Raw genomic sequence first — 238,639 nt, 5'->3', positions numbered from 1 at the left:
ACTAAACTATTGTTGTATGTAAAGTAAACAAGGTTTTAAAAATGTTTAAGAAGCTTCATTTAAAATTAAATTAAAATACAGAGCCCCCCAGACCAGTAGCCAGGACCCGGGCAGCGTGACTGCCACTGAAAATCAGCTCACATGCCGCCTTTGGCACACGTGCTATAGGTTGCCTACACCTGTCCTAATAGCTAGCTAGCTTTTGATGTAAAAGAATGGTGGAAATATTACAACCCCAAATCCGTCCTCTGAAAGTTATGTCTGTCTTCCTTCAAGTCTTTGGTCTTAATTGTTCCTCTCTCCGGAAAGCGTTCTCCTAGCACAAGAGGACTGGGAACCGAGCTGCTCTTTTCAGAGGACAAGGTAACTGCATCCCTCTTCCTTTTCCTAGGATGATCCTGTGATTCATTCCTTCCATTTTACCTTCCAGTTTTTGCCCTTGTTTTTCCTCTGCTGGGTGAGGCTATGATATACATTAGATTGTCAAATTCTATATGAACAAGATAGAGGACGAAGGTGGTTAGGGTGCTAGTTTGAGGCACTAGAGACCTGGGAAACCATGGTGCATCATGGGAGATGTAGTCTAGCCACAGAGCCCACTCCATTGAGGACAATGGGGGCATGAGGCACCTGAACTACAAGTCCCATGAGACACTGTGTTATCATTGCCAGATCAAAACATCAGTTTTCAGATGATTTATTTTTTTGGGGGGGAGGGTTGATTTTTTGCCAAAAAGTAAACATTATCTGTGAAAACTTAAGAAAAAAAATTCTTTTCATTTTCAGTAATGTGTTCTCTGGAAAAACAACCAACCCATTGTATGACCAGCACTAGTATCTAATCACATAAGAAAAAGCCTCTTGTGCAAGGTTTCCTCTCTCTCTCCCTTAAAGATGCTTCAGCAGAAAATCTGCTATGGCCAATTGAGACACCTACCCACTGCTTCTCTATCTATTAGATAATGGGCATCCTGGGAGGCACACAAGGGCTAGATACAGTTACTCTAAAGCAGGGATGGGCAAAATTTTTTGGCCCGAGGGCCACGTTGAGGTTGCAAAACTGAGTGGAGGGGCGGGTAGGGAAGGTTGTGCCTCCCCAAACAGCCTGGACCCTGACTCCATCCAACCCCTCCCACTTTCTGCCCCCTGACTGTCCCCTTCAGAACCCCTGACCCATCCAACCCCCCCTGCTCCTTGTCCCCTAACCACCCCCCCAGGAGCCCTGCCCCAACCACCCCCAGGACCTCACTCCCCATCCAACACCCCTGCTCGCAGTCCCCTGATTGCTCTGACCTCTGTCCACGCCCCTCCCCCTAACAGGTCCCCCAGGACTCCCACACTTATCCAAACCCCTGTCCCCTGACCACCCTGAGAACCTCTGCCCCATCCAACTGCCCCCTGGTCTCTGTCCCCTGACTTTTCCCCAGGACCCCCCGCCCCTTATCCACCCCCCCAGCCCCATTACCATGCTGCTCAGAGCAGCATGTCTGGCAGCCATACCACCTGGCCGGAGCCAGACATACTGCCACGCTGCTTGGCAGAAGCTTGCAAGCCCGCTTCCCAGAGCGCTACCCCTGCGGTGGAATGGCTGCAGGGGAGGGGCCAAGGGCTAACCTCCCCAGCCAAGAGCTCAAGAGCCAGGCAGGACGGCCCGCGGGCCATAGTTTGCCCACCTCTGCTCTGAAGTTTTCTGTTTCTTTCACTTTCAGTTCCTACTGAATGTATGGTCCCTATGGACAGAAAATGAAACTCTCACCTGTAAATTGTGTTTATATGAATCAGACCCACAAATCTTCCCAGGAATCGGACTGACAAATCTCCATATTTATTTATTTTGTTTGCTTATTTATTTTGCCTTTGGTTTTGCAACAAATGCAAAAGAGTGGATCTGTTTTATGTTGTTTATTCCAAGGATGCCAATCTGGGCATTCTAGTAACAGGAGCCTATGACTGTCATGATGATTTTCTCATCTCAGATTGTCCTATCTTTATGTCAGGCAGGAAAGATATCAAGTTTGATTCTTAAATCTGCTTTGCAAAAACCCAATTTACAGTCAGAATAAATTCCTTTTTTCTTGATTCGGGAATTTCATTTTGCCTATATTGAGTAGGATTATGCATTTATTGTGCGCCCAAAACTCCCATTGACTTCAAAGAATTTTGAGCACACAAAGAGTGCAAGATCAAGGTCAACGTAATTCTATCACTTGATAATGCAGTATAGTACCTGTATGGCAATGTGAAATTACTTTCTTCCATTTAAATGCTAAGTGCTCTAAACACTAAAACATTGCACATATCTCTCTATTGAGGAGTTGTTAAGGACTGGAATAGCATGGGCGTTGCAACTTAGAACTGAAATGCATTAGCAGAGCACTGGGAAAGAAGCACCCCTTTCACCTTATGCTTAGCTTAATATGCTATCCATCCCTTCCTTTTATGAACACTACATTTACTCACAAATTTTTAAAAAAAGTTTGCCATGTCTGCACCATACATGAAACAGCAGAGTCACACGTGATAGACAGAGCTAGCCACCACAGTCATAGTACCATTCCCTGTAAAACATCTTTGCAAAACTATAGAAGGTATGTTACCCAAGTTATAAATAGTTACTGTCAGTGCTGATAGGCCAATAGGCTTTACAGCTGCACACAAAAACATGGCTACACCCCTTCACTCTGCCTGCTTTTTTTTTTTTAAGTTAGTTGTTACTGATTTTCAAGAGTAAGTGCATCCAATAAAACGATCCATTTCAACACAAGAACAGAACACAGACTAATAAAAACTGGTGGAAATAACACTAACAGCAGATTATATACCAAAGCACAAATCAAGGACCAAATTTTAGTCCATTTTTACACAGGAGGAAGGACATATGACTTTATTAGCATATAGCTAGTGATTAAGGTAGATTAGAATCATAGAGGGAGCTCACCAGTTCTGATGACCATCATTACAGGTGACATGTCCTGCTTTGGCATTATCTTGTGGTGACAGATTGCAGTGAGAGCAGAAATGTATCCAAAAAGATTTCATGTCCCCAAATAGGCCCATAGATAGTCAAGCACAACTATGGGGAGAGTGGGGGGGTGGGGTGAGCTGGGCAGAGGCACATCCCTGAGTCTCTCAACAACTATATTTATATATACCCTTGTTTAGACTTACCTTGGGTGGAGAAACTGTCCTGATGTAATGACAAATAAAAAGGAAGGACCCAGGAGTTCTTTTCTGGAAAAACTGGAGTGCCTGGTGCAGTGTCCCGAATTTTAAATGTTTTTAAGACATTTCAGGAGACAGATTTTGTGAATTAAAAACAAAAGGGAAAAGGAAAGGAAAGGAGCTTGATCTTTGCCTGTGATTTGTATGTGGTAAATTAGGTTTGGTTAAAAAACAAAAAAAACCCAGCAAACATTGGCCAAAGCCACCAGCTCTCAAACTTGCAAATTTTCCCGTCCAACACACATATTTAAATATGTCAAGCCATTGCCAAATGCCAGCATTGTTGATGTACAACGACATATCCCACCAAAACTTCTCTCTAAAAATTCAAGGTTCCTGTATTCATCTCCTACCCACAGCCAAATCTCTACATCCCCCTCCTACTGGAGCCTGTGCCCTGACAACTACTTTGTGTACATCATTGTAATATTGGTATATCAAACTTTCTATATGACAATATACTATTTTTTTTACTTACTGTGTCCCCTAAGTCTTCTACCTTCCCTTTTCTTTTCATTAATTCATTCCATTTTTTCTCCTTTCCTATGCCTACCTGCCTCTTGCCAGGTCCAACTTTTCTCTACTTCTCTCCCCTACTCCTTTTAGGATACATCAACACAGCAAAAAAAGACCTGTGCAGTGAGTCTCCAAGCCTGGGTCAATTGATTTGGGCTAATGGGGATCATGTTATGGGGCTAAAAATAGATGAGGAGCTGTTTGGGCTCTGGAGCCCAGCCTCCATCCCAAGCCCAAATATCTACACTGCTATTTTTCAGTCTGCAGCACAAGCGAGTCAGTTGACACAGACTCGGAGACTTGCTGCCTAGGTTTTTTTTGCTGTGTAGACATGGGCATAACAACTATGGGTATGATCCCTGTCCCCATAATATCCAGTCTCTCACTGTTTTCATGTATTTAGCCTTACAACACTAGAGTATGATTCTCCCCATTTTGCAGATAAAAGACTGCGGCCCTGTCTACACTGGAAAGTTTCTGCACAGTAAAGCAGCTTTCTGCGCTGTAACTCCCGACGTATGCACACTGCCAAGCCACTTAATGTAGAGAAATTGTGCAGTTGTAGAGCTTTAACAAAAAAAAAAAAAAAACCAAAAAAACAATGAGAGGTATAGAGCTTTCTGCGCTGGGGCTACAGTGCCGCGGTACCAATGTAGACATCATGGCAATTACAGCGCTGTGACTGGCCTCTGGGAGGTGTCCCACAATGCTTGTTCTCACCTCTCTGGTCATCAGTTTGAACTCTACTGCCCTGCCTTCAGGTGACCAACCATTATCCCCACCCTGTACATTTCTTCCTTCCTGTTTGTTCGGTGATATGTGCAGTGGTCTCAGCGCATCTTTCCAGGTGGCCATGCCTGCTCCATGCACCAGGTGATCCCCTGCTTGGAGCAATGCCGAGCTGCTGGACCTCATCAGCATTTTGGGAGCGAAGGTTGTGCAGTCCCAGCTATGCTTCAGCCATAAGAATTATGATACCTATGGACAGATTTCACTATGCATGACAGAAAGAGGCCATGGCCGGGACACATCGCAGTACTGTGTCAAAGTGAAGGAGCTGCGGAATGGCTACCACAAGGTGTAGGAGGCAAACCACTGCTCCGGTGCTGTGTCCACGAGCTGCCAGTTCTACAAAGAGCTGGTCGTGAAACTCAGCAGCGACCTCACCTCCACTGTGAAGACCACTGTGGATACTTCGGTGGCTCGTATGCCAGTTGAGAGCGGACCGAGCCAGGAGGAGGAAATCTTGCATGAGGATGTGGAAGTGGAGGGGAACCCAGAGGCAGAGGATGACTCGGAGGTCAGAGATGCATGCAGCCAGGAGCTCTTTTCTACCCCAGAGGAGCCTAGCCAGTCACAGCTGTTGGATGTTGGTGAAGCGAGGAGGCCTCTGGTAAGTGGATCTGATTTGGGGAATTGTTGAAGCGACTTGTTGGGGGCAGGAGGGTTGCAGAAAGCAGGCTTGTCTCCCACCGCATGCCTAGTCTGAGTGGCGGAACAGACTGTTGATTGATTCCCTCACATCATGGAAATCTGCCTCAGAGTTGCTTTGTTTCTTGCTCCATTAATGGTAATTTTCCTGCACTACTGTGCCATCATGGGGGCGGAGGGACCATTGCTGCACACAGGCGAGCTGCATAGGGGCCGGAGTGGAACCTGCAGTCTTGGAGTAAACCCGTCCCTGATTCCCTGCTCACCCTCAGCTGCAAGAGATATTCCTAAATGATAATATCCTGTGGAAAGTGTGGGGACAGGAATGATTATCAGGCCTGCCCTACAGTGTTGGCTTCCCCAAGAGCCACATGCCCAGTGTACAGCAGGATCCGGGAACAGTGATTTTCCCTGCCCCTGTATCATAAGCATTCCCAAATCTGGACCTTAGCGTCCAGCAATCGGGGTGCCTAGCATGAACCCCTCGAAGCAAATACAAGCTAGTCTTGATCACTGAGCCACCATACAAAATTCCAGGGTTTGGCTCCCTGCCCCAAATGCACTGAGGGACCTCCAAGACCTCAAGACCGAGCCTAACAACACCAACTAGGATAAATAACTCCACTGTCCTCCCCTCTCCCCACCCAGTATGCCCGACAGGGCAACCATGAAGATAGGAACTGATGCAATCGCTTACATCAATACCGAAGAAGCATGTTCTCTCTCCACCACAAGAGACAAACACCCAAATCAACAAGGAGATAGAACAAAGATAATGACTCTCACCTACACCCTCACAAATTCCTCTAGTGCAGAAGAGGCTACCCCTCCGTAAGATCTCACCATATCATCATAGAGATCCTCCCTTCGCACCGTAGCCTACCCAGAGAGAAAAACTCAAACAAGTCTCAAAAAAAAAACTATATAAAAAGAAAGAAACAAAAACAGAACATAACCGTATACGTGACAATACAGGCTTGCGATAAAAAAAATATGAACAAACAGGTCTTGATTTTAAAAGATATCCATTTGAAACATTCCTATCAAAACTACACCACAGATTACAAAGAAAAACACAAAAAGACCAAATGTTGTTTTTCTACCCATGACTTAGCCAATTGGAAAACAGAAGATTAGAAGATAGAAAGAACCTCTCCAAGCGACAGACAGAACAAAAGACTCAGACACCACAAATTCCTCCTCTGACTTGGAAAAATCCGGTTTCCTGATTGGTCCTCTGGTCAGGTGTTTGGTTCCCTTTGTTAACCCTTTACAGGTAAAAGAAACATTAACCCTTAGCTATCTATTTATGACACCCTGCGGCTACTCACCATTTTGGTGGTCTTTTGACTCATGTGTGCTTGCCTGGGGTCAGCCAGTGAATGACAGGTGTGTGAGTATTGGCTGTGTTTTAAAGCATCGAATCAGTGTTCTGTTTGGTGCAAACAATCCTGCTTCTGTAAACTGTTGCATTTAAACTTCACAGAGATGACCTTGGGAGCCCAGCCTCCCTCTTTGTTATCAGCAGCAGAAAGGCTGCGCAGAATTAGAAAGCAGCCACGAAGAACTAAGGAGGAATTTCTGTGTGAGATTATGATGCACTCCATGGCCAAGAAACAGGAATGGAAGGAGTGGTGGGACAGCGTGAATAGGGACTGAAAGGAGAACGCGGCATGCCAGAATGAAGCCATGGAGAGGCTCTTAAACGTTATGGAGCACGAAGCAGACACCTCCAGGTGATACTAGCTCTGCAAACCAAGCAGCTCTGAGCCAACCCTCCCATGCAGCCCACATCTCAATGCTTGTTTCCTGAGCCCAAAAGCAGCATTCCACTGTGGTCAGCAACTCCCTGAATGCCACAAGCAATCTTGTGTTGTAGCTGCTACACGTGGCAAGATCAAAGTCACATTCCTCTTGCCTTTGTAGTTTAATTCCACTGCCTTTGTGATGTGTTGGTCAGAACAAGCAGCATACTGGTTAACAGTTCGGGATCCATTCCTGCAGCCCAAAGAGGCAGGGCATTGCAGTACACAAATCATTGAAAGATGGCACCAAATGGGGACATAAGCACAGAATATCAGCGTTGGAAGGGACCTCAGGAGGTCATCTAGTCCAACCCCCTGATCAAAGCATGACCAATCCCTAGGCAGATTTTTGCCCCAAATTGCCCCCTCAAGGATTGAACTCCTGACCCTGGGTTTAATCAAGCCAATGCTCAAACCACTGAGCTATCCCTGGGATGTGAAGCAATGCATCAAGAGGCATTGGGACAGGATCCAGGATGCCCCTCGACCCCTCCATCTTCCCACAACTCTTAGTGGCAGAAGAGGAAGAAATGCTCTGTGGGATAGCTCCCCAGAGTGAACCCTCCAAATACCGCTGCAGGTGTGAATATGCTATTGCACAGGCAGCTGACAGTGTGACCACACAACAGCGGTTTCCCTTCAGCGCTCTCTGAGCGGCACTGTAACTCCCAGTGCTGTAACTCTGCCAGTGTAGACATGCCCTAAGTTACTCAGGAAGGCTGTGGCTGAGTAGGGAACTAAACCTGGATCTCCCAAGTAGCAGGCTAGCACCCCAACTACTGCACCATCTTACCTCTTCTCAGGTCCCTCTATCCTCCCCCCTCAATTGCCCTCTATATTCTTTTTTAAAAAGAAAAGAAAAAACATTTCCAGCTGTGACGAACTGGGAATGTTCTTAATGTTTTCTCTGAATACTGTGTTGGTGCCTCAGTGTCCCCTATGCAGTTCTTAAGTATCTAGCAGAGCAAAGGGCCAGTGCACCTAAATGCCTGACGTTCTATCTCCTAGCAACTGATGGCCTGGGCCCCTCCCCTGCAAGGTGCCAACTAAAGGTGTTGGAGACAAAGAGGTCAGGTGGCCTCTTGGCCTGGGAAATAAACTGAGCAGAGGAGTCTGGGGTGGCTGGGGACGAGGAGTGAAGTGCAGACGTGGGGGTCTGGCTCGCTGCTCCCCAGAATGGACCCGGCCGAGGTCCAGTTCGCTGTACCTATGAGCTCTGTTTTAGACCGTATTCCCGTCATCTAATAAACTTCTGTTTTACTGGCTGGCTGAAAATCACATCTGACTTCAAAGTGGGAGTGCAGGACCCTATGGCTTCCCCAGGACGCCACTGGGGCGGGCTCGCTGTGGGAAGCGCACGGAGGGGCAGAGGATGCTGAATGTTCCAAGGAGAGACCCAGGAGCTTCTTGACAGGTGAGCTTCTTGCCCTGAAGATAGTCTGCTCCAAGGGAGAGGAGGATCCCCAAAATCCTGCCTGGCTTTGTGGGGAGCAGTTCCAGAGCATCGCCTGGGGACTCCATGACACCAGCCTCTATTAGTCATCATAAAGAAGCGAAACAGGCTATAACTTTGATTTCTCCTTTTTTCAAGTCTCCTTTAATTTACTTGCAATAAGAAGGGAGATAAGTTTGAAAAGATAACAGTTAAGTCTGTGCTAGAATTATGTTTGAGAAAGGCCTGATTTTTCAAAAGGAACCTATCCTCAGGGCTGGTCTACACTATGGGGGTGATGGAGGGGGGATATTGATCTAAGTTACACAACTTCAGCTATATGAATAACGTAGCTGAAGTCGACATACTTAGATCTACTTACCACTGTGTCTTCACTGTGGTGTGTTGACAGGAGATGCTCTCCCACCAATTTCCCTTGTGCTTCTTGTTGAGGCAGGGTCTATACCAGACATGATAAATCAACCCCCGCTGGATCGATAGCTGCCTGTCGATCTGGCCGGTAGTGTAGACAAGCCTTTAGTGTGAAACACATTCTAATGTTCTCCAAACAAAACCTTCCAAAACAGGACACTACACAGCGCTCACTGGGGAGATGGTTACAAAAGAAAAACCTACCATGACAAATGCTTGCTATGTTGCTGAATGCAGAACTAGAAGACACTATGGTGAGGAGGCTGGTATAAGAACCTATAAAGAATTGAACTGAATGGAAAAAAAATTCTAAAGCATGACTTTTCTTTTTAGTGACTTTGGTTCCTTTTTGCTTGCAAAGTCCTTTGGGATACAACAGGAGATATAACCATTTGTGAGGAGATAGACCAACATCAGAACACATCAAATCTATGCTTTCTTGTATATGTGGTGAATGGAGCCTTTGATAGGATGCTTATGATTTCCATTTGTTCTTTCCAAATCTATAAATAGGATAAAGAAAAACATATTCACAAAGGAGATTATATGATATAGAAATATGTCAGATACATAACTAAAAGAAAAAACAGCAATGACGTGATCCTAAATACCAGAGACTCCCTAGATAATTTAACTCCTGCTCATTTTATGTACCAAAATCTCAAACTAAATGTTTGGGTACACAAAGAAAGCAGGATCAGACTCCAAATGGCATGTACAGTATTTTTCTATTTGGTCTGAATTGCTGTCCTTAAACTGACTACGCAAGACTCAACAAAATTCTTTTTTAAAAGTGTTTAAAGGTGTTTTTAATCCAACATAATGCCACCACGTAATATGTCATAACAAAATGTGCCATTTAAGTTACCTAACCATTTTATAGCAGCAGTTGGATGTACTATGGCCTAAATAGAGGCAGTCATTTGGATACAGCTCTACAGCCTGCTTTTCTGCAATGGCGCTGCAGAGACAGTGCTGTTGGCATGTATGGTGGTGACGAAATTACATTTTCAGAAGTAATTCCACTTCTTTAGTTTCCTTTTTTTAAAAAGGAGGTCCCACCAGTAACACAATGATTTGCAGGAGATCTTTCTACCAGATAATCACATGGTAATTAAGATTACATTTAGATAGTGTCATGGTAGAATTACTTGTCTCTAATAGGCAATTCAGATAAAAAAGATGAGGGAAAGTGTGACTCTTATCACAAGAGTGGCCGGTTCATTTTGAATAGCCATATTTGTATTTTTCTTGAAACTTTATTGATATTTTCATAGGAGATCAAGATCATCTAATTCACCAAGGGTGACACTCACTGGTGATGCAGGGGGCCTGTGCTGCATAACTATAGCCCTTCCCCTCCACTGGGATGGCACAGGCAGAACGATTGTGCAGGTATTCTCTACAACCACTCACATCAAGGAGGAGGTCTTCACACCAGCCCTGAATAGACTTGTTTATAAGGAGGCTTGAGGTGGGCCAGAGGCAAAGGTAATGTGTTCATGATTACACACATCCGGTTACCCAAAAACTCAGTGCCTGGGGTGTGGAGTACTAGTGGCCAATCTTCCCACTCATGGGCTGGAAAAGCAACCTTTTGTGCAGGGTGACATGAGCTGGGAGCCTATATAGTACATATAATTACTATACCTAGGTATGCAACAGAAGGGAGGAAGGATAGTTCAATGAGGAGGGCACTAACCTTGGATTCAAGAGGCCATGGTTCAATTTACTGGTCTGTCCCAGACTTTCTGTGAGACCTTTAGGCAAGCCATTGAGGGCTAGATCCACAAAGGGATTTAGGTATCATTATGCTACTTTAGGCAGCCCAAGTCCAAAAATTCAGATCCTCAGTATCCCTGCTCAGCAACAGCCTAATCCTGTAGGCATCTAAGTTTCCACTTTTAAAGTCACCTAGGCCTATATTTCTGACACTGGGTGTGCAGGCTGCTGCCTACGTCCTAATGCCACCAAGCTGCTTGTGCTCAATCTCTGCTGCTGAAGCTGTTCCACTTAGTATAAAATACTTGAATATTCATTGGGCCAAAGAAAGCATGAAAATGGTTCTAGAGCCCAGTGATTAGGACATTTCCCCTGGGGTGTGGGAGAGTCGGGTTCATAGTCACTCCTCCAATAAATATTTAAGTATGTTATACAAAGTGGAACAGCTTCAATAGGAAAGACTGGACGAAACCCGCTCCAGAATAGCCCAGTAGCTACAGGACTCACGTGGGAGACCTGGGCTCAAATCCCTGATCCACATTAGGGAGAATGAGAATTTGAAGTCTGATCTCCCACAGTCTGAGCAAGTACTTTAAACACTGGGCTACAGAACATAAGGTGCGGGGAAGCACCTCCTCAGTTCTTTGTGATAAATCACTGACCTAGTTTAGGCACCCAACTAGGGTGACCCTACATCCTGTTTTGGCCAGGACAGTCTCTTTTTTAACCCATGTCCCAGCTGTTCCGACTTATTTGGCAAAAGTGGGCGTTTGTCCTGTTTGCTCTTGCCAATATGGGACAAATACTCACTTTTGTCAAAAAACTGGGGTGCGGAGGATCAGAGGGAGGGGCAACCAGTGATGCCTGCCCCCCACGGTGTCCTGTTTTCCTCTGGAGAAAGATGGTCACCCTACACCCAACTCCAGTACAAGGCTCATGGCTGAGAATCCTGAGTGGTGGGAGGCAACTCCCTCTGGCCCAGAGTTAGGTACCTACTTCCCTTTGAGGGGTGGGGCTTAGGCAGTGGTGTAGTCGTAAACTGTAAACTAGCCTACATTAAATTGCCCATCACCCAAATGAGAGGTGGGTAAATTCCATTTACCCATTTTGATCTTCTACATTACTCAAGCTTAGGCCACATCCCTCCCCTTGACATTTCTTATTGGCTAGCTGAGGTGGCACCCTGCCCAGTGTGCTGGCTTCTGTGCATTCTCTTCTTAGGTGCCTAACTCTCCCCATGCATTGTATAGGGAATCTGGGCACCTAACTCAAGGCTGAGGATTCCACTAGGTGACAAGATGCCTAAAGTTAGGCATTGTAACACTGAAGCTAAGTCCCCTTTGCAGATCTAGCTCTTAGTATCTGATCCCCCATATGGAAAATAGCACTTCCCTACCACTCAGGAGTATTGAGGGTAAACACAGATATTATGGCAATGGGGTCCATATAAGGTCCATAGATATGTAACTGCATGCACTGATAGCCAAGTCTGGTAGCTTGTCAAATAGCTGATAACACAATTTGTGTGCTCAGTCATGATATCATGGATTGAAAATCTGACCCCTAGGGTCCCTATGTATACTCCAATATCTGTCTGCTAGTACCACATTATTAGCTATATTAAGGGTATAGTGTAAGACACGTCTTTGGTGACTTTTTATTGTTGTTTTGAAGAGAGGGAACAAAATCCTTTGCCTAATATTCTAAATTGTCCCTTTGATTTATTTCCCATTTAAAATCAGGCTTATTTTCTCTCTTCATAAAATACATTTGCACTCCCTCTAGTGTCAGAAATTGTATATGAGCTTAATCCAAGTTTTGATCAAGTATTGTTATAAGTGCTAGACTAAGGTTCAGTTTCATTATTCCACATTTCCAGGTTAATAAGTTACAGTAACATATAAAATTAATATTAGTCCTACATGGCACTGCCTTGCATCCACAGTACTGAAGCAGTAGAAAAAAAATCTAATGTTGACCTGTAAAATTAAACGAGTACTTCTCTTATTTATAAAGCCAATGTCTTGATTAGCATAAAAAAATTTATTCCCCATTATTTGTCATTCCTATTCTAAGTTACTGATCTAGAAGAAAATAACTACAGGGCCAAGTCCCACAATAAAACCTGTCAGAAAACCTCACGTGAAGGAAACTAATTTCTTCTAATTATACCCCAGAGAAGAAGCAGAGTCCCCGAGAACCTATGGATTCTTCCCTCCCCCAATCTTATGAATCTTAGTCCTGGATTTCCATTAGATCCCTATCTGTGCAGGGAAGATGTGCCTGTACACTAGCTCCAGGGCTCTTCAGTTGCAGTGCTAGGGCTTTTTCCACAAGGTCCCTTGTGAAGGGGCTTCCACTGTGTGGAATGAACCTGTATTATCTTTCAGGGGCAGGATACTGGGGGATGCTGAATATCCTCTCTGGTCTCTTATCCCCATTGCAGCCACAGTGCCTCAGATCTGTAAAAGGGGGAAACACCATCCAGGTTACTGCTGATGGTATGAGGGCCATTACAAGTTTCCAGCCAGCCAGCTGCCTGTAAATGAGCTAGCTCTTCTGCTAAGCAGCCAGTGTCACAAGGAGAGGTAGCATTCTTGTGTGAGAAGCAGTGGAAAGCAAAAGGACAAATTCCAGCTCTGACAGCAATTCTCTATGAGGCCTTGGTCAAGTTACACATGCCAAAATTTCCAAACTTGGGTACCTGAAGTTAGACCCCTGAATTCAGAGGTGCTGATCACCCCCAGCTTGAATTGGGTTCAGCCAGAGTTGTAATTACTCAGCATTTATGAAAAACCAGGCACCTATATAAAAGGGGTCTGTGGCAAAGTACCTGCTTCTCCTCAGCAGGCTCAGTCCTTTTTAGCCTTGGAGACACCAACTTGGGCAAAGCAAAATCCTTCCAGGTAGCACAGGGTCTGACTGATCTGTTACCCAGGGTTCTTTCAACCCAAAGCTCTTGGTAACTTTAGTCTGTGTGAGGTGGTGTCAGGAAATAAATCAGGGGAGACATGGCCATCTGACCAATCGATGGCTGGCACAAACAGGACAACACAAGAGTGCTTTCACTTAACGCTAAACTTCACTTAGTCTCAAGCACTTACACACGTTCGCAACAAGTTAGTAAAACACCCCCAACCCTTGATAATTACCAAAGCTGAGTGTGGCTTTTGAGTGATATAGCAAGCAGCAGCCCATCTGCCACTGGGGAACAGAAGATGCATCCAGAGGGAGAGGCCAGTCCTGAAATGAGTCCCTCCTGTCTCAAGCTTTTTGCCCTTATTTATACATTAGTAATTAAAGAAACCTTGTTAAGTAAGCAGTTTCAAACAAGAGATTCCTTCTGATTATTGATTAATCAGGTGTGGGTTTTTCCAGAACTTGCAGCTTTGAGACCTCAATAGACATTCCTGGGGCATATCCTACCCTTTGAAAACACCTGTATCAGCAATTTTAACTCAATTCTTATCAGGAAGGACGCAAGGTCAAGCTGCCCTTTCAGTGGCACCCTAAACACCCACCCCCCCTCCTGCCTTGGTCAAGCTGAGACTTACTTTTAACAGCTTGCTGACTAGGCTGTCTTTAACAATAAACCATAGTGGTTTCAGACGCTTTACTGGTTTGCCAAAGTCTCTCTGTACAGATCCTTCCCTCAGTCAGTCCCTTGTGCTGATTTTCTCCCCTTCTGGGGACAGAGTGCAGCCTTCATTGCTGAAAAGGTTCAGAGCCTTGCTGCCCCTCACTTGCTAGCAGCTTCTCTCACTCTTCCCCCTGCTTCCACGCCAGGGAGGGTTTAAAAAGGTCGCCAGCAGTTGGAGCCAGCTGAACCTAATTAGTTCCCTGGTAACTCCTTTTCCAGCTGACCCTTATTTCCCTATGGCTCTCTCTCCTCAGTGGATAGGGAGAGGCCTTTTAACTCTCTGGGACTAATTACTACCCCTCCCTTTGTAGCCATTTGTCCTGGGTTTGCCACAGGGTCTAACTATTGATTAAAGTTGCCTGACTTGAAAGATTTGGCATTAACCTCTCTATGCTCATTTTCCACATCTGTAATAGGGGACTACTATTCCCTTATATTACAGATTGGTTGTGACAATGAAATGGTTAATGTGTGCAAAATGCCATATAAAACTCCTAACCTTGACAACATTCATGCAAAAACCTCCAGTGGCTAAGGACATACCTGCACCAACAATCCCCAGGTTTTTGGAAAATTATCCTTTCCAAAACTCTTCCAAATGTCGGCAAGTACCCACAGACTCAGGCCAAGAAGAGCAACTCGACTCATCCTCTTGCTCAAGGCTGGGGGGTGAGTCAGACCTAAAGAAGCTTCCCCCCCACCCTCACATCAGTTTAGGTTATGTGTTAGACATCCGCCAAACAAACAAAGGCACAGTCCAGTCCCCACTATGAAGAGCTCAGAATCTAAGAAGCCAGGCAACAAACAAAGGCGGTGAGGGGAAGAGACCAAAAAACGTACAATCGACTTCTGATGATTTTTATAGGTAAAAGATACAAGTATCCCCCCCCTGGCTTTTGAGCCAGTCCTTGTGGTTGGACAGCTGCTGCTGGGCTCCATGGTAGAAGTGGGGAGGGAAGAGAGGGAATTAGCCTTATGAAGCCTCTCAGGGAGGGTGTTGTATACGTAAAGGAGAGTCTGGAAGACTGAAGGCCATTATAGGAGTAGACAAAGGGGTGGTGATCCAAGGCTAGCACCAGTTACACAGTAGGAGGAAGCAGGGCACAGTAAGAGACCAAAGAGGCTAGACAGGAAAGGAGAGTTGTGAAGGGCCAGTAAAATTAGAGTGTATTGCAAACTCTGGGCATATTGGCAGTCAGCCAGATCCAAAATGCAACCAGCCCTTGGGATATTGGCAGGATCCTGGTACACAGGAGTCTTTTGCAGTTCTGAAGTCTCAGTGCAACGACTGACTGAGAATCAAGCTCGAGGTGGAAGAACTGGCTTGAAGCAGTGCTCACCGAGAGGCTTCATGGGTGGCAGGGCAGCAACATTATTGCATGACCAATTACAGTAACTCCTCACTTAATGGTGTAGTTATATTTCTGAAAAATGTGACTTTAAGTGAAACAATGTTAAGCAAATCCAATTTCCCCATAAGAATTAATATAAATAGGGGAGGGTTAGGTTCCAGGGATTTTTTTTTTTTTGCCAGACAAAAGGCATTATATACATTTTAAACAAGCAATTTAATACTACACTGCGGGTGGGGGGGGCAGTAGTGTGCATGTGCTGTGTGTTTAGTACTGTACTGTATGTACAGTATGTTTGTATAGTTGGGAGGTGCCCCTGCCTTACCCCACAGAGGCACAGCCCACTGGCACTGGAGATGAGGCAGGCAAGGAGGCTGAAGGTGCTGTAGACTAGGAGAAGCACGTTGTGCAGTAGCAGCAGCTTCCCCTACTCTGCAAGCACCGGGGGGGGCGGGGCTCAACCGTCAGCCCGCTCACTCCCCCAAACCCCCATCCTTGACCTGCCTCTTCTCCCCACCTCCTCCCCCTTTACTTCCCACACTGCATCCTAACTCCTCCCCCCTCCCTCCCCTCCCTTCTAAATGCCACAAGCCAGCTGATTGCCGCTGGCAGGAGGGGGGCTCCGAGTCCTCGCTCCTCCCCCCTCTCTCAGGCAATCAGCTGGCTTGCAACATTTGGGAGGCAGGGGAGGGAGGGGGGAGCCTGCATGCCCAGTCCTCAGTCCTCCCCCCTCCATCCCTCCCCAAAAACGCCACAAGCCAGCTGATTGCTGCGGACAGGAGGCAGGGGGGACGAGGGGGAAGGCGCTGATACCTGAGGTCTTCTGGTGGGTGGGAGGCACTGTGTGGAGCGGGGGGCATAGGGAGGCTTCCACCTGTGGAGACAGCAGGCAGCCAAACAAACAATGTAAGAGTGGATCATTACACACTTTAAATGAGTATGTTCCCTTATTGATCAGCAACGTAACAAAGAAACGTTAACCAGGATGACTTAAAGTGAGGAGTTACTGTACTATCATTTATTCTTTGTATTTGTAAAGTCCCAGACCCCATTGTGTGAGGCACTGTACAAACATAACAAAAGAGAGTCCCTGCCCCAAAGAACCTGCAATGCACATACATATCGAGGTGATCCAGGAAGTGCATTTAGATTCCCCTTGCCTACATCCTATGTTACTAGGGTTGTCAGGGATCCTGTTTTCGAGCGGAAAGCCCAGTCAAAAAGAGACCCTGGCAGCTCCAGTTGGCAGCACAGCGGTGACCCGGGGCTAAGGCAGGTTCCCTGCCTGCCCTAGCTGCGTGTGGCTCCAGGAAGCGGGCACCAGGTCCCTGTGGCTGCTAGGAGCATGGGCGGCCAGGGAGGCTCCATGCACTGCCTCCGCCCCAGTGCCAGCTCCACAGCTCCCATTGGCTGGGAACTGCAACCAATGGGAGCTTCAGGGGCAGTGTCTGAGGGTGTGAGGGCAGTGCACATAGCCTCCCTGGCCACCCATGTGCTTAAGAGCCGCAGGGCCCTGGTGGCTGCTTCCTGAGAGCCTTGATAAGGGATGTACCTCAAACCCCCTCCTGTACCTCAACCTTCTGCCCCAGCCCACAGTCCCCTCCTGCACCCAAACTCCCTCCTGGAGCCTGCACCCCCAGCCCAGAGCCCATCTCCGCCCCCCCCCCCGCATCCCAACTCCCTTCCCCAGCCTGGAGCCCTCTCTTGCAGTCCAAACCCTTCATCCCTGGCCCCACTCCAGAGCCCACACCCCCCTCACACACACCAACCCCCTATCCCCAGCCCAGTGAAAGTGAGAGAGGCTGGGAGAGAGTGAACGACAGAGAGAGGAGGGGAAGATGGAGCAAGTGTAGCCAGGGCCTCAGAGAAGGGGCAGAGTAGGGGTGTTTGGTTTTGTGCCATTAGAAAGTTGGCAACCCTACATGTTACCAGCTCAGCAACTCCTTCTGGGCACCAGTCTCCTCAGAACAATACAGTGCTGTCTTTAAAATGGACAAAAACATGCCCTGAAAATAGGGACTCTCTTCTTTTCAGGGAGGCTTAGTCACTTTATTTTGTTAGAAATACCTAGCTGCGCTGTTCATTCACATTAATGAGAAGTGGTGTCTATTCAACTAGATTTTTTGGAGGTGGAAAGTAGAAGAGTCAGCCATTTTCATGGAGATAAGATTTGCAGATAGTTCTGACAAAAAACTGCTGAACTCAAGCCTGATGGAATATTTCTAGGGTGAGATTACTCTTTCCCCTCATTTTTCAAAATGCACTGCAATTAGCAGGGGTGGCTCCAGGCCCCAGCGTGCCAAGCGCGTGCTTGGGGCGGCATGCCGCGGGGGGCGCTCTGCCGGTCGCCGGGAGGGCAGGTAGGCAGCCTGCGGCAGCATGTCTGCAGAGCATCTGCTGGTCCCGCGGCTCCAGTGGACCTCCCATAGGCATGCCTGAGGAGGGTCTGCTGGTCCCATGGCTTTGGTGGAGCTGCAGGACCAGCGGACCCTCCGCAGGCATTCCTACAGGAGGTCCACTGGAGCCGCGGGACCGGCGACCGGCAGAGCGCCCCCCGCAGCATAGCACCGTGCTTCGGGCGGCGAAATGTCTAAAGTCGCCTCTGGCAATTAGATAACGTAAAACATGCAATCCACAGGAACAGAAACTTTCTGGAGGCTGTGAAAACTTGTTGGCCTACTTCTTGGTTTCACAAAGAAAGTTTGAACTTGTAACCTTTTTTGAAACCTGTACTTTTAACCTCTTCCCCACCAAAACCCATATATTTTAAAATACACTTTTCTCTTACTAAAAGGAAGCCTTTGCTACGTACTGGAAACAGAAGAACCCTCCCCTTCCCAAAGCTAGACTGGTTCAACTGGATGCCCACTATAAATATATATGAATGTTATTTTTAAAGTTAGAATTCTTTTCTCTCTCATCTGACACATGACAAGAGTTGGTACCCAATACCCTGTAAGAAAAAGTTTTTGTGATTACGATTATTAGGCCCAGCTCCTGCAAACATTTTGGCATGCTTAAAATATTTTATTTTATGTGCTTCACTTTACGACCAGGAGTAGTCCCACTGAGGTTAATATCGCGTTTGCAGTGTGAACTTCTTGCAAGGTTGGGGCCTTGGAATGGAGCCAGCAGGAAAGATACCTTATTGTGGCAGGCGTACTGTATCAAATGTCCTCATGCCTCATCTGCAGTGACATCAGTTCACTGAGAAGGACATTATGGACAGTTTCATTTTAGAAAGTGACTGATCATCTTTTCAGATTTTTCAAGCTCAGGACATATTTGTTGCTAAGGCACCTAAACAGCTATGTAAACGCAACACTGTGTTTACATGTTAGGAATATTGCAGGTGTTTTGAGGAATGTAGTTTCACTTGCTGGAAGATTACACAAACTGTTATAAAGCAGCAACTCATTTATTTATATTCACTGGTATCCATTTTCTTTACTCAGTTCTTTCATAATACATAGAATAGATATTACTAGTCTGTTAAAAAATGGTTCTTCTTTTATTGTCCCACTAGAGGGTGCTTTAGCAAAATATCTCTTAAATACTTGATTTAACACTCCATGATAGAATCATCAGGATATAGGGCAGGGGTAGGCAACCTATGGCATGCATGCCGAAGGCGACACACAAGCTGATTTTCAGTGGTACTCACACTGCCCGGGTCCTGGCCACCAGTCTGGGGGGCTCAGCATTTTAATTTAATTTTAAAATGAAGCTTCTTAAACATTTAAAAAACCTTATTTACTTTACATGCAACAATAGTTTAGTTATATATTATAGACTTAAAAAGAAACCTTCTAAAAATGTTAAAATGTATTACTGGCACCCGAAACCTTAAATTAGAGTGAATAAATGAAGACTCAGAACACCACTTCTTAAAGGTTGCTGACCCTTGCTATAGGGTAAATTAACATTGAAAAATGCCCAATTATTTTAAGTTGCTATGAAAAACATGACAAGAGTGGAGCTAAGATTCTGCAATGTGTCTGTGCGAGTGCAAGAGAGTGATCAGCATACAAATAAATTAAATAATGCAAATGACTATTGTGCACATTAGTGACAGCTTTATGAAAGAGAGACATTTCCTAATATAATGCTTTACACAAGCAATAACCCTGAAGATCCTGGCTGTCTTGCAAAAACATCCATCATATTTTATCTCAGTTTGCTAGTATCTTGGGTTAACTCGGTGGATAAACATCAGAGCTGGTCAATTCAAACTGTCTCAGTAACTGTTACGTTGATAGTTTTGCAGTGTTTCCAGATATCATTGTATTGTGAGTTTCAAGATATTGGGTGTTTTTCTTAAAGCCCCAGGTCCTGCAGTCCGGTGATTGCCTGAGAATCAAGGTGTTCATTGGGGGGAGGGGAAAAAAAAAAAGCTGTAAGACTTCATTGAAATCAGTGGCAAAACTCCTCTCCCCATCCAAGGGCTAGGATTTCCCCATGAGCCCTCATAGTTGCAGAGAAAAGTTTGAAAATATTACGCTGAAGGCTTAAAATTCAGGAGCCAAATAAAAACCCAAACTTTATTCCTTTAAAAAAAAAAGTCTCTTGATTTGCAGGCTTGGCTTATAGCAGGGGTGGGCAAACTATGGCCTGCGGGCCAGATCCAGCCCATCAGGGCTTTGGATCCAGTCCACGGGATTGCCATCCCTGTGACACCATGGGCCCCCATGCCACTCCCGGAAGTGGCTGGTACCACCACATCCCTGCAGCCCCTGGAGGAGGGGGCAGCAGAAGGCTCTGTGTGCTGCCCTTGCCTGCAGGTACCACCCCCCACAGCTCTCATTGACTGGGAATGGGGAACCACGGCCAGTTGGAGCTTTGGGGGAAGTACCCGCAGGGGAAGGCAGCGCATGGAGCCCTCTGCTCCCCTGCCCACAGGGGCTGCAGGAACATGGTGCTGGCTGCTTCTGGAAGTGGCGCAGGGCCAGGGCAGGTAGGGATCCTGCCTTAGCCTCACTGCATGCCGCTGCCACCCCGGAGCCACTCCAAGTAAGTGGCGCTGGGCTGGAGCCTGCACCCATCCTGCACCCCAACCCCCTGTCCTGAGCCCCCTGCTGCCCCCCACATTTCTTCTGCACCTCTGCCCTGACCCCACTCCTGTACCTCAATCTCCTGCTCTGAGCTCCCTCATACACCCTGCACCCCTCCTGCACCCCAACCCCTTGCCCTGAGCCCCTTCCTGCATACCACACCTCCTCCCAAACCCCAACCCCCTGCCCTACATTCATGGCCCTGCATGCAATTTCCCCACCCAGATGTGGCCCTCGGGCCAAAAAGTTTGCCCAACCCTGGCTTATAGTCTTGGGGTGGGTGATCCTGGATAAGCCAAAGTGTGGGGGGGAATTCCCCTGTAGCTGTAATCACAGCCCAGACAAAGTAGCAGATCTCCTCAGTGATATGTTTATATTGTGAAAGACTATACTGGGTCTGACTGAGCCAGGGTTTAGTCAAAGTGTCAAATAATGACAAGGAAAAGAGGCTCTATCTTCTTCATTGCTGTTACTCAATAGAGACCTGACATTTATCATCAGATAAATATGGCAAGTAGTGGCTGTTGAAGTTTACTATATTGTAGCTGCTAAAAGACATAGGCAGCAAAGCAGTAAAACTGGAGGCAGTTTCACTGTAAGCTACAGATCTGTCATTAGTGGCATAAGTAAAACGTCCATAACAGTCCAAAAGAGAGTTCTACCAGTGTTGTCACATGACAGTAAAAGGCACTGAAATCATAGAAATATAGGACTGGAAGGAACCTCGATAGATCATCTAATCCAGTCCCCAGCACTGAGGCAGGACTATTATCTAGACCAGTGGTCCCCAAACTTTTCATGGTTGCACCCCTCCCTGACCCTTGTCTGTGCATCTCCCCCTCACCCCATGAGCCAGGGCTGGGAGTGGGATCATGGCTCCTGGGGTGGGGGGAGGGGAGACTGGGGCTGCTGCTGGGGGAGGGTCTGGGGCCAGGAAGGGAGCCTTGGCCACGGGGCAAGGCTGGGGGTGTCACTGGGGATGGGGCCAAAGTCCTAGGCTGAGGTTGAGGCTGAGGCTGGGGCCAGGAGCAGAGCCATGGCCGCAATGGGGCTGGGTGGTGCTCCCACCCTGACCCCCGGAGGCTGACCCAGGCCCCACCATGCATCATGAACATTTCTGCACATAGCCCTGGGGGGGACGCACCCCACAGTTTGGGGACTTCTGATCTCAACCATCCCTGGCAGGTGTTTGTCCAACCTGTTCTTAAAAACCTCCAGTAACTGATTTCACAACCTCCTTAGACAATTTGTTCCAGTGCTTAACTACCTTTACAGTTAGGAAGTTTTTCTTAATGTCTAACCTAAAGTTTCCCTTGCTGCAATTTAGTCTAGAGTCCAGACAAAAGTACCTTTATCTACAAAATAGTTAAACAAATTAAGCTTCTCAAAACTAATCTCACCTTTTCTTTTTATTTTTCTGTAAGATCGAATGCATGACTTAAAGCTCTTCGGTTCATCTGCACTCTTCTGGATATTCCTGGGAGTGTGTCTACTCATCCAAACGCACAGTTAAATCTGGGAGAACACAGATGGGCTCTGAGCAGAATAAGATTTAAAACTAATTGGATTTTTATAAACCAATTTGGTTTGTTTGTAAACTGTGTAATACAAGTAATTGATTTATACGTTAACCATTCATATTATACATAATCTACTTTTTCAAATATAGTTACAGTTAGGTAGCAAATGGTTAACACATAATGAGAAGTTTATGTACTATGGGATGTTTATGATGTTTTATTTTGTGTGTGTGTGTGTATTAAACATTTAATAAAACTTTATATGAACAAATGGGCTCTGAATTCATTTTAAAAAGACATTCTCTCTCTCTCTCGCTCGCTGTGTCTAAATTGCCTTTTTTTCTTGAAAGATTTCCCATTTCTGCTAATATTGGTGCAACTCCGCTGAAGATATAGCAAGCACTTAGCGAAAACAGAGCTCTAGGCCGCTGCTGGCATTTTAACTACAGTGCCACCTGAGCCTCCTCAGAGCATTTTTTAAATGAAATGGTGGTAAAAATACTGGCAATAGACAGTGCAGGTAGTGGCACCTGTAGTTAAGGTAGCCAGACACTTCTCATTGTAAGGCCCAATTTTCAGTTGTTTACAACTTAGCCAAACTTTAAATTTCCCAGGCTGAGAGCATGCCATGCCGTCAGGCAGAATTTTGTTGGAAATTTGTAGCCAGAATGATTCATCTGTGTCTAAGAATAAGGCTAGGAGAAAATGCATTGTTTTGCCCATGTTCAGGAATTGGCTGAATTTGTCTTTTTTTTAAGAAGCTCTAGTGTAGAGCCCTGCACAGATACCCACTTTATATCCATGGATATCTGTGTCTGTGGATATAAATTTTGTATCAGTGGAGCTGCCAGGCCCACTAGGAACCGCAGCAGCAAAAGCATCACCCCCTCCTGAATCCAGCCAGAACATAAGGCAGCTGAGGTTCGACTACCTCATTAATTTGCATCAGGATTAGTTTCTCCATCATCTTGACAGTACAACACAGCAGAGAAGTTGGTCACTAGGTCTTGGGTCTGTCAATGGTTTCCGTGCTTGGGAACACTTACGACCTTTGCTCTGTGACAGACTTTTGGGATGCTGCAAACATGGGGATGACTCAGAAGTCAAAGCAGCCAACTTTTGGCTATTGGCTTAAAGTGAGGGGTGAACTCATGGATGTTATCTAGACCAGGAGCCTTGTGCGGCTGCAGTTGGTGTATAACCAGGCCACAGTTCTGATCAGTAAAATGAGGCATTGGGTTTGTGGCCACTCTCAGAGCCTGCATCTCTCAGCAACCATCATTTTAACTGCCCAACAGGAAACTTTACACTTATTAGGAGCTCTGCCATCTGCCGCCAGCTGAGATGCCATGGAATTTGCTGAGAGTGGTCATTCCCATTTGTTCTAATATTATAAACTAGGAGACAGAATTGAGCCAGGTCACTGAGAGAAGTAATTTTTTTAAACAGGATTCCTGAAGAAAGGTGTTGCAGCAAAAGGGGATTTCCCCTCTTTGGGCCTGACCTCAGGCTGACTGAAGCCAATGGAAAGAGAGTCTCATTGACTTCAATAGGCTTTGGTCAGGCCAATAGAGAGCTCTGGGCAAATGACTTTTCCAGTAAAAACGCAAGGTGACAGATTTTAACTCTAATTACACTGAGAAAACCTAGAGAACAGGGAAGTTACTTGCCTTTAGAGTCATTTGGGAAAGGAATGCAGCCCTGAATTACGACTGTGATAGGAAGGAAGGGAAAAGGTGGTTTTCTTAAGTGATTTGTGTTAAAGCCAGATCCAGTATTTTAACAAGGGTCTCCACATCCATTTTCCTCATTAGCATGTTATAAATCTTGAGTGTTTATGCCATAAAGAAGAAAGGTGAAGGCTGGAAGCTCTGTTCACTTTTCAGCCATATGGAGACTTATGTGCTTTAAAAGCAGCAAAGAATCCTGTGGCACCTTATAGACTAACAGACATTCTGGAGCATGAGCTTTCGTGGGTGAATACCCACTTCATCAGATGTTATGTGCTTTAGTCACTGCTGAAACCCAGCATTCAGCCTGCAAGGCACAGTAATGGTATTATCCTCATTTTTACAGATAGGGAAACTGAGGCAAAGGTTAAATGACTTTCCCAAGTTCAAACAATGATTCAGAGAAACCTCTACTCACCATAGGTGGTACTGCCTCCTGGCCACTCTGGGGATTAGCTCTTTCATTGCAATGCCCTCTTCTTGCAGTTCTTCAGCCTCTTGTCTCCCTCTCTTGGTTTGCAGCCACTCTCTTGCTCCTGGGGACCTGCCGCACCCATGTTTGTGACTTAGCCACTAGAGTCCTCCCTTTTTAGGACTATTACAGTCTTCCACACCATCCCAGGCAGGCCTTATCTCCATTGCCACATTTGGGCCACTCCTTCAGTGGCAAGAACAAATAGTCCTGGACAGCCTCCTATTTCACTACCCAGACTGTGTTTCTCACACTGTGACTGACTGGGGGACCCAGGTCCACTCCCTACACTGGGTTCCAGGCCAGGGACCCTGTCTGCAGCAGCAAAGAGCTGGGCAACTACAAACCTTCTTGTCACTCCCCTGGACTTCTTCCTATCTTGCCTACCCTAGGCTCACATTCTCTATCCTTCTAGCTGAACCTCTGTCTCCGGTAGACAAACCCTTCCTCTTGGGTCTAAATCTGTTTCTTGCCTTTGTCCTAGGAAGAATGGCTGCAGCCCCCTTTCTGCTACCAGCTCCCTGGTTTTATATCAGTCCCACTTGTTCCTGCACAGGTGAGCATCTCTTAATTAGGGCTCTCCTCTTGGCCTAAATGTTCCCCAATTTGCAGCCTAATCGGTTAATTGACCCCTCTGGCCAACGTTAACCTCTTCAGGCAAGTGTAGGGAGCACACACCATCACAGAGTGGCAGCGCTGGCAATAGAACCCAGTGGTCCTTCCCACTCGGTCTTCTGTGCTCCAATGATAAGACTGTACTCCTGTAAAAGATCACTTGTGAACTGAGTATGATGAAAGTGAGGAGAGGAGGAGGAGGAGCCAAACTATGAGATTATGCCCTCACCATAAAAGGTCCCTGCCATTCCCGCAGTGAAGATGGTGAGTTTGGTAGGAACGGAGTGAGAAATTTCCCCCCAGGATATGATAAAGGTAGCCAGGACCAGAAGGGAGCTCTTGGAGGACCCAGGTCCCCTTGATTCTGAGACTCTTGGGGAACAGGAGATGGAAGCAGGGATTTTACTGAACAGAGAGGCAATAAGACAGTGATTATTTGGGGATGTGGGTAAGTTCCCAGAGGGGATTTCACATTTTAACTACGCTGCATGTTAAAAGTTGGATTTTTAAAATCAAGTCCACTGCACACCACAGACAGGACAGAACTTGGCTCCTCTTACTTCAGACCTACAGGTCTCTGTCACTGGAGTTGAAGGAGAACTCTTTCAGCAGTGCAGGGCCTAGGACACAGAGCAGTTTTTGATCCCATCCAGTACAGCACAGTAGTACACTTATACCAGCCTGGATAGAAACGCTATCAGAGCAAATGGAGTCCATCAATGCTTGCAGACTATTGCTGGACAGTGACAAGAGATGCTCCATTTAATGAATACAAGAGACAAGCCAAATGCATATTTTTTGCTCTTCTATAGTACTTTTTAGACTCCCATCACCACTGGATCACACTCCCAAGGTATAATGACAGAGCTAAGGTGGTGGGAATAGACTCGGAATTTGGAGTAGCAGTGGATTTTGTGGGGGCAAGACTGGGGATGCCCAGGAAAACCTTTTGATTTGGGGGACTGGGTCACCCATAACCGGAACAAAAGGGGATGTTGCAGGTCTGGTTTGGGTTAAAATCACTAACACATCCTTGAAACAAACCTTCATCTCTGGGTGACTCTTTGATTCAGGTAACCCAGCAGGACTCGGGAGAGATTTCTCTGCCAAAAGTGGTGGTAGGTCATGCCAGGACCACTACAGCTAGTCCCCTGGAGTGGCTGCCCCATTGTTACCTTGCTGCCAAGGTATAGCTCAGCCCATTTTTTATTCCACAATTAAGCTGCTGGGAAGTTCTTCAGCTGAGACCCACTGAGCTTCATGGGGAAGGGGAGCAGAAGGTGCTGGGGCTGCCTGGGTGTTCCTGTGGTTTTTACAAGCATTAAATGGTAAACTTAAAAAAAGTTCTCTGTAGAACTGGACACTAAACCCTCATCCCTGTGATCTGATCAGAGGGGATTGAAAGATGAAGGACAGAGAATGAAGATGGGCTGACTCATGATAAGGGAGAGCTTTTACCCCTGTATCTGAGACAGGTTTATGCGGAACTGCATGGACATTACTGATCATCTATTAGGAACACTGGAACTCTGAAGGGAGTAGAACTAGGGTTTGTTACTAGAAGAAATTCAGACAAGTGCTGACATCTAGGGGAATGGGAAAAACAAAGAGAAGAGTTGTGGATAGAACAGGTTTTGTTCTCACACGCCTGGGAGAGGGGAAGAAATCTCCCCCTTCTCATTTATTTTAATTCTCTGTTTAAGTCTTTTTCTTGTTCTTCCTCTTATAATAAAACTCTAGGAGGTTACACCTTCCCCTGTGAGAATGGGTTTGAATCACCTTCCCTTTGCTTCTTTCCACCTTTATCTTTGTTGACAAGAAGAATAACCCGAAATCAAAACCCCATATCCAAACACCTTGGGCCAGACTCACAGCTGGCATAAAGGTGTAAATCAGCTGAACTTCACAGAGGTGAGTAGAGCTTTGCCGATTAACACAAGTTGAGAAGCTGTGCTCTTGAGAGCTTGAACCTGGATCAGAGCCACATCTCCATTTGATCGAAGAGCAGATTGGCAAAGGGATTTGCTTTCTCCGGACATTTCATTCTGCCTGTTAAATTCTGCTGCCTGTATTTTTAACAGACCGTGGTGTTCAGGGAGTGTAAAGTTAAAATCCCTGGGAGGTGATTACACTGCTCTACAGCCAAAATGCTTCTGAAATAAATGTAGTCAAACTTTACTAATTCTGGGTCACTGAGAACGAAAATGATGCTTAAAATTGTTGATTGGCTCTAGTCTAGCTGTTTGGGCTCCAGACTACAGCAGTGGAATCTCCTGGCAGGTGATGTTAGGGTTTCCATGTTCCATGACCGTCAAAGGATCTTGTCCCATTCTTCTTCATGGAAGGTGATCTTGTAGCCTGCAACAACATCACTGGTGTGATGGCAGCCTCAACATCGTTCAATCCAGATAGTGGAGACTGTTCATTGATTCATCGAAGACGAGTCTTAAAGCTGTTTTGCTGCATAATGGCAATGTTTTGCCATCAATTCCAGTTGGTCATGCAGTCCATATGAAGGAACCTATGACAACATGAAACAATTTTGAGGTGCAAACACTATGACCAACATCAGTGGCAGCTTTGTGGGATTTGAAGGTTGTTGCTCTCTGCTTGGTCTGCAGACTGGATACACAAAGTACTGCTGTTTTCTCTGCGAATGGGATAGTCGTGCAAGGGTTCCCACTATCTCAAGAAAGATTGGCCACTCTGACAGTCATGGGAGCCTGGGAGGAAAAGTGTTCAGCATCCACCACTTGTTGAATCAAGGAAGATCTTGTTACCACCTTACACATCAAGCTGGGTCTGATGAAGAACTTTGTCAAGGCCATTGACAAAACACAAGCAGCTTTCAAGTACCTCCGTGGAAAATTTCCAAGGTTAAGTGAAGCTAAGATAAAGGAAGGTGTCTTTGTTGGTCCTCAGATTCGTGAATTTCTTCGAGATGATGCATTTGACATGCACTGTGTGGCAAGGAAAAGACGGCATGGAAGCCTTCCAGTTAGTGGCAATAAATTTTCTCGGAAACAACAAGGCAGAAACTACAGGTTGTTGGTGGAAAACCTCCTCAAGGCATACAAAAGCCTTGGTTGCAACATGTCACTAAAGATACATTTTTGCACTCTTATCTAGATTTTTTCCACCGAACTGCAGAGCAGTGACGATGAGCACGGTGAGCGATTTCACCAGGACATTGCAACAATGGAGAAACGCTATCAGGAGCAAATGGAGCCATCAATGCTTGCAGACTATTGCTGGACAGTGACAAGAGATGCTCCATTTAATGAATACAAGAGACAAACCAAGAAGCGCCGAGTAGACCTGAATAGGACTAAACTTGTACATATAGTTTTTTGCCTTTTGTTTACAATAAATTTTATTTATGTAAGCAGAGTCAGGAGGAGCTGTACCTGACATCTGGTGGTGAAGTATGGGAAGTGTGGAAAGAATGTCTGGAATGCGAAATCTCAAATATTTGCATAGGCACGCCTGCCCATCCCAGACTGCCGAGCTGTGGGACTGCTTGTGCAGAAATGACTCAACCTCAGTTGGGTGGTATTTGCTAGACTAGGGACATGGATTCCAAAACCCTGTGAATAGAGAGAGGTTGGGGACAGGTATTTGTGTCTGGTGGTGCAGGCTCCTTGTGAGCTAGAAGCATCAGTTGCACCCCCTCTCTCTCCACTGTGAGATGTCAGAGTTGATTTTTTATTCCTTAAGACTCTAGATACAGGTTGCTGAGCTGAACTCACTTTGGGCTAATGGTGCACTACAGTGGGTTCCCCTACTATGTGCTGAGATCACTAAAGAGCTGAAATCACAAAGAGCTGAAATTACTGAGCTGGAGCACTGAGTACTGTGCAACTAGTGGGGGAGCCTGAAGCTATATGTGGAACAGAGCAGCTGGCGAGAGTGGAGCAGTTTATGGGATGGCTGGAGCGGACCACAGGACAGCTGGTGGAGTGGAAGCGGCTGGCAGAGCGGAGTAGCTGTGGGCGTGTGGAGCAGCCACAGAGCGAGCGAGCCGACAGTTTGCAGGGAAAAACTGGAGCAGCCTACGAGGCAGCTGGTGAAGCGGAGCAGTTTGTGAGGACGGCCGGAGGAGCCGAGTGGAGCTGCTGTAAGGCGGGAGCGTTCGTGGAGAAGGTGGAAGCAGAACCACGGAGAGCAGGCAGTTGCCTGGACACGTAAGGTGCCCCTTTCACACAGGCTGGGGGAGGACTCTACAAATAGACTCTTGAATTCTGGGGTGCATTGACCAGAACTTGTTGGTTTGGACTTTGGAGTGGTTGGACTTAAGACCTAAGGGGAAAAGGACACTGCCAAATGTACTTGGGGAGTGGTTATAGTTTGTGTTATAACTCTGTTTGTGGTGTTTCTCCAATGGGAGCAGATTGATTCCTTCCTTTATAAAAAGATTCGCTAACTCAGACTCCGTGCTTGCGAGAGGGGAGTATTGCCTCAGAGGCGCCCAGGAGGGTATGGTATGTAAGTGTCCCAGGTCACTGGTGGGGCTCGACCGGTTATGCCTTGTGTTATTGAGAAACGAACCCCTGGATATGAACCTGCCCTTGTTGCTGCCAATCAGAGGGGCAGAAGGTTACATTTATATACCTTTGCTTATTTTAAAGTGTTCCATAACAGGACAGGTGAAATATTATCATGTTAAGACAACCATAAACACATGAAAAACCTAGGTTTACAATTTAAGATAAAAACTCTAACATATACACAATAATAACATAAGACGTAAATATAAAAACTTAAATATCTTAGAAAAACAGTAGCCAATCAGTTGTTTTAATTGTCATATTTGAATTCAGCACATCAAAATACATAATAAATACTACATTTTATCTCTGAAGCAGACGACTTCTCAAAAATTGTAGACCAGTGTTACATTAGGTCACATCGTTCCCACGCCAATGTTGGGGCACGGAGTAGAAACTAACTTTCATTCCTCTCTGGCTTTTCTGTTCCTCTGTCATTTGCTGCTGCTTCCACCTGCTCTATGGGGTTGAGATCAACTGCTGGCTCCCTCCCAGTTCTTCTCAAGGTTTCTGTAGGGAACCTTGGTTTCCTCACACCAGTTGGTTCCCTGTGACAACTTCTCATGGCAGTCTGTGAGTTGGCATCAGAGAACATGTCCCAAATATGCCCCGTGCTTCCTTCTGATTTTAGTGGAGGTGAGCTGCGGGTTGATGATTTCTCAGATCTCTTCTTTGGTGACTTATGGTACGTCTATGCTGCAGTGTAAGCCCAGGATTCAAACTTAGGCACAAGCCTAACCTCTCCTTTCTTCTACACACTAACTCAGGGCTTGGGCCCAGGACCCCAGGACTCCACAGGGGTGGAGATTCTGAGCCTGAGTAAAGCTGGGACCCAGGGTTCAAGCCCTATTGCATTGAAGGCAGTGTAGATGCAGCCCCACTGGACTTATGCTTTGGCCATCCACAAAAAGTATACCACAGTTCCAGGGGCTGACTTTCTTTATCCTTTGGACAGTCAAGTTTTCCCACACTGCAAAATGAACAAAAAGCTAAATCAGCCACATTTTGGAAGGGTGCTAGGAAGTCTGGGATATGGGCAGTTAGAACCAGGCCCGCATAATGCAGTGTAGATGCTGGAACCACAGGCTGGACCAGGGTTCAACAATTCCTAACCTGAGATTATAAACGAGTGTAGACATTCAAGCCATAGCTTAACAAACCAGGGTCTGCCAACTTGCGTTCTACCCATCCTAGGCTTACACTGCACCGTGGACACCTTGTGTCTTTCCATCCAGTGCACAGAATCTTTTGTAGGCACTTACTTTCAAAAGCATCTAGTTTGCTGTCTAACATTTTGTTAGCTCTCCAGATCTTGCAGTCACATTAGCACTGAGATAACATTTGAGTGGAAAATTCTCAGTGTTCTGGTGTTATATATCTTTGATTTCCATATGTTGTTGAGTTTAGCAAATGCTGTGGATGCCTTTCCCTGTACTTGATGTCACTTTCTTCTCAAGGTCTTCATTGACTAGTTAGGTGCTGCCCAGATAGATGGACTGTTTCTTGGTGTTTTTGCCTTCTAATGCGATGTTGCAGCTTGATGTCTGGATTTCGAAGATATTTATTTTGGCATAACTGATTATGAGCCCTACTTGGCCTCCAGTTTTTGTATACCTTTGTAGCTTTTAGCAGGTGTCACTCAGGAGCAAAGATCATCTCACTATTATTTAGTTTATGTAATTTATCCTTGCTATCACACATCCTAGAGCAGCCTCCTGGGGCTCAGCTTTTATTTGTATTTCACCTAGATGTTAACCAAACTGCAAGGCCTATTTCAGGGTGTAAGATTTAAAAAGGAAGATACATAAAAACATCCACTATTACGTTTTTTCCTTAAATATTTCACCCTAAAAACATTTGAACAAGGGTCCCCAACCTCTCAGGGGCATGCCCTAACCACTGGGATATTCTGATGCAGGGGCCCCTTAATTACTTCTGTTGAAACTGTTCCACTTTGGATCAATAATTAGTCCCTGGAGCAGGGGGACTGGACCCTGCATTTCTCACATCCTAGGGGAATGGTCTAACCACTGAGCTAGAAGTTATCAGGGAGGAACTGCCACCTTCTTGTCTCCTAGGATTTTGTACGGGCACCAGTCTGGTAGGCCTGCTCTGAGCACACCGAATGGAGAGACCCACATGGAAGATAGGCAGAGGAACATCAGTCTTCATCTAGTCTGACAATCCTGCTGGGCCTTATGCCTAAGACAGGTTTAGGGGCACTGGGTGCCTAGATTGAGGTGTTCTGTTAATGCCCAGAAGTAGAAATATAGGGGACTTTTATGACAAAAATTTAGTAAACAAGGGATATTAGTCACCCACAGAGGTAGATAGCAGATGAGCAGGGGTCTTTAGGATTATAGTACTGCCTAAATTTTGGATTTAGGCACCTAACTACCCACTTTAAGGATCAATATCCCCTTGCGGATCCAGGCCTTAGCCTCTAATGTTAGGAGAGGGCTCTGAAGACAGCAATGTGTGAAAATAACCCTGTGAAGAGGGCCAGCCCCAAAGTTATGCACCAGGCAAGCTCCTGTTTGAAAGCTTTTTTTGTACTCCAGTGAAGCCTAGACCTTTTGCACAGAGGTGAACTGCACCCCCGGAGCTGATCTGTTGCATAGTAAAATCTCACACAGGCAAAGTGGAAGCATAGTCCATAAGGAAGAGATTGCCTTTAAAATATTTGTGTAACTTTATCCTCAAACTAATCAGGTAATTTGAGCAAATCGGGGTGGAGCAGCCAGATTCTATAGCCATGCAGCAAGAGGGAAGGAAAGGTTACCCGTGCTTATAATTATGTCATGAGGTCTTATTCCTAATTTACTGCTCAAACAATAAAATGGTGTACATCTGTTTTGTATCAGTTTGATCAGGTGATACCATCAGCACAGGAGAGGGATTAACTCTTTGCTGTGAGGACATTTTTAGAAGACACTTGTTATCAGCGGTTTGTTATAAGAGTAACTTTCTTTAAAACCTCTAATTTAGACATTTGTCATATCATCTGACAGATCTATTTCTCATTCCATAATAACACTACATTGATTTTAAAGCTAGAAGTCAAGCACTCAAAAATTAGGAAACGCCAGAATTAAAGCTGTCCACACAACCTTAGTTCAGTCCCTTAATTACATGATCACATACTATTTTCACCATGGGACCTCTGCCCCATTCAGTACACAGAATGGATGGTACTCAAAGAGCAGCTACTCAATATTTTGTTTTATCCTCATCATTCAACATGTGGTGCATGCTTTATTTGCCAATCACCATCTAAACCTTGCACCAAATACAGAACTATTCATTTTCTTAAGGGCTTTTCTATGGGATTCTCCTCCTAGTGTCTTTGGGCATGTCTACACTATGAAATTAGGTTGATTTTACAGAAGTTGATTTTTACAAATCCATTTTATACAGTCGATTGCATATGTCCACATTAAGTCGGCGGAGTGCGTCCCCACTACCGTGGCTAGCACTGACTTACGGTATGGTACACTGTGGGTAGCTATCCCACAGTTCCTGCAGTGTCCACTGCCCATTGGAATTCTGGGTTAAGCTCCTGATGCCTGATGGGGCAAAAACATTGTCACGGGTGATTTTGGGTATGTCATCAGTCGCCCCTCCCGCCGTGAAAGCAAAGGGAGACAATCGTTTCGTGCCAGACACCAGGGTGATTAGAAGAACACAGCAAGGTGCACTGTGCATGAAAGAGGCTTTGAAAACCAGTTTCATGACTGACCAGGCTTCAGTGTGAGAGCTGTGTGTGTGTTTCTCCTTGATGCAAACCCACCCCCTTTGTTGATTTTAATTCCCTGTAAGACAACCACCCTCCCTCCTTCGAAATAAAGTAACTATTGTTTTGAAACCATGCATTCTTTCTTTATTAATTAAAAAAATTGAGATAATGGACAAGGTAGCCCAGGTTGGGTGGGGGAGAAGGGAAGGACAAGGCCACATTGCTTATTGTAGCCACACAAAAAATCAAACTGTTTGAATGACAGCCTTCTGTTGCATGGGCTATCTTCTGCAGTGGAGTGGCTGGTGCCCAGAGCCTCCCCACCCCCATGTTCTTGGGCTTCTGGGTAAGGAGGCTATGGTACATGGGGAAGAGGGTAGGCAGTTATACAGTGGATGCAGCGGGGGGCTGTGCTCTTGTTGGCTTTCCTGCAGCTCCAACAGATGCTTCATCATGTCCATTTGCTCCTCCATTAGCCTCAGCATTGTGTCCTGCCTCCGCTCTTCATGCTCACTTAATTCTTTCCTGGCCTCTGCCACTGAATGCCTCCATGCATTAAGCTGTGCCGTATCATGTGGGAGAACTGCATGATTGGAAAACATGTCATCGCAAAGTACGTTTTTTCCCCTTCTAATCTGCGATAACTCTCAGGGACGGAGATGATAGCGGGAGCATAGAAACATTCTATGCTCTAGATTCTTGGGGACTGCATGGTTCCTGCGCTGCTGAGTTTGCCACACTGACCAACAGGAATGAAATTAAAAAGTTCCGGGGCTTTTCCTGTGTACTTGGCTACTGCATCAGAGTTCAAGTGCTGTCCAGCAGCGGTCACAATGGGGCACCTGGGGAAGGCCGCTCCAGGTTTCTGCGCCACTAACCTGGTGTCCCATTCAATCCCTCATACACTATAGGCAGTGATGAGCTGCCAAAATATTAACAACCGTCCCTTCTCCTCACCCCATGAGGGCGGTCCTCCCCCACCCCAGACTCTGCCCATCCACCTCCACGTTCCTTGACACCCCACCCCAGGACCCCTGCCCACAACCACCCCCTTCCTGTCCCCTGACTGCCCATGGACCCCTGCCACCCCATCAACCCCTCCTCTTATTCCTGATGGCCACCCAGGACCCCTTCCCCATCCAACCACCCCTTCTCTCTGTCCCGACTGGAACCCCTGCCCCTGACTGCCTCCCACCGCCCCATCCAACCCCTGCTCCTTCCTGATTGCTCCCCCTGGGACCCTTGCTCCCATTCAATTCCCCTGTTCCCTGCCCTCTGACCACCCTGAGTCCCGACCCTAATCCACACCCCCCATCCAACACCCTCTCCCTACTCCCCTTACCATGCTGCCTGGAGCCATGCCGCCCGGCCGGCCAGAGTCGGGGCCTGGGCCGGGGTCCAGCCCAGAGCTGCGCCACCTGGCCAGCCAGAGTTGGGGTTGGGGACTGGCACCGGAGATGCACGGCGCCTAGAGCCCTCCTCGTGCCCCCCGCCCCAGCTCACCTGCAGGAAGCTGCTGCTTCCTTCTCAGCCCTCCCAGGCTTCCCGCGCTAACAGCTGATTGGCGGGAAGCCCGGCGGGAGAGCCTTCAAAGGAGGAGGCAGAGGCAGAGCTGGAGCCAGGTGAGCTGGGGCTGGGGACAGGGCAGGGTAGTGCAGGGCAGTGCAGGGCAGGGAGCTGCTGGAGCTTTTATTAAATTTAAAAGCCCTTTACAACTGGTTCTAAAAGGGTTTCTAAATTTAACAATCGGTTCCCGAGAACCGGTGGGAACTGGCTCCAGCTCACCACTGCCTATAGGTCCAATACACCAAAAATTCAGGTTAAAGGGCATCACATGTTTTTGTAAGACTGACACAAAGGTGAACCCTAACCTAATTCGAATCTGGTTACAAACACCACTTTTATCAAGGTAATCAATTTGGAATACTAGGTGCTATATCCATTCCTAGCTATAACAAACATTTGATTCCATTCTTAAGTCCTGACCAAATGTGTTATTTTTAAATACAGTCACAATGGAATTCAGCAACTGTTTAAAAAACAAACAAACAAACAAACAAGCCAAACAAAACAATCAAAACACTGTGTATATTGGTCAGGGAAACCTAGTTAGAACAGTGGTAAAACCCACATTTGTTGTTTCTAAAATGGTTTTAAGCTGTAGACCCTGATTCTACAAAGAGAACCATGGAGGATCTGTGTGGACACAGGGGTCTGCCTATGCAGAAAAAGTTGTTGGGTGGGGACAGTAATGTGCACAATGTGTCAATTACATTGTTTGAGAGACATTGGATAAGGTGCCTGGGAACAATCCCAGTTAAGTAGATGCACCATATATCAAGTACTATATTCAACCCTAACATTTTGGGGGCAGGAATTAATGCAAAATATTCTTTGATAAATGCCACAATAACACTGCAAAATAACAATTTAACATTTAAGTGTATGCATAATTAGACTAGATAAGTTATATAAATAAAGTAAATGCTGTGATCATTACTATAGCATAAAAGTACAATATATGTGTTACTTTATTTTTTGCATGCAGAAAAAATTTATTTGGCACCAAGAAGCAATTGTTTAGCTTAATTGTCTTACTTGATTGTGATTCTACATCAGTCAGACAGCATTTAGTAGACGTATTAAAGTATATTAGCTCTCTGCTGGTGCTTAATGACAAACAGGCATAGTCCATATTCACCAAGCAATTATTTATATCATGACCTTTTACAGAGTTGTGAATTATCCCTTAGGATTTTCACAGTGACTGATATTTCTAATACACTCTTAATTTTGTTCCATAAATTGGTGGTATTTTTTGATGGGGAACTAAAAGCTGTAAAATTAAACTCCCTATGCAAGCTGTGCAAATCGGGTCTATGAGATTAAGAGGCAGTTGCAGGTCACTCTAACGTAACAATACTGCACCATTACAATACAAATTATGGGAAACATTACTATCTACGAATGGACTTTTGTGAGAATAGCTGTATCTAAATTGCTAAGGTAAAGAATTTATGTAAGTGCTGCCACTTCTGCTATTGAGACAGGCTTTAGATATTTTTTAGTACTCACCAGATATACCCTCATTTTTCTGTAATCAAATATTGTGGTTGTTGAGGATATGTTAGGCAGTTGTCACACACTACAGCTGTTGTTGTGGCCAGCACTTGGCCATCAGGACCCCACTGATATGGGTGCTGCAAAATTTTCATAGCAATTACAAATAACCATACATTGAAAAAATAAAATGCAGTTCCTGGGCCTGATCTTGCACTCTCTTACTCGGGCAAAATTCCCTTTGATGTCAACTAAAGATTTGGCTGAATAAGGAATGCAGGATCAGGTCCTCTGATTTTTGGCCCCAATTCAGCAAAGCACTTGGGCCCAGTTTTTGAAAGGTATTTAGGCATTGCTCCACTCGACATTGTAAGGCCCAAGTCACTTAAGTTATATCTTCATTATAAAGCCTTCAGTATAGACCCTCACGGTAGTGATGGGAGGGGTTCTCCTGTTGCCGTAGTTAATCCACCTCCCCAAGAGATGTGTTCCATTGAAAAGCACTGTAATAACATTAATTACATTGAGTTTTGGGGGAAGGGGTGTAGATGTGGCCAGTGGGTCTGCAACTATGAGCAATCATGAGCTGCAATGGTGAAAGCAGTTTCACTAGGGCTTCATGGCCCAGCAGAGGAGAATTCCATCTCCCCAAACCACATAGAGAGAGGTTTTGTGCAGGGAGGCAGGATTTGCCCGGATAATGGTGTTTCTTTGAATGTTCTGTTTGAAAAATCCAAATATTTCACAAACAAGTCTGTTTTCCACTTTCTGCTGATGTACTTCATCATTATACAACAAGAACATACTCCTGTAGGATCCTGTGACATTTTTTACAATGCTTACATCATAAAAAATGACATGTACCATAATAAAAATGCCAAAGACAGACTGTGATAGACTTTCTAACTGTCCACACACACAAATGGAAATTGTCTTTCTCCACAAAGGGCTTTACCCTCTCCTGCAATATCTCACAATCTAATTTTGTATGGAATCCTGTCTACCAAGAAAGCATCAATAAGAACTTACAATATTGTGTAAGCATATTTCTGTCAAAGAGAAAAACCCTGATGTGTTCCTAAGACTGTGATGATTCCAGTTTGGGAAAAGTAATCAATAGCTATAGTACATGATTTTGTGATGGTGGATAATTGGGAAAGATTAATGTCCTGGCCTCACAGTTCATGGAGAAGTATCTCCAGTTACCCAGAAATAAAGTAACACCACCAAAAGCAATTGGTTTTATATTGCTTCTTGAAATATAGGCTGGAATGACAACAGTGGGGAGTTTAAACAAGATTGCTTACTTTGAAATGTCTCAAGTGGCTGAGGAAATATCAGAATCATTGTAACTACAACTATTGGTGTTACTTTTAAATCACTTTAGTTCCTCCAAGTTCTTCCTAGTCATAGTATTCAAGATGTTAGACATGTATAGTTTAGTGTTAACAAAAGTTAACTGCTGTGTCTTGACAGGAGCTCTTCTTATTTATTAATACAAACATTGCTTTCCATTTTATCTACTAGCTAACCAGTAATTAGATCTGGACAACTGTAGACAGTAATTTCTTAGTCAGATTTAGTCCTTTTAGCTGTTTGGAAAGTGTCTTTGAACAGACAACAGTTTCTTCAGATTTGTTTCCTGGTTGAAATTGTTTAATATTTTATGCCAACACATTTTAGCCTGTGCGTTGCTTTCAAACTGTTAGTTGTTGGTATTACTTTAAGAAGTCAAAATTCATAATTGAACTGTTTTGCTTGGACACATAGATCACATGGTATGTTTCTGTTCTCTGATTGGATGAGAACTCAGAGTTCTTGTGTGAATATGAGTAAATACAAATTCAGATTTACTTTCCACAAATATTTTGCAGTATTTGTTTAGAACTGGATATTTGGCTGAACATTCTTGTCAGTGAAATTAACTAGAGCATTAACAGAAGACAAACTTAAGAGGACAAACGTTAAAAAAAAACATTTAAAAATTGGCACTCATGTTTGGAAATACATTTCTGAAACTCCACAAAGCTGACACAAACTTGCCTCTAAACAGAGCTGTCCTCCGGAGAACATGCTACTTGCAGCGTCAGACTGAAGTATTGCCAACCCCAAGCATTCAAAAAACACAAGGCAGGACTCAAAAAACCCCATGAAATGGTTAATAGAAAAAAAGAGAAATTCAGGCTTCTTTTTGGCTAGTGATTTCTCCAAAGCCTTTAAGTTTCACCCTTAGAACTTTTCTCTGCAAACCTGGAAGGATAGCAGGGTCTAAATTGATTTGTTTATGAAAGCTGAGATTTTCATTGATAACATGATTCCAGCAGCTGGAGCTTTAAGATAAACCCACACATTGCAAGACTTACAAAACTGTGAAAGTTGGCAATAATGAGACTGTGAAGCCAACATAGTGGTTTGCTTATCAAAGAGCATACACTTTTAGTCCCTGGATCAGGCTATGGTGGTGTTGGCTTGTTTGTTTTATGGGTTTTGGTTTGGTTTGATTTTGGTTTTGGCATAGCAGAGGCTGAAAGTGCTTCAAGGATACTCTGCTCAACTCCGTATAAGGAGGCATGAAGAGGGACCAATAAACCTTGCTCAGCTGTGCCCTTTTTGGCTGATTGAGGAGTGGTGTTATCAGGGCCTGAAGGAAGTCCTATCCATTTTTCCTTAGATGGAAACAGGGCCGGCTCCAGCTTTTTTGCCACCCCAAGTAGTGAAAAAAAAGAAAAACCCGATTGAGCTGCCACCAAAGTGCCGCCGAGGAGGAAGCCAGGGACAGAAGGACCCGCTGCCAAAGACTCAAGCGGGCCGATTGAGCTGCCATCGCAGTGCCGATGATAACAACCTGGATGTGCCGCCCCAGCAACAAACGAACTGCCACCCCTTTCTTTTGGCCACCCCATGCACCTGCTTCCTTCACTGGTGCCTTCAGCTAGCCCTGGATAGAAAGATGGTGGCCTTGACATGTGGTCTTTGAAAGAGGTTACAGCAAGGGAAATGAAGAACCTAGGCCCACCTTAACAACTTAAAAAAAGGCCATCCCTCATTTCCTGCAGTCATTCACATAATAAACAATCACTAGGCATTTTCTTGTCCTCGGTGAACCCTTGTTCTGCCTAGGCCGACAGATCCAGCCAGGGGAAAAGTAAGGAATTAATGGCTTTGTCTAGCTGTGAATTATAACCTCACAAGACTGTAGCTACAATGCCCTGCTTTGGGGATGCCATGGAGCCACACCACCCCAGCAGGGGCACCAGGAGGGGCTGTGGCAAAGAACATGCCTTAGGACTGTGAAGAATGTACTTCCTTCCAGGGCTGGCCAGATCTGCTAGCCAGTGCATAGGTATGCTGGGCTAAGGCTCTGCTTTCTTTTTGCCTCCTTTGGAGGGACTTGAATCCCAGAGGATGCTAGGAGGGAATGAGAAATTGGAGGGGAAAAGGGCAACTCTGTAAACCCCAACTCTGTACACAGTCACAATCTCACCCATCCTCTGATCTGAGTCTGCCCGTGTTAAGAGAGGAGTCTTTTAGACCAGGCACACTACTTTTTTTAATATGAAGCATACATTAGCAATAACACAGCTTGAGACATGACAGACGTTATTTAATATATTGGCTTTAAAGTGCTGTGTATAGTTTCAGCCTTGTTGAGGAAATTCAAGGCTCATGTTGTTTGGGCATAACTGACAGGGTGAACTGCTTTTGACAGACTACATTAAGCAATACCTTGCAGAAGGCAAATACTTGATATTCTCAAATCGTAAAGCTTTGTAGATTGCTGACAGCCTTCTTGGTCCTGCGCCTGTTAAGCCCTCCCCTTCCCCCCCCCGAGAAAGAAAGAAAGAAAGAAAGAAAGAAAGAAAGAAAGAAAGAAGAGAATTATTAAGGAATTTATAAACAATAATTTTCCATTACATTTGTACATTTCTAGAAACTTTTGTCTGACCTCTAAAAATATCCGAAATATCAACCCTGAGGAGACTTGAAAGAAAGGAAGCCAATACCATCTCTATAAATTCATTTGTAAATTTGTAAATGACATGTTTTAAGAGACTACACTTCTCTTGCTATACTGTCAAAAACACTTTACAAATATCAAGTCTCACAACAGCTCTGATGAGTAAAGACATCTCATTACCCCCATTTTATAGACAGGGAAAATGAAGTCCCACAAGGTTAAATGACTTTCTAAGGCTACATGGCTTCATTGCATTTATTAACAGAACCCAGGAGTCCAGAGCCCCAATTCCCTGTTCATTGTTATTTCTGCCAATTACAAAAAATAACCATTCCTATTCTTCCTCACTTTCTTTTATTATAATGTTTTCATATATATAAATATGACACCCACGGGGTTTAGTTCTGTATTATTAACACTGCACTGATCTTCTATTAATATAACTGGGAATTACTTGTGCAATTATAGAAAAATATCCTTGTAAGTAGAGCTGGGAGGAAATTTTCAGCCAAAAAAATTTTTCAACAAAAAAATGCAGATTTGGTGACACCACAATAATTTGTGAATTGTCTGTTTCTCCAAGTTGTTCATTTAGAAAACAAAACAAAATCTGAAAAAAATCAAAATGTTCCATTTTGACATTTTCAAAAAGAAACATTTAAAATGTTCAGTTTAAAATTAATTTTCATTTAAAATTTCCTTTATATTAATCAAAAACTATGTAAAAATGGTTGAAATCAAAACAAAATATTTTGTTAACCCAAAACATAATTTTTTTTACTTTTTATTTTTTGAAATTTTTGAAAATTTTAATTTAGGCCAGAACAACAATTTTCCCTCTGACCTTTTGAAATTTCCAACAAACCAAAAAAATCTGTTTCCGCTCAGCTCTACTCAAGTTGTCTCCTTTCTGTTATCTTCTGAGTACTTTCCTACAAATCATTGGTTGTGAAAGATCTGCTACGTATTTCTCAAAGAAAATACTCAAGTCACAAAATGTTATTTATTTTTAGTGCCATAACCTTAAAATAATGTTACAGTATTTATGAAATCAGATTAGGAAGATGGCACCTTAAATTTCCTGCTTCAGAGTGGACCCTTGAACACACTTCAGTGAACTGACAACGGGTGAGCTGCTATGCATATCTTCACCTCCACTTATTTCAGAACTTCAGCCCAAATAAAATAAATATGTTTCCTCATGATGGTCCCTCATGCGGAGACTAGGTGTGCCTATGTATTGAATGAATGAGAGTGGCTGCAAGCCACACTGTAGAACTCAATTGACCACTCTTTAGTTACCCCAAACCATGTACAAGCTGTCATCAGGATTTTAGGTGGGGTCAGTTTAATGGTGGTGGTCACAAGTATAAGCCATGTCTACATTACCATTTATGTCGGCAAAATTTTTGTTGCTCAGGGGTATGAAAAATCACACCCCAGAGCTACATAAGTTTCACCAGCATAAGTGGCAGTGTGCACAGTGCCGTGTCAGTGGGATAGCTTCTCCCGGTGACATAGCTACCATGCTCGTTGAGATGGTTTTATTATATCAATGGGAGAGCTCTCGCCCATCAGCACAGAGCAGCTATATGAGTGATCTTCCAGTGGCACAGCTGCATCGGTAGAGCTATACTGCTGTAAGCTCGCTAGTGTAGACGTGGCCTAATACACCTCTTAGGAGAAAGTGTTAGGGGATTTTTCCTCACAAAAATCTTCACACTAAAGAAAGCTTCAGTATTACAGCAGAGGGCCTACCTGCAAAGTGCCCCTATGGGAGGTGACAAGGCTGCTCTATGCCTTCCACTGGTACAGGTAGTTCTGTACCGAAGGGCCTCTAGAGGCTGTATCTTCACTACCAGCAGGGAGCAGCTGTAGCAAGACTAGCTCCTCTCCATCTCCCTCTAGGGTTGCCAACTTTTTAATCACACAAAACTGAAACCCTAGCCCTGCCCCTTCCCCAAAGCCCCACCCCACCCCTTCTCTGGGGCCCCACTCACTTCATTCCCTCTCCCTTGGTGGCTCGCTCTCCCCCACTCTCACTCACTTTCACTGGGCTGGGGCAGGAGGTTGGGGTGTGGGAGGGGGGTGAGGGCTCTAACTGGGGTTGCAGGCTCTGGCGTGGGGCCAGAAATGAGGGGTTCAGGGTGCAGGAGGGGTCTCCGCATGGGGGCAGAAAGTTGGGGTGTGGGAGGGTCCAGCCAGGGTGGTGGGCTCTGGGATGGGTCTGGGGATGAGGGGTTTGGGGTGCAGGAGGAGGCTACAGGCTGGGGGGTGGGGCCAAGGGATTCAGAATGTGGGAAGGGGCTTGCAGGTTGAATCAGGGGATTGGGGTGTGGGAGGGGGTATGGGCTCTGGGCTGGGGCCAGGGATGATGGGTTTGGGGTGCAGGAGGGGGCTTCAGGCTGGGGCCAAGGGATTCGGAGGCATGGGGTTGGTGTGTAGGTTCGGGTAGGAGTTCTGGGATGGGGGTGCAGGCTCTGGGGTGGGGCTGGGGATAAGGGGTTTGGGGTGCAGGAGGGGCTCCAAGTTTGTGGGGGGCTCAGGGCTGGGTCAGGGGGTCAGCACTTGGGCACGGTCTGACCTCAGGCCACTCCTGGTCAGCAGTGCAGAGGGCATAAGACAAGCTTTCTGCCTGTCCTGGGTCCGCAATGCACCCCAGAAGCAGCCAGCAGGTCTGGCTCCTAGGTCGGGGTGGCCAGGAGGCTGCATGTATTGCTCTCACCTACAGGCACTGCCCCTCCAGCTCCCACTGGCTGTAGTTCCCGGCCAATGGAAGCCAGTGCTTGGGGCAGGGGCAGCGTGTGGAGCCCCATGGTCTCCCCCACTTAGGAGATGGACCTGCTGGCCACCTCTAGGAAGCAGCACCGTGCCAGGACAGGTAGGGACTAGCCTGCCTTAAACCCTGCAGCACTGCTGACCAGACTTTTAATGGCCCAATGGGTGGTGCTGACCGGAGCTGCCAGGGTCCCTTTTTGACTGGGTGTTCTGATCAAAAACTGGACACCTGGCACCCCAAATCTATACCCTACCCTATTTCCCCTTCCCACCTCCACTGCAAGTAATTGCAGCATGACTTGAAGCCAAGGATTCCTCATAATCCTTCTGTGCCATGATAGTTTTAATCCCTAACAAAAACACTTGGTTAAAGGAGAATTAGGGATGCTTAACAGAGCCTCAGACCCTTCCAGAACATGCAGTTGGCAGCTAAAAACAAAAACCTCTCAGCCACACAAAACACAAATGTTAGAAGAAAGCCAGGAAACGAACAGCTGAGGTAAATGCAGTCTGAGACACACTATTCTTTCTAATGTCAAAGGGATTAATTTCAGTCAAGACTATTTCTAGTACTGGCCCACCCCATCCCTGGCCTACCCGGGATATGCTAGCGTAGTTTTGATATTGCTTTGGTTTTGTTTATTTTTATTCTGCTTTTTAAAGACTATTTTTTTAAATCAGAAAATGTGCCAGAGAGGCTGTGTCAGAAACTGAAGTCCTCTGTCTATCCACAAAAGTGGAGAAACATGGGCAGTGACAATGCAAGTTTCTGCACAAATCTACCTAAGCCCTTTTCAAGAGAAACCACTAAAAGTGTTGAATCACTTCTGCAATCTACAAGCATTTCTGATTTGTATAAGAAATACAAAAAAAAAATAGATAAAAATAAAAAAACCAACCAACCCCACTGCTTTCTAAAGATGTGGACCATTGAAATCATTGAAAGCCTTTCCACTGAAGCCACAGGGCTTTGATCATGCCTGAACACACTTGAAATTAAGACTGAATAACCATTTCTAGCATCTTTAATAATGGCCAAATATAACTAATTATATGGTTTATGTTTATACAGAGTTTTCATATCCATTCAGGCCTTGGCCAACAAGGTTCTCACTTAGTGCCAGTTGCGAGGGTGGGTTTTTATGACTCACCAAAACTCACTTCGTTTAGACAATTCAACAGCTACCAAAAGCAATAACATTTGCTTGAACCAATATGTGCTGCATTTCCAAAAACCCTATTTAGGATAGAAAAGTCTGAAATCTGGTTAACGTTATATCAATAAAATATCAGACTGCCTTTGTTAAAGCTGTCTTTTTCAGAAAAAAGTGGGAAAAGACATGGAGGTGATTTCAGTAAATGCAATTATCCAAATATATCTGTAAAAGCTAAAAAAAAATCTACCAGCCCACTGCCCATAATATAACGCATCTCAAGTGCTATTTGTCAGTATACATGAAGTCACTGATGACACTGCAGACTACGGTTATGGAGCTGAAAACTATTCTAAAGAGTTTGTTCTGCTTAAAATATAAAAATAGCTGGCTGTTGGGATTACTCACTATTAGCCATATAATGTACAATAGCAATGAACTGGAGACACTGCAGAATTAAATGATTTGCCACTCTATGAGGGTTTTGGAAGAAAATGTAGAAAATGACATGCTCAGACATTTAATAACAACAAATCATAAAATGAAATAAATAATACAGTTCTGTACTTATATAATGCTGTATATCGCCAAGTACAAATGTTAACTATTTAAATAAATCCACAACACTTTTGAATTACATAACTACTATTATCCTCGTTTTCACAAATGGAGAAACTGAGGCACAACATGACTTGCTCAAGGTGACATGGTAAATTAGTGGCAGTGACAAGGTTAGAACTGAGCAGTTCCTGGCTCCTAATCCTATGCCCCATCCACCAAATCACATTAAAAACATGCCTGTTTGAATTCCTTTTGTTATCTATATCAAAATCAGCACCTGGTTGAGAACCTGCTTACTTAATTAACATCTCTTTAGTGTCTTTCTTCCACTCTTATCTTTGCAGCTTCTTCTGGTCATTCCATATACTCAGATTATTTTCTCTAGTTTCTGTGCCAAATTCTGTGCCAAATCCTTCCTTAAAATACCCTGGCTCCAAGAAGCCAATCTGCAATAACTCAAAGTAAATGGTATATTTATTTGAAACATTATTTACAGTCACTTTGAAATTAAACTATCAAGCACCTGGTCATCTCATTCATTTCCATCTGTCCCTGTAGAGAGGCAGACTGGCCTCCCATGGACTTGGAGGGGGAGGAGCCCCTCACTGAGCCCTGGTAGGAGGAGCCAGGCTGCGCTCATCCCTCCCTCCAGGAGTCAGAGTGCAGGAGAAGAAGTGGAAAAGGCGGGTCTGGGAGCTCGGTTGGGCTGCAGCTGCTGGAGGAGCCAGACATCATCTGCTTGCTCCTGAGCTGGGAGACTGCTGCAGGCTCCTGGGGAGCTGAGGACTGGCCAGAGCCACCAGAGCCATATGCCGACCTGACCTTGGAGGAGTTGCCAGGGCTACCACAGGCCTTTTACCCTGGCCATCTGGACAACTCTACAGACCCAGGTACAACCCGAGGGGGAGTTAGGAAGTGGTCAGGGGCAGCTGAGCCTAGTCCGGCTGCGTTGTTGCCATTGACCCAGTCAGTGTGTTGCGGTCAGGATCCCTGCTGACCCAGTGGCAGGCCTCTCTGCCACTGCTAGGGCCCTGGGCTGGGACGCAGTGGAGTGGGTGGGCCTGCGTCCTCCCTGACATCCAGCCCTGGGATGGCAGCCTCGCTCTCTCTAGGCTGAGAAGCCAGTGCTTGTCAGCCATCTACCGGAGCTAGGATGCTGGAAACCCTTGCTGCTTGACCCTGACCACAGGCCTGAGCTATAGACTCAAGCTGCAGACTGCTGTTCCCCCACTAATTCCCCATGGTAGGTAATGAACAGAGACATAGTGAGGTGGAGTGGCCTCCCACGGACCCAGAGGGGGAGAAGCCTCACTGCTAAACCTCTACAGTCCCACTCAGAAGTAAGCTCTAGAGGGAAAGGAAAGTTTCTATAGGTCTATGCACATTGACAGCCCTCAGTAAACAATACCTACTTCGCTAACTGAGGGTAGTTATGGAAGGACTTAGGGTACGTCTACACTGCACGATTATTTCGAATTAGCTTAAACCGATATTACAAAACAGATCTAATAAAATCGGTTTAGCGCGTCCACAGTGGGATCCCGAAATCGATTGTTTGCGTCCATGGTCCAAGGCTACCATCGATTTCAGGAGCGGTGCACTGTGGGTAGCTGTTCCTCAGCTATCCCATAGTTCCCACTTCCGTGTTGAGAGCACAGTGCCTGATGGGGCAGAAAACATTTCCCCGGGGGGTGCTGGGTACAGCCTCACCCCTCCCTTTGTGAAGGCAGCAGACAACCCTTTGGCGCCTTTTTCGCGGAGTGCATTGAGCAAACGCCATAGCACAGCAATCTTTCCCTTTTTTTTTTCACGTGGTGGTGGGGGGAAATAAACTGAGGAGCTGTTCCCTGAACCACGCCAGACACTGTGTTTGAACCTACAGACATTGGGAGCTCAGCCAAGAATGCAAATAATTTTCAGAGACTGCTGTGGACTGTGGGATAGCTGGAGTCCTCAGTACCCCCTCCCTCCCTTCATGAGCGTCCATTTGAGTCTCTGGCTTCCCGTTACGCTTGTCACGCAGCGCTGTGTATCCTGGAGTTTTTTATTCAAACGCTTTGGCATTTCGTGTTCTGTAACGGAGCTGGATACAACAGATTTGTCTCCCCATACAGCGATCAGACCTAGTATCTCCCGTACGGTCTATGCTGGAGCTCTTTTTCGATTTCAGACTGCATCGCCAGCCGTGCTGATCAGAGCTCCACGCTGGGCAAGCAGGAAATGTAATTCAAAAGTTCGCGGGGCTTTTCCTGTTTACCTGCCCGCTGCATCCGAGTTCAGATTGCTGTCCAGAGCGGTCAGTGCTGCACTCTGGGATGCCGCCCGGAGGCCAATAACGTCGATTTCCGTCCACATGAACCCTAATCCGAGTTATCACTATCGAATTTAGCGCTACTCCTCTCGTTTGGGAGGAGTTCCGAAATCGATTTAAGGAGCCGTTTAACTCGATATTAATGACGACGTCGTGTGAACGGATACAGCGTTAAATCGGTATATCGGCCATTAAACCGATTTAAAGTCGCAGTGTAGACCTGGCCTTAGATAATAAATTGTTCCTGCTGGTTAAGCCAGCTCATTAATCAAATGTCATCTGCTGTCATATGTAGCCTTCTTAATATATTCACACAATATATGAAGCCTGTAATTTCAATAAAAACAAAATCTATATCTGATTATTGCTGATAAGGTTCCTTCTTGCTATTAATATTACTTATTGTAATCCCCTTTGCTTCCCACACACCTTTCTTCAAGCCCACATTGGACTGATTGCCCTTCTGGCTAAGGAAGGCCGGCCAGAGCTCCTGCCAGTGTCCATCAGTGCCAAACCTCAGCCCAGAGAAAGGGATGCTGCTAGAAACCATGGCAAGGCATGTCTTCCCCACAGGGCCGGCTCCAGGGTTTTTGCCGCTCCAAGCAGCAAAAAAACAAAAGAAGCCGCAATCATGATCTGCGGCAGCTCTACCGCTGCCGCTTCATTATTCGGCGGCTGGTCCTTCACTTGGAGAGGGAGTGAGGGACTTGCCGCTGAAGAGCTGGATGTCCCGCCCCTCTCCCTTGGCTGCCCCAAGCACCTGCTTGCTGAGCTGGTGCCTGGAGCCGGCCCTGCTTCCCCACAACCCCATGTGCTTGGGGCACTGTCTCTGCAATGCTCTCATTCCTTGCTGATCTGGGTGCAAGTGATCAATTATACCTCTATATGCATGCAGACTCTCTCTCATGCCACTTAGTGCAGAAGGGTGGTGGTTATGGCTCCCTAATTGCCCAGGTGCATCTGTGCCAGCCCCAATGGGCCATACACCAACTGAGAGGTGGCACAGCATAGTTATACTCCAACACTGCCCCTTCCTTCCTTTGCAGAGCTGTTGTAGCCGTGTTGGTCCCAGGATATCAGAGACAAGGTGGGCAAGGTAATATCTTTTATTGGACTACTTACTGTTGCTGAAAGAGACGAGCTTTGAGCTACACAGATCTGAAGAAGAGCTTATATGAGCTTGAAAGCGTGTCTCTTTCACCAACAGAAGTTGGTCCAATACAAGATGTTATCTCACCATCCTTCCTTTGACACTATGGTAGGTGGGGGCATAGTTAGAATAGCAGTTAGGTCTGCTGGCTTTACACCAGCTGGGATCTCTCCCATGCTGGAGGAATTCTCAGCTGGCCAGAACCAGTTACTTTCCAGCCACTTTGCACTACTCAGAAACTCAGAACTCGTGCATGTTTAGCAAAAAAGTGCTTCCCCAGACACCAAACATGTTTTTTACTGTCAATGTACATGTGTGTTATTAATAAATCTTAATAGTTCATTTATTTGAGGACAGAGATTTCCCACTACTCATTTGTAGCACAATTCCATGGCAATGGCTGAAGGCCACTTCTTTGCAAAATGTATATCCATTAAAAATGTAGAAGATGACAATGAAGTGACCGTATTATTCAATCTGGTTCTTAGCTGGCAAGTTAAAAGAACCAGTAATTATCTGTTTGTCATCTCTACCCACGACTGATGGTTGAAGAGCACAGTGGAAGGATGCATTAAAGGGTAAGGTGGGTGTTATAATTTGCATTCACTGCTTCAGTAGTTTTTTGTTTTTGTTCCAGAAAAGATCAAAAGATGCTCTTGTGCCATTCCAGACACTGGTCTTGTATTAATCTCAGTGGAATAAATGGACAAGGAGAGTCAAAGGTTTTAACAGGATGCTGTCACTGTATATCACCAATGTTCCTCAGAATCAACAAATTTGATATAGAAAAGTCCTATTAGGTCACCTAGTCTTTCTCCATCCAGTACAGTATTGTTCCCTACAGTGTATTTCCTAGTGATTTATACCATGAATCTATCAATCAGGGCCGGCTCCAGCTTTTTTGCCGCCCCAAGCTGCAAAGAGGGGGAAAAAAGGCGCGATCTGCGGCAGTTCAACGGCTGCTTTAATGCGCTGCTTCATTCTGTGGCAGCAATTTGGCAATCGATCCTTCCCTCTGAGAGGGACTGAGGGACCCGCCGCTGAAGACCCGGGCATGCCGCCCCTTTCCACGGGCCACCCCAAGCACCAGCTTGCTGTGCTGGTGCCTGGAGCCAGCCCTGCTATCAATGGCACAGTATGCTAGCACTTGATGTGTGCTGTTAATATCAGGCATATTAGAACTGGGTAAGTAAAATAGGCAGATTAGGGTTTGCAGAACTCAGAGCCAAACTATTTTAGATTCATATGTACAACTCCAGGGCTGGCTCCAGGCCACAGTGCGTCAAGCGCGTGCTTGGGGCGGCACGCCGCAGGGGGCACTCTGCCGGTTACTGGGAGGGCAGCAGGCGGCTCCGGTGGAGCTGCTGCAGGCGTGGCTGCAGACGGTCTGCTGGTCCAGCGGCTCCGGTGGACCCTCCACAGAAACGCCTGCAGCAGGTTCACCGGAGCCGTGGGACCAGCTGACCATCCGCAGAAATGCCTGCGGGAGGTCCACCAGAGCTGCAGGACCGGCGAGCGACAGAGTGCCCCCCGCGGTGTGCCGCCGTGCTTGGGGCGGTGAAATTGTTAGAGCCGGCCCTGTACAACTCCCTTTGACTTCAGTCTCTCTCTCTCATGCGCATATGGCGTCTGCAGAGCAACATTCTATAGACACAGCTGTAGGTCTATAAGCCATTTCAAGGCCCACTCTGTGATGTTTTAGATATCAACCATTTCATCTTTGAATCCATATTTGGGACACTGCGTTATGCTATATTCAGGGGTTTGGATGTTCTCACCGTAGTGCATGAAGGGGAATCTTTGATTTTCCACTTGTGCATCAAGTAGCCTCATCTTACATGGTTTGTTTGGATGCAATTCAGTGTGGTCCAAAGTCTGTGTGGCAGGTCATAACTATGAGGGCAGCTTGGTGGGTCAGTGATAATGTGCTTGTTTGTAATGAGGGATGGGGTCCAGACACTTTGCCAGTCACTGGCCTGATCCAGAGACATGAGGAGACATAGTGGTTTTTGCAGTTTCAGGCATTGTTGAGGTATGTTGTCCACAGTCTGCCAGATGGGAAGTTCTGGGTGGTCTTCGGTGTATTTAAGTTCTCATGCTGTAGCTATATCTTGACAGATAGCTGGAGGTTCAGTGTTTGCTAATACAGAAATCCACAGTAGAGGTGTTGATTTTTAAAGTTCCCATGATTCTCATGGTCTGAGTCAGTTGGTATGGCAGCTTGCCCACCCCAGTGCACAGAACTCTGCAATTGAGTACAAAGGGCCACAGCCAATGTTCGTAACTACAGGTTAGTTGATCTCTAGCTTGTTCTTGCTAACTTTTGAATGACGTTGATGTGAGTCTTCTCTTTGGAGGCTACTTACTTGAGGTAGTCATGAAAGATGAGGGTTTGTTCAAGATTGATCATGCAATATGTTAGCTTTGGGTCATAACACAGTTTCACCACAAAACTCAACAGTGAGAGTGTTTTGTGCAGTTCTGATGTCAAGGTGGAAAGCAGAGAACACTGATTTGCTTGCATTTGGTCTCAGCCACCACTTTTGGAACCATGCCTCCATGATCTGAAGGTCAGATGTATGGGTCACATCAAGTTCTTTAACTGAATACAGGCCTGAGTTGCGAGTGCCAAATCAGGAGCATAAGCAAACTTCTGTACTATCATTTCAGGTATATCACTCATGTAGACATTGAAGCATGTCAAAGTGAGTACAGAGCCTTGTAGTAGCCCATTACTTAAAGTGTGCACTTTCTGGTTTGACCTCCAAGGCATATGCACATATTTTGGCCACTTTGCATGTGTTCAGCAGCCAGAGACTTTGTGCGCAGGGGATTACTTTGGCCAGTTTTGGTAGCAGTCTGTCCTTCCAGATTGTGTCATATGCCTCTGATTGGTCCATGAAAGCAGTACCAGACTTGAGTTTTCATTGGAATCCAGCCTCAGTGTTTGTAGTGAGGGGCCAGGACCTTGTCACATGAAATTCTGTGTGGTTGGAAACCAGCTTGATCGTTGGGTGAGCTGGCATCCACAGAGGGCCCAATTCAGTTCAGCATCATATACTCCATCACCTTGTAGGTGGTGCTCAAGAGAGAGCTTGGCCTTTTACTAGAAGGGTCATCTGCAGATTTTCCAGGCTTTAGGAGTGCAATGACCCTGGCTTCTCTCCACAGATGGGGGATTTCACCAGTCTCCAGACATTGGTGAAAATCTGCATCATCCATTTCCGTGCCAGAAGCCCCAGGTTATATAGGAACTCTAGATACATGACTTCAATAGGAGTTGTACGCATGTATCAGCACTTAGACTCCAGCTCCTAGGGTTTCCATGCCTCCTCAGAGGTAGATCTCAAGATGTGTATCTAAAAACATAGATACTTAATTTACACTACTGAAATAGGCATGTCACAGGCTGCTTGGCTTAAACTGATTAGTAGAAACCAAGCATCTCACTGTAGATTGCACAACACGTAATAGTTCCTTTAGTGCCTTGTAATAGCACTTATGCGCTTGGAGTGTGATTATGCCTCTTACAGCAGCAGTCATTGAGCTGCTTTGGCTGAGTGCCCCAGAACTGTTTGTGCCATGATGAGCACAGTAGTGTAAAAGGCTCACCAAGAACAGCCCAAAAAGCAAACAGAATGCAAAAATAATCTTTGCCCATATTTAATTTACTATTTGTAGCTTTGCTCAGATAAAGAAAACAGCTGTAGCCACAAATCAGGTGACTTAATAAGTCAATACACTTTCAGCATATTTCCCTTTGAGCCTTTTACTGAATAGTAGACAAAAAATGTCTGATCAGATTATTTTCGTTTGCAGTGTTGTAGCTTTGTTGGTCCCAGGATATGAGAGAGACGTGGTAGATGTAGGCCAATAAAAGATATTACCTCACCTATCTTGTCTCAGATTATTTTTATAAGTGAATAAACAAACTGGAATTGACCATAATTCACTGATGACCTGAGGTACAAAATTTAAGTGTTTCTGACATTACATATAGTTACCACAGAAAAACTTCTGGTCCTGGTTCAAGTCTGTGTATCCTTACTGTTTTGTTCTCTTTTGAAGAGTCCTGTGGCACCTTTAAGACTAACAGATGTATTGGAGCATAGGCTTTCGTGGGTGAATACCCACTTCATCAGATGCATGTAATGGAAATTTCCAGAGGCAGGTATAAATATGCAGCCAAGAATCAGTCTGGAGATAACGAGGTTGTTCAATCAGGGAAGGTGAGGCCCTCTTCTAGCAGTTGAAGTGTGAACACCAAGGGAGGAGAAACTGCTTTTGTAGTTGGCTAGCCATTCACAGTCTTTGTTTAAACCTGATCTGATGGTGTCAAATTTGCAAATGAACTGAAGCTCAGCAGTTTCTCTTTGAAGTCTGGTCCTGAAGTTTTTTTACAGTAAGATGGCTACCTTTACATCTGCTATTGTGTGGCCAGGGAGGTAGAAGTGTTCTCCTACAGGTTTTTGTTATCATTGCATTCCGTTAATTATCTGACTTGTGCCCATTTCATCCCTTTACGTAGGGACTGTTCTAGTTTGGCGATTTGTACATAAGCGAGGGGCATTGCTGGCACACTGATGGTGAATATACCATTGGGTGATGTGCAGGTGAATGAACGGTAGGCTGTTTTTGTAGGCTGACTTGTTAGGTCCTGTGATGGTGTGTGATTTAGCTATGTGGGCAGAGTGGTGCATCGATGAGTTTTTGCATGGTATTGGTTCCTGAGCAAGAAGTTGTGATTATGCTTGCGTGTTTGGGCTGCTGTCGGGAATATGCTTAAGGTTGGCAGGTTGTCTGTGCCGCAAGGACTGGCCAGTCCGTCCCAAGGCCTGTGGAAAAGCGAAGGTATTGTTTTCCAGGCGGGTTGTAGATCCCTTGATGCGTGAGGCGGTTTTAGCTGTAGGGATGTATGTGATTGGCCAGTGGAGTCCTGTTTGGTTCTTCTTGGGTGTTGTCTTGCTCAGTAGGATGGCTTCTTGGGTACATGTCTGGCTCTTGGTTGATCTGTGTGTCCTTATTTTCCCTCTTTGCGAGGTATTGTAGTTTTAGAATGCTTAGTGGGGACTTTTTGATGCTTGGTCTCTGTCTGAGGGGTTTGGAGCAGATGCGGTTATACCTCAGTGCATGGCTGCTAGACAGGATAACTGTGTGGTGTGCCCGGGATGGAAAGCTGGAGGCATGAAGGCAGCATAGCATGTCAGTAGGTATTTCAGTCTTAGGGTGGTGTTAACATGACCGTCATTATTTTGTACTGTGTGGTGTCTAGGAAGTGGGACCATCCATGTAGATTTGGTCCAGGCTGAGTGTTGATGGTGGAGGTGGAAGCTGTTTTGAATCGTGGCGGGAATTTTCAGAGTCTCACTTCCCTATGGGTCCAGATGACAAAGATAGTTCGTCAATGTAGTGTATAGGAGAAAAAGGTGTGTGAGTGGGATGAGAAGGTGAGGAAGCATTGTTTCCAGGGGTCACCATAAAAATGTTTGGCTATTTGCTGAGGCCATGCAGGTGCCCATAGGCAGTGCCACTGGTCTGAGGTATGATATTGTTCACCAATTTGAAATAATTGTGGCGTGAGGATAAAGTCACAAGGCTCAGCAGCAAGTTGTTGCTGTGTCATCAATCAGGTACTGTTCTGCAGCTTGTATTCCATCTGCTAGTGTGAGATGTTTGTGTAGAGAGCCTTTCTTCATCCCATTGGCTGGCTTAGGATGGTGTTTTCTGGGAGATCACACATGCATTGTAGTTTTCTCAGGAAAATCAGTGTGTCACGGGAGATCAGCTTGGGGAATGTGGGGCATTTTAGGGTATGAATAGAGAGCTCTACATATCGGATAGACCTTCAGTGAGTGGATGAGTGCCAATTCCAGAGCATGATGGGACTTCCACGATCTCCAGGCTTGTGGATCTTGGGTTTAGTAGAGAGAATAACCCCGGTCAAGGCTCTAAGGTGGTGTTGATTTGTTCTTGTGTTAGTGGAGGGAGTGTCCTGAGTAGATGGTGCAGTTCTTATATATTCCTCAGTGGGATCTGACGAGTGGCCGCTAGAATTCTGTTGGAGGTTGTCTGGCAGCTCCTTCTTTTGGTAGTCAGACCTGTTCATGTGATGACAACAGTCCTCCTTTTATGCAGCCCTCTTTGATTATAATGTTCAGGTTTGTTCTGATGGCTGTAGGATGGCTTTGCGTTCTGCCATTGATTCTTCTCCAACAGGAGCAGTGGAAGCTCCTCAAAAATGGTATGTACTCAGGAGGCTAGCCCCTTCCACACTTGCACTGTTGTGGGCTATGTCATAGTATTCTTTAAAACTTAATTGAACTAGAGTCAAAAATGAGGTCTGCATGAATCTTCTTAGCTTAATTACTAGCTTATCTGATACGCTGCCACCAATCAGGACTCTGAGTGCTCGATAAACGCTGGTCTCCCCAAAACCTTCCTGGGGACTCCCAAGTATCCAGACCCCCTGATCTTAATACAAGGAAAAGTAAACTCTTTCCCTCACTAGTGCCTCTCCTAGCTTTCCCTCCCTGGGTTACCTAGAGATCATGGGATTCAACTCCTGAATTCTTAAAGAGGCTTTTCACCTCACACAGAGGCAATTACAGTTCACGCTCTGTGAATCTAAACAAAGGGATTCCCTTTCCCCCTCCCTTCTTTCTCCCCTGTTCTCCCACAACTCCCTGGTAAGTACAGATCAATTCCTTTGAGCCTTAACCCAGGAGAAAAAAATCAACAGGTCTTAAAAAGCCAAAACTTTTAATAAAAAGAAAGAAAAAAAAGGGTAAGAGTTAGCTCTGTAATCTAGATGGTAAATATTACAGGGTCTTTCAGCTTATAGGAATCTGGAGAAAAAGCCTTCTCCAACAGAAATACAATAAAAAATACCTCCAGCAAACTACACATGTGCAAATAAAGAAAAACAGTTAAAAAGACTATACCGCCTTTCTACCTTTGTACTTACAAAATTGAAATAGAAGATTAGAGAGCCTGTAGGTACGTGTGGTCACTCTCAGACACCAGAGAGAACAGCAGACAGAACAAAAGACACACACAAGCTTCCCTCCACCCGGATTTGAAAGTATCTTGTTTTCTGATTGGTCCTCTGGTCAGGTGTTGCAGATCACTGTTTGTTAACCCTTTACAGGTGAAAGAGACATTAACCCTTAGCTATCTGTTTATGACAGGCTAGTACTCTAAAAATAGAGCTAGCACAGGCATGTCTCCTTGGGCTTGGATTCACACACACACACACACACACACACACATTGCTTGAAGTGTAGATATATCCTAAGAGGCACAACTGAGAAGCTGCCCATTGTGTTACATGGGACAACTGGAAGAGAGATTCTCCCCTTAGAAAATAATTTATCTGAGAGTTATCAACTGTTTAGAAATATTGTATTTGTCTCTGTTTCGGTGATGTTGCTATTGTCTCTCTCAATAAAGCTTCCATTTTAATGCTGGTTCCCAGCAGCAGAACTAGTCTGATGATGCAGAGAAGGCCTTTGGCATTTGGAAGTATTGGAGTGTCAAATGTGTAAGGTAAGTTTTTAAAAGGGGCTTAGAGATGGCTTCTGATTGGTGTTGGCATAGTGTAAGGTGAAGAGCTGAATGCTGCAGGGATGGTATGAGGTGCAAAAAGCAGTAATGTGGTAAGGGAACAGAGCTGGGTACTGTGGTAAAGAGCCACTTTTAAAGCAAATACTTAGATAATTCTAGTTACTGGATTTAGCATAGGATACAGCCCTTTTTTTGGCAGACCTTCACAGCAGCATAAATCCACAGGGAGGTTTCCCTAGTATCTGCAAATTCAGCTCCATTAGGCTTAATCCCTTTCGTGAGAATTACAAACCTCCCACATTTGGAGTTCAAGAGTAAGTGAACAGGCCTGATAACTGGGAGCTGCAGGTAGCCAGCTCCACTACGGCTGAGCAAACACTGTAGAGAGAGGACTGGAAAACCACTCAGTGCTTTAACACAACACAATAGGCTATAGTTGCAGGCAACTATCCATCTTTAACTCCCACTCACCCACAAGAGGCAAGCTGTATACTAAGGTAGAGGTAAGGAAAAATGCACTTCGGAGGTAATAAAAAGTCAAAGAAAGCATCACAATGTGTGCTCGTAAAAGATTAACACAAGGAAACGTGACATGAGACATCCTCTTATCTCCTGGGAACTCATTTGCTCTAACTTGTGTAAATAAAGGAGGAAGAAATTCCACAGAAACAAACCTAGGTGCTGGAACTAGGGGTGCGAGGGGTGGGGGGCTGCACCCCCAGGCTTGAAGTGGTTTCCACCATATACAGGGTTCACAGTTTGGTTCAATGGCTCTCAGCAGCCCCACTATACAAATTGTTCCAGCGTCCGTGGAAACAAATGAGGTAAACACTGGAGGTGTGAGAAGAAATGTAAATCAAAGATTTATTGAGCATGCCAATGAATGGTCTTTAGTAGGAAAAGCTTGGAATAGAGCAATAACCCAGGACAGGGTGTGTATTACTCAGTGACAGGTGCGCACCGCACAGCCCTCGAAGAAGTGCACCAATAGCCTACCTATGTATGCCCTGCTGTGTCCTATTACAATCAGAATCTTTAATATTACATTTAATGTGAAAAAGCCTTTTGAAAGTCCAGTTGTGGAAGGTTTTACACAGCAGTAACTTTCCCTAGGCAGAACAGTCTCTAGCAGAGGGCTATGAGCAAGGGCTATTAACCGACCCTCTTTCTTGACTATTTAGACTGTATTCATCTGTTATCACTTTTAGCCACCTGGGCCATATGGAGTCTGGCTGCATGGCCAGCAGCAGTTTGTGGCCCAGAACCTATTTTCAACTCATTTGCCGAAAACAAAATCATGTGGCCACAAGACTGAAAACAGCTGCCTACAGAATATCTGGGATGATGGGAAAAGGGGGCAGATGAAAACTATAACTTTTACCCTTTCTCCTGTAACAGTTCTCCTTTCTCCACTTCCTCTTCCGATTGGGCTCCCTCCACCTTTCTCCTTCTTCTGACTTCCCCTCCTTCCACATACTGGCGCTTAACTAAAAAGCAGGCTGGCAGCTTCCTGATGCTGCTGAGGTGAGGGGGCGGAGGCCTTAGTTTGCCTTAAGTGCTGCAGCAGAAGGAGCACTGTCAGTGGAGCCTCAGAGGAAACCAATGCTTCCCCCTGCAGCTCAGCCACTGAGCTCATCATTGCCTGGACGCACCTACGCTAGGGAAAGTGAGGGAATGAAAAATGAAGGAGAGAAGAAGCCCATACAAAACCTGGAGACGGGGGGGCTGGAAGAGAGAGAGTCATTTTAAAAATGGGAGGGCAATGGGGGTGTGTGTGAATGGGGCAGAGAGGAGCAAGTGATGGCAGGGTACTGGGGGGAAGAGGCGTCACAGGGGCAGGGCCTTGGGGAAGGGGCGGTACAAGGGCAGGGGCTCGGGGAGAAGGGGCAGCATGAGGGTGGGGCTTCGGGGTAGAAGGTGGGGTCACTGTTCAAACACCCATACTCCCTCCCCAGCCTGTGCTAGCTCTATTTTTAGAGCACTAGCTGGATCAAAGTGTATCTACAACAGCGCAAGTGGTGGAAGGGGCTAGCCTCCCTGAGTACATACCATTTTTTGAGGAGCTTCCACTGCTCCTGTCTGTAGAGAGGGGCAGACGTGAGGAGAGAATACAGACTTCGGAGGCAGCAGTGTGGCCCCAAAGAGACATGGGACTTATTAAGATGCTGTCCAAGACACTACGCATGTGCCCTGGCAGTTAGCCCCTCCCGCTGTTCACCCCACCATGACTACACGCTATTTTCAGCATGCTAACTCGATCAGAGCTAGCGCTAGTACAGCTCCTTCAGCTGGGAATCACATACATAGCTCAAAGTCTAGGCATGGCACAGACCTTGCAGCCCTGAGCAATGGCGTAGCTGAGGTGACTTTTAAGATACCTTGGTGCTCCCCTGATTCTGGGCTGTTCCAGGGGCTGGAGAGGCCCCCAACATAATTCTGACAGCCCAGGCTACCTGCCTAAGTTATGGCAGTCTCCCTGAGCTGCCCTATGGGCCACAGCCCTGCCCAGAGTCTCTGTGGCTGTGTGTGCTGCAGCCCTGGTCCTGACACAATCCTCCTACCTCCAGCTCTGTAGTGCAGGCACCAGGGAATTCTTTCCCAGACAGATATGGGGCTTTTAGGGACCCTTTATGCCGCTCTGGCCCTTTTATGTGATGTAAAGGAGCCAGAGCAGATATTAGGATCACCCGAAGGGACAACCAGGAGCAAGATACTGTTACCCTGAGTAAGGGTGGCAGAACTGAGCTATAAATAAGCATGTATTCCAATATAGAAGACAGCTTTGTCTCTATTTCAGACTTCGGTTCTCAACTGTCCATGGAGTAATTGCTAGTGGTCTGTGGAGAGCTGGCTGGTCAATTTACATGAATTCTCTTTCTTATTTCCATCTGCTAAATTACATTATAAGAAGATAAAAATACATTAAAATCCTTCCTAATATTAATTTCCATGCAAGCAATTGCTTTAGTTGCCACGGGGATGTTATGTACATTAACAGGAATGGAGGTGGTCTATGCAACTGCAAATTGGAGGGAAAGTGTCCCCAAGAAAATCTCTGTTAGGATGTTACCCATAGTATGAAAAAATAAGAGAACCTCTGGTATAAGGTATCCTACCCAATTTTTAAATTTATTTTCAAACATACCTCCATGAGTCAGGGCTTTTATTTTTGCATAATAATGCTTGTAGTTGCTCAGATTCAGTGGTGTGGACATTTTTCCATGTGCGTTGATCCACGGACTCCCAGCTTATCTGTAAAAAGCTCTGACATTTGAAGCTGGGTACCAGATTAAATAATCTAAAACAGAATATAAATTTTAGGCTCTAAGGAAAAAGAGAGAATGCCTAGGGTTTTCTTCTAAAACCAAGAAGAAAATGTGGAATACCTGATCAAAAAGAAATGTTTTTAAGGAAATGTAAGTATAATAGCATATTGTACCAAATTATTTCCTCTACACAGAATAAGGCTGAAACTTTTTTATTGGGGGTGGTTAATTTGGGGGAATTAAAAAGAAGCTTCTTATAAATCAGAACTATTACATTAAATGAAAAACTATTCCTACTCATTTGAATGTAGTTCATTATGAATAATATTGATGGTCTCGTTGTACAGGAAATGCATTTCAGTCCATGGATGGCATTGTGACAATTACTATGAAAACTGAAGCATTCTGACATCAGCGTAGCTGTAGCAGAGAGAAGCACCTCCGTTTGTATGTGAAGGAATGTTAAGTGTACTTCTGGCTAAGACAGATAAGGCAGTCAATTTAAGATGGGTTTTTAAGCAGCTCTAAATACGATTCATCTTTTAAATGTAGATTTATATTAAGCTCAAGGTGCAGCAAACTCATAGCTTACACGTCAAAGTCATAGCAATTTTCTATAATTTCTCATTTTGCTTTGGAGGCAGCAAATGATGGTAAGTGAAAATCAAAATGCTTACATAGTTACCCATTAAAAGGAAGTTATCATTTCTGATCTAATAGGTTTGGCACAATTTGCTCTTTGCATGAAAGGGGCTCATCTTGTCAAGAGGGGTCTTAGCATCTAGTCTATTAACATTCAGTTGGTGATGTTTATTTTCTGTTTTAAATTGTGATTCAATCTTCACAACACAGTTGGGGGGGGAATGAGTAATTGTGGATACGCTTCTCTGAAAAATAATCTGTCACACTAACTATGAGGTAAGATAAATCAGAATCGCAAAAGGCGGTGGGGGAAAAAGGTGAAATCCCTGCTTGAGTCTACCATGGTGATGCTTAAAAGCAATCTTTTTTTTGTTAGGAATGTTTTTTTAGGAAAATTTCAACATCTGGTTGCAATCATAATGCAGAGATGATCATGGTAAAACATATACATGGATGATATCAAGCTACAATAACATTACATATTATAACTGCATAATCTCAAAGTTACATTCCCCTTTTTTCCACATAAGGCAATCGAAACGAAACACAGCAATTAACAAGATTTTTTTTAAAAAGGGAAAGACCCTCTTGTAAGGAGGAACACTTGCTATTGTTGAACGAAAAGACAACAACAAAATGTGTGTTGAGATCTCTTAAAGAGCCAGAAAGTCACGCTAGAAAACACACTCAACAAATGTCATTACATTCTCCTAATTAAACTAAGATATCCCTATGCCAAATAGGCTTTCAGCTCACATAAACTTCTAAGAGCGGCTGCCACAGTATATCCTACTTATGAGGTTTGAAGATCTGGTGAAAAATACTGATTACCTCAAGCAGATTGTTAGTCCAATGCATAAAATTTGGCACTGTAGGCTGTTTCCACAGTTAAAGTTTTCAGCAGCAATCACTGCTGTCACCAATGCCACTTTAGGGTATGTCTTTGTCTACACTGCAATTAAAAACCAACAGCTAGCCTGTGCCAGCTGACTCAAGCTTCCGGGGCTCAGGCTAAGAGGCTGTTTAACTGCAGTGTAGATGTTCAAGCTTGGGCTGAAGCCAAAGCTCTGGGACCCTGAGAGGTGGTAGGCCCAGATTTTCAAAAGTATGTAGTAGCCTAGAGAGGCAGACAAGTGCCTTGTGAGGTTTTCAAAAGTACCTGTGTAGAGATGGTTGAAAATTTTTTGTCTGAATGAGCTGTGGAGCCAGGCTGCATGCCACAGCTCTTCTTTGCTTCTCCAGCAGCTGGGCTGGAAGAATCTTTACCCATACTACTTCCTCTGATAGCTTGCTCTATAGTGAGCTCCAAACAGAGAAGCAAGGTGGTCTGTTATGAGTGAGCTTCGATTTCACCCAAAAAAAAAAATCCCAAAAACCATGCCTTCAAGAAGAAAAATTTAGGGTTGTACCGGCACCCAAAAGCCAGGAAATGCCAAAGGTAAGGCCAGTCTGCCTTCTGGCAAACATGCGTCACAGCAGCCTTCAATTATATGATCATATACAATTTTTCAAATAATGATACCATACACTATCATAACTTTTTTTTCTACAACCTCATGTGTAGCATTTGTAGTACGGGGCACTACGCTGTATAAGGAAGTTGCAGCATAACCATAGCCTGAGCCAACCCAGGGGTGCCAACACTAACCCTAGCTTGATCCCACAAACTGGCACTAATACCTAATCCTTGCCTGTGCCTATTAACTTAAACCATAGCCTGAGCTCAGCTGGTGTCACCTCTGAGCCAATCAGCCAGCTGCCTATCCCCAGGCCCATCAGGTAGCACCAAATTTAGCCCTATTAAGCCAGTCCAGATATTAACCCAAACCCATAGACCAGTGCAAACGATAATCCTAGTCCAGGGCCACAAATTTTCCCCATGCCAACCTTCACCTAGGCTCACAAGCCAGAACAATCCAGATTCTAGCCCAAACCTAGAATGGGACCCGACCCCACTGTGACACTACACCCCATATTCATCATAGTAATATTATTATGATATGACTATGACATAATTATGATGCATTTTGTGAAAGATGGGTCATGTAGGATGTTATTGGAAAAGTTATGATTTGCTGAATATGATTATCCTATTTGAATGCATGTATCATTTTTGTATCTGAAGTTATAAATATTGACTATGTATCTGTATTTCAAATGTGGTTAAACCTGGGTGACAGCCACTAAGCAAAATGCTTTCAGCCTAGACAGCTGGTTGTGAAGGGTCTATTCAGGGTAACAGGCCATTCAGAAAAACAATAGGCCTTAGGAGAAGCTTATCCCCCACCTGGTGAGTCTTCCTGAGAATGCTCCAGACTGCAAGTAATGGCTGCTATGATTCAGCAGGTCATGTAAGGACATGTGACCAGACCACATGACACTGATCTCTATTTTCGGTACCTGTATTTTTCCACAAATTGCCTGGGAATTGTTTTTGAAACAAAGGGTTCCCGCCATAAGGAAAACCTATGTAAGGCAGGGAGTGACATCATCTGTGGTTCTTCACTCCCCCACAACTCAACACCTTAGAAAAGCTCCGAAAGAAAAGGACTTGAAATGGGGGTAGGGAGCCCAAGCTGCAAAGCAAGTCCAGCTTGTGCCTTGAGAATCTGCAAGCCTGCTTGTATCATCAGTCAGGGTGAGAAATTGCTAATTCATATTCAATCTTTCTAGTATTTTAGGCTTAGTTTGTGACTTTGTTTATTTACTAAATAATCTGCTTTGATCTGTTTGCTATGACTTATAATTACTTAAAATCTCTCTTTTTGTAGTTAACAAACTTGGTTTTGCTTTATCTAAACCAGTATCCCTTGGAGTAAAGTGTCTGGGGAAAAATCTCAACTTGGTTAACACAAGTGTATTGTGCATATCCTTCCCACATTGAGGGGAGGGTGAATTTTATGAGCTTATGTTGTACAGATCCCTGTGCAGTGCAAAATGGTACAATTTTGGGTTTATACCCAGCAAGGATCCAGGGTGGAGGAGCTGGGAAATTTGGCTGTTGTCTCCTGCCTGACTTTGAGTAAGGCACTCAGGTAACTTAGTTTGGGTGTGTAGCACCACCTGGTGTCATGTTGAGTGACCACAGGACCTGAAGTGGCTGTGAGTCACCAACAGAGCAGTGTGGGAAAGGCCAGGCCAGCTGGGAGGTTAAAGGGGTGCAGCAGTTCCCATGGCTCCCAAACTGCACCCCAAGGGTGACAACCTGTCACACCCACCCTCACCTCTAACCCTCAAAATGGTCCATATCCTAACATGATTCAATGAACTGACACCAAAACTAACCCTCGTTTGATTTCACAACTCAGCCGCAACATTTACCTGAGTCCACCCCCACTAGCCAGTGCCAAACCTAATCCTAACCCCAGGCCACAAACTGGGACCAATACTATCTATAACCTGAACCTATGACTTAACATTAAACCTAACCCTTGGGCCTTGGCTTCGGTGAATACAGTGTTCAGTTTACGGGCTCAAGCTCAGGCTAGCATAGGGTAAATTCACAGTCTCATGCTCAGACTGAAGCTGGTGTCAGTTCATAGACACAGTTTAGGCTAAGGAATGGGCATGTGGTGGAACTGGATGTGGATCAGGTTAGGAAACGATACAGCTGCAAGTTTCGGCTAGGTATGGTATGGAGCAATTTCTTGGGCTGGTGTAGAAGTGATGGTGGTTTCACACTCCCAGACTGGGATTTGTTCTCAGAGTGGCTTGGGGGTTCTAGCTAAAAGCAGGCCTATATGAGAAGCAACAACATGGAACTGAAATAGTTTTAGCAACTGCATGTATGAGCAGGAAATACAAGATATATAATACTTGCCTCCATTTGGAACTTCATATTTTTAATTTCTTTAATCAAAAAATATATAAAGCTTATGCAGGGAGTGTGCTGTGACCACTGATCATAACCATTTTATTATTACCTTGTGCTTCCTCCACCACCATCTGGTTTCTTAGATTGCAGTGCTCTTTGGTGCAGGGACCATCTTTTTGTTCTGTATTTCTACAGCGCTGAGCACAATAGAGCCCTCTTTCATGACTAGGGGCTACCACTATATAAATAAATATTAGTCACGCAGCCCAGCAATAAAATACAGCTGACTAATATGTATTGCACTATTTTTTGCATAAGCAAGTTCCATTCTATAATATTTTCACACACATTGTGTTCTGAACCAGTAGAACAAAGTAAGGAATATTTGTAATTTACATTAGTAACTTGTATGAAGATATCTGTGGAGTATTTATTAATAGATCATTATTAAATATTAAAACTGAGCAACCAGACTTGACAGTTTGAATTATGGTGTAATAATTCAGAGTTTGTGAATTACCACACGTAATTCAGTCATTGGTTTCTGAACCCAAATGCCTCAAAGGAGTATCACAAATCCAGGTGACATCCCTACATGATAGATTTTGCAGTTAGATGTCTTATTTAGCTGAAAGCCATGTAAAAATTAATGTAGCAGACAGCTAGCTACCTGCTGGTATCCTAGCTAATCAGCTTTACACACAAAATATTCCAGCTACTGTAAAATTGGCATCATTTTGGTTTACAAAATGATCTTGAGATCAACATGTTTCAGATCATCGCATATGACGATTTTCAGCGTTTAGACCACTCAGTTTGTGCCAAACCATGTCTCCTTTCAGGGATTTGCCATCGAACACGTGGAAGACATATATCAGAGATCTGGACAGTGGCAGAATAATAGCCCCTATTACAGTGCTTAAGTTATTCCTATTTCTGGATATACATGGGTAGTTCTGAAGACAGATTTGTCAAAGAGAATGAAATTGTAGAGTATGCACTGGGTTTAATTTTTAGAAATCAGACAAATTTAAAAAGACTTGCAGCATATCTCTGGAATACTATCATCACATTCAAGGACCAGTAAAAACTGTAATAGTTTTGTAGAATAATTTGGTTTTTCACAGATGAGAATTAATATATTTGCATCTCCTTTCTATCAGTAATTCCCAGGTTAGAATTCATAGAGACGGATGCATTCAACAGTTCTCTGTTAAACATCCAAACTGATAGAAAGCCCACAGAAGATTGATAAAGAAACAAACCATTCCATTCTCTACAGAAGTATAATGGACAAATGTAATGTTCCTAACAGATAATAAAGAGGTATTCCTAAAATCATAAGGTTGCTGTATACCACTGAGATGATCACAGATGTAAATCATAGAATGTCAGGGTTTGAAGGGACCTCAGGAGGTCATCTAGTCTAACCTCCTGCTCAAAGCAGGACCAATCCCCAGAAAGATTTTTACCCCAGATCCCTAAATGGCCCCCTCAAGGATTGAACTCACAATTCTGGGTTTAGCAGGCCAATATTCAAACCACTGAGCTATCCCCTCCCCCCAGTATCAATTTTACTATATATTTAGACACTGAGGGGCTAATTACTGCCCTAACCCTTTTAATACTTCCACATCATATCATTGAAACAAAGGGCTTGATAAAATAAAATCAGCGCGTTCAACAATATGCCCCACATAGCAGCAGCCCATAATCCAACTCATTTAGAACATAACATTGTCTATGAAAATGGGTACATATAGGAACCCACCTTTCCTTTCGTTTGATGCTCCACATCACCTGTAGCTCTGTTTACCAAGTGGTAGCTACAGCCCTTGATAAAATGCTGAGCAAGTCAGAAAATTCAGAACTTATGGGACATAAAACCAGGGATTTTCGCAAGTGCTGTCACTTTAGTGGGTGTGGGGTTTTCTTCCTTCTCCCAGTTGTATCACTTCCTGGCAACCTAGAGGAATGAAGATGTATCCTGGCTGCTCTGGTTCATTTGTTTAGTGTTACCTGTGCTGTCTCACATGTATCAAGCATATGGGGAGAGCTCCTGTTACCAGTTCTCCACAGAGCAAGAAGATCTTCATTCAAATGGATAGGCTCCACCAGAACCTCATGTGATGCCTCATAGAGATGGATGAGACTAAAATTACAGGTTGAGCAACATAAATGTAATGGAGCCCCTCATGGCTATTTAGTGAGCCAGTATAAACCTACTAATGCCCCTTCCTAGTAAAAGAAAGAAGGAACTACTGAAGTTTTTACTATTAATCTAAAAAAGAGAGAGAACAAATTTGATTACAGATTTTGCAGGATGATACTAGTACATCAAATTCTAGACATTTGGTTAATTTAGTTCCAATATTGATCAACTGCCTTTTTTGGGGGAGAGGGAGTGTTACAGTTTTGTTTCATCGGTATCAAGTCAGTCTGGATATGGAACAGATTGCAAATTCTGCAGATGGTCTGTCATTAAGAGAGCAATTGCGTGCTACAGAAAAGCCAATTCCAATTGCAATATTTAGTAATAATTTTAATACTGTTTAAGATACCAAAACATTAGCAAAAAATGTGGGTGTTACAAATAAATTTCCATTTCCAAATAAAAATGATTTAAAAGCCATTTCTTTTTCTCCTACATACCAAGAATTTCCCTAAAGATTACATAATCTCCTCTGTAATCACTGATGGTATAGCAAACACCTAAAACAGTACATGCAGTACATTCCCTTCAGTGTTATCTTTACTTATGTGACAGATGGGGCCAAGGTCCAAGGCAACAGTAAATGAGGGGCAATGTGCAATGGTCAACAGAGACATATACTAAGGTTTTTTTCATTAAATCTTTCCATTTTCATTTCAATTTGGCTCAGATGTGTATTTCATACAGCTCCCTGGATGTTCTCTGATTAATGCAACACAGTATTCAATGCATTCTCTGTTGCTGATGTTTTGACCGTTAGCCAAATGTAGTGCCAGTACCACAGGCAGCCTTCAGTGGCTGTAGGCATGTTCTTTTTGGTTTTATTTTCTTCCCTTATAGGGATTGTGCCAAAAAAGTGATGGGTGAGTGTAACATCCTAGAACAAGGATTATAATTGACTACCTGTTTTTAAAAAATAGGAGTAGTAAATGTTCAAGTTATTAAAGCCAGAATTAAAATCTAACATCAGGGTACATAACCTTAATCAGGGATTGTACAACAGTGTTTAAGATCTCTTTGTACAGTCATTACAAGCAAGAAATGCAGCAATGTAAGCGAGATCAGTCACATCAACCCAGGGCTTTCTTATTTAATATCATTAATTTCCATTATGCGCATGCAAGACTTGTAACTGAAAAGGGAATAATTTAATTGTAACAAAATAACTGATCAAGCTGCCTATTACATAAACACTGCTGATAATGTAGATCAATGACATATTTCAAAATGAAAACAAATTTGAAAGATTGAGCCCATATCTACAGTAGTCAGTGAGACAGATTCTCCATGCTCATTTGTACTCGTGGGACGACCCAACATGCAATGCAGAAGAGAATCAGGCCCACTAAAGGATTTAGGAGGGTGACCTCATCCAGCCCTACCAGTGAACGAGGCTGCTATAGTGAGTGCATGTAACTGAGAAGAAAGCAGGTGTAAACTGTGGTCCCAGAATGAAACAATGGAGGAAAACCTAAGGATCTTACATAAATAAGTCCTTAGGAGAGACCAGGCATGATTGGTTCAGGAGCTGCCATTTCACTGTGGTGCAGGCACATTCTGTCCCCATCTGCCAGGAATGTCTATGGGATGAGCCCCCATTAACTCCATCACAACCAACACTGCTAACACACCAGCAGCAGGACTGGGTCTAGCAGCTGCTATTTCACTGCAGCTCTGGCCCACCCCAACTGTAACAAAGATGTGAGAGCCTGTTTTTTTCATTTCTTGTCCCTTGTCACATGACTGGGGTCAGTCCCCACTGATTCCAGCAGCTGCTGTTTCCTCCCACCCCTTTGTATTAAAACCAAATGTAAATAAAAGATATCAGCCAAAAATCACCCCACATTAATAAAACACACAAATAGAGATGTGTAAGAGGGAGGCCAAGGGAGATGACTTGACAGATGAGACAATTCTGCCACTTATTGGACAATAACTATTGTTTGATCGGTGCAGGCAGCACCTCCACCAATAGGTAGTATTGTAGTTTTATCTTAGTGGTAAATTGTTGTCTGTTTTGATAGAGTATGTTGTCTTGGTTCAGGGGGGGTTAGAGAAAAGACAGTTACCTTTTCCGTAACTGGTGTTCAAGATGAGTTGCTCATGTCTGTTCCACAATAATGTGTGTGCTCACCACGTGCACTGGTGCCAGAAGTGTTTTCCCTAGCAGTACCCGTAGGGGAGCGCCCTAGCAACTGCTGGAGTGGTGCCTTCATGGCATGGTACAAGGGGTGCTGTGTGCTCCCTCACTCTCATTTCCTGCTTGCTATACAACTCCGACAGAGTGGAAGGAGGGCAGGATGTGGAATGGACATGAGCAACACATCTTGAAGAACTTGTTACAGAAAAGGTACTTGTCTTTTCTTCTTCGAGTGATTGCTCATGTATAGTCCACAATAGGTGATTCCAAGCAGTATGTGTTGGCGATGGGTAGGAGTTCACAAGTTCTCAGGATGGAGAATGGCCCTGCTGAACCTGGCATCCTCCCTGGTCTGAGAGACAGTCACATAATGTGACGTGAACATGTGAACTGAAGACCATGTGGCAGCCCTACAAATGTCCTGAATGGGGATGTGGGCCAAAAAGGCAGCTGACAAGGCCAGCGCTCAAGTTGAGTGTGCCCTCACAATCAGTGGCGGAGGGATTCCCGCCAGGTCATAACAGGTACAGATGCATAAGGTGATCCAGTTGGAGAGCCACTGAGTGGAGATCAGACAACCTTTCATGCCCTCAGCCAAGGCAATGAACAGTTGCGGGGACTTTCTGAATGACTTAGTCCGCTCCAGATAAAAAGCCAGAGCCTGTTGCATATCCAGTGTGTGGAGGCAGTGCTCCTCACTGGACACATGGGGCTTGAGGCAGAGGACCAGCAGAAAAATGTCCTGACCCATGTGATAGGTGGAGACCACCTTCGGGAGGAACGAAGGGTGTGGGTGGAGCTGGACTTTATCTTTATGAAACACCATATACAGGGCTCGTAGGTCAGGGCCCTGAGTTCCAAGACCTACCTAGCCGATGTGATCGCAACCATGAAAGCCGCCTTCCACAAGAGGTGTGACCAGGAGCACGTGGCTAGCGGCTCAAATAGGGGCCCCATGAGATGGGCCAACACCAGGTTTAGGTCCCACTGTGGGACTGGAGGCCTAACATATGAGAAGAGACGATCTAGCCCCTTAAGGAATCAGCCAGTCATACTATGGGAAAATACTGTGTGGCCCTGCACACGGGCAGGTGGAAGGTCGATATGGCTGCCAAGTGCACCTTGACTGATGAGGGCGCCAGGCCCTGGGCTCTAAGGTGAAGGAGGTAGTCCAGAATCAGCTGGATCGGGGTGGCCACCGGGGAAAATCCCCACTCTGGAAAACCAAGACCACTTTACCAAGTACGCTCGGCGCGTGGAGGTCTGCTTGCTTTCTAGGATATGCTGAACCTCCTCCGAGTGCGTCCTTTCCTCCTTACCTAACCATTGAGCAGCCACACCTTGAGCCGGAGTTCTGCTAGGTTGGGGTGGAGGAGGCGGCCCTGATCCTGGAAGAGCAGGTCCAGGCTGGATGACAACATGGAAGGCCTGTAAGCAGATGTCATGGGCTATACAAAAGTTCCACAGCTTGAGGGTTTCACGGCAGAGGACAGAGGATTGGGCCCCGCCTTGCCTGTTGATGTAGAACATCAAGGCTGTGTTGTCCGTGAGGACCCTGACTACCTTGCCCTTCAGGTGCGAGCGGAAGGCCATGTATGCCAGCCATACCACCCAGAGCTCCTTGACGTTTATGTGGAGAGTCATATCCTGAGCCGACCATAGACCATGGGACCTTGGGTCTGAACATTCCCCAACATGGGCCCCCATTCCAGGTCTAACGCGTCGGACATCAGCTCCAGTGATGGGGCCCTGCCCCTGAACTGGACCCCTTGGAGCATGTTTCTTGGGGAGGGCCACCACTGTACAGAAGTGATCACTGGTTCAGGAACCGTGAGGACTTTGTCCATCCTGTCCCTGGCCTAGGAGAACTCTGAGGCCAACCAGAGCTGGAGGGGCCTTATCCTGATTCTGGCATGATGGACCACATAGGTGCACGCTGACATGTGACCTAACTACAGGTACCATACACTGAGTGAACAAGCAGTTTTGGGGACGAGCTACAGCAAAGCTGGAGCAGAGCAGTTCCAAAGCACCTTCACTAGCCGCAAGAAGGAACTGAGGGTGGGGGGAACACACAGTGCCCCTTATACCAGGCCAGGGAGGCACCACTCCAGGGGTTGCTGGGGTGCTCTCCTACAGGTACTGCTAGGGGAAAAACTTCTGGCACCGGTGCACACGGCGAGCACACACACCTATTGTGGAATATGCATGAGCAATCACTCAAAGAAGTAGTTATGTTTTGCCTGTGTGTGCTGGAGTTGGTACTTGCAGTGTTTCCATAAACCCTTACGATTCTATAAGTGAGTGTTGCAACTGCTGGCAGTGCCTTGTGCCGAAGAAGAAATGTACCAGTTATGCAGATGAGCCTGGAATCTGGGAGTAGCTGACTTTGGGGTATTACTTTCTGAGAACGATTGGACTGATGAGAAAACATCACTGTACCTAGCAGTGTTTTTGGACAGTATTGCCAAAGCTTTCTACCAGCAGCATCTCAGTGCACACTGTGGGCCTTACGACCTGTTCTGCAAACACTGAAATGACTGCTAAGCGGGGAGATTGGCTCTTTTGAAATACCAGAAGGAATGGCAAGCCAGGCGACAGCAGGAAGGCAAACCCCTGCATAGTTATTTGTGAGTTTGATAGGACTGTTCCTGCGCCTCCCTGGCCAGGAGATGACTTGAGTGAAGCAGAACTCACTATGCCAAAAGTAGGCCTGGCAATGCATAGAGGGGACAGTGTCTAGTGACAAACTATGAGAGAAGCTTGTGTGAAAAAATGAGTATAAATTGTTTAACGGCAAAACCTTATAATCTGTTAGTGAAGGAGAATTACATACTGGATAAACCTATGGACCAGATTATATGTGGAGTTCAATGCATGGAAACAGAAATTGGGGGTTCCTTAAAGGTATCAGCTCAATTCCCTCCTACAGTGTGACCCCTGTATACCAGATGCAGCACTTCAGAAATGATTGCTAATGAAGAGCTAAAAAATTGCAGGAGGCCCAGGTGCAAGCTATTCACAAACTTTCAGTGGGTCAGATGAGAGAGACTATTTCCCTTGTGAGTCCCAGGCCAGATGACATTTGCACACAATGTGGAAGCAAAGGACATTGGAAACCAAACTGCCCAAGCAGAGGGAAGTAACACCAGGGAAACTAAAAGTTGCTGACACAGTAAGGTCACCATCATCAACTATTGGAATGGCCCATGTGAAGAGTGGCCCAGATACCCATATCTATGTGGCTGGATACATGAACAGTAGGAAAACCACAATGCTGTTAAACTCAGGATCTGAAAAATGTCAGATCCATGGAGAACACTTCGTGCTGAAGGGGAAGAAAACTTGTGCTGCAGAGGTTAAATTGTTGACTATTAATCATTAGCCATTGCAGGTAGCAGGCAACTGTCTAGACAGAGGAACGTCAAAAAGCTTTTGAATCAATGATGGCAAAACTTCTAAACTATGCTGCGCTTAAATTCCCAGACCTTTCCTGTCCATTTATGATAACCTATGACTGTTGTTGGATTTGCACTTGAAAAAACTGATGAGCTCAGTATGTAGGCATATTAAAGAAGGTACTAACAGTGATTCCCCCAAATGACAGTAACCCCTCAGTTTCACCAAGCACAAAAATCTTGTAGTTCTTCTGTTAAAACTTGTAAGCTCCTGTCTGCAGAAAACATTGATTGTATCTGCCCTGTGAAAGATAGTCTATTACTATGTAAATCTTACAAATAAGTTAATTGACTGTATTCTTGAAGTAAACACAATGCTAGCCTTAAACTGTAATTGATACAATGTAAACAAACAGACCCCCCACCCTCTGTGATTACAGGGCCAGGAGTGTCATAGAAATTAACACACACCCCGAAAGTGGTGGAGACAGTAAATTAAAATATGGTTAAGATATGGAATGTATGTTGATGAATGCTTGATATACATGAATGGATAGGGAGGTGCTAGCCTAGAAAGGGAGTATCCATCGACCGAAGAATGTGTCAAGTGGATCACCAGACAACCCCAGGAGGGTAAACTGGGATCCCCCCCAACACCTGGAAGGATGAGAAACACAAACTTTGGACAGTGTGAAGCCACCAGGAATGTGCCACTTTAGACAATGTGGAGCCACCAGGAATGTGCCATCTGCTGACTGAGTCAGCAACAGCAGGATGAAACAGCTCCAATAGACTAACATAGGAATTAATTCCTATAAGAATGAACTCCAAAGATTGAGGACTTTGAGTCTCTGGTTCTGCTGCCAGCCTCCAGGAGCATCAGGTGCATCTGACACAGACTCGGCTCCATCCTCATGACAAAGATACCTGGTCAGTAACTTGGCATGAGCAACTTCTAAGCTGGTAACTATAACACCTATACAGAACCTGAATGAATGATTGTGTGAATGACTATATAAGGAATAAGTAGTGATAGGAATAAGTAGTTAAACAACGTTGTTTATTTTATCTTTTGCTTTATTATTATATTTACAATAAATGTGGCATCTTTGCCTAACCCCTATTAATAAGATCTTGCTGGTTTTTATTATATTGGTACACCAAGTAGGCACAGATGGGTGGCTTTTAGAGGTCACAAATTAAAAGAGAGAAAAATCAAGTATTCGGCTACAGAACTGGACTGTCTGGCTATAGTGGATGTCCACAATGCCTATTGTCCATATTTACTAGGTACGGAAATCATCATGTCCACAGACAACTGTGTCCTGCAGTGGCTTCTTAAGAATCACAACCCCAAAGATTGCCTGTGGAGGTGGATTCACAAACTGTCTGAACATACATTTGGACTATAAACCTGGTCCCATCTCTTCAAGGTCTCCAAGATGCTGGGAGAACATGGGGGTTGAGCATGGCAGAAAACCAGGATCCAGAACCTTGGAGTGGGTCACCAAAACTCTCAGTGCAGGTGGGGTCAAGTACTGTGGAAAGCATTGATGAGTTCATCCACCTATGCTGCAAGCAGAGTTCAAATGGTCTCAGCAGTCCGGATATACTTTAATGAGCAGATCTCACTGCCTCCTGCACGAAGACCATTTCTCTTACGGATACAAAAATGTTTTTGTGCTGAGACAAAATTCAGGATCTATCATACCTGTGTGATACCTGTATTGCTATATGGTCAGAAACCTGGACTCTCTTACAGGCTGACTTGGAGTGGCTAGATGCATCACCTTTGTGCTGTCAGTGCCAAATTTTGATCATAAAGTGGTTTGATTTTGTGCAAAATGTCACACTCTTTCAAGGATCTGGCCATCCTTCCAGTTACTCATTGTGTTCAACAGCAGTGTTGCATGCTCTTCAGTCACGTTGCTCAGATGGACAAAACCATATCTCTTGTCACTCTGGGTACATCCAGACTACTCGCCGTATCGGCGGGTAGCAATCGATTTTTCAGGGATCGATATATCGCGTCGCATCTAGACACGATATATCGATCCCCGAACGTGCTCCCATCTTCTCCAGAACTCCACTGAAGCAAGCAGTGGTAGCGGAGTCGACACGGGGAGCCGCAGACGTCAATCTCGTGCCTTGAGGACCTGAGGTAAAGCGATCTAAGATACTTCGACTTCAGCTACGCTATTCACGTAACGGAAGTTGCATATCTTAGATCGATACCCCCGCAAGTGTAGACCAGCCCTCTATTGTTCTCTCTGGGCTGAAGAGACAGGAAGCAGCTGGAATGTGGTGTAAAGTTTGAATCAGGTATGAAATTCATCATCCATACCTAGAAGAATTCACTGGGACAGGGAATGTTTAGATAGACGCAATTAGGATTACTTCTTTTATTTTTTGTAAGGCTTGTAAACTCCTCTGTGCTAACCACAGATGTTTTTGTTTGTTTGTAACTTTTAAGCTGAACCCCCGGGAAAGTTATTTTGAGTCCTTAATTTTGGGAATTGCTCTTTTAAAATCTAGCAAAAGCCTAAATTCCAGATGTATTTTCTTTTTGTTTTTAATAAAATTTACCTTTTTAAAGAACCTGATTGGTTTTGTGTCTTAAAAGGTCTGTGCATATGTTTTTCAATTAGCTAGTAGCAACAGCTGGGTTCCCTTTTGTTTTTTTCTCAGCTTCCCCAAGGGAGGGGTGGAAAAGCTGAGGGGCCTCAGGGAAAACTTCCCAACTGAGTTTTTCCAGGACTTGCAAGAGCAGGTTTTCACTTGAGTGGTGGCAGCATTTACCAAGACAAGGTCAGAGAAAAGCTGTAACCTTGGGAGTTTAATACAAGCCTGGAGTGGCCAGTATTAATTTTTAAAATCCTTGCAGGCCCCAACCTTCTCCACTCTAAGTGCCAGAGTGGGGAATCAGCCTTGACACCTCCCATCTAGGAAGAAGGTAAGAGAGCAGCACTGCCAACCCCAGAAGTTCAAAAGTCATGAGTCAGACCCGCTAAAACTCAAGATTGGACCCCAAACCATGAGGTTTTTTAAACACTGTTGTGCTTTTTTCGGTCTGTCTGTTGCTCCCCAGGCCCATCCCCAGTATGTCTCTGTGACAATTAGTATTGCCAGTTCTTCCAAATTTATAGACAAAGGTGATTTTGGTCCCTGCTTCAGGAGCTCTCACTGGCTGCCTGATGGTGCAGAGCTTCCAGCTTCTTCCCAGACACCAAATTCTAGTTCATTAATTCTGTCTCCTCCTCATCCCTGCATCAGTTTTGCCCCCAAATCAGTTCTGCCCTCTCAGCCCTTAACTATGCACCCCCACATCAGCTCAGCCTTTAACCCCCACATCAGTTATGCAATCCCCAGCCCCACATCTGCCTGTCCCCCAGCTCACCTCTGCTCTTCCTGCGCTCTATAAGTTCTTCATCCCTTTCCTCGGGTCAGGGGTGGGTGATCCTCCTCTGCCCTGGTATTGCAGGGATGGAGAAGGGAGAAGCAGAAAACTGAAGCCATTTGCAGACTGGCAATGGCAGTCTGAGCCATTTGCACAGGAGGGGAAGGGCAGAGCTGCTGTTGGACTTCTTCCCTCCTGGGAGAATGATGAATGCTACTCCCTCTCCCACCCCAAAACTCCTGCCTCCTGCAGGAGCTCTGATTGGCTGCTCTAACTCAAGGAAGGGTGCCAATCAAAGCGAGGGCGGGGCTGTGGCCTCAGGTATGACTGAGATTTGAGAGAGGGCTGGAGTCATCACCATTAGCAGACTACAGCCCCAGCCAAAATCATGTTGCAACACGGAGAGGGCCAGAATTAGGAAGAAGTGGAAGACTGCGATGGGTGGAGGAATTAATTCATTGTTGCGCAGGAGACTCACAAAGTCAGCAGAAAATGGGGTGGGGTGGAGTTTTTAGTAGAGTGTGTGTATATAATTTTCCTTTTACAAATAGGATCTACAGAATACATATGATCTGTCTTATTTTGGAAACCCTCTCTTTGGATAAATCAGAGTTGGGCGGACGTACATTTTGGAGAGTTTGTCTGTCGTAAAGGTAGACATCAAAATAATAACTGGCCTGTCACTTATATGGCTCATGCTGCAGGGGTAGGCGGAAGTTCACTGTGAAGGAGGAGACAGAGGTGGAGCAAGGGAAGTTATTGAGACTCAAGCGGGTAGGGAGCCAAGGAAGGCTAAGAAGGGGGTCTCAGCAGTTTCTGTTTGCTCTGTGGCCTGATCCTGGATGCTGCGTCAGCCCCTCAAACTGCCTCCACCCTCCAACCCCTGTGCGCATGCATGAGTTTCTGCATAAATCCTCCCTATTAGTGCTGCCCCGATTCACACTGTGTTTCTTATGAATCCAGAACTCCCAGTAGAACCAATACAGCGTTAACAATTCTCATGATTTTATTGCGAGTTTCTCATTTTCTTAAAGCCTCGAACTTCTGGAGTCATGAATCTCAGCTTTTTTTTTTTTTTTTAGAAAAAATTAGGATCTACCCCTCATGGCTGTGAAAAAGTTTGAAAATATAAATCCTAAAGACTCAAAAACCAGAAGGCAAATCAAAAGAACCTCAAATTTACTGTTTAACATCTCATTATTTTTAAGATAGTTTCATGATTTTGGGGGCCTGACTCATGATTTTGAATGTTTCAGTTTCCTTAGTATTTGGAAGATGAGGTACACAAAGACTCAGTTCCTCAGAAGGAAAGTTTCACTCAATACTATAAAGAGCTTCATTCACAACACAGGAAGATTTAGAAAGAAAATCCAAGAACCATATTAGTATATATAATATCATTCGGTACCATGTTGTTTGATTGCTTTGCCTCTGTCATCGATGCCTCGTTAAAACAATAAGGTAAATAAAACTTAACATTTTAGAGATCTCACTAGCTTTTGTACACAGGTGTATGCTCCATAAGATGAAGAAAATTCACAGAATTAGGTGAGACTGCATAGAGTGAGTAACTTGTGGATATCCTTGTCCTTTAACCGTTCCTTTCTCCGTTCGGGCATATATATTGAAGATAATGCTAGGCAACTCTAATTTAACAGTCATGGGATCTACTAACATCCTCAATACCATCAAATCATAGTCCCCCAAGATCACTAATGTATTTATTATACACAATGCCAGAAATCAGTGGTAAATACAATATATATCTCATTAAATTCAATTTTTGTAAAGACTGCACCAGAATAGACCAACTATATAGTCTAAATCAATAAAGTGACAATGTAGATGTTGAAACAGTTCGCCTATTAAAATACCATCTGCATGTTTTCTTTAAATGAATATGTTTTTAATGTTTCACTGAAGTAGGCGTGACATACGTTAACTGGCAAAAGTGGGGGAACTGCAAAATGTAACACATCCAGTGTGTATCTGTAATGAGCAGATTAAAAACCCACTTAAATTGTATAGATGTATTTGTGTTTTAGCAATATAACAATATTTGTAAAACAGATATGAAATGTTTATACATCAAACTTCCAAGCAGATTTTTCTCTGACTTACAATTTTGGCTGTGTTCTTTCACACGATCCCTATGCACTTATCTCTGATGTATAAATAAAGGGTAGCATGCTGAAATATCAGAGATCAAGGACCAGAATCTATGCCACTCTATATAAAAGGCCAAATATAATACAAACAGCTACTGACAATATTCCACACTGAATCTCTGACAGTGACAGAACCATATATAGAATGAGAGTAGAAAACGCTGTTATAACATTAAGTAGTTCTGAATGAAAACATTAAGGTAATTTTCAACTCAATAAGCATCAGTAGCTCTCCCACCAGGGTAATGGGAATTTTACACATGGAACATTTGGAGAATAAACACCAAAGAAAATACCATTGTACCTGATCTAGGTACTCTCTGCTCATGCAAAGGGTGACTAGGACAGAAATAAAGAAATATCACAAAGGAAATATCAAACATTCACTAGGCAGCTTTTCATGGAATCAACTATTAACTCTCAAATACTTCCAAATTCATATTGCAATATTACCTAGGAATTATATTGTTTCCTGTCACTTTGTATATTGCCACAACGAAGAGATTCCATTTTTTAAATTTGAACTCTCAATCAGTCTTGACAGTTCAGCAGAATTAAACCTCTTTGTATTTTGAAAATGCTACTAATTTTAATATATGGGTTAAGGTAAATAATAAACAATTGTTCTGTATAATGAGTATGAAAAAACACTTTCCAGATCATTTTATTTTCCTAAGTTATGTAAGATATATTGGATGTTATGAAACATAAATAAATTTGTATAAATCAAAACAGAAAAATTGAATTAAAGGCCCAGGTAAGTGTTGTAATTATTTCACCTTTCACAATTACTATTTTAATATTTGTGAAATGATCACTGTACATGCTACTTTAGACTGCAGGGAGGTTGTAATTCAGTTTTAATAGTTTAAAACAAATCTTTACTATGCCAATAATAGTGTTGTTGTCTTTCATTTAGTATGTTACATTGTGGAATGCACAAATAAATTATTTAAATAAATGTATATACAAGTATGATGAAGGAAAAATGCTACAGAATTCAGTACGATGGTTGCATGCACTGGGGAGTGATAAACTGTGATTGGTCTTATAGCAATAAGTATGGATTGAAAACTAGGAAAAGTTTGACGATGTGCTGAAATTTCCATCACCACATAGAAGGGTCTTCAAACCTGTAACACACATTAAACATGTTATGAAATTTTCTCTGAAAGATTCGTGACAGAACCAAATAGATTTTAAGATCATCAATGATCTTTTAACAGGAAAAAGTAATAAAAGTTCTCACTTTAATACCATTAGTAGAGTATGGGATACATTTCTAATGTGAGTATGAAGACTGAATTGCTCCACTTCCATGAAAATGAATGGGAGTCAGGTGGCTAAATACCCACACGTTGTTATGTAATGGGCCCCTAAATGTTGCTGCATCAGTGCTGTGTCTTTGCAGTACTAAGACCCATTGCAGAAAAAATGCATGCTAGTGGCTAACACTTGCTAAAAAATTATGGCATGTAGAGATATCAACATGCCTATTAGCACACTTGTATCTCTGACTAAGCAGTACAACAGATATTTTTCCAAGAGAGGACTTACTGAATTTAGCAAAATTCTATAATGCTGTTCTCCCAGAATTTAGCTTTTTCTAGAACTCAATCTGAAGGTAACAGCAGCAATTGTTAAAATCTTTCAGTGCATTATTGCTTAATATTTTAAATAAATGACGTTTAAAATATTTGCTAAAGCAAATGCCGCAGGCCCAAAGTATTTCTGTATCCTGGTATTGTACTACATGTGTACAGAAAGCGGGACTAAAAGAGGGAGAACATAACTGAGACAAAAGACAATACACATACAGTATAAGGATTTCCTAATGACTACACGGGATCCACAAGATCAAACCCATGCACTCTTGCCATAAGAGAGTCATTTGTATTAAACTCAATGCTTCCCTTAGTTTCCCTGGGCATTTATTTTTGATCTATTTTCTCTTAGAATCTAGTAAAGATGTTCCACTAGGGGAGAAACTTTCTTTAGATGTCCAAACGTACAGTGTTAATTCAAGACATTTATGGAGTTTCTCTTTATTAGCTGGTAAGAATGCACATCAGAGGAGACTCAGCCAAGCTGAAAACTATTCAGGTTTTAATTCATACTTCATTAATTTTGGGTACAATGTCTAAGTTCACAGAAGTGACACAGCCACGAGATGTGACCCTTCTGGTGATGATACAGCAATGGGAAGCTAGATCTATTCTCTAGCTACCCGTGCGTGCATCTATTTCTTAAATATATAAACATATACATAATTACTTTATTTTAAGTTTTGAACTAATTTTAAACTGCTTTTATTTTTTATTAATCTTGGACCTTGTTTTAATCTTACTGTTGATTACAATACCCTGTTGAGGGCATTAAACTAAAATCTTTTCCTTATAATTTCTTCCATTTCACATGCACACTTGTTTATTTACTTCGGTTCATAGGCTCTAAGTTATTAATGATTATCAGCTCCAGGTTTTTTGCTGCCCCAAGCCAAAGCAGCAACAACAACAAAAAAAAGCCGGAATGCCACCCCTTGAAAAGGGCCACCCCAAGCACATGCTTGGAACGCTGGTGCCTAGAGCTGGCCCTGATTATTATTATTATAAATAAAGCATTGTAGCATTTTTGGAGGAGGGGGAAGAATTATGTATAAAGAATTACATGGAGGAATTACATAAATTGTAACACTACATGTGTGCTGCCCCAAGCTGATGACACTGATAGCATTCCTTGAAGAATTACCGTTCTGCCTTGTCTTTATAAAGCACAGAGAACCTCCATAACATATTTCACTACAGTTTACATTAATGTTTACATCAAACCAGCGAGATAAATTTTATCACGGCAAGTGCACTTAAAGTTATAACCATAATGCTGTATTTTAACTTTGTAGTAGAATTTCCTATACTTGGGCCTAATCTTGAAAGTCCACTGCTCGGACAATTTCCATAGGTATCAATGAGAATTCTGGACACAAAGGGTTTGTGGGATTAGGCCCTTCAGTCCCAATGCTGCAATGATTTACATGTGTGCTTAGTTTTAGGCACGAGAGTACTCCCATTGGGCTCATGCATGTTGACTTATGAAGCACAACGACTGGCTTGGGCACTATGACATAGCTACTGTAAAAATAGTTTACTTCTACAGTAAACATATTATCACCAATCTTTTAAACATAACAGCCAAGGCTTAAACTCTGCTTACCCACTCTTAACTACAATTAAGATTAAAAATACTATTTTACATCTCCATTAAAAAAATAGACTCAATCCAGATGAGGCGGCAAGTAGAATTTTGCAAGACTGTGTTAATCTTAGTGATTATTATAGTATTTTAATCAGATATGCCATTACCTTAAATGGATGTATACTTACAGGCTGAAATTCACCCCGTGCAAAGGGCCAACACCAGACCTATGCATCTTTAAGGTTCTGCTTTTTCCACACAACATCAAGTTTAAGTGGAATTTCAGTGATGCATAGATCTTATACTGGCCTTCTGCATTGATAGTCATACCTTAGCAATTAACATTATACTGAGATAGTCAATAACACCTTTAATAAAATCAGCCACCCTGGACAATGTTGTTTTATATGATGTTGTAGTAAAATCATACATCCAGATCATGGGCTTTGAGATGTAGATATTCTTGTATGTGCCAACTTGTGACCTTTTCACTTTGTAAAATATTAGGCACAAAACTCATGCAAAACATAATATTTTAAAGACAGCATTGTACATAATCTGTGTTTAGATTAAGATAGTCACAGATTTTCCCACCTAAAGCTATTTTAAAAGAAGCCAGGATTTCAGAGAGAAAAATAAAACTAAGGAAATTAACAGTTAATGGGGAAACATGCCTCAGGTTTCAGTATGTAGGTGGATCACTGTGACGTTCTGTACCTCGTGGGAATACCCTACACCCCCATGTTCATCCTTATAATATGATTGTGTAGTATCTAATGCAAAGTTTGTCGGCTGTCTTTGGAAGGCTCATGATGTACTGAGCATTGTTGTTATGGTAATATTATAGTAATCACTGTTATAGTAATGTTATAGGTTGTAATTTCATGTATATAGTTCTGAGGCTGAAAATGTGTCCTCATGGCTTAAAGCAAGCTATGCAAAAACTCCTCAAGAGCAGAGGGGCAGTTCACACCTCATCAGGGCATGTATGGGACAAACCCAGCCCAGCCTCACAGGAACAAAGGACACTGGCCTAGGCAACAAGGAACGATCTGTTGGACTCTCAAGTGAGTCACTCCCTCTTCCTTTGGTCAGTTTGGGACTGCGATGAGGTAATGCTCACCTGAGTCTGATGGGGGGGGGCAAAGCCAAGAGGGAAGAAAGAACATGATAAAAGGGAGATACGTTTGCCATGCTCTTCCTCTCTCTTCCACCTCCATCTACAGACATCACCATCAAGTGGCTGAAGCGCTGATCAAAGGGGAAAGCCTGGCTGAAGGGCAACCAGCCAGCCTGTGGTGAGAAGCATCTAAGTTCGTAAGGGCATTGGAAGTGTTAAGATCAGCTTAGAATGCATTTTGCTTTTATTTTATTTGATCAAATCCTACTTGTTATGCTTTAACTTCTAATCACTGAAAATCTATCTTTCACAGTTAATAAATGTTTGTTTATTCTACCTGAAGCAGTGCATTTGGTTTGAAGTGTGTCAGAGACTCCTCTTGGGATGACAAGTCTGGTACATATCAATTTCTTTGTTAAATTGACGAACTCATATAAGCTTGCAGTATCCAGCGGGCATAACTGGACACTGCAAGATGGAGGTTCCTAGGGTGGTGTCTGGGACTGGAGATATTGGCTAGTGTATTTTGGTTGCAAGTAGCTGGGAGCAGTTTACATGCCACACGCTGTGATTGAACAGCACAGGAGTGGGTGTTCTCACAGCAGAACAGGGTAAGGCTGGCTCCCAGTCTCAGAGTCAAGGATTGGAGTGACCTAGCAGATCACTGGTCTGGATAACACTAGAGGGGAATGTCACAATCACCATCAGGAGTCAGGGTGGTATTCTGTGCAGCATTTCACAATAAGAGAGATGCATTATGGGGATTCTTCCCTTCCTTTAAACATCAGGCATCAGCTACGGACAAAAGTAAGATACAGTACTTGACTTGGGCCAATGGTGTGATCTGGTATCATAGCTCCTATGTTCCTAGGATATTTGTGTTGTTCTAATAATGGATAAATAATTGTATTTGTGTGTGTGTGTGTGTGTGTATATACACACACACACACACACACACACAATTATATTATATATATAAACTGGCATCCAAATACAGTGTTCTAATTTCTGATGCTTACTATTTTCTGCCTATGAAAATCATTTACTGAAATAGCTAAAATTTAAAATAGAAATAAAAGCTATGACAAAGCACTTTTGTACTTACCTAGATCTAGGAATATTCTCTGTGCTTTCTCTCAACAAAAGATCCGAGATCAGTGTCTCTGGGCTTGATCTCTTTCCATATCTATTAAGTGAAAAAAAAAAAAAAAGTATCTATTTTTTCATACCTCCAACTTTAAAATTGAGGCTAACTTTGGAATGTTCATACAAACCTTTATTGCAAAATTTTGTAGGGTAGAAGTAAAGACAACTCTCCAGCAGGTGTTTAGTTGAACCCAGTTTGTTTATATGAGAATGTGTCACTCTAGTGTCACATTGTTAAAACATTAACAAATATGTTAATAACTAGAACATATCAAGACCCCTCATATAGAAATATTTTCCATAATCAACTGTTATAATGTACATGATAGAAACCGAACATTTCTAACATTTCTTTGTTTGGCGGGTATTAGCAGATATCTGACATTCACACTTTTTGTGCGGGAGGATGTGCCAGTGAGGGAGGGAGGGAGAGAGTTGAAATATGACAGCAGATCTGAGGTTTATGATCCTTTTCTACAAATGCAGTTAAGGTTTTTTTGTTCAGTCCTAGCACCGTTTTGGATAGTGCTGCATCTTCCATCAGAAATTCACTGAGTGAGAAATCCACAAAAACCACCTGCATTAGATAGTGAATACAAAAAAAGACTCGTACTGCATCAATTTACTATACATATAGACCAAGATTTTCAAAATTAATTAGTAACATGAGATGAGATTCCTTAAAGGGGCCAGATTTTCAAAATGTGTTGAGTATAGACCTGTGGAAAATCAAACACCTTAAAGTTGTCTCAAGTGGGGGACCCAAAACTTGAGCTACCCAAACTCACTAGTCACTTTTAAAAATCTTGCCATTGTAGATATTGTATTGCAAATCAGAGCATTTTAGTAAGATGGTATGACAATTGTTGTCGGGTGTTATCTTTGTTCTTAGTAAACCTGACAACTGTGTTTCTATTCCTGCATTTAAAAAAAAAATCCTGAAAACAGTAGAATCCATTAGGGGCATTTACTTGAAAAAACAATCCCAATTCCCATTTCTTGTAAAGGAACGTGCCCTTTTTTTCCTTTCTGAAAACAGTATCAATAATGAGCAGTCAGCTTGACAGGTAATCCATTACTCCCTAGGATCACTAGGTTACAATAGTAATGGTAACCACAAGAGAACACTTCCTTCACTGTAAAGAAATAAAGATCATGGTTTATTACTTGTATGGATATATAGCAGAACATCAGAGTTCGGGAATGGAGGTTGTTCATAACTCTGAAATGTTCGTAACTCTGAACAAAAGATGGTTGTACTTTCAAAAGTTTACAACTGAACATTGACTTAATAGAGCTTTGCAGAAGAAAAATGCTGCTTTCCCTTTCATTTTTTGGAAGTTTATGTTTAACAGCACTGTAGTGTATTTGCTGCTTTTTGGGGGGAGGTGGTCTCTGCTGCTGCTTTATTGTGTATTTCCGGTTCCAAATGAGCTGTGTGATTGACTGGTCAGTTCGTAACTCTGGCGTTAGTAACACTGAGGTTCTATTGAATGCGTAAAATGACAGTAAAGTTACATTGGCAAAGAATTATTACAGGCATGGGATGAAATCCTGGCCCCACTGAAGTCAATGGTCCTCAAGATGTCCCTCCAGTGGGTTCAGCTAGATTGCAGAAGAGCAACCTTCCAACAAAAAACTCTCAGCTTTTCTTGATACAAGTTGTGTGGTGATTTTCATATGTTTACCATGATATTTGACTGTGGAAACAAAGCTGACTTGTTATCATTATATCTTAATGACTGGATTTTTTTCCATGGTCTTTGTCAATTTAGTATGTTCTCCATGCTTTAGAGAGATGCAGTATCAGTTTCAAGTTTTGGAAGCAAATTTCTGTTATATAAACTGATTGAAAATGAATATCTGAAAAGAACCAGCCGCACACAGTGAAATGCTATTATAGTAATTCAATCAAGCGTGAGGCTGAATCAAATGTCTTATGCTGCATCACCACAAAGGAACTTGTTTCTAATTACCTACTCCAATTAATATGGATGTTACTGGGGTGTCCCCTATGGAGGAATCTAATTTCCCTGATTAAAATATTTGGTTTTAAGACATTGATTAAACAAATTAAAAACTGGATCCAGTAGCCCATACCTTGGCAAAATTCCCACTGACTTCAATGAGAATTTTGTCTGAATAAGGACTGAGTCGGGTCCCTTGCAAGAGAGGAGACATGGCTCAGATACATGAAGAGGATTCTTATTTTAAGATACTTGATACACTCTGTCCCTGAAGCTCCCCGGCTCCCTGATTGAGGACAACACCTTGTGCTGCACTATGTTGTCATACAGGGTGTGTCTGTGTCTGTGTCCTGAATAGCGTTATGCCATCATGGAATGGAGTGCTGACTGAAGGATCAGCCCAGGTGGCAAAGGACTAAAAAGGAAAGCAAATTCTTCTAATGTTAAATGTTCGAGGCTTGGGTGAGCCCCTTAGTTTTGCAGTCTCTATCACCTAGGATAGCCCTTATGGTCACAGTAGAACAATGACAAGAGAACTGAACTGAAAGCCAGGGCTGAACACAAAAGAGAATTAGTTGCCATTGGAGGAAATCCTTCATAAAGTCTTTACACCAGAGTAAATAGTACTTTCTCCGTATCTATCTTACACAATTCAGAGACTTTCCAATGACAGTATCCCAACCTACTGTTTGCTGTGTGCAAGATGTTTGAACAACCACTTCCATCAAATAGTATTAACATTTTAAAGATCAAGGACCAACTTTGCAAAAGTGGCCAGTAGTGTTTGGTGCCCAATTTGAAGCCCGGTCTACTCCTAAAACTTAGGTCAACCTAGCTACCTAGCACAGAGCTATGAAAAAAATCATGTCCTGTGCAACACAGTTAGGTCAACCTAACCCCCACTGTAGATGCAGCTAGGTCAATGGAAACATTCTTCCATCAACCTAACTACTGCCTTTCGAGAGGGAGAATTCACTACAGCAACAGAAAAATCCCTTTCATCACTGTAGTGTCCACAGTAGTGTTACAGTAGTGTAGCCGCAGTGCTGCAGCTGTGCTGCTGCAGCACTTGTAGTGCAGACATATCTTTAGACATCAAGGCCTGTTTTCCAGAGGTCCAGATAATACACAACTCCAGTTGAAGTCAAGGGGATCTGTGAGCACTCAGCACTTGTGACAGTCAGGCCGTTGTTGTTTCACATTGCGCACCCAGAGCACCACTTTTGAAAATTTGGGCTTGGGAATTCAAATCTTATAAGGTGTTCAGCACCTCTAGAAGGGGTTGAGGGTGCTCAGCAACAAATTGTAGGAGGTGCTCAGAAACTTGCAAAGTCCTCAATATCAAAAGAATCTGCATGTAACAAAGGCTCTTTTTCACATTATAGATCTGATATAGATGTGAAATGCGAAAAATCTAGAGCCCTTGGATTAGAGCCTCTTCCTATAGGAATTCCACCTTCTTGTCGGCTTATAATTAAAACGATATGTTATATGTTTCTATATAACAAAGAATGGCAATGCATGCAAAGGACAAGCTGGGGGAGGCAAGTGGTGACAGTGAAAAGCCATGGGGGAAGTGAAGAAGAGAGGGAAGATTCAGGGGTCAGAAGCTGCAGGCAACTAAGCGGCAGGGCAGTGCCAGTTGCAGGAAAGAAGCCACTGTACAGGGGTAGCAGATGGTTCGAGGAGGATGGGGTTCTGACTCAAGCAGCAGGACAGGGATGAGGCCCAGAGGAAGTTCCCAAGGGCACCACTGGAGAGAGAGGGTACAGCTAAGAAGGGCCCTGTCTGGGAATGAGGAATAGCCTCATGGAAGGTGAGGCAGAGGAAGTACAGTACAACATGCCTTCGTGACCACCCCTGACAAGAGACCACCTGTCATGAGTGACTACTTGCAGAGGCCATGGGAATGTTTTCCCCCTATAATTTAACTGTGAAGAGTAGCCACCTGTCATCTGCGACCAATGACCACATTTTCTTACTACCATCCATAAAAACAAATTTGTAGGAGGAAACTGATCTTCCTTACTTCTACGCTGCTTCTGGGAGTGGCACTGCCTTCAGAGCCGGGTGCCTTTCCAACAGCCACCACTCTCCCATGTGCAAACCTTTGAAGAGAAGCCACTTATTACAAGCAATCACTCTTGCTAGCTCCCATGAATGGTCACTCTTGGCGGCAGGTTTTACTGTAGTTGTGGGTAATAGTAGCCCATGGGAAAGAGACAATAAGAGGTCTTGATTAAAATAGCAGCAATTGCCAGGAGGGATGGGGCAGAAAAATGCCATCAGTAGCTACAGAAGCATCAGATGACAAAGCAGGCGTGGAAACCTAAAAAGAAAGGGCACTTATCTCTGCCTCTTTCCTCTCAAACATACCCTTTCCCGTATGTTTCACCAATTGTGTGGTGAGCTGGAAGCTCATGGCTGGGCCTAGGGGACTCCAGGGTAAGGGAGAGGCTCAGGGCTGTAGCACTTTAGTGCAGACACTATCTACGCTGACAGGAGAGGTTCTCCCATTGGTGCAGGTAATCCACCTCCCTGCAAGGTGGTAGCTTGGTCGACAGAAGAATTTTTCCATCGACCTAGTTCTGTCTATACCAGGGGTTAGGTTGGCTTAACTGCCCAGCCCACAGGTGTGGACTGAGCGACGTAGCTGGGTTATCCTAACTTTTTAAGTACAGACCAGGCCTTGGGATCTTGCTCACCATCAGTGAGACATGATGAGCATGCCGAAATTCTCTCTTCCTCCCGTCTGGAGCCTCTCTGGCTATGTCTACACTTCAAACTAAGCCCAAGCTCTAACTTAGGTTTGAGCCCATTCCCTCTTCCATCCACACACAAATCAGTCTGATTCAAGAACCCGGGTCCTCCTAGAACTCTGCTAAGGCGGTGGGTCAAAGCCTGCGTCCTACTGTCACTTGAGTTCAAGCCCTGTCATTTGCAGTGTGGATACAAATACAAACACATTAGCATAGCTGAGAGAGCTGGGTCCAGAAACTGTAAACCCAGGTTTACAATGCAGAGTGGATGTTCAAGCATGAGCTTGAAAATGCTGAGTACACAAGCCCAGGTCCCACAGACAGAGGCTTAGTTTGCAGCTTAGCTATGCCCTCTCATCACAGGTGTCCCTGCAATCACAGGTTCCATCGAGAGTGCTGGAACAATTTGTATAGTGGGGGTGCTGAAAGCCATTGAACCGAACTATAAACCCTCTATATAATGGAACCCACTTCAAGCCAGGGGGTGTGGCAGCATGCCCAGCACCCCTAGTTCCAGCACCTAGCTCGTCAGACCCAGTCCTGAAAACCATCATCCAGTACTAAGTAACATGAAATAAAGTTCCCACTGGAGAACTTTGACTTTAGTTATGCTGTTCATCACGAGAAAGGGAAAACTGTAAAAGTATAAGAGATGGAGAGAAAGAAATGTATTGACACTTCTGCTAGAACATATTGAATATTACTCGATCCTAGATCAGAGCTGAAAGACGTTTATACCACACAAAATTTTCTATCATTGCTGAAATAGGAAATGTGCAAAAGTTAAATTAAAACCAATTGCAAGTGTTGCCGTGGGTTGTTTCAGTGCAGTTAATGCATTGAACAAGAGAAACGGTGCATCATGTTTTTTAATTAAGTCCTATTTGGGTCTCCATTCCTCTGATTACAGTGTGGTCCGCTCTGGAAAGTGACATTGTGAAACTGGCAATGTAGGGTTCTACATTTATTGTCTCTCAACTCTCTAACTGACTCTCCAACTCAAATTTACTCTATTTAAAAGTAAAATGATTGTTCCCCCTACTTGCCACCTGGAATATAAAAATCAAACTTGATTCTTTTTTGCTTCATGCCTAATCATCAATAAAGACTTTGGTTAATCATTCTATTTATAATGTGCACACTAGGATGGAATCCAGCTTATTCTTCCCCTGCTATACTGACTTTGCAGAACTAAGGGGGATAAGGGAGGAGTAAAATCTTATTTTTGTCACTAAAGGAAGCAGATATGAATATGATATAAACGCAAGCAGTGGATCTGTTAAGTAAGATGATGTCATTTTTACACTGTCACTTTTCAGACCAGAACCACACTTGAAATACTGTCTAATGCAGTGGTTCTCAACCAGGGGTGCCACGTGACTCTGGGTGTAAGCAGAGGTCTTCCAGGGGGTACATCAACTCATCTACATATTTGTCTAGTTTTACAACAGGCTACATAAAAAACACTAGCAAAGGCGATACAAACAAAAATTTCATTCAGACTATGGCTTGTTTATACTGCTCTATATACTATACACTGAAATGTAAGTACAATATTATATTCCAGTTGATCTATTTTATAATTATATGGTAAAATTGAGAAAGTCAGCAACTTCACTATTAGTGTGCTGTGATACTTTCATATTTTTATGTTTGATTTTGTAAGCAAGTAGTTTTTAAATGAGGTAAAACTTAGGGGTACGCAAGACAAATCAGACTCCTGAAAAGGGTACAGTAGTCTGGAAAGGTTGAGAGCCACCGGTCTAACGAATAAATCAGCCGATATAAGAAATTGTATTTGAGAATGGGATATGAGAGAAGAGGTGGGAAACCGATGTAGTGATTCAAGAGTGTGAAGAAAGGGGAAGACGATATGGGCAGAGCCTTGGGGAGAAGAAGAGAAAATCTTGGCATCTGCATTTTATATAAACTAGAGGGAGGAAAGCAAAAACATAGCAAAAAGGAGGTTCCAATAGCCTAGATGGGAAATTATCAGAGCATCAGCTTTTGTGGGTGACATGGTTCAAAGGAAGCTTTCTCTTCTATTAGCTAGCTGAACTAAATTGGACGATGCCCCCAAATAAAGGGATTTGACATTGAAATGAAAGGTAAAATTACAATCTGACGTTTCACCACACACATCTGCAGTAACATGAGCAAGTCAGGGCCATTTCTAGATAACCACTAAAGGCAGGCTTGCCTACCGACACAATGCACTCTTTAATTATTTGTTAAGGAACTGGTGTACTAAGCAGCTGTCAAAACAAAAGATTTCTGAATTACTACAATTCTTCAGCAACAATAAGAACTGTCACTGGCTCCAGATAAACACCAGATAAATATGAGACACAGCGGCATCAATGGAAGTGTGAAATTGTTCTGCTTTTTTCCTCTGGTTTGTCTCACACTCTCATGTTCGAAGTTTATGTTTTATGTCCCCCTTTGCTTCTGCCGGTACTCTCTCCATAAAATAAACTTCCTATTACTTTCATATTCCTAGCCCCGAAAGCTCTTCCTGTTAAAACTGACAAAACTGGATGAGCCCATATTGGTACCACTCCACCAGTCCTTTATTACATGTTATTCATGTTGGAGGTCACATTTACCTACACTTTACACAAAACCCATGTGCTGTATCCAGACAGGAACTGCTCCATCATGAAGCAGTGGCTGTGGTTGCCACAGAAATGGAATTCACCCTTATCACACTTTTTTCTCTATTACTGTTTTTCTTCGGGGCCTCATTTTGTGAATTCACAAGTGCTCAGAGCTCTGACTGGGGCATTTTAGCTTCCCCACAGTTGTGCCCCCCTCACCACTTCGCCTCTCAGATTGCTGTTTCCACACTGGACCATGCTCAGTCTCTGGTGCCTGATCTCAGCCTTGACCAGACTGTCCTTCACCTCTGCCCACCTGGCTGGTGTAGAAGGACCCATGAGCTAGAGATCCTAGTGGAGTTAGACCCCACTCCAAGCAGTGCTCACTAGTGGCTGCTGTACAGAGGGAAAGAGCCCCTCATACAGAGCAAAGCCTGGGCGAGATCAGAACTTATTTCCCCAGTTCTCTGAGAAACGGGGTGGGGATAAGCCTGCTGAATACACAGGCTCTCCCCCTACCCCCCCACACAGGCAGCCGGTCTGTGCGCGTCCTTCCTGCCCGCGCTGGGGTGCCCAGTACCTACCTCTGCCGCGTGATGAGGTTGATGTAGTGCCTCAGTGCCGAGTAGTATCTGGCCATGTCCTCCGCAGGCGCGTCCTCGCCGGGGTTGTCCGGTTTGGATGGATACGCCTCCGTCAGCGTCCCCAGGCAGATCAGCAAGGACAGGGCGAAAGTCACCACGGACAGCCACAACCGCATGGTCCCCTGCATCTGCACGACATGCGGGCGGTGGCGGCGGGAGAAAGGAGCGTGAAAGGGCGGGCGCCGGGCTGCAGCTGAGCCCAGAGAGCAGCAGCCCCTTCCCGGGACTGAGCGCTCGGCGGCGGGACTGTGTCAGTCCCACCCGGACACGACTTGCAAAGTCTGCGCCCCCCCCCCCCCTTTCTGGCGGGCATCGGCCACGCGGGAGCCGCTCGCGCTGGATAAAAGTCCCCGCGCCCCGAGCTTGTGCGAGGAAGTTGCACTTGTTGTCGCCTGAGGCGGGGGGGGCGGGGGTTGGTTATAGCAGCAGCCCCAGGGCAGAGCTGCAGGAGCCAGGACACGCTGCGGGGATTTTCTAGTAGGATGCTAGGAAGCGACCCGGAGCCTCCAATGCAATGTGAGTGGGGAGAGAGACCCACGCACCGGCCCACTTGGTTTCCCCTTAAAAAGCTTGTGGGGGCTGGTGGCTTATGACCGCCCGCTCCACTGGCTGCTGAGCTGGACCCAGCCCGGGCACGAGGCGGCACCCAAGCCGGGGCTCCCCCGCCCCAAACGGGCAGAGGCTTCGCACCTCCTCCGAAAAGCGGAAGAAACGAAAGTTTCTGCACCCGAGCCCGGGCGGGCGCGGCACCGCCGGAGACCCCCCCGCCGCGGGAAGCCGAGTTGCTAAACAGGGTGCTCGCGGAGCGCCCCGCGACCCGGCTGCCCGGCAGCGGCGAGCTGAGGCGGGCCCCTGCCGGCTTTGCGCGCGGCGGGCTGGCAGCGTCCCGCGACCGGCACCAGGGCGACCCGCGGGTACTCACGACAGGCTCTGTAGCTGGGGCTTTTCCCGCGCTCACGTCGGCGTCGCTCTCTTGCGGCGGCTCGACTCTCCGGTCTGTGGCTCGGCGCCTCGCCGAGGTTTTTTATGGCTTTCCCAGCAGGCAGGAGGGGCCTCGGGCGGTCACGCTTGACGCTTCGGCGACTCCAATCCCCTCGCCGCCTGCGCCCTGCCCCGGGATTGGCACCAGAGGCTGCTGCTGCCTCTTGACACTGACGCCCCCATCCCCGGCACGCGGGGAGGGGAGAGCAGGGTGGCTGCTGACGGGTCCCAAGCCAGCCCTCCCCCCTCCACACACCCACCTGCACTGTCGGGCACCTCCCCCGCCCAGAAGCAGGGTGAAACTGGGGCTACCTGGCTCCGATGGAGCCGCCCCGTTGTCCTCTCCAAACTCCCACACTGCGCTGTCAAAACTGTAGCTGCTCCTACTGCACCAGAACAAAAAGGCCCTGGCCCCCGGCGCAAACGTGTCCCAAAGAGTCCGGTGCAAACCCGCTGTTCCACTTTTGGCAGCCACCTCCCAGTTTCCACAGCCTGGATGAGGTACAGCTGCTCCTTCTGCACCCATAAAAACTGCTCATGCTGGAGCAATAGTAGTTCGGGTGCCCTGGATCTTACACCTGAATCCTGCCAGCTACAGCCCTTGTTTTGCACAAATCCTCTAATTATACAGCAAAACTAGAGAACAGGTGTAGATATGCCTCTTACACCCCCCCCCCCCGCCTCAAAATAATACAAAACGCTGATGCATCCTGGCACAACATCACCAAAGAAAACTTGCACTGCCGTCTATAGCCAATTTTTCACCCTAATCTCAAAATTTCACTGCTTAAATATAGAACAAGGTTAATTGTTCCTGTTACACCAAAAGGCTCCAGACCCTGATGTACAACTGCATCATAAAAATCCAGATTTTGCATCTGGATCCTGCCAAAATTGTAGTCACAGACCCAGAAATTGTACCCTCCCAATAGAGAGCCTTGGGGCTTATCTGTTCAGGGAAATTGATCAACTCTAGTTCTAACATAACTCCCCATATGCACCCTCTATTCTGGAGTAAAAGTGACTTTTTTCAGTATAGCTTATGTCACTTCCATAGCAGAGGATGTTCAGCACCCCACTAACCTATGATGCCAGCCACAGCAGGCCCCTCAAAGTTCCAGCAGACACCGATACTTTAACTTTCTTACACCATGATAGTGCTCACAGTCTGGAAAAGAGAAACTGCTTATGGTAGTGGATGTTGCCTAGGTCTCTAATAGCCTCTCAGACTTTGCTGGAAGGACTTTTGTGGAACCACGGAGACGTTCTATAAAGTAACATTCAGTAATCTAATAAAATATGGAAAATATATGTTACTAAATGAGGTGATGCCAGCCTTTAAAATCAAATCATTCTGACTGACATCTTGCCATCAGCCCCACTCTCACACTTCAGCGCTAATACAACTTTCTTTCAGTTATTTTTTTCATTAGATTTAAATAGTAGTAAAACATAAAATGCCTACAGAAGAGCTCTAGGGCCCCTGACAATTAATCTTTCAATAATATAATACACCAGGCAGCATTAAAAATCAAACATTCAAACAGGAACAAATTAACTCAGCCACTAGGCCATCTGAAAAGAAGCTTCTTTCTACCTCCATCATTTCCAGAACATAGTCAAAACCTTCTCTCAAAACCCGGTCAAACAAGTTCCTTGTACAGCATGCCTGGAAGGTCACCCAATTCTGGCTATTTCAGACCAAGGCTGGGGAGCAAGTTAGAGAGACCCAGAGCCCTCGCCAAGATAATAGCCAATAGTTTATGATTCAGTAAAGCATTGACCGTGACACAGAAAGAGAAACTGTGGGTTATATTTTACCCCATGTAGAAGACGACTTTCAATGAGTCTCCATGCCTGGAGTTCCCTGCTCTTTTTCCATGGAATAGCCAGGGTCTTTGGCTCCTAAAATCAGCAGCTCCAGAAAGGGATCCACAGAGCTCTGCACAGCAGCTCTGATAGCATTCATCCTCCAAGCAGTGCAATTCCTGCAGGACTAGTAAAGAGACATCATATGCATGTTATCTTGTAAAGAGTTACCCTATTAATTCTGCAGAACTTTACCAACACTGGCTGACCCCCCTCAAGGAGGCCCACTGGAAATTCATGGGTTCAGCTAAAGAGTATGTGATAGAAACCACCTCCATTTCCAACTTTGCCTCCAAAATTCTGCTGAATCCAAACCCTACAGTGCTTCAGTTAATTAGCTTTCATAGGGTTCTGGGAAGGACGGATGGTGGTGGCAATGGCATATTGGGAGAGCATGCTCCAAAACTGGCATTCACCATCTTTACCACTCTCTGGCCCGGCCCTGCTTGATTTGGGTCCCATCAGCTCACAGAAGTGGAGAAGAGTTTACCACATTAATACTTTTCATCTGCAGTGGTATTGTAACTGTGTTGATTCCAGGACATTTAGAGACAAAGGGGATGAGGTAATATTGGACCAACTTCTTTTATTTCTCAGATCAAAAATATTAATACTTCCATACAGTCTGAAAATTGAGACTCCTTGCACTCTAACATTGCTATTATTTCTAGTACTGGTGATTCTCAAGATAGCACCCATTAAAAATCAAGTTGAAATAGAAATAGGAGTAAATGAAGAAGATGGTAATCAGAATGAAATTAATGTAAAGTCCAGTATTTAAGACTTACCAGGGCTAGAACAAAAGCTGCATAGTGCTAAAAAATCTGTGAAAATACACCTTGTGTGCATGCCTGTATCATTCATATATACCAGGGACCATCTTTTGCTGTTGTTGCTACTGTTCTGTGTTTGTAGAGCACCTAGCACAAATGACGCCCTGGTCCATAATTGGGGTTCCAAGTTGCTGCAATAATAAATAAACAAACAATAGCATAGTGATTCATGAAATATCAAACCATTAATTTCTCACTGTTCTTTAGGATGCCACTGCTTTTTTTGTACCAAGATTTAATTTAGGAAGCCCAAGACCTTGGACCAGTATATGTTCAATCTCTGTATATGTGTGAACTTATAAATGGGCTGCAGTAATATAAATAATTCCAACAGGTTTTTGTTTGTTTGTTTGTTTTTAACATTTTAAATAGAGAGAACAGTGCTCTGGGCCATTATCTAGGCCAAGATTCAGGAAAGCACATATGGAGTGCTTAAATCCATCTTTTTTCAGGGAAGCACTTGAGCATGTGCTGATCTTGAGGCATGTGCTTAAGTCCCATAACATATATTTAAAATTAATTTCACACTTATGTACTTTCCTGAATAGGGATGTGTTCCTGATTCAGGGACCTATAGAATTGTAGTAATCCATATAATTCATGCAACTTTTTATTAACATTTTCTCAGGGTGGTTGGGTTTTTTAATTTTTTGGGTGTTTTTGGTCTTATTTCTCAAAACACTGAAAGCCTCTAGGGGCTAATCCTGTTCCTATTAGCGCTAATGGGAAAACTTCCACTAAATTTAATGGGAGCAGCTTTGGCCCCTTAACATGTTAACTAGGGCAATCTCCATCTACAAGGTATTGAAGCTATTAAAATAGTATGGTAAGGCCAACATTTGCAAACCTGGTACCTAAAGTTAGGAATCTAATTTAGGCATCTAAGTGGCCTGATTGGTGGAACTGAGCACCTCTCCATTCCCATTGATTTCAGCAGGAGTTTTGCAAGAGGTCTGCAGGTTTAGGGCTCACTATGCACTTAATCATGCATGCGACGAAGTGGGTATTCACCCATGAAATCTCATGCTCCAAAACGTCTGTTAGTCTATAAGGTGCCACAGGACTCTTTGCTGTTTATGCTCTTAATGACATCATCCATACATTATATTCCCACTTGGGTGCTTTAATTGCATTGTTGTTCTGCAGGACGTCCAGCATTTGTTGCTTCCCTTTGCCGTCAGAAACGAGAGCTACATATTCAGCAGGAGGAGGCTTTTGGTAGAGGAGTGAGATGGGAGGATAGTTGGAAGAGATGACTGTGATAACATAGCGCTGGAGAGGAAGGACAGAAAAAGATGAATGCAGTTTGGGAGTGTTAGATGGGTATGATCCAAGTGCAGTTTGGTAGGGAGATAAGAAAGAGACAGAGGCAGGAGTGTTAGCAAATTAGTTAGTTACATTTACTTTTTGCCAAACAATTAAATATCCCATCCATGTCCCCAGAAATGTAGCTGTCAGATGAGTGCATTCTCACTCTGTTCATCACACTCTCTCTTTAAATGAGGTCCACACACACTCACACAATATCTTGTTAAAAATCAATGCACTGAATGGTAGCATTACATACTCAGAGCAACTATTCACATCAAAGTATTACTACATAAAGTGCATAATCACATAAAATGTGTTAATACAACCAGTGTCAGTCCACCATGTCATGATACTGTTTATTCACATCAGCAAGCAACTGGATGGATATTGATGTCTACAGAAGAAAATGTCTGAGCTCACTGGTGCCAGCTAACTTCAGCGGCAGCATAAAAAGGCAGTTAAAGAGCCCGTATGTATGTAACACAATGTACAGAGTGAAACGCAGGATTGTTTCAAAGTTGCTAGCAAATATCAGATCAAAATACAGCATTCAGAAAAAAGCCAAAAGGAACATGAAACTTCATATTTACATATATTTTAATTTCAAGGTATTTAAAAGTTAAATAGAAGGCTGTTTAGCTACAATTTCAGACAAAGATGAGAACTTGAATTCTTCCAGTATGCCAATTTATTGAAGATGACATTGTTTTGCAAATACCATAAATGTGAATGAAAAATTAAGCCATTTATTAAAGGTGATATACATGATTGCACTAAATATGGGACATGACAGAGTGTGATTAAACTGAGATGTAGTGTGATTAAGTTATAGTGTGGCTAGACTATTACTCATAATATGTAGCCAATGAATTAAGGGGGGGATCTTATTATTTAAAGAAACAAAATGAGGTGTCATGCATCAATGATCCCATTAACAGCACTTGTTATAAATGCAAGAACAAGATTAACACTTCACTTAGCACACGGAAAGTATTTAAGAATACAAGCTCCAGCCTATGTCTTAGGAGATATGAAGCAACTGGCAAGGGCAGATATTATCCATCAACTGATGATGGCTGTGCTCCCTTGTAAGTCACAGTGGTAATTTGAAGTTAACATGTTAAAAATAATTAAAATGACTCCCTAAGGGTTTCCATAGTTGAACAAACCTTCCAGAAATTTTGAATCTTTAAGATTGGAATTTTGGAAGTTCACTCTTATCAGAGTAGTACAATTATTATTCAATAGTTGTGTGAACTTATCTGAACCTACAGGGTAAGAAGATTGGGCTGGTAATCTCACAAAATCAGGCTCTCACACAAAATTCCTAATATTGCTGGTTTCAATTGTTTAAAAATACTTCGAGACTAGTCTCTTTCATGGCACTTTAATACACCTAGCCAATGCCCACTTTTTCACTCTTTTAATCCAGGACTCTCCTAAGGCCAAAGGACTTGTCTTGGCTTTTTACACATACTCAGATCCCATTCTTGTTAATCATTTTACATATCAATAAGATTCAAACATAGGCACTTCAGTCTTAAAGCATAGCACTTCTCTGTCTGCTAATATTAAAGGAGCATCTTTACTAACTCAGCAAGGCCCATGATATCCAAGAAGGTTCATGATATTCCACTAAAAGGCAGAGATATGCCTGTACCCCAGCTAACTCACCAGGCACTTTCTTTTTTATTTATGCTCACTCAAACAAATGAGGAAAACTGGCAGAGCACAGCATAAGTCATTCAAAAAGCAACACAGTCAATTCATCCCTTATCAGGGACACTTAGAAGAGCATAAGAATGCAAGCCAAGTGCTGAGACACTTGGAGAGCTCCCTCTTATGTATTTAATGCCATGGCCCAGATCCTCAAAAGTATTGAGGTGGCTAGCTCCCATTGATTTCAAGGGGAGTTAGCTACCCAAATATCTTTGAGAATCTGGGTCTATATTCCTATATGGCTCCCATCAAAGTAACTGAATATTCCAACACTTTCACACTGAGAAGGCCAATTATTTTCAATGACCAAGTCAGGGAATTGGAATTTCAAGCACCACAGAATTTGAGTTCATTTTGAAAGCTAAGGTGTAGAACTACAATGATGAACTAAAGAAAAATTATACAGTTAGGTTCCCACAGACACTCAGGCCACCATGAATCTCCATCTACCCCCCTCTCTTTTAGGCAAAAGGAAAGGCAACATCCTTGAAAATAACAATTTTTGGTAATGACTGAGTGACTCTGTTTAAACTCCTTGGATTGGAGCTGGAGTTTCAAGATTTAGTATAGATAAATTCTACTTTATTTAAAGTAGTGCTGTTCACACCAGTGAAGACTCTGTAAGCCTTTGCCTTATAAACCACAGAAAGGTACAACTGGAAACATGAAACTTTGCTTCAGTGGAACCTTGCAATAAATATAATTGATTTTGCAAAAACACTGCAATAATCCAGAGTTCTGAGAATGTTGTTGAGAGGCCAGAGGGGATCAGTAACAATTCTCAGGACACGTACAGAAACTCACAGTTTTAACAGGAACACAACCATACTAGCCAAAGCAACAAAAACATTATTGACAAGAAGGAGTTTTCCCCAACACCTCAACCCCTCAAGACAGCATAGAAACACTGACACATTCAAGAGGATGTAGAGACTAGAACAAGATCTCTGGCAACACCTCAACTGCTATCACCAAAAACAGCGAGTAACAACATAAAATAAAACGTGGGCTTCACAGCAGAAATACAATCTCCCAGCTCTGGGGGGGAAGTGATTCTGCAAGAATACGAGACAAGAGAGACTGAGAAAACTGCAGTAGCTCAATGACAAATAGAATTACTAAAATGTACAATAATACAACTGTAATGTAAAAGAAGGAGAAGAGAGAGAGAGGTCCAGGTAGGCCCCACAGCAAGTCTGCTAAAATGAGGCATCTGAAAAAACTACAAAGGCTTGTCTGAAATGCAAAAGACTTCAAAGGCTAGTGGGAGTATGCTAAAGATTGAAGAAAACCAAACACATCCAGATAGAGGATTGTCAGACATCCTACTTGCAGGGAGTAAATTAAAGAAGGGGATACAAGAATACGTATGCTGAAGCTTTCAAAAGAAATCTGAGAATATTCATTAGTAAAATGTTACCACTGACTGATATGTGTCCAGAAATGAATTAATCTAGATCTAACGCACTAAAGCTGAAAAACAGCCTTGTGCTTAGAATGTGGTTATGGTTAGGAAATTAACTATATAAAATGCCACCTTCTTTCTCAACAGATCCACAATCCAGATGTAGTCATATTTGCTTATTTTACTGATAAAGATCAATTTTTACTTTTGATGAGGTTTTGTTTGTTTGTTTTTTTGTACTTACTCTTGTTAGCACTGCAAAGCCAATACAACTAAGAGAGAGTTCGTGGGAGTCAGCCTGGTCTAACAATTTTCTATGTATCAAATACATTGTTGCTGGTAATGTTGAGTTACCCACAAAAGCAAGATTGACTTTCAAATCCAAAGTTGAATTTGCAGCACTGGCAGACATTAAAAAAAGATTTTATGTTGGAGATAACTGGGACTAATCAATTATAAGCCTGGGCTAGCCTAGCATGGGTGAAGTGTGCCCACTGGAAAAGCACTGCCCATGCTAACACTGTGTAACTGTGTCTGCAATGGTACTGCACTAGCCAGTGTGCTGGAATGATTTCTAGTGGGATTTCCCATGGTTCTTAGTGGTGCATTAAACTGAGCAGCTTTATGTAACTCTTCGCAGCATATTGTGGGAGAACTTATTTGTAGTGCATTGGCTTACCATTTCAATAAAGCAAACAACCAGTGCAAGGCCTGGGTTCTATTCTGGAAGATGACCTGTTCCAGCTGCTATTAATGCAACCCACATTAATGAATGAATTCAACCAAAGGCAAAGGTGCAGAGCCTGAGAGCAAGGGACATAAGGAATGCCTTATGTACCCACACCCTTGCACTGCAGGAGGAATTACCGTAAGGATGTTAAAACGTTGGCAGCGGGAATTATGTGACCATAGGTTTGGAGAGCTGTAGCAATATACCTGTGTGAATCAGCATATGGTATAATATTTACCAATGTAGTAATCAACTAGATGTATGTTTAAACTGAGATTTTATTAAGAGCTTTTTCTTTAATTCACGTGTCCATTGACTGCAAAACAATAACAAAATGAGCTATTGATTGAGCAGCAAAAAATAATCAACAGTGTGTCAAGGTACAATATAAACAATCATCGCAACAAACTGACTCCAACATACAAAAGCCACCAGAGCAAGAAAGCAACAAAGGCCAAGACACACAACAACCTTCTCAGCAAACTGGTAGGTTCTTTATGGGGAGGAGATGCTCCAACCCTAAGAACCTCAGTTCGTGCCATCTCGTACTCAATAACAGAGTATTGTGCACCAGTATGGAGTCAATCAGCACACACCAAACCTGTTGATGTGTAACTCAACTCAACAATGATCATCATCACAGGAACTTTATGACTGACTCATCTTCCATGGCTTCCAGTTCTGAGCCACATTGCTCCCCTTTCCATCAGGAGGGAGATTGCAGCTGGCAAGCTGGTTGAGAAGGTACATGCCAACCCAAACTTACCCTTGTTCAATGACCTTTTTAGCCCACAATCTATGTCTTTAATCACTACACCCATTGTGGTCAAGGCTGCCATGTCAGGACATAACAGCAGAGTCCCCGTGGCGGGAAGACTGGTACTTAACACCAACCACCAATCAGTTCCTCGTCACAGACCCTACTGCTTGTCCACCCAGCTTTGACCTGCTATGTGATCAGTGGGCCCTTCTTAACTGATTCTGGACTGGGCAAGGCCTCTGCGCAGCCAAATAGCACCATTGGGGTCTTCGATACAATCCAAACTGCAGCTGCAGCACAGATCAAACAATGATACACATTATTGAGGAATGCTCACTAACCAAATTCAGCGGTGGGCTCTGAAAGCTCCACTTGGACACTAAGAATGCTATTGCTTGGCTCAGCGAATATGCAAGCACTAAATAAATTGCAATGAAAATAAATGACTTCTTCCTTCCCCTTCTGCCCCTCCCCCGCTAAAATCACTGACTATAAATGGTAATTGGTTTAATTAGCAGCAAGGGAGATTTAGATTAAAAATTAGGTAAATCTTTCTAACTGTAAAGGTAGTTAAGCTCTGGAATAGGCTTCGAAGGGAGGTTGCGGAATCGTCATCACTGGAGGTTTTTAAGGACAGGTTGGTCCTGGATGATCTAGGTTTACTTGGTCCTGCCTCAGCGCAAGGGGCTGGACTTGATGACTTCTAGAGGTCCCTTCCAGCCCTACATTTCTATGATTCTATGAAATGATGAGACTGGTCCTCAAGATCAGACTTGTTTTCCTTCCCCCTTTGCTATGCTTGACTAGAATGAAATAGGTACATTTGGCCATGTGCACTACGTACATTACGTGCACTTCTTCCATGTACTGTACCGAGTGGTTCATTCCCCACCTAAGCTTGTCTTCTGAATGCATGGCAGGAGCTATCATCGTGGCTGGCATTTTCTGCTGCCTACTGGACATTATGCTAAACAGTCAGTTCATATCTCCCTATGTTGATTTTACTGTCACCCACTGCAGCTCTTTGCCTATGACTGTGATGTGAGGAAGGAAGATAATGTAGTCCACTATCAGTTTCTTCTCCTTTTCCATCATCTGCCTGTTGTGTTCCAGGAGCCAGTCCACCTTACTGGAAAATTCCCTATGTATTTTTGCAGCAGTTAATCTCTGGCCTTTTTTCTTTTCACCCAATAGTTCTTGAACTCCTCTCTGACAGTCCGTAGCATCTCGGTGCTGTACCTATTCATCCTGGGGTCAGTATGTCTCTGAAAAGCAATGAAACAGCATTTTATTTTTATGCCCCCCAAAAAAGAAAAAATCAAAGAGTGGAGAAAAAAAATCAGCAAACATAAACAGGATGCTGAACGAGGATGCAGCTGCTTAGAAGAATTACAGATGTGTGGTTCCCACTCACCCCCCTTCCACCTGTATCAGCTATCCACCAAACTCGCAAACACTTTGCAGGTGCTCTGGCTGGGCTTCATACCAACGAAGGTGTCATAAATAGATAGCTAAGGGTTAATGTTTCTTTTACCTGTAAAGGGTTAACAAAGGGAACCAAACACCTGACCAGAGGACCAATCAGGAAACTGGATTTTTCAAATCAGGGAGGGAATTTTTGGACTCCTGGCTTTGTTGTGTCTCTCAGCTTATGATAAGTCTTTCTATCATGCTTATCTCTGAGTTCCAACTCTGTGAAAGTACAGGGTTTGAAAAAACAATTATAGGCTTTTATGTTGTTTGGTTTTTACTGATTGTGTAACTTGCTGGAATGTTTCAAATTGGATATCTTTTGAATCAGACTGATTTTTATATTTTCTTATAAGCAATAGCCCAATCTGTATTGTCATTCTTTGATACAGAGTTATATTCAGATGTGCTTTTCTTCTCTTTTTTTTATAAAGCTTTTTTTTTAAGACTTGTTGAGTTTTTCTCTCAGGATTAAGCTCTGTGCCAGCACCAGGAATTTGTGGGAGGGGAAAGAGAGATAAATCATCTCTGTTTCTTGTGTTGATGGTTTGTCTTCTTTGTTGGAAAACGACGAGGGGAACAGGCTTCTTGGTATTTGATGTAAAGAGCTTGCATCCAATCTCTCAAGTTAGCCAGACGAGAAAGTTGGGTTAGGAGAGGGAGGGGAAGGGAAGTGGAGTTTTCCCTGCGCGTAAGACTCAGAGCTTCTGGGTCTGGGTCTCTCCACGGGTAGGTTTGGGGAGACCAAAGGGGGCCAAAACCCTGGAAATTTTGGATGGTGGCAGCGAGATTAGATCCAAGCTGGTAATTAAGCTTGGAGGTTCATGCTAAGCACCCAGATTTTGGACGCTAAGGTCCAGATTTGGGACAGAGGCTTATTACAGAAGGTCATGCAGTGAACTTAATATGCAGACTGCCTCAAAATATGATACATGCATATATTTTTGTTCTGCCCCCATCCCTGTATTTGCAGGCAGTGCGTTGCTGTGCTTTTACTAAATCCGTGCTTTGCATACTTGCAGCACAATATATTGCTGTTTTCCTTTTTGCATTTTTCTCCTCACTAGGAATCCATCTTGAATCACCCATGACTGCAGAAGGCAGGAGGTGGTGGAAAGGGTACCAGGGAAAATAGAGTCTTTTCCACCATCAACTGAAGCTTTGCAGGCAAAGCCAGATCCCTTATGTTGTATTAGGTCCTATAACAATAACAAACCTGGCTACACGCTACTCACCCTGATACAGAGATGCTGTTTTCATTTCATCCTGGGATCAGTCCAAGAAGAATTCCAGGGTCAACGTTAATTTGAGGTTGTTGTCCAAAGCAGAGGCGGTGTATGGTATGGTGGGGATAGGGGTTGGGGTTGAGGATCTGCTCCATGTCTTCTGGCCCCATTTCCTGCTGCAGCTGCTCTACACCTTCTTCCTCCCATACCAAAAGATCATCAGAAATTAAAGGGGCCACTTCTGATGCCATGGTGCCCAGCACCTGGTCAAAGTCATTGTAGAATGGGCATGTTTCCAGAAATTTGCTAGACATGGTGGTGCGATCCATGGCTTTCTTGTACATGGTCTTAAGGGATTTAATTTTTTCCTTGTGCTGAAATCCTGTCAATTCAATCTCCTCCTTTGCCAGCACTGTTGTTTTGGGTTCATGTCCCCCAAAGTATGGGTCTTACTGATATCACACCATGGCTTTACCAGAAGGGTGGTTGTCACATTTTAGGGCAACTGCACCTGTATTTCCCCTCACTGATGCAAAAGGGCACCCACTTTCAGCTTCCCAGCCATTGCCTTTCTTGGGTGGAGACACACATCCCTCTCCCTAGACTGTTCTCAGTGGTAGCTGATGTCAGAACAAGGAGTAATGGTCTCAAGTTGCAGTGGGGGAAGTTTAGGTTGGATATTAGGAAAAACTTTTTCACTAGGAGTGTGGTGAAGCACTGGAATGGGTTACCTAGGGAGGTGGTGGAATCTCCTTCCTTAGAGGTTTTTAAGGTCAGGCTTGACAAAGCCCTGGCTGGGATGATTTAGTTGGGAATTGGTCCTGCTTTGAGCAGGGGGTTGGACTAGATGACCTCCTGAGGTCTCTTCCAACCCTGATATTCTATGATTCTCCCTTGTGACCAGAGTAGTTCCAGGCTGCACAGTTTCCTGCTTATATTGGGTTATTCCCAGCACAGGCAGATTGCCTTAGGACACATGATTGCTTTCTCTTCAGTGATGGTTAACAGATATAATTGCTACAGTTATAAGGTACTACGTAGCTCTTCTTATGCAAGCCTACTTTAGTCTTAGGGTAAAAACCATTACAGAGAAAATACATTCAAAACAATAAAAGAACCTTCATGAATGCTAATAAGCCTACCACAGCTCACTCAGCCCTAACATGGATTCTGGCAGGAACAGTCTCAAACCCCTCAACCAAGGGGGATTCCTTGTGGTTACCAGTTCATTACAGCTTCAGCTCAGAACAAGCACCCAGACCTTCTAACCATACCCTAGGGATTGGGGCCCTCTATGGATCAGGGGTCCTGACTGTTTGCTAGATCAGGAAGGCCCTGAGCAGTTTAAAACCAGGATATTTATCCAGAAACCCTCTCTTTGTGTTTTGGTCCCCAGAGACTCCAGTTTGAATAACTATATGCGAACCTTTCCGGGGAGTGGTTTCCAAAGGTTGATAATGGAGGACATATATTAGCATCCCCCTTCCCTACAAGAGAAGGTACATACAGTGCCACAACACCACATACACAATTGCATTTTAATACAATAGACCCCAAAGGCATTAACCCTAATTCAATAAGGTTTGTTCAGGATATTGTCAGTCTAATACAGTGGTGTCAGCTTCTGGCCAGCTGGTAGCCTGGGAAGATGATATCTTAGCTGGCACCTTTCTCAAGTGCCGTGTAAGTGCAGCAAAAATGCTGCAGGCAAATGAGTCAGTGTAAGTGTTAGTGACTTCCAATGCAGAAGGAGGGGGAAAGTAGACCAGAAAATATAGCCCAGGTGGAACTGTGGGATAGTAATGGGGGACTAACTGCACCCAGGTCCCTCACATGACTGTGGGGTCAGAGCATAAGTACAATGCTTGCTATGGAGGACCCCCAACATTTGACTCACTTAGTGATAATTCTTTACCTATCAATGAGTCTGTAAATGTGATTACACATTGGCCTGGGATTTAGAACACAATAACAAATTAATTACTTTTCCAAGGAGCCTGACTCTGATGATCTTTCTGAAGTGGGGGTCCCATGTGACTGATGCTTATTGATTTATTTTGACATAAACATAGAATGGCTAAAGCACAGCTAGGGCCATTCAACAGCCTGGGTAGGTTGGCTGTGGTCTGACTAGGACCGTTTTACTTTCATCTGCTTAGGCCAGTTGTTTTTAACCTCTTCTCAAGAGGATTGGTACAATAGGATGAGCTACAACTTTAGCCAGTAATCCAATAACTCTGACACCAAGGAGAGGAGACCTGCTTACCTGTTGTTCTGTTTCTTCCTCCAACTTATACTTTGGGGGCAGGTGGGGATGGGGAAGGAGAGCATGATAAATGTAATGATAAGAACTTGTCTGCTTAGTGCATGATGAACATAACTGTGCACGTAACAAAATTTACCTCTGAAATACTTTTCTTTAAAGTAGGCCTACACTATTAAACAGATTCCTGTAGAGTCTTGAATCTAGCTGACATTCCCGCTTTTATAGTTTCTCCTCCACATGCCCTTAAGACTTATTAGATAATGAATCCACAAAGTCAAATCTAAAGACACCTTCAATTGACACAACCAAAAATGTATTTAGCGCATTCTGATCCTCCTACCCTGCTTGATGTTGTTTATCATCATTATGATTACTACTAATAATGCAGGAATGTATATGGTGCCCATCAACTCATTGTTATGGTATCTGTTGCTTCACTTATTTACTCTTGCTTTTGTCCAGCCAGTTTATAGGTAAATATACCACTGGTCATTTGGTAGTCATGCTGATCAGTGGTATGTTAGATTTCTGTTGCTATAGAAGATATTTCAAAATCTCCTTCTCTTTTATGGTATATTATGAGAGAAGAAAAGATCTGAATTTCTATGGGTTCCTCCTGTGCATTACTTTAAATTCCACCCAAAAGGGGAAACAAATATAAGAATCTATTTTTGGTAGTGTATGAATGGAAGCCAAATCCTGGAATTGGCATGGTGGTTAGGTTGAAGGAATTAGCTGCAGGCTGGATGCCAAAGAAGGCACATCGCCAGAGTAGATTACTAACTGGAAGAATGGTCTATTGAGAAAACAGTAGCACAGAATAAGAACCCTGTTTTCAATAGTTGAAATCAGTGAAGTCACATTAATGTAGTTCAGGACAGAATTTGGCCTTTACTCTGCAAATTACACTTAGCAGAGCATTCGTGTGGTCCATTCTTTGAGTCTTGGAAGGATTTGACATAAGAAGGCCCCCTGCTAATTGAATTTGTTGTTATATATGCTCGATACTATAATACTTGTTTGTTATCCAGGTGTTTTTGAAGAAATGGATGGGATTTTGTCAGTGCTTTGCACAATGAACAATCACTCCTGTGCACTGGACACTAATGGAAGCTGTCACATCACTTCTGAACTGTCAATGTTCACTCTGAATGAACATTTTCTCTTTTTCTCTATTTCCTCACAAAAAGCAGAATTCCTGCACCAGTGATTAAAAACGTAGTCAAACAAATCCCAATAGAAGCTAACACAGAGCTTTGTACTTTGGAGATTCTCATTGAAACGTGCGGTTTTCCAGCATACCTATCCAGATGCAGAAGGGAGAAAGGAAGAGTCGCAGGATACCTGTTTTATGGTTTTGTCTAGTACCCATCACCACAGTGGGTTAGTGGTTGAGATTATATAATGTATACATGCTTGTGTAATCATATATACATATAGAGAGACATTCACATTAACTCAGACTGGATCCATTCATATAATATGCCTCTATAATATTCTAAAATAAAGGCAACATGACACATTGTTCTTGGAGAGCAAAACCTTGACTGCGCAGTATATTCTGCCTTTTAGTAGTCTTGATATCTTTTATAAAACCAGTCAATATTTTTCCACTTACAAGATTTGGTATGATTTCTAAATCAATATTAAAGACTTTTTGGCATTTGTCTTGATGACTGTTATGCCCTGAACTGCTTAGAGAACATCAGCATCGCAATATTTTCCAAAATTTCCCAAACTACTTGTCCTTACTACAGGATAGAACAAAACCACCTTAGAAAAATGGAATTTATTATTTAAAGCTATTGGGCCAAACTAATCCCTGCTGTGTCTCTATCAGCTTCAATGGTGTTACACTGAGGATGAATTAGGCCACTTATTTGTAGTTTAATTTGGTCAACATTGTACTGCAGGGTTGGTTTATGTTTTTGTATTCTCAAGCATGTTAATCTAACTGAGCTGTCAATGTTTAAACTAAACATTTTATTGAAAATTATAATACATAGACTATATAAAAACTTTCCAAAGACCAGGCAGACAGACCCAAAAAGGGGATCCCATAGTAAAAGCCCTCTATTAGATCAGAAACTCATTCACTGCACAATCCCTGCAGAATTTTATAGGTTCCTAAGGGCAGAGTCAGTCCATTGTACTGAAGATTTCTGCAGAATTTTTCCAAAGCCATAAATCCTCCCTGCAGGAAAAGACCATTTTAACATTCCCACCACAAAGGAAATTGAACTGTCAGTGGAACTCATTTTAAATATGGTTAAAGCATAGTACGTGATTTAATCACGACTTGTCTCATCTGCCTAGCCCAGGCATTACATTTCTAAGATATGTTTAAAAACCACTCTAGAATACATTTTTCAAATGCAAATTTAAAACCGGTTCTGCCTGCATATTTTTTTTTTGCCAGATCTTAATTTTCCCTCCCTTTAATAGAAGGATAATGAGACCGTTGTTGTAAGAAACAAACTAAATTGACACTCCCTAATGAAGGGCCCACTCATACAACCCTTACTCGGGCAAAACAACTCCCATTGACTGTCTAGTGCATATATTTTCTAAAATGGCACAATTAAGAAGTAGGTTCCTGGACTTCTGGTGGTTCTGCAGAAGGACAAAGTAGGGTGAGCAGTACCAAAATGCTGATGGGGAGCCTCAGAGGAGGAAGAAGGAAATGTACACAAGTAGAAGTGTGTAAGGCATGGCACTATGGTACCTCTACGGAGGATTGTTGTCCCATGCAACATTTAAGGCAAAATTACTACATTAATTGTAAATATATTTGACACTCCCTCATAAACTACATCCCTTGTATGCTGCCATGGTACAGAGATGGTTGGTCCACCCAGACTTTTACTGGCCAAATTTATTCTAGGGGCAACTCTACTAAGTCACATTTATTTAGCAGCTTTTCTGTGGCAATCTTTATTCTAGTGGTTATTCTATAATCCAGGTACCCCATAAACACGAATGAGTTCATCTTCACAATATGTCTGTTGGGTAGGGAAGTGTTAGCCTTGCATTTTACAGATGAGGAACTGAAGCAGAGAGAGAGAGAGAGAGACTGAGTGATTTTGCCATGGTTACAAAGAAAGTCTATGTCAAGCCTAGGAATAAACCCAAACCTCTTGAGTCCTAGTTCACATAAATGTGGCCTCCTTTCTTATATAAAAAATTCTATAATAATGTGCAGTGGTCTTGTAAAACATTTTCTGAGGCTTCTCTAAATACTTGATAAGAATCCCACGTCACATTGAAATATTCCATACAGTAGATGCTCATTATGTAGTTTCTTAGATCCCTCCACCAACAGCAAGCCTTCCCATAGACATCAGTACTACACATTACCCAGATATAAAGGACTATAACTACAGCTACATTACACTGGATGAAATCCTGGCCCCATTAAAGTCGATTGGAAAACTCCCACTGAACTTGAGGGGACAGGATTTTACCTGCACACTACAATGGAGTTTTACTCTGGTATAACAGAGAAAAAGTGGGTACAACGATTGCAAGATATTGGGGAAAAAATCAGGAAAAGTACAGTGTGTAAAATCTATGTGACTTAGTGGATTAAAATCAGAGTGGTGGGTTTTGAGCAGGGGGTTGGTGGTGGAGGAGTTAATACCATTAATACACACTAAATCAATTAAAATGAGGAAAAGATGTATCCTTATACCATGTGACAGATTCTCTGCAATTTCACTAATTTCAGTTTTGTAGGTGAGCAGGTTTACATTCTGGCAACAGGATTATACTAGTTGCGTCAATCAGTAATTTTAGAATTCCACACAGCAAACTTGAGCATCACTGATAAAATGGAAAAAAATATCAAAAATATGTTTCTACAAGGAAGAAATTGTGTCTATTAAATGAAAAAACATCATTACTGGAGAGCATACTAGGAACAAATCATCCCCATACAGAGGGCATGTAGATGTTAGAATCTTGCAGTATTTTATATGAAATACACATTTTGTGAGTGTTTTTAAAGCACAGTGTAGATCTGTAATGAGGTTTTTAAATGTTATGTATAGGACACAGTTTTATTAAAGCTCTATATGATAGAATGGGCCAAGATAATTTCCCTCTTATTGTACACAGGTTCTTTATTTATTGAGCTAAACCTGCAACATGATAGATAGCATCCCAGCTTGTCCGTTTTTAACCCCTGGACTTTGTCTAACCACCAGCACTCAGTGCTGCTTGCTTCATTGCTTTTGTTCAGTTTCTCTAGTCATTCTGGACACTTGTCTGAAATACTGAACTTTTCTCATCATTTTAACACAGTTCTTAAGGTGTTCATGTTTCATTTGTAAAACCAAAATTATTCATGATTACATAATTTATGTAATCATGTATTTCTAAAACCAATTGTCAGTACAAGGGCTAGATCCAAAGCCCATTGAAGTCAATGGGAGTCTTTTCATTAACTTTAGTAGGCTTTGGATCAGGTTCCCTTTTAGATTTTATAAGAAAAATTAAAACTTCCTAAAGGTCTCTCTTTGTGAGGCACTAATGACCATGGATGGTGAAAAGAGGAAGGGATATACAAAGGCAGCCTGGGCAAATAAACATTTCATGACATTATAAGAATGGATCCCTAAGAAGTCAAAAGCCCTATTACAAATATAACCTCAACTAACATGGAACTTGTTCACCCCTTTAGCCCCTCTCAATTTGCAAAGGTCAAGGTGGGTCACCTGGCAGACTTCAGAAATAGGGGATAAGTCCTGCCTCCCTTAGTGCCCCAGAAACAGCACAATTCTGCAGTATGTGTTAGTACCAAGATTTGGGGGATCTCCACTGATTGTCCATGCCACCTAAGTACCACTGAACTCAGCTTTGTGAGAGTGCTCTGCTCATTCCCGCACAACAGGTTGGATGGGCAGCAAGGGTAGGCCAGAAGAGAACCAATGGTAGGGCTGTATTCAGGGCTGAAATTATGGCATAGGGACTGTGAGCTTGGAGTCATATGATTACATCTGAATCACAGTTTTGTTTTGTTTTTAAAAAGCATGTTTCTAGCCCTTATAGGTACAAAGGAAAGCTTGAAAATGTGAAATGAGTGTAACACATGGAAGTCTGCCTGCATCTGCAGAGAGCCTGAAACAATAGCTCTGAGAGGTAAGAGCTATCCCAGGCCTCTGAATGCTGTAAACACCAAGTTTCACTGCTCTGGACTAGATCCCAGAAAAGGATTCTGTGCACAGCAGGAAGGAAGAGTGCATCAGGAGCACCCACCCCAGTAGCTGCACCCTGGCTACTGGGGTAAGTGGTGTGGGGAGGGGGCCCTGACACCACTATTCCAAATCAGGGGAGAGCCATAGTGGTGGAGCTCCAGGAGGTCTCTTGTCATGGTGTGCCTGGAGCCCTAGACTGCCTTTATCCAGCCTTGGCTTGGACTGCTGTTACACAAATACACTGGCTATTGACCCCAATGGTGAGGGATCACAGGAATGATGGGTTCTGGAAGACATTCCTTTCCTCATGTCCCTGCACAACAGCTCTGTTCAAGCAGCACAGCGACGAAGGGGGAGGAGAGCGATGCTAGTCCTATGGGGGAAAATGTGCAGCAGATAAGCAAAGAGGATGCAACTAAAGCATTTCTACAACCAAATAAAACATTTTTAAATCTATTATCAAAAAGCTATTAACAGTAAAGAACACAGGAGGGTATTTGTAGGATAGGTGCGAATATGGGATTCCTGGGAAGAGAAGGCCTAGAGATGGGATGAAATGAGTAACTGTCAATAGCATCAGGTTTGAAGGGGGAACGGATCGCTCAGTGGTTTGAGCATTGTTCTGCTAAACCCAGGGTTGTGAGTTCAGTCCTTGAGGGAGGCACTTAGGGATCTGGGGCAAAATCAGTACTTGGTCCTGCTAGTGAAGGCAGGGGGCTGGACTCAATGACCTTTCAGGATCCCTTCCAGCTCTATGAGATAGGTATATCTCCATATTTTATTATAATAAGGAAAAACACTAAACCTGCATCATTTACATAACTCAAAATACAGTTTAAGTAGATAAATCTCCATCTGCAAAACAACAGATGATGTTCTCAACTATCAAATTAAATGGAAGAAATAAATTATTTTCTACCCACTGTTCCCAGCCTTTCTATGGTTAAAACCTGTTTGTTTGAACACAGCTTTTAATCTTAGCCTCATGATTTCAATTTCTTTAAGATCAATCTCTTCATCTCCTAGAAATCTCCATAGGTCCATGGCTGGAGTGTGAATAACATAGCTAATGACTTGCTGTTAACAATGATAAGTGCAAAATAAGCATAAAAGAGAGACACTCCCTCCCAGACCTTGTAATTATTGACTTCGCTCAGTTCATAGAATCATAGAATTGGAAAGGACCTTGAGAGGTCATGTAATAAGCCTCTGTCCCAAATCTGGACCTTAGCGTCCAAAATCTGGGTGCTTAGCATGAAACTCCCCCAAGCTTATTACCAGCTTGGACCTGATCTCGCTGCCACCATCCAAAATTTCCAGGGTTTTGGCCCCCTTCTGGTCTCCCCAAACCTTCTCTGGAGAGACCCAAGATCAGGTCTCTGAGCCTTCCACCAAGGGAAAACAAACCTCCTCCCTGTCTCTTCTTTATCTCATCCCCAGCTGTCCCTCCCTCGGTTATCCTGGCGATACTGTTACTTAAACTCCTTGAATGCACAACAGAAGAGGCATTTACCTTCCCTGAGGCTATGCATTCAACCTAGTCAAGCTAACACAAAGAAGATTTTCCCCCTCTCTTCGTTTTGCTGCCGTTAACCAGAGAAACCTTCAAGCAGGTTTAAAAAAGCTTTATGTAAAAAAGAAGAAAAAGACATAACATATAACTCTGCATCAGATGACATAACAGGCTATGCTTATAAGAAAATATGAATAAACAGGCTGATTCAAAAAAGATAACCAATTGAAACATATCCGCAAGTACACACATGTAAATACAAAATTACAATATAAACCTATGCTTTTCTTCTTGTACTCACACCTTGGTAACAGAAGGGTAGAAAGAAGCTTGGAGATAGAAGAAACCCTCTTCTCTCATAGCCGAGAGAAAACAACAGGCAGACAAAGCAAAAACTACCAGAAGTTCCTCCTCCTTTGAAAAATCCGGTTTCTTGATTGGTCTCCTGGTCAGGTGTTGGTTCCCTTTGTTAACCCTTTACAGGTAAAGAACATTAACCTTGCTATCTCTTTATGACACGCCCCCAACATCACAGACAGTGTAAAATTTCACTGGCGGTGTTTCTTCCTAGAACTTTAAACTAACAGAGTAAACAACACATGCACCTTTACATATACTACTAAGCATGTAAACTACAAGAACTTTTACATTTTAGGAAAAAATTTTTAACCAGGTATTGTTCGGGAACTGTCACAGGAGAGTGCATCAGCTACCTTTTAGGAGCTCCTGAAATGTGTTGATTTAAAATCAAAATCTGGAGAGCTAACTCCAATGAAGAAGTTTCTTGTTGTTCCCTTGGCTGTATGAGCCCTTTAGCGCAGCATGGCCAGTTTGTAGCTGAACCGCCCGCCAAACATATGGGCATAGCTTTTCCAGGGCGTACACAATGGCGTAGCATCCCTTTCACTGACTGACCAGTGGCTTTCCTCTCAGATGTTTCTTGCTGAGAAACACGACAGGATGAAGTTGTGATCCGGTCCTTCCTGCATGAGAACTGCCTATACCACGCTCAGATGCATCGGTGTTACTAGGAATGGTTTGTCAAGTCTGGGCCCGAGCACAGGTCAGACGTGAGCATCGCCTTAAGTTGGGTAAGGCCTGCTGACACTCATCAGTCCATTTAACTGTTTTGGCTGGTCTTTCTGGTCAGGTCGGTCAGTGGGCAGCAATTTGGCAGTAGTGTGGTACAAATCGCCTGGTACCCGGCCAAGCCTAGAAGGATTGGACCTGTTTCTTTGACTTTGGGACGGCCACTTTTGGAGAGTATCCACCATGCCTGTAGTGGGTTATGGTTCTCGACCTACCTGGTGTTCCAGGTAAGTCACTCTGTTTTGGCCAGTTTGAACTTTTGCCTCACAGTTAAGTCCTGCCTGCCTGATCGCTCAAAGACCTTTTCAGGTGTACTGGTGTTCGGGCCAGGGAGTCTGAAAAAAACGGCCACATCATCGAGGTAGGCAACTGCATATTTCCAGTTACTGCTAGTAGACCATCTCCAGCCTCTGGAAGGTGGGGGTGCATTTCGCAGCCCGAAAGGAAGTACATTAAATTTATACACCCCCGCATGGTACGAATGCTGACCTTTCCTTGGCAGGTTCATCTAGCGGTATTGCCAGTACCCCTTGTTAGTCTATTGTAAGATGAACTGGGCACGTCCCAACTTTTCCAATAGCTCATCGGTGCATGGCATTGGATAGTTGTCTGGAGGGTTACGCATTTAGCTTACGGTAGTCACGACAAAAGCGTATTTCCCATCTTGTTTGGTACCAGAACCCTGGGATGCCCATGCACTGGTAGATGAGCGTATTATACCCATTGTAGATTGTTCCAGATCTCCGTTCTATAGCAGCTTGTGCGTGAGGGGACACCGTAGGGTTGTTTTACTGGGTGAGCAGTACCTGTGTTAATGGAGTGGTAAGCCTGTTCAGTCGTCCTGGAGTGGCTCAGAACAATGGGGCGAAGCTAGTGCACACTCCTTGATTTGTTGCCACTGCAGACGTTCCAGGGTGGTTGAGAGGTTCACCTCTTCACGCCACCGCTTTTTCCCGTCGTAGTAGACGCCATTAGGCCACTCGCGTTCATCTCCTCCCTGGACTGTAAACTGACAAACCTGTAAGTCTCTGGAATAAAAGGGCTTGAGAGAATTAACTAGTCCAATCCCCTGCACTCATGGCAGGACTAAGTATTATTCCACAACCTTCCTAGGCAAATTATTCCAGTGCTTAACCACTCTGACAGTTAATAAGTTTTTCCTAATGTCCAACCTAAATGGCCCTGGATGCAATTTAAGCCTATTGCTTCTTAGCCTATCCTCAGAGATTAAGAACAACAATTTTTCTCCTTCCTCCTTGTAACAACCTTTTATGTACTTGGAAACCTATGTCCCCTCTCTGTCTTCTCTTCTCCAGACTAAACAAACTCATTTTTTTCAATCTTCCCTCATAGGTCATGTTTTCTAGACCTTTAATCATTTTTGTTGTTGTTCTCTGGACTTTCTCCAATTTGTCCACATCTTCCCTGAAATGTGGCACCCAGAACTGAACACAATACTCCAGTTGAGGCCTAATCAGTGCAGAGCAGAAGAATTACTTCTCGTATTTTGCTTACAACACTCCTAACACATCCCAGAATGATGTTTGCTTTTTTTGTTTGTTTTTTGCATTAGTATTACGCTGTTGACTCATATTTAGCTTGTGCTCCACTATGACCCCCAGACCTCTTTCTGCAGTACTCCTTCCTAGGCAGACATTTCCAATTTTGTATGTGTGCAACAGATTGTTCCTGCCTAAGTGGAGTACTTTGCATTTGTCCTTATTGAATTTCATCCTATTTTCTTCAGATCTTTTCTCCAGTTTGTTCAAATCATTTTGAATTTTAATCCTTTCCTCCAAAGCACTTGCAACCCCTCCCATCTTGGTATCATCCTGCAAACTTTATAAGTGTACTTTCTGTGCCACTGTCTAAATCACTAATGAAGATATTGAACAGAATTGGACCCAGAACCGATCCCTGTGGGACCGCACTTGATATGCTCTTCCAGCATGTCAGGATATTCTAAAAATAAACACAGAGGGATCAAATCCAGTAGATATATTTCAGTGGAATTACAACAGAGTGAATCTGGCCCAGGCTGTTGATTGGATGTATAGTTTTCATTATGTGGGTGTCCACTTTTGGTATACTATGCAGAAGATGAATGCACAAATTAGAACCCATCAACAAATGATATGTTTAATGGAGAGTCTTTGAAAATGTAGCCCATTTTGGGGAGCATCACATGTGCAGAGCTATTATTCAGTCAATGTGTGAAGACACTTAGCTTTTCTGCAGTGATTCTAAAAACTTCAGTGCTTGAGTTGTCTCCAAGCATGATCAAGACAAGCTTTTAGTCTCAGTTTTGTTTTGGCTGAGGAATTCCTTTTGCAGCCCCAGCAGATAGAAAGTCAATTTCTTCACTGGAGCTATGCTCATTGGGATGGCTTATAAGCAGAGAATATGCATAACTGTTCAGACTGGGTGGGGAGAGGAGAGAGGCAATTTAAAGGTTCTGGTAGTATGCAGTGGAGTTCAGGGCAGTGCATATAAACCTTGGCAGAAACGGGGAGGAGACATGTGACCTCTTGCATGCATCGCCTCTGCTTACATGAGTATGTAAGTTCTTCGTGTTCTCTGGACTAATCTGGCCATTGCTCTATAAAATAGATGAGGGATCCGTGGAGACTGGGATGTCACTTCCAAGAGAACCATAGGCTCCTAAAAAAATATTGAAGAGGGGTCTGGCTTGTGGTCTTTCTCCAGTCTGGATACCTGTGCAGCAATAGCACATGGCTTCTTGTAAACTGAGATCTGTGCTGTGTTATGCTACAAATCCTTAACCACATGTGACAAAAACCAGTCAAAGTTCAAAGCAAATGAAATACAATGCAGAGTAAAAGATACCTTCTTATCTAACCACTGTGTAAAGGTAAGGTCACTTTTAGATACAGCAAAGCTGTCAAGATTACTTTTCGTTTTAACTGTTATGTGTGTGCTTTGAAACAAATAAAAACAATTTAAAAATTATATCTGTCTTATGTATTTGTGCCTCACGCAGGGTGGTTCCATGGTAATAGAACCTTTTGTGATACATTTACCCTTCTTTATCCTTGAGCAAGGAGAGAGCGAGCAATTTTTTAAAGGTTGTATTTATTTTTTAAATGGTAGAAAGAAAACCACACATTTTGTCAGCCCAGTCAGTACATAAATCACTCCCAGGCTTAAATGAAATACTGAGAAAATTTTACAAACTAAATGAATGAATGACTAATTACTTTTTGATTAATAGTGTTGTCTCTCAATTGCTCAAGGCAGGTTAAGGAGGGTGAGGCTTTCTAAAAAAATGATGAGTTTCCACAGTGTTAGCTGGTAATTCATAGATGTGTTTTAGTTTCCACATAATCTAGACAACTTTACTAATGTTCTGAGAGTCTGAGAATTAATTTTGTCATGCACAGTAGATGGGTTATTTAGAATATATGTGATCCTTCTGGCATGACAGATGGGTGGCCAGACCAAATTTGAGTGGCACTGCAACCCAGTCCATGTGCTCCTGCTCCCAGTCCTGGACTCCACCCCATCTGTTGGAGCATGTGTACATGGGGAACGGAGACTGGGAGCAGCAGAGAGAAAATATTCAAAAGGATGTTTTTATTATTTTCATTGATTAACCCCTCTGCTCCTCTGAACGTTGAAAAAAAAATGGTTAGTGAAAGATTGATGTGTAAACTGTGGCGTGGGAGTTCTTTTGTTCTGTTTTTAAAGGTTGTGCTAAAGGGGGCTTTTATATTTAAGAACAGTTCAGGTTTACACTGTTAATACATAGTTAATTGTATGTTAAGCATGCTGTACTGTAGCAAACGTTTCTGAGTTATGCAATAGGTAGCCTCTTTAAAAAATGTAAGGCCCACCAAAGGGTTTTACTGGGTTTTTTGGCCATCTACTACCTTAAAGTTGCCATCCCTATTCTAGACTTGGGTGAGTTGGAGTGAAAGGAAACAAACCATCCATCCTCTCTATACAGGCTAGATGAATCACTACTCCTATAGCTTTCTCTGCCTATCTTTTAGTTCCCTCTCTTGACTTTGGTCTGGGGCCCCACATATGATGTAAAGTGGTCCTAAAGCAAGGTAAATGTTGGGCCAAGGTCAACAAAATGGTTGAATATCAATAGGCTAATGAACATGTGTGCACCTCCACTGCCAATGTCATTATTATTAGGTACAGAACTGATCCTGGAGAAATTTGAAATTGCTTGATATCTTAAAATTGCTGCTAAATACACAGTCAAGAACTCAAGAGTACCATATATACTTGATCAGAAGCTGATTTTTTTTTTAGTAAAAAAGGGAAGCACCAGAGAAGGGGGTCCGCTTATGAACGGGTATAGAGAGAGAGGTGGTACACAGCCCCTCCCCGCAACAGAGGGAGCAAGGAGAGGCAGCACAGCCAGCAGAGCCAGAAGGGAAGAGGTGGGGCCAGAGTCTCTCTGCTTCTGGCCAAGCTGCTCCCCTCAGCCTCCGAAGCAGCTGCAACTCCAGGGCTGGCAGGCTGCAGCCTTGCCACTCGGCCCAATCCCCCAGAGCAGGCTGCAGCCATGCCACCCGGCCCGCTAGAGCACACTGTGGCTGTGCCGCCCGGCCCAGCCCACTGGAACATGCTGTGGCCATGCAGCCCGGTCTGGCCTCCCGGAGCAGGATGCGGCCACGCTGCCCAGCCTGCCAGAGCAGTTCCAGCCAGGCCAAAGACATCCTCCCCTGGCCCTCTCCAGATAAGCTGGGAAGGGATGGGATGGGAAGAGTGTGGGAGTCCCAGGCTAGGAATGGGGTCATGTGGGGGGTGGTCACAGGGATTACTTCCCTGACCCCCAACTTCTCCCCCTCTAAACATTTCCCCACCAGTTGCTGTCCCAGCCCATCAGGGTAAGCAGCTGGCATGCCAGGACACTTTGTTTACTTAGGTTTACCTAGGGTGACCAGATGTCCCAATTTTATAGGAACAGTCCTGATATTTGGGGCTTTTTCTTATAAGCTCCTATTACCCCCCACCCCCATCCTGATTTTTCACACTTGCTACCTGGTCAGCCTAGGTTTACCTCTGTGCCTGCAGACACTCGAAGTAAACAAACCATCTCAGCCCACCACAGCAGCTTATTCTGATGGCCTGGGAGCCAAAGTTTGCTGACCCCTGAATTATAGGGTCGGCTTATGAATGAGTCATAAAATTTTTCCATTTTTACTTATCCATCTGAGGGGGTGGGGTTGTCAGCTTATAAATTTTTCCCTAGAGTTCAGAACGGGTAAGAAATAGCTTGGACAAGAATATGGGAACTGGCATGCAAATGAGTCACCTGCTGTAAGATATTATGTATTTAAACCAGGCTAGTGTTTAATCAGAGAGAGTGTTCTAACTCTGCATTAATTAGCCAGGGGAGTGGAATCCAAGAGTATCTGCCCCAAAGCAGAGGCAATTGTAAAGTACTAGCCTTGGCCCCAGTCTTGCAGAGTCTTATATGCATTCTGAACTTAATACATTGAGTCACTCCCCTGAAATACGTTCAGTGTTTCATGCTGTACCTCAAACTATTTCTACACTGCCAAAAGAGTTCAGTAGGGACGGGGGCCATTCACTAACAATTTTCTGAGCTATAACTAAGCACATGTAAGTTATAACACCTGTAGCTCCGGGAGATGGGAAAGGGTGTTGGGCTTCCACAGTGACCACAAACTGAGTGCCCAAATTCTTAGCATGAGGAAAGGGAAAAATGACAGAGTTTATTCTCTAATCTAATCCCAATGGGCCATATTGTGCCCTTGTCTTACTTGTCCCCTACTTATTAGTCATTAACTTACTTACCTTGTCCATTGCTCAGCTGGAGAGCAAGACCCTTCTATCTCGTTCAGCTGAATAAGACCTATGTGAATCTTGGTCTAAGTCTGGCATGAAGCGCAGTTCCTGCTCGTTGGGTACTCCCTCCTGTCAGCAAGTGAATAGGATGGGGCTATGTGGAAAAAATTAGGTGATGTGTTCACTTACTCTTATGTTGTGTATGGGATTGTAGGGGAAGTAAAGGCGAGAGTTGGACATGAGTCAGTAACGCAACATCTGAGGACTCTGTAGAGGCCCACTTGGTTGCCAGGAGCCAACATGGAATGTTTGTTCACACTCCAGCAGCTGGCCAAGCACTGCTGGAAGGGAAAGCTGACCCTGGCTGGCTGGAGGTGACTTGATCCAGGACCTGGCTGAAGTGCAGAAAGGGACTCTAAATTAGTTCATTCATGGGTTTACTTGAAATTAATGAATTATTTATTAATCAAATCTAGAGTGTAGCTGTGGTGACCGAGTTTTTCCTGCAGTGGCCATTGAAGAGCACCAATGATATCAATCAGTGATCACACTGTTCCTTGGGAACAGCATCCTTGGAATGAGGGAGCAGAGCGAGGCACAACACACGGTAAAATTTCCAAGTGTAAAGCTAGGTGGTGGGAGAAGTTACCTGAGTCCAGGCTGTAGAAAACCTGGGGTTGTGACAAGCTGAAAATGGGCAAAGCCTTGGCCCCATCCCCCACCACTCACTGGCCAGAGTAGCTGGTCAGATGGAAGGGGGAAGTAAGCTTCACCCTTATGAGGTCTGCAGTAATTTACTCTTCCTGCTAGCACAAAGAGAAAGAGGGGAGGAACTGTATCTCAGGGTACGTCTACACTGCACGATTATTTCGAATTAGCTTAAACCGATATTACAAAACAGATCTAATAAAATCGGTTTAGCGCGTCCACAGTGGGATCCCGAAATCGATTGTTTGCGGATCCATGGTTCCAAAGCATACGATCGATTTTCAGGAGGGTGCACTGTGCTGGATAGCTGTTCCTCATGCGTATCCCATAGTTCCCACTTCCGGAGCTGTGTTGAACCTGCGTGTTTTGATAGCACAGTGCCTTTGATGGGGCAGAAAAATTTCCCCGGGGGTGCGTGGGTCAGCCTGCACCACTCCGTATTGTGGAATGGCAGCAGGACACCGCTTTTTGGCGCCTTTTTCGCGAGTGCATGAGCAAACACCATAGCACAGCAACTTCCCTTTTTTTCAGTGGATGGGGTGTTTGATAAATGAGGAGCTGTTCCTTGAACCACGCCAGACTGTGTTGAACCTACAGGGGCACTTGGGGAGCTCAGCCAAGAATGCAAATAATTTCAAAGAGATGCTTGTGGACTGGTGGGATAGCTGGAGTCCTCAGTACCCCCTCTCCTCCCTTTCATGAGCGGTCATTTGAGTTCTTCTGGTTCCCGTTTACGCTTAAAGAGAGCTGTGTATCCTGGAGAGAATATCAAACTAGCTTTAAGGAATTTCTGGTCTGTAACGGAGCGAATAAACAGATTGTCTCCCCATACAGCGATCAGACCTAGTACTCGGTACGGTCTATGCTCAAGAGCTCTTGTTCGATTCAAAATGCATCGCCAATGCCGTGCTGATACAGAGGCCCTAAACCGCTGGGCAAGCAGCACCGAATGTAATTCAAAAAGTTCACGGGGCTTTTCCCGTTTACACTGCCTGCTGATCCAGAATACAGCACGACAGAGGACTGTGCGCACCTCTGGGATGCCCGCCCGGAGGCCAAAAAGTCGTTCCAGTCCACACGACACCCTAATCCGAGTGACTTAAATCAAATTTAGCGCACTGACATAATTACCTCTCTTGGGAGGAGTTCCGAAATTGTATTTTAAGGGCCGAGATATAATAAGACTAACGTCGTGTGAACGGATACAGCGTTAAATCGGTATATCGGCCATTAAACCGATTTAAAGTCGCAGTGTAGACCTGGCCTCAGAGAGGACTCTCCGAGGCAAAATACCTCCATGGACTGCTCCAGGGGTGATTCAGCTTAAATATGTACCACTCTCTGCTGAGTGCTGTGCAAAAAGGCACAATCTGGGTGTGCTGTAACTGGATTCCTTCCACTGATGTGGGCATCTTGTAATTAAAGAGCTCTGCATTGGACAGGTCAGCAGCCAGGTAACACAAGTGGGGATACTTACAGTTCAATGATTTGGTGAAGCATCAGTCATTCATTTACGCTACAATCACCTGTGTGCAGTGTACGCTTCTTCTGCTACAAAATCTACTCCAAGAAGGCAGCTAAAAACATGCATGAAAAATCCATTACTAGAGTAACTTATTCCAATTGCTACAAAACCTCTCACAGTGGATATGGCTACACTGCAGAAAAGACACAAGGCAGGGAGTCTCAGAGTCCAAGTGAATTGACTTGAGTTCATGAGACTTGTGCTACAGAGAGAAAAATAGCAGTATAGATGTTCCTGCTCAGGCTGGAACCAAGGATCTGAAACCCAATGGAAAGGGAGGGACTCAGAGTCCGGGCTCCAGCCCAAGCAGTAATATCTACACTACTATCTCTAGCCGTGCGGGCCCAAGTCAATTGACCCAAGCTCTAAGACTTACTGCCGGGTGAGGGGTGGCGGAAAGAGTTTGCAGTGTAGACATACCCTTACTTGATTTCCTATTTTTAACTGAAAATCCATTTTCTCATGCACTTACAGCTATAAACATTAAAAAGCTTCCTATACCATTCAGCACAAATGTAGCATAGGAAACCCAAAGGAGGAACTGGATTCTTACAAGAATCAATTGGATAAAACTAGTATTCTAATGCCCAGTATAAAATAATGTAGAAATTATTAAATCAGTAATATTGCACCATACCAATATATTTTTGTTAATAACTTACAGGAAAAATGGTAAATTTCTCAAGAAAGAAGTTTCCTGTACATTACTAATAAAACTGTAATCAGCATAATGTAGTAATACTTAAATAATTTTCTTTAAGATTTGAACCAGAGTAAGTGAAATGTATTTGTTCCTGTAATCATATATACTCACATGCAGACATTTATATAAATTATAGCTATATCTGACATCATGTATTTGTAGATACAGATACACACGTATATTCTCTCAGAAGAATTAACTTATAGCTGGCTCCAAGTCCTCTGCTGGGACATCAACAACTAAATTATTTCACTCAGAACTATTAATGAACATATTCAAACAGGAGTTACTGAACTAAGGAATATGTATATTCTACAGGATTAATCAGAACATTTTATCTTCCAAAGCTAATATACTTCCTGGAATAGCTAATTGGTTTTTGAGTCTCAGTGCATGGTTGATCTTGGTTAGCTGTGCATTAACAAAGAGTAACATGTTGACCCCAGCACAGTGAGACATCATTACTTTCAATCAGACCAGGCCGTTTCAAGGGTAAATTACAAATCCATTGAATATTTCTGTTTGTTGTGCCTTTTGGGTAGTTCAAATATTTGACCCTAATGGAACCTCTCTCACTTTTTGTCATTAAGAGATAAAAACTAAATTGAATCTCTTGTTTGTTTGGCGTTTTCTGTTAGACAAACTACCAGCTGCCTCTTTGTTTTCAGAAAACCATTAATTTATTTTCTGGCTTACTCTAGAAAGAAAATAGATCTTTAAAAAAGGCTTTCAAATATCACTGTACAGCTCAAATACATTGCTGGAAAGGGCAAATAATATAGTGATTTTGACTGGATTATGCTTTCTTTTGAAGGTGTTGTTCTAATACCTCTTGGAGAATTAATCTCAACAGATATAGCTAAGGGCTAGATTTGGACTCGAACTACGAATTCATTCAGGACAAAGAGAGGGAGAAAGAAGCCCATTCCCCCTGAGTAGGGTACCAGGAACTTGGCCTACATATATAGGAGTAAGTGGGGTTACTCACCTGCTTACTCCCTTCTTCAGCACAAATAAGCAGGGGCATGAGCACAGCCTGGGTTCTTCTCCCTCTACTCTATGGTCAGAGTAGGTAATGCCAGGATCAAATTGTTACCTCACCCTACCCCTTACAGCAAGAAAGCAGCAGAGGAGGAATTGTGACTCAGAGGCTGTCTGTGAAACAGTGCAGTCAGTGCCTTAAATTAATAATACTGATATTTAAATAAAGACAAATATTTAATTCATTAATAATAAAATGCTCTGCAGTTAATTTTTGCCAGCTCTTTTTTCAAATGTTTGAACAGCATTTTCAGCTACAGGTTGAAAATATTGACATTTTTATTGAACATGTCTGTTACCCCTACAAAAAAAGCTGTGTTTAAAACATGTAAAGATTGCTCTGCTTGGCACTCCAAAGTCTGGAGATGGCTAAGATAAGGTTTCACATGCAGCCTTAAGTCTGCCCCTTTAGGTGTAGGCCTGATGATTACCTTACCATCTTCAATTTCACGATCACATTATTTCTCAAATAATCTATCTAATATAATGCAGTCATTTGTAACAGGGTAACTGACAGACTTAATTCATTTCCATATTGTTTGTACTCACTGATAGAATGCTATCATCTCTCCCTTTGGAACACAGGAGGCTGGTGCTTAACCAGCAGGGAAGAGGGAAGGGAAAGTGTTTCCAGTAAAGAGAGAGAGACATTCCTTGTCTTCCTCCCCTGAGTATTACTTCTCCCAGTTCCATATCACTAGTCCTCTATGAGCAGGACATATATTGCTTTCTGCACCAGCCCCTTATGCCACAGCAGCCTCTGTCAGCAGTGGAGAGGGCCAGGACTCTTTTAGAGCTGGTCTCCTTCTCTACTTGGGCCAAAAGGGGCAGCTTGTGTTAGTGCTGTGAAATACTGCCTGTAAGGCTATAATAAAGCCCAGCACATAGAGAGGTTCTCAGAGAGGAAGGATGTTCCAGCGGCTGGGACTTGGGAGATATGGATTCAATTCCTTGCTCTGCTGCAGACTTTGTATGTGCCCCTGGACAAGCCACTTAGCCTCTCTGTGCCTCAATTCCCCAGCAGTAAAATGAGGATAATAGCACCTCCATACTTCACAGCGGTGTTACAAGGAGAAATACATTAGAGATTATGAGGCACTCAGATGCAAAGGTGCCCAGGTCGAGATAAAAACTGCATTAAAGCTAATGTTAAAATTATCTAATACATGGGTTAAGGAAACAGTTTCTATAGTCTGGGTATAATTCTTAAATTATCCAAAAGTACAAAGTTTGGTTTAAAAGCCATAGAACACATATACTGTATATAATCTGCGGGATGTATCAAACTAAAGATAGATAGCATCCTACAGCATGTTCAACTCTCCCTGCACCCACGCCATCCTGCTTCAACGCCCCTGTTTGGGAATAGGGATCCCAACTAACATTGCCCTTAGCAAGGTGCTCAAAGCCATTACCCCCATACGCTGGACAACACCTACTATTATTAGAAACGTTCCTGTGCTCCATGTTTACCTGGGGAGGTGATTGGAACTCACACATTCATTCCTTCCAATATTTGCAGCTGAAATGATGCATTATTGCACTAGTGCAAGACAATCAGAAAGCAAATATCACTAGATACAAAGGTGAAACTACTCTGATGATGTTACCTGAGCAAAACTGACAAAGGGTGAAAAATAGATTTTTTGCTTATTCTTTTGGGACATTGTACTGACGTATAGGAAAAATACGTTTTTCACAGGTTTTGGAGCTTCAGGATACTTCTGTTCTTTGGCAGAACCATGTTTTCCAGCAATCCAATAGTATTGCTATACTTGCATTCAGTGAAATTAGGCTGATTTTTTAAAATCTAGTTTAAACCCATTTCAAGTTAGTTACTGTTGTGTTTGTGAAAATGTGACTACAAGGGCACATATCTTGAAAGAGGAAGAGGAAGGAAAAAACAGGACAAAATTATTCAGGACAAAATTATAGCATATTAACTTCTAGTCTGCTTTTCTATTTCATGGGACATGTAGGATGCACTTGAAAGCTCCATGATTAGGTTAGCTCTATATTGGTAAAGTAGATGAACATTTTCAATGAGAGGCAGAAATGACAAATACCCTGGAGAATTTACTTTACAATGGAGTCAAACAGGAAAACTTGACTTGCAGACTGATTTCTCCAACATGATGTTTTTAATCCTGCAGAATAACATTTTAATAGCACATTTACAAAATGTTTATCTTCCTACTGAGCAGACTTGATTTTTAGATTGGATGTTTATTCCACATTTAAATGTAAATTGATCTGGCAAAATTAGGTAGCAAATTATATTGGAAAAGTGACAGAAAGGAACATTACACTAAACAGTCTTATCCTCTAAACACACATTGGGCAAAATGTTCACTTAGGTTGGCACCTAAATCATGCTTGAATAATTTGTAAAACCCTACGTTGCCCATGCACATTTGTATGTGCAGACAGAAAATTTGCTCACATAAGTGGGAGTGGATTCAAATTTTGTAGGTGCAGTTTAGGCACCAACTTTTGGCCGTTTACACTTGAATACATAGGGCCAGAACCTCAGTTATTGTAAATCAGCTCCAACTCAATAGAGACACACTGATCTAAACTACTGAGACTCTGTCCCTTCTTATTCCAAAGATGCATCACCAGTAAGGCAGGCACCTGTTTTTATGGATACACAAGATCACAATGTTATTTACAAAGTGCAAATAACATGTACATTTAGGTAGTACTTGCCTAATCACAAGCTATATGTTGCATGCTCACTGAGATGTCCAGGTCAACCACAGTCTTGCTGTATCCACTGGCACTCATTAACCCTATTGCACGGCAAAACCATCCCCACAGACACATCTCTGCCAACAGCAAGCACATTAGCTATGGGGCAGGTGATGTTTCTAGAGTACAGCTACTTACACCCCTGGCCATGCCCATTTTCATACAAGTAATGAGCCATCATCATGCAGGCACATCTACCAGCCTTGCTGATTCTACTATTTCCATTGCTCTCTAGCTGTATGTATAGTGTTCAGGATGCATAAGGTCTGATTTTTAGCTGTAATTCTTCCCTCTCCTCCCTCAGCCACACAACCACACACACTTTGTTATGGAAAGAAATGGACTAGATGGCTTAATAGATCATCTCCATCCCTATGTTTTTATGATTCAGTGACATTGACATTACTAATGTGAATAATAATTGGGTAGGCAAGTGGCAAGCTGAGAGTCCTATTTATCTGTTTATTCTCTGTTCATTTTGTTACTTCATCTTGCCCCCCCCCCACCTCTCTTGTCTGTTCTGTCCATCTGTGTTGTCTCTTACATGTAGATTTAAAGCTCTCTGGGGCAGGGATTGGCTGCTCTCACGATTCTTATCCTTGTTTATGCAGCATCTATTACATTAGGGCCCTAATCCTCCTTGGGATACTCATGTGCTAATGTAAATTAAATAAAAGAAGATGCAAGAAAGCAGCAGAAGCATTCAAAGCAGCTTTGAGCACAAGCAATTCCATTGCCAGGAACAACAGAAAGCAACATATAGATGTCTCATAAGTCTACACAATAAACAGATGCAACTGGCCATCCAAAAAACAGACTACCAAGTAGCTATCTCAGTTAACAGCAGTGGCCAATTTAAAAGCTTGGGCAAGCTGAGCTATGGACCCCAGCAGGCTGAAAAAGAGGCTTCTCCTGCCCAGTGGTTTCTCTTATGACTATCCACTAGATACCAAAAACCAGTCCCAGCTCCTTTATCTTAACTCAGCCATTTGGAGTCCTGCCCCAGTCCAGCATGCCAAGTTATGGTAGTCCAATAGAACTCTCTGAAATCACCCACCCTGGGGTTCAATCCAAACCTACCAATGTCAAAAGCCATGAGCCGAGAGTCAGACTCTGGGGCATAGGTGTCAGCACAGTGCTCTCCCACAAGAGACTATTCATCTCAGTTAAGAGAATTGGAACATAAGGGAACTTGAACTGCAGGTCATTGAGAAGGGTGGAAGGGAGGCAACAGGAGAGGATGTAAGGAACATTTTGAAAAGTGACGGCTGGGCTCAGAAGGAACAGCTTTTGAAATGCAATGTTGTTTTATGACTTATGAGTCTGAAGGTTATTTTTGCCCTGAAGTAATAACCTGTATCTTCCAGCTTGCCTGCAGTGACAATTATATCAGATTTATTTGCCATTGGAGAACTGGAATATTACATTTCTCGTACCCTTAGATTCTGCTGGCTAGCAACTCCCCATTGAGAACCGGGAACCACAAGTTCTGCTACAAGAAGAGATATTTATAGTTTATAACCAGACGACTACATGGTTCTTATGACAAAAATCATGCGAAAGTTTCACCAATACTCTAATCTAAGAAGATATTAATATAGGTATCCGTGCAATGTAAGTCAAGTCCTGGCCCCATTGTAAATGATGGCAAAATTCCACTGGATATGAAGAAGTATTATATGACAAAATATAAAGAACTAACAAAATAACTCTGGAAATTTCCACTACATGCATCTAACGAAGTGGGTATTCACCCACAAAAGCTTATGCTCCAATACGTCTGATAGTCTATAAGGTGCCACCAGACTCTGTCGCTTTTAACAAAATAACTGTTACTCTACCTTGAAATAGAAGCTGACTTTCCAAACTATGGGGCCAATCCAGCAGTCCTTTTTCAGGTAATTAGATTCAAAGTCGATTAGTGTTTTGCCTGAATAAAGACTGCAGAATTTGGCCACAGTACATTTGTTACTGATCACAAAGCACACGTTTTTTAAGCCCTGTTTCATATAAAACTTTTGAACTCTAAATTCTCTCTTTTACCTAGTGAATTGCTAGTCAGAGGCCAGCTACTACACCTGTTGAAATGAATGGGAGTCTTGGTATGGACTGCGACAAGAAAACCTCACAATCTTAAAACTATTAATCCTCCAGATCATGAAAGACATTCTTATCCACCACATGGTTAATTCACTAACTTGGTGTTAAGGATTTTAAACATGAAAGACTTTGGAGAACAAGGGCAAAGAACCTTGATCTTCTGAAGTTCTCATCATACTGGGTTAATTCAATAGTCCTTCATTCTGTTCTTCAACATTGCTGCAAGATGCATCATTAACCCAGAAATTACTGAGAGTTATATTGATAACTGGGAAAGGTTTGCAAATATCATTTTGACATGTCTTTTTTATGTATATATGTATATATAAATCGTGCACACATTTTTTTTCAGACACTGGAACGTTCATTATACACTTCAGAAAACAGGGTCTAGTGTGACAATCTGCTGAAAAGTGCCTCTGTGATTATAACGAGAAATCAGTCACTTATTTTGCTGGATTGTTCATAAGACTGACAGATAAGCTCAGTATGAATCTGAGAAGCCTGCACCTGGTCAGGAAACTGCAAGATATGACAACAGTCTCTCTGTTGCTAATAATTATGCATCTAGTTTAATCATCAACCTCATGCTTAACAAAATGGAAGCATAAAACTGTGTCATTGATGAAGCTATAGGTATTTAAATCATGAAGCATTTTTCGTTCAATTAGTATGGTGATGAGTTGTTCCATTTGTTTAAAATTCTAGCTGATGCTGACAGTATTTAAAATTAAGGTTAGAAAGTACAGCAGAATAATTTGACTAGTGACATGCGACATAAAATTTATCATTTTACTACCAACTGGATATAGATTTTTGATGGCTCAAATCATAACTCAAAAAACTGAAATGCAAATAAAATTAAAATATTATTGGTTATTTCCTATGTGAAATAGTCACTTTTTTGGTTCCACTTTGTTTTTAAATGGTTTCAAGTAACAAATGGACCGTATACAAATGAAAGTCTAATCTTATCCAACAATGAAGTTGTGCTGGGCCAATTAAACCTTTTATGTTACTCATTAGAAAGGGTTAAGAACAATAGTGGTGGCAGAGTAAATGGGTGTTTACAGGAATAAACGCAGTCCAATGGTGTGTGTTTGTGGTAATGGTGAGTCAGGGTTTTTTTAATTTTATTTTTAACATGTCACTGTGTCACACTGAAGTTTTTATATGAGTATAGCATGTATTTGACAGTTTTTTGACACTGGAAATTAATCTTGAGGCTCTAATTTCAATCCATAAACGAAAACTTTAACTATTCTACAAAAGTTAAAGGAGAAGCAATAAGAAGAAGGTTAAGGTTAGCGTTAAGCCTGTTAGAAAACAATAACAATGCTGCAGAAGTTACTAGAAGCCTAGAGGGGAAAGAGAGTGGGTAGAGTCAGTTGAGATTAGAGACACTGGCATGCCTAGTGGGTGGCATCAACTGTCACTGGATGCTGAAGACAGGGGAGTAGGTAGAGCTGTGAATTGTTAGAGGAGCTAGATTTGCTAGTATTCGGAAACTTCATGAAGATGAACATCTGATTAATATAGTCTGTTTAAAGCTAGCCGATGTCTACACTGGAAAAACACATTGTGTTAGAACATGTGTTAATTAACACAATGTTAAAAACTCAGGACCTGCCCATTCTAGGATAAAAGGAGTGTTTCAGGGTTTACCTTGACTCACTAATACCTGTTAAAATAAAACTTGTCCTGTTTATACTAGGACTATAAAATGTATTAGTTAAAATGTGTTCAATAATTTGTTTTAAAATACACCTTATGACAAGAGTGTAATAGGTCTGTATCAAATTATGAACTCCATTTTGTCTGATGTGCTGAACACACATCTAAACTTGCCATGTTTGCTATTCTTTCTGCACATCAGGATGGTTTGTTTCTGCACCCTAAATAAGGCTTCTTTAAAATACAGCCAGCTCTCCTGAAATCCTTTCTCCCTCATATTAGCCTCTCAGGGGATCCTGCCCATCAGTTCCCTGTGGGAGTCAAAGTCTGCTTTTCTGAAGTCCAGAGTCCGTATTCTGCTGCTCTCCTTTCTTCCTTTTATCAGGATCCTGAACTCGACCATCTCATGGTCACTGCTGTTCAGGTTGCCACTTACTTCTACTTCCCCTACTACTTCTTCCCTGTTTGTGAGCAGCAGGTCCAGAGGAGCATGGCCCCTAGTTGGTTCTTCCAGCACTTGCACCAGGAAGTTGTCCCCAACACTCTCCAAAACTTCCTGGATTGTCCCTGCGCTGCTGTAATGCTCTCCCAGCAGATGTCAGGGTGATTGAAGTCCCCCATGGGCGTGAGTCCGAGGTCTGTCATGTTTCAGGATGGGCCAAATCCATCCTGCTCCCTGTCTCTCCTCACCGGCCTTCTTACATGTGGCAGTGGTTAGGCCCACTGCTCAGAACAAAGCCCTGCTCTTAAGAAGTCCACTGTCTCTCTGCTGTGTGCTCCACTGGGAAACTCCTGCCCCCTCCCACGGTCATGCATGCCCCATCTGTGTGGAGAGACCATAGTTCTGTAGAAGTGGGATGGTAGTTGACAGTCATTCAGAGTCCATAACTCCAGATTACTCTCTGTGACACCTTTCAGAAGTGGTGTGCCAAGTCTTCATGTATTCACTCTTAATTTAAGGTTTCGCGTGTCAGTAATACATTTTAACGTTTTTAGAAAGTCTCTTTCTATAAGCCTATAATATATAACTAAACTATTGTTGTATGTAAAGTAAATAAGGTTTTAAAAATGTTTAAGAAGCTTCATTTAAAATTAAATTATAATGCAGAGCTCCCCGGACTGGTGGCCAGGACCTGGGCAGTGTGAGTGCCACTGAAAATCAGCTCGCATGCCATCTTCGGCACGCATGCCATAGGTTGCCTACCTCTATTATACAGTATGTGTTTTGTATTTCATTTAATAAAATCTTCATGGGTTTGGGGGAGAATTTTTCAATTTTTTTTCAGGTTGGGGAAAATCACAACCCTAACGCTTGATAACACATTTTAACTGATAGCATTATTACAAGTTAAGAGATGGACTTTCACTGCTTGATACAGTACCTTCATGACAAATTAAGTCCTATTATTGCTAGTTGGGAGGGGCAGGGGAGGTTGATTTGGCTGGTGTTTTGTTTTTCTTCCCCAGTGAGGTTGCTTTTAGGTTTCTGCATTTTTATTTGGAAGTTTTCATGAAATGGACAAAATAAAATTAATCAGTTACTTTTAAAGGCTTACTAATCCTGTTTAATTATACTGTGGTGTGAGACATTTCTGCATGGGGGCCTTCTAATAACTCATTACTTACAATCTCTTGAATTTTAATAATAATGTGGGCTTTTCCCTGATACATATAAAGAACAGAAAAGACAAATTATATCAGTACTACTTACACTTCCCACCACAAACAGGTACCATAGAAAAGCAACAAAAAAGAATTCCAATTAATTAAACAATCACTAGCTACAGAGTTATTCTGTTTATTATCTGGCAAAGGCTGATAAAAAATGATAACAGAGTTGCTAGATGTGTGTGTGAGCAACGTCATAGGCAGCGCTGCCCTTGATTATGTTGTTTTCAAATTATTTAGATAAGCTGTCTGAAAAAATGCAAAGAGGTTTTATTGGGAATTTAAATAAGAAAAAAATCTAGAATACAAAATCTGAATTGGTAACATGATGAAACACATTGGAAGGATTCATTAAATCTTGCAAAACTCTCCAATAAAAGGATAATATAGGAGTAATCTTCACAAATGAGTATTTTCTCCTTTAAGATGTTTAAGAAAGGTATACTTTATGGGAGAAGCAGCAAAGAATCCTGTGGCACCTTATAGACTAACAGACGTTTTGGAGCATGAGCTTTCGTGGGTGAATACCCACTTCGTCAGATGCATGGGAGAGAAACCTAAAAAGAGTGGATCATAGTTTTCATTTCCCATTTGAAAACACAATTATTTATATTACTAATGTTAATTGTATTATTTCTTTAATTACCTCCCTTCCTACGTGCTGTCATATGCAAAGCATTATATATCGGTGGTATTTTATAAATAAATGAATAATAATTAATAGGCAGTGAGAATATTATGCTGATAATTAATATCAGTGTTTTAAAAAGTATTACTATTGTCTTTACTTCCCCATTGTTTTAACTTTATGACCAGGTTTTTCCTCTTTCAACCTCACAAAGCCTCACTGTTGTGTCTTCTTTGGAATAATGTATATAATTGCTTTGATATGCTATTTTAAGATCATATATGCATTTGTATATTGGGGGCTGATTCTCCATTCTTTCACACTGATACTACCCTAGTGTACCTCCACTAAAATCAATGGAGTCACACTGGCATAAAACGGAGAACCTAGTCTTATATTTCACATATAGTGGCAAATGTAACGTCAAAGTTACTATGATATACAGAAATAAATTCAATAATATTTGAAATGTAACATGGCTCTTAAAATTAGCATGGTTTTACTTATATTGCTTCCTTTTTGTATACTAGCATAAAACTGAAGTCAGCACAGCTTGTGCGGTTCTTGCTGTTGAGTGGACCCTGCACCAAATGAAGTCAATAAAAAGATATCAGATCTCCATCACAACTCACATGTGGCCCTCTACATATGTCCTGAACAAGACCCTCCTTCATCCATCAACTCTCTCTATGCTAGATATGCAACTCTATCCCATTCACATCCCAATATCAGTTAGAGATATTATATTCCAAATATAGGTCAGAAATTAACTTTTTCAACATCTTGAACATATGATTGCAAATGCCTGCAGCGCCACACACACCCTTGCAAGATGAGCGTGAACTTCCTCCTTACCTGGATATATACTGGAACGAAGGGTAAAAGTTATGGGGTTGTACAACAGAATGTACTATGGTCTGATTAATCTCGTCTCAGCATGGAAGGGGATGGAGCAGATGACCTCTTGAGGTCCCTTCCTAGATTTCTATGATTTTAAATTGTATGCACGATAAGAAACACATTCTTTCAGTGAGCAACTACTGATGGGCTTTTTTCACAAATAAAGGGAGGCCAAATTAGGATAAGGAGAGAAGGGTGCTAGGACACTTGTGCACAGGACATTTAGTGTGCTTTGAAGTATAATCTTTGACTGATTTATTTATTTATTTTTTACTTTAACTCAGAATTTCCTCACTTTCAAATGTTTGATTTTTATGAAAAAACTTCCTCATTGTAGCAATGCTGTTTTACATTCTATTTACTGTCTTTTTTGGTGGGGGGATGAATTAACATATGCAAAGTGCTTTGAGAACTTCAGACAAAGGATTCTCTATACAGTCAGTGCAAAGTATTATTATTATCTTCATTTAAGTTGGGGTGAGCTTGTCTTCGACATGCACAAATGTTTCATGTCAGTGTGCTGCGTCAACAAGGTGCAGCAGTGATTTCTAAAGGCTTCTAGAAGCTTAAAAAGCCATCACTTTTCCTTTTGAAATTGAGCTGAAATATTCTCTTGATTAATTGTTTCATCTTGCAGTTCAAAGAAATTAAGTACATTCAGATTTTAGATAATTAGTTGTGTGGCATATTGCAACCTCCTCAAAAGAGATCGTAGATTTGCTGCCTGCACATTTAATGGATTACTATCTTGTCACATCACTAACCTTAGGCATGTTTAAACATCATTAAATTAATGTTTAATGAAATGAAATGAACTAGCAAACTGCTACGACACAACGCATAGTTCAACTGGCATGAATTTTACAGGGATAATACACAAAACTGTAAAAAAGGATAAGTAACCCTACAATTATATACAATTACTAAGAAAGGTATGGAGGAAAAGCAGAGCACTTTTTTTCACATGGGCTGCCAGAAACTGGCACTCAAAAATGTAGAAATAATGAATGCTTATTATTTGAATTCAGCTTTTAAAATGTCTAAAATATTGGCTCTCTGAAAATGAAGACGCATAAAACTGATCCAAAAATTACTCTCCCTTTATGTCTCTGAAAGTGTGAGATTTCAGATAACATTTCTTTTGAAGTCATCGATAACATTTTCTGTGCTAATAGACACTGCTACGTAAAACAAAAAGAAAGTAGCACTTTCTAAATGTACAAATTCTAAAGCCAGACAATGTGAATTCTGATCAGTAATTACCTGGTAAAAGCTAAATATCTTCCCCACTGTAAATTATATTTATTTTTTACAGTACTGCCTTGACTCAAAATCGGGACCCTGTTGTACTAGGCACTGTACAAACATATAGTAAAAGAAAATCCCTGCCCCAAAGAGTTTAGAATATATGTAGACAAATATTATCTGCATTTTATAGATGGGCAACTGAGGCTCAGTATGATTAAGGGCACGTCTACACTGAAAACAAGGCAAAGGGAGTGTCTCTATGAACCCAGATCAACAGTTCCTTGTGGGACTCAAAATAGCAGTGTTGATGTTCCCACTCAGCCTGGCACCTGGGCTCTGAAACCCTTCCCACAAAGAAAATGCTAAACTCTTGACAAACTGAGAATGACCTAAGACAGAGTTTTCAACAATAGACCTAGAATGCGAGAATTTTAATATCTTCACCTACATTCACATGTACTATTTTTGCTTTGTTTGACATTTAGGTTTGGCACGTGTAAAACTATTCTTATTCACAAAAAAGTACCCATTCTACTGATATAAAATAGTAATTGTGACTACTAAACTCTAATTTGATTATATTGCCAAAATACCTATTGCTATGGCAGAATAATGCCAAGGGAAGAATAGGAAGTATTTCTGTAGCTTTATTTCTTACAAACACACTTACTACAGGGCAACTCCAACCGTTCTTGCTCAGGAAAAACTCTCATTGAAGTCAAAAGAGTTTTGCTTAACAACTGCAGGGTTCAGACCAATAACAGTACCAATAATAATAAAAAATATACCACCACCACCACCACCACAGCACTTTTCATCTTCAAATTGCTTTAGAAAAAAAAAACACTAGGGCCAGGATCCTCAAAGGCATTTAGGTAACTAACTTTCTTTGAAATTAATGGGATTTAGGCTCCTAAATACCTTCGAAGATCTGGGCCTAGCTAGTTAATCCTAACAAACAGAAATTACAGTCTCCCTGCAGTGCTGGACTGCAGGACTACAGAACACTTGAGAGCTAACATCAGTGACTAGAAATTCTATATTCCTTACATACTCCCGATGTGGAAAGGCTAATAAAGATAGGGACATGTCAAGCTTTTCAACTCTCCACTGTGAGCAATTGCAATATGATCATAACACAACCGAACAAGTGGTTAGCAGAGCACTCCTTGCCCCAGGTTTCAAATACTAGATATTAAAGTTAACTAGTTAACTTTAAATCAATACAGGTTTTAATAGACAGGTTCACAGAATTGACGGTTCCTAAATTTGAGGCAAACTGGGTTGCCATTCAATTATCAGTAAATCGACTTACTGTGAGTAAAAAATATAAATAAATCAGAAACTAACTTTCATTTAAAAAAAATGTAAGTCAGTAAAAATGACAAGATAATTTAGCTAAATATTTTCCAGACTAAACAAGCACTTTCAAAATATGCATTTCCGTTTTAGGATCTGCTTTTTATGCCCAAAGTGGTGTATTCTGTAGAAAAAGTAATGCATGGCCATAAACTGAGGCTGTACAGACCCAAAATTGTTTTTTAAAAAATCCAATCTATGAGCACTTCTTACTCCAATGAAAAATATGGATTTACTGGCCCTTTGTTGTATTTAAAATTTAGTCAATTATAAAGCTTGCATGTTAAGAAAAAAGTGATTGTCAGATTTTTTTTAATGGAGGTTGACTGCATTTCTAGATGCAAAGAGAAGGAGGATGTGCTCCATCAAGACATCAAAAAGTTGGAATTGTCTGAAGTAAACCTCCTTTTTAAGGCTCATCAATCTTGATATTTTGACATCACAACATTTTGTACTGGTAAAACAGTATCTGCTTCTAAAGGGATGTGGCATTAGTTACTTAAAGAACTTCACTTGAGGTTTAAAGGAGCTCTTCCAGGGTTGGCCTTACCATGAGGAGAACTGAGGCAGCTGCCTCAGGTGCCAGACTGTGGGAGGGCACCACTAGGACCTAGAATGTAGAAAATTGTGTCTGCTGCTGGTGCATGTGTATTTTCTGTGCTCTACATGAACAGAGACGGAGGAGTGCTGTGCTGGAGGAAGGAGGGCACAAGAGACATAACAAGCAGGCAGGAGAAAAGGTCAGAGGCAATAATAGAAAGCAGTAGGAGCTGCAGGGAGAGAGAGGAGCAGGAGCCTCTTATGTACCTCTCTAGCACCCCCAGGAGCCTGGACTGATTAACATCAGCTTCTCAGGGAGCTTCCTGTTTCCTGCTGCTTCCCTGAACCCACCTGAGGAGAACAGGCAGCCAACGAAGTAGTAGGAGCCAGTTAGGCCCTTAAGATGCTCATACCTTCCCTCACTCAGGCCCTGCTACCAGCCTGATTATTTGTCGCCTTCAACTGAGTGTTGAGAGACACTATAGCTGGCATAGAACAGCAGTCATGTATGAAAGAAGAAAATGCCCCTCTGGGGCAGCATTCAGAAAAAGCAAGCAAGCAAAGGAAGCTTTTCTATCTAAGCAGGAAGGAGCTCTCTTGAGATACATAGACACAAATGTTCATGGTGAGCCTTCCGGCCCCAGTGAGGATGTGAGTGGTGAGGAGATGCCTGATCTTCCCGTTAGTCAGACTGCAGGTGACCTGGCAGCTACTGCCCCATCCATATCCCCATCTCAAATGGATGTAATCATGCACATTCCTGAAAAAAAGTATAGATCAGAGAAGAGTGTGGTGGAGGTGCAAGAAACAGCTGCTGCTGAGTTTAGTTACTTAAGTCTAGATGATCCAGGACAGTGGACCCACTTGAGCAGTAGCCTGAGGGACTTCCTTGTACTGCAGGGGCCAGGGCAAGTGAAAAACTTCATGTTCCCCAAAGACAATGAAAATAGAAGTTTCCATCCAATACATTATGGGCATGAAATCCCCAATGGTGACAAAGTGGAGATGCCATGGCTTATGTACTCAAAAACCCAGAATGCTGCATACTGTTTTTGTTGCAAACTCATCCAGTCTAGTGCTCCAGCTACATTGGGTTCTACAGGAACAAAGGACTGGAAAAATCTGGCATGCCATGAGAAGGCAGCAAATCACCAGAAAGCATTCCATAGGTGGAAAGAGCTTGAGATGAGACTAAGATTAAAGGCCACCATAGACGATCAGCATCAAGAGAAGATTGCATCAGAGTCTCTTTACTGGCAAAATGTTCTGAAAAGGCTCATTGCCATTGTGAGAATGCTTGCTACCCAAAACCTAGCACTCTTTGGCACTTTAGATCAGCTGTATGTGCCAAACTATGGAAACTTCCTTAAAATTGTGGAGCTGATGGCTGAGTTTGATGCTGTACTCCAGGAACATCTAAGTTACCACCGAAGAAATGTACACACACCGCTACCTTGGAAAAACAGTTCAAAGTGAAATTATACAGTTACTGGCAACAAAAGTCAAACAGAAGATTGTGGCAGATCTGAAGTCAGCAAGATATTACTCTGTTATTCTGGATTGCACACCTGACATCAGCCATACAGAACAAATGACTTTAATGGTGCATTTTGTAACAACAACAGAACCTAATGAAAATATCCCTGCAATGGTGACTGTCAGAGAGCATTTTCTAGAATTTATTGACATTGACGATATTACAGGAGCTGGAATGACAAATGTGCTTCTTAAAAAGCTGGAAGATACAGGATTTGCAATAGCTGACATGAGAGGTCAGGGCTATGATAACGGTGCCAACACGAGAGGAAAGAACAGAGGAGTGCAGACATGGATCCGAGAGTTAAATCCTCGAGGTTTTTTTGTCCCATGCAGTTCTCATTCATTGAACTTGGTGGTCAGTAATGCAGCGTCAGCTTCTCGTGAGGCTGCTGACTTTTTTAATGTAATTCAAAGCATCTATGTATTTTTCTCTGCATCAGCTCATTGATGGCAAATTTTGAAGCAACATCTGGGAGCATCCTCTCTGACACTGAAACCACTGAGTGCCACATGATGGGAAAGTCATGTGGAGGTGATAAAGCCTATCAAACACCAAATTTGGAAGATAGATGATGCCATAGTTGCCATTATGGAGGATAATTCTGTGACAGGAACTGTTCATGGGAGAATAGCAGCAGAGGGAAATGGAATCACCAGAAACATACATAATTTCAAATTTGTGTGTGGCTTAGTGTTGTGGCATGACATACCATTTGAACTAAATGTTGTAAGAAAGAGACTCCAAGGTGTTGACCTGGATATATCTGGAGCAATGGAACAACTGGACAAAACAAAGTCATACCTACAGTCTTACCGGTTGGATGAGGGATTTCAAAATGTTCTGAAGAGTACATAGAAGTTGGCAGAGGAACTTCACACTGAAGCTATTTTCCCACCCATTCAAGAATACAAGAGTCACCCAAGAAGACGACATTTTGATTATGAGGCATGGGATAATCCCATAAGAGACCCCAAACAACAATTCAAGGTTGAATTCTTAACCAGGTGCTAGATTGTGCAGTTGTACAGTCAGTTGAAGAATGTTTCATGCAGCTCAAGGAATGCAGCAGTATATTTGGGATGTTGTATGATATTCCAAAACTCCTCACTATACCTGAAAAAGACCTACACCAACAATGCAGGGCACTAGAGACAGTGTTGACACATGATGACATGTGCGATATTGATGTGAGTGATTTAAGTGATGAACTGAAAGCCCTTTTAAGATACATTTCAGCGGGATCAACTCCAAAGGCTGTTCTGGAATACATGTGCACAAATAAGATGACCATCCTGTTTCCAAATGCTTTTGTTGCTCTGTGCATACTTCTAACACTTCCTGTAACAGTTGCCAGTGGAGAGTGCAGCTTCTCCGAGCTGAAGTGAATAAAAACACATCTACACTCCATAATGATATAGGAGAGGCTGGTCGGCCTTGCAGCCATCTCAATAGAACATGAGCTGGCCCAGACTGTGGACCTTCAGGAAGCAGTTCAAATCTTTGCAACCAAGAAGGCACGGAAAGCACCACTTTGATTATTCAAACAGATAAAAATGCCAGTGTTTACTATGCAGACAAGAAAAGTTACATTTGCTGGTCAGTTTGAAAGTTAAATGTTACTTAAAATTTTTGAACAAGGCATTTTAAGTTGTTAGTTCACCTTTATTGTGGTAGGTAGCAGAGCAGTACCATGAAAGGAGTAGTACAGGAAGAAAGCAGAACTGAGACCTTTCAAAGTTTTGGCCCAAGCAAGGAGGTATGGAGGCGTCATTTGAGCTCCCTGCCTCAAGTGCCAAAATGTTGTTGGGGCCCCCAAGCTCTTCCCTCAATAAGCACTTTGAGATCCATACACCTCCATGTAGACAAGGAGACATCTCAAGGCAGGGGGCGTTATGGTGGTCACTTTCACATTATTTAGAATTATCTGCATAAATCCCATCCCACTTTCTTTGGGGAAAACCAGCTCTGACTTATTCTAGCTGTTAACATAGGTTCAAATGAACAATTTTAGCTACTGCAGATATAACATTTGATTTCTCCATGAAGCCCCTCAACACTGGCGCATAGATAATGATGAGTAATCGCATCTGACTGTACAGATGAGCTACCTACAAGTTTTTCTGCAGCACAATGGAAATCTGTGAGGGGGAGAGTTTCACTTTTGACAAGCTGATGTTTCAGAGTCGCATTGCACATTAAAGGATTCACTTAAGGTTTATGAAGCAATGATGAGACAGCTGGTGAGAAGCAAATCTCCCAGGAATTGACAGTGCAGTCCCCATGGACTATTAATAAAGGGTCATTCAAAGCAAATATCTGTAGAAACGAGGCAGGACAGAAATTCTGTCCAAACCCACGTATCAATTCAATGGCAGCATTCAATTTAATCTTTTATCAGAGCAAATTGGATACAGAAAATGGGTCACACTTCCATAATCTTGATCTTAAAAAGCCTGTCCTTTGTCTTGCTGTCATAGGGCTTCAAGAACACAGTTGGTGTGGCTTCTGTACTGTGACATGAATTTTTAATCTGGCAAATTGTGGGGAGGTCTCTTTAACCACTTGGATTATTATCATTATTACAGCCATTTTTGCTGAGATTGAATGAAAGCAATGGTGATATTATTATTTGTCTTACACGAGGGCCTAGAGGTCCCCACCAAGACTGGGACCCCACTGTGCTAAGCACTATGCATACATATAATCTGAGCCCCAAAACATTTACAGCTTCTAGGGGGTCAATCATCAACAGGGCCGATGGGATTTGAAAAATCTCTCCTAAAATAGATCAGACTGAGAAAGGGTGAGAGAAATGAAGAAATTCCATTTTACAGCTGGGAAAGCAAGTCTCCTCCTCAATGTTCCCGAATGCTTTATCTATAAATACTTTTGTGTTTCTCTTCTCCACCAGTTTAGCGACTCTGACTTCAAGATCTTGTGCTTGGGCTCCAAGGAACTTGAGCTGCATACACTCAGTGTGTAGATATGGCACTTGGTCACAAGGAAAGTAACCTTATATTTTGCACTCTGTCCAATTAATAAGTTGCTCGATACTCTGATTTATTTACTACTAATCTTCTGTCTCTCAGTAGGGCATTTATTCGGTGAATACCATTTGATTCAGCTTTGAGTCAATGGTAAAAAAAATTATTTATTTTACAGATTTTACGTTAGTCCATTAACAACGAGCAGCCAACTCCCATCAGTGCTGAATTGCACCACAGCTCAAACATGCCTTCCCTCACTCCAGTTGTGCCTTGTTCTGGGGCTCTTCTCCCACTGAGATAGCAGTCTGCAAATGCAAGTTTATAGAATTTTCAGTCTATATTCCTTTTAAAGTTCAAGGATTTTATTGATGAAATGTCAGATAACCCAGGCTCAGCGTTGTTGAACACAGAAAAATCAGCACAAACAGAAAGACAAGGGTTAATAGCTCACCAGTCCGGAGAACACCATACAGTATCTTCAATTCTGTTCCAAAGTAGGAATTTAATTTGAATTATATTTATAGAGGATTTGTTTATAACAAGCTGGAGACTAATACCTCACTCCCTTTTTCTTTATCTTAGTTTCATATCTGTTTTTCAGGGGACAAGGACTTCCTCCCTAGAATGCTGTATGAGGCAAACAGTAATATGTTGGATGTTAATAAACCTTAAAAACATTGGCACTAATAGTTCATATTTGGTACATCTCATACCTCTTTATTCTACTGAGCTCTCAGAAACAAGAAGAGGCTATACAGAGTTTACTGTAAGCTTAGTATAGGTACAAAAGAATGCCTGAGTTTGGTTCATAGCTTAGCATAAGCATTCTGGTTCATTTTATAACTTTGGTAAACATTCCCTTTCTAGCCCCCTGAGCCGTCCAGTCCCTTAAGTACATTTTTCCCCATTCATTTTAAATAGCACAATATTTTGGCAAATTCCTGTAGGTAAAGAAGAAAAGTCAATTCAATCTGATCAAAAGTTAAGAACAATAGAATACGATATTGTCACAGAATTTGCCAGAGCAAAGTTGTGACTTTTAGCAAAAATAAACTGAGGAAAGGCCTAAATATTTGTTTGTCAATTGGAGAGATTGAGCAAGAATTTTATTCTTGTCATACCTAACAACTGACACAGAAGTAATTGTTGCTTAGAGTACCTTAACAACATTCTGGTTTAGTTAAAGCAGAACATTTTTTTGTGGTTCACCCAGAAGCTGCTTCTTTTCCCCCCCGAAAGCTGAAATTTTTTTAAAAGTTTACTGTATGGCTCTGAAAAAGCTGGTTTTTGAATGGCTGACGTTTCATTGTTTTTAGCTTCAATAAAGGTCAGTCCCTCAGCAGTGTAATTGGCAGACTCCTGTTCCATTTGTTTAATAGGCTCCATTTGGCATCACGCACAATAATAGAATGTATTCTTATTAGTATGAAGTTGTAGAAGAACAAAAGGAGTCTGTGTGCTGTCTAAGATTTCCTTAGGATGAATAACACTGAATGAATTCTTTGGGAATTATTCAAAAAATAAATTGTTTACTATTTTATCATAACAGATGCTTCAAACAAAGGAAGCAGGAAGTTATTGCAGCCTCTGACTGATCTCCAGTTCTTCACAGCTGAATATGGTTGTGTAAATTAGCTGGTAGACTTTGTTGAAGAACCCAGCAAGAAGCAATTAAAATTACAGAGCTGGTTAAAGATTCTTTAGTTTGTAATCAGCTAAAATTGTGCAGTTTTCCATATTCTCTGCTGATAATGCAAATGTAACCTTTGAAGGAAACTGCTCTATGTGTAGCACATCTTGAAAGCAAGAAAATGCCAATGTAGTCCAAGCAAATGGTATCCACCCCACAAGAAGAAATATGTTCTTGTCAAGTTAGATGATGTCATAATAGAAACGGTCCATAAACTCTACAACCATTTGGTCATCTCTACAAATGACACAGTAGAACCAAAGGGTTAAAGTAAGATCCATTAAAATAAATATGCTGACAGAGAAATGCTTCGATTTGTCTGAATTTCTCCAACCTTCTCCACCAGAATGACTCAACTGAAGCTTTACTTGTGTAGCACAAACACAAAAATTCATTTGATCAGAGAGTAGAGATGGAAAAGCTCACAGGTCAATATCAAGTAAATGTATTTAAGATGATTAACACTGCAAGGCAAAATAAATCTTGATATTTAATAAGGGCCAGATTGTGAACCTTTTTACTCAAACTGGTAAGCAGTTACTCACACATATAGTCCCATTAACTTCATTGGGACTGCTCACTGAGTAATTGATCCTCGATATGGGTACAGGGTTCACAGACTGCCCCTAAATATTAAGGTCAATATACACTTTGATTTCTGGAATATAAAGTGCTTATAAAAATAACAAGCCTCACAACACTGCTGCGAGTTGGGTATTAGTTTCATTTTACAAATGGTAAAACTGCCCAAAAAGGTAACTTGACTTCTTGCACTAGGTCGTTTTGTGTCAGTGACAAAGTCAGAAATTGAACCTTTATACTGCTTTGACCAAACAAGCTGTCTTAGGTTCAAATTCTGACCTTTGAAACATACAGGCAAATCATATCATCATCAGGATAATCAGAATTTAACCTTTTCATATCTACCTCCTGGCAGGAGATGGTGGGGGTCAGGTTTAATTTGAGCTGCAAAGTGCTTTAAGGTACTTGGCTGAAAGGTGCTATACAAATATTTTTAAAAGTAATTACTACTTCTGTTCTTTGAACTGGATTTAGAACCATCTTTGGTTTTAGAATTTGAGGTCTTCTTTGTTCATTTAATTTTTATAGAGGTTCTGCGTTTGCCTAGAGCACTGGATGGGAATGTTCTTATAAACGGAAAGAAAATTATACATAAATAAATATAATATTAAGTCACATGGATTTAGCTTCATTAGATCCCTGAGCAAGTAAAGCTCAAATTAGTTTTTCTTGTCCATTGTTAGTGACGCATTTTTTTTTCTTCCATCTCTTGAAATGTGTTACTGGATGCAGTAGAACTAGGATAAGTGTCAAATACATAATGCTTGGAAAAAATAAAGACCTTCTACAGTGACAATTTGTGTGTCATTGCTTGTACTTAGAGCTACTGCTTCCTGTGACAGTATACGTCCAGTGCTCTGGGAAATTTCACAATCACCAAACCATTGTATGTATTTTCCAGATGTCTTCTTTAACGCTGTGTACAGATAAACTGCAACAGGTTGTATATAACCACAGCTTTAGGTCTAAAATGTGGATCAAGAAAAGTATTCACTAAAAATGAAATGTTCAGTTTCCCCAAGCAGACTCTACAGGTCAGAGGCAGATTAGTGTTGTTAGCAATGAGCAAGCTGGTAAATAGCAAACATTTTGCACCTTATTTCCATCCTACAGTTGCCAGATTGTTGTGCCCTATTATATATAGTATAGTAGCTCCTTTAGAAACGTGCCTATTTTATTAAAGATAACTTTATTTCTTTATCACCTAAACTACCCAATACTTGGTATAAGGGAATAACGAGAACATTTTAGATGCTGAGCTAAAATGTTTGGTTGCCTAACTTCATTTAAGGCAACTGGAAAGTCATTAAGAGAGACTAATATAACAAAAAGGTAAAAATCAAGGTTTCCTAAGAGGAGTGGGCTGAGGGAAGCAGCCAGAAGAGCTGGGAACTCTTCTATCTCCTATTAAATCAGTTTCCACTATCCTACTAGCTCTGTGCATTAGAATAAAAGCTTTAAAACAGGTAATTAACCTGCACTCCTCTATCTTCTAGTAAAGGGGGCAGTGAGGAAATACATTAAATCTTGTAGTAATGGCTGTAAAAGTACTTAGAAATACGGCGTTGGATCATAAAGTTGCAAAAGACAATGCCAGTCCTTTTCCTGTTTTATTTTTCTTATTTCTTTAGCTTTATACAAATCTTAACAGACGCACAGCCAACCAATTAAAATACACAAAACAAAATACAATATAAAGGACTGTCAATCACATTGACTCTTTCAGTATGATGATAATAAAATAAACCTGAACCTTTCCCCCACCTCCATAATAGCCTGCAGAAAAGCATGGTCTTTGGAGCATGCCCATAAGGAGAATAAATCCAGGTTTTAGAGGTTTGCTGGGATTCAAAGTCAAGAAATCCTCACAGAGAACATGTTACCAGCTGTTCCTTCCCTTTATAGTTAGGAAACCTCTCTCTCTCAAACCATCAACAGAGTAATAATCTTATTCTGTAAGACTGGCCAGTATTTACTATCTATATAGCACAGTGGCAATATGGTACCAAAACAGAGGTGGTCTCAGGTAAATGGGCTCAAATCTTTTAGGACTTCATAGTTTAACACTAGCCAGAAACTTATTGGCAACCAATGGAGATGCTAGAACAATGAAACACCACTTAAGAGGGCTGCAGCATTCTGCATTAGCTCCAATTAATGTAGCCCTATGTATAGTGCCTTTCAACAATCTCATCGCAAATTGTGACTAGCTGAAGCAAGGTCTATATTGACAGAAAAGTTGCACTCTTCACATCAGGCACCACTGTAAATAACACTCTTGGTCTCAGCTGCTATCTCTGCATCACGGAGCAGCCCAAGAATTTGCCCCACACCTAAGGTGCACCCTTGTGTTAGAAATGCCCATAGCACTCCTCCTGAAGAGGGACATCGGTATAAATTCTGCTAACTCCTCTGGCTGCTTCCCTCAGCCCACCAACATTACTGCCATCTTGCCCAGGTTAAATTTCAGCCAACTAGTTCCAATATGTCACAAGCTCTTCTAGACACTAAGACACTGGGTCTACTGATTTGGTCAGGTCAGATATAATAGAACTGGCTGCCATCATTATACTGAATATATGGCCGTCCATGTCTCCTCATTAACTTTTCCAGGAGCCTCATGTTGACCCAGAGAAGTGGTACTCTTTACCACCCTGCACTAGAGAACCATTGTCCACAGTTACCTTCTGAGATCTCTTAGTAAGGTAAGAATGGATCTACTCATGAGTGTACTCCACCTGCTCCTGCTAAGGGCCATGAGTCAACAAACATTCATGATCAATGGTAGCAAAAGCTGCCAATAGATCTAAAAGTATCTGCACAGACATGATCTCTTCCTAGCTGTGGATGAAGATAATCAACTAATACAACCAATTAAATTTCTACCACACGTCCAATTGACTAAGTGGGGTCAAGGAAATCTGAGGATTCAAGAAATCATCAGTATTACTTAATCACCACTTTCAATTCACTTTCCAAAAAATACAAGATTAGATACTGGTTGACAGGTAGCCAGACTGTCCATGTTAAGAGTTGGTAGTTTGAGCACTGGCCTCATAACATAATCTTTAAGAACAACTTGCATCCTCCCTAACCCTCCACATGAGGAAAAGTTGACATCTCAAACAATAGAAACACCATTTCCCCACTGGCTTTCACCAGCCAGGCAGGTTGAGGGTACACACCACAGGCTGTAACACAAAGCTACTGCAGTTGTTCCATCACCTCATTGAGTAACACTGGCTTAAATTCAAGCACAAAATTTGCTCCCATAAACACACTGTTCTGTGTCCAAAACAGTAGACAGGTCAGTCTGAATCCAAGCAATTGTACCAGCAAAGTAATATGAAAATTCTTCACCATGCGAAAAACTAGACTCTAACAAAGCAGAGGCAAGATTGTCAGCCAGGCTGTCAACCACTTGAAACAATTCTGCTGTGTGTAACTGCAGATGTTGTGACGGAGCTGGAAAAAAACTTTTAGAGCTTGCATCTATTTAAAAAATCTACTTCATATATGGTTGGGCTGAGCCTGATACTTCTGTCATTGGCACTCTAGCTGACTCTCCTTCCATTCATCTGTTGCAGATCATTCTACAGACATAGTGACCTGTGAAGCAGAGATCAGTAGACAGGGAATTTAGGGGCCACTGGATTGGTAGTGGAGGATGAATGATTATTATGAAATTCTGATGAACTATCAACACAGTGAATAATCAGAACAACTTTATTCTTCAAAGCTGCCTAGAACTCTTTGACTTAATCGCCTTCCACTGGTGGCTCATTAAAAAAGGTCCCTCACTCTGCTGGGATAGGTGCATTCCAAACAGAAACCAAAAGAGACAATTGTCAGTCTATAGCAGAGGGTGAATAATTCTTCCCTCCCAACAGGCAGATCCAGAGTGCACTCAAACTTATGAGTCGATCTTACTGTCACCTGGGACAATACCAGTGTTACTGTGGCAGCCATAAAAGTCTCAGCCAATCCACAAGAATTACCAACTACATGGACAGTAAAATCAACAAACACTAAGTTTTGACAATTCCAGCGCCATAACTGTAGAGAACTGATCACCCCATCTGGGTCCCTATGTTGGAGCAGATTCAGGGTGACTTACACACCATCCCTATACTTTTCTCATCATGCACCAGGTGGACATATTTAATTCAATATACCTATGGGGCAGCAGATCTGCGCTACAGGTTGGATGCAAAATCCTCCCTGCACCACTTCTTCTTCATGCTTTGTCATCCCCCTACCCATCAAAGGGATCATGGGATCTTAGCCCTTGCAACCATTAATCCTGATTCCCTCACATGTGACATCATTCAACCTTCTCAGCAAAGAGACACAGCTGGGTACACAAGTAAGGACCAATAGAATAGGCTGCTGAGCTCTCCATAAACCAACGTCTAAGAATGATTTAAAATATTTGGTATAATTATACTTAAAAATAAGCTTCATTTATAAAACAAAGACATGAAAGAGACAGCAACATCATCATTTAGGAGGTCTCTCCTTAACATTAAACGAAAGGTACAAGGAAGAAACAAATTGTATGTACAATATTTGGTTGGGATAACTCACTATCCAATTAATCCAGCCCTGACCAACGGCCAACTAAAGCCTTAATAGAATTTAATATTAATTTGAACTATATTCAGAAATTAAATGGGCAAAATTTATCCTTATAACAATTCCAGGGGCTTCTATGGAGATGTTCTAGGGGTGAATTTGGCCTAATATCTTCAAGTACTTTTGCTGAAGTATTGCACATGTGGAAAACACTTCACACGCAAACTGTGGAACAAACAGTAGAAGTTGAATATTTCTAAATCATAGCAATTTGTTTGCCCCTGGATGAGAATAATTTCACAGAAGTGTACATTACTGAAGCTTTGAAAAGTTCTCTAAGCAGCATAGGTATATTCAGATAAATCTGTTTTTGTCTCTGTCTTTTAAATATCTCTTCTGCCAGGATCAGGAGACCATAAGGACACTTCTGATGAAGAAATCATTAAGTTTACCCTTTCAAAAATGTCTGAAGATCTTGATCTGATCTATGATCATATTTTCATCATTCCGGTGGTATTTTTCCCTATAAGGTAGCTTTAAAATTGCCCCTGAAATCATGCAAAATGTCTTTTAGCCGCCCAGAAAAGAAAGACATGCCACTCTTTTACTGGTACAGTTTAATTTCAAATTTTATATAAGCCAGACCTGCCTTTCTTCACAGTGGGGTCCTTATCATGTGTTTCCCTTCAAGTATTCTTATTTGGAGTCAGACTTTAAATGTATGACCCAAGAACTTAGACAGCATTTCAGAAATCAGAACTCAATTTATTTTAACGTAAGAAATCTGACTCTGTTAAAGAAAAAGAAAAAAGAGAACAAAATATCCCTATCTCTAAAAACAGCTTTAAACATGAAAAGTTGTTTGTATTTTTTGTTTTCAGGTAGCTTATGTACCTTCAAGTTTCATTTAGGATGGCTGTGGTCATTTTTAAACATACAATTTGTTTCAGACTCTATGAACCAGACATCAATGCAAAGGAAGCTGATATATGAAGATATAAGATAGACATTAGCATCAGTTTAATAGAAAATTACCTTTTATCAATAAGAATAAAATTCATTATCTTCTAACCCACAGATGGTACATGCACAAAGAATATGGATTAAAGTTTAGCAATAGGCTCAGTTCTATTCTCTCCCCACCCACCCCCAGCCCTTAAGATTCACTAATGAGAAAAATGTCCTGGCAAAATAGAAAAGGGAGATGTTTTATTTAACTATATTTCTGGAAGAAATAGATTCATCCATGAAGTTTTTTAAAACGTAATCTTTGCCATAATTAAATAACATAGTAATAGTAAAAATATCAACATGAATGTTAAAAGAGGGGACTTTATAATACCAGTACCATTAAAAGCAGAATTTAATGGGGAATCTGGATTTAAAAGGGGAAACACATATCACCAGGTAATTGGTTCCACAGACATGAGACATAATTACTAAAAGCTGTTTCCCAAGATCACTTCAAATTATACTGTATGATAAATCAACAAACTTAGGACCCCATGCTACAATTCACTGCACACAGGTAGACCCCTGCACCCACCCAGAGCCCCATCAAAGTCTACGGAGCTCCACAGGGACTCAGAGAATTCCACCCATGAGTAACAACATTGCAGGAGGACTGAAATCTTAGAGCCTTTATCCTGTGCTCACTGAAGTCAATGACAAACATCCATTGACTTCAATGGCAGCAAGAACAGAAGTAGAGACAGGCACTTACACCCAATTTTTCAATTGTCCACTAACCTTGGGTGCCCAAGTTTTTGGGTCCCATCTAGGTGTCTCTTTCAGTTTCATCTGCTCCTGCTGGCTGTTCCTCACTTTAAGTTATAAGTATAACTTCAAAGATATAAAAATGACCTCTGAACTATTTTAGGATCCTAACAGTGAGTATAAGCACTGTGGCCTGAAGCCAAGGAGAGAAGGAAGATAATTGAGCGAGCTCTCTGATGGCATCGGCTAGAGAGCAAGGGGAGTCAACTGAGCAAGAAGTACCCATTTGTATATTAATTTTAGGTAATTTGGGGACACTGGAGTATAATTTGACTACATTTTGTACTTGGGGTTCATATTTTTGAGGTTACACTGTTGGGAACCCACCTGGGCAAAGCCTGGACAGTGACTAAGCATAGGATCACCCTAATTATAACTGATATTTGCCGAGGTGGGGTAAGAGGCCCTGGACAAAGCTAGAGGCAAAGAGAGAGAGGACATGTTTTTGGTTTGCTGCTGGGATTGTCTCTGTGGGCAGCAGGGACTCTGAAAGAACTCCTCTAAGAACTGTACTTGCCTTATGTGGGCAGAGCTTCCTGGATGTTCCAGTTGTGTAGCCAGTGGCAGGCGGTGGTCAGAGCCCAGCAGCAGTTCTGATCATCTGCACAGCAAGGCACCAGTTGGGCCCTGCCACAGCACACAGCAGACAGAGCAAAGCAGCAGTTGGAGTCACCCACAGGCCACAGCTTACAGCAAGAGAACAGCAGAGCGAGAGCAGTTGCATGCACTACTGTGGGAGCAGACGTATTCATAGCAACCGCCTACATCAGCCTATAGACTATGGTGAGGCCTCACTATCCTAGCTGCTGAAATTGTTACAGCAGGACAGGTGGTAGAGCCCCACAGCTGCCGATGAAACAAGGACTCTGCCTTTCCTGGACTCTTGGAACCACAAACTGTGAGTGAGGAAGTGGGGGACCCAGGAATTGCAAATGGGAATCAGAGGCAGAACAAACTGCATCAGCCATTCAGGGTCCAGTTGTTTGGGACTGTGACTTATGCACGCTGAGGTAAATGGTGATGGAAGGTGTTAAATTGTAAATATTTGTCCCAGTTCAACTGGCCTTTCCCATTTCTTTCCATCCTCAAAAAAAACCCAACTTTGTTTGCTAAACCCCTGTGCTTGTGAGTGGATACAGGTTTGCTAGCAAAGGTACCCAGACCAGTTATAGGTTCCCAGAATACTAAGTGGAGACTCAAGCCAAAAAATTAAGAAATTATAGAGAATCCCTTCAAAAACGGATCAACTCTTGTTGCTACTGACACCACTGAAAAAGGGGTTCCAAGAGCATAATCAGAAAGAGATAGTTGAAATGGAAAGGTGCATGCATTGCCTATGTGAATAATTATAGAGGTATCCTGCCCATACAACACCTCATTTGCACCTGCAGCACATTCTCATCCATAAATATTTTCTTTTCCACTAACAGCCACCTTTCAGTTAGCTATAACTTTTTCTTAGAACTGCTTTCATTTGCCTCCCCTTTCCAAACCATGCTAAAAGAGATTTAATGAAATGTATGCACATCAGTCTCTGAGGTTGGGATGATTATTTTTCCTCCTAGGCTCTGGTATATACACCTCCGTGGTGATTATACATAACTTTCATTAATGCTAAGGGGCAGTCACATGCACACCTGGCAAAGGAGAATAAACACCAATATGTTAGAAAACTAGGGACACCTTTCATACATTTTACTGATTCTGTTTAAATGCCTGCTTTTTTTAATGTCTGCAAGAAATAAGTACATTTCTCCCAAGAAAATTATATAGTGATTATTCATGTTCCAGAATGTATTTGTTTATTCTTTCCCTGTTGTTTTTAAAATCTTACTGTTCAGACATTCTCATGCATACTCTTTTCAGTGTACGACAGAAACTCCTCAAACAAAGAACAGTTCAAGACATCTACTCACAGGTCACATTTTCTCTGCATCAAATCTATCAACTCTTTCCACAAGAAATACATCAAGAGCCTCTCCCTCCTAAATGATTATTAAAGGGTAAACTTACTACAGAAACAGCTCCTTGGTTCCAAAAGATAAATAACCACAACTGGTCCTGTGAACGTTGTTGAATGAATATTCTTAGCTTCAGGAAGGCACAGATGTATAATAATACAAACGATAGTAGACTGAGCGCGAGAATAGGAGGCAGGAAGTAACTCTCGAGGTCTATAGCTGGCTCTGCCATTGATTCACTGCATTACCTCAGAAAAGTTTCCTAATTTATGGCAAAGTTTAAGAAACAAGTGAAACAAGTATCAACAATATCTAATCCTTTTAGAATACTGGTTTGTTGCTTCTGATACCATGTATTTTCTTAGACAATCTGTAACTAATAGTTATAGAAATACAGGTTCTCTTAGCCAAATTATATAGGGTAGATAAACGTGAAATTCACTAACAAGGCTGCATTGACCTTAAGAACATAAGAACGGCCATACTGGGTCAGATCAATGGTCCATCTAGCCCAGTATCCTGTCTTCCGACAGTGGCCAATGTCAGGTGCTTCAGAGGGAATGAACAGAACAGGTAATCAACAAGTGACCCATCATCCTTCCCCAGCTTCTGGCAAACAGAGGCTAGGGACACCATCCCTGCCCATCCTAGCAAATAGCCATTGATAGACCTATCCTCCATGAATTTATCTAGTTCTTTTTTGAACCCTGTTGTAGTCCTGGCCTTCACAACATCCTCTGGCAATGATTTCCACAGGCTGACTGTGCATTTTGTGAAGAAATACTTCCTTTTGTTTGTTTTAAACCTTGCTGCCTATTAATTTCATTTGGTGATCCCTAGTTCTTCTGTTATGAGAAGTAAAAAATACTTCCTTATTTACTTTCTCCACACCAGTCACAATTTTATAGACCTCTATCATATCCCCCTTAGTCGTCTCTTTTCCAAGCTGCAAAGTACAATACTGTATCTTATACTTTTCATTATGAAACCATCAAATATTTCAGTTTGTTAAAGTGAAAAATTAAACTTAATGACTTGACATGAAGTGTCTTCTGTGAAGACATATTGAAATGTTGCCTTGGAATCTGCACATGCAAGGGAAGGGGAATGAAAGCTAAGAGAGTCCCCACACAACTATACATAAGCAGCCTCTCTCACTCCGGTTGCAATTTGCTATTACTGTACTACATTTTTCGTATACTAGAAAAGTCAGTGGAACGTAACAATCAATTTTTGCAGTATTGAATTTTGACATGAACTTCAAAAGGGCCAGGTGTCACCCATAGAATTTAAGGCCAGAAAGGACCATTATGATCACCTTATCTGGCCCCGTGTATAACACAAACTATAAAATTTCACCAAATGGTCCCTGCATGAAGCCCATAACTTCTGGTTGAGCTACAGCATATCTGTCAGAAAGACATCCAGTCTTGATTAAACACTTCAAGTGACAGAGACTCCACCACGTCCCTATGTACCTTGTTACAACAATTCACTACCCTCACTATAAACATTTAAAAAGTGGGGAGGAGCAAATTGAGACAGAAAGGCCCTTTATGTAGCACAAATATGTCTTGTGTTATATGACTGAAATGCATTATCATCTGAAGTTCTTCCTTATTATTTATTGTTTTTAATGTGACTGATCACCACAGTATCTGAGCACCTCACAAAGATGAATTAAAGGGAATTGTGTGGGTAAATCCCCTAGTCCCTTATTTGTTTCCCTTCCTCAGACTTCTCAGTTCTCTCTGCTTCATAGAACAACCAATGACAAATAATCAAACAGCAAATTGGTAGATGGCAATTTAATAAAAAAAAATACAATTAGTAGAGTATTCACCTTCTTACTTTCCCTTGACACAATGGATATATAGAGAAACAGAGCCAGCAAATCAACTTGAAATAAGACAGAAAAAGATAGTGAAGGAAAATAAAACAAACTTGCTGATACCAGAATGCTGCAATTTTCATGAGGTCCTATTCCAGTTAGAACCACAAAATGTTCCTTGAAGAGGATTTTTTAGTTTAAAGCAGTCTGGTTGCATGACCTAATTTAAATTTTGCTACAGAGATTTGATTGCAGAATGTTTTGCTGCAGACAGTGATGATGTGGCCAAAAAAGAAGTGGGTAATCTAATCTAAATTCTATATTTCCCATATGACAAGTAGGTAAACTCAGTTTACCCTCAACTACACCACTGACTGCAGAGGTTTGAAATGGCGGAGTTTATCCAAATATTTATTTTACATAAATGTGCAGTTTAACAGCAACGATATGACTAGACCTCCCTTTCCCAACATGCGGTTCACATGTGATGCGCAAAATATACTCAACAAGAGTAAAAGACCTAGGGGTAACTGTGAGCAGCTCAGTGAAAACATTTTAACAATGGGCAGTAGTAGGAAAAACAGCAAATCAAATATAAGGATGTAATAAAGTACTGCACAGAAACTATTGCTGATATGATAGCATCTCACCTAGCTTGGAATTCATCGTTTCATTATAGTTTCTTTCACAGTGCATAATTAACCTGTGGAACGTACTGCCGCAAGATATCATAGAAGGAAAAGATCTCAGGAGGACTCCACAAATTTGCATATCTTCACAGAAAATCAGATCACCCACAGTAATAGTGGACAGACTAAAACAATTAGAAGAGAGATAAACTGTGAGCTTCACAACATAAGCCAATAACTAATTGTTTTGAGTGAAGAAGAAATATCCCCTCTGGACAGATTATTCCATAATACCCATTACGGGATTTCTTGAACATGTTCCTTAAGCATCTGGTATTGGCCACTGTCAGAGACAGGGTAACAGACCTGATCATCTACTGGGCTGATCCAGTTTGGCAGTGCTACATTCCTCTAGCTGGACCCGACAGTCTCTTGCCTTTCTCATGATTCACATGGTGATCTGCATTCTTTGTGCCATGAAATTTGCAGCCCCAAACTCTTAAGTTGGCAGGCTCCTGTTACTGTTCTTTTTCTATTATATTAACACACAAAAAAAATTAATCAGCTCTTCTTGGTAATTAGATGCAATAATTTGAATCCCTCTTTTCCTTTAATACTGAATTTAAAAGAGGACTTCATGGTGTTGCAAGACACTGGTATTCACAAAGGCAGCTCTGACCTGAGCTCTTTGTGATGTTTCTTCACCTCATGTAATTGCCAAGGACTTCATCTAACATCAAGTGACTTGCTTTTGGCAATTTACTCTTCTAATAAAGCACCCAAGCTTTCAAGGAAGTCTGCTGAAAGTCTTGAAAGATACATGTCTTAATAATATTACAGATTGCCTCGAGAAAACAGAATAGTCACCGATTTAACAAAGTATCTTTTTCTGTGAGCTAGTCTGTTACCCACCTCATGTTATTGACCAAAACTTATTTTTGAATGAGAACAGAAAAAAAATTAGAGTATCATCTCCTCATTTTTAACAGTGTTCATTTTACATCACTAGCTGTATCACTGCACTTCTTGTGTTACTTACTGGTCCAGCAGAAAAGAGGAAAAAATGGTTAAAAACTATAGTGAACTTTGTTCTTCGTGAAATATTGCAAGCAATGTTCCAATTTTTGTGCAATACCTAGGCATCTCCAAAGCGAGGACCTAACCTTTAAAGGCTGCTGAGTCCCCCCACTGAATGAAGACAGCTTCATAAAAGCATTAAGCACCTCAGACAATTGGGGTCATCAAATCATAGAAATGTAGGACTGGAAAGGACTTTGAGAGTTCATCTAGTCCAGCTCCCTGTGCTAAAGCAGGGCCAAGTATATCTAGACCATCCCTGAAAGGGGTTTGTCCAATCTGTTCTTAAAAACCTCCAATGATGGGCATTCTACAACCTCCCTTGGCAGACAATTCCAGAACTTAGCTATCCTTATAGTTAGAAAGACTTTCGTAATATCTAACCTAAATCTCCCTTGCTACAAATTAAGCCCATCGCTTTCTGATGTGTTACTCATTTTCTAGAAAAATTTTATATATATCTTTTGGCCTCTGATTTATTGTATATGTTTTATAAAATAGATTGAAAAGGTTTAGAACAACAACCATAAGCAGACAAGATTACAAGGGGTACAATTTGGCTTCACCTTAACCAACACCATTCTTGTACTGGGACCACAAATCTATACATCCTTAAGCAATTTGTAAGGCCCAGTCACTACAAATTTCCAGTTATATTGTACAATGGTAAAAAAGATAAAGTCCATATCCGACATCCTCGGATGAACAAAACCAACAGTAGGAGAAATGCCACCATACATAGACAAACATTGACACATCCAGACAAAACCCATAAATGAAGGTCAAACCTACATCACAGTAGACTACATTGTATAGTGTACCACCCCACAGAGAATTCCTGAAAACAGTAACATGTGCAGGGCATCCTCAGAGTCAGACTAGAAACGAAAAAGAAAATTAAAAGTTTTAAATGGGCTCCAGTACTATAACTTATAAAACATCATAAGAGACACTAGATATTTCTAACCTAATCTGCTTGGACATGTGAAATTTACTCACCTGGACTAAGGACGCCATCTCAAATTTAGCAACAACCAGGAGAGCACTACTCCACCAAATCTCATACAGAATCTCAGTATTTTTTCCACATGTTGAGAAGGATCTTCTTAGTAGCCAAAGCGATTCTCAAGTCTTCAGGACTGCTCAAAGAGAATAAGTGACTAATGTCTCCTTTAATGATTAAATTCAGTTTAGGAGAAACTGCTGCTGCAAGGCTAAATGAATTCTAATTAAGAGCTGTGCCATAGGGCATTCCCACAGTAAATGTGTTAGAGAACCTCTGCTGTCACAACATTGCTGCTATGTAAATAATACCACAAGAGGCATCTTGTGAAGCCATAGTGGGGTTTAATAAATTCTATGCATGATTTTATGTATTGTACCCACCTCTTGATATTGTCAAATAGGATGGCATGAATTTGTACAGTACAGTGCAGACATTGCTCCCCTCCAAACTTATTTGTTTTTCCAACTGTCCACTGGCACCATGTGGCCTACAGCACCTGCCACATGGTTGATATATAGGCGCAGCACATGTGTAGGCTGCTCAGGAAGCTACTGCCTTTCATGACCCAGTTCTTCTATTCTAGTCTGAATTTTGGACATAGTTATCAGGGGGATTATGCATGTGGTTTTAATAGAATTTCACCACCTTTCTTCCTCGGTTATTGTTAATGTTAGTTTTCCATCATGATCCAATAATCTGCGCCCGACATTCTCACAAACAGCTCTCATATCCATTTTGGGAGCATTTTGTACACAGAGTAATTTATAAAGCCCAGAAATAGGACAATTCAATTTAGCTTTGCATAGTACACTATCCCAATAAGAAAATACTGACAGTCACCCAAAAGTCTCATTTCTTCCGTCACAGAACTTTATATCTACATTGTCACCATTTTGGCCAAGCAATAAGCCTAATTCATCCTGACATTAAAACTTAATTTCCCCATGACCAAACAGGTTCCCCACGTGTGGATATTCCTTTATCTTTTCATATATTTACTGCTGTATTTTAACCAACCAAAGGCCTGGACAAACCAATATAGGTATATCTTCAAAATCTTAGTTCTCAGTTTTCTGCATGGCTGCTTCTAAGACTGAATTCTCAAGCGATGAGCCAGAATATTTGAGAAGCAGATGTTCTTTTAATAAGCAAGCCTATTAAGAGGTTGACACTTAGGAGACAAGTTATTCTGGCACTGAAAAGTATTGTAGACACTAAAGCCTGATTTGCAACATCAAATACAAAACAGTGACAAAATCTATTGAATTTACTATAACCATGATCAAAAAACATCTCCACAGAAGTCTTATATATCATCCAAAAATACACCAATTTTTTAACAATAAAAATTCTGCATTGATTAGATTTAGAAATTCCACAAAACTTGCTCCTGTCATGTCTAGGAATGCTCTCTTTATTTACTTTCTAATGACAAAAAAAAAAAAAATCAAATGACTTTGTCACCAGTGATAAGTGCTAGGTTGCCTGTCCTGGAGACCACAGCAGATGCAGAACAAAGAGAGATGCAGTAAAAGGTCCCCTGACCACATTGTCCAATCAATGCAAGGACCTGGAGAGATCACTTTTAGGAGGATACAAGCTATCTTAGATTTCAAAGCCTGGTGTCTCCTCTCCTGAAACTGCCAGCAAGGATACCAGCAAATCAGTGCTAATTGCGGTGCTTCACTTTTGTGATATGGTCACTTGTTCATTAGGGAATAGACTGAGACCTGGCCAGGCTTTCAGTTTCATAACTATAAGGAAAGCCTTCATCCACCTCTTCCCTCAATATTGCCCCTTCCTTCCTTCTTTTTCCGACTCCTATGATCCAGTTAACCCAGCCTCTGAATTTTTTGCCCTTATTTAACAAATCAAAACCCACAGTGATACAAAAGTATTCTCAAAAGCAAAGCTACCACAATGTTTGCCCCCCATTCTCATTTCTATGTTGCATCCTTCGCCTCTGCCCCTCAACCTTTGGTCTGTTTCTCTATTTAGATTTTTAGTTTTTCCAGGCAGAGACTCTCTCTGTTTTTTTTAAATGAGGCTGTACAGCACTTAGCAGGGCCCCAATCCTGACTGGAACCACTAGACATTACCAGAATATAAATAAATAATAACCACCACAACAGTTCAAGACTCATCAGCCCTTCTGAAATAAAAATATACACTTGAAAACTTGTTCATTGAGATTAATCCTGCAAACAGGTCCCGACTTGTGGTCCCTTACTCCTGTGCAAACTTCCACTGAATTCAAGGGAATTCAGGGTATATGTGCATGTTATCTATTTGCAGGATCAATTCCATTATTTACATTCCCAATAAAGAGTTCAGAGATTAAATCTACACATTCTTAAACAAAAAACAAAAAACACAAGGAGTTCTAGAAATAAATATATGGAAAAATGTATTGAGTACTGCTACACATTAGCTTCAGTAGGCAGTTTGTAAATGCCAGCTCTTACGTCCTAATCTGTAAAACATTTCAGAGAACTGACAGAACAAATTACATCTTATAACAGTCCACAATCATCTACTGGGGCAATTCTCTCAAAGAGAAGTAAAAGATAAAATACATGCTAGATTGATTTTCCAAGAATTATTCTTACATTTTAAAGATGTCTCTAATAATACCTCATTTCAGGTACTTCCTTTAGATAGTATCATAACAGAATAGTTAATTTAGCTAGATTTGTTTACAGCTAGCGAACCAAAGATAAATTGTTTGGAAAAACAAGAACTATGCGCTACTATGTCTAATGGATAATCACTGCATTTATAACTTAGCGTTTAAATTCAATTTTGCTGTGCTGGCTTTTTATCCCTTTGCAGTGACAATCACTATAGTTTGTCTTTGAAATGGCTACTGTTATGGTCAGAAAATATGTTTACCCCACTTTGTTGTTGTTATTTTGTTGTTGATTTCTTACATGCACAGAGCACTAGAACATAAATGGATGAGAGGCAAGCAGGCCACCCCGAATAGGGCTGCTTGGGCACCTACGTAGCTGCCTCAGGTTCCTTATGCCCCTTATGGAATTCTGCAACCATCACGCCAAGACTCTTGAGTAGGGTTGCCAACTTTCTAAGTGCATAAAACCAAACACCCTTACCCTGCCCCTTCACCGAAGCCCTGCTCTCCCCTACCCCTTCTCTGAGGCCCCACCCCTGCTCAGTCCATCCCCTCGTCACACACTCTCCCCCACCCCTGCCCACTTGCTCATTTTCACTGGGCTGGGGAAGGATGCGGCCAGGGGTGAGGGCTCCGGCTGGGAGTACAGCGGGGGATGAGGAGTTTGGGGTGCAAGATGGGGCTATGGGCTGGGGCAAGGGGTTGGGATGAAGAAGGGAGTGAGGAATCCAGCTGGGGGTGCAGGCTCTGGGGTGGGAACAGAGATGAGGGGTTTGGGTGCAGGAGGGGGCTCTGGGCTGGGGCCAAGGGATTCGGAGTGTGGGAAGGGGCTCCAGGCTGAGGTAGGGGATTGGGGTGCTGGAGGGGATGAGGTCTCCATCTGTGGGTCCAGGCTCTGGAGTGGGACCAGGAATAAAGGGTTTAGGGTGCAAGAAGGGTCTCTGGGCTGGGGCCAAGGGGTTCAGAGTGTGGGAGGGAACTCAGGACTGGAGTAGGAGGTTGAGGTGTGGGGGGTGCTTGCTCCAGGAGGGAGTTTGGGTGCAGGATGAGGCTGAGGGCTGGTGAAGACAGTTGGGGTGTGGGAGGGGTTTGGGGTGAAGGCTTTGGGCAACGCTGACCTCAGGCAGCTCCAGGGAAGAAGCAACATGTCCCTCCATCTCTTAGGCGGAGAAGAGGCCATATGGCTCTATGTGCTGCCCCCTCAGCTCCCATTGGCTGCAGTTCCCAGCGAATGGGAGCTGCAAAGCCAGCTCTCAGGGAGGGGGCAGTACATGGAGTCTCACTGGCCAACTCTCCACCTAGGAGCCAGATATGCTGGCCACTTCCTGCAAGCCACACAGAGCCGCGCAGGGAGCCTGCCAGCCCTGCTGTGGCCAACCAGACTGTGCTGACCAGAGCCACCAGGGTCTTTTTTCAACTGGGTGTTCCAGGTGAAAACCAGACACCTGGCAACACTACCTTCAATGCATATGTCTAGGCAAGAGCATGGAGCAGTGGAGGCTGCCCTAGACATATCATCCCCTCTTTAGACCATTCAGACAGAGTTCGAAGACCGGACGAAGTCTAGACATTCAGCGCCTCAGTGGTTGCAGCTTCTACCAGAGAGAAACAGATTAGAGCTGCTGCTGATTGCCTAATGCCTCAGTGATGGCATGTTTCTGCCAGGGTGATGTCCCTTAGCCTTACTCCAACCAACGAATGCCCACAAGGCAGTGGGGACTAGAGTTTTGAGACACCCTATACTCGACTTACTCTGAAGGTTGCAACATTGTGATATTTTATAGATGCTACCGCAGAAGTATCTCCACATTTCCACCAGGCCCTCCAGTCAGATGCAGTTTATAGTCATATCCAGCATCATAAATGGATGAGACATTAAGAAAAAGAGTCTGTTTCCACTTTTTGATTGACAGAGATGGAATGGAGTGTAAGCCAACCATTTATGAATGGTTCATAAATACTTCTTGCCTTAAAAATAAGACTAGGCTGTTGATTAATCGCAGTTAACTCACGCGATTAACTCAAAAAAAATGAATCGTGATTAATTGCCATTTTAATCGCACTGGTACACAATAGAATACCACTTGAAATTTATTAAATATTCTGGATGTTTTTCTACATTTTCAAATATATTGATTTCTATTACAACACAGAATACACAGTGCACAGTGCTCACTTTATATTATTATTTTTAGTACAAATATTTGTACTATAAAAATGATAAACAAAAGAAACAGTATTTTTTTCAATTAATCTCATACAAGTACTGTACTGCAATCTCTTTATTGTGAAAGTGATTTTTTGTTACATAACTGCACTCAAAAACAAAACAATGTCAAACTTTAGTCCACTCAGTCCTACTTCTTATTCAGCCAATAGCTAAGACAAACAAGTTTGTTTACATTGATGGAAGATACTGCTGCCTGCTTCTTATTTACAATGTTACCTGAAAGTGAGAACAGACATTTGCATAGCACTTTTGTAGCTGGGCGTTGCAAGGTATTTACATGCCAGATATACTAAACATTCGTATGTCCCTTCATGCTTCGGTCACCATTCCACAGGACATGCTCCCATGCTGATAATGCTCATTTAAAAAAAATGCATTAATTACATTTGTGATTGAACTTCTTGGGAGAGAACTGTATGTCTCCTGTTCTGTTTTACCCGCATTCTGCCATATATTTCATGGTATAGCAGTCTCAGAAGATGACCTAGCATATGTTCGTTTTAAGAACACTTTCACAGCAGAATTGGCCAAAAGCAAGAAGGTACCAATGTGAGATTTCCAAGGATAGATACAGCACTCAACCCAAGGTTTAAGAATCCGAAGTGCCATTCAAAATCTGAGAGGCACGAGGTGTAGAGCATGCTTTTAGGAGTCTTAAAAGAGCAACACTCTGATGCAGAAACTATAGAACCCTAACCACCAATAAAAATCAACCTTCTGCTGGTGGCATCTGACTCAGATGATGAAATTGAACATTCATCGGTCCATTCTGCTTTGGATCATTATTGAGCAGAAAGCATTATCAGCATGGACATATTTTCTGGAATGGTGGTTGAAGTATGAAGGGACATGTGAATCTTTAGCGCATCTGGCAAGTAAATACCTTGCAACGCCGGTTACAACAGTACCATGAGAACATCTGTTCTCACTTTCAGGTGACTTTGTAAACAAGAAGCCAGCAGCATTAGCTCCTTCAAATGTAAACAAACTTGTTTGTCGGAGCAAATATTTGTGAAAAAAAATAAAGTGAGCACTGTACACTTTGTATGCTGTGTTGTAATTGAAATCAATATATTTGAAAATGTAGAAAACATCCAAAATATTTAAATAAATGGCATTCTTTATTGTTTAACAGTGTGATTAATCGTGATTAATTTTTTTTAATCACTTGGCAGCCCTAAATAAGATACAAAGAGTATTTTAATGTGTACAGATTTAAGGAGGATTCTCACTGTACAGTATGTTCCATCTTATGCATTATAACCATTTGAATTCAGAGCTCTGAAAACACAATTTACAAGAGCTGGCATTATAGCTGGATGACTTCTTTTTGGTGAATAATAAAGTTGTCCAAAAACATGCATTTTGGGGGGTAAACAATCCATGAATTTAGATTGAACCAAAACAATCCATGAATTTAGATTGAATTTCAAAAAAGTTAAAACAGTTCATTTCAGCCATTCCAAAATGCTTCTTTTCAACTTTTCATTTTGGAATGAAATTTAGCTAAATTAAAAAATAAAAACAAAATAAAAGGAGGGGGTATGAAACACACGTGACAATAAGCCAGAATGAACAAAAAAAGACATTTATTCAACCCAAAATGAATTTGTTATTGTTGTTCTCACTTCAGTGAGGAAAAAATGGAAAAAATTCAATTTTGGTTTTCAGTTTTTAATTCAGCCCCCATTGGTTATATAAAGGTCTGAGCAATACAATGGAAACACAGAGCAGAAAAATTAATGAAGTGAAGCATCAAAGCAGCAGGGAGTACAACCACTGCCCATGTGGAAAGGAAAGGAACAGGTCAAATAGAAAAAGGCAGATAGCAGGTGCAGTAGGGAACTTAATTCCAAATAAAAATAGTGCACTGTGTAATTGTAACCTAAGAACTCTTTTGGTTTATTGACTTCGGCATGCTGTAAGCTCTCAGGGCATGCAGTGGCAGTTTGGAGTAATGGCAGGAGTAGGTCCAGGAGCTAGGTACCAGGCTGAGGGGGTGAAGCTAGAGTCAGGGCCAAGGAGCCAGGCCAAGGGTCAGAACTGAAGTCAGAATCAGGAGTAGGGCATGGAGACAAAGACCAGACTAGGGTAGCCAAAGCCAAGGCTGGAGTGAGGACTGGAAGCAGAAGCAGGATCAGGGCTGGAGCAAGGACTGGAAACCGAAGCAGAAGCAGGGCAAGTGCAGCTGTGGGCATGGTATGCAGGGCCGGCTCTGGCTTTTTTGCTATCCCAAGTGGCAAAGCCAAAAAAAAAAAAAAAAAAAGCTGCGATCAGCAGCATTTCAGCGGCTTCTCTACCACGCCGCTGCATTCTTCGGCGGCAATTTGGCAGCCAGTCCTTCTCTCTGAGAGGGACTCGCCGGCAAATTGTTGCCGAGGACCCGGACATGCCACCCCTTTCCATTGGCCGCTCCAAGCACCAGCTTCCTGTGCTGGTGCCTGGAGCCGGCCCTGACAGTATGCATTGAGCAGCTGGTGTGCTATTGCAAAGCTCAAGTAGCAGGCCACTGGCTCCTTTGCCCAATCAGCAGGCATCATTTTTGGCAAAGGCTCACTGGGCCAAGATGAGCTTCCTGGGTTGCCTAGCAACCAGGCTGAGAGCTTGCTGTGCTCCTGGCAGAACCTGGAGAGATATTAGCTCTAGTCCATATGACCCTATAGGCTGGTAAAGGCAGGTGAGTGGTTCTGAAAATCAGATTTAAGGCATCAACAACAAACTTAACTAATAAACAGATTCGCATGGATAAGTTTCCAGAAATTCTATGGATGACATGCTGGGGTCTAGATAAAGAGTGGAAAATAGGAACCTAAATCTCCCTCAAAAATACCATTAGCACTAAATGAAGGTTGCTAATTTGTCCTCTGACAAAATTAGTTATAAAGAACATTACTGTTAAATGTACCCAAGTCTGGAAATTCTCAGGTAAGACTGTTTTCTATATTGATAGTCTCAATATTCATGCTCAGAACCAATCCTTACCACAAACCCAAGGTATGTACCAGTAGCCTAAGGATGGACAACTTGCTGTATGAAACATGGTGGTCCATCCCTGTTTAGGGATAGAGAGCCCGGGTCCACCAAACCCCTGTTCCTTGATATGGCTCCTTTAAGGAAACTGGTATTCAAGGGAGCAGCAGACTCGCTGGAAACGGGGCCAGGCACTGATCAGGAGACTTCTGAGAGGAGAGAGGGCAGATAGCCTGGAATGGAAAATTACAGGGGATATCGAGTCAGGAGAAAAGCTCCCTGGGATGGGAACCAAACCCAGAAGGGCAATTGGTGGGCTAGGGAAGCCTGCCTGACTCATAGCAAAGTGCCAAGAATGAAAGCTGCGGGATCCTTTAACCAAGAGGATGTGGGTGGTGAGTTCTATGGGCCCGTGGTGCCTGGGCACCAGGAATATTCCTGGCCTGGGGCCCAGCTCCAGCAATGTTTGAGGCCGGGTCTCTCCTTTGGCCCCACCTTCCACCCCCTGGCTCCCCTCCTCCCCACCATGGGTGTCCCCCAGGCAATTTAAAATGGCCAGGGATCCCCACCCACCACCTGCAGCCTCTGGGCGGGGTGGGTCTGTGTCCCACCCCAAACACCCCTGCAGCCAATAGGAAGCTGTGGGGGCAGTGCCTCGGGGTAGCAGCACATGGAGGCCCCCGGCCCGCCCTGCCTAGGAGCTCCAAGTAAGCACCGCACCTGCCTACCCCACCCAGAGCCTGCACTCTTCCCCTTTCCCACACTGCCTTCCGCCTCCAAACTCCCTCCCAGAGCCTGAACCCCAGTCCTCTCACTCCCTCCCCAGAGCCGGCATCCCTCACCCCTTCCTGCACCCCCACCCCTTGCCCCAGCCCAGAGCCTACACCCAAACTGCGTCCCAGAGCCTTCACCACCAGCCCCTTCCCACACACCCTCTCCTGCCCCCAAACTCCCTCCCAGAGTCTGCACCTCAGCCTTCTCACACCCTCCCAGACCCTGCACCCAAACTCCATCCCAGATCCTGCACCCCTCACCCTCCTCCTGCACCCTCACCACCTGCCCCAACCTGGAGCCTGCACCCAGCATCCAAACTCCATCCAATAGCCTGCACCCCAGAGCCCAATCTCTCACCTCTTCTGCACCCATACTGCACCCTGCACCCCTCCTGCACCCCAATCCCCTGCCCCAGCCCAGAGTCTGCACCCCAGACCTCCTCCCTGAGCCTTAGGTAGGGGGGTGGAGTTGGTGGGGGGGGCCTCTGGGCATTCTGGGCACCAACTAAATTTTCTACAAACTGCTACCCCTTCAAGAGGAAGGAGCTGAGTCCAGGGACCAGGTCAGGAGGAGACTTGTGAGACTCACCAGAGAGGCCAGGGGCTGCAGTGGGACTGGCAGACCTCCCCTACTCAGTGGGAACTGGAGGGGAACCTGAAGTCTTGGAACAAGGATGAACTGGAAACCCCAAGAGAGATGGATTTGGGTCAGAAGGGCCAAAGAGACCTATGTTTTATAAAGACTTAAACATTCCTCTTCTTAGGGCCTAATCTATTAAATACTCTGGGCTGTGAGTAAATAATTGGGAGAACTAGGACAGAACTGATGGTAGGGTGCCATCCAGGGCCACATCATGCATAGCAGGGGCATGCTTGGGGAGAGCATGCTGACTGCTGCTAAACTAGCTACATAATTGCCTGAGCTTGCAATTTTAAATTGTTTCTGTGTAAAGCGTGTCTGGCCTTGTATATACTAGGAAAATTGTGCTAAAATTTCCCACTGAATCATCCTCACCAGTGGGAGCGCTAACGTAGACAAGGTATTGGCAGCTGTCAGCACTTCAAGCACTGGGTTCTATTCACCTGCTCTAATCAGAGCTAGATGACCTGGAATTTAAAAATACTGGCAGCTACTTAAACCTCTAACTAAAGATGTGACACAACCTTTCATGACAGCAGCTGATGATGCTTGTCTAAGGACAGCCTTTATGAAATGGGAAAGAGAGCGAGAACAAGGCAAAAGATGCAGACAGAGATTTTAAAATGCTAGGCTATTGCTATCAGTCTTTAGTATTTATAACCTACGTTTCTTGACCTTATACTATCCTGCAATGGGGGCACACACAAGAGTATATTAATTTCCTTATTATTATGTCTCTCTCCATTTTTAAAGAGACTTTTTAAAGTTTCAGTAGCACTAGAATTTAGGCTGTTCTGCTGCTTTATAAGTAGACTTGGCAACATTTTATTTTTTTTAAATTTCAACTGATAATATCTCGGAGGGGGGTTTCTATTTTTATTCATTTAAATTTTCACAGTTGCAGGAAATTATGGGAGGTCAGGCCATAGGGGTGTCAGATAATTACTATTTAATGACAGTGGATATTGAGATTCAAAAAGTTAAAGTTTTATAACTGTTAAACACAAATTGGCAACATCACATGTCAAAATATGCAAAGTAAATATCCTTAAATCGAAGTTCTCAAATAGCATTTTTCTTACTTTACATATCAGTAAATATAGATCATTACTGATGGAAATATTTTTTCATTGGTTTGTGTGTGAAATCAATGTTTACCAACACTTACCTATAAAAATTTAATATGTCCAAGCCTATTTATAAGGGCCAGGACAACAAATGTTGCCGTTGCACCCTTGGGAACAAACCTTCAAAGAAGGAAGAGCAAACAAGTGGAGTCTGATCCAACAGCACCCAAGCCACAAAAAGGCTCAGGAGAGACTCCAGTCCCAACCCAAAGGGATGCCTCAGATGGCAGTGGAGGGTTCCTACTAGCACAGGAGCACTCTGGTCTTTGGGAGCAGAACTACTATGCTGATCCACTGTTTCAGTTACTAAACGCGCACTCTAGTCTTTTCTTTATATAGCAGCACTTGCTGCCACCATCATTTTAACTAGGGCTCTCAAGCGATTAAAAAGAATTAATTGTGATTAATCACATTGTTAAACAATAGTAGAATACCATTTATTTAAATATTTTTGGATGTTTTCTACATTTTCAAATTATTGATTTCAATTACAACAGAATACAAAGTGTGCAGTGTTCACTTTATTTTTTATTACAAATATTTGCATTGTAAAAAACAAAAGAAATAGTATTTTTCAATTCACCTCATACAAGTACTGTAGTGCAATCTCTTTACCATGAAAGTTGAACTTACAAAATGTAGAATTATGTACAAAAAATAACTGCATTCAAAAATAAAACAAATGTAAAACTTTACAGCCTACAAATCCACTCAGTCCTACTTCAGCCAATCGCTCAGACAAACAAGTTTGTTTACATTTGCAGGAGCTAATGCTGCCGGCTTCTTGTTTACGATGTTGCCTGAAAGTGAGAACAGATATTCTCATGGCACTGTTGAAACCGGCGCCGCAAGATATTTACGTGCCAGATGCGCTAAAGATTCATATGTCCCTTCATGCTTCAACCACCATTCCAGAGAACAAGTGTCCATGCTTATGACAGGTTCTGCTCGATAATGATCCAAAGCAGAACGGACCAACGCCTGCTCATTTTCATCATCTGAGTCAGATGTCACCAGCAGAACGTTGATTTTCTTTTTTGGTGGTTCGGGTTCTGTAGTTTCTGCATCAGAATGTCGCTCTTTTAAGACCTCTGAAAGCATGCTCCACACCTCATCCCTTTCAGATTTTGGATGGCACTTCAGATTCTTAAACCTTGGGTGGAGTGCTGTATCTATCCTTAGAAATCTCACCTTGGTACCTTCTCTGAGTTTTGTCAAATCTGCTGTGAAAGTGTTCTTAAAACAAACGTATTGGGTCATCATCCAAGACACCTATAAGATGAAATATATGGCAGAATGCAGGTAAAACAGAACAGGAGACATATAATTCTCCTCCAGGCAGTTCAGTCACAAATGTAATTAATGCATTTTTTTTTAAATGAGCATCATCAGCATGGAAGCATGTCCTCTGGAATGGTGACCAAAGCATGAAGGGGCATACGAATGTTTAGTATATCTGGCATGTAAATACCTTGCAATGCCAGCTACAAAAGTGCCATGCAAATGCCTGTTCTCAATTTCAGGTGACATTGTAAATAAGTATCAGAGAGGTAGCCATGTTAGTCTGGATCTGTAAAAGCAGCAGAGTCCTGTGGCACCTTATAGACAAACAGACGTATTGGAGCATGAGCTTTCATGGGTGAATACCCCCTTCGTCGGATACATCCCACAAAAGCTCATGCTCCAATATGTCTGTTAGTCTATAAGGTGCCACAGGACTCTTTGCTGCTATTGTACACAAGAAACAGGCAGCAGTATCTCCCGTCAATGTAAACAAACTTGTTTGTCTTAGCGATTGGCTGAAAAAGAAGTAGGACTGAGTGGACTTGTAGGCTCTAAAGTTTGACATTGTTTTCTTTTGAGTGCAGATATGTAACCAAAAAAATCTGCATTTGTAAATTACACTTTCACAGTAAAGAGATTGCACTACAGTACTTGTATGAGATTAATTTATTTCTTTTATCATTTTTACAGTGCAAATATTTGTAATCAAAACCAATAATATAAAATGAGCACTATACACTTTGTATTCTGTGTTGTAATAGAAATCAATATATTTGAAAATGTAGAAAAACATCCAAAAATATTTAAAGTATTTCAATTGGTATTCTACTATTTGATCGTGTGATTAATCATGATTAATTTTTTTAATTGTGATTAATTTCTTTTAGTTAATCGCATGAGTTAACTGTGATTAATTGACAGTCCTAATTTTAACATATGACTCCTTAGGATTTACTTCTAGAGGACATGTGCATATACTTATTTTATACAAGTGAATGTCTACAATAAGTGGTACTCTACATTTAAACTTCAGTAATTACTAAAAAAAAATGAAAGAAAACACTCAGTTAAAGTTCTAAATCAAGACATTTTACCCTGGCTTGCAGAAGGCCTTGCACAGCTGGCTAACCCACACATCGTTCCAACCATTCCAGTCTCTAAGACTAAGGAAAAGAAACTCTTGATTCCTAGAAATCAAATCAGGACATGGAACAACTAGGGAAGTACAAATTTGCAGCTTCTTAACAATGTTTTCTCAGAGTCCTCCAATTTCTATAACTCCTCTCAGTTTCAGCACATATGCCAGAAACATCTGGTTATTCTGGCTGGCTGCTGAACAGTACAGTTTCAAGTCCTCTTTCACAGTTTATGCATCGTTTTCTTCACCCTCAACCTTCACAGGAAAAGCTCATGCATTCAGTTATACTTGAGTTATACAAACTTTTAAATGAGGAAACTAAAATCCAAATCAGACATAGCAATATAAAATATACTCCCACCAATGCAACAACCATATACCATTACCAAAGTTACAAACCAATGAAAAATTGCTTTGCAGTGCCATTTTGTAATATTGGAAGTTGCACCGCAGAACCAGATTTCCAGTTTTCACAGTAACCTTTTTACAGTAGACGTTAAAAGTCTCCTTCTAGTCTGCTTTTTCCTAATCTCTTATAAAGATGAATACTCTGAATCTCTTGCTAGATGTCTGCTCTTTATTTCTCCTTGGATTTTTGGGCCTGTATTACTGGTTTCTTGAAACAGTGGCAAAGTAATTGAAACCAGTAAAAATATATAAGGCAAAACTTTTGCTATCCATCTTTCTTACTGATTTTTTAAACTTCCTTTAGTGTCTCAAGCCCCCCACTTCACTTTTATTTAACTTTTGCTGTTGCCTCTCTTTATTGTTTCCTTCATGGTATATTTTATAATAAAGAAATATATAATATTTTGCAAGAGACTAAACCATGTTTGATATAACATTAGTATAAATGGTCAAATACTGCAGCCTTATCCTTCGACTCCTTTTGAAATCAATGGGACTACTCACTAAATAATGCTCAACTCAGCCTGAGAAAAGGTAACAGCATCTTGCTGTTACAGACAAATAATGAGGCCAATATTTTCAGAGCACCTGAACCAATGGCCTGATTTGAACAGGGGTGTTCAACAGGAGCAAAGGGTGCTCAGATCCTCTGAAATGTAGGCCACTGGTTTAGATGCCCAAATATGCATTCAAAGGTCTTATTTTAATTTCCCAGGTTTGACAGTTTTGGTCTGCATGTTCATTTCTTTATTTCAAAAGGGCTGTACTTTTTACTGTCTATTTTACATAAATATTTAAGTATATAAGTAAGTTTCTTTATCTTGTTCCCTTCCTAAAAATATTAAATAGAAGATAGGGTGACCCTAAGCTCAGAGCCAATTCCTAGATTCTCCATCAAGAAAGAAACCTGCACTTGTCATATCATTTTTAATATCATCTTCCTTCTTCTACATTTACAAGACCAGAATAAAAATCAGAGGCTATTTTACATGTCACTGATTAAACCCGGATTTCTCAAGAATCAAACATTTCCTTCCCTCTAAACTAAGGAGAGGGACACCTGCAGTTCAGGTTAACTTCCGGAGAGCTATCTCACTGTTCAGATCCTCCAAATCTTGTCTTCCAGCAAAGAGAGGGAAGCAAGTACCTGATAGCTCTGATTATTCACAGGTAAAAAGCAAAAACAAGCAGGGAAAATTGTTTTTAAAAATAAACAAACATCGAGACATTCTTTATCAGAAAGAAGCAGTAATGAAAGCAAGACTTTTTTTTTTTTAATTGCAATTTACATTTTTGAAAAACCTCTCCCTAGCTCTACTAATGACTTCTTAGCTGGTGTACATGGCAGTTTTTCGTGAGAGCGGGCATGGATGTTGTCTCTGCCTTGACCTTTCAAATATACTCAGGTTGTGATGTTGAAATGTTCTTTCTAACTGCCATAACTGTAATGTGCTATCTTTCGGATAGATAAGTTTTTCTCATTTTGGGCTATAAATGTTACACTCCCTAAACCAGAGTGTAGTGTGCTGAGGATTCAGATGCTTGACCTCTAATTTACCAATAGATTGTAGACTTGGAAAAAAAAAAAAACCATGAGAAACCAGTAGCCTGCCAATGAAGAATAAATCAATAGAGAAAGAGTTTAACAACCATTGCATATGTCAGTTCCTACATGAAATAATATTTGTACTGCATATATTCTTCCCTTGAGATCTGACTGTATTTTTTGCATGCTTTTGTTTGCCTTTCAGAGAAAAGAATTCAGAATTAGGAAAAATAACTCTCTCTCTAGTTAGAAAATTGAGCTTTCAGCCTTATTTAATGTTAAAGGTCTAAGATCAGTGAACTTTCTGTTTCCTTAACCACTTACTATTCTGATGAAGTAAAACTGATATTAAAGCTATGGTTCATAGGCTACGGTATATTTTATCTTGATTCCATGACTGAACTCTAGTAAATTCATTTTCTTATCTCTGTCGCTCAGGAACATGAATAAACCAGATTCTGGACTATCTTACCACCAAGATGAACAAGTATTCCGGGTAGCAATCATTCTCTCTTTGTTACCAGAGAGTATGGAGGAATTTATTGACATACTGTTTAAAAAATTCTTCATTTTGTACACGCAGATTGTAGTCTCCTGTAAAAACTAAGTTTGTCATTACAGCTGGAAAGTGATGATGAATCCCTGAAAAAAAGCCTAAACAAAACACACAAAATTATCTTACTGTTATTTAATACACGAAACATAGAAATATAGTACTCATTCACTTTTATTCAGTTTTAATGAAGCATTTTTCAAGAGATGAAATTAACTGATCAAATTTCTGTAAAAACTATTTTGTCCCCTTCTCTTTGAAAAGGGCTTTACATATGAAGAAATTAACACCTACCTTATCTGTTTACCATATGTTTTTTAGAGCCAGGTTTTCAGCTGCATACACAATTGCATACATATATTTCAAATTGCACACCCAAATAAGGTATTTATATTCACACACTGTGTATTTGCCTTGTAAAACATATGCACATAGAAGTGTGTGCACAATTGCACATAGCGAACATTGAAAAAGCTTTCCCTTAGTGTTTTGCATTAGGTATGGTAACACAAAGATGCAGTGTGATTATTAGACAGAATTTTTCTTGAGCATTGCTAGTGATTCAAAAGAGTACTCCTTGCACAACTTGTTGGCATAATGTCAGCAAAGACTGGACTGCTGAAGGTGCTGTCTTGGGGATGAGATGGAAAACTGAGGTCCTGACACACTTGTGGTCATTATTTATTCCATGGAATTTGTTAAACCCAGTGTCATTCCATTAGAGTTCTGTAACTGGGAAGGGGAATGGGTCAGGACTTGTTACTGGGAGAGAGGAATGGAGTGAGTCTGGAAGCAGGGAATTAGAATGATCATGGGCAAGTCAGTGAAGCAGGAGCATCAGTGTGAAAGCTGGTAGAAGGCAATGGCATAGTCACAGGGGGCCAGGGGATTGGCATCAGGGAGGGGATTATATGGGACATTTATTCATTTCTTGTAAGGCCATGGAATGAAAAGGCAATATATTTATACAATGCTAAGTTTGAGCATTTAACTGGCTAATAATGAGGAGATTCAGACACTAAGTTTCTCACAGCACTTTTAGACCCAGCCACACTCATATATTACAGCATATATTTCAAAGCATAAACAATCTAAAATGTTATGTGTTAAGTGTTATGCGGCACAATTAATATTGCAGTAGAAATATTAATGTCTGAAATACCTGGCCTTTTCTGCAGTTATGTTCTTAGCTTTTAGATAACTACACAGGCATTTTCCTGCCCTACACTTTGTTATCTTTGTTTACATTGGCGTAATAGGCCCTGAATCTGAAATCGAATCTTCATGAGCAGATCCTCATTGAAGTCAGGGGAGCGCCCTATGAGCAGAAGTGTCCTTCCATGCAAATTCAACTGTAGAATGGCACCCAACTGTACCTGCTTTGAACACATCAAGCCTGAGTTTGGCTGTACATGGACAAAGTCTTCTGCTTGTCTGGACAATCACCACTGACATCAATCGGTGTCCATCTGTGTGGATGTTAGTGCAGGATCAAGACCATAGTTTGTAAAGAGATTTGGGATCTGTCTGAAATAAACATTTATTTTATTGTCATTATAAAACTAGTTGCCACGAGCACTGGGAGTGTTGCCAAGGAAAAGGAGACATGGCCATGTCATCCCTGTGCCCAGCACTCTCCAGCTGTCAAAACAACCCCTCTGGGTCATTGGTAGCCAAGCAGATTAGAACAGTCTTCAAGATGCTCTGATTTATGGTAGAGATCATTTTGTGCCAAGGCTGCTTAGGAATTGTGGAGGGTGATACGATGGCTAAAAGCCACCTTTACACAACCTGCCTCCTCAACTGTGTTAAGAGCTCCTCAGACTGAGCTGAGGACTGAGTCTGGGTGTTCATTTATTTCTCTTCACAGCTACCTAGGTAATGGGAAATAAAGGCTTGAGTTAAATGAAAGAGTTCAAATGTTATTCCTTTAGCATTTCCACAGCAATTTATTTTCCAACAGTTTTCATGTGATATGTCTGTGTGTGTGTGTCTTAAATGTTTAGTATTTTAAATGAATTCAATGCTTCTCAGTTCTGAGCTGACCTTTGGTAATCTAACTCAACCTCTTTCTTGCCCTACAAATTCCCAAGTTGCATGACTGTGGTTAAAGAAAGGGATTCCTGAAGTCTCTCTGTAAAATGGAGCAAAATTTCTTTGCAGGCAACTATTTCAAAAATCAGACAGACAGACAGACACACTTTATACAGAAAAACAAGCAACAAATGTTATAATCTTCACAAGGAGTGTTTTAAACAAAACCCTTTCTTGCCAGCTCAAAAAGACTTCAGTCTATGGAATTTAAATTTGAAACATCCAACCATTAGAGGATCATCTTCAAAATTCCCTTTCCCCACACTGCCAAGATTAAAAATCCCCACTGTGGAGGATATTCTTCTATGGTCTCACCAGCTAAAAAACATTCCAAACAAAATCCCTCTATTTATATGAAAATCTTCCAAAGAAGCAAGCAGGAACCTCACCCCTGAAGCTATGTAAAAGAAATCTTTCTACTGGGAATTTTCACGTTTTCAAGGGCTCACAGAAGAGCAAAACATTTATCATTCTTGCTTTCGATTTTCCCCTAAAACCAAACAGACTGTTTCTGACATTTTACCACAAAAAAAGTGTTTATATTATAAAAAGGATGAGCTTTTTTTGTACTGGACTTAAATTAGGATTTTATGCAGTAAGGGAGATATTTTCACCAAGTTAAGTTATATTTGCTTGAATACAAATCACACACTGTAAAATATTGCCCTGGATCAAATTTATGCATAGTCTCATACACACAATGGATAGGTAAGGTAAAGCAGATTTTCATGCAAGAATATTTAGAGGGCAAAATCTGGTAGACCTATATAGTTCAAAGAGGATTTCCTATGAATACTATTAGAAATATTTAAAATGCTGACCACCCTAAAAGATTAGTTCTTTTGAAGGGTTTTCCTCCAGCCATCTGGATTCTAAGAACAGAAATTCTCTGGAGTCCATCCAAACTTGAAAATGGAAGTTTGAATCCATACAGATGAAGACAATTGATATTTTAGTAGAGAATGACAGTTAATACAAGGGAATGCCATCCACAATGAAAATGTACAGTTAAGCACATGCATATATATTTGAAGGGTCAGGTGTGACCTGTATGAATAGTGTGCAGGCTGCTTCTGGTTCATTTTGTCAAATTTTATATCCATTGGCAGAGAACTAAAATACAAGCCAGTACCTGCCCAGTCTAGTTTAAATGAACATCTCCTGTCACTTGCCCTATATTTCCCTATGCATTTTACATCACTTACTGTCTTTCATATTCAATAAATGTCTCACACTGCTCTTCTAACAAAACAGCAAGGCTGTGTCCATGAAAACATTTTGCTGTGGTGTGAAGAATAAAATTCCTTTTAAACTTGAAGGAGCTTCACAATGTGACTGCATAACCCTTATTAACGCTACTGGGAGTTGCTTGTTTTTGTCCGAAGAAAAATATACCCCTTAGTTAATGCACTTTGTATTGTCACTGAAGGATCACACTGTAAAATACAAAGCCGTGAAAGCCTGTAATTTATAAGGCGATTATCAGGTGCCCATATGGCTTTTTTCATATGTATGCTTACACTTTGCCCTTCCTAATTTTTCATGTTCTGTGTTCATCCTCATAACCATCAAGCAGAGAAAACAGGGTAGAGATCCCTTGCTTTTACAGTCACACCACAGACAGCAGGTTAAACATTTTAAGACAAAATAATACCTTTCTTTTGGAAGGTATTTTTGCAAGTGCTTTACACAATCAATCTGTAGCAGAATGGTTGGGTTCTTTAGTTGAGCCTGCCTGTCACCAAGTGTTAGAATGAACACTGGTTGAAAAATGGTTTATTTTCCTGTGGAAAATTGACTTTTCAGCAAAAAAATCAAACACTGAAATATTTCAATCCATAAATGTTGCCATGGGGCACTGGAGTTGTAGTTTGGGTGCCCCATGTTCCCATTTTCCTTTTCAGGCTGGGGTCCCTGGTCAGCTACAGCTCCGATGATGCAACACAGTCTCCCCTCCTAATAAGAGTGAAAGGTGCATCATGACAGTCCAATGACCGTGGTGAATGGGAGACAAAGTCCAACTCATGAGTGTGCCAGAGAGGAGAATGGGAACACAAGGCATGTGAACTAAACTTCCTTGAGGCACTGCAGCAGTAAACTTCAATTGAAATGTTTCAATATTTTGTTTTTCAGCTCAAAAATAGTTCCAATGGAAAATTTTTGACCAGCTTTAGGTAGAACCCTACAGGTTGGTGCTATTGAACTCTGGTGACTCGCTGAGGCAAGTGTAAGCTTGTTGACTCACCTTGGATATCAAATAAATAGGCATGATCCTCTAGTCAAATGAATCTAGGGCCTGGCACTGAGCAGTCCAAAAGGAGGAACATTTGATACAGTGTGGAGAAAGTTCAGGCTTGAGCTGGGAATACCAGCAACTCAAGTCATCTAACTTTGTAAGTTTATAGCATCCATCACTGTAGTATCTGAGCATCTCCCAAATTATAAAATGAACACACCAATATTTCTCTCTCTCTGTCTTCTGTCCAGTCTCTCAAAATCCTTTATTAAGCAGCATACATATTGGAGTAGAATATGAAGCAAAAATCAGAATAGTTTATGGTTTCTATCAAGATATCTCCTTTGAGTCCAAAAATCTCATAAGTGCATGCTGAATAATAAAATAATGTATTCTTGTAAGGATAAGTCATCATTGTCTAATATTCATCATGGCAAAACTTATAGTCATCTTGTAATTAATGCTGTGGTATTACTATGGGATATTATTAAGCATCCATTATCAGTTATTATCTCATAATACATTTAAAATGGGGAAATTCAGACATGCAAGATGTTATGCAAAGACAGCTGATATAGTTTTCAAGGAAGAAAACAAAAAATTGTATTGACTTGCATAATGGTAATAAACCCTCAATGACGTCTCAAACCAGTTTGTAAGCACAAGCGTCTCTGAAAGGTTGATGACTTTGATAAAAGTAATAGAGAGGAACAGATTCCTTTCCTTCGTGAAAATGAAAGTACATTATCGTCTCTTCATTTCTTTGATGCACCTGACAGATACACTTGGCATCCATCCAACATGTTTCTCAATCTTTTTGTTAATGCTACAGAAATCAAACAACCTTTTTTTCTCCCATTTGTGGCAGGCTACAAGCGCAATTTGAGGTGAAAGGAATGCAATCTGCAGTACTTTATTTGTTACTTCCAGGCAAGTAATTTAACTGATGACTTTTCTTTCAAGTACAAAAAGTTAAACGTATGATACAATACAGCTGATGTACCAGCTTCTTGCTGATAATAAGATGCCAAGAAAGCGAATTCTAACATCATGCTACTTGGCAACTGTGGATCAAGGAACCTGTAAAAGATCGTATCACTGACAACTGTAGCAAAACAGTAATGGCAGCTATCTTGTAGCACGCAGTTTGTTTCACCAGCTGACAGCAAACATAAGTTGCAAATTAGAAGCATGGAAGGATTTCTGTGGTGACTCATTGTCCTACATTTTCAATCTCCAGACATCACTGCAAGCCAACAGGTATTAGTCATGCCTGGAAGCTTCACAGTCAAATTATTAATTATAAATTATAAGAAGACAAAGATAAATATGGTAGTAAAAATACCCAAGATAAATAGTCACTTCTAACCAGTATTACAAGCAGTGAGATCCTACTATACTTGTGACTAGACTTGTAGGTTCTGCGGGCCTCAATCTTGGAATTAAGAAAAGCCTCCTCATGCCAGTTCTGCAGCCCACGAGAGGACAGCATGCAGTCAAGACACCATCTAATCTAAGAAGTTTTGCTACAGTTCATGGAAATCTTCTGAACCTTATTACTGATCCAGAAGAAAAGTCTCCACAATAAACTACAAAAAAACATATTTTTTTTTGCAGGGAATTGGTAGCTGTTAAGAACAAAAAGGAGACCAGAGAACTTAAAGGGTAACCAAAGTACGCAACAGATATAATTTCATACCAAAAAGTTTCATTCTGAAAAGATGGAAGGTGATGCATCTGAAGAAAGATCATCTGAAACACTTGTAGTCACTCATTGAGGAGGAGATTAAAAAAAAATGACCGAGCAAGGATAAAGGACTCTGGATATGAAGCAAAGCATACAGTGTGATCGAGTGGCAAAAAAATAAATAAGGGAAATTAGATTTTGAGTGGCATACACTAAGACATCATGTGATCTTGTGTGTCTATAACTATAATTAAAATAGTATCCCCAAATTAACGTATCTTGTGATGAACCTCCACTAAAAAAAGTGGAACAGAAAAAATGTCTCAAGTATTTCTAATACGCATAATATCTTTGTATCTAAGGCTATGTCTTCACTGCAAAAAAAAAAAACGTGATTTTCCATCAAGATAGCTAACTTGAGACAGCTATCTGTATGTAAAATCCTAGTGGAGACAAGGCACAGGTAGTTTTTACCTCAGTGTAGCTAATCAAGGTCAACACCAGGTTGGGTAAAGGGTTGACCTCAGCTAGCTACGTTTCCTATTCCGATAGCTATCCCAAGTTAATTATCTCAATATAAAAACACACTGACTTTTTTGCAGTGAAGACAGTCTTATATACTAAAGTATTCCGCACAAGCTGCTTTGAGAGCACAGGGTTCCCACATACAGAACAGTTTGCAGAACTGGGACCTTAGATGGTAAACTCTACAGGGCAGAAACTGTATCTGCTTGCTCCTGTGGGACACCTAGAATACTTTTGGGTGTATGAAAAACATACTAGTTCTATCATTCTTTCCCACACCCAAAAGTGCACGTGGTGCATCTGTCCTGAAGAGTTTATAATCTAAGGTCCCAATCCTTCAAATTGTTCTGTATGGGGGAGTCCTGAACTCACAAAGTAGCTTGTAGGATTGGAGCCTCAGGTGTTTAAATAACTTCCCCTTCAAAAATGTTGGGCTTTTCTGTGCTATTTGCAGTAAAGGGGTACAGGATTTCAGTGCTACTTACCAGAAATTAGTCTCTTCCCCTTCTGAGAGCTGAGGAAAAGTTAATCTTTCTCAATTCAGAATTGAGATGGTAGAAGCAATGGCTTGATCTTCTAGTTAGATTTTTGTTTTGGGGTATAACCAGCTAATTAGAGTTTGTTTTAATGATGTAATGATTGTATCTTACATTTTATTGGTTCTGTGTTTTGACACTTTATATGGGGCTATACAGTTGTGGTGAGTGGAATCTCTATGGAATTAGACAGAATAACATTTCTTGAAATCCAATTTAAAAGTGGGATAGGCCTACACAATTTGGATTTTTACCTGTACCTTTCAATCTGCATGAAATCCACCAATATATTTTGCAAGTCTCATAAGTTCAAAAGTAGAATTAGTAACTGACTTCAAAATTATCCCACCAATTTGTTGAAAAGTAGAAATTACTCAAAAGCACCAGTCCTCACTGAGGACAACAGAATTAAATCAGATGTGGAGTTTCCATGCCAAGGTTTTGTTTGGTTTTGTGTTGTTTTTTTTTAAGCTATAATACGACAAAAAATAAAAGTGAGGAAACTTTGCAAAATATCTTATTTCATGAAGATTTTCTCCAGCTCCCACCAGTCTTTCAAAACCCAAACCCTCTAACCCTTAAATAGAAGAGCAAACATTAGAACATTCAGGCACACTGAATTACTTTTGTTGAAGAGAGATGAGGGGGTTAGAATTTGGGTTTAGAGCAGAAAGCTAATCACAATCTTACCCCCCAGGAGAGCAGTGTACTAGTGATTCTGCAGAGGGCAGGATCATTCAAGTCTCCTGCGTGAGTTGCAGGCCTGGCAGAAAAGCCTCACAGTGGTTTTGAGTTGTTATTATTGGGCAATAACCTACGTAAGCATCCTCGACACATTCAGCTTGTCAATACATTTCAGTCTCAGAAGGAGTCTAAATAAAAATCTTTGCCTAGCACATTCAGAAATGTTCTCAAAAGCGAAAGATGAGAGGGGAGGGCAAGATTACAGAATACAAACTGTGAGGAGCTCTTGGATTTTGAGTCAGCCAAAGCAATGAGAATCAACAGTGGCTTAATCTTCTATTTCCTTTCTATAATGAGCCTGTCTATATGAATATAGTCCTCTTGCCGCTCAGCTGTTATCTGCCACTTCAGAAAGCAAATGCTGCCTCAAATTAGACAGTTTTCTTGCTGTTCATCTTTGTTCTGAAACCAGAGTAGTGCTCTCCTGTTGCTGTCAATCTAATAAACCAACATCTCTCAATTAGCCCAAGCCTGCCCCGATTATGGTCTTGTCACTCCATTCTAAGACCTTCTTTAACTTACTAAAGCACATCAACACACTTTGCCTCCCTAACTGGAGCAGTTTTACTAAACCTTACAACACTTCTGGCTTCATTATGATCCCTTCCACAAAGGGCTGTGAATAGCCCTGACCAGGTTAGGAACCCTTTCCAGACATGTCAGCCTGCAGGATCAGGATTCTGCAGCCAGTGATCGTGTTCATACCAGGTTCTGAATGTCTGTTCTGGCATAATCTCTAGGATTCTCCTATGATGAGAAAGAAAAAGGATACACAGAAGAGGATTCCATGGCAGAACAAAAGTCTGGCCACAAGCAGGCACATCACCAAATATAGGGGAAGTTCGATGATCCACAGGAATGTTAAGTGCTTCGCTTATCCAAGAACTTCTATGGACACAACATTTTGGGACTGGCCATTTCTGAAAGTTGCACATCTCTGTGGCAGAACAGGAATGTTACAATGGTGTCAAGACCCTTCATTGCCCAAGTTTGGAACATCCAGTTGGATCAGCTATTCCTCCCCATCATTTACATCCCTAGGAAGTACTTTACACACACACATAAATATCGCTAATTGATTACCTAGTTTCATGCCAATTGGTTTGAGTGCTGTGATATGACTGTGACAACTCATCAGAACCTTCCCTCAGTTAAAGGTAACAGGTGGAAATGTGGGCGAGCAGCCTGCAAGCAATATCTGTTCTACAGGACTCCCCACCCTCCACCCCCTTTATACCATGCTGGTGTCATACTTAAAACCTGATCATACCTGCTGAAATGAATGTGCCAAAATAGGAACACTTGAACACCAGTAGGAAAGGATGCAAATAATTTAACCACTAAACAAGATTTGCAGATGACACATAGGAACCACATGTGGGTAATACGTGAAGCTTATTGGGCACGTCAACATGTACGTAACAGGAAAATGTTTCAGCATTCAAATTATATTAGCATGGAGCACCGAGGGATATAGCCTGAATGCAAATGAACCCAAACCAACCATTAATATTAAAATGTAAACAACTGACTGAAAAGGCATAATATGAGCAATTTTCTTTGATGTCATCTCATTTCAAGTGCAGGCTAAGAAGGGAAACTTTGTACATATTGACACATACATCCCTAATGGTACAGGGCAATGCTGAACATAGGCAGCTATGAGTTTATCACACGGCCACAGCGCACTATAGACAGAAGTAGACCGATGCTGTTGCTAACCAGCATCATGATCCAGGACCTGTACATGCCTCTTAAGCAGCCACCCTAAAACTTCTCTCAAAGAAAAATTAAAAATTACTTTTAGTTGTTGAATCAATGGCGTTGTCTACTTTGGGAATCTGCCCTAATTCCAGCAAAGACTAGCCACCAATGCAGCTGCACTGGTACATACTTCAAGCGTAGACAAGAACAGCCATGATTAAGCAATTGGGAACAGTCTCTCTTAAACTGGCATGAAACTGAGCCATATTCCCTCAGGGAAGATCGTCCCTAGAGATTGTGGTGCCCTACACAGCCCCCCTGCAGGAGGGCCGGGCCCGGGCCTCTGAGCGGGGGGAGGTGTCCCAGGCCTCTGCAGGGGGTGGGTGCTGTTCCAGGCCTCCACGGGGGGGTGGGGAGCGGGGAGGGCTGAGCCCAAGGGCTTTGGGAGGCAGGAGCAGCCAATGCAGGAAGGCAGCAGGGGTCGGGCCCACACTCACGGGGCAGCAGGAAGTGAAGCAACTTGGCCCCAGCCCACTCTGCTCCCCCGGATCCCAGGCTTGAGGGAAGGGGGGGAACTGTGTGGCTGGGAGCAGGCAGAGCCAAGCAGGCTGGGGCCAGGTTGGTGAGTGCAGGGTGGGCCTGACCCCGACTCCTGCTGCAGTCCCCTGGGACGCATAGCTCAGGGGATAAGGTTTGGGGAGGAAGAGATGGGAAGAGGCAGGGTGGGGGCGGAGGCTGGCTCAGCTGTCCAGGGTATCAGGGTGGCCACTGGAGTTGGGTGCAGCACGCAGCTGTGTAGGGCACCAGGAAATTTGGGGCAATTTGGTTCCCCAAATTTCCTGGTGCCCTGCGCAGCTGTGTAGTTTGTGTATGGGTAGGGATAGCCCTGCCCTCAGGGGTAAATCCTGATTTTCCTGGTGTACACTCAGCATTTCCAGTGATGCAGCTATCCCTGTGAGTGGTCATCAATTGCTGGAATCCAGATAAATTCCAAAAGTAGACAAGACCAATATTTTTCTTTTGCTCAGCTTCAGTGTGATCTAGGAATGGAACCATCAGATGTTTAACTAAGCATCTGCATCGCAAGCCACTGAAATAAAATCTTCATCTCACCGTTGTCACTAGTCTAAAAGGTTGTTTTGTGAATCTACTAATTGTCCCAGGAGACAGTTAATATTTATATAGCTTGCTGAAGAACACATGCTCAGCAACCCATTTCAAAGAGAGCATCACTTCTGGACCTTAGTAAAAATAAGTACAGTCACGCAAATCTCTTGTCACAAAGAAATAGCAAAGAGCAGATACTTGTTAGAATGATCTTAAACCAGGCTCCTGAAGCAGGGTTTCCCAGCAGATGGCATTTTGGCATGAAAATAAACCCACAATGGAAGCCCATATCTCAGCAGCGTTAACTTTAGCAAATGTTTGTGGAAAACCAGTGTGAACGATGCCTGAGATATGACCGAGACGAATCAGGTTCGACTAAGTGTTTAATCGGTGAGGAACAACCGAATGCAACTGAATAAAGTTCAAAACCAAACAGTTGTTTATTAACCAAACAAGCAACAAAGATAAACTGCAACTTGGATTAGAAAAGGGCAATTCAACAACTACAGACGCTATCAAAATAAAAATATACACAACTTGGTACCAGGCAACAAAAACAACAACAAGGAGATAGCCAGACTGGACTAACAACAGGAACGAATTACAATTCAAATTTAACAAGGCAATTTATCAATCAAGAATACTATTAACAATTATATATAAAACTTTACACACAACTTTATACAAAATTTTATACCAAGCAAGGAAGAAAAAACAGAAGAAGGTAACTAGGCAAAATGGATTATATACAAAAATTAAAAAAGTTCTTTCCACACTCCAGATGCAGCTGACCAGCAGTACGGACACCGAGTTCATGGCAAATTGGTGGAAAGTAATCCTAACATGACACGAGCCGGCAAAAACAGAGAAGACCCTGGCTGAAAGGGTGATCAGGCCTTTCAGCTAACACAAGGGAACTTCTAACGGTTTTTGGCGCAAGACACAGTTTTATCTGAAGACTCTTACTCGTGTTGGCATTGGATTGGTTCCCAGCTCCTGCACCTATCGGGTTCCGAGCTGGTGCCCTTTACGTCAGTAAGAGCTGCACCCGGCACACTAGGGGCTGCACACGACACACCACTTTTGCACACGGCACAAGTAGCACTCGGCACAGTTGTAGCACATGGCACACAAGTGGCACATGGCCCACTAGTAGCACACGGCACTATACTGACCTTGCGCTGACCCTGTACTGACCGAAGATCGCCAGACTGACAGCCAGAGTGTGAGTTTCGGGTTGTGACAAGATACACCTCAGAAAATACTGGAGTGTAACTTTTTCCCCTTTAAATTATCACTTAAAAAGGAAGTTAAAACGCAGAGGGCAAAACATCATTAAAACATATTACATAAGATGATTCATCAAAAATTAATAATTTTAAAAATTATGTAACATTTCAAACTGTAAACTCTGTCTTTAGAGTGGTCTGGATCTGGTTGGTTTTTGTTTGTTTTTTCCCCCTACGTATGGCACTAATAGAAAAAGTTAAAAAGCACTCCGTATCAAGACTAATTGAAAGAAAAAGTATTCAGATGACCAGAGGAGGGATGTTAAGAGGGAGAAAATTGCTGACCGTCCCACCATGTAAGGAAGGGGCTATTTGACTGGCACTAACTGTTCCCTCTCCCACACAGAACAATTGTTCTCACTAAAAACAGAGATGCTGCAGTTAAAGATGGCCTTCCAAGGAAAGTTAGCGCTTGATAGCTGACATACCATTTAGTCTAGTAGAAATTTTGCACTTTGATCCATCTTAGATGTCTAAGTTATTTGTATGGCCCTGTTAGCATAGTATCTGAGTGCCTCACAGGCTTTCATGTATTTATCCTCACTCCACCTCCTCTGACATAGGGAGGTGCTATTAGTCTCATTTTACAGATGGGGAAGAGCGGCACAGAGAGGCTGAGGGTATATCTACACTTGCAGGACTACAAATTGCAATGTGGATGTTCGGATGTAAGCTGGTTCTGAGACCTTTCACTGTTGTGGGAGTTTCAGACCCCCATGCTCCAGCCCAAGCATCTATATTGCAATTTTTAGCCCCCACAGCCTGAGCTCCAGTCAGATGACCCAGGCCAGCAACGGCTGTGCTGGGCGTCTTTTGTTGCAGTGTGGGGTATGCAGATATACCTTAAGTGACTTACCCAAGATCACCCAAGAAGTCTGTGGCAGAGCAAGGACTCAAATCCAGGCCTCTCAAGTCCTACACAACCAGACAGCAAATGTGAAAAATCGGGACGGGGGTGGCGGGTAATAGGCGCCTATGGAAGAAAAAGCCCCAAATATCAGGACTGTCCCTATAAAATAGAGACATCTGGTCACCCTATACACAACTGCTGCCCTAACTACTGGACCATCCTTTCTCTCAAAACTTTGATAACTCAAACATCTGACTGTAGGAAATTCAAACTCTGCTTTCTGTCTCTCTCTTTCAGATAGACAACTGCCACAGTCAGAGAGTCATTCTCCCTCTTTTTTCCATGTCCCAACTAACTATTCATTGTCTTCATGAATGACTATGAAGCACCACTATAAATAACAGTGAACAGTCATTGGAAAAAGCAAGTGAGAATGACTCTACAGTCTGATGGTTAGGCATTCATGTGGGAAACCCAAGCTCAAGTTCCTGCTGCAGTGACCATTTCACTAGTTATAAAAAGTGGAATAGCCCTAAGAGGAGAGAGAGAGAAAACCTCAGACCAGAATATCTTGTAGATCAGTGGAAGCAGTGGTTTTCCCAGGAATTGAAATTAGGGGGGGTGTTCGAATTTACAGTGGGGGTGTCAGGACAGATGAGCTACATAAAAGAGATATGAATAAAGTAAATGTTTTGTTAGTGTCATAAACAGATAAGAAAAGTTAATAGCACAGAAGTACTTTATATCTCTGACTATAAAGGGTTAACAAGTTCAGTAGGCCTGGCTGTCACCTGTCCAGAGAACCAATCAGGGGACAGGATACTTTCAAATCTTGAGGGAGGGAAGTTTCTGTGTGTGCTGTCGGCTGGTTAGACATTTTTTGTTGTTGTTTTCCTTACATCTGGGGGCTAGAGGGACCCAGACGTGCACCAGGTTCTCTCCCAATACTCCTGATTACAGGCTCTTATAAGTGTCAAAATGAGTGGTACTAGATAATTAATAAGCGCGAGGTAGGTTATGTTTGTTTTCTATGTTTGCAAATGTGATTGCTGGAGGCAGTTCAAATGTTATGCTGAAAGGGAGTTCAAATTGGTTTTTGCTGAAAAGATTTTAATTTGTACTTGTATACCTTAGGGGCTGGAGGGTATTCCAGTGTCTAAGACGCTGTACCTATTCCATTTTTAATTTACAAGGATAATTTTTACTGGTTTCTCTCTTTAAGTCTAAAGTTTTTCTTGTTTAAGAACTGATTGTTTTTGGATTCGGTGTGAGACCCAGGGACTGAGTTGGATTACACAGGAATGGGAGGAGAAAGGAGGAAGGGGAGAGAGCTAATTTCTTTCTGGTTTAGAATTATGTCTCTCTCACTCGGGAGAGTCTGGAGGGGGAGAGAGAAAGGAAGGGGAAGTTTTCCTCTACTGTTTGTGATCAAGGAGTTTGAATACAGTGATCTTCCAGGGTAACCCAGAGGGGAGCCTGGGAGAGGTAACGGTGGGGGAAAGGGTTTACTTTCCTTGTGTTAAGGTCACGAGGTCTGGGTCTTGGGGTTCCCAGCAGCGCAAGGTTTTGGTGGACCAGAGTGTACCAGAACTGGACATTCTCCTGGTTGGTGGCAGCGCTACAGGTTCTAAGCTGGTAATTAGCTTAGAGGAATTCATGCTGGTACCCCATCTTTTGGACGCTAAGGTTCAGAGTGGGGAATTGTACCATGAGAGTTAGGATAATGCAAATTTAACATAAGGATAATGCAAGTTGCACCAAAACATATAACAGGTCTAGATTTCTAAAAACAATTTTTTTAAAAAAATGTATGTAATTTAAATTGACTTTTGAAAAGTCATCATGGGATAAGAGGGAAGTTCTTCCATGGATCAGTAACTAGTTAAAAGATGGGAAACAAAGGGTAGGAATAAATTATCAGTTTTCAGAATGGAGAGAGATAAATAGTGGTATCCCTGAGGGGTCGGTACTGGGACTATTACTGTTCAACATACTCATAAATGATCTGGAAAAATGGGTAAACAGTGAGGTGGCAAAATTTGCAGATGATACAAAACTATTCAAGACAGTTAAGTCTCAGGCAGACTGCGGAGCATTACAAAGGGATCTCACAAAACTGGATGACTGGGCAACAAAAATGGCAGATGAAATTCAACATTGATAAATGCAAAGTAATGAGCATTGGAAAACAATCTCAACTATACATACAAAATGCAGGAGTCTGAATTAGCTGTTAACACTCAAGAAAGATCTTGGAGTCATTGTGAATAGTTCTCTGAAAACATCCACTCAATGTGCAGCAGCAGTCAATGATTCCCAACATTCTGTTTGCTTTTTTAAAAGGACAGGAGTACTTGTGGCACCTTAGAGACTAACAAATTATTTGAGCATAAGCTTTTGTGGGCTCCAGCCCACTTCATCAGATGTAGCCCACAAAAGCTTATGCTCAAATAAATTTATTAGTCTCTAAGGTGCCACAAGTACTCCTGTTCTTTTTGCGGATACAGACTAACTCGGCTGCTACTCTGAAACCGTTGCTTTTTAAAGACAGGGATAGATAAGAAGACAGAAAATATCATTTGCCTCTATATAAATCCATGGTATGTGTACACCTTGAATACTGTGAAGAGATTCTGTCACCCCATCCCCAAAAAGATATATTGGAAATGGCAAAGGTACAGAGATGGGCAACTAAAATGATTAGGGGTTTGAAACAGGAGGAGAAATTAAAATGACTGGGAATGTTCAGCTTAGAAAAGAGACGACTAAGGGGGGATATGATAGAGGTCTATAAAATCTTGACTGGTGTGAAGAAAGTGAATAAAGAAATGTTATTTAATCCTTCACATAACACAAGAACTAGCAGTTGCCCAATGAAATTAATAGGCAGCAGGTTTTAAAAAAACAAAAGGAAGTACTTCTTCACACAACAAAGTTTAACCCGTGGAACTCTTTGCCAAGGGATGCTGTGAAGACCAAAACTATAACAGGATTTAAAAGAGAACTAGATACATTCCTGGAGAATAGGTCCATCAGTGGCTATTAACCAGGATGGGGAGGGATGCAACACCATGCTCTGAGTGTCCCTAACCTGTTTGCCGGAAGCTGGGAATGGGCAACAGGAGAGAGATCACTTGATGATTACCTGTTCTGTTCATTCCCTCTGACGGACCTGGCCTTGACCACTGTCGGAAGACAGGATACTAGGCTATATGGACCATTGGTCTAATCCAGTATGACCATTCTTATGTAAAAATTAATTATAATAATAAAAATGTTTAGTACAGAAACTCCCCAACATAATGACCTCTCAAGATAGCAACAATGTGAGATAACAACCTTGGCAAATACTGCATTTTAAAAATCTTGGCCTACTAGGAAACATATTTATATAAATTTCCATTCCCAGTCACAAATCTAGCATTCTGGAGCAAAGTCACTAAAATATAGTCCAACAAACGTTTATTTAACATGCCCCTTATTTAAGCCATCAGAGGTGCTTTCACGTGAGTACACCTCCCGGGTGGGGGGCAAGAAGGCACCTTGCTCGTTCCTCCAGCTGCTCACTCTTCGCTCTGGCCACGGCTGTTCGTTCACTCCACCACTCTATTGCCAGTGGCCCTGTGCAGTCAGCTTCTGCTGCCACCTGCAACTGTGACCTCTGTGAGTTGGTCTCTTGAGGTTCCACCCAGCTCTCAGTGATTTCAGCTGAGCTCTCAGTGGGGGAATTTCACTGCTAGTGCAGTCTGGGCTGTCTTTTACACAAAAACACTGTCCCCACAGCAGGACTAAGCACTTAGACTTGATTATCAGTGATTTCAGCTGCAGTGGTCACTTAACAGAACAAAAGACTATCTATGGAGCTTAATCAGTCTTGTCTTTAAACAGTGGAGAGGGACAGGTCCCCACCCTCTCTTTTGATGCCCTCAATCAGCACAGGCTAAGTACAGTTCTACTGCCCTTTATTCATACAATAAGAACAACATTTCATTCCCCCCCCACCCCACATTCAAGTGATTTGTAACCCAACCCCAGCCAAAATCTATCACTTGGGCAACACAGCTCTGTTTGCTGGATACCCAGGTAGATTAGATGTGCATGTAAATACAATCTGGTCCTGAAGCCTTTCCTCCCCCCCGCCCCCTAAGCCCCCAGCTCATCATTAGCTGTCAGGGAGAGCTCATTTAGACTTTGCTTACAAATCATCATTTGAAATTATTAGGTTGGCCAACGTCACTGAAATGAATGCACTGACATCGTCATAAAAAACAACAACTGTATAAGGAAGCTAGACTATGTTCATACTTTTCAAATCTATTATACTTTCAGATACCACATATTTTATCATACACTGTATATGCTTTTAAAGTGTGTATTAATGTTTCGATTTCAATTCAAATTTCCAGTCACTAAATTGGCATGTTTCAGAGTAGCAGTCGTGTTAGTCTGTATCCACAAAAAGAACAGGAGTACTTGTGGCACCTTAGACACTAACAAATGTATTTGAGCATAAGCTTTCGTGGGCTCACTTCATTGGATGCATAGAATGGAACTTATAGTGCGGAGATATATATGCATACAGAGAACATGAAAAGGTAGGAGTTGCCCAACCAACTCTAAGAGGCTAATTAATTAAGATGCGCTATTGTCAGCAGGAGGAAAAAAAACATCTGTAGTGATAATCAAGATAGCTCATTTAAGACAGTTTGACAAGAAGATGTGAGGAAACTTAACATGGGGAAATAGATTCAATGTGTGTAATGGCTCAGCCATTCCCAGTCTCTATTTAAGCCTAAATTGATTGTATCTAGTTTGCATATTAATTCAAGGTAAGCAGTTTCTAGTTGGAGTCTGTTTTTGAAGTTTTTCTGTTGCAAAATTGCCATCTTTAAATCTGTTACTGAATGGCCAGAGAGGTTGAAGTGTTCTCCTACTAGTTTTTGAATGTTATGATTCCTGATGTCAGGTTTGTGTCCATTTATTCCTTTGCGTAGAGACTGTTCGGTCTGGCCAATATACATGGCAGAGGGGCACAGCTGGCATATATCACATTGGTAGATGTGCAGGTGAATGAGCTCCTGATGGTGTGGCTGATGTGATTAGGTCCTATGATGATGTCACTTGAATAGATATGTGGACAGAGTTGGCATTGGGCTTTGTTGCAAGGATAGGTTCCTGGGTTAGTGTTTTTGTTCTGTGGTGTGTGGTGGCTGGTGAGTATTTTCTTCAGGTTAGGGAGCTGTCTGTAAGCAAGGACAGGCCTGTTTCCCAAGATCTGTGAGAGTGAGGGATCGTCCTTCAGGATAGGTTGTAGATCTTTGAGGATGTGCTGGAGAGGTTTTAGTTGGGGGCTGTAGGTGATGGCTAGTAGTGTTCTTTTATTTTCTTTGTTGGGCCTGTCCTGTAGTAGGTGGCTTCTGGGTACTCTTCTGGCCCTGTCAATCTGTTTTTTCACTTCAGCAGGTGGGTATTGTAGCTTTAAGAATGCTTGATAGAGATCTTAGAGGTGTTTGTCTCTGTCTGAGAGATTGGAGCAAATGCGGTTGTATCTTAGAGCTTCGCTGTAGACAATGGATCGTGTGGTGTGTCCTGGATAGAAGCTGGAGGCATGTAGGTAAGTATAGTGGACAGTAGGTTTCTGGTATAGGGTGGTGTTTATGTGACCATCACTTATTAGCACAGTAGTGTCAAGGATATGGACCGTTTGCGTGGATTGGTCTAGGCTGAGGTTGATGGTGGGATGGAAATTGTTGAAATCATTGTGAAATTCCTCAAAGACTTCTTTTCCAGGGGTCCAGATGATGAAGATGTCATCAATGTAGTGCAAGGAGAGTAGGGGCATTAGGGAATGAGAGCAAAGGAAGCGTTCTAAATCAGTCATAAGAATGTTAGCATACTATGGGGCCATGTGGGTACCCATAGCAGTGCCACTGACTTGAAGATATATATTGTCCACAAAAGTGAAATAGTTGTGAGTGAGGACAAAGTTCAGCCACTAGGTTTGGCATGTAACTAGTTCACAAAACTGGGGGCGGGGGAGTTGGGGAATTAGGGAAATCTGAGTGGAAGGTACTTTCCCCACAAAGTTGAAGATCCAAGTTCACATCCCTTCTCTTCTTCAGGCAAGAGGGAGAATAGAACCAGGTCTCCCACATCCTAGGAGAGTGTTTTGAGGCTGAGCTAAAGCTTATATGGAACGCATCACCAAAACCTCTTCTGCTCCCACCATGTTGTGAACGCTTTGCTTGCTTTTCTCAAAATGCCTCCAAATCTAAATACATTTTTCAGGTTGAAACAAAACATTTTGTTTCAACATCACCAAAACCTTTAGATTTCTTCAGTTCAGTTGAAACTGTTTGACTAACTCAACACACATTCGTACATAGTTTCTGTCAGCTTGAAACTGAATTTTTCAGTTAATAAACACGGACCTTTGTCTTCAGTATTTACTAAAAAAATCCAAAAAATTCTTGGACTTTGAAAAAACCATATTTGACTTCCATGGATTGTCACCTGAATTTTGGCTTTTGCAGGACCCAGCTTCTCCCTTGCAGAGTTCCTGCTAGACTGCAGCGTATCCCTGGGCACTCCCTCTGCACAGTGAGAGCACAAGATGGACAGGGAACAGGGGCCTGGGTGCTGAGACCATTGGACCGCTGCAGCAACAGGCCCACAAGGAGTGAAAGGATTTCTCAGTTGCCCTCTTCCCCATCACCCATCCTGGGATTACCTAGCATCCCTCTTCTCCACTCATTGCCCTGCATTTTTGGTGGCTAGTGATTTTTTAAAAATTCTGGAACACTAAAATTCCTGGGAAATTTTAAGTTAAGTAAAAACAAAAAACAAAGGGCCTTACAAATAAATTATTCACTAGAAAGATTTCTCCCAGCTCTAGTGGTGACATGTTCCTGTGTTTTGCTTTGAGCCTTTCTTATTTTTTACATCTATCCCAAAAGGATGACAGCTGTTAAACCTCATTGAAACTGGTGAGTGTAACCCAACTTCTAACAGCACATATGGCGCAGAATCAAAGCAAAGAGCCCAGGGGAAATTACATTCATCTTTATCTCTATGATGGGGAGTCCACCCGCATAAAACTTGGAGAGTTAAACTAGACCAAAAAACTTCATAGGCTGCAACTGGAGGGAAGCCAGGGACTGGAAGCGACCTAATGGCTGATGAAGCCCAGCTGGCTGGAGAAGGGTGGGAAGGCTGGAATAGGTATAGAGTGGAAGTGATGGTAAGAGTAGGGCAGGGAGGAGCTCTCTGGTCACTCCCTAGAGAGGAGGGGAGTCATCTAGGTACAGGGAGGAAGCGGGGGGGAGGGCAGGAAATGAGGCCTGGGATCCTGCCTTGGACTAGAGATTCTGGCAAGAACTTCAGAGGGGGTGAAGTACCCACAGGGAACAGAGGAAGCTCCAGTGGTAACCTGGGGATGGGCCATAAAATAGGGGGGAAAGGCAGTTACTTTCCAGAGAAGTAGGAAAGAAACCAGGGAAACAGCAACAAGGTTGGAGCTCAAGCAGACCATGTTTGCTGGGCATAGGGTCCCTGGGCTGAAACCTAGAGTAGTGAGCAGGCCTGACTTCCCCTACCAGCCACTGGGAAAATGGCACAGACTGGGAAGTAGATCAGAAGACTGCCTGGCTGGGACAATCTGTCCAGTGGAATTTGATACTCCGAAATCAAGGACTATAGTGACCTGACCGGAGGACCACATCACAAAGAGGGAATAACCCAAGTCCACAGAGAGGGACCACAGGATAAGCAACTGAGGGAGGAGGCATCAGACCAGTCAAGAGCTAATACCCATGACAATTTCCCAAAATAATATATGTAAAACAAGATTTTAATAAAAAAAAAGGCAAGAATGATTGTCCCTTTGAAAACGAAAAAAAATCAGCCTCAGTGGCTGAAATCACAAAAATACATGATTCAGTTGAAAATATAATGTCTCAAGGGAGGTAAACCTAATTTTAAACCAGTTTCATAAAAAGCCATGAGGTGGGTTTTTTTGCTTGTTTTATTTGATTTTTAACACAAAATTCACTAACTTACAACTCTCTCGATGAATCACAGAGTGGGCTAGGCAGGTTGCCACTGTACATTTTTCTGCTTCTTCAAACACCTGCTGTATTCTGACAAACAACATTTCACTTGACTCATCAAACAGTCATATATCGGAAATAGATTTACCCACAGTTCCTGGACAGCAAGTTCCTTGTCATTTAGGATAACAAATTTGGGTCCCATTGACTTCAGTGGGAATTGTGGGTGGTCAGCACACCTGAACAATCAGGTTATAAATCTATGGACCCATTTTCTCTTAGAATTACACTCAAAAAGCATTTATTATAGACGTGGTTATTATCGTGGGGTGCCTCTAACATGCCTATTAACTGTATTAGCATCCAACAGCCTTACACACTGTATCAATCCCATCTAAAACAGATTTAGTTGACAAGATATCTGACATGCCCCTCACAATACAGTATATGCTAAAAGCACTGCAGAAAAACTACATCAGAGAAAGGATTTAAGGTAAGACCATTTGGGGGAAAATGGCCACTTGAACATAGATTCATAGACTCTAGGACTGGAAGGGACCTCGAGAGGTCATCGAGTCCAGTCCCCTGCCCTCATGGCAGGATCAAATACTGTCTAGACCATCCCTGATAGACATTTATCTAACCTACTCTTAAATATCTCCAGAGATGGAGATTCCACAACCTCCCTAGGCAATTTATTCCAGTGTTTAACCACCCTGACAGTTAGGAACTTTTTCCTAATGTCCAACCTAAATCTCCCTTGCTGCAGTTTAAGCCCATTGCTTCTTGTTCTATCATTAGAGGCTAAGGTGAACAAGTTTTCTCCCTCCTCCTGATGACACCCTTTTAGATACCTGAAAACTGCTATCATGTCCCCTCTCAGTCTTCTCTTTTCCAAACTAAATAAACCCAATTCTTTCAGCCTTCCTTCATAGGTCATGTTCTCAAGACCTTTAATCATTCTTGTTGCTCTTCTCTGGACCCTCTCCAATTTCTCCACATCTTTCTTGAAATGCGGTGCCCAGAACTGGACACAATACTCCAGTTGAGGCCTAACCAGCGCAGAGTAGAGCGGAAGAATGACTTCTCGTGTCTTGTTTACAACACACCTGTTAATGCATCCCAGAATCACGTTTGCTTTTTTTGCAACAGTATCACACTGTTGACTCATATTTAGCTTGTGGTCCACTATGACCCCTAGATCTCTTTCTGCCATACTCCTTCCTAGACAGTCTCTTCCCATTCTGTATGTGTGAAACTGATTGTTCCTTCCTAAGTGGAGCACTTTGCATTTGTCTTTATTGAACTTCATCCGGTTTACCTCAGACCATTTCTCCAATTTGTCCAGATCATTTTGAATTTTGACCCTGTCCTCCAAAGCAGTTGCAATCCCTCCCAGTTTGGTATCGTCTGCAAACTTAATAAGCGTACTTTCTATGCCAACATTTAAGTCGTTGATGAAGATATTGAACAGAGCCGGTCCCAAAACAGACCCCTGTGGAACCCCACTTGTTATACCTTTCCAGCAGGATTGGGAGCCTTTAATAACAACTCTCTGAGTATAGTTATCCAGCCAGTTATGCACCCACCTTACATATATGAAGCCAGCTGTCATAAATATGGAAAGTACAGGATGGAAATGTACAAACAATTGTATAGAAAAGGTCAGTGAGACACCAACAGCTCTGGGCTAGTAGTGACCGTAGCAATGCAAAGATCATTTACCAGGATAAGTCAGAGGTTTTGTATTTCCCAGCCTCTGTTCACTGGCCTTTCGTAAAGTTTAAAATGAAAGCAGGTGCTTCAGTATGAATAAAAACTAATAAACTAGAACCGAATACCATAGAAATACAACAGAACACATCCCAACCCTGGAATTAGTACCGTATTGATAATCCTTCCACTACTTAATAAAGAACTAAGGGTGAAATCCTGGCCCTTTTGAAGTCAATGGTAGAACTCCCATTGACTTCAGTGGGGCTAGAATTTCACTCTAACCATTTACCTGTTGCTTTCTAAAAAATACACAGTGACTAGCTGTTTTCTCTGCAATTGTCAGATGGTTTGACAGGAGAAGGACATAATCCATTTGGGACCTAATGCAATTAGTGGAAGTTGAGGGCGCTCAGCACTTTGCACAATTAAGTATTAAATCCTCCTGGGTTCCTTGCCCAGACTGAAAGGTATTTTTGTTTGGGATTGATTGGTTGGCTGGGTTTTTAATTCACCCAAAGGTATGTGCTCAGTCAGAATTCAATTTTGGTGGGAAAGATACAGTATTTATTGGAAAAGATCTCCCCTATCTAGCGTACTACCATATTGCATCCAAAACTTCCACTGAATGAATGCAGCTATTCTGGGAGCAGGAAGCTTTCCAGAAGCTGACTGGCAACAATTTAGCAGTCTTTGCCACAACATAGTTGCCAAATACATTAAGTTGTAAGGACACAAACAGTCATAACTTGACTGTGAAAACTGAGGACAAGATAATGCTAACCAGGCAATAACCACATAGAAGAATATAAATTATGTACTATCTTATAGATCATTAATTAGCTGTGTCAGGGATTCTAAGTTAATGTTATGACATATGTTACAATAACGAGGCCTGTTAGTGCTATTTGTGAACCAAAAGGCTTAAAGATAAGATCAGATTTCTCCCATATATTTATAGAAACAAATTACCTGTATGATACTGTTCAAATAAATTCCTCAGCAAAAGAACCTACCCAAAGGTGAATGAATTTAGAGTGTCTGATGGCAAAACAATAGTCTACTTTGCCATTTATACATGTAACCCTTCTGCCCATCTGAGTTGGCAGCAACAAGGGCCGGGTTCAGTATCCAGGGGTTCCATTTCAATAACACAATGCAAAACCGGCTCGAGTCCCCACCCGGTGACCTGGGACAATTACATACCAATCCCTGGGCACCTCTAAGAGGCAATACTTCCCCTTTCGCAAGCACGGAGTCTGAGTGTAGCAAAATCCTTTTAATAAAGGAGGGAAACAATGCTGCATTATGTTGGGGAAATACCACAAACAGGATTCATAACACAAACCATGAGCAAAAGACCCTCTCCCCCCAAAGTAAGTCTGGCAGTATACTTTTCCCCTCACTGTCTTAAGTCCAGCAAAACAAAAAATCACCCAAAGTCCCAAAAGTCCAACAACCCAAAAGTCTCTGTCCCTGGTCAGTGCAGCCCCCGAGTTCAAAAGTTTATCTGCAGAGTTTTACCTCCCAGACCAGGGGGTGGAGGAGACACAGCATTGTTAAGGGGCACCTTACATGGTCCAAGGCCAACTGCCCCACCTCTCCATGGGATTCTGCTGCAACTTTGCCTGTAAGCTGCTCCAGCAGCCACTCCGCTCCATCAGCCATCCCAGGAGCCACTCCAGCCGTTCCGCAAACTGCTTCGCTCTGCCAGCTGCTCCGCTCCACCAGCTGTCCCACAAGCTGCTCCAGTCATCCCAGAAACTGCTCTGCTCCGCCAGCTGCTCAGCAACACATCTTCAGGCCCCCCCCCAGCACTCAGTGATTTCAGCTTGTAGTAGGGGAGCCTTAGTGCTGGTGCACCATTAGCCCAAAGTGAATTCAGTTCAGCAGCCTGTAACTATACTCCTAATGGAATTAAAATTAGCTCTGATATTCCACAGTAGAGAGAGAAGGAGGTGCAATTGGTATTTAAGGCCCTCAAAAGGGGGCCCATACCATCAGGTACAAATATCTGTCCCCAGCCTCTCTCATTTCACTGGGTTTTGGAACCCATGTCCCTTGTCTAGCGAGTGCTACTTAGCTGATGGCGAGTCTCTCTGTCATAAAACAGTTTCATTGTCCTTGATTCACATTATCAGGGTAACAACACTTTATTCTTCCTGCCCTGACAACAGAGAAACTGGGATCCCACAGCAGCCAAAGTGACCATTTGGGCTCATTCTAGGTGGGGTGGGTGCGCCTATGCAAACAAAATCAGCCCCTGAAGTTCTTTTCCACACTCGCCACAATTCACCACCAGATGTCAGTGTAGAGCTCATCCTGACTCTGCTTACATATATGATACATTTAAAATGCATCTAATTTTGGGTGGGAGTATATTCTCCCAGCTGTAAATTTATAATCCTGTATTCACTTATAATGAATACTATTAATTTAAAATCTGAATCCATAAGAGTCTCTCACAGCTCTGGTTATAAAGAAATTATATCATTTTCATGAAGGTAGCAAGATTTATTTTTGAGAACAGTCATATTAAGATGCTGTTTTAAGGAGTGATTGTAACATTTACTGAAGAATATCATAGAGTTTAAGGCCAGAAGGGAACCATCTATCCTGAAATCTTGTATAACACAGGCTAGAGAATTTCACTGAGCGGTCCCTGTGTCTTTTGCCCAAGCTAGAGCACAGACTGAAAAAGCTTGGCTTGTTTAGCCTAACCCAAAGAAGGCTGAGGGGAGATATGATTGCTCTTTATAAATATATCAGAGGGATAAATATGAGAGAGGGAGAGGAATTATTTAAGCTTAGTACCAATGTGGACATAAGAACAAATGGATATAAACTGGACACTAGGAAGTTTAGACTTGAAATTAGACCAAGGTTTCTAACCATTAGAGGAGCGAAGTTCTGGAACAGCCTTCCAAGGGAGTAGCGGGGGCAAAAGACATATCTGGCTTCAAGACTAAGCTTAATAAGTTTATGGAAGGGATGGTATGGGACCAGGCCCTTGCTGCATACCATCCTTTGGGTGGATAATTAGCCTTTTTTGGCTCCAGTCTAGTCAAAGTTAACTTTCCAGAGCTGTCTGTGAACTCAGTTTCCAAACACAGGTCTTTAATAGGATATTCCCTGGTGAAATCAACACATGCATGCATACACACCTATTTCAGATACCTGTCAGTATCTGTACCTAACCTGAGCATACACGTGCAGAGAGCTGAGTACGGGGAAGGTCCTGATGACTTATTCAGGGAAACTTCCTAAGTAAGGAATGAGTAAGAAGTAATTTAAAAATTTCAGATTTGGCCTGCCATTTAGAGGGAATCACCTCACAGACCTCCACCACTTTAAGAACCATGTCACAAAGAAATCTAAGAGGAGAGGGCAGCTTATATGGGTTGGTGAATCAGCAATGATAGGAAGGAGGAAAGAAAATATAAAACACATACATGAGATCTTAATGGAGTTTCAGTAAAACCTTTAGAAAATTATTGACAATACAGTGAAAGCAATTCAAGGACTTTTTTGTGATTAAGAGGGATTTTATGATGGGTATGCAGTGCTGGGTACAGGAAATATAATTATTATGGCTGCATGACCTGACACTGAAAATCTGGATGTTAAATTGTGCGAATTACAAACATTTGTTATCAGCATCCTGAGTAAATCACCTTTTGCTGTCACATGGCAATGGAACACTAAGCTCCATGCTTTTAAATTATTCTGCTCCAGCAGATATAATTTGGTGGGCTATTACACTAGTTGAGGGTTTTCTAAATGCAAGAGCTATAGCATATTTTGAATACTTATACTGAATGATGTATAAATTCAGAGTTATTTATATTAAGGCTGAGAGTGGATGAGAAAGAAAAGAGGATATCCCTGTAGAGAGCAAATCCTCTTAAAATAGGGGTCAGCAACCTTCGGAATGCGGTCCATCATGGTATGCTGCGAGACATTTTCTTTACATTGACCTTCCGCAGGCACGGCCCCCTGCAGCTCCCAGTGGCCGGGAACAGCGAACCATGGCCACTGGGAGCTGCAGGGAGCCATGCCAGTGGATGGTCAATGTAAACAAAATGTCTCACGGCCCACCAGCAGATTACCCTGATGGGCTGCATGCCAAAGGTCATTGAACCCATCTTATAGTAACAAAGCAATGCCTGAAATCAGGGGCGGCTCCAGGCCCCAGCACGCCAAGTGTGTGCTTGGGGCGGCAAGCCGTGGGGGGTGCTCTGCCGGCGCCGTGAGGGTGGCAGGCAGGCTGTCTCTGGTGGTTTGCCTGCGGAGAGTCCGCTGGTCCGTGGCTTAGGTGGACCTCCCGCAGACATGCCTGCAGAAGTTCCGCTGGTCCGTGGCTTCGAAGTGGACCCTCCACAGGCAAACTGCCAGAGGCAGCCTGCCTGCCGTGCTTGGGGCAGCAAAATCCCTAGAGCGGCCCCTGCCTGAAATAAACACACGTTGATTGTGCAATGGTACGATAGGAATCATGAAAGACATTACAACTAGAGCTGACCAGGAACCTGAATTTCCAATCCACAGGAAATTCCAACAATTCAGGAGGCGGGAGGGTAATTGGCCCGAATTAGAACAAAAGTCTAAATTTCCCATAAAATGAAAATTTTAAAAAAAAATTAAGTTTGGGACCATCAAAGTGTTTCATTTCAATACTGTCACTTTGATTCATTTAATGTAGAGTTTTATATTAAATATTATATAAACACAATATTTAATATAATATAAACATTGAAACCAAAGTAATCAAAATGACACTGTCGAAACTAAATGTTTAGGCTTCTTCCCTTAGAATAGAATTAGTGAAATCGACACATTCCCACAAAACATTTCAATTTTGACTAAACTGTAGTTTTCAATGGCAAACCGTTCCATCAAAAAATTTTCAAGATGCTCTAATTACAGCTATTCTTATCTTAAGGCAAAAGATGAGATCTGGAAATAATTCTGCTCATTCAGGGCAAATGGAACCTGCTTAAGTTTCTGACAAGTGTGGAAAAAGGCGCAGGAAAAAAAATTTCTGCTCACACCTAACACTTCAAAATTGGTTATCTGAAAAGAAAAACACAGTTGTTCTAAGTTAGAGGTTATGGTCTCATTCGCTTAAGAAAATTTAAATGAAATGTTGCTTCTGCTGCAATTGTCTAAAGGTATTTTTCTCTGCACTGGGTTTTCAACTATTATGCTAGAATTTTTCCTTTCTATTTTCTCCTCTCTCTCTCTTTCTTTCCCTCATAATTTTATTACTTTTGTATTACTCACATTAACATACATTAAAATGTCACTCTCCTCTCCATTTGAGACTGAGAGTCAGAACTGAGAATATCATTTATTTTGAATTCAAGTATAAAATTTAATACTGAACTCATTTTGTTGATATACAGTGTCCAACTGATCTGAAATGTAGATCTGATCATACAGAATAGCACCAACCTGGTCCTCTATCAAGGCTGTCTTCCACTACTGTTCAGTGCGCACTATGCCTATGGCACTCTAAGGCCATGTCTATACTACTGGGTAGATCAGCACTGCTGTGATTGATGCAGCAGTGTTGATTTAGTGGGTCTGGTGAAGACACGCTAAGTTGATGGGAGAGCACTCTCCCATCAACATCTGTACTCCACCTCTCCAAGAGGCAGAAGCTATGACAGTGGGAGAGTGTCTCCCATTCAACATAATGCAGTGTAGATACAGTTATAAATCGACCTAAGTTATGTCAACTTCAGTTACGTAACTGAAGTAGTGCAACTTAGATCAACTTACAGTGTTAGGGTACGTCTACACCACGGGATTATTCCGATTTTATAGAAACCAGTTTTTTAAAACAGATTGTATAAAGTCGAGTGCACGCGGCCACACTAAGCACATTAATTCGGCGCTGTGCGTCCATGTACCCAGGCTAGTGTCGATTTCCAGAGCACTGCACTGTAGATAGCTATCCCATAGTTCCCGCAGTCTTCCCCGTTCATTGGAATTCTGAGTTGAGATCCTAGGGCCTGATGGTACAAAAAACATTGTCATGGGTGGTTCTGGGTACAGTCTGACCTCTCCCTCCATGCAAGTAGCAGACAACCGTTTTGCGCCTTTTTCTCTGGGTAAACTGTGCAGATGCCATAGCATGGCAAGCATGGACCCTGCTCAGCTCAAGACAACAATCATGGACGTTGTAAACACCTCACGCATTCTCATGCAGTCTATGTTGAACCAGGACCTGCAAAACCAGTCAAGTAGGAGGCGGCTACAGCAGAGCGGCGACAAGAGTGATAAGGACATGGACACAGAATTCTCTCAAACAGTGGGTCCCTGCACTTTGGAGATCATGCTGGTAATGGGGCAGGTTCTAGCCATGGAACGCCGATTTTGGGCCCAGGAAACAAGCACAGACTGGTGGGACCGCATAGTGTTGCGGGTGTGGGACAATTCCCAGTGGCTGCAAAACTTTCGCATGCGTAAGAGCACTTTCTTTGAACTTTGTGACTTGCTTTCCCCTGCTCTGAAACGCCATATACCAAGATGAGAGCAGCCCTCACAGTTGAGAAGCGAGTGGCAATAGCCCTCTGGAAGCTTGCAACGCCAGACAGCTACCGGTCAGTCGGGAATCAATTTGGAGTGGGCAAATCTACTGTGGGGGCTGCTGTGATGCAAGTAGCCAAAGCAATCACTAAGCTGCTGCTACGAAAGGTTGTGACTCTGGGAAATGTGCAGGTCATAGTGGATGGCTTTGCTGCAATGGGATTCCCTAACTGTGGTGGGGATAGATGGAACCCATATCCCTATCTTGGCACCGGAGCACCAGGGCACCCAGTACATAAACCGCAAGGGGTACTTTTCAATGGTGCTGCAAGCACTGGTGGATCACAAGGGACTTTCACCAACATCCACGTGGGATGGCCAGGAAGGGTTCATGACGCTCGCGTCTTCAGGAACACTACTCTGTTTAAACGGCTGCAGCAAGGGAATTACTTCCCAGACCAGAAAATAACAGTTGGGATGTTGAAATGCCTGTAGTTATCCTGGGGACCCAGCCTACCCCTTGATGCCATGGCTCATGAAGCCATACACAGGCAGCCTGGACAGTAGTCAGGAGCTGTTCAACTACAGGCTGAGCAAGTGCAGAATGGTGGTAGAATGTGCATTTGGCCGTTTAAAGGGCGCTGGTGCACATTACTGACTCGCTCAGACCTCAGCCAAACCAATGTCCCCATTGTTATTGCTGCTTGCTGTGTGCTCCACAATCTCTGTGAGAGTAAGGGGAGACCTTTATGGCGGGTGGGAGGCTGAGGCAAATCACCTGGCCGCTGATTACGCAGCAGCCAGACACCAGGGCGATTAGAAGAGCACACCAGGAAGCAGTGCACATCAGAGAAGCTTTGAAAACCAGTTTCATCACTGGCCAGGGTACGTGTGACTGTTGTGTGTGTTTCCTTGATGAAACCCCCCCCCTTGATTGACTCATTCCCTGTAAGCAACCCACTCTCCCCTTCGATTACAGCTTGCTTTCTAAGGAAATAAAGTCACTCTCATTTAAAAATCATGTATTCTTTATTAATTAATTAATTATAAAAAGAGGAGAGAGAACTGACAAGGTAGCCCGGTGGGGTTTGGGAGGAGGATAGAGGGAAGGAAAAGCCACTAAAAAAATTTCAAATAATGACAGCCTTTTGGTTGGGCTGTCCACGGGGTGGAGTGGCGGGTGCACGGAGCCTCCCCCACGCGTTCTTACACGTCTGGGTGAGGAGGCTAATGGAACATGGTGAGGGGAGGTGGTTATACAGGGGCTGCAGCGGCACTCTGTGATCCTGCTGCTGTTCCTGAAGCTCCACCAGATGCGCGGAGCATGTCAGTTTGATCATGCAGCAGCCCCAGCGTTGCATCCCTGCCACTGCTGATCTTCCTGCTGATCTTCCTCTCATCTCGAGTCGCCCCTCCTCCCCTCACGTTCGTCCCTCCTGTCCTCACGTTCACTGGCATCTTTCCTGTACTTTGATACCACGTCCTTCCACTCATTCAGATGAGCTCTTTCATTGCGGTCACTTCCATGATTTCCGAAGAACATTTCATCGTCTCGCGTCTTTTTTTTTCCGCTGCCTTATCTGAGATAGCCTTCGGGATGGAGGAGGGAGCTTTGAAAAATTTGCAGCTGCAGGAGGGAAGGGAAAAAAGGGAGAGAGAGTATTTAAAAAAGATACATTTTACAGAACAATGGTTATACTCTTTCACGGTGAACAACACTATTCACCTTACATAGCACATGTGATTTCACTACAAGGTCGCATTTTGCATCTTAATATTGAGTGCCTGCGGCTTTGTGGTTAGAGATCACAGACGCAGGTCCAGGCAACAGAATTCGGCTTGCATGCGGCCATGGTAAGCCATTGTCTTTCGGCTTCTGCAGCCTTCATATATCCAGCGCCTCCTTTCCCAAATACAAGCAAAGCCCGTTGAGTGCTGCTTCTTTCCTGTTAACGTGCAGCAGCAGAAACCAACACCCCATCCATCCATTCTCTGGATGATCGCTTTACCCCTCCCCCCACCGTGGCTGGTATCATGGAAGATCCTGCTAGCCACCCCCCCCCCCCACATGGCTGGTAGCAGGGAAGATCCTGCTAGCCAAACGCAAAAAAGCTCAGCGCCAATCACCCCCTCTTCCCCCTGCTTGGCTACTGCAGGGAAGGATTTCTTTTAAGCCACAGGCAAACAGCCCAGTAGGAATGGCCATCTCTGTCCCCTTAATTAAATTCCTGTATTTCAACCAGGTTACCATGAACGATATCACTCTCCTGAGGATAACACAGCGAGATAAAGAACGGATGTTGCTTGAATGCCAGCAAACACCGGGACCATACGCAGCTAGGCTTTGTCATGCAATGATACCAGATTACTTGCTACATGCATGGCGTGGTCAAGTGTCCTACCATGGAGGACGGAATAAAGCTGCGCTGCCCAGAAACCTTCTGCAAAGGCTTTTGGAGTACCTCCAGGAGAGCTTCATGGAGATGTCCTGGAGGATTTCCGCTCATCCCCAGACATGTTAACAGACTTTCCAGTAACTGTACTGGCCGCGAATGCATCCCAAGTCCTCAGGGCAAATTAATCATTAAAAAACATTTGCTTTTAAACCATGTTTTATATTTACAAAGTACACTCACCAGAGGTCCCTTCCATGGCTTCATTGTCTGGGATAGTGGCTTGGGAGGGCTGGAGGGTAATTCGTCAGGGCTGAGAAAAAGCTCCTGGCTGTTGGGGAGAACGGAGTGCTGTGTGCTCTCTGCAAGCTCGTCCTCCTCTTCCTCCTCCTCATCTTCCCCGTCCGCAGAATCCTCAGCCATGGCTGAGATTACCACTCCCACCTCGGAATCCATGGACAGGGGTGGGGTAGTGGTGGCGGACCCCCCTAGAATTGCATGCAGCTCAGCGTAGAAGCGGCATGTTTTCGGCCCTGCCCTGGACCTTCCGTTTGCTGCTCTGGTTTTCTGGTAGGCTTGTCTGAGCTCCTTAACTTTCACACGGCACTGTACTGAGTCCCTGGTGTGGCCTCTCTGCATCATGGCCTTGGAAATTTTTTCAAATGTTTTTTCATTTCGTTTTTTGGAACAGAGTTCTGTTAGCAAGGAATCCTCTCCCCATACAGCGATCAGATCCAGTACCTCCTGTGGAGTCCATGCTGGAGCTCTTCTTTGAATCTCAGGAGACCACATTGTTACCTGTGCTGGTGAGCTCTCCACTCTGGCCAAACAGGAAATGAAATTCAAAAGTTCGCGGGCTTTTCCTGTCTACCTGGCCAGTGCAGCCGAGTTCAGATGGCTTTCCAGAGCGGTCACAATGGTGCACTGTGGCATACTGCTCGAAGGCCAATACCATCAAATTGCGGCCACACTAATCCTAATCCAACATGGCAATACCGATTTGAGCACTACTCCCCTCATCGGGGAGGAGTACAGAAATTGGTTTTAAGAGCCCTTTATATAGATATAAAGGGCTTCATTGTGTGGATGGGTGCAGGGTTACATCGATTTAACTCTGCTAAATTCGGTATAAACGCGTAGTGTAGACCAGGCCTTAGTGATGACCAGCCCTCTGAGCATCGCAGTTAAATGCAAGGTGGAGCAGACTGTTTAGCATAAGTAGTTAGCACATATTCTGAGAGACCATTCACCGTAGAGTGGCCTGTTAACACCTCTACAGTCATAGGACAAAAAAAGAGGGTTAATGGAATACATACTGCTGTAATAAACCATAAATCCAGTGTCTCTGTTCAGTCCATGATTTTTAGGCTATGTCTACACTACACAGCTTTTAGCGACATGATTGTGTCGCTACAGTCATGCTGCTAAAAGTCATGCAGTGTAGCTGCTGTTTGTTGGCTCTCTTGCCAACAAAAAACTTTCACCTCCAACAAGTAGCATTTGCGTGGTTGGCAGGAGAGCACTCCTGCCAACAATGCGCTCTTCACACTGGCACTTGTCACGGCAAAATTTTTGCCTTTTGGGGTGGGAGAAGGGTTTAACACAGAGGTGAAAGTAGAAATATGGATTTACTGGTATGGGGCTGGGTTGGAGCTGGCTCTTGTCCCTGGAGGGGCAGGGCCTTGGGCAGAAGGGGCAGAGATGGGTGAGTCAGAGCCAGCCCCAGCCCACCCTGTACCGGTAAGTGCCCTCCCCTGCTGGGGTAGCAGCAGCAGCTGGGGGCTCTGGCAGCAGTTTACAGGGCCCAGGGCTTGGCTGCTGCTACCCCCACCCGGGCCCTTTAAACCACTGCCGGAGCCCCTGGCTGCCGCTGCTACCCCAGGGCTCCGGCAGCCAGTCTCCGAGGTCTATTTAAAGGGTCGGAGCGGTAGAGGCAGCAGGATCCGCAGGCCCTTTAAATAGCCCCCAGAGCCCCGCCACTACCCCAGGGCTCTGGGGGCTATTTAAAGGGCCCAAGACTCCCCTGCTTGTACCGCCCCAGCCCTTTAACTAGCCCCCAGAGCCTTGGGGTAGTGGTGGCAGGGCTCTGGTAGCTATTTAAAGGACCCAGGGCAGAACAGGCAGTGGGAGCCCCAGCCCTTAAATAGCCCCCAGAGCCCCACTGCCACTACCCCAGGGCTCCGGCAGCAGAGCTCTGGTGGCAATTTAAAAGGCCTGGGGCTCCAGCCGCTGCTGGGAGCCCCAAGCCCTTTAAATTGCCACCTGAGGAAGCCGGACCACCCTGGTACGGTGCACTGGCTCTAGCCGGTATGCCGTACAGGGGCGTACCAGCTTACTTTCACCTCTGGTTTAACACCTCTGAAAGACAAAGGTTTTGTCGTTCCATTGCCAGTGTAGACATAGCTTTAGGGTTTAGCAGAGTTATGAATTTAAGCTCCCAGGCTTGTCTTTTGAAAGTGTTATGCAGGTTTCCTTTGCTCTGGAAGATGTGCTTTGGTTCAAACAGGAATTAATTCAGGGAAGTTCAATGGCCTGTATTACACAGGAGATCAGACTCACTAGATGATCACAATGATCTCTTTTGGCTTTAAAATCTATGAATAATTCAGAGACCTATGTGTCCACCATAAATTGTGGTGGGCAGGAATCTCTCTCTCACAAACATACCCCCCCAAACACTATAACCACCACAGTATTACAACTGGTGCCATTGGTGACAGTATGAGACAGGCCTTCTGGTGGCCGTGGAAACAGAAGCACTTTTCACCTCTAGATATGATCCCTCCCATCCCAGTACTGAGATCCTACTTGGGGCAGTGAGAGAAGATTGAGCTGCTGTTGTTGACCTTCTACCTCTCTTCTTGATGATGTGAAGATTTCATTGTCTAAAGAGTTTTAATTCAAAACTTTCACATGCACTAAATTCATTTTAAACCCAAACTGTTAACAAAAGGTACAAAACACTGATTTTACATAGCTGAAATGGAAGAGTCATGTGATGTAGCTTTCACTTTATTAACGGAACAAGAAGAGATCAGCCTGCTATTAGAAAGGGCAAAACAGGGTCCATGGCAAAGTCAGTATTTCTGGGAAATTAATGTAAATACTGCCATAAATTTGCAGTAATCGTCTCAACCTAAATTTATTTAAAAATATGCAAATTGCATAGTAAACATGCCTGAGCAAGTTTCATTGGTGAACAATCAAGATTAATTCCACTGAAGTCAACGGAGTTACTCCCGATTTACACCACTGTAGCAGACCAGAATTTTACTCATGTCTTTTCTCTCTTAACAGTCTGTATCTTCCACGGATTTAACAACTTTTCAGAGATTTGAATTACATACAGAAAAGGTGTGATCTGTTTGCCCTCAATGAAGGAGCACACTCACCTGCAAAATGGGAACTTCATCTGTTCTTATGAATCAAGATGTCAGAAGGAGAAAATCAGGTCTGAGCAATTATCTTCAGACAAAATGGCAACAGCGAAGCTGAAATTATTAACTATAAATGAGTCAATTAAGTCTAACCTTTGCTACACTCTCAAGTCAATGGTTCAAACAGCATGCCAGGAGATATTTGGGTCCTACAGATGTCCTTTAAAGAGCCAATTATCTGGAAATAAATGATTTTTTCCAATTACAATATACCATTCTCTCAAAAAGTGTAGGGAGGGCAGGTAGGTCTGTCTGTCAGAGTGTGTCTGTCTTGGAATGGCTCACATGCAGCTTTCCACTATAATTGAAGCACTCTAGCCATTCAGCAGAATGAAATTATTTCTTTCGGCAGACGGTCTTTGGATTTAATAATTTTGCTTCACTCATGGAATGGTAGGGCATGTTTTCTTAGATGCTGCGCTGACATATGAGTAGGTTTCTAAATGGTGTGACAAAATCATCAAAGCAAAACAAAGACTAGAAAGAGGCCACACAGCAAGCCATGTACAATAAATGCTCTCATGCTTTTGTCTTACAAAAAGAGCCATGGGATGAAAAGAAACAAAACTCCACGATGCTCTGGTTATTAAAACCTGGCATTAAAAGTGATGTCATATTTCTAAGGAATAGGTGATTTCCAGGTGTGTTATCAGCAGGGCTTCAATGCTCTGCTTTTAACAGTTTGGATTTTTTTAAGTTAAATTAAAAGCTTGTGATATTTTTAAAGGAGTGATTAATAAGTCCTGCCATAGCAAACTCTCCAGCTGGACTGAGTTTTCTGGTCCAGTATCAGAAGGATTACTTAAGATGTACCAGGTCCAAATACAAGGTTTGTCTGGAGTTTATTTCTCCTCAGCTATATTCACTGAAAGTTTGATGTTCTGAGAGTCAATTAAATGAATGCAATAATGAAGAATCGTTAGCCAATAAACGATCCAGAGTCACAGTTATAGTCCTGGACCAGCATCGTACAGTGCTGGTGCAAGGCAGGACGTTGTAGAAATGAGGATACTTGTCAGACTAGCAACAAGGGACTAAGACCCCCTGAAATGAGGTACACAATGAAGAACCACCTTTTCCTGCTGTTATATCTCCCAGCTTGCCCTCCCATTCCCTGTCAGTCATTCCATTGTCCCCTCATATTCTTTTTCTTTGCCTGCCCGTCACTCCACTGTCTAGTCCTCCCAATCTGCCTCCTCCACACCCCACCCCATTGTGCAGCCATCCAACTTTTCCTCCACCTCCTTCACATGACAGCTTTTTCAGCAGGCTGTCAAGCAAAGTAGGTCCAGTCTCATTGTGGTGGCAAGAAAACACAGCCAAGCACCTCCAGCTGGAATATAAAAGGACACCAGATAATGACCTGATTAGAAGCATCAAACAAGAGAGGATGAATAAGAAAAAGTCACACTGCAATCCCTGCCAATGTGCAGTATTGGAGACAAGCCAGATTCACTAAGGGACATCCCTTCAGGGGTGGCCTGAAACAGGCTTCAGGAGGCTATGACCACCTAGCTTATCTTTATGACTAAATGAGAGGAGGTCACTTTTTTCTGTGAATAAAGATACAGCCCTAGTGCCTAGCCTGGCAAGCCGCAAGAGAAGTCCTCATTGAATGGGGATGTTCACAGTAATAGGCATGACACCTGGCCTTTGTTCATCAACAGTGGGTTGGAGATCGATGGATATCTGAGTGTAGATTGTATCCAAAAGGTGGAAGATCTATAATCTTATCTACTTTAGGGTATTGTATAGCACTCATCCCTGTAGTACCTAAGCACTTTGGTGTAACTCATGAAACCACCTGTGTTTTGGACCATTCCTACAGTACTTTGTTCTGAAGGGATATACTAAACATTTTTCACTCTCCATCACTTTGCTGCTTCTGCTTCTGCACGGAGATGGGCTTGTCCAGGTCTGACTCCAACGAGCCACAAGTCTAACAGTACCAGACTAGTAGAAGTTCCCAGGTAAGGATAGATATGGAAAATGAAGTGGTTTGGGGTTTGGAGATTATGTACAAGAATCTTATTACTAATCTATGCTCCCACTCTTGTGTTTTTTCCTCTTCACTGACCAATGAGAGATGGAATGAGAAGTGGTTCTGGATTTGAGGTAAAACATACAAAACAGAACACTGCTTCAGAATCAATCTCAAGATTCTGATTACTCTGACCCATCCATGGTCAGCTGCATTCTGTTGCACTATACATTGTCTTTTAATGTATCAGGTACATTTCCAATGAGTCAGATGCTTAATGTATGTGTGTGGTTTTTAATAGAAATAAAACTCCCATTTTTTAAAATATTTAATACAGCACTATTACAAATTCTAATGCACAGGCCATTACTTAAGCTGCACGTGAATTGACATTGCTCTTTTGGATGATTACTCTATGTTATCAGAACTCCCCTAATGAGTAAGAAGTTTGTAATGGTTACCAGCCATGCATTACCCTATATTTAATGGTTTCAACTGTTTATATATCTGATTTGACATAGTCATATAGCCTGTTAACATGCAATTTCCTCCCCAAGAAAAACATCTCTCCAAAATGACCCTCTGTTCTTTTCATGAATCCTAACACAAAAAATGCACTGGGTTCTTCAACAATATTAACCTCCTCTGTTATTAACCTCCCACTCAGTCACTTAATGCATGCCCCACTGACACTGTACCTGGCAGCTTGTTTCTTACATGTTTAAATTAAGCCTTACCAATTCATCTCCGTTCCCACTGTTATTTTTTCCATTTCATTTACTGCTTAGCTCTTTTCCATTTGGTTTTTCAACCTGCCTTCTCCCTGTATGTGCCTGATAATTTTCATACATCTCAAACTGCCTCCTTTTCCTTAATCACTAAAGCCTCAATTCTGCAACTGGCTACACGCAGGCTCAGTCCTGATGAGTCAGCTGCAGGATTGTGGTCTCTGGATCTGCTCTTACTAATGCCAATAGGTGTTTTCCCATTGATTTAAAATGGGGGGACAGTTGACCCTCTGAGGGTCAAAACCTATGCTCTTATTAAGTGCTTTTGAAGTCAAGGAGAGTTTTCCCTCTAGGAATTGGCCTTTAATTAATTTCCTTAATCTAGCCACATGGAATTAAAAAACATTAAAGTTACTTACAAGTAATGTTGGGCAAATCTCAAGAGGCTATGTGGTCCTGGTTGGAAAAGCACTCGCAAGAATGGATCTCAGAACTGTAGCTGAATTGTTAGAACCACATTGGGCTAGATATCTTGACAGAACAGACTTCCTGGTACTATTTTGGCCAAAGATATCACAAGAAAGAATTTCTTGCGATATTTAGGTCCTTCCACTTCCATCAAGAACTAGGAGAAGTAAGGGTGGGTTTCAGCTTTAGTTTAGGATGAAAACTGAGCTTGATTCTTATTTTATCCAAAGCTGGCTACCCATTCTCACCCAGTGTCTTTGGGGTACACACACGGTGAAATCCTGGCCCCGCTGAAGTCAATGAAAAGACTTATTTACTTCAGTGGGGCCAGGATTTCATCCATAGGACTTTCTTTGTGCAGTGTCCATTTTGGGACTCTCTTCTTTCCTTCCCTAGGCTTTCCAAGATTCTGTATTCTGTTTAGTTTTACTTTGCATACCCCATAATTTATGACTCTTTCCTATTCCAAAGACTAAGCTTTTCATCCTCTGTCTTTTTTATTATTAAGACACTGATCACTGCTTCCTGAATTCACGCCTGCCTACAGCACATGCCTTCAATTATATCCTCTGTATTATTCAGTACTAAGTCCAATATTGTTCCACTCCTTGCCACACAAGGACATTGGCTTTAGAAATCTTCCCTTCTACTAGATCTAAGTCTGTTGGTTTTGCCATTTGATGTACACACTATTTCAGCCTGTATCTGAGTAATTAAAATCTTCCTTAAATGCCACTCTCCCATTTTTAGACTATTTTGATTTTTTAAAAACTAGTGCGTTCCGTTACTCTTAGATAGCTGACCCTTCATGAGAGTTCTTATTCCTAAATTTACAGTGATGGCAGCTGAGAGGTGCAGTGCTTTCTGCCAGGTTCTGCAGATCTCTCACCACAGGACACAATCTCATCAAACAGATTTTCCTGGACTGGCTCAGGAGGGAATTTCATTTGTCAGCCACCCCTGAAACATCACCAGCTTGAACGCACATTGGCTCCTGCAAACCCTTTTTCTCTCAGATTCTCCTCTCTTTCAGGGACTGACAAGACATGTGTCTCAAAAAAAGGTCATTTCATCTCCTTAACACCACTTCCCATCTCTTCTAACCTCCTTTCCTAGTAATCCCCCAGGTGTTACATACACTTTGCAGACCAGTGTGAAGGATGAGACTATCGACCATACTATATGTTTCTACTGTTTTGTCTGTTTTTCCTCATCTTTTTGTAGACAGACACTAGATTAATTATCTTTGAAGCATACAATACTTGTCATTGTTTAACTCAGTATCGCAGCTGTGGCATGTTGATCTTTCATGCCTCATTTACCTATACTTTTATGGTGTTACAATCCCATTTTTTGTTTTCTCTGTATCTGGCCACCACCAGCCCAAATTCAAGTTATTCCATGTAGGTCTGGGGGTTTTTCTGTCCACAAAAAATACTAGTTGCTCCCAGCGTCTGCTGACAAAGAAGGGCTGAGATACAAAGTCTGATTCACCATGTTATAAAATCACGGGTCTATCCTTATCACCCTAGTTTATACATGATGCTTACAAGCTATTCTCTTTTCATCAGCATCATGGGCCTTAGCTGGTGCCCACCAAAGTCAATTGCAAAAATTCCTATTGGCTTAAATGCGAAGAGGCTCAGGCAAAAGTCTGCCTGTGGGAGAGTGTCTGCAGCAACTGGACAACAATATTCCAGCAGCAAGATGAATGCTTGGTATTACTGAAGATTTCTGAAAAGGGAGCAGTCATTAGTGAATACCCACAGAATTCAGATTTACATGCTTATTAGAGATCCCCAACTTCAGTACACAAAGACACAAGAGAGAGAAAACAGCTAATAGGAACCCATACATCTTTACATTTTCATTAGAATTACGTCACAATACGGACTAAATACCAGAAAACCCTTAAACAAATACAAACTAAAACTGCTAAAGGAAGAGCCTTTCAAACACATAATCTGATAAAGCAGCATTACTACTTCATCAATCCCTATGAATCACAATACTCTGATATGATAGATAGCTGTGAAAATTAGAAACAGCTAAGGAAAATTCTGGGCACATAAAATTATACTTTGGAATTATAATCAACTTGCATGATCAGAAGCAGATCACTATCCCCGATTACATCAAAATCCAGATTGTTTGTACTGTTATTGTAAACACTATAATCAGAGGACCAGTTTCTATTCAGCTCCTACTCGTGGTTTTTTTTTTTTGTTTTGTTTTTTTTTTTAACATAATAGCTGGGGCTAAGAGCACAATGATGGGGAACTGAACTAAACCACCTCCCACACACACACTTTTCTATCTTGCCTCTCACTCCCCTATACCCAACAAAATAAAACAATTTGTCCTTGAAATAAATGTTTAGCAACAAATATGAATAAACTAGTGAACACCACACAGTATTTGTGCAATTATATGACAGAACCCATCACTCTGGAAACTAGTTACAATATAATGGATGTTCCTTAAAGCTGACCTGCAAAGGAAAAATAGGGATTGCACACTGTTTTTTGTTTCTTCATGTCTTATAAAGAAGGCCTGGAGTTTTTATGTTTCATTTTATAAAAGATTTTTTTCTTGCATGTCATTTACCTTGGAAATGTCGAGTATTTTCCCTCTGTTTCTTGTGAAAGACCCAGAGAAATACATCGGGAGCTTTCACAGCAGTTAGTGGAAGGGATAGAGGTTCTCAATCTTTAACAACATGATTCTTTGTTCCAACTGTTTGCCAGGCATTTAAGTTAATAGGCATTATCACAATGAACAGTCTGAATTAAAATATCATTCCCTCTCTCGGTTAATCAGATGCATTTGCCTGCAACAACATAATCCTACTAGTTCTCCAGTCAGCCATACAGTGTTCCAGGAAAAACAGGTTAGACAGGATACAAATGGCCTGCAGTTATGTCACCACATAGCTCTTTCTAAGCAAGAATATTTATTCTTAAGGCGAAAGCACTATAGAGAAAACATAATAAAAAATAAGAAGGATGAAAGAACCTACATGCCTATTAAAAAGCTTACCAGAGGTCACTCCAGCTCTGGCCTTGGGCTCTGGTAGGTGTCAGTCTTTCAAAACCCACTACTGGGTTTTCCCAAGGATTACAAGTTTAGAAGTGAAACAACCAGGCCTTATATAGCTTGGGGCTTTGATCTTGATCTCATGTAATAGGTGATCAGCAGACAATGACCCATTCCTCCAGGTGTAGCTTCAAAAGGTTTGTTTTTTTGCATACTGGGAGATGGGGAATTTGCATTCATCTCCATTCATGCCAAGTGGCGAACGGTTCACTCCCATCTCAGACCTGACAAACTCACTATACCTAATACACTGCTTTTCTGGTATTAATCCATAAAGTGCAGCATTTAACGTATCTGCTGAAGGCTTGTAAATTATCAATATTCATAATCATTGTGAAATGTGTGTATGGATTGTATTTAAGGAATAATGTAATTATATCGAAAATTATGCCCTTAGGGTCTTGGGGTGAAAGTGAGTAACTGGAGAATCACATGCCTGAGTGCTGTCCAGGGGCGGCTCTAGGGATTTTGCTGCCCCAAGCGCAGCAGGCAGGCTGCATCCGGCGGTTTGCCTACAGAAGGTCCACTGGTCCCGCGGCTTCGCAGGAGGTCCACCGAAGCCACGGGACCAGCGGACCGTCCGCAGGCGCCGGCAGAGCGCCTCCCCCTCCCCTCCCCCCACGGCTTGCCGCCCCAAGCACACGCTTGGCGTGCTGGGGCCTGGAGCCACCCCTGCTGCTGGCCCATTTAAGCAGGAAGAAGTGGTCACCCCTCCCTGGCTAGCTGATTACATAATGTATTGCTCAACTGTCCACTGTAGCATAAAGTCAGTTTTCTGTTGACTTCTCTATCAAAGACTATAAACACTGAAACTACTTAGAAGTGAAAAGGAAGGATATGACATCAAAGGGATCGCCTTGTCTGTAAATAAAGGTAAAAGACTGATTCATACGTAATAGTTCTTGGGGCTCCCAGGACTGAGAGTCACCTTGTTAGCCCCCAGCTTCCAGCAAGAGGAAGACTTGCTTGTGCTTAACTGAGCATCAGCTCCTTGACACTACCAGCTTGTAAGCCACCAAGCTCTCTCCTGTAGGCTAGGCCAGCCCTTACCTTGCCATGCAAGTTAACAATAGGTGCACTCATCCCCGAGCCCCTTTGAAGCGTTCCTCTGTAGTGTCCAGCCCCTTTGCCACTGAACATTCACAAAAACACCAGGTCTGCTATCCCTAAGGTAACAGCATACACAGAAGCTTGTACTCAGCATCAGCCCGTAACTTAATACCACAGCACTGAGACAGATTTATAGTGAATACAACAAGAAGTTTATCACCAAAGAGAGAGTGATTAAGGATAATGGAAACACAAGGGTTTAATATAAAATATAACATGCTTTCTAGAGCCTAAACTTTACAGGCTAACTACCCCTCTAAATAAGTCTTATCTTACCTAACGCCTTTTGCAGCATCTGCAATCCAGGCTGGTTGAGAGCCCATTTCCATTAATGTAAATACACTGCTGTTTATTTCCCAAGTGCAGGATGATGGGTTATCTTCTCTGCTCCCCATATATAGTCCAGAAAACCTCTGAAGTGTATATCCAAACAAGGTCCCCCCACTCCACCCCCGCTGTGTGCTCTTCCTTGTTGACTTCATATCACTGTTGACTTTGTATGTAAATGTGCTACCATTGTGTTAGCTTACAATGCTTAATTTACATGCCGACAGAGAGACAAGCAAATATCTTTTGTCTGACAGAAAATCTGTTTTTAAACCTCTGCTGTGATACAGAATCTAAGAATGTATTTTCACTATATGTACATAGCTCCTTACATAGCATCTGTACATGCTTTTCACAATGATATTAATGATCAGTGTGATCCTGGATTTCATTTAAGATCTCACATGACATTCTTTGGTGACCCAGCATGTTCATGCCAGAATCAGGATATCCTGGTAACCCCCTTGCCAGTTGGCACTGAGAGGTTCATGGGTCACACAGGATATCAGAGGATGGAGAGAGAAAGAGATTGCATTCATTTACTGAGACGATACCTTGATGAGCAGAAGTGCTTCATGCATGACTGGATCATGGCTAGCAAACACTGCAAAAAAGACTGCATTTTGTGGTGAGAATCTAATTTGATGGGAAAGGTAATTATTAATAAGTGTAAGCCCTAGTTTGGGGTGGCCAACCTGTGGCTCCGGAGCCACATGTGGCTCCTTCTATAGGCACTGACTCCGGGGCTGGAGCTACAAGTGCCAACTTTCCAGTGTGCCAGGGGGTCCTCACTGCTCAACCACAGGCCCTGCCACCACTCCACCCCTCCCACCTCCTCCCCTGAATCTGTTGTGCCCTCACTCCTTCTCCTCCCCCCCCCCCCGAGTCTCCTGCACTCCATGAAACAGCTGATTGGGAGGTGCAGGGAGGGAGGAGGAGGCACTGATCAGTGGGGCTGCTGGTGGGTGGGAGGTGCTGGGAGCAGGGGGGAGCTGATGTATTACTGGGCTCTTTGGCAATGTAAATTGGTAAATTCTGGCTCCTTCTCAGGCTTAGGTTGGCGACCCCTGCCCTAGTTCATGGTTGTTGTTTTTTAATGTAGCCATTTGTTTCCATCACTCACACTGGTTTCTATTTGAATGTCTTCTTTCTCAAAATAAATTGCCTTTTGTTTTACTATAATCAAACATGTGCTGTGTGGGAAACAGGAACAGTAAGCGAAGGCAAAACTGGTAAACCAGGGTACACTTCTTTGGGAATGGAGGATCTGGAATTTCTGTAGATATCCAGTGATCAAAGACTGCATACCACACCACAAGGGGACACTTTGAAAGGACTCAGAGGCTGGGGTGTATCTGTTATCAACCAGGAGGGCTGGTATAGCCTCAAGAACAGGGCTTGATCTGCTGACAGGCTGGTTGTGTTAGGGAGTTAACACTCAGCTGGCACAGGCAAGACTCTCACAATGGAGACAGGTGGCATCAAGGTGATTCACAGTTATGGGTGCCCTGAGAAGCAACACAACCTCCCCCTAGCTATTCCCCAGGAAAACCACTTAACAGCCTTTGTTCCAAAATGCCACACTTGTCTGGCACATTGTTCAATATAGTGCTTTGAAACCCAGGTTTCACATCTGTCATTTCCCCCTTTGAGAGGTTACATACAATCCCAGCCAACAATAATACATAAAACATTCAATGGACTCCACAGATACTTAAATTTAATAAGATCTCCCAAGGGCACTGCCATACCTGTCACACACGCACCACACAGCAGGAGCCAGGGCTAGAATCCTTGTTTTTTAGCTCCAAAGCATCCCACATGAGCTAAAGGAGGACCCCAGGCAGTGCTCAGATCCCTCCAGAACACACTGGGATGCCATTCTGGCACTTTTTGGGGGAGCTGGAATGGCATCTTATGGCCCTCCCAATATCTGTGTTCTGACACTTTCTCAAGCACAGAACTTGCCTGTTGACTCCACTATCTGACAAATCAGTGTCCAATCCCAACCCTTTGCTGTTGAAGCCCCCAGTTTCCAGCAGTTCCACATAAAAGGTCCCACCCCCTGTGACCTACATGGTTATAATTCATCTCCTCTCTCCTCTCACTCATCACTTATTGGTTTTCTATGGTTTTTTCCTCATCTGTATACTGTTTCAGGTTTTTTCTTTTATTCTTACTTTTTCCCCCTCCATGCCCATTTTTCTCACCTCCCACTTCACATTTTCTCCATTCACTCCCTACTTCCCTTTAAGCCCTCTCTTCCCATATTTCTCTTCTGCTGTCTCCTTCCTCCTCCTAGTTCCCTCCCTACTTCTCTCTCTCCTCCCCTTTCTGGAGTTCCCACACCCAGTCCCTTCCTTAGTGCTTGTAAATGTGACTTCTCAGCAACAAAGCAGAAGGGGGAAACCCAAGCACCAAGAGAGCCTTAGATTGCTCAGGTCTAACATGTAATCGACTGACTTGGGAATGATTAGAATGTAATTTTATGTAATAATAAAATGATTTATTCATTAGTACAAGGCAGGGATAAAAGATTATGGCTGATGGAGCAGCGGGTTTGTTACAGCTGTCACTTCTCACATCAGAACAGATTAGTCATTTCATTTAACTTTTTTATAACAAAAGCATCCTATAATTATGTGTATACATCCTTGCTTACCAAAAAGGGTTGAAGAGAACTCTTTATTTTCAGAATGAAACAGCAACAATTAAAATGTCATGAGATGACTGGTTTGTCAACTAATTTGATTGACCCATATATTCCTAAAAAAAGAAAACAGTCTTTGGCTCGGAAAATTCAAAATATCTTTTAAAGCCTTCATACTGCTAGGTTACCAACTGCTAGGTATTTCAAACGCAATTTACCCAAGATGTGCTACAGTCTATTCTGTACCAGCTAAAAGTTTGGACATGACTCCAGCTGTCTCCTCCAACTTGTTTTTGAAGCCATTTCAGCAGAGATGCCAAGCACTGAACAGATATGGAGATGAATCAAGGACCTCACAACCCATTTAAAGTTGTCCTTCCAGGTCAGAGCTGAGGCATATTGATGAAGTAGCATTGCAAAGCTTGCATTGCTGCTGCGCTGTTTCGTGAAGAGAGAGGCCTTAAAACTCCTGGGCTATCAATGTCACACATAAGCCTTGAGGCTGGGAGCTCTAGAGAGCAAGGAGCTAAGTGCTTTCACTTGCTGGTGACTTGAGGGGGAGGGGAAGAACAGCCACAGAGCTGCTTCATCTGCATAAGCTGTTTACCCAGAACTCCAGATGGCCAGATGCTCCAGAAAGGAAAACGCTATCTGATCCCATTTATTGGTGAACAGAGGGTTGCATAAGCTTCCTACCAAAATCCCTCCAGAGATACTTTGGGAGTTTCCACAATGGTAGACAAACTCAGAATTTCTTGGTAATGGAACTGAAAGGCATGTACGGGATACGTATCTTGTGGCAAAGAGTCTGCTCAAGTGTCCTATATGCTACTAATTCCCCCTCCTCTTGCGGATTATGCACTGCTGAGAACACTTCAGTGCAAGAGCTGCTGCAGAGGACTTTGCAATAGGAGATGACAGAGGTGGCTCTTTGATGGGGTACCCCAGATAGAGGGCTCTTGACTGAAGCTGAAGAGAACAGCATCAGAATGGAATGTTGGTACCTAAGATGGCTGCTAGGAAAACTGGAGTGTGAGAGGAAAAGACAGTTGATGTTTCAGTGAATGAAGTGGCCTAAAAAAGGCTGTTGTCTGTGAGAACACTTCTGCTGGTTATGGAAAAAACAAACATTTTGGGAGGCAGTAACTCCCCAGGGAGAGGGATACAGTTTCTGAGAAAGGAATTAGTTGCGGAAGAAGGGAGGTCCTTTCCGAAGTGGTCAGGAATAGACTCACTCATGATTCCCATGCCCTAGGAGAGGCCAAGCTATTGTTCTCATCCTGACAAGGTCAAGGGTGGATCACCAGAGAGCAAGATATCAGGAGTCTCGCAAGGTGCCCTGAGATCAGAAGAGACGAGGTACAATATCTGAAAAGCAGATGCCACAAGTGATCCTGTTGGATGAGCTGGACTGTAAGTCTGAAGAAGTGCTAGGATGTGTGTGGTCCAGGGGAATTGCTGTCATCTGTAAGTGCCATTTCTACAAGAGAAGAGCCAGTGACTAATTTCAACTACAGGAAAGTAGAGTTGTGGGGTTTTTGTTTTTACACAGTATCGGCACCTTGTGTGTGAGGGGTTGTGGGCTGCTGCCGGTGGATAATATCCACATAAATATGGATGGATGGCAAATAGTTTTCTAATTCTATTTAAAATCATTTGTATTGTGAAGTTTTCTTCCTTAAACTTGCTTTACTAATGCTCAATTTGGGGTGGGGAAGCCAATGTGGAAAAAACATTTAAGTGAAAACGTACAGTCTCCTGCATTTCTTCTCAGTTCATAAAATCATCTTTTACATATGTTTACCTTTCCCTTCTCACTCACTTACTCCTGCTACAGTAATGTAAGATCAGAAAGTTGTCTGAAGTCAACAAGAGCAGATCCACTGATGATGCTGCATATCAGCACTATCGATGTTGCGTTGCAAGCTATGCCCCAGATTAGACATGACTTCAGGGAAGCCAGAAGGGTGAAGAAGGAGAGAAATTGTCTAAGTGATTTTCTTGGAGATCCTTCCTGTCCTGCAAGTGAAGGGATAAGACAAGGGATGCCAAGGGGTAGCTGGTACCCCTAAAAAATATTTCCCACTCCTGCCTTTCACTATACCACCTGACTAGAGAAGTGGAATAGCAGCAGAGCCAATTTGTTCCCTTACTATAGTGTGTGAGCTGTGGCTGTGGCAATGATTAGTGAAATACAAGCAGGTGGTTCCTTACTTCCTAGATCAAGGAGATTGCTGCTGAAATGCGCAGTCTACAGGACACACCAGTCGATGTGAGATTTAAACCAATGACCATCCTGTGTCTCTGCTTGCTTGGGGAATATCCCTGAAGGTTATACAGTTGCAGTGAACAGTCACATCCACAAATACATTTTCACTCTGTCTCCCTCTCCCTCTCCCTCACTCACTCCTTCCCTCTCCCTGCCCCAGCAAGCAGGAGCCAGTGAAGATAGCTGAGAGAGAGGTTGCTCTCAGCCAGGCCAGGTTCTCTAGCCAGGGGCAGGGCTGGGAGAGTCCATGTGCAGGGGGGTGCAGTGCACGTATCCTTCCTTTTCCAAGTGATTCCCCCTGTACCCTTAGACTATGGGCTTGCACCACACACACACACACACACACACACACACACTCTTACTTTCCTGGAGCATGGACTCAGCCAGGAAGAGGAAGCTAGCTTGGGAAGTCTGGCCTAGACTAGACCAAAACAGTAGCCTGAAAGAGAGGTCTAGCCCAGGCCCCTGCCTAAGCCGACCCCCGTTTCTGAATACAAGTAGTTCAAAAATATATATATATTTTTCAAAGGTGTCACGCAAACAATCATTGACAATTTCAAAACTCTTCAGCAAACAAAATGCATCGAAGTAAGTACTCCAAGACTTCAACGAGACTTCCCTCAACTTCAGAAATGGGCCAAATTTTGGGGAAAAAAAGTAGGAAAGTGCTCTACCAGTATTACCTCCCAATTCTGTACCTTAGATAATGACAAAGGAGATTGTATCATCGAAGAATCAGAAGTGGAATATTCAGCATCAGATTCTTCATCAGCTGAAGATGAGGAAGGAAATGATTGTGAATGGAAAGTGGAAGAGAACCCACCTGGTAATAAGTTAAGGGCAGGGAGTAAGATTCCACCAGGACAAAGTGAAATTGTGCAAATTGTATATGATGGCCCAAACAACCACAGCTTAGATCTTATCCTCAAATGAAATGAAGTTTAAAAAGAGTGCGGTTCCATTTATATCCCTAGGTTGAATATAGCGAAATAATGAACGTGGCTTACAGCTTCCCATGAAGATTTTTTTCAACATACATTGCGGTAGAAAAATTTGTGTTTATTGGTAATGGCTTCAGTAACTGGAAGAAAGCTCTGACCAAGGAGTCGGGATTCTGACAGCATGAAAACGGGCAGAATCACAAGAGCTGTCAAGTGGTATGGAATATTCAAAGATATTCAGTCAAAAGATGATGATCTTCCGTTCAGTCACAAATTACTGATGCATATTTTGCTGTAGTGCACAAGAACCACATGTACACTGAAGTTGTGGCAGATGTCCTGTGACTCACCGCAGTTGATGGGACTGCTCAAAGAGGAAAAGATGAAAGCGAAACATTTTACCAGATGCCCAAAAAGCCACAATTGAGAAAGAAGGCAAACGCTGGTTTAAAAAATCCAACCTGTTTAGAGGGGGAAAAGGCAGCCATAATTTTTTTTTTTAATATAACAAATGGAGGAAGGGGAAGTTGATAGTAATGAACATAAAGCAGAAGCTAGGAATTATAGAAAATTGATAAAGGAAGCAAAAGGACACAAGGGGAAATCTACAGCCAGCAGAGTTGAAGATAAGAAGAATTTTTTTTAACTGTATTAGGAAGAAAAGGTTTCCTAATGCAGTGGTATTGGTCCATTACTAGATGGAAATGATAGAATTGTCACTAATAATGCAGACAAGACAGAGGTGCTAAATATATATTTTGGGGAAAAACAGATGATGTAGTCATCTCACATGATAATGATGAAACATTTTCCATTCCATTTGTCACTGGGCTAGATGGACCACTGATCTGACCTGTTCTGCCCATTCTTATGTTAGTAACTCAGGAGGATCCTGAAGAGCAAATACTAAAGTTAGATATTTTTAAAGCAGGTCTAGATAACTAGATAAGCCAAGTGCTTCAAAAGAGCCATTACTGTTGACACTGGAGAAGTTCCATAAAACGAGAAGAATGCTAATATCTTGACAATATTTATAAAAGGTTAAACAGGATGATCTCAGTAATTATAGGCCTGCCATTGAACTCAGGCAATTTAATGGACCGGCTGATACAGGATTCAGTTAATAAAGAATTAAAGCAAGGTAAATATAATCAACAATTTTATGGAAAATAACTTGCATTTATATCTTTTTGATGAGATTACAAATTGGTTGCTAAAGGTGATAGTGTTGATGTAATATACTAAGCCTTCTATAAGGCATTTGACTTGGTATCAATTTTTTATTAAAATACTAAAATACTACAAAATTAACATGGGACCCATGAAATGGATTAAAACTGGCAAAATGAAAGATCTCAAAATGTAATTGTAAACAGGGAATCATCATCCAGCAGGTTTGTTTCTAGCGGGGTCCCACAGGGTTCTTCGCTCCTTGCTATTAAACATTTTTATCAATGACCTGGAAGAAAACATATCATCCCTGATAAAGTTTGCAGATGACACCAAGTGAGAATGGTAAATACTGAAGAGGACTGGTCACTGATACAGAGTGATCTGGATCACTTGGTTGGCTGGGCACAAGCAAAAAATATGCATTTTAATACAGCTAAATATGAAAGTATACGCCTAGAAACAAACAATGTAGGCCATACTCGTTCAATGGGAGAGACTATCCTAGGAAGCAGTGATTCTGAAAAGGACTTGGGGAAACACGGTGGATAATCAGTTGAACAGGAGCCCCCAATGCAACATGTGGCCCAGGGCTAATGTGATCCTTAAATATACTAACAGGGAAATTCTGAGTAAGAGTAAGGAGGCCATATTACTTCTGTATTTAGCACTGGGGTGACCTCACAAACATACTGTGTGCAGCTCTCGTGACCACATTTCCATGTTGCTAAATTAGATAGGGTTCAGAGAAGAGCCATGAGAATGATTTAAAGAACAGGAAAACATGACTTATAGTGAGAGACTCAAGGAGCTCAATCTATTTAGCTTAACTAAAGGAAGGGAAGACTTCATCACAGTCTAAGTACCTACATGGAGAACATACATTTGATAATGGGCTCCTCGATTTAGCAAAGATATACGGTATAACAAGATACAGTAGCTGGACAAATTCAGACTAGCAATAAAGTTTGAATTTTTAACAGTAAGGGTAATTAACCATGAGAACAATTTACTAAGGGTTGTGGTGGAGTCTTCATTGCTGAGTTTAAATCAAGATTGGACATTTTTCTAAAATATGTGACTTACTTAAAGCAGGAATTAATTCAGGGAAACCCTATGGCCTATATTATACAGGAGAACAGACCAAATGATCACAGAGGTCCCTTCTGGCCTGTCTATGAACATATTAGGTCATGGTGGGTAATCTGAATCTCAGTTCCTGTGAAAGCTAAGTACTCAAGGTAGAGTTTCTCTTTGGGTTTGCACTAAAAAACTAAGCAGCACCTCTGACTAATGGAGATCAGTCACCGCATACAGATCACTTTCCCTCTCTTTTTAGTTTGTGCCAGGTGAAAAAGGACTGGATTGCAATACAAGAACTAACCAAAGGAACTAACCAAAGGAGTGTAATCAACGATGTTACCTACAGCCCAGATAGGCCAAGGCCTGGGGCAACAGTGAGTAGCAGTAGCCAATGCTCAAGAAAGAAAAGATTTTTCTCAAATGTTTCCATTTTCATAGTTATCTGATTCTACTGTGTGTTTTGCTATGGCTCACTGGATGCTCTTTGGTAAATGAGACACTGTTCAATGCATTCTCATGTATATCATACACGCTGGAGAATGGAAAAAAAGACTTATTTAGGTGAACCAGCCCCCTTCCCTGTCAGTGCGAGATTGTTCCCTAATCACACACTATTCTCTAGTGATTTGTCCAGGTAGGTTCTAAAAGATGCAGTCAGTGGGAACCTTGGAGGATTATTCTACCATCTAATACATTTCACTGACAGGAAGTCTTCCTGAAGTTCAATGCAAGTTTCACACCTTCACTCTTACTTATATCTTGCACCAACTGGAGTAATTCCTCACCAATCTTGTGGTGAAATCCTGACCCTACTGAAGTGAGAGCTTTGCCACAGAATTCTAAAGGGGCCAAGATTTCATTCTCGATGTTACACCCTTCAAATATTTGTCAACTGTCAGGTCTTCTCCCACCCCATTTTGTTTTTCTAAGCCAAGTTGCACATATTTAGCTTTTTTAACTCTCCTCATAAATCAGTCTTCCAGCCCTGCCTCACTTTAGCTGATCTTCTCCAAAATCTCCTATTTCTCAATATCCTTCCTGGTACGCATAACTGAAGACAATAATCCAACCATGGTTACACCAGAGCCAGAGACAGAAGTACTATTACCAGCCTCAAGTACATGACATTTTACATGTACATGCTCTCTAGACATGATATCCAAACACTTCATTCTATTCTTACTCTGCTCTGCCGGATAAGCCATGCTGCCCAATTGCCTTACAATTTTCTCTCCTGTTCTTCCCTCTTCTGTTGCTGGCTCCTGTCCCTGAGAGTGGCTCCTGTTTCCTCTTCCTCTCTTCTTAGGCAACAGGAGGCAACAGAAGAAAATCCTAGGCTGGCTCATTCTTCTCGCCATTCCTCTAAAAAGATTCAAAGAGCAATGAGAACGATCAAGGGCCCTGATAAACCCTCAGATGAAGCGACTGAAAAAATTAGGATTATCTTAGAAAGGGGACATGATGAAAGTATATAAAATAATGACTGGCCTCAAGAAGGTAGACCAGGAACCTGTGATAGGAGTTAGGGAGAACAGAACAAATTGGCATTCAATGAAACAAATGTGGGAAATTCAAAACCCATAAAATATTTTGTCAAGCAACCTCAAATTCATTTCAGACAACTAATGCCAAGTACAAGCTAGTCACCACTCTATTATGCTGCAAAAGAAGACAGGAGTTCATCCTTTGCTGTTACTTACCACAACTACCGCTACAAGTATGTTTCTCAAGGAATTCCTAGGATGTCACAATGTCTGGGTGCCATATACAGAAGTTAAAATTATTTTAAAAATCCCAGGCTGTATATCCTTGTTCTAAAGTTGAATTTCTTTCAGCAGAACCAGTGTACTTCCTTTGGCTTTGTGTGAAATTAGAGCCAAATCTGACATTGTTTCAAATAAGTTCCTTTGGCAAAAGCAGTCTCTTTCTCAAGATCTTTCAAAACCAATCATTAGTTACATTTGGTGCAAAGCACTAGGTCCCCATATCATTGGGTTCTGTGGCAATAAACTGACAAAGCAAGTCATCCTGGGTGTCAGCATTGCTGGTGCCTTTCTGCATAGATTAGCCATGGAGGCCTGATGTTGTCATGACCGAGGACAATTAATGAGTTTACAGCAGGCTGCAGTACGCTAGCCTGCAGATATAGATGTGTGTGTCATAAATACGTTTTTCCAGCAAACAGCACCTAAAATGTTTCTTAACAAGAAAAGGGGTTGATCCACATAAAGAGGCACTCAGATACCAACCACACTGAGGGTACAGTATAGGAACCTGAATAGCAGGCCCAAACGAAGGTCTTTCAAATATTCTCCAAACCTTAAAGCTAAAAGTCAAAAATGAAAGAAAAAAAACAAAACTAAAATTGCGACATGCTGGATGCATAAAATAAACAAAACGAATACAAATTTTATATTGTTCTAGGGCGGCTTGCTCTATTAGACACAGAAGCCTCCTTGACTCACCATCATTGTCTCAGTTTCTCTCACAGGTGACATGCTTTAGAATGAAAGCACGCACTGTTATTGAAGTGAACAGGTGACATATTGAATCACACAGAAAATGAACAGTCTTAACCAGCCAGAGCACAGGGATACTAGGTAGTTTTCAGTATCTGTACAGCTTGCAAGGTATTATTTGTATTGCAGTAGCCCCAGTCAGATTCTGGGCCCCCCTTGTTTTGGGTGATGAACGATACATGAGTCCCTGCCGCAGAGATCTTATGCTCTAATTTCAAACTGATGCAAAAAGAAAGAAAATATAGGAATGGGGGCGGGGGGAGAAGAATAACCATAAAAGGATTATATGGTTAGTCTAGCTGTGCGCACAGCCTGCAGACCTACATCAATTTTAGAGTGTATAAATAAATATAAACATATTTTCAACTGCTGCTCAGCCGAGCCAACATTACTTGTCTGATTTCTTGTAGATATCATGGAAGAACTTGCAGTAAATCTCTGTATTCGTATTCATTACAACCTTCAGAATTCCTCATCCAATTGCCTACATCACCACCAAAGCAGTCTCTCATTTCAGGCAAGTGACAAAAGATAATACATTTTAATCCAATTATGTCTCAAATATTTAGGACTCAGTTTGTAAACCTGTGCATGTGCAGTTACCAACAGAGCATTCAGGTTACACACACAAATCAGGTATCTACACATGCGATGGTCATCTAACTAGCCAATTGTGTGCACAAATACCTGATTTTGGATGTCTGGAAATGGGTTTTCCCTTTATTTGAGTGGGGAATAAAACACTCCTGTGGCAGGATGATATATTTGTTTGAAATGTCAGCATTCGAAGGCTGCTCAGGGTTTTGAAATATTAGACTAAATCCCAGAACAGAGGATTAGGTCACACATAGCCACAAAGGCAAAGAGGCATGGTAAATCAATTTATTAGGAGGTTCCAAATTTGTCACATGCCTATCATCTCCATATTTTTAGATAGATAAATAGACAGACAGATAGACACACAGTACATACGTACATATATGTTTGTTACTGTCCTGACGCCTGCTTTGACATGCCTTCAGTTGTTCACATCACTGGGGAAGATTAAGCTGAAATGTCAGCTTTCAGATTGGATATTTTTGAGTGTCTCACAGTGTCTTTGTCAGCAACTGAGCTTGGAGTTGACGATCTGAGGTGCAAATAGGCTTTTCCCTAATATTTAGGGACTCCTGGAGGACAATAGCTATGTTGAGTCACAGCACAAAAACAGGAGAGAGACATATATTCGTGGGTTCTTAAATTAAATTGTCACTCACTGTGTGACCATGTTTATTTCTGGCATCCTCACTTGACAAATGCAAAAGGAAAAACTATTTTCCTTCCCCCACCCCCCCCAGAGAAAATCAACACTGATTACAACAAAATTTAATTGCCATTGGGCATTTTATACATGTTAAAGCATAGCTGAAAAGATGCCAGCTACTGAGGAAATTAATTAGTTTTCTGAAAAATTGTATCAGTAAATCTATGAATAATATTAGTAACTAAGATACTGATCCTGCAATGAAATCTGCACCTATGCATAGGCCCATTTAAGTTAATGGAGCTTTGGTGGTCATCTTCACGCATGCAAAGCACTTCTTTGTGCAGTTAGAAATAGTAGAAGACAGCTCCTGCCCCTAAGAGCTTACAATCAAATGAAAGGTAAGAAAAATGTAGTAAACGATGACAGGAGTTGCCAGCTACAGGGGATCTCCCAGAGGTGAAGTAGTATAAGCCTGTGTTTTTAGAGTCCAAGAAGGAGAATCCTAGTCCCAGCCACACGTCAGAGACACATTTAGTGACTGTCTATGGTCTGTCACACATGGACTTTGTTCACATCAAAGCTCACTTCAGTGGAGACACCCCACCCTGCCCATGATTGGGTCAATAAGCCACATGCCTACAATTTTAAACACACCAGAAATTTAATACTACTTGCTGATCCCCCCCTCCCCCAAACTTCCTAGAAAATCCTAGCATGAGATGGGATGGGACGGGACATGTGACATTTCAGGGAGAACTGCTTTAGTGGCAGCTAGAAGGATAGGTTGAAAATTGGGTTTATAAAGGCAACATTAACAACAGGACAGGCACTAGCCTCCCACTATACAGTACTGTGCTGACAATTTCTGCATGGCCTACTTCCTATCCTGCACTGAACACACACAAAACTGCAGCTGTTGGCTCCTATGGCAGGGCTTGGCAAACTATGGCCCATGGGCCACATCCAGCCCATTAGAACTTTTAATCAGGTCCTTGAGCTCCTGCCAGGGAGCAGGGCTGGTGGGCTTGCCCCGCTCCACATGGCTCCCAAAAGCAGCAGCATGTCCCCCCTCCGGCTCCTACATGTAGGGACAGCTAGAGGGCTTGGCACATTGCTCCCCCCCACCAAGTGTCAGCTCTGCATCTCCCATTGGCCAGGAACCACTGCCAATAGGAGCTGAAGTGGCAGAGCCTGCGGATGGGGCAGCGCGCAGAGCCAGCTAGCCATGCCTCCGCACAGGAGCCAGAGTGGGGACATGCTGCTGCTTCTGGGAGCTGCTTCAAGTAAGCGGCACCAGAAGCCTGCATCCCAACATCCTCCCACACCCCAACCCCCTGCCCCAGCCCTGATCGCCCTCCTGCCCTCTGAACCTCTCAGTCCCAACTCAGAGCACCCTCCTGCACCCCAATCCCCCCATCCCCAGCCCCAGCCCAAAGCCTGTACCCCCAGCCAGAGCTCTCACTCTCACGCTCCAGCCCTGAGCCCCTTCCTGCCCTCCAAACCCACTGCCCCAGCCCAGAGCCCCTTCCCGCACCCTGAACTCCTCATTTCTGGCCTGACCCCAGAGCCCGCACCTTCAGTCAGTGCCCTCACCCCCTCCCACACCCCAACCCCCAATTTCATGAGCATTGATGGCCCATCATACAATTTCCATACCCAGATGAGACCCTCAGGCCAAAGAGTTTGCCCACCTCAACCCTATGGGCTAAGTATAGGGGTGTCCGGGGGAGAAGAAATGTATTCATTTGAATACCGGGAGATGATTGACAGATTTTAAACATACACCATACCGGCTGGCAAGCATATGTTTATGATATGAAAAATATAAATCATGGAATGAACATCTTTAGCATTAAACTAAAGGGGGCTTCAGTGCAGCTATACAAAGTGTACAAGGACTTAAAGGAGTTAGTAGGGATGTGTGTCCAGGTGAGGGGCTGTGAGACACACACTAATCCTAGTCTACAAATGAGACTGACAGCTGTGATCTCTGTACATAAGGTTTCCAGGCCAATGACCCCCACTAAAAAAAAAGTATTAAAAGTAGTCAATGCCTATAAGTGACTTCTACAACTTCTGCTTTCAGTGGCAGCTTGGCTCAGGGTAACTCAGTGTCTGAGGTCAGGGGAGACCAGGTCCAGTAACAGGACCAATATTGAGCGGTTAGGGCATTAGCCTTGGACTTGGGAGAGATGCAGGTTCAATTCCTGTGTCACCTTGGGCAAATCATCTAGTCTCTCTGGGCCTCAGAGGGGATAATTGCACTTCCCTCTCTGATTTGGGTGTTGTGAGGATAACTAAATTAAAGGTCGTGAGATTCTCAGATAATATAAAAAAGGGGAGTACTACAGGCACACAAGTGATAGGTAATAAAGCAAAGGGGAAGCTTACAGATCTGAGGAAAATGGTCCCTTAGCTGTAACTTGCAATTTCTTGACCATGTTTTAGCCACAACCTATGTTTTCACTGGTTAGTCTGCAAGAAATGTAGACTCTGCATGCCTTCCTGGACTTTAATTATTTTTTTTCCTGATAATCTTTAAAAGCAGACCAAACAAAGCAAGAGACAGGAAAATAGTTTAGAAAAGGATTGACAAAAATATCAGCAAGAAACATCCTTTTGAACCACTTTAGTTAGCAAAAGATGACAATTATTTACATCAGCTAATTATTTACTTGTTCATATTTCTTAAAAAAAATTAACATTATCTGACATATCTGGAGTAGGATGAGAAATTATGTGGTTTCTTTAAATTACTTGAGAGGCATAAATCAATTTTCACTCTTTATTCCAGCTTTGGATGGTATCATCAGAGACATCTGGAAATCACCGAAATTATTCCTTAGTATATTTTCATGAAAAATAATTTAAATGCACCTTTTTTTAATTCTGACAAATTTTTTCCAAAATTGAAAGCTTGATCATTGGTAAAAAAAGGTTGACAAGAAGTTTCTGGCAACGCCACTCACTGAAATTTGGCCTGGCAGCCCCTCTGTCGTGTTCAGTTGGGTGTACCACTACAAATTTCCAGGGGTACTCCTGCCCCTGGGCATTAGTTCTTCCCTACTTTCTCCATACAACAAGGCTCCTACAATCTGTCAGAGAGGAGTCCTGCTTCCGCTAATACACAGGATCTCGGGATGTCAACAAGGAGGACTGGGGAACTGAGCTTGGAGGTGGAAGGAAAGATCTAGTGGGTCTCTCCTCTTCAGGTCTGCAAGAGGGGAGGATTCCCAGCAGGGAGTAGATGAACCTTTTACATGAACCTCAGAAGGATCGTAGGATCTCTCCCACTCCCAAGTAGTGGAAGACACAGCAGCCCTGTATGAACATGCTGATGGAAGAGTTCCCCCTATTGCCATTGACAAGTTTCCCAAGCGTTCCATTATACTTTGATGACATTCTCTGCAAGTAAAGGAGATCACCTCACTTAAAAGAGTGTAATAAGCCTCCAGAAGTTTTTTTGATGTGTTAGACATAGCTTGCCAGCGCCAATGTTCCCTAACAATACTAAAAACAACCCTAAGTGTGAATAATCATCATAATTATCATCATCAACTAAACTTCAGTCCTGGCCTCTGGGTATCAGCTACAGGTGTCCAGTAAGGAGCAAAAAAAAGTTAAGACCTTCATAGCTTTTATCTGATAGTTGGTATTAGAGCATCAATGCTCAGGAATTTTGTGACTAATTCACTTCAAATTTGGCAGAATTTTTTTTTCTGCAAATCTACCTCAGCCGCAGATGTAAGCTACCACTGTGAGGCTAATTAACTATTTTGTGAACTTTAAGTGCTGAAGCGAAAAATTGGGCTTCTAAATGGAAACTCATTGCAACTATAGCTATGGAGTGATTGCTATTGGTCCACAGTAAAATCTCTCCCCATGCCAAGTGCTTCAAGTCAAAGGGCACATTAATGCAATCCTATTGTCAAACTGCTCCATTGAATGACATTTCCATGAAGAGGAGTAAACTGTGGAAACCTGCCTGGAATAGAATGGCAGCTTAACATTTCCAGTTTTCCTTTGATTCCTGATGCACTTCTGCAAGCTCCTAGGTTTGATATAATTAAACCTATTCACACATTAAATGGGTTACTGCAGAAAAATTTAATCCAGATTCAGTCTGTTTCACTTATTACTTTGTTGAAGCAACATCAAAGGGATTCATATACAGGTAATAGTTACAGTCTCCAAATCACTGGAAACCACACAAACAGTATTTTGCTTAATTTGAGCAGAAATTTCATTACCAAGTAGCTGCAAATGCCTGTCGCTGTACATAGATAAGACTATTACAAGTTCATTTGAGAAGTGCTAAAAAAATAACAGTTTTAAAAGCTGGGTTTGTTACTTTCCATCTACATATTAGCTATATGTTCAGAATCCAGAATTTTTAAACCTGCTTCCCAAGCTCAGATGAAGTTAGAGCAATATCAGAACAGTTGTCCAAATGCTGTAGGTGAGAGAAACCCCATACAATCAATTCAAACGACTAGTTTGGAACTGAATACTAACTGAAATGTCAGGCTTTTCATAGATCTGTAAAGGAAGATGCACAGCTATGGAACACATCCCGCCCCTATAAATAATTCCAGTATCAATAAAAATTCTTGCATGTACCTAGGAATGCAGACATTTGTATCAACATAAAGAAAAATTATGTAGATTAACAGTACTCTTGTACCACTATACCAGAATCTCCTGGACGATAACATACAATACTCCCCCAAAAAGGATTTTTAAAATGTATGTAGTTAGTGCCCCAGATCTTTATGACCATGGCCCTCAGTTGGCTAAGGGGAATACACACAGTCCTCACTCCAACTTAGAGATCTTACTTTAGCATTTTTCAGCATAATAATGTTCTCAAATAAGATCAAATGTACCTTTTCTGAATAATAATAATTAAGAATGATGCTGTATGAAATGCCTTGGATAGAACAGATCTTCCTTGTTATGATAGTCTGTTCTATGAAGAATGTTACAGAGAAAAGGGTGTATTCACAAAACAGACATGTCGTATGAGCAGCTCACCACAATAATGCAAAATTTTCTCTCTGTGCTTTCATCAAGATTATTCTATTTCAATATGGTATTTTAACAGGCATTTACTGATAGATCAGCAGTAACAAGTTTAAAGAAGGAGCCTTTCCAGCCTTAAACTCCTTTCCCTCCAAGCACACAAACTTAACCCATGCTGTTTTCTATTAACAGCATGTGAATTTTCATCTCCTTTTCAATGCTTCACTTAGTTACCAAGCTTTTTGCAAAGAAGGCAAGAAAAATTACAAGAATGCTGTCTCAGTTTTAATCCACACCTAACAATGCTGGATTAGCAGCAGAACGATTCCAAATCCACAATAGATGATGCTGGCATGTGTATTTGGATGCTGTCCCGGGACTACATTTTTCCTATTTATTGGAGATAATGAATTTTAACCTTCTCCAAGTGATGACAACTCTTCAGTTTATTTATTTCTTATATGTGATAGCAAAGTGTATAAAATTTGGAAGTGATCAGAAAATCCATAAAAAGCACTAGGCTTGATGGGAAAGAGCACATGCTCTGCTCATGTTGCATTTCACTTTGGGTCAGCAATACAACATCCATTCTCCATTCCAATCCAAAATCCTCTCGAGCTGAAAATGCCCTCACAAACCAACCAGACATCCAAAAACACCAGCCGTCACTTTATTAAAACTTACCCATTTTAGTTCCATAGGTTGATGTACAAGGCAGAGGTACATGCTCCATGTGAGGCTACACACTGAGAGAACTTGGAAACTTATCTAATGTGGAATGAGTTCCCTGCTTATTACTGCATCACACAGAAATCATGTTACACTGGTGCTCCACCATCTATCTTCCCTGACTAATGACAGGAGTCCGAGGGCAAATCAAGGAACTCGTTTTAACCTGCCATTATAAAGCCTAACAACCAGATTACCTGAAAAGCAGTCTCTCTGCAAGTGTGATACAATCACAACTGCAACCCAACTGGAGTGGTGACTACTGCAATGAGTTCTCCATGAAGGCCCCTTGATTTTGGAACTCCTTTTCCTATCTTGGTTCTCCAGAGCCAGAATGTGTTAGCCCGCCAGGCGCTCTTTTCATATGGTTCTGAGGGGGAAGGAGTGAGCTGGAGGATGTGAGGAGAGGGTTGAGTTAGGGGATTTGCATGGAAGTTTGAACAACGTATTAAGGATAGAATTTCTGTACTGAAAATGATTCCACTGTGGAAAGCAGGAAAGTACAAGACTAGTGCTAAAAGTCTAAATAAAATAAATGGATGCAGTGTGTAGAGTTCCAAACACATAAGATTCAGCATTTTGGGGGCAATTTACAGTAAATTTCATCTAAAGAAAAGAACAGTTGAAATGCATGGGAGAAGGGGCTGAGTGCATAATACAGGAGACATTATTGGTCTCTGAAAAAACGTGAGTACTACTTAGCATAGGGCTGGAGTTCAGATTAAAAACTGTGTCAGACCTCCCAGTTACAGGGCTTGTGTTGCATAGTTGTGAGCACATGGCAGGGGAAAGTGCAGCATAGGCCCTGATTCAGCAAAACACCTAAACCACATGTTTACATCCACCTCTGTTCAACAAGGCTTTTATGTACATGCTTTGCTTTGCTGAATCAAGGCCTTAATGGGAAGGAGGAAGAACACTGCACATGCTGAAAGGACGTGGGGTTTAGAGCATCCAAATGGGATTAACCTAAAATCTGAGTCACTAAAAGGCCCCGTGGCATATATCCTACTGAAACTCTAGAAGTCTTCTGCTCAAATCAGTGAACCCCAAAAATCACAGAAGCTACACTCTGCAAAGACTAGGTATGTAAGCAGAGTCAGGATGAGCTCTACCCTGACATCTGGTGGTGAATTATGGCAAGTGTGAAAAAGAATTTCAGGGGGTGATTGTGTTTGCATAGGCACACCTACCCCGACTGGCATAGCCCACAGCAGCCTGGGATGGTTCCTTTGGCAGCTGTGGGATCCCCAGTTTCTTTGTTGTTGGGAAGGGAGGAGTGGAGTGTTGTCACCCTGATTGCGTGGATGAGGAACTGTGAAACTGCTTTGTAACAGGGAGTCTCACTATCATCTTGAGTGACACTCGCAAGACAAGGGAGTGGGCTCCTTGTGTGAGCCAGAAGCATCAATTGCACCCCCTCCTCTCTCCACTGTTGAATATCAGAGCTGATTTTTGATTCCCTTAAGAATTTAAGTTACAGTTACTGAGCTGAACTCACTAAGAGCTGAAATCACTAAAGAGCTGTGCTAACTAGTGGGGGAGCCTGAAGCTATGTTGTGGAGCAGAGCAGCTGGTGGAGCAGAGCAGTTTGTGGGACAGTTGGAGCAGCCCACAGAGCAAGCGGAGCCAAGCAGTTTGTGGTGACGGCTGGAGCGGATCACGGGACGGCTAGTGGAGCAAAGCAGTTTGTGGGACGGTTGGAGCGGCCCAAGGAGCGAGCGGAGCCGAGCAGTTTGCAGGGACGGCAGGAGCAGATCACAGGACTGCTGGTAGAGCAGAGCAGCTGGTGGAGCAGAGTAGTTTGTGGGATGGTTGGAGCGACCCATGGAGTGAACGGAGCCGAGCAGTTTGCGGGGACGGCTGGAGCGGATCACGGGGACGGCTGGTGGAGCAGAGCAGCTGGCAGAGTAGAGCAGAGCAGTTCGTGGGGAAGGCGGAAACAGAATCCCACAGGAGAGGCAGGGCAGTCGGCCCTGGAGCACGTAAGGTGCTCTTTCTACCCAGGCTGGCGAGGGGGAAACCCCTGCAGATAGACTCTTGAACTCTGGGGCTACACTAAGCCAAGACAGAGACTTTTGAGCTGCGGGACTTTTGGGACTGTGGGTGATTTTTGGGTTGCTGGACCCAAGAGCCCAGGGAAAAGGACACGGCCTAGTTGAGGTGTTTCTCAACTAATGCTATGTTGTTTATCTTATGTTATTAAACATTTTCTGCTACACCAAGACTCTGTGCTTGCGAGAGGGGAAATATTGCCTCTTTGAGGCACCCAGGGGTGTCTGTAACATTTTCCCTGGTCACTAGGTGGGGGCTTGAGCTGGTTTGCATTATGTTGTAGGGAAGGGACCCCTATGTATTGAACATGGCCCTTGCTGCTATTAATTTGACCAAGCAAAAGGGTTATAGGTAAAAGTAGTGAATACAGCAGTGCTCAAGGTTCCCATTAACCCCTGCATGTGAAAAGGAATCATTTTCAGTTACTGTTTAGGACGCTAAGGTATTTGAAAAGACAGAACAAACAGGACCTTTCCTTCTACCCTTTCTTTGTTCAACACTTCCCCACCCCCACTCCCACTCTTGAGTCTTTTAAGCTTCGATTTTTAGACCTTCTGAAAATGAAAGCCTAATATCACTGATTCAGGCCAGAGATAATAGTTCAAAATATGTTATAATTGACCTCTTCTGGAACGCTTGGCAAATCATTCCATTTAGAAATCATTCTGTTTCTATATCATATTCTGTTTGTGCTGGGTTTTTATTTTTTTGTGGCTACTAGGGACAGTTTAATAAAAAATAGGATGCAGGTTTCTCAGAAGTTCCTCTCCTGCTGTTCATTCCTCACCTGAAGTCAGTTGTGACTAGAGCATCATAACCATTTCTCTGGCAGATAGTTATGCTGTGCCAACCGAGCTAGTTATATCCAGGGGGGTGGGGACGGTGGTGGGGGGGAAATCAACAGCAGAGGCTGATGACCAAAGTAAAAAAAGACCTCTTCATATAAAATATACTTTGTAGTAAAGAAAGGGAATACAAACAGTAAATATTTTAATAGCTTCTCTCTTGGGACAGAGCTTAGTCTCTGCTTTGATGACTCTTCCCAGTCTTTTTTGTCCTGAGATCATATTGCTGGACGGTGAAATAGCGATTCAGATACAGCTCCCCTCCCTATGTGACTACTCATTGCAAGATGGGGGGAAATGTCAAAAATCCCACCATGGGAGATTTGATATGCAGGCAGAATGGCCTATAAATAGAATGCTTCCCTAAAAGATTTCCCTGAGGCAACAGTGGGTGTTTTAGGCACTGCATCAAAACAAGGCACAATATATTACTAATCAAATATCCATACAATTCTGGCCACAGAAGACAGTTATTACTTGTAGCCAGTCATTTGATAATTCAAGAAAACAGACCTCTGTAAAGTAAATTAAAATGCTGTAAAACTGATTTACAAATATATCAATTGTTCAGTCTTATTCAGTGTCTTTACTAAAGTCATCCTGTTGGGCAGGATGTAACATTCAGAGAGATCAGATCTGTGCAAATGTCAGTCTGCCTTTGAGACAACACAAGTCAAACAAACATTCAGTTGCTAATAAGAGTAAGAAGCTAGACTTAGCTTAGGCTTTTCAGGGCTGTAACTGTCTCTCCTGATGTGTTTGAAAAGCACCTAGAAGACTGTGGCTACGTCTACACTGCACGATTAATTCGAAGTAGTTTAAACCGATATTACAAAACCGATGTTATAAAATCGGGTTTGCGCATCCACAGTGCAATCACAAAATCGATTGCTTGCGTCCCTGGTCCAAGGCTACCATCGATTTAGAGGAGCGGTGCACTGTGGGTAGCTGTTCCTCAGCTATCCCATAGTTCCCACTTCCGTGTTGAGAGCACAGTGCCTGATTGGCAGAAACATTGCCCCTAGTGGTGCTGGGTACAGCCTCACCCTCCTTTGTGAAGGCAGCAGGACAACCCTTTGGCGCCTTTTTCGTAGAGTGCATTGAGCAAACGCCATAGCACACAGCAATCTTTCCCTTTTTTTCACGTGGTGGGGGGGGGGGAATAAACTGAGGAGCTGTTCCCTGAACCACGCCAGACACTGTGTTTGAACCTACAGACATTTGGAGCTCAGCAAGAATGGAAATAATTTTCAGAGACTGCTGTGGACTGTGGGATAGCGGAGTCCTCAGTACCCCTCCTCCCTTCATGAGCGTCCATTTGAGTCTCTGGCTTCCCGTTACGCTTGTCACGCAGCGCTGTGTATCCTGCAGTTTTTTATTCAAACGCTTTGGCATTTCGTGTTCGTAACGGAGCAGGTACAACAGATTTGTCTCCCCATACAGCGATCAGACCTAGTATCTCTCCGTACGGTCCATGCTGGAGCTCTTTTTGGATTTGAGACTGATCGCCAGCCGTGCTGATCAGAGCTCCACGCTGGACAAGCAGGAAATGTAATTCAAAAGTTCGCGGGGCTTTTCCTGTTTACCTGCCCGCTGCATCCGAGTTCAGATTGCTGTCCAGAGCGGTCAGTGGTGCACTCTGGTGATACCGCCCGGAGGCCAATAACGTCGATTTTCCGTCACAACGAACCCTAATCCGAGTTATCACTATCGAATTTAGCGCTACTCCTCTCGTTTGGGAGGAGTTCCGAAATCGATTTAAGGAGGCGGTAAAATCGATATTAATGACGACGTCATGTGAACGCTTACAGCGTTAAATCGGTATATCGGCCATTAAACCGATTTAAAGTCGCAGTGTAGACCTGGCCTGTGGGTGAAATCCACATTCTAAAAACAGACAATTTTGGTTTAAATTAAGGAATGATGGCCTACCTAGCTACAAGGTTACTGGGGCAATTATTCAAATACATGGTTTTGCATACATCTCTGACATAGACAAAACTTGCACAAACGGCAATTTGCACAAATGAGAGTGAGCTGCTGTGCTACGTTTTTATATATTGAAATGAGTGAAAGACAAAAAGGTCTTGGCCAGAGTAGCTGGCATTTCGTGGATCATTTCACAGTTAACACAGAAGTCATTCTAATTGCATAGTTCAATCACAAATTCATACAATATCGCTGGAATGGAGGGAAAAAGTGGTATGAAATTAAAATTGTAAAAATAAATCCTATAACAGAATTTGAATTCACAATGTACACGTATAAAGGTACAGTGTGAGCTCCACTAAATGTCACCAAACACATGATAGCAGATGGTCCTGGCTGTATTTTATAAAACTAGGTTGGTTTCAGTATAAAGTTACCTTTTACTGGCACTCTATGATTACATTGTCACTTCTGGCTATCAAGGTGTCTGCCAGTGCCTACAGCTAATCCTCCAAGGTATTAAGCTTATGTAACAGATTTATATTAGCATAATCTTAGAAGCTTAACAGAAAGGAAACATACTGACTTTATAAACCTGCCAGAAATATACACACACTATAGACTTACCATGTCTGCCCCCATTAAGTTTACCTTACTTCCCTCCCACTCTATCCTGGGATCCAGAAAAAGCAGGGTGCAGCCCATGCAGATACTTCTCCTGAATGTAGTTTTCACTTTTACAATTAAAAACAGAGGCCATAATTTTCCAAAGTGACAAGTAATTTTGGCTGGCTCCATTTTTGGGTGTCTAACTTTCTAATCTGAGACACCTTAAAGGGAGTCTGATTGTCAGAGAACAGGTACTTGGTATCTTTAAGGCATCTCAAGTTGCCTTAAAAATCTAGTCGATAGTCACTTTTGAAAATCTTAGGAAAAGTGTGAATCAACAGAGTGAGACAGACTATTTTATTTACTTAAATTTTAAGATATTAGCATCTGCTATTCAAGGGTCCAGCTGCACTTTTTCTGCAGTGCAGACTTAGCATTAAAGCAAATGTGGGCTGCTCCCAGCTTAGATCTCCACTGGCTTCTTTTACATGCTGCTGCCATGCCAATCACTAGTAATATCCCATTTGAGCAGGTGTAAAAACAAAAACGTTTATTAAATTTTAAAACGTCTTGTTAAAATTTTTAAAGGAGATCAGTCACTTTGTGCTCTGGAAATAAAGTTGTTTTAACTGAAAATGCCTTGCTGTCCCTGGAAACTGCTATTTTCGAAGAGGTTTACTGAGTGACTATATGAAAGCTGGACAGATTTACTGTGTACACAAAGGAGCAGGTGAGAACCAAATTCTCTCTTGCCAACAGAGCTGCACACAATACAGTTTTACCATCCTGTAGCTGAGCTATTTATCTGATGACACACCAAAAGAGAAATGAACAAACTTATGAATCATAAAATGATGCTAACTGCAGTGGATGATGCAATCCATGACTCACACTACTGAGATTGCCATGTTCCAAATTACACTACTTGCATCTTTTATGTGTTCCTTTGTTGCTAGTATAATTTGTAGTTACAACCAATTAAATGACAGCCATAAATGGAACTCCTAAAAGATAAAAATGAATCGTGATGTTCAACAAAACAGCAAATAAAACTGTCAAAAGATTAACTTTGAACTGTACCTCAGAGCAGTTATAAAGACTTGAAGGTATTAACAGAACAGATAGGTCTGCCGATGCTTTGACTAGAAAATGTTTTACATTTCCAATAATTTGTTGAGTTCAGCAGTTTGGCTCTTCTGGCAGCAATAAAATGCAGATTCTCACCACGGAGTTCTTGTGAAGGGAAAAAGGATAACTCCTGGGGAATGAATGACCATTGTAAGATCATCACACCTTCAGAGAGTAACATTTGGCTGTGCATTAAAAGCCTCTGTTATGATGAGTTGCTTAAAAACACATTTCAGTGCTATTTCCCAATCTCACTATCAAAAGATATACCTCCCTTTTTAGGAGAACTTTTATAAAAATGGCAATACTAGGAAGGAATGAAAGGTATTCCAAACCCAACTACTGTGTACAGGTACCCAGGGTCTCCTCTGGTGCCACACAGCAAGCACTGAGTAAGGAGGCTATGAACAAAGGAGGTTTGAACTTTACAACCCCCATTTTTATTTTAAGATTAGTGGCTTCTATACTATGAGGTGTGTCATAACACAGGCACAGCACCACATACAGTGCATATCCATTCCATGCTGAAGGCCCATCTCTCCTGAAATCAGTCTACTATTTACCAACTACACCAGACAAACAATGAATCAGAAATCCACCAATCATCTGTACATTTAACTCCTTCACCATTGTATTGGGTAGCTGCATTCCTGAGACATGTGACAAGCTAAGCAAACAGAGGGAGCTCAAAGTGATGGACAGCACCACTCTTTTTGGTCTATGCAACAGGGACATCTGACAGGACAAAGTATAGAATGAAATACTGAAATATAACAGGGTGAAGACCAGTGGTATCACAACTCCTGCACCAAGGGCTCCATTAGCAACTTGCCAGAAGCCCAAGAGTTGCATCTAATCTCTATATTCTCACACACCAGTAATGCCAACCTTCCCATATTTTACTGGGATCTTAAGTGAAAAAAATAGATAAATTTCACTTACCATTTCAATGTGAGCGATACCCTGGTGGTTTGGTTAACAGAATTCTGTAAATACACAGTGCTTTAAAATGAGAGGGAGAGAGAGAGAGAAGTGGAGGTTACTTACTGTAACTGGAAGGTCTTTTGAGATGTGTGGTCCCTATCTGTATTCCACACATGGGTATGGAAGTTTACCACATGTCCAAGTCCGGAGGTACTTCAAGCAGTATCTGTTGGCCTGCACATGTGCAGTGGCTTTGCATGTGCTCCTAATTGAAGATATAAGACGTAGCACAGGCCGACACCTCTCCAGTTTCTCTTCTTACTACAAATCCAACAGGATCCAAAGCAGAGGGGAAGGAGGGGGGTAGTGGAATACAGAGAGGGATCACATATCTCAAAAAATAGACGGTTACTCATCTTTGTAACTGTTGCTCTTCGAGATGTGTTGCTCATACCCATTCCAGTTAGGTGCACGCCCCACACGTGCACGTTCGTTGGAAGATTTTTACCCTAGCAACTCTGGTGGGTCGGCAGGTGCCCCCCTGGAGTGGCGCCACTATGGCGCTGGATATGTACCCCTGCCGACCCGACCGCTCCTCAGTTCCTTCTTGCCGGCTACTCCGACAGTGGGGAAGGAGGGCGGGTTTGGAATGGATATGAGCAACACATCTCGAAGAACAACAGTTACAAAGGTGAGTAACCGTCTTTTCTTCTTCAAGTGATTGCTCATATCCATTCCA

At 42.6% G+C, this 238,639-nt stretch overlaps 1 protein-coding gene and 2 long non-coding RNA genes across 4 annotated transcripts; 1 reads left to right on the top strand and 2 right to left on the bottom strand.

Moving 5' to 3' along the window:
- Positions 1-38,791: 38,791 nt before the first annotated feature.
- On the bottom strand, positions 38,792-60,821 carry LOC116821003 (uncharacterized). 2 transcript variants are annotated; one of them, XR_004372800.2, is made up of 4 exons: positions 60,498-60,821; positions 58,904-59,056; positions 40,010-40,100; positions 38,792-39,221 (listed from the first exon to the last, which is right to left on the bottom strand). It is a non-coding gene; the product is annotated as an uncharacterized LOC116821003 (long non-coding RNA). The 2 variants fall into 2 exon arrangements; XR_012655221.1 differs by lacking the exon at positions 60,498-60,821 and adding an exon at positions 59,145-59,674.
- Positions 60,822-61,751: 930 nt separating this feature from the next.
- On the top strand, positions 61,752-189,826 carry LOC142046322 (uncharacterized). Its single transcript, XR_012655220.1, has 2 exons — positions 61,752-62,304; positions 189,483-189,826. It is a non-coding gene; the product is annotated as an uncharacterized LOC142046322 (long non-coding RNA).
- Positions 77,689-91,414, bottom strand: NPY (neuropeptide Y). Its single transcript, XM_032773863.2, has 4 exons — positions 91,143-91,414; positions 90,161-90,348; positions 82,213-82,293; positions 77,689-77,928 (listed from the first exon to the last, which is right to left on the bottom strand). Exons 2-4 carry the CDS (start codon positions 90,346-90,348, stop codon positions 77,904-77,906), a joined length of 294 nt encoding a protein of 97 aa, XP_032629754.1. The 5' UTR covers positions 91,143-91,414; the 3' UTR covers positions 77,689-77,903.
- Positions 189,827-238,639: the final 48,813 nt, after the last annotated feature.

The sequence above is a fragment of the Chelonoidis abingdonii genome, chromosome 2, assembly GCF_003597395.2.
Source record: "Chelonoidis abingdonii isolate Lonesome George chromosome 2, CheloAbing_2.0, whole genome shotgun sequence".
In the NCBI taxonomy this organism is placed as follows: Eukaryota; Metazoa; Chordata; order Testudines; family Testudinidae; genus Chelonoidis; species Chelonoidis abingdonii.
The sequence above is the reverse complement of the archived record's forward strand: the minus strand, read 5'-3'. Positions and strand labels throughout refer to the sequence as shown.

Coding starts and splice junctions, on each gene's coding strand:
- NPY (XM_032773863.2), bottom strand. CDS start 90,348: ATGCAGGGGACCATGCGGTTGTGGCTGTCCGTGGTGACTTTCGCCCTG. Junction 82,294..90,160: donor AACCTCATCACGCGGCAGAG/GTAGGTACTGGG, acceptor TTCACTTAATAG/ATATGGAAAGAGATCAAGCC. Junction 77,929..82,212: donor GAGAATATTCCTAGATCTAG/GTAAGTACAAAA, acceptor TGTGTGTTACAG/GTTTGAAGACCCTTCTATGT.